Source organism: Gallinula chloropus (genome assembly GCF_964237585.1).
Source record: "Gallinula chloropus genome assembly, chromosome: 23".
Lineage (NCBI taxonomy): Eukaryota > Metazoa > Chordata > Aves > Gruiformes > Rallidae > Gallinula > Gallinula chloropus.
In genome coordinates this window covers 1,806,742-2,049,510 of record NC_140108.1, presented here as the reverse complement: position 1 = coordinate 2,049,510, position 242,769 = coordinate 1,806,742, and the positions used below count along the sequence as shown (strand labels likewise).

The following is a 242,769-nucleotide window of genomic DNA, read 5'->3' as shown; positions in this document are numbered from 1 at the left end:
GCCAGGCTCCCTTCTTACCGGCCTACCCGGATCCCCGAGCCCGCGCCGTGATTGGCCAACCGCCACCACTCCCGCCCTCAACGGGCCCGACCGGGGGAAGTGCCCGCGACCATGTGGCGGCGGCGGCGGCGGCCCCTCTGTCCCGTCCCGGAGCATCGCGACTCTCCGCTCCCTCCCACGCGGGGCCGCCCGGCCCCTTTCATCCTGCTGTCCCCGGGACTCGACCCGCCGCTTCCCCAGCGCTGCAGGGCGCGGGGCAGGGCGCTGGGGGGGGGGGGGGGCAGCCCCGGGGGCGCGGGTGCCCCCTTGGTAATTAACGTGATGACGGGGATGAGCCCGCGGGCGGTAACGGCGGGACGGGCCGGGCCCGTGACATGGCGGAGCCGCTGGGAACCCCTCATCCCGTGCGGTTACGCCGTCATCGGCGGGCAACGGGTCCCCCGCGCCGCAGCTGGTGCTCGGAGCGGGGGGAGGGGGGACCTGGGATACCCCTTTCCCCAGGGAGCCGGCAGCCCGGTGCGACCCTTCTCCCTCCAGCCCGGGCAGCCCGGGGCTCTGGGTTTCGCCTCAGACACCTGGGGCGCGCCCAGCTCTCCCTTCCGTTGGCGCCGCTCCCCAGGGAGCTGCTCCGCTCGCAGCCGCCGGGCAGGGACCTGATTAATGCCTCCTAATTGCGCCGTTTAAGAGCCCAGGCCGTGGCCCCGGGTCAGAGGTCCCTTAAAGGTCTTGTCTTTAATGAGCCTTCTCCGAGACACCGCGCCCTGCCAGCGGGCAGAGGGGTGGGGGAGCCCGTGGGGGCTGCTCCCCTCACCCCCCCCAGCCCTTCTCCCCACCCCCCCAGCCGGGAGGGTATCTCTGCTGGCTTCTTTATCTTGGTGTAGCCCTTTGACAACCACCATTCACCTCCATCCCCTGTGTCTTCACCTTAAGGCAGCTCAGAGATACCCAGTGTACCTGCTGCTTCCCCCAGAGGGATCGTCCAGGGGATCCCCCTCACTTCGGCACCTTTGCAACTGACTTGTGTTCCCTTGGGATAAGCCCTCCTAGCATCGAATACAAATTATTGCTGATTCCCCCATCCTAGTGTGAAAAACAGAGGCAAGGGACCCATTTTTCCACATTACACCATGGCTGGGTGAGGGGGCTCAAATGGGACCAAGGTCAACCCACCACAATGACCAGCGTGGGTTTAGGGACATCGGGTTTGTCGCTTGGTAACTTTTCTGCAAGATCTCTAACTCGAGTAATGAAAGAGCACTAAAACAGCACTATAATCCTGCAAGGGATCTGCATCAGAACTCTGATCCCAGAATCCCAGGGGTTGGAAGGGACCTGGAGAGCTCCTGGGGTCCAACCCCCTGCCAAAGCAGCTCCCCAGCTCATATTGCACAGGGCGGCGTCCAGACGGGGCTGGAATCTCTCCAGAGATGGAGACTCCACACCCCCTGGGCAGCCTGTCCCAGGGCTCCCTCACCCTCACTGGGGAAAAGTTCTTCCCCATGGTGCTGTGGAACTTCCTGTGCTCCAACTTGCAGCCATTGCCCCTTGTCCTGTCCCCACAGACACTGAAAAGGGGCTGCCCATTTCCCCTGCATCCCATCCTTCAGATATTGATAAACATTAATCAGGTCCCCCCTTAGTCTTCTTCTCTCCAGGCTGAACAGCCCCAGCTCACTCAGCCTTTCCTCACAGGGGAGATGCTCCAGGCCCTTCATCATCCCCGTAGCCCCTCTGGACTCTCTCCAGGAGATCCCTGTCTTGTTTATCCCAGGGAGCCCAGAACTGGACACAACACTCCAGGTGGGGCCTGACCAGGGCAGAGCAGAGGGGGAGGATCCCCTCCTGTGACCTGCTGCCCACACTCCTCCTGATGCCCCCAGGATCCCATTGTCTCTCTCAGCCCCCAGGGCACACTGCTGGCTCATGGCCACCCTGTCATCCAGGTGGATGACACCCAGGCTCTCTAGCCTGTCAAAGGTGCTCTTGATGAAGAAAGCTGAATGATACCAAAACTCGATGACACTCAGTCAGTTGGAAAATAGACTTTAAAATGGAATGGCAAATAGGGAATCCACCATGCTAGAGGGAAAATAATGGGGAGAAAACTTCACATCTCAATGACAATGCCTGTGAGGATGTAAAGGCCTCACAGGCACTTACAGGAGACAACATGGGCCACTAAACAGCTAACAGCTCTTTTTTTGGGGGGAGCAACACTGAAGGGCCCAGAGACCAATCTGATCCTCAGGCAAATAAAGATGTAACCAGAAACACTGTCTCCACTTGCAGTATCCACAGGTGGAGGAAGATACTGGAGCTTGGAAAGACAAGATCCATCACCTGCTCTGCAACAGGAGATCGCAGGACTTGTTATGTGCAACAAAGCTGAAGGAGGACATCATTGTTCAGGAATAAAACCCAAAAATGTGGTCTTTGAGAAAATTTTCAGCCAGCAGATGAGGAACAGCAAGGTACAGAGGCTGGAAAGCTGAAACTGCACCTTCAGCATCAGAGAAACACACATGAACCCATCAGGCTGAGAGAGCACTGCTGAGCCTGGGCCCAGAAATGAGCTGTTTGCCTGGTGAAGGTGGGTCCCCACAGCCAGAACCCCAAACCTCAGCCCTGGAGCTGCCCCACAGAGCTCCCTCAAGCTGCCTGGAGACAAACTCCTACCTCAACCCTGCGGGGAAGGGCTGCTGGGACACGTTTCCTGAGCAGGCCCAGCTGCTGAGCTCTCTCTTTTTGGTCACCTGTAGCTCACAGCTGTCATTTCAGTCCAGTTGTCTCCTCTCTGTTGGGAAGCTTCAACCCTCCCCTCACAGCTGAGAGCCCTCTGCATCTGGATGGGATGAAGCATCTGCATGTGACAGAACAGACTCTGGCCCAACTCCTTCAAGTTTAACCTTGGGGATGAGAAGAACTCCCACTGCAGCCCAGCGCCCATGATTACTATTTGCACCCCCAGTCTGGGAGACAAATGTCAGGGGGCTTTCATGAACCTGCAGCTTCAGCTGTGCTTTTCTGCAGGATAAGGAAAGAATCCCCATTTCTACTCCTACAGCATAATTTTTTCCTGCTTCCCAGCTACTCCTACATCCCCAGCTTCTCCCTCATCCACTGAGCAGGTCATCTTGGCATAGAAGGACATCAGGTTGGTCACACAGGACCTGCCATTCATGAACCCAGTGGCTCATTGTTTGCTCTTCCTGCACATAATGACATAATCATGGTGATTTGCTCCTTCATCTTCCAGGCACTGAGATCAGGCTGACAGGCCTACAAGCTCCCTGGGTCATCCTTCCAGAACCTTCTTGTGTGTGGGCATCACATTTGCTACTCTCCAATCAGCTGGGGCCTCCCCAGTCAGCCAGGACTGCTCATGAATGGTGGAAAGCATAGAATCATAGAATGGGCTGGGTTGGAAGGGACCCCAAGGATCACAGAGCTCCAGCTCCCTGCCACAGGCAGGGACATCAACCTCCAAGCCTGGAGCTACACAAGGTTGCCCAGAGCCCCATCCAACCTGGCCTTGAACACCCCCAGGGATGGGGCACCCACCCCTCTCTGGGCAGCCTGTTCCAGCCCCTCACCACTCTTTCTGTAAAAAACTTCCCCCTAATATCTAATCTAAACCTTCCCTCCTTCAGCTTCACTCCATCCCCCTTGTCCTGCCATTATCTGCTCTTTTAAAAAGCTGATTCCCCTCCTGCCTATAAGCTCCCTTCAGGGACTGGAGGCTGCAATGAGGTCCCCCCGCAGCCTTCTCTTCTCCAGGCTGAACCAGCCCAGCTCCCTCAGCCTCTCTTTGTAGGGCAGGTGCTCCAGCCCTCTGAGCATCCTTGTGGCTCCTCTGACCCCTCTCCACCAGTCCCACATCTTTCTTGTCCTGGGGCCCCAGCTCTGGACACAGGACTCCAGCTGGGGCCTCCCCAGGGCAGAGCAGAGAGGGACAATCCCCTCCCTGTCCCTGCTGCCACCCCTCTGCTGCTGGAGCCCAGGATACCATTGGCCTTGTGAGCTGCAAGAGCCATTGCTGGCTCATGTCAAGCTTCTCATCCACCAAAAGCAGCCAAAAGCAGCCTGGCTATTGCTCCTGCAAGCTCCTGTGCTGCCTTCAGGTGGATCTCATCTAGCCCCATAGACTTGTGTACATCTGGGTGCTGAAGCACCCTCACCCCTTCCCCTTGGATTAGGGGACTGTGTTATGCTCCCCACCCCTGTCTCCTGGCTCAGGGGGCTGGGTACTCAGGGAACAGCTGGTCTTGCTGGTAAAGACCGAGGCAAAGGCGGCATTCAGCCCCTCAGCCTTTCCCTCACCCTCTGTCACTGTGTTCCTGGTCCCATCTACCAGAGGACAGAGACTGTCCCAAGTCCTCTTTTTATTGCTAACGTATTGATAGAAGCTTTTGTTGTTGTCCCTACCAGCAGAGGCCAGGTGAAGTTCTAGTTGTACTTTTGCCCTCTGGATGTTTTTTCCCTGCACAGCCTCACTGCTTTCCTGTACCCCTCAGCAGCAGCCTGCCCTTTCTTCCAAAGGCCATAAACCCTCTTTTTCTCTCTAGATTGCAGCTCCAGCTCTGTTCAGCCAGGCTGGGTTTTTTTTTTCCCTGATGGCTTGTCTTCTGGCACATGGGGACAGCTTGATCCTGTGCCTTTAAAACTACCTTCCTGGAAAACATCTAGGCCTCCTGGACTCCTTTGCTGGCTCCCAAGGGAACTTTGTCAAGGAGAGCCCTGAAAAGACCAAAGTCTCCCCTCCTGAAGTCCAGGGTAGTGTGGTTCTGTTGACTGTCCTCTTTGCTTCTCTCAGGATTGAAAACTCTTACCATTTCATAGTCACTGTGCCCAAGGCGACCTCCAACCTTCACGTCCCCCACAAGACCTTCTTTGTTTACAAACCACAGTCCCAGCACAGCTCCTGCCCTAGTCAGCTCCCTCACCAGCTGCCTCAGGAGGTTATCCCCAACACCCTCCAGGAACCTCCTAGACTGTTGCCTCTCTGTTGTACTGTACTCCCAATAGGTAGCTGGCAGGTTAAGTCCCCTAAAAGGATATGGCACTTTGGATTTTGAGACTTCTCCTGGCTGTTCATAGTGTTTTGCCTGCCTCCTCATCCCCAGTGGGAGGCCTGTAACAGACTCTCACCATGCTATCTGCCATGTTGGCCCTTCCCTTGCTTTTCAGCCACAAACACTCAGCCCCATTGTCACCCTTGTTATATTCATGGCATTCATAACCCTCCCTGACATCAAGGCCACCCCACCACCTCTCCTTGCTTACCTATCCTTTCTGAAGAGTCTATAACCATCCATGGCAGCACTCCAGTTACATGAGTCATCCCACCACACTTCCATGATGGCAAATACATCAGTTTTCCTGCTGCTGGCTTCCAGCTCCTCCCATTTGAGCCCACGCTGCATGCATTAGTGTACAGGCACTTCAGTCAGCCTACTGGTCCCTCTGCTTTCCTAAGAGCAGCACCCTTGAGGTGTTTCACCAGTTTCCCCATTGACTCTGGAGAAACCTCTGGATCATCTCTGTAAGAGAAGCCCAACTCACACCAGAGCTCAACAAAGCCATGAAGTCTTAGTGCCACACTGATTTCTTGTGAGGCAGGAAGGCTGCAAGTCGAAAGGTTCTGGAGATTTCCAATCCAAGACCTTCCTCTGCCCAGCAGCCTTAGTTACCTGCCATGTAAAGGAGCTTTCACCCCTTTTTCCACCCCATTTTGTCATCACCACCAGCAATGTCCCAAATACCACACAGAATAAATGTTCCCTAAGTAATGTTCCCTAGGGTAATGCACGTTGCTCAAGATGCTACAGCCCTTCTTGCCCAAAGGACCTGTTCTGATGTACACTGCACACTTATTTAACAAAAGCTTTTTATTTACATTTCAGAATGTTAAAACAAAAAAGAAGAGAGGTGCCAGTTAGGGAATATTTTCAGGTGAATGTCAAGAGCCTGGATCTGGCCTGTAGAGAGACTGGAGCAGTGGGGAAACTGGCTGGAGTTGGAGCTGCAAAGAGCCAGCACAGGTCTAACCCCTGATGAAGGAACACTGAAACAAAGAAGAAACAGGTCTGAAATGCCAGCCAGCCATTCTCAACTCATCCTACAACAACAAGACTGTGTGGGGACACCGGGTGATGCTACAGCAATGTTCAAGTACGTGCTACTTGCTCCATGTCCTGGCTCACGTCAGCCCTGAGCCAGAGAACTCCAGAGTCCTCCCAGGTCTCCACACCAGGCATCTGCATCTACCTCTGAACATAAACCCAGCAGTGCCTGTTTCTCCTGGCTGATTTTGAAGGACTTTGACAAGTAACAGTCTGAAGTTGGGCAAGGTGGATGCTGTTCTTGTCTACAGACAAATGAGAGGCAGCAGGGACAGTTCCTAAGACCTGGCTGGGAAGTCAGGAGGGTAGCTGGAGATCATGGACTCCAAATGATCAATGATGCTGCTGAGGACAACCCTGAAGAGGACCTGACCCACCAGCATGGGTCAGGCTCTAAGAAAAGCTGATCAATAAGGTCACCCATATAGAGAGTCACAGGATCCCAGGGGTTGGAAGGGACCTGGAGAGCTCCTGGGGTCCAACCCCCTGCCAAAGCAGCTCCCCAGCTCATATTGCACAGGGCGGCGTCCAGACGGGGCTGGAATCTCTCCAGAGATGGAGACTCCACACCCCCTGGGCAGCCTGGCCCAGGGCTCCCTCACCCTCACTGGGGAAAAGTTCTTCCCCAGGTTGCTGTGGAACTTCCTGTGCTCCAACTTGCAGCCATTGCCCCTTGTCCTGTCCCCACAGACACTGAAAAGGGGCTGCCCATTTCCCCCTGCATCCCATCCTTCAGATATTGATAAACATTAATCAGGTCCCCCCTTAGTCTTCTCTTCTCAAGGCTGAGCAGCCCCAGCTCACTCAGCCTTTCCTCACAGGGGAGATGCTCCAGGCCCTTCATCATCCCCGTAGCCCCTCTGGACTCTCTCCAGGAGATCCCTGTCTTTTTTATCCCAGGGAGCCCAGAACTGGACACAACACTCCAGGTGGGGCCTGACCAGGGCAGAGCAGAGGGGGAGGATCCCCTCCTGTGACCTGCTGCCCACACTCCTCTTGATGCCCCCAGGATCCCATTGTCTCTCTCAGCCCCCAGGGCACACTGCTGGCTCATGGCCACCCTGTCATCTACCAGCACCCCCAGGTCCTTCTCCACAGAGCTCCTCTCCAGCAGGTCACCCCCAGCCTGTACTGACTCCAGCAGTTCTTCCTTCCCAGGTGCCAGACTCTCCACTTGCTTTTGTTGAACCTCATCTGGTTTCTCCCTGCCCAGCTCTCCAGCCTGTCCAGGTCTCTCTGGATGGCAGCATGAGTTTATGCCACCCTAAGGAGCAGTGCACTGAAAGAACCATTACACTCCCTGTTGTCACTTCATCAGTTGGGAGGAGCTCCCAAGAACCTGAAGCTCTGCAGAGCTCCAAGTCTTTTGTATGGGAGGTCAAAACCCATGGGCATTCTCTTCTGTCAGTGCCTGCCTGCTGAAACCCAAAATCCTGGCACCCAAAAGGCTAATACAGCAGGTTTTTGACAAGCTGCAGCCTGACACACTGAAATCCAGACAGATTTGTTTGAATGCTTCTGTTTCTTTACAGTGAAGTGGGTGGACAAACAGACACACAATCCTGTGCATCAGCCTATTGGTTTGCCCAAGCTGCAGCCTGAGTGACAGGATAATGCTGGAAACATCCCCCCTGGATGAGGACTGGGCTGTTTGCTCAAGGTACAGTAAGGATACCTAACATTACAATTCCTTGGCCCTGTGGATGCTCCACTCTCTGCAGCCATCGCAGAGTTCACCAACCTGGGGATGAAAGCAAAGCCTCCCATCCTCCCAGACCATCCAGGCAACACCAGCTGGATTCCTGCTGTCCTTCCCCTTTATCCACTGGTTTCTAAAGCCCCTCAGCCCCAAGGCAGCCTCACCCCATCCAAGGCACAGCTCCCACAGCCCCATCTTCCCCTTGATGGCAGCTGCAATATTTTATCCTTCTAGTGCTGCCTCTGGTGCTCATGTAGCTCTTCATCTCTGCTCTGCCCTGGGGAGGCCCCAGCTGGAGTCCTGTGTCCAGAGCTGGGGCTCCAGGACAAGAAAGATGTGGGACTGGTGGAGAGGGGTCAGAGGAGCCACAGAGATGATCAGAGGGCTGGAGCAGCTCCCCTATGGAGACAGGCTGAGGGAGCTGGGCTGGGTCAGCCTGGAGAAGAGAAGGCTGTGGGGGGACCTCATTGAAGCATCTTCTGGTGTTTCACTGAGCTCAGTCAGCTCTCTGCAGACTTGAATGAATGTGAAAATAAGTCAAGAGAAGAGTACTGAGCAGAGCAGCCCAGAGCTCGGTTGCTTTGGGTCCCTGTTGCAACTGAGACTTACCCCATTTCTGTTTCACTGCTTTACATCTCCCCACACTGAGAGATCACAACTGGCAGCTTGGGTTTGTTATTTGGCCCTGTAGGCACATTCTGGGGACAAACAAATAAACACACAATGGTAAATGTTATAAAAGCACAGTGAACCCAGGGAGTGACAGGTCCTGCTGATAAGGTGTCTGCAACACCAGGAACAGGGAAATCCAGACAGCTCTGAGCAACACAGAGGCACCACCATGTATTTTGGCAGCAGACCTGGCTGCAAGCTGGTGAATTCTCTCCATGCTTGGGAAACACTCTCAGTTGGGGATGCAGACAAAACCCTGATGCTTTGAAAAGGAGGGATGGAACAGAGTAAGAACTGCAGAGCTCCTGGCAAGGTACAGCAGGCATCACATCACTTGAGCCTCTTCAAAGTTCCTAATCACAGCCAGCACAAGCAAAGCAAATTTGTATTGGTACAGAAGGGGAATACAAGTGTGAGGGGCACAAAGCAGCCCCCATTCCAACCTCTCCTTCTGCTGGACTCAGCTGCTCTTTCCTGAGTCTCTTACTCCTTCCCTTGAACTGTGCAGCGATGCAGAGGGCAGGCCCAGCCCAGCCCTTCCAGCAGTGCTGCTGGCAGAGAGGGCTGACAGCACATGGATTATATCCTGTTCCTTGCACGTGACCTCCTCTCCTCACCAAACAGCTGTCAGCTCTGTGGCTGCCCCACTTTTTAGGTTCTCTGATGGCAAAGGCCCTTGTGGGCATTAACCCATGGATGTGCCATGAAGTCAGTGTGGGCTGGCTTGAAGAGCTGCCTGCTCTTTGTGGAATCTACTCATTGCCATGCCAATGTCACAACTACCCCCCAACTCCCCCTCTCCCCCCCCCTCCCCCAAGTGGATTTATCTTCAGCTCCTGGAATCCCATCAGAAGATTCACTTCATTTTTCTTATTAAACATGCTGATCCCAGCTGGGCAGAACTGATGATTCCACAGGCAGGGAATAATCCCAGGCAATGGCATGGAAGTGATCTGTGCTGGGCTCTTGTCTGAGCTGCTGATGGAACAGCTTTTCAATTCAGCTTCCTGAACAAATGCAGAACACTGCAAATAAAAGGCACCAGAGCACAATCCCAGCTCAAAGACCAACCAGCAACCACGAGTGTTTAGCATTTTCTAAAGCCAACCTACATGGCAGCTTTTGCCTCAACAGCTTTCCTGCTACTTTACAGTGGTGACAACCCATAATACCCAGTTATCACCACTGGGATTCCCTGGTATCTTGTAAACTGACAGCAGGGGGGGAACAGAACAACCCTTGCTAATCCTCCACAGGATTTTCCACTGTGGACACTCACAAAGGAATAGGTGAATTCAACTTACTTCAATTTTTCTCATGACCAACAGCCCATCAACGATTTTACCTGGAATGAGAACACACACCCACTTCAGTACAGCCAGTTTTCACCCCTCCCCAGCACATGTACAAGAATTTCTCTTCCTCCTGAGAAGCCCTGTGCAGTCTATAGCTATTGGGCACTTCAGTTTGTTACCCATCTCTAAACTGAGGGAGGAAACAATCCCTCTTAAAATACCATCCACATTCTGAACAGATTTAAGGGCATTTTCCCATCACAGGAGCAGAAGGGACATGGGTAGAAATCAAGGTTTTTGAGACCTACCTCCCCCAGCTGTGTGAACACAAACTGTGAGTTCATCCAACATGAACTAAGGTTGTGTTCATGTCCACACAACTTGTTTGTACAACACAGAATCCCAGACTGGTCTGGGTTGGAAGGGACCCCAAGGATCACAGAGCTCCAACCCCCTGCCACAGGCAGGGACACCAACCTCCAGGCCTGGAGCTACACAAGGTTGCCCAGGGCCCCATTCAACCTGGCCTTGAACACCTCCAGGGATGGGGAACCCACCCCCTCCATGGGCAGCCTGTTCCAGCCCCTCACCACTCTCTCTGCAAAGAACTTCCCCCTAATATCTAATTTAAACCTTCCCTCCTTCAGCTTCCCTCCATCCCCCTTGTCCTGCCAGTCTCTGCCCTTTAACAAGCTGATTCCCCTCCTGTTCCTCTGCTCCCTTCAGGGACTGGGAGGCTGCAGTGAGGTCCTCTACCTCACTATGAACACAACCTTAGGAATGATGCAAAACCAGCAATTATCAGTAACCATGTTACTTAAGCAGTAAGGAGAATATCAGTTTAAAGGCTGGTCTCCAAATCCCACAACTCCAAATCCCACAACTCAGGTGGCAGCATGTGGAGAGTCAGTAATTCTGTGAACCCATATTTGCTCCCCAAAAGCTGCTGAAAGCTCAGTTCTGCTCTCTGACAGTGGAGAAGAACAGTATCCCTTCACTCATCCCTCTGTCCCTTCAGCACTGGCCCAAGGACCTGTGTTGTACCACGATGCACTGATCCAGGAACTGATCCAGATTAACCTGGGGAAAAGCTGCTTCCTTTCTACTGTGACCCATCTCAGCACCTGGCTGCACAGACACCTCCCTGGCACAAGCAAAGCAGGGAGAGCAAGCAATGCAGAGCTGTTTCTTTGAGTGGCTGTGGCACAGGGAGCTGCCAGGCCAGACCTCTGCTGTGGGTACTCACCAAAAACAACGTGTTTTCCATCCAACCAGTCACATTTGGAGCACGTGATGAAGAACTGACAGCCGTTGGTACTGGGACCACTGTTGGCCTGGGGGGTTGAAAAGGGCAAAATAGGGAAAGGACAAATTAAGGCTGCTCAAAACTGCATCTCACACAGGCAGGAGCAGCTGCTCTAGGCCTAGCCTAGCTCATTTTTGCTACATAAACTAAAGGAAGCAAGACACAGAGCTGCAGGAGAATCCCTCATGCTGGGATGGGGCACAACCTGCACAAAAACCACACCATCAACTTCTTCTTTCATTCTACAAAGCACAGGGCTGTGCTGGAACCTGGGCTCAGGAGTGTGTCCCTGGAAACTTCAATGGGATGAGGTTTAACAAGGCCAAGTGCAGAGTGCTGCACATGGGACAGAACAACCCCGAGCAGCTACAGGCTGGGGGAGACTGGCTGGAGAGCTGTCAGGCAGAGAAGGACCTGGGGGTGTTGGGTGACTGCAGGCTGAATGTGAGCCAGCAGTGTGCCCAGGTGGCCAGGAAGGCCAATGGCATCCTGGCTTGTATCAGAAATAGTGTGGCCAGTAGCTCTGGGGAGGGGATTGTGCCCCTGTACTGGGCATTAGTGAGGCTGCACCTCGAGTGCTGGGTCCAGTTCTGGGCTCCTCACCATCAGAAGGACATTGAGGTCCTGGAGTGAGTCCAGAGAAGGGCAACCAGGCTGGGGAAGGGGCTGGAGGGCAAATCCTCTGAGGAGCAGCTGAGGGAGCTGGGGGTGTTGAGCCTGGAGAAGAGGAGGCTGAGGGGAGACCTTCTCCCCACCTCCCCTGCCCTGCCAGGAGGGTGCAGAGAGGTGGGCGATGGTCTCTTCAGCCAGGGGACAGGAGATGGGACAAGGGGCAATGGGCTCAAGCTGCCCCAGGGCAGGGTCAGCTCAGCTGGGAGGGAAAAGTTCTTCCCTGGCAGAGTTGTGGGGCTGTGGCACAGGCTGCCCAGGGAGGGGCTGAGTCACCTCCCCTGGGTGTGTTTAACAGAGGGGAGATGAGGTGCTCAGGGGTCTGGTTTAGCTTAGGATGGGAATGGTTGGACTTGATGATCTTAAAGGTCTTTTCCAACCTTGTGATCCTGTGAAAAAGGCTGAACTTTTTGGTGATGCCTACTCACTGCTGCAGTATTGTCCTGGGGAAAACTGAAAGCCAGGAAGCAGGGCAGTAGGGAAGAAAAAGCAGCTGATTTCTACTATCTGAAAGCTTTCCTGAGGGAACAACAAAGAGAATGTCTGCTCTGATGGCCACGATGGAAACAGTGGTGATCATACTGGCCCAGAATTCATAGATGTCATGCAGATGAGAAATTTAATTCACACACAAGTGCAACACCCAGAGCATTTGTGCTCTGCTAAGAAACCTTCTCTGCAATATTTAAGTCCATTTCATTTTTTTTTTCAAAGCTCTGCTGACAACCAGGAGACAGTACAGCAGGTTTCTGAGCTGAGAGGTGAACTGGGCAAGTTTAGCAGCTGTAGGACTACACAGGACATGGTCATATTGGATTTTTCCTTATTGTTAGCCAGCTTTGGAAGGATCCAGGTGGGACAGACCATGTTTTGACCCAGCAGAATGATTCCAGAGCTACACCACTAACAAAAAGCCAGCAATCCCAGCGCAGATCCCCTCTTCCACCCCACAGCACACTCAGCTGTGTCATGACACCTCTTTCCATACCACATTCTGGATGAGGAACTAATCCAAATGGTGATGCCCAAAGTGAGTGGCACTTAAGGGCAGGGCAGTGAAAGAACTAGGGCAGCAGCAGCTGGGCACAGGAACACCAAAGCACCAGCTCTACTTGCTTCCTGTGGCAGAAGTTGTTGTTTGTTCCTATCAGGACACGTGCAGCAGGAAGACTGGAAGAGTCAAGCTGCCCAAACAAAGCCTGGCCCAGCACCCCAAGAGTTGGAAAAGAAAGGATGCTGAAGGATCAGGACTTGTGTGTCACTCATTAACCCATGAGGAGCCTTCTGACTGGGAGGTCCAAAACAAAGGAGGTCTTGTATCCCACAGCAGATCTCTGTGGTCTGGCAAATAACTGAGGAAAAGGGCCCAGAAGAAGAACCAAAACCTCTTGAGTCTTATAATGGCATGATTATCATGTCATTCTTTCCTACTCACCATGGAGAGCAGCCCAGGGGCAGAGTGTTTCAGCTTGAAGTTTTCATCTGCAAAAGGACCTCGATATATACTGGCCACTCCAGTGCCGTCTCCCTGCGGGACAGCGACGCCCAGTCAGCCACAGCAAGTGCTACAGAAGCATCCCCTTCAAAAATTCAATCTAAAAAACCCCAAATCAGAGGCTGTACTGTCATTTCCACACTCACCAGCAGCAAAGTCAGACACTGGAGAGGCCCAGTGCTGGGTTCCTAACTGCACAGTGCATCTCCAACCCACAGAGATGCTGCCTTGCTGCAACCTGGCTCCTGTCACTGCCTTCCTATCAAACATGTGCAGCTCCACCCCTTTTCCTCTGCTTCTCTTCCTGCTCCTGCTCTTCATGCTTTACTTAAACCATCTGCTCTGAGACAGGCACATGTGCACTGCCTCAGTGCTCAGCCTGGCCCTTCTTGCTCCCCAAGTGGCTTTGTAAGAAATGTCATCTATAAATTGCAAATACTGCTGTAACCTGTAATGCCACAAGACTTAAAGCTGGATTAAAGGGAAGGAAGGTTTAAATTAGATATTAGGGGGAAGTTTTTTACAGAGAGAGTGGTGAGGGGCTGGAACATGCTGCCCAGAGAGGGAGTGGGTGCACCATCCTTGGGGGTGTTCAAGGCCAGGTTGGATGGGGCCCTGGGCAACCTTGTGTAGCTCCAGGCCTGGAGGTTGGTGTCCCTGCCTGTGGCAGGGGGTTGGAGCTCTGTGACCCTTGGGGTCCCTCCCAACCCAGGCCATTCTATGATTCTATGCCTGGGGAGCTTCTGTGGAAGGAATAAAACCCACTGAATAATAAATCTGACTCTGCATATAGGGCTACAGCTCAATACATCCTCACTGTGTAACTGGGCAGCATCCCAAGCAGCCAGTTCCTAATCAGCTGAGCCACCCACTGCATGGGTGGTTCTCTCAGGGACTTTCAAGTTTTGCAAAGTTTGTACCAAAATAAAGGAAAATCTCAAACTTTATCACCCTCACAGCATTTCAAAACACTTCCAAATGAACTCATTTGACTGGGTCCTCAGACAGGGAAGAGACCCCATGGTCCTCCAGCCTTCCTCAAGCATCCCTGGTTCACAGCCTGACCATCACCACGGCCACAAAGCCCCTTTGCCTTTGAGATGCTTCACTAACAATAAGTTAAATTTGATTTAAATTCACTCTTGCACCAGATAGTTGGCTCTGTCCTTAGGGTCTCTTTCCACAAAGAAATTTGCAGGGCTTCTTTGGGGTGGGGGGGGACAGGAGAAGGGGAAAGATGACAGGGTTCAAAAAAAGCCACTAGCTGTACTGCCACACTTCCTTTGGAGAGGAACTATGATGGGAAGGAGAAGGGATGTTCAGCCAAGGCTCCAGCTATGGTTTCAAGTACATTACAGTCTGTTGCAGTGAGATGGCAGCGATGCTATGAGGAAACCTCCAGTTACTATTGGGTACCTTGAAAGCACCAACAGATCCCAGTAATGAGCACAGGCCCTTGGAAACAGTTGCATTTTACACCAGGTAGGAAGAGTATGAAAGGAATAAAGGAGTACCTACGTTTACAAAGTCCCCTCCTTGGATCATGAAATCCTTTATTACCCTAAAGAAGTAAAACAACACTCAGTTCTCAGCTGAACGTCTCGAGAAGCGTAACAGGATAAAGAGGGGTCCTGCCTGGCAGCACCACAGAAGTTATCAGGGTCTGTGGTGTGCTGCAGTGGCAAAGACTTGTCACCATTAGGTCATCTGGGACCCATCACTGTCCAGGAAGGGATAGCAATGAGCTGACAGATGCCAAGACCTCTGACCTGGCACACCAGGGCCAGGGGATCCCTCCCAGCGAGCCCAGAGCACCCCCACATCCAAAGCTGGTATCAGCTGTGACCTACCAACCCCTCCCAGACCACGAATGCCTTTGGGGCAGGTCCCAAACCCACATTGTGCTCAGAGCTGCTATTTAAGCTCCTGAGGAGAAGCAGGTGGATTACCTGTGGAACGTGCTCCCTTTATAACCGATGGGGACGCCGTCCTTCCTGCATGGAAAAGAAACAGTCAACTCCCTGCTGATCCCAACACACACCCCTCCCAGCTCAGCCCTCCCCCAGTCACTGTCCTGATGCACAACTGAGCCCAGCAGCCCAGCTCTGGGCTGGGTGGCCAAGGGAAACCTGGAGTGGGGTCTATGACACAGCTCCCTCCAACACCCATCCTGCCATCCTCACGGGATCCGCTGCCATCGGCAGCACCAGCTGGTGGGATTTTCAGACAGGGCTTCTTAAAGCAACCTGAGCATGACCAGAGCCATGCACAAAGGGGAAACTCTGCCATCACCTCTGCAACCAGCCCAGCCCATCAGGCTTTCAGCAGAGCAAACGTGTGTCACTGGTGCAGTAAGAACAACTCCCAGCGGAGCCGCCTTCCTCCTCCTCCTCACCCACCCTGCTTCTCTGAGGAGGCCACTGAGAAGGACACTGTAACCCACTTACCTGAACTCACCCGTACAAAACTGCCTGGAAAACAAAGAAAGAGCAGAGTGTGGGCCATGCTTGCACTCTGAGGACACAGAGAGCAACAGGCAGCAAACACGCGCTGACTCTCAATGCAGGCTTCTCCTTACTGCACCCAGGGTATCCCCAGTGAAAGGGACACAGGCAGTAACTCCTCCCAACTCCCACTTCCAAACAGAGGGGAAGACCTTCTGCAGCTGAGGAGGTTGGGTGTTTAATATCAAGGTTGTGTGAGGCTGAACGTGGGGCAGACACTGTGTTCCAGAGAGACCAGCCCACACTTCTCTTGTGGAAATGCAAGTTCCTCCAGCCAGGGGCACAGAACTCCAACATTACATTAAGGTACCTCCTTATAAGTTCATCAAGCACATCAAAAGCTCCACAGAGGAGCAGAGAGGGACTGGAGCCCTTCCCCTTCCAGCCATATGGGGTCTCCTGAGGGACTGGGATGCTGCAAGGTCAAATCTTTGTGGGGATGGAGAGCAGCAAAGGAGGTGCAGCAGTTCAGTTTGGGAGGGGTGCAGGTGGTCACACTGCCACCAGAGCCATTGCCACAGAGCCTCTGCAGCCTGGGTCCAGGCAGTGCTGCAGGAACGTCTGCTGCACCTTACCTGAAGTTCTCTGCTGTTTTGGGTACCACATCAGCAAAGAGCTCAATCTTCATGCGGCCCACCTCCTGCAGACACGGTCCTCAGGTGAGACTTCTGAGCCCCAGTCACAACCACCAGCCTCCCCCAGCCCCTCTGGGGAACAACCACAGACACCAGTCCTGCTGCACACCCCCAGCCCTGCCACCCTGCACAGCCCCCTAAGCCCCTGGCTGCACCCCCCTCCTGCTGCACCCTCCCAGCATGTTGTCACCCTCCTGCAAACTCCCCCTGTCCCCCCCACACCCCCTCCCCGGGCACCCAGCACTTACAGCCCCAGTTAACCCCTGCGGGCCCAGCCATCGCAGCCCTGACGAGCCCGTCCTGCAGAGCCCTGCGGCCCCCCCGCTGTGCTCCCCTGCACCACCGACTTTGCCTTCCTTCCCTTCCCATCCTTCCCTTCCCTTCCCTTCCCTTCCTTCCTATTCCTTCCCTCTCCTCCCATCCCTTTCTATCCTTTCCCTTCCCTCCCATCCATCCCATCCCATCCCATCCCATGCCTTCCTTCCCATATCTTTCCTTCCCTTCCCATCCCTTCCCTTTCCATCCCTCCCCTCCCCTCCCATCCCTTTCTTTCCTTTCCCTTCCCTCCCATCCTTCCTATCCCATCCCCTCCTTCCCATACCTTTCCTTTCCTTCCCTTCCATCCCTTTCTATCCTTTACCTTCCCTCCGATTCTTCCCATCCCTTCCTTCCCATATCTTTCCTTCCCCTCCCATCCCATCCCACCCCCTCCTTCCCATACCTTCCCTTCCCTCCCATCCCTTTCTATCCTTTCCCTTCCCTCCCATCCCGTCCCTTCCTTCCCATACCTTTCCTTCCCTTTCTATCCCTTCCCTTCCCTTCCATCCCATCCCATCCCATCCCATCCCATCCCATCCCATCCCATCCCATCCCATCCCATCCCATCCCATCCCACCCTATTCCTTCGTCCTCTCCCCTCCCGGTGCACCCGGCAGTCCCGATGAAGGCCGGGCCAGGCCAGGCCAGGCCAGGCCAGGCCGGCCCGGCCCCGGGGCGCCGCCAGCCCATTCCCACCTGCCCGCCGATGGTGACATCGAAGAAGACCACGGGGTTGTTGGGGTTGGCAGCCAGAGCCGACATGGCAGCGCCCGCGCCCGCCAGCGGAAGAGACGACACAGGGCGGGCGGCGCCGGAAGCGGGGCGGGGCGGGGCGGCCGCCCGCGGCAGCTCCCGGCCTGTGGCGCCAGGAGGCGGCAGCGGGCAGGGGACGCCTCAGCCTGGCTGCGGGAGGCGGCGCCGGCCCCGGGTGCCCCGTACCCGGCGGCAGCTCCGGTGCCCCCGGGAGCGAAGCGCTTCTCCGCAGGCCGCTGCCCGGCGCTCAGGCCCTGCGGGGAGAGCCCGGCCCTGCGGCCCCGCACGGCTCCCGCCCCTCGGCGCCTTCCCGGGGAGCTCGCCGGGGCTGTTCAGCTCGGGGAGCAGCGGCCGCGGCGCCGGGGCTGCTCAGCACGGCACCGGGGGGCCGCTCAGAGGCCTGGCAGAAACCCAGGCCGGTGACCTCCATCCTCATCCCCTGCCCGCCGGGGTAGTCACTCCGTGTAGGGAGCCGCTGGGTGCTCAGGCAGGACCAGCCGTGCTGGCTGTCCTGAGCTGCCTCCAGTCCTGGGCTGGAAAAGACCTCTAAGATTATCCAGTCCAACCATTCCCATCCTGTGCTGACCCACATCCCTGAGCACCTCATCTCCCCTCTGTTAAACACACCCAGGGGGTGACTCAGCCCCTCCCTGGGCAGCCTGTGCCACAGCCCCACAGCTCTGACAGGGAAGAACTTTTCCCTCCCATCTGCTCTGACCCTGCCCTGGGGCAGCTTGAGCCCATTGCCCCTTGTCCCATCTCCTGTCCCCTGGCTGAAGAGACCATCCCCCACCTCTCTGCACCCTCCTGGCAGGGCAGGGGAGGTGGTGAGAAGGTCTCCCCTCAGCCTCCTCTTCTCCAGGCTCAACACCCCCAGCTCCCTCAGCTGCCCCTCAGAGGATTTGCCCTCCAGCCCCTTCCCCAGCCTGGTTGCCCTTCTCTGGACTCACTCCAGGACCTCAATGTCCTTCTGATGGTGAGGAGCCCAGAACTGGACCCAGCACTCGAGGTGCAGCCTCCCCAGTGCCCAGTCCAGGGGCACAATCCCTGCCCTGCTGGTCCCACCATTCCTGCAACAGGCCAGGATGCCATTGGCCTTCCTGGCCACCTGGCCACACTGCTGGCCCGTGTTCAGCCTGCAGTCACCCAGCACCCCCAGGTCCTTCTCTGCCTGACAGCTGGTTGGCCTCGAGTCACCTCCCTGTCCACGTGCCTGAGCAGAGCTGAAGCAGAGGTTCAACTTCTGTGCAGTTGGTGGCTGCTTATCTCCTCTTGGCCCAGGTCTGAGGTCTCCTCTGGTAAGTATTGTCTAAACAGTAACGTTTGCAAGGGCAAGACCTCCCTGGGGTCAGGTTTCTGGTTTCCTTTTACCAGTTATCAGGGAAGGACCAGCTCTGTTACAACACTGGGCCATGCCTCTACCCTGCCCTGCCTCAAGGGCACTTCAGAGAGATTGGGGAAGTCCCACACAACCCCCCTCCTCCTTTCTCTGTGCATGTCTGGGGAAAGGAGTCAGTGAGCAGGGATGGGAGATCAGTGAAAGCAGATGAAATGCTTTCTCCATCCCACAAGGAGCCATGTGAAAATCTGTTCTTTACCTCGGCTCAGAAGTATTGAATTCAGAGGGTGGGTGGTTGTGCTCTTATCTCAGGGACTCAGCAGACATTTCTGAGGTGGTGCTGTCAGTGAAATGTCTCAGCTCATTCACAGAAGCACACACTGCCTGCAGCAGAGCTCCTGGTGAGCACTCTGCCTGGAGAGAGCTGCTGTCCTCAGCTGCAGATGTAAAGGATGGAGACGCTGCTCTGACTTGTTGCCGTTACAGGATCACACACAGGGCTCTGTGGGCAGATCTGAGCTGGCTCAGGGACTGTTATAAAAGAGGTGGTGAGAGAAGGCTAAAAGCCAAATCCCATGGGTAACTGTAGTGTGATAATACACAGCCACTCGTGGCTGCCTGTGGCTAACCTGCCTTGAACACGTGGTTCAGAAGGTAGTGCCCAGGTTCTGGCTTCTCCCAAAGCACCAGACACTCAGTCTGTCTGTAAGTCAGATTTGTGGACACCTCCCTAAGGAGCACTTGGGAGAGAAGTGGGGAATCCACAAGATCCATATCAAGCAACTGCAGAGGGATAGCAGACAGTCTGCTCTACATTTCCTAATAAAACCATCCTCTTTCTCCTGCTTATCTCAGTGTGTCTCTGTAGGCACTGGCTGTCTTCCACAGGCATCTGAGCCTCTCCCAAGCCCAGTGGACTGTCATCAGCACCCCAGGCAGCAGTGTTGCTGTTCAGTACCAATGCTGGTGTAGCCTGGGACTTTTCCCTGCTGCTGAAGGAACCTTTGCCCAGGCTCTGTAGCACCTGGCAAAGGATGTGAGCCAAGGCAAACACAGGAATGCTTCCAATTTTCTTTTTTAATGCTTCTGGATCAAGATGAAACCCCCAGCAGATTCACACTCTGATTTTAGGTACCAAGAGGCTACATGTTCTGAACAGTCTGGATCTGAGACACTTGTGCATCCATGTGTTATCAACACTGTGTTTCACCAGTTTTCCTTATTCCCTTGCAGGGATGTACACCTCATCTTCACTGCAGCTGCTTGTCATAGCATCATAGAATCCTAGACTGGTTTGGGGTGGAAGGGACCCCAAGGATCACAGAGCTACACAAGGTTGCCCAGGGCCCCATCCAACCTGGCCTTGAACACCCCCAGGGATGGGGCACCCACCCCCTCTCTGGGCAGCCTGTTCCAGCCCCTCACCACTCTCTCTGCAAAGAACTTCCCCCTAATACCCAATTTAAAGCTTCCTTCCTTTAGCTTCAAGAGACACATGCACAAAGACATTTTATAGCCAGTTTTGGCCATGAGCAGGGGAAAGAAAACACCTCAATGCATTTATAAGCAAATCTATTTAGCTTTGAGAGATATATATATATGAAATATAGCCACAAGTTATTACAAAAGTGTCCAAACACAAGTTCTAACACAGTACAGTAAAAAGTGGTATCCTAGGAGGAATCTCTGAGATCTACAGTATGTTGGCTTCTAGAGGAAATATTTCCATTAGACGTTGTAGGCAGAAGAGGACACGTTTCCTCCATGGCCTGTCCAGTTGGTGTGGATAAATACACCTGACTTTGATAGCAACTCATATGTATGTGCACCAAAGTAATCCCGCTGAGCCTAGAATAAGAACACACACACACCAGTCACATGAGTGCTAGAGGTTGTACCTACTCATACTTGACAATGGAACTACTAGAAATAAGATCTGACTAATATTGTAACATTCAAACTGATGTTCTGAGTAGTAGCAAAATCCCTGCCATGAAACAGTCACTGATACCTGGTAATTAAGAGTTCTGTGGAAAGACAAGGATATTATTTCCCCCAGGCACTAATCTAAAACCTGAGCACTGACCTACACCCAAAGGGTCAGAGACACTTGCCATAAAGCACTGTGAGTCACAGGCATTGTCACCCTTGGCTCACAGGTGGAATACTAACACATGCTGGGCAGTCATAGCAAATCTCCCTGCTGTTCTTTACCCAGACACTTTATTGCTGGGAATTTCAGGTTTAACACAATGCTGCTAGGCAGCCTGTGCCTTGATCTTTACATATGAAAGTAGCCAGAAGATCTGGTAGCTGATTTCAGGCACCTACCTGAATGAGATTGGCTGGTAACACTTCGTGCCTGTATCCATCATAGAAAGAAAGTGCTGTGGTGAAGCAGGGCATGGGGATGCCGATCTCTACTCCAGTACTGATCACTCGTCGCCAGGAGTCCTGGGAGAGAGGGAAGGAGGGGCAGGGGAAAGAGAAGAGAAACTCCTGAGCGCTTGTTCAGAGGCCTGTGCAGCACATGGACAGTTCCAGGGCCACAGTACATGCTGGGTCATGAGTCTATGAGCAACTCTGAGCAGCACAGCAGCACATTCCTCATCTCACACCAACAAGGTCAATCCAAAATCAAGGCAAGCAAGGAGTTGTTAAACAGGACAGTAAGAGTGCAGACACACACTTCACAGAATCCCAGGATCCCAGGGGTTGGAAGGGACCTGGAGAGCTCCTGGGGTCCAACCCCCTGCCAAAGCAGCTCCCCAGCTCATATTGCACAGGGCGGCGTCCAGATGGGGCTGGAATCTCTCCAGAGATGGAGACTCCACACCCCCTGGGCAGCCTGTCCCAGGGCTCCCTCACCCTCCCTGGGGAAAAGTTCTTCCCCATGGTGCTGTGGAACTTCCTATGCTCCAACTTGCAGCCATTGCCCCTTGTCCTGTCCCCACAGACACTGAAAAGGGGCTGCCCATTTCCCCCTGCATCCCATCCTTCAGATATTGATAAACATTAATCAGGTCCCCCCTTAGTCTTCTTCTCTCCAGGCTGAACAGCCCCAGCTCACTCAGCCTTTCCTCACAGGGGAGATGCTCCAGGCCCTTCATCATCCCCGTAGCCCCTCTGGACTCTCTCCAGGAGATCCCTGTCTTTTTTATCCCAGGGAGCCCAGAACTGGACACAACACTCCAGGTGGGGCCTGACCAGAGCAGAGGGGGAGGATCCCCTCCTGTGACCTGCTGCCCACACTCCTCTTGCTGCCCCCAGGATCCCATTGTCTCTCTCAGCCCCCAGGGCACACTGCTGGCTTCACACACAATCCAGCCACAGCCTCGAGCAAGGACACTGTTCTTTCACATGAGCATTGTCAGTGCACCCCAAACACCAGAGCCCAGCACAGGATGCACTGAGGAAACACAGAGGCACTCACAGGACCTGTAATTGAGCACAGGACAAAGCCCACCCCAGGGCAGAAGAGGTTAGTGTGATCCTGCAGACAGGAGGATAATCCTCATCTCAGCTGTACGTCTCATTGAGCAACCTGCATGGGAGATTCAGCACCAGTTCCAAGCCTCATTAATGAGAATACAGGACATTGTTGGTCAGATAATCTGGGTTTAGTTCTGCCTGTCAGCTCCGTCCACGTCAGGCTGCTGTTGTTTGGATAGTCCTGTGGGTCTGGAACATTGTTACTGGTGCTACTGCCAACAGTGGGAACAGAACAGAGCATTACACTCTGCACAATCAAAATCTGAGGGCCCAGAAGGCACAGGACACAGGGCAGCCATGGGAATGTTCAGACAGACACCTTTTCCTCACACTTTGCTGCTTCTGAATTGGGAGGTGTCCGCCTAAGGCTCTTCTCTAATAGTAACATGGAAACCTTAAGCTTGTAATAGCAGCTTGGGTAGCACCAAGGAGAAGAACCGTGACACAAGGACTATACATGCCTGTTTGTTCCTGTGTTCTCTTCAGGTTGACAGTAAAAATACACCTTGCAACCCTACACAAGGCTTGGTCCCGCTGGCTGATGTATCTGGATGCTGATTTATAAAGCAGCACGTCAGAGATGCAGCCCCTTTTTGTTCCCCCTCATTTAGAACTCACTCTCTCCTGCTCTCCGATGAGATAAGGGCTGTTTGCAGGCATTATCTCAGGGACAGGCATGACCCCAGTGCCTGGCCAAATTCTGCTTTGGAGCTGGGTAGAGCCCCATCACAGTAACCTTCTCCTTCCAGGTCAAACAGCTGCAACTACACTGCAGATAAAATTTGGTTTAGCATAAGTTATCTGAGGAACCACAGGATGTGTGCAGAGATACAAGCTCCACGGAGCAGATTTTGGAATCACAGGGTCACAGGGGTTGGAAGGGACCTGGAGAGCTCATGGGGTCCAACCCCCTGCCAAAGCAGCTCCCCAGCTCATATTGCACAGGGCGGCGTCCAGACGGGGCTGGAATCTCTCCAGAGATGGAGACTCCACACCCCCTGGGCAGCCTGTCCCAGGGCTCCCTCACCCTCACTGGGGAAAAGTTCTTCCCCAGGTTGCTGTGGAACTCCCTGTGCTCCAACTTGCAGCCATTGCCCCTTGTCCTGTCCCCACAGACACTGAAAAGGGGCTGCCCATTTCCCCCTGTGTCCTACACTTAAGGGGATTTTTCCTGTCCTGATCCTGTAAGACCAGAATGTCCTGCTAAAGTAGGGTACCTTGAAGCCATAGATGATGAATTCCAACACCTACACACTATGTGTCTACAGTCCCAAAGAGCTTAAAGACTGTTCAGGGAACTTTGGAATTAAAGATACTGTATAAACAGGTTTCAAGGGTGCTCTCTAGCTTTTCATTTTTCAAACCACATACACCTGTGAAGGTAACTCCTGGGAAAGAGCCTCAAGAAGCTCAGACTGTAAATGATTGTTTCAAAAAAAGGGTAGATGAGGTACTGAGGGATATGGTTTTGCTTAGGATGGGAATGGTTCGACTTGGTGATCTTAAAGGTCTTTTCCAACCTTGTGATCCTGTGATTCTGTGTGTAATGCTCTTCCTTCCTTGGAAACTCACCTGGCAGTTTTCAACAGCTGTCTTAAAGAAGTCATCCAACAGCAAATTCTGGAGCTTGGGGTTGCGATCAAAAGCATCTTTGATTTTTCCCAGGAAGACACTAGGCAGAACACATGTAAACCAGGAATAAAATTCCCCAGCTTCTAACAAAGGCCCAGAGTCCCAGCACCAAAATTAGACTCAGCCCAACTCCAATACCAAACATCAAGAAAGATGCAAACAGAACGAAGCCTGAAGTCACCTCATCATCTTGATTACCTTCTGATGATGCAGCCTCCTCTCCACATCAGTGCAATGCCACCATAGTTCAGTGTCCAGCCAAATTCTTTGGCTGCTTGTCTCAGCAGCATGAAGCCTTGGGCATAGGAGATGATCTTGGAAGCGTACAGGGCCTGAAAAACCAAATCCACATTGCAGTGGAGTCCCACTGAGTTGAAGGCATCACACAGTCCCCATGCTCTGTTCAGCCCATGGGCACTGACTGCCAGAAGACATGAACCCCAGGGCTCCTCACAGGGGTTCAGTGCCCCACAGCTGCTTCGATGCGCCGCGGGGACAGCGCTCTGCAAGCACAGCAGCTCACCTTGCGTATGTCCTCCAGAAAGGCCTTCTTGTTCCCATCAAACTGTGTCCTTTTAGGCCCCACCAGCAGCTTACTGGCCTGTATTCGCTCATCCTTGAGGGAGGACAGGCATCTGGCAAACACAGCTTCACCTTTTGGGTAGGAAAGGGCAGGTAATTAAGGGCAGGTAATTAGCAAGTTCAGCATCTGTGTTACTCATCCTCAGGCAGGCAGTGAGAGCGCAGCTGAGCGATGCCCACATACACAGTGAGAGTCACACAGGAACAGAGGGATAGAGATGAGTCATTTCAACAGCATTCCTGAGGGACCCATGGGCTGAGACCAGTGGGATGAGGTTTAACAAGGCCAAGTGCAGAGTGCTGCACATGGGACAGAACAACCCCGAGCAGCTACAGGCTGGGGGGAGACTGGCCGGAGAGCTGCCAGGCAGAGAAGGACCTGGGGGTGCTGGGTGACTGCAGGCTGAATGTGAGCCAGCAGTGTGCTCAGGTGGCCAGGAAGGCCAATGGCATCCTGGCTTGTATCAGAAATAGTGTGGCCAGTAGGTCTGGGGAGGGGATTGTGTCCCTGTACTGGGCACTGGTGAGGCTGCACCTCGAGTGCTGGGTCCAGTTCTGGGCTCCTCACCATCAGAAGGACATTGAGTGAGTCCAGAGAAGGGCAGCCAGGCTGGGGAAGGGGCTGGAGGGCAAATCCTGTGAGGAGCAGCTGAGGGAGCTGGGGGTGTTGAGCCTGGAGAAGAGGAGGCTGAGGGGAGACCTTCTCCCCACCTCCCCTGCCCTGCCAGGAGGGTGCAGAGAGGTGGGCGATGGTCTCTTCAGCCAGGGGACAGGAGATGGGACAAGGGGCAATGGCATGAAGCTGGGCCAGGGCAGGTTTAGATTGGATAGTAGAAAAAATTGTTTTACTGAAAGAGTTGTCAGGGCTGGAACAGGCTGCCCAGGGAGAGGGTTGAGTCACCTTCCCTGGATGTGTTCAAAAAAAGGGTTGATGATGTACTTAGGGATCTGGTTTAGCACAGGATGGGAATGGTTGGACTCGATGACCTTCAAAGGTCTCTTCCAACCTTGTGATTCTGGGATTCTGTGCCCAGGCAGCTCACCCACCAGGGACATGCTGACCCACACAGCTGCCCAAGGAAAAGTTAGAGAAAAGGCACAAGTCGCCTGCATGAAAACTCAATCTGAGGAGCCTTCACCAGGGCTTTAAGAATGGGATTTAAAATCTCCTCCTATCCTTAAAAGACAGACAGTGTTTCCCTGCAGCCTAGGGACAGGCGTGGCTGAAAACTCTGCTAGTTACTGCATTGTGCTGTGAAGAGACAAAGCTTTTGTATAAAGGCCACCTGGCACTGATTAGCTGTGCTTCCACATGCACACATGCAAAACAAGAGCAATTAAAGTCACAGAGCAATCTGCAGGTTGGCTTGTAAGAGGAGATAAAGGTTACCAGTCTGGGAGGCTCACAACACCAGTAGTCAGAAGCCCACAAGAACGTTTTATAACCTCATTAAGCAGGTCACTAAATGTCATTTGCCAGGGCTAAGGAGATAGCCAAGCAGCATCTGCAGCTCCTACAGAAAGCCTGAATGCCCATCTCTTGATCTGGCTCAGTCCATTCCTAATCGTGCTGGTTTCCACTGTACTGACTTGCAACTGAAGGAGGTATTGTTAAATGGGGGACCAAGGTTTCCTCTCCAGGGTCTGATAAAAGGGAAGCAATTAAGTTTATTACAGCCTTCACACTGAACTTTTCTTTCACCTTTTAAGTGAGTCATGAATTACAACAACAACAAAAAACCCCAAACCAAACAACCCAAACCACACAAAACAACACCACCATCACCCCTCCCCTCCCAAAAAGTTTTCACAGGATTCTGGATCCTCCCTGAAGCAGGACTAAAAGATTGTATCAAACCCAGAACTGGCTCCTCTCCATTGCTGCAAAGACTTCCTCCTACGCTGGGGAGGAAAAGCACAGGGAGAACAAAACCCTTCAGGGAAAAGCCAGGGCAGGCTGACAGTTTGTACAAGCACAAGGCTGCAAGTCATGCTTATACAGTCAAACCACACACAGCAACTGCCCTCAGCACAGCCAGGTTTGCACAAGAGTTATTGCACATACTTCCCCATCAACTCATCGTTACCCAACCACGCTCCCCTGGCACCACAGGGGACTAATTAGGGAGCGTCTCCTCTGCCCTTGATCTTTGCAAGAACCCCAAACTGGAGAATATTAACAGCACAAGCAAGGAACATGGTTCCAAGCCTAGAAATAAGTGACTTAAAACCCATCTACAAACTTGTTTTGCCAAAATTAGGTTGTTGGAATGGAGTCACCTTTCTCAGAGTAGCTGCTATCAGTGCAGCTACTCTCAGGCTACCAAAGCTTTCCTCACCTTCTAGTACAACAGGACCTGACTAGCCAAGGCAAAGGAAAAAAGTGGTAGAGAAAGCATGAAAATTGAAGCTAATCTGAGAGGAGAGGACCTGCTGAGTCATGTTATTGACTAAAGGGGAAAGTCTGCATCGGACTTGTGGAAAGAGAGCACTGAGTGCAGTGCAGGCTGTTACAGCTCCTGTGTCACAACTGCCTTCAGAGACCCAGTTAGATAAGGAAGTAGGTAACACAGCTATTGGGTATGTGTGTGATCAGGTAAACCCTCCTCCTTCAGCAACGTTATTCAGAGCAGCTACAAATCATATTTCCAACACCATCTCAGCCTGGCTGTTGGGTCAGCAGCTGCCTCAGCCATGGAACACAACCAGCAGCAGCCCAGAGTGTGTTAAGAAACACCCCTGCCAACTGGAAGGGTGGCAGACCAGCAGCCACCAGAGGACAGCAGCCTGCTGCTATCCTCAAAGACACAGCTGTGCTCCTCAGCCCCTAACACAGCCCAGCTCTGTCCCACTAACGTTGGGTTCAGCTGAGTTATATTGAAACACAGAAACAGAAGAATTAAGTAGATACCTGGAAAAGAATTCTTACACCTTCAGAGACACTTAAGGACTTACAAGCAGTGGTCAGACAAGAAGCCAGTGAGGTTTGGAGGGTGTCTTGTCCCCCTCCTTTTTTGTTGGGTTTTAATTTTTAAGGGTCTGGTGGTGTTTGGAGCAGCAGGTGGGGCAGAGGAGTACTGAGGTGTTGCATCAATCTAGCATGACACTTCCAGCACAGCATTCACCTGTCACCAAGTCACCCCCAGAACTGTGAAGATCCTACAGGTACAGGCTCAGTAACAGCACCACCCACACTTGAGAAACAAAGGAAAAACCAGCTCTGAGTGCCAGAGAGGCTGCACAGGCTACACCTGAAAGAGGCTCTTGTGTGAGCCAAGCCCCAGGACAGGACAGGATGGGACAGAGGAGAGCAGATGGAAGAACCAGTTACCTATGAGTGTGACAGGGACTCCATATTCCAGGGCAGAAATAGCTGTCCACTTCCCTGTGCCTTTCTGTCCTGCACTGTCCTTGATCTTGGGGAGGAGGTATTTGCCATCACTGTCTTTGAATTTGAGAATATTGGCTGTGATTTCAATCAGGAAGGAGTCCAGCTCCGTCTTATTCCATTCCTCAAAGACCTGTGAAAGGAGAAGAGGTGTCAGGACACCCAGAGACACATCACTTCAGTGTGCAGTACATACCAGTAACTCAGTGACATACAGGTATGTGTATCCTCTATACATACAGAGGGGGTCAGGCGGTCTCAGTTACTGGTTAGAGGCACCTTGGCACAACTACCAGGGGTCTCCTCACTGCCCCTGGCACACCTGCCAGGGGGTCTCCTCAATGCCCTTGGAACACCTACCAGGGGGTCTCCTCAATGCCCCTGGCACACCTACCGGGGGTCTCCTCACTGCCATAAGGCCACCACAAGGAGCCCTGCATGGGAAGGGGCACAGCCCAGAGCACCCATCCCAAACCAGGAGGGCAGAGGCACGGCCTGTCCTGCTGCCTCTCATCACAGGCACTGAGGGCTGCAAACACAACCACTCTTTCAAGACACACTGTGCCTGTCAACCTGCTTCAGCAGTGTCCCTGCAAGGTTCTCCTTCCTGCTCAGTGTTCTACCAGCTTTCTCCAAGCAAGGTAATTTGCATCCCTACACCTGAAGGTGTTTCCTGGGGAGCAATCAACTGTAGAATGGGGCAGTGCTGGCAGCTCCTACCTGTTTGCTGCTCTCTGCCTCATTGGAGGCTGAGGAATATCGTGCACTGCCCCCAGCAGAAGACATGTCAGGAAAATTCCCTTCATTTCCATACTGTGCTTCACCCAAGCCCAGCTGCCAACAGCAGCCAGCCAGCGCGGCTCAAGGAGGGGAAGGCATGAGAAACCACAGGTCACCTTTGACATCTCGTCATGCTCCATGCCCACCACATCTTTCATCAGGTGGTAGGCCTCACAGATGAGCTGCATGTCTCCATACTCAATCCCATTGTGCACCATCTTCACAAAGTGTCCAGCGCCCTCATCTCCTACCTGTCAGGAAACATCAATCAACGCCGTCAGCAACCGCGCTGCCGCCACCTCCAGCGTAAGACCTGCCCATGGCTTTCTTCTGCCTAAAGGAAGGAAGGAAGCCCAGTGCTAACTGAAAACACTGTGGGTCACAGATCCATTCAGCCCTCTCCCCACCCCCAGCAGGACCCACCCATGAAACTCCTTCCATCCTATGGGGAAAGGTTCCAGAGAGGGTGGGTTTGAGTTGAACACAACCAACCCAAAACCCCACCCACTGGTTTTATTAAGGACAAACACACATGAGCTTCAGCAACCAGAGTGCCAAAGTGCTGATCTAACCACAAGTTGAGGACACCACCAGATAAATATTTACCCAGTCACAGCAAGGCTCCCCAGATCCCACTTTAGCAGCAATGCTTTGAAATATGGGCTTGATGTGGGGCCTGTGGGGAGAAATAACAACCCTCAGCAGAGGACACAAGCACCACAGGGAAAGTTAAGAACCCCAATCCATGGGTATGATGCATCGTTCTGTCACCTGCCAACAGGTGGTGAGGAAGGTGTGGGGTGAGGCTGTGCTGGTACCACACAGCAAGGCCAGAGAGAATGTCCATGCTCCCCAGAACCAGATGCTGCTTGCTAGGAAAGGGGACAGCCCATGTCACCCTTACAGCACTGCGCAGGCAACACCAGATACTATCTTCTCTGGTCTAGAAATGGGGAAGTAGAGACAGGCTGTGACACAAGCTCACAGCCAGAGAGGATGGGTGGCAGAGCTGAAGGGAAATCCTGTGCTGTGCTGTAGCCACAAGAAATGTTCAGGGTGATCTGGAGGAGGAGAGGGAAAGGAGGGAGGACACCCCACACCTGCATGTCAGGGCATCCTGATCTGCATTACTGCAGTGATTAGGAGTATTCTCATTGCCGGGCTGCCTAGTACATCCCTCAGACTGGGACAGCACTACAGAATGCCCAGTCTGGAGCAAACTGAAGCCGTGCTGGGCAAGGAGCACATGGGGAGCTGGGAGAGGGGTTGGGGGACAAAGCCCAGGTAAGGGTGGCAAACAGGAGCTGCGTTTCCTGAGCTGGTTACAGCACAGAGGTGATCAGCCAGCAAATGGCTGCTGAGCTCTGCCTGGCTTTGTGCTGTCAAACCTGAACATGCCAACACTGGTATGGAACGCACACAGACAGGGACTCTGGGGATGCCCAGGCTCCAGCCAAGCCCAGGCATGCCTCTTCCCTCCATAAAATGTGCAGCCAGGGGGAGGTCTGACTCCAGCACTGCTGTAGGGCCCTTTCCAGGGACAGCAGTGCCCAGCTGCAGAGCAGCCTTTTATAATGTGTGGCACTGGAGGGATGTCTGCCTGTTCCATGGATAACAGCATGCTAAGGGCATAGGGCCCCAAAAGAAAAACCATAATCAATAACAGTACTTTCAGAATCATAGAATGGCATGGGTTGGAAGGGACCCCAAGGATCACAGAGTTCCAACCCCCTGCCACAGGCAGGGACACCAACCTCCAGGCCTGGAGCTACACAAGGTTGCCCAGGGCCCCATCCAACCTGGCCTTGAACACCCCCAAGGATGGGGCACCCACTCCCTCTCTGGGCAGCCTGTTCCAGCCCCTCACCACTCTCTCTGCAAAGAACTTCCCCCTAATATCTCATCTAAACCTTCCTTCCTTCAGCTTCACTCCACCCCCTTATCCTGCCAGTCTCTGCCCTTTAACAAGCTGATTCCCCTCCTGTTTGTATGCTCAAATCTTTCAGTAAGATTTCAGTGAAATTCTTTCCTCCCCTGGCACACATCTCTCCCTCCTGACTTCTGCAGGCACTGCTTTCACCTGTGAGTTCCTGGAAGAAAGACCTGGCTTCGTGCTGCCCATCCCTGCTCAGCGCTGCCCCGTGACCTCAGCTCGGTTGGGAAATCGCCAGCCTTGAGGAAGTAAGACAGCAACATATCTTGTTCCCTCTCTCCACACCCACACCCTCCTCCTTCTCCCTCCCTCAGCTCTCAGTGCTAACAAAGACAATTGTTGCAGAAGTTCTGAAGGAGAACAGAGTAGCTGGTGCTTACCAGGCTTCTTTGGCTCCTCCTGGCATGAGCGACGGACCGTATCTGGCCCCCTCCTCCCCACCACTGACACCGCTTCCTACAAACAAGATGCCCTTTCCCTGCAGCTCCTTACAGCGCCTCTGGAACAAAGAGCAGAGCAGTGTTATTTCATTTCTTTCAAAGCCAGAGCTTTACAAACAAAGGTTAGAAATCAGTGAGGCATCGGTGAGGCTGCACCTCGAGTGCTGGGTCCAGTTCTGGGCTCCTCACCATCAGAAGGACATTGAGGTCCTGGAGCGAGTCCAGAGAAGGGCAACCAGGCTGGGGAAGGGGCTGGAGGGCAAATCCTCTGAGAAGCAGCTGAGGGAGCTGGGGGTGTTGAGCCTGGAGAAGAGGAGGCTGAGGGGAGACCTTCTCCCCACCTCCCCTGCCCTGCCAGGAGGGTGCAGAGAGGTGGGCGATGGTCTCTTCAGCCAGGGGACAGGAGATGGGACAAGGGGCAATGGGCTCAAGCTGCCCCAGGGCAGGGTCAGCTCAGCTGGGAAGGAAAAGTTCTTCCCTGGCAGAGTTGTGGGGCTGTGGCACAGGCTGCCCAGGGAGGGGCTGAGTCACCTTCCCTGGGTGTGTTTAAAAAAAGGGACAAGAGGTGCTCAGGGATGTGGTTTAGCTTAGGATGGGAATGGTTGGATTTGATCTTTAAAGGTCTTTTCCAACCTTGTGATTCTGTGAAATCCAGACCTAAAATTAGGTTTGTGATTCTGCTCTGGACATGCTAGAAGACAGCCTCAGAGAAAGCCTGTACGTACACCAAAGCCAATGTCAGGAACTTCCCTTTGCAAGAGAAACAAGCTGAGAAAAGACAGAAATGCAGCACCAGACAGAAGCAGCAGTGGTGAGGCTGCAAAAGGCTCAGAAGTAAGTTTCAGGTGATACACACTGTGTGCAAAGGTGTGTGGGAGGCAGATTAGGCCCAAGGCTGAGCTGCTGAGCTCACTGTGGAGAGAAGGTACAAGCATGGACAATGTAAGGGAACCAATTCCCTCAGGATCGAAGCTTGTGCTTCTCCTGCTCAGAGGGGGAGCTGCAATGGCCCAAAATATTGATCCTCATTGAGCACCTGGTTTTTACTCCAACTTCCACAGCCAACCTCCTCCATGGATGTGCTCAAGGCTGGGTTGGATGTGGCTTTGGGCACCCTGGGCTGGTGAAGGGTGTCCCAGCCCACAGCAGAGGGTGGAACTAGGATATGCTTTGAGGTCCCTTCCCATCCAAACCAGCCTGGGGTTCTATGACTCACTTATCCAATATAATGATGCCAAAGCACAAAGCACTAGCATCCCTTCTAAAAATGAGATGCACCAATATTTTCCTGTAAGCATCCCAGGCGTGCCAGAATAACTCCTACAGTGACAGCCTGCTCACACACAGGCTTTTTTATTCCTTTGGGTTTGAAAAACCTTAACTGTGGTGCTTCCACGACAGCCAAACCAGCAGTTCTGCCTTACTGGGTTTCCCAGGGCTACACAGGATTCAGATACAAGAAGCAATCTAGAAATAACCTTAGATATTCTGATCTCCCTGAAAGCTGTAAGACTGTAACATGAAGTTTTCTAAAGGCCTTTGCTCTTTAAAAGATGTGAATAGGGCCATCCTTAGATGATTTGGCCAACTGCTAATAAACTAAACTCATACAACAGTCCTTAACTACTGTACCAACTGCTACGTAATGGGCTGATGGAGCTTTGCAGAGATCGCTCAGGGAAGGCAGAACTGAGCAAAGGGGACGTGGTGCATTCCTGACTGACTATTCTGATGGTCAGAGGAGGAAGGCTAATGCATGTTTCTTCCATCCATTTCAGGTAGAGAACAGGCTCACCGTTGTGTCTCTGTACTCGGAATTCCCACCGTCGATGATGATGTCTCCAGTCTCCAGCAGCGGAACCTGTCAAAAGCAAACCAGCCTTTTGGTTTTCTCCACAGGGTCAAACCCTTGTTAATGGAAACCCGAGGTTTTCCAGAGGAAACTTCTCCAAAAGACACCAAGAAGTCACAGGTAGTAAGAACGTTTGCCTCACCAATTTGTTGATGAAGTCATCCACTGCACTGCCAGCCTTCACCAGCAAGATAATGCGCCGGGGCTTCTTCAGCTTAGAGACCATCTCCTCCAGGCTGTGAGCACCGATCACTTTGGTTCCCTTGGCCTCATTGGCCAGAAAGTCATCCACTTTAGAAACAGTCCTGTTAAAAGCACAAACCTGGAGGGGCAAGAAAACATGTTAATAAACTGCCAACAAGAGGTACTTTAGCTCAGGCTACGAATTACATAAGCAAAATTCAGCAGCACGTGCTCTCCCACTTCCACACTCCCTAAAGACAATCAGAAAGGATGAGACTCCAGAATGTCTTTGCAAGTGCCTTGGAGACCTGTGGTTAATGGTCAAGGCCAGAGCAAGCTTCAGGAAAGAGTCCCAGGTCCCAAGTGATGAGCTGAGCACACACAGGCGACAAGCTGAGCACAGGCAACAAGCTGAGCACAGGCACACACTCCTGCTTTTCCCTGGAAACAGGACAAAGGGCAGCCTAGGTCGTGACTAAAAGGAGGAAACAACCATCACAAATATGAGGAAAAAATCCCAACCACGACCCACAGGGAATGCTCAGCTCCATCCCCAGGTGCTAGAGTCAGCCCTGCTGAACAACGCCCTCCCCTCCACTTACCACAAAGCCATGGTCGTCCATGTTCAGAATAAGGTTCTGGCCCATCACGGCCAGTCCGATCAAAGCAATGTCAGCTCTGCAACAGGGAAGAGGAAGAACACCATCTGAGCCTCATCGGCAGGGCTGGAGCACCAGCACCCACCCGTCCCCTGGCTCCTGTCACCCGCTCAGCCAGCTCGCCCCTCGGATGCTGCTGCGCTCTGAGCTGGCTCCGTGCGCTGTTCCAGCGGGAAACCCCTGCGGCTCCGTCAGCCCAGCAGAGCAGAGAGCAGCACGCAGCACGGCTCAGGTCACCAAGGTCTCATCCCAAGGCACAGCTCGTCCCACCGAGCTCTGCAGAAGCCGAGCTGGGAGGCGGGGAGCGAGGCGAGCGGCTCTAAGGCCTCCCGGCCCCCTCGCAGCCCCGCGCCTCACAGCTGCTGCCGCGCCACAACGTCACGTCCGAACCCACAGCATCTTCTCTCTTTCCCCGCCGCGGCGAGGCGAACGGGCCCAGGTTTGGGGTGAGCGAAGGGAAGTGGGAAATGGATGTTCTGCTGGAGGCCGCACAGCCCAGCCCAGCCCAGCCCAGCCCGCGTCTGCTCCCGGGTCGGGACGAGCCTCCTGCTGCTCGCCACGGCTCCGGGCCCGGCTGCTCCCGCCTTCTGCTGAGCCGGGCGGCCGCTTCTCCCCGCCAGCCCCTCAGAACCAGCGAGAAGCCCCAGCGGCCCATCCCCGCCTCCCCGCCGGGCACAACGCGGGCCGGGCCGGCTCCCCCACCGGCAGAGGCTGGAAGGGCCCCGGCTCTCCCCAGCAGAGCTGTGGGGCGGTGAGGCCTCTCCCGCGAGAGGGGCAGCCCCGCTCTCGCACCGCCACGGGCCGGCTTCGGCGCTGCCCCCACCCCCGGGACAGCTGTCCCGCGGCCCGCCCGAGTCCCCGCTCGCACTCACTGGGCCATGGCGGCGGCGCGGAGCGGCGCTGAGGGCAGCGGAGCGGCAGCGAGAGGCGGTCAGGGCGGCGGAGGCAGCGGCGTCTCTGCGGATCAGCCTGTGGCCAACGCCGGGTCGGCCCCAGCCGCGCGGGCGGGGCGGGGCTCGGCCATTGGCCCTTGCGGCGAGCCCCGCCCCCTGCCCATGGGCCGATGGGCCTGGCGCCCGCCCCTCCCAGGGACCGAGCGCTCGGCGGGAGCGGCTGTGGGCGGGGCGGGGCGGGGCGGGGCTGGCCGCGCCGGTCTGTGGGGCGGGGGCGGTGTCCGGGCTGCCCCCGGCTGCTCGGTTCAGCGGGGCAGGGCCCCGCCGGGCATCGTTGGCGCCGCGGCTGCCCCATCCCGCGCTTCGCCTTTGTGGGTGCCGGGGTTTGGGCAGAGCTGGGGGGAGCCGCCAGCTCGGGGGCAGCCGGAGGGCGGGACGCGGTACAGGGGCCGTGGGAGGAGCGACCGGGAAGAGAACGGGTCGCTCGGGGAAACAAGGACCAGCGGCTCGGCCGCAGTGACGGGGTGTCAGGCGGCGGTCGCCGGCAGCCGCAGCCCGCGGGAAGCGGTTTGCCCGGCTGGGAGGCGCCTGGCAGCGAGAGGCGGCCCCGGGGGTGCGGGCCCTGCCCCCGGCCCTCACCGGGACTCCGCTTCCAGACCCGGACGAGAACAAGGCCGGGGAGTCCCGGACACTTCTGTCCACAGAGCCGGTGCCCTTTGCTCCCCCTGTTGGGTTTTGGAGGTTTGATTTCACGTTTTTAACGGTGACCCCGGCTAAGCCAGTTCCGCACTGGCAGCACTGCCCCTCCCCTGGATTATCCCCGAGGCAAATCTAGGAAGTACCCAAGAACCACCTGGGAACATGCCACAGGGGAAGGGATGGGGAAGGATAACACGGGTCTCTTGTCCTTCTCAGGGACTAGGCAAGACAAATGTCTGTGTACAAAAGCAGACCCTTGCTCAGGCCAGGCTTTGAAAGCAAGGTAATGAAATGATAACCCCAGGAGCACGCCTTGTCTCTGCTAATGCACTGGTTGTACCTTTATTGTTTCACCTCGTTCACTAACAACTCAGTGGTGCAAGGTTACCATACACGGTTAGATATCGGCATTGCACACCTAAGGCTATACAGCAAATGGATCAGAATTAGTACAAATACATGAACTATATTTACATTTTGTATACTCAAGCTCCAAATATCGGATATATTTACAAAATAAAATAAGAAAATGAAAACCTGAAATTAATGTACAGTGTTGCTGATAACGCTTCTTCGCTGGATGAAATCAGTTTGCAAAGAGATTTGTTCAAGAAGGCCACTTATACAGCATATACCTTGTATACCTTGTGTACAGAGATTAAACAGGGAAACAGGGACTGCAGTTTAAAAACAAAACAAAACAAAAGTATATATTTCAGTGCAACAGCAAGTCTAATGTCCAAATTCAAGAACCTTAATAACTGCACATGAAGTATGGACAAGCGGAGTGGAAAACTGAGACCTGGTCCTGGGAAGCGCTGAGGGTTCAGGACTCCCTCTGCTCCTGGTTTCAGGTGGGTGAGAGGGAGCTCAGTGCTGCTCAGGGTCAGGTCCTTGGCAACATGAGGAACTGAAGACTCCCGACCTCCACACCCTGGGTTTTCTGAATACACAGCAGTTAATTTAAAGCCTGTTCCAAATCCCATCGGACACAGCCATCTGGTTAGTGTTGGACTAGTTTTGATTTCAAATACTTGGAATAAATGGCCTTCTGAACAAAAAAAAAGTCAATCCTGTTCTTGAACAGCTGATGTTTTTAAACAAGGAAGCACAAAATTAATACATTCCTGCTACATACAGTACAGTTCAGACCACGGATCGGGGTTATTAACCACAATGGAGAGAAGCAACGCACGCGTGTCAGAGACCCATTGGAAAGTACATTCAGCAGACCGTTCCAGAGCAGCATTAGCATCCTTCCTCCAAGCAGCAGGGTAACAGCTGCACCTTCAACAAAACCACCTGCCACAGTATCAACCACCACAAGCTGAGGCTGTGCAAGAGTACTGGAAAGATGCATATGCATAGGCAGTAGTAGTTAACTGTATAGTACCAACGGGTGTTACTCCAAAGCTAATCCGTTTTCTTATCTAATGTGCAATTAATTACAGATGTATAAATATACAATACATTACATAAAATTAAATCCCTGTAAATTAAATAATAAGCAGCAAGAAGTCTTTGCTTTGAGATACCTTGTTAATCACTGATAAGGACTATTAGACACTGACCCCCGAAAAACCCCACTACCCTTTCTCAGTGGTTTGGAATTAATATTCCCTTCCCTTCTGCATCCCAGAATATAGGAATCTTCTTTAAAAAGGTACTTAAAGTGCATTTCTAAAATACAGTATAGGAGGGTTAGTTCAGTTTTTAAATCTCCAAGAAGCTCCAAACATCAATAACATGGTTTTCAATGAACAAAAAAAGGGGAATTTTCTCCTTCCTTTTAGTGAGGAACATAAACCTGAAGTACAGCACAGTTTCATACTCATTCTCTCCAAGAAATGCCTATCGAGTTTCCTACCACTGCTACTCAGTGGGCTGGCAGACCCACAGCATGACACCTGGTCTGCAGTGGCTGAGTCCCAAGAGCTGTCTGACTCTGGGACTTCACACACATGATACGTAACCAAGAGCGGGCTATTACATGTCAAGAGAATGCAGCTGAGTGTGTATTTCCCTTCTTGCTCTGTTTTTAAAAAGAAATTTCTAATAAATTCAGGTAGAATAAAAAAAAATGTCTTTAAAGTGAATGGAAATTCACTTTTTTTTTTGCCTTGTTATCCTTTTAAAGGAAACTTGATTTGATTCCAGTTACAGCTTTCAGTAGGGAAACTGGTGTCTCAAACCAGGCTTCAGTAACTGGTGAAACGCTGTAACTTTGTGTCAGGCCTGCAAACAGTAATGCTCATGTGAACTCCCCAGAATGGGGAATCTATGTTGTCACAGATTATGCAGCTTTAAGAGATACTGATGCTTAAAAATAGAATTTGGCTTTTCTAATGATCTGTTATCCACACAGACATAAGTCATCCGAAGCAGCTTGGAGTCTTTACATAGAGCAGTAACATTTATGCAACACAGCTGTAACATTTCCAGCTCTGTATTAAATAAGCATCTGTTTCTTCCTGCTTTTAAAGGAAGATCCCTAATGCCCATAACCCCTTAGTTCGTTTTCTGTCTTATCCAAAGCAAAGACTTAGCAAACTAGTTTTCTTCTAGTTAAAAAAAAAGAAAAAGAGAAACTAAAATGCTCTCAGTGTGTCACAAAACAACCTAACTAGCTACTCCTCCTCAAACTGGTTCCCCACTTTTCATTATAAAGAGCAGTGATGGCAGCAACAACATAATGCTTGAAATTAACCTAATTCTTGAGATCGGCTTAGCTCCAGCCTGGGGAGCCCTCCTGCAGCACTCTTCCTTAGCCACACACTGGAAGTGCATTCCCATCTGTTATGCAACAAAGGAATATCATCACTGTATTGAGAGTCACACACAATTAAACGAGACAAAACCAGAAGGAAAACAGACAAACAAACAAAACCCCCATCCCTATTCTGCTCCTGGGTCCCCAGGATGCTCCCTCACGCTGGCTTCCAGTTCTGAAATGAATCTGAGAACCACAGGAGATAGCATGAGCACATTATTTAGCTTGAGTGGTATCTCAAAATATATAAAGATACATCCTAGCATGTGTCAAGCCCCACATCCCTGCTCCTTTGCCAGCCATGCCTGCAGGAGGTCTCATTATGCATTGCACTTTACTGAAGAAGTAAAACCCCATAAAGCTGAAGCTTTGCCCAGCCGATGCCAGTCCCAGGGACGCTGTTGGCCACAGAACTCCCAACGTGTGGCGTGACCTGCTGATGAGCGAGCTGAATCAAAATGACCTTCTTGAGCTGGAGTGTGCCTAGATGTGCCTACTGCAGTAGTGGAACAAAAAACCCTTTTCACTTGTCCCTTGAAAGGTTGGAACCTCAGGATGAAATTCTTGTCCATTCCCCAGGATCCCAGCTAGCCCTATCCATGCCCAAGGTAAGCCCAGAGAGTATAGCACGGTCAGGAACGTAGTAGCAGAAAACAAACACCCCCCTGACCTCCCATAAAAACCTGACTGAGGAAGATGAGTTCACTTCTCTGAAAGGAAATTCATTCTGCTTTCATTTCTTCAGGAAAGGGCCAAAACTTTGGCCACAGGGAGAACTTACATTACAGTTTGAGAAGTAACGTCACCCGGCCGATCTCCAAGTCATCAACCATTACACCCTACTCACCAGGACCAGAGTCTACTCAATCTGTCCTCCAGGAAGGCTCAGTTCTGAAGTTAAAACTACCTAGGGGCGTTTTTGCTGATGAAAATTGAATTAGGGCAATTAGGAGACATTCAACAGTTATACCAAAAGGAACTGAAAGTGTCCTGCTGTTCCGTGAATAATATTGCAAGCACTAGGTCCAGAAAGCACTCTGCAGGCAGAGGATGCTTTCCCCTTAAACAGACAGGATGGCACCTGAGTGTTACACACAGGTAAAGGGTGCATTAAGCACCCACCATACCTGTGACAACCGTAAATCTCTTCCAAGGAGGTGAGAACTGTTGCTACAGGAGCTGGGAAGCCTGGGCTAGCAGCAGCGAGGAGGCACTGCCCTCCCGTGGTGATCTCCTGAAGGTGCTCCGGGGAACGCTGTCCCGTGTCCCTGAACACTCCTCCACCCAGGCTGAGCATCTACAGCTTTAGGGATTCTATCTAATATTCAGAGATGTGGTTTATTCTTCCTCGCATCAGCACAAGTTCCTTCTCCTCAGTTCAGAGGCAGAGCAGCGAGCCCCTTAATGTTTTGGGAAGCAGCTAAAGCCAAGCACTGTTCACCTGCAACCCCACAGCAGGAGTTCGAAGGCTGATCGTTGTAGCCAGCCCCTCTTGGTTTGCTTCCTGTCTTCCTCCAGCTCATGCCTTAGCTTGTTGGACCCCTGGAAACTCAAAACCCAGTCTGCCCAGATAGATTTGTCCAATATCAGCTTTCAACAGAGTTTAAATTGGAGGCTGGATCCAGAAAGCCTGAGGAGCTGTTGCAGTTCCTGGCTGGGTAATGCCTACACGTAGAAGAATTTAGCTTTCCCTGGCATAAGAACTTTGCCCTGAGGGAACCAATGACTACTGCCAAGTCACAAACTGAATGAAAACCTGCAGCAGTCTAGACAGACTACAATGGACAGCAGGACAGACACCAAAAGGTCAGTTGGAATGGGAAAACAATTGTTCTAAGAAAAAATAAAGAATTTTTTTTTTCTTTTTTAGTCGTGCATAATCACTGGATTTTTTTTCTTTTTTTTTTTTCTTTCTGTTTTGTTTGGCCACATGCTACTAGAACGATTCTCAGTACAAGTGAAAAGAAACAGGGGAGGGTTAGAATACCTAGAAAATGTGCTGAAGGAGTGGGGAAGGTCGGGGGGTGTTAAGCCACAGGATTACATACAAGAGAAACTGTCAAGAATCACGAAGAGAAAATGAGAGGTAACACTTCATCTATCAGAAGGTGAGTTAGGGAGAAGAGATGAGAACATTACATGGACTCAGTACTTCAGCTGGCCCGTGCGTCTTCGAGCCAGTTTTGACCTGGGCAAGAAAGTAAAAAAAAAATATATATATATTTGTTGAATTCCGTAAGTTTATTTTTCTTTCCTCCCCACAGTTAATCCACTTTTCCCCCCCATCCCCTCAAATTCTTTCATATCTCCCTAGTTTAAGACAGTAAAATATATCAAGGGCTGTAATGATGACTTCTCACTCTTCTGCTGCGCTCCTCTGAAGAGAGATGGGATCTTTTAAGGACTCACTGTTATGTGTCATTACTGACACTGTAGAGTAATAGCTTAGTTTTTAATACTATTTTTACTGAAAGGAAGAGCTACTGGTAACATCTCTCCAGCAAGCAGGGCATGTCTGTGCCCTGTGTTAAAGGGAAGGCTTCTAGAAGCTCAAAAGAGAGAGACAAATGGGAATTTCTGGTTGATCTCAGAACGGAGAGAATGGAAAGGCAGCTCAGACCCCTCTGCACAGGGGCAGCAAAGAGCTTTCTGAGTCTGTAAGGTAGTTACACAAGGAAACCTTTTTGTGGCCTCCAAATGTAGCACTGCATGAGCAACACACATGTTCAAACTGAATGGCACAAGCCACAGCAATGCCCAGGGCGTTTCCTGAAGCCAGCAGCTTGTTTTATTGCTGCCCACCCTCCTGCAGCTCACCCACCCTGTCAAATGCTTCAAGGCAAGAGTAAATTCTGTGACAAACTACCAGCCCTCTTGCTTCCAACCACCTCATTTGCTGGATGCTCTGGCCCACCCAGGCCCTGTCTCTTACCGTATGGTGCCAGCCAGAAGCGGGTTGAAGGCATATAACCAGTCATTCATGTCTTTGTCGTTGATGGCCTGGAGCAGGACCCCACGGTGCTTGGTGCACACGCCGAACGTGTTGGGTGTCTGCAATATTAAGGACAGTTTAAAATCCTGAGGTCTACAAGCAGCTGATGCACACTCCCTCTCTGAAGTAGAGTTTCCCATGTCACATTCCCAAACACCCTGAGGCTTTAAGGTGTTTTATTTGAGTTTTGCTGGTCATGTCCAGGATCTCATTACTCACTCAAACAGGGCTTCTTCTACAAAATACAGCTTTAACTCATGAGGGCAGATTTCAAGAGCTGCTGGGATGGACCAGTACAGTTATTGATTCCTTGCAGGATGCTTGTGTGTGGTGTTTTGTGGCTTTTTTTTTTTTTTAAGACACACAAGCTCAAAACACCACACAAATGAAACTGCAAAACCCAAACCCACAGGGTCAGGGGACCAACACATGCTTGTAAAAGCAAACGTGATGCATAATAGCAGTCAATTTGTCTCTTGGACAGCGTGTCCAAAACATAAGAAACCCAGAACTGGGAACTTTGTGGGCACATAAATGCATTTTTCTTGGACCAGAGCTGACACACAGAATGGTACAGATACACCACTGTCTGTACCATTCCTGATCTGTGGATAAATAAACAATAGCTTCCAACTGACCTTTACCATTGCCTGTTGATCCTCACTGTATTCCACCTGAGCTGTGGATAAGTTTATGATTCCTCTTTCTACAGGATCTTTGTCACTGTTGTAAATGAAAACATAGGGGCGGCGAACCACCACAAAGTGCTTGGCCCAGGAGCTGGAGAGCGGCTCCTTGAAGTGGAGGTATCCCTTCTTTGAGACCACAGAGCTGGAAAAAACCCAAAACCAAACCCACAGATAAACAGAAAGACATTTTCCCCTAAACAAAGCACCCACTGAGGATCTCTATTAACTGCCAAACACTTCACAGACTCACAGAATCATAGGGGTTGGAAGGGACCCCCAGAGCCCATCAAGTCCAACCCCCTGTCAAAGCAGCTCCCTAGGACAGGTTGCACAGGTCGGCGTCAGAATATCTCCAGACAAGGAGACTCCACACCCCCCTGGGCAAGGACACTTGGTCCTTAGTAAGTTTTGTCTGCAACAGTACTATGAAAAAGTTCTTCATGAAGATGCATTTGGCCTTCAAGATCTATGCAAAAGTCTGACAGAACACAGGACCCACAAAGATGTCTGCTTCAGTGAGTTCCAGCTATTGGTTTGATGACAGCAAGTATGATATGCAAGCCACTGGAAATCCTGGGCTTTGTGTAGATGCAGGCAAGGAATGCTGTAGAGATCAAACATCAACCAAACCTCACCTGTCCCACCTCCATCACACAGGACTCAGCGGTTCTGCTATCACCTGTTGAACCTGCCTTCTCCCAATGGGGCAAAGAAACTACAGATCTCAAAGTCCCAGTGACAGCTGGCAGGAAGCTACGATCACACAACAGCCAACTCACCCTGGTCTGATTTCCTCAATATCAGGAACAAGGTTTAAGAATTCATTCTTCCCAGCTCTGGCAAGATAGGAAGGTTCTACTGTTGGAATTAGCTGGAACTGTTCCACCTCATGACAGGGACTGGAGGCACGAGAATTTGCTTCTGGTGTCCTTTAAAACAAACAAACAAAAAAAAAAAAAGCAAGAGAAAGAAAAGTAAATCACAGCAAACCAAGAGAATGTGACCATGGAACTCAAAGTGCATCTCCAGCCCAGTCTGTCTTACAGGTGTCATCCTCCAGTTCAGATTTTTTGCATGGAATTGGGATCCTTTTGTACAATATTAAATAACAGTTCCCTTGAAATCCATGGAATAAAACTTAATATAGCTGCCAGTAATTTCTTTCTGCTCTACTTCTCCCTCATTTCTCTTGCCAGAGTCACAACACAGACACACGCTGTTCATGTGAAGTGTTCTATGTCAGCACTCCTCCTCTCAGGGATGTTAAACTGAGAAGGTACAAACTGTATCTTCCACTAAGTTGCTATTCACAATTTCATCAAAAATACTTTCTATAGATACAACTAGGATAAACAAAAATTACTGGCCAAACCAGTTTGCTCTGGGTTGTTTTCAGGTCTTTTTATCAGACCTCTGAAAAAAACAACTTGGGGCCTCTACAGACTGAAGATGCACTGATCATGGGAATGACAAGCATTTGGCTGTGCTTTCTGGGCAAAGGGAAAACCCCACACCACTTTGAAAGGAGCAACATGAGGAAAAAGAATTTTGCAGAGTGACTGGAGAAAGCTGGGCAAGAAGAAAAGGCTGTACAGAGCAATACCTGAAAGCAGGGGAAAGGGAGAAACAGGGAGGAAAAAAATCATCAGCAAACAGAGCAGCCAGATTTGAGAAGCACTGAGAAGTGATGTTTTTCTATTAATAGCCTATGCTTACTTCTGATCAATGGAATTGCATCTTGAATCCACCAGGGAAGGGCAGGTAGATGAAGGTGTGAGGGTAGCACTGCTAAAACTCGACACTGATGGGTCCCTCCCAATCGGAGAAATATCTGACAGCTGCAAGGACAAACACAGCCAAGTATTACAGAGGAGTTTTGTGTAGCTGATGTTCAGTCCTGGCTGGAACATGGCATTCAGTGTACAGAGGGCTCAGGTAACAGACAGGTTATCACCTGTTTCCCTATTCAGCTGTCAAAAGTTTTTAGACACAATCATCATAAACCCTCATCTGGGGTAAAAACACAATGGCACTTCCACAGACAGGGCTTGTTGTTTATGTCCTACACTTGTGATTATTCACACCCTCACTTCCTCAATCAGACTATCCAGTTTGCTACTTTGTGTCCCCCATGTCTACAGTCAGAATTTTTAAAAGAGCTGATTACTCCTTTTATATAGGGAAAGAGAGTAAAAGCACTTCCAGTCCACTAATAAGCCAGGAGCTGTATTGTAGTCCAAGTTTGACACCATTTCTAATTCCTGCAATAGCCTTTGGAGCCTGATGCTGAGCAGCCAAAATTAACATCAAGTGTTCTGTCTTCTTCATAGTACCAACAGATCCCACAAACCACAAATACACCATTACTGTACTACAAATAGAATCACAGAATCCCCGACTGGTCTGGGTTGGGAGGGACCCCAAGGATCACAGAGCTCCAACCCCCTGCCACAGGCAGGGACACCAACCTCCAGGCCTGGAGCTACACAAGGTTGCCCAGGGCCCCATCCAACCTGGCCCTGAACACCCCCAGGGATGGGGCACCCACCCTCTCTCTGGGCAGCCCCTTCCAGCCCCTCACCACTCTCTCTGCAAAGAACTTCCCCCTAACATCTCATGTAACCCTTCCCTCCTCCAGCTTCACTCCATCCCCCTTGTCCTGCCAGTCTCTGCCCTTTAACAAGCTGATTCCCCTCCTGTTCCTCTGCTCCCTTCAGGGACTGGAAGGCTGCAATGAGGTCCCCCCACAGCCTTCTCTTCTCCAGGCTGAACCAGCCCAGCTCCCTCAGCCTCTCTCCATAGGGGAGCTGCTCCAGCCCTCTGATCATCTCTGTGGCTCCTCTGACCCCTCTCCACCAGTCCCACATCTTCCTTGTACTGGGGCCCCAGCTCTGGACACAGGACTCCAGCTGGGGCCTCCCCAGGGCAGAGCAGAGAGGGACAATCCCCTCCCTGTCCCTGCTGCCACCCCTCTGCTGATGGAGCCCAGGATCCCATCACCCTTCCCAGCTGCCAGAGCCACTGCTGGCTCCTGCAAAGTTCCTCACCCACCATGACACTCAGGTCCTAAATACACAGTGTAGTGTATTGCATGAGATACTTACCTTGCAATCGCTGATGCTGTTGTAGACCTGGTTAAATTCCCGATTGAAAGTGTGAGTAAGAAGCTGCAGACACTGGTGGGGGGGGAAGGGGGGTGAGGTGGAGGGAAACAAACACACACAGAAAAGAGTTTTAGATTTAGACTTTCAGAAAGATTTGAATACAAGAGGCAATATGCCAAGACACACTTGGCAGCTCATGAAAGAATAAACAAATTCTAAACTGCTGTGAAAAATCCCAGAAAAGGGAAATAATCCCTTCCCTTGATAGAATGAGAAAGTTTCATTTACAGAGCTGCTACTAGAGGGGAATGAGATACAGCCACAGCACAGACCCAGCCACCAGCATCAGCTGGTGAAAAGGGATTGTTTTGCTATCCAAGAATCATAGAATCATAGAATGGTCTGGGTTGGAAGGGACCCCAAGGATCACAGAGCTCCAACCCCCTGCCACAGGCAGGGACACCAACCTCCAGGCCTGGAGCTACACAAGGTTGCCCAGGGCCCCAGCCAACCTGGCCTTGAAAACCCCCAGGGATGGGGCACCCACCCCCTCTCTGGGCAGCCTGTTCCAGCCCCTCACCACTCTCTCTGCAAAGAACTTCCCCCTGATACCTAATTTAACCCTTCCCTCCTTCAGCTTCACTCCATCCCCCTTGTCCTGCCAGTCTCTGCCCTTTTAACAAGCTGATTCCCCTCCTGTTTCTCTGCTCCCTTCAGGGACTGGAAGGCTGCAATGAGGTCCCCCCACAGCCTTCTCTTCTCCAGGCTGAAAGAGCCCAGCTCCCTCAGCCTCTCTTCGTAGGGGAGGTGCTCTAGCCCTCTAATTGTCTTTGTGGCTCCTCTGAACCCTCTGAATCCAAGAAGCTCATCATTCATCTTTAACCATCTCTGGCACCTCAAGTTAGACCCACAATGCTGTTGCCATCTCATACCTTGGTGGCCAGCTCTTTCTCCCGATCCACCAGGCTCTCTATGTCCGCCGAGTCATAGCCACTGCTCTCACTGGGCGTTACAGCACTCTCAAATGTTGTAGTGGAGATTTGTGAGGAGATGCTGGTGGAAGTACTGAGGGTTCCACTGCTCAGACTGGGAGACAGTGAGTCACTCAGGGACTTGGGAATGCTGTCACCAAGCTTTTCACGAAGCAGAAGGAAGTGCCTTGTTTTTTCCACCTGGCAAGAAAAGAAATCAGAATCAGCTGCTCCAGGATGTTGCCTATTTCACAGGCAGTGAATTCTTATGCATTATTTTAAGATTCATACCAGTAAACATTTTTTCCCATGGAAGGGAGTTTACAAGGGCCCTAGAAGTTGAATCTGCCTTTGCTGAACACAGTGAGATTCTGCAGTGCAGATGCTGCTCAGCAGCCAGCCACACACTCTGCTTGAGAATTTACATGTTGTTTTTGAGAACAAACTCCTATTTGGGAACCTGTTCAGCTCAGAGGGTCTCGCAGTGGGTAGACTAAAGGCAAATTCAAAGGTAGAGTTGTGTTTTTTCTTTCACTTCCCCTGTCTCTTTACCTCATGCAGCAGCTCCAGCTTCTCCAGTTCCCACTGATGCTCTAGAATGAGGCTGTCACCCCTGGGCCTCCAGCCTGCCAGGTTCTCTTCTCCCCGCACATACGCCACCGAAGTATCCAGGACTTTCCTCCTCCTCCTCTGCATTCCTGAGCAGTTAAAAAACAACATAAGATGTGTAAAAATCACAGCCAGAGGGATGCCACTAAGAAACATTTACCAATTACCAATATGTGAATCATAGAATCCCAGACCGGTCTGGGTTGGAAGGGACCCCAAGGATCACAGAGCTCCAACCCCCTGCCACAGGCAGGGACACCAACCTCCAGGCCTGGAGCTACACAAGGTTGCCCAGGGCCCCATCCAACCTGGCCTTGAACACCCCCAGGGACAGGGCATCCTAGACATATACAAGGCAATGAGTTCATTAACAGCAATCACAGCCCAAAGAGATTGGATTTAGTCCAGCTTTCTTGCTGCATTCAGATATTTTCTATTGACCATTTGACAATGCAAATTCCTGTTCACACAAGAACTTCAGTTGCTAGATCTTAGGGGAAAACCATGCTGCTATGTGAACAACAACCCTTCCACGTTACTGAGTTTGCATCAGATTATCAGCAAGACCTTAAAAAGACGAAGAGAAAACTACTGCTGCAAACCCAGGGCTCAGCTGGGTTACGTATGAGCTGTGTATTATCACAGGATCACAGTAATCAGGAATTGCCCAATTTCACAGAATCCCAGGGGTTGGAAGGGACCTGGAGAGCTCCTGGGGTCCAACCCCCTGCCAAAGCAGCTCCCCAGCTCATATTGCACAGGGCGGCGTCCAGACGGGGCTGGAATCTCTCCAGAGATGGAGACTCCACACCCCCTGGGCAGCCTGTCCCAGGGCTCCCTCACCCTCACTGGGGAAAAGTTCTTCCCCAGGTTGCTGTGGAACTCCCTGTGCTCCAACTTGCAGCCATTGCCCCTTGTCCTGTCCCCACAGACACTGAAAAGGGGCTGCCCATTTCCCCCTGTGTCCCACCCTTCAGATACTGATAAACATTAACAAGGTCCCCCCTTAGTCTTCTTCTCTCCAGGCTGAACAGCCCCAGCTCACTCAGCCTTTCCTCACAGGGGAGATGCTCCAGGCCCTTCAGCATCCCCGTAGCCCCTCTGGACTCTCTCCAGGAGATCCCTGTCTTTTTTATCCCAGGGAGCCCAGAACTGGACACAACACTCCAGGTGGGGCCTGACCAGGGCAGAGCAGAGGGAGAGGATCCCCTCCTGTGACCTGCTGCCCACACTCCTCTTGATGCCCCCAGGATCCCATTGTCTCTCTCAGCCCCAGGGCACACTGCTGGCTCATGGCCACCCTGTCATCATCTACCAGCACCCCCAGGTCCTTCTCCTCAGAGCTCCTCTCCAGGTCACCCCCAGCCTGTACTGATTCCAGCAGTTATTCCTTCCTATTGGTGTTTCCTGATATACCCATGTAAGAAAATGTAAAGCTGGCAGTGAGTCCTTGGTTCACCAGCAGTAAACACAGTCCCAAGGCAAAAGCAAACCCCTGCGAAAGTTATTTGGGTTTTTTTATGGAATAGCAAAGTTCTGTTGCTCCTGTGAAGCACAGGAACTGTTTCCCATCAGGACAGAAGCATTTACTCCATTCTGCCTATGAAGTTTTCAGCAGTATTTCAGTTTACAGAATTTTTTATGGTTTTACCCCCCAGTTACCACTTACCTGGACTTCCTGTGTCTGACATTTTGCATAAACTCAGTTCATAGATCCCAGTTACTCGATTGCTGTTCACAAGAAACCAGAGAGGAAAAAAAACAAAGAACAAACAAAATCCCATTACCTTCAGAATGAAGCACATTAGTTTTAATTAAGTTGTCCCCAAATGAGAAGCTTAAGTAGAGCTGTTAGAATTCTAATCTTGATATAAAACAGCCAGGACAGACTGCAAGATCCCCAAAAATGGCATTTTCCCCATTCCTCTCCTTGCCCTACCAGTAGACCCAGAGAGCAGCTGCTGCAGTAAATTCTAGGTCAGGATCAGAGCCATCTATGTGCAAGACTGCAAAATGGATCTCTCTTCCCAGCTGTTCAATCAGAAGGCTGGAGAAGTGGTCAATAAAGAGAGAAGCTGTCTGAGTTTCACTGGAATTAACTTGAGAATACATGGTCAAAACTACTGGAGAGCTGTGATTAAGACTGCCTTTCAAGGAAGAAATAAAGAAAACTAACCTACATTGTCCCTGTAGGAAAAAGCACACACTGGCATAAAACATCATAGAACCATAGAATGGTCTGGGTTGGAAGGGACCCCAAGGATCACAGAGCTCCAACCCCCTGCCACAGGCAGGGACACCAACCTCCAGGCCTGGAGCTACACAAGGTTGCCCAGGGCCCCATCCAACCTGGCCTTGAACAGCCCCAGGGATGGGGCACCCACCCCCTCTCTGGGCAGCCTGTCCCAGCCCCTCACCACTCTCTCTGCAAAGAACTTCCCCCTAATATCTAATTTAAACCTTCCCTCCTTCAGCTTTAATCCATCCCCCTTGTCCTGCCATTGTCTACCCTTTTAACAAGTTGAATCCCCTCGATACCAAAACTGGCAACTGGACTTACGAGTCTGGAGACTTGGAGTAGCCACTGCCAAAGAGATTCCGCAACGATCGCGGTGGGGAGATCTTGGCATCTCGTGAGTAAAAGACCATACAGACATCCTTTGTTATAACAGCAGGCTGGATGCAGTGGTCAAGCTAAGAGAAAACAGTGATGAATGAGTGGCTGCAGACAGCTACACCAAGTCAGGCTGCTTCCTTCTCTTAGTGGGACAGCTTTTTGAGCTTTGATCCTGTTTGGGTCTTTGGTGAAGGGCTTTTGAATGTTTCTGTAAAAGAACTGCCAAATTTCTTGACTCATCTTGTGGATGAAATAATTGTCCTACACAAAACAACGGTGTCTTGCACACAAAGCATGAGCTAGGCCAGTGTTTGTAATGTCAGCAGTACATACAGAGCAACTCTCACTGTTTGCAGGGGATTTTCAGATACAAAGATAGATAAAATGAGGTGCACAAAGAGGAGCTCACCAGTTGCACTTCACGTTTGTTGGGAGGCTGTAATACTTTGAAATCAAGATGTTAACTGTGAATGTGTTTGTCCACTTTATTCTCAGAAAATGAATGAAGATTTTTACTGGCTTTAGGATTCAAAACTCACATAGTCCAGTAAGCACTGGACACAGTGTGCTGTCTGAAATAGTTACACTGAAATCACAAGTGAATGGAAGGCCTCTAACCTCCAAGTAAGCAGAGAGGGTCATATATATCTTCTCTCCATATGGTGTCACTCGATTGAGGAGAAGGGAGTTATGCAAGGAGCTATCCCAAACTGCTTCAAACCGATAGAAAGTCCTGGAAAAAAGCACAGTCAAAGCTCAATGGAAGAATTCCCCCACATCCCTCTCATCAGTCAGGATAAAGCATCTCTTCCTTGACATCATCCACTATGACTTTCAGCAGCTTAGATAAATACTTGAAGCAAAGACCTTCTCTTCTTTCCCATGATAACTTACTTCTACCTCAAGCATCATGGCATCAGAGACCACTGCCTGCTGTGAAAAAGACTCATCTGAAAAAAGAGGTAACACAGGAGAGAACAAAAGCTGTCACAACGCTACAGGGAAGTCAGCACTAATGAACAGTGTCAACAGTCAATCCCTCTCTATTGCTTCAGGTGCAATTCAGCCCAGCAGGACCTCCAAAGTGCATGGGGAGATCCTTTTGCTATAAGCAAAACTTGTTTTACACCGTATTTCAGGACTAACACAGAGCAACTGATGAGTTAGTAACACTTAGAATTATAAAACCTGCAGCTTCTGATCACAAATCAGAACGATTGATAGGTAGGGCTAAGCCCTACATTCAAGTGATAGAGATTTCTTTCTACATCTCCAGTTCCTTCAAGTAACAACTTGAAGGAACTTCTTAAAAGAGTTTGTGTTGGATGTGCAATTTGATATGTGGGAAGAAAGGAGCTGGAGGCTCCCACAGTTCTACCCCAGCAATCAGGAACGTTCATCTGTTCCAGTGCAAAGTGAGAGGCAGCATCACACACGAGACATCAGATCCAGAGTCACCATTACACTCTTTTACATTACACTCTACATTTCTCTTAAGAAATGCTCAGGGAAATGAGATTTCTCTCTTCTCACAGGTAGACTCATTTCATGCAGGTTCCTTTGGACAGGAGGTGCATACCCTTATTCAGGAATAGAGCACAGTGTTCAACACTGCTACCAAAAAAAGGTGGTATTAATTCTTCATCACCTCCATATAATTTGCCTGCCAAATTCCCTTGCTGTTGAGGTTTTCCATCCCATTTTGAGTCCAAATTAGGTGGTAATAATAGCAAGAAAGTGCTTCAAGTTTTTGGGGTTTTTTTTGTTTGTTTGTTTTAAAAAAGTTCTATATCTAAAGAGCTTTTGTACTAATGCCCAAGGCCATCTCAGAAAAACAGAAAATGAAACCAAACACAAATGACAAAATGCAAGGTGGGGGGGAAGAGAGGAATAACACAAAACCAAACCAAACCAAATATGAAACAGCTGAAGAGCTGACATATCTCTCCAAGAGAGTTCCCAAGAATGTCCTTTTCCTGATCCCAATGACACAATTCCAAGCTAATACATTGAGACAGCATGAACTGTGCAGTCAGGTAATATAATTTGAGAATGTTGCTGAATACTGTTTGCATCTGAAGCAGCATAGTTAATGATGTACTTCTGAATGCCTTGCTTCTATGAAAAATGCTACAGAGAAACATACTCTAAAGGCCAAGTAATTGGTACCTTTAAAGGCACTCCAATGCAACAGTCCTTATTGAGTTAGATCAGGCACACAACACAGGTTGTCCTCTAACCCTTTCCAAGTCTGTGTTGAGTCCCCATGTTTTAAATCTATCATCATGTCTTAGTTATGAGGGCATTTTTTTACATTTTGAGCAAGCTCCAGATCTACTCCCTGGGTGGAAGGAGTAGTAGTAAAACCTGGCTTTCCACTAGTCCCTGAGTCAGCTCTGCACCATTTGCCAACAGGACTTCTGGTCACAGAGAAGGAACACAGGTATGAGTGTCCATCAGGGCAGGGAAGTGCCCCTCTTTGGCAAAATGATGCTTTTTGGTTAATCACCAGGATGAAGTCAAGCATAGCTTCCAGACAGGTTACTGGATTTTATCCAGCCAGGAATTAAATATACACAGCCTTGCCTGTCCAAACCAGAACTTGCTAGAATAGTTACAGAGGGAGACAAAAGACTGAAGTGAGCAAACTTCTGTCCACACAGCCAAGAGAGCAAGGAGGGAAATGGAGCACAGGACACACAAAGCATGGACACAGGAGGGACAGGCTGAAGGCACCAGTGCACAGTTAGAACCCATCTGAGGAGATTTTAATATGAGAGAAAGGTGGTGAATCCACAGGACTGCAGACTTCTCTTTTTCAGAGTCAGAACACAGAAAGCAGACTGCAGATTGTCCCAGGCTCTGCAGCCAGCATGCCTGGCCAGGATCCAGGCTGGAAGGGGAAAGGAATCCAGTCTGAGCAGCTACTACACATCTTCCTTCTCTGCCAAGATGTAGCAACCACATGGTTAAATTTCCCATGCAAATCCAGGCTCAGAAGGGGAGCTGAATGCCAGTCACATGGCAGCCAGGGCTTTTCCTTAGTGGCTTCTGAGCTGGAATTTCAAGTAAGCTCATCATTCAGTCCTTGACTCTATTTCAAATGTGGCAAGTATTAGAGTCAGAGATGGTAGGAAACTCCAAATTTAGTTCTTTGATACAGAACAAAGGAAGAAAAAATAGCAAGGACTGCAAAGGGAGACTGTATTCCCATGGCACATTTGGTGAATCAAAGAATGAATGAAGGAAGCTTGCTCATACACAGGAAGGGAAATTTACCTTCACAAGTCCCCCACTGAATTGTACCCTGACACAAAGGAGGAGGTACACTACTTCTGGAAGAGCTAAGAGGTTTGCTAACTGAATTCAGCAGAAGCTAAAAGGGAGTGGCAGTAATACAAATAAGACATAAAGCATTCTATTTTTAAGAATCTTTATGTACAAGGGAAGCAAACAGAAAATACCTAGGCATATCCTTATCAAGAAAGAGCCTGTAAAAACATAGAAAGACCTTCAGTTAGTGCAGCCAAAAGCAGAACAGAAAAGCAACAGTTGAGAGGAACAGAACAAGTGGACTTAAAAAAAGAACAAACAACCAGCACACAACAGAAAAACCACCAATCAGAGAATGAGTCTGCAGACAGTGAGCAAGCCTTGAGACACAGCCCTTGCTGAGGCTGTAATCCCACCCCACTGCCCTGCCCTGCACTCATCCCACAGCTTAAGCCTTGGCATTTTGGTAAGAGATGGTCAACAGCTTCACTACACTCACACTCCCTCCTTCACCCAAGCAGCTCACCTAAGAGAAAACTACAGAGCACCAAAGGCATTTCTTGAAGAACAGCAAGTACAGAGCCTTCCAACTGTAAATCCAGTAGCATCAGATTGGAAACTAGCATCAGTCAGTCCCCTTACATTCCAGTTACATGGATCCAGTAAGTTGAATATGATAAAATACCCACTGCTCAGTGAGAGGCAAAGAACAGCTGCAAAAAGCACCCTGTGACAGTCTGCACAGACAGACACTAGGTGGCAGGAAGACACTGGGTTGGTAGGAGAGGTGTCCTGAATCCACCTTTAATATCACAGCAGTATTTCAAAGTCCAAGCCTCTAATGGAGAAGGAAGAAGCCATTTCAGTGCCTAGAAGGAGATGGCCTCCAGCATTCAGCAGAGACAGGCTCCAAACCAACCCCCATCCCTTCTGGAAACATTTAGAGTTAAATTTCAGAGATATTCCTGCTTTGCACCAGCTGAACAGAGCCAGGCAGCGGTCAAGTGACTTGGCTGATGTCAGAGGAGGGGAAAGCTGTGCTGGCAATGCAGCATTCTGCTTCACTGCCCTTTGTTGCAGACACTGAAGCAACACAACGTGTAGTCTGAGTGATCTTTACAGCAACACATCCTAATGAGGAGACACATGCAGCCAGAAACACCTCAGACAGGGACCCTGTTGTACTGGCAGTAACAGACCTCCCACTCCCCATTACTAGAACGAGTCAATTTGTGAACCATCTGTACAAATCCACAGCTTAAGTTTAGTTTACAGAGCACCACGATCTTGCCTGAGCTGTCATATGCATGTTCTAGGAATAATATAGGCATGCACACATCCACAGTGTATCCTGAGATTGCCTCCTGTACTACAATGCTCTATTGTTGCAACAAGCTTTCACATCAGCTTGAAAGTTCTGGGTTAAATTCTGAGACTCCCTCAAGCTGTCCTTTTCCACCCTCCCTGATGGTGCTTACAACAGAAAGTAATTCCAATGCATTATCAAGAACTCTGTGTAGACCAACAGACTTCAGCTTTAGCACTAATTTATGGTAACACTCATTCTCCACCTATATGCCCTGTGCCCAGGGAATTCTACATTGAGTAATTATCAACATCCCACCAATATCTCAAAGGTCAAAGGAATTTTAGAGCCCTGCTACAGTGCTCACTTTCTTCACTTACCTATTGGAGCTGTGAGAGGACTTCAGGTATTTTGCAGAGATAATATTCAAAGACAGAATAGCATCCACAGCAGCTTCATCTACCTCTGCTTTATTTCTTATACGTCCTGAAAAGAGTAGGAGAGGGAATCAATGAAAGCTAAACCTGAAACACAGAGGGAATCTCTTTTTCCTAGTATCATTTCAGCCTATGGGATGAGCAAGCTGCTCTAAGTGGAAGTTGCAAAACTTGAGTTTCTTCTTTGGCTGTTTTTCAAAATCCTCCTCCCACAGCCAGTGCTCAAAGATGACAGGATTGGATACAAGGAAAAATTGCCAATAGTGTTTTTCTTCCTTGCATAGCAAGACACAAACCAATATACTCACCAACAACCAGCTCCCGCACGTCCTTCCAGTGCAACTCACTGCCCTTCTCATGGATAATGGTGACTGTGATTCTACGCTGGATTCCCTGGTAGAGTTCAAAACCAAAACACTGGTGAAATATTCATACTCACACACACTAACATCATCTACTTTGTACTTCTACTGCAAAAATGAAACATATAATTTAATCATTTAAATTAGTCTTACAGAGAACAAATGTTTACATTGATTTTAGGACCCTGAAACACACACGAAAACACAGAGCATAAACCTCTAAAGAATACTAACTAGGATTATCTTTAGAATCTAGCTAAATACAAGTTATTATTTAGGAATATTACATTAGCATTTGTGATAATTAACTACAGGCACTTAAAATGCACTGAGACATCGTGCTGATCTGTCTTGTAACCACATGCAGTAAGAACAAGCTAATGAAAGTTGAGTCCATGTGATCCTTCTGTGCCCTTGGTGGAGATGTTAGAGAGCACTGAAGGCACAGACCTGGTCCCAAAGGGTCCTCCTCTTTAAAAGGCTTTCATCTTTCATAAGTGGGATGCACACTGCTAAGTAGAGGAAACAGAAATACACTAGGGGCCAAATATATCCTCCTCACAGCCCAAAGCTACCAGACTGAGTAGAGACTGCAAGACGACTGACCCTACAGCTATCATTAGAGAGCTATGGGAAAGGAAAGACATGAGAGATGCAAAGTCCAGCCATTAGCATGAAGCTTGCTGTTCTACAGCTTTCCTTAGTACCTGGTGAAGCAGGAATGTCCCCTGGCAGGGCAGGCCTCCAGTGTGGTCTACAATAGCAGGAATATACCTGGGAGAGAGAGTGGAATCAGCAGGCAGGAAAGATGCACTCGCACAGCAACTCTGCTCTGCCTTCTCCTGCCAACAGTTACATCTTCATATAGCAGCTGAAGAAGAGTGTTTCTGCTGCCACTCCAGGCTGTACTGCATCACACCACAGTATCACAGAAACCCAGAAGTATCAGATACTGCACTCCAAGTACTTCTGGAAAATGGTGGAATTCACATCTCAACATAATCCCTAGAGATGTGTCAGGTAAAACACTCTCTGTAGCAGAGGTGAACAGAAAATAGGGCCTGCTAGGTGACTTCTGGAGCACAAAGTCTCTCTTGGCCCAAAGAATCTGAATTCATGGCCTACACAGGACTGTGCAGCTGGTCTGCATGGGCTTTCAAAGTGGAAAGATTACTTCCAAGTGTGAGAAAATGTCATTCTCTCTCCTCAGTCCTTTCCAATGGGGATAACACATGCCAGCGGAACGTACACCTGCTCATTACAAACCAGCCAGGCCAGTGCCCAGTAATGACTGCTAATTATCAACTAGGTCTGAACAGAACAAAGGGTAGAAGATCAAACTCCCATAAACCTTCTTAAACCAGAAAAGATTAGTCCTGGACTTACTCCCCTGTTGGTTCCAATTCGCTGATCTCAAACCACACAAGGAGGTCATATTTGCTCACACTCTGGCCCAGGCTGGGCTTGCTCATGGTATTTAGCTTTGTAGCTGGCACTTAAAGAAAGAAAAAGGAAAAAAAAAGAAAGAAGAAAAATAAGAAGCAATGGTTTACAAAGATGAACAAGTAAAGCTTCCCTTAGGGCTCACAGAAACATGGCATTTCAGTGAGCCTACGTATTCTATCTACATACACAGATCACATCTTTTTCCATTAAAATTATGTTGCTTACAGCCACCATTCTTTCCCAAAGTGTTGTTTTTAAAATCTAAGATACTGTATTTTTTTTAAAAGTTAAATAATGAAGCAAAAGTGTAGCAAAAAGAAGATTGTGCAAAAAAAAAAGACTGTCTCTCCAGACCTACAGAAAAAGTTTCTTCGTGTGTGCATCACTTACTTTATGGCTCAACAGTTTGTGATTTAGAATTGCTTAGGTATGTTCATCCCCAACATTACTCACCCACAAGAGCATTTCCTGTTCCCCACACAACACAAGAAAATAAAAATGAAAACTTAAATTCTTCATATTACAAACTGCTGGTTTCCTGTCCCAGGTCAGATAAGATAATGTGTATGTAGAGAGGCTGAACCAGACTTATTTCAGAGCCTAATCCTGCCAAAGCATGTTTCTGGGCATAAGAATCAACTGTTTACAGCACTGCAACTCCATCATGTTAGGTAGCAAGCTTCAGTGTCATTTAGGGTTCCCATTACTCAGGGCAGTGACTCTCTTTCACCCATGGTACCCTGTAGCTCCACACGAGCTCATTACAGGCTCAGTGACTCAGTGCTGCTGACAGCAGGAGGAATGTCAGACCCACAAGTCACTGGAGTTTATTGCTGAGCAGAGAAACTGAAAAGCACCAGAAGAGAACACCACAAAAGACACATTCCACTCAATGTGAAAGCAGGTTCTAGAACTTGTTCTGGCACACTGAACCAGCCTGTCACTTCTTTTTTTTTTCCCCTCTTAAATAAAAGAGAATACAAATGTAAGGAACAGCACTGTTAGGAGCAAAAAAGAGAAGAGGAGCAAAAATGAAACTTGCACAGAGCACAGCAGAATTTTTATAGCTGTTTTTTGCATATGCAGTATCTCATCCCAAGCTCACAAACAGAATACCAAAATCAGAGGTCCAGAAAGTTTCAGGGGATAGATCCAGTGATACAAAAAACCCTGAGATACCTAGCACACTGGAGTTTATAGAGTCTTTACAGTTCTCTCTTGGATAGCCCTAAACTTAAGCACATGATCATCCTTCCATGACTGCAACCATGGCAGTTCCTAGTCCCAAGAATACCACATCATAAAAAAACCAAGAAAAAAGGGATTTTGAAGCACGTTTGGGAACTACTTCTACATCTACCACAGATCAAGTACTAACCATCTCGTTTAGGAGCCCTCTCACTCTGACAACTGGGAACAGGCAGAAAGAGAAAAGGTGGTAGCTGGTCAGCTCCATCCTGGAAAGCAGCCACAGCAGAGGATGCAAGCACGTTGGCATGCTCGGATAGCGTGTTCAGCACATGCACGTTTACATAGCCAGACATAAGATACCTAATCAACTCAATTTTTCTTTCATGGTCTGCAAAGGGAATGGAACACACACACACACAAAAAAAAAGAGGATGGTAGAAATATGCAGGTGAGAGAAAGCTGGAGGAGAAGGAAATTTAAAAGTTGAAATGGAAAAAACAAACCCCCAAACACAAGAGAGTTCAGCATGCGTTGTTATAATTAAGCAAAGGAAATCAAGGATCACTTCAGCAAGACTGACTCACAAAATGAGAGTGTTAGAAGGGAAAATGATGAAGTGGTTAATGAATAAACAAATTTCCAGTCAAGTGCTCAGTAAGCACATAAAGAGCCACAGCCAGATCTCATGGAATATAGTCAGCACTTCAGGAATGGAATTCTACCTTTTAATGAGCCAAGAAGCACTTCCTGCAAGAGCAGGTTGAAAGGAACACATGAAAAGGAAGACAGGCTGCAAAGCTGGATCCAACACCCTTTGCAACATTCACTCCACTACATTTCTTGGTGTCCTGAGTAGCTCAGGAACACACCACGACCTTCATTTTCAGTAGTAGATCTGTGAGGTACAGAATTAGAGAGCTGTTCTCACCTGGCTTTGAGAGTGGCATAGGGGGAGGAAAGAATCTTCGGGAGGGCTGTGGAGGGCTGTAGAGAAATGAAAAGTTATCAACACACAGGCAGCTAAACAAAACAAATATATACAAACACACACACACACAGAGGTATGTATCCACACACAGCTAGTACAGCCTTTTCACATGTTTTTGTCTCTCAAAATATCCTCACAAACCCATGAAGACAAGTAAGTGTCAGCTGTGACAAAAGCAAGTGGACACAGCACACTTCTCAGACTAACCTTTCTTCCTTCTAACTTAAAAACATATATATATTTGTTACTGACAGCTGGGATTAATTATGACTTCTAACTGTTCTGTCCCCATTCCACACTGAAAATTTAAGTGGGTAACAGGCATTTCCCAAAACTGCTTAAGGAAAAGGAAGAAGCCTCAGCTGGCATTTCCTTTTAAAGGCAGCATGTGGTTCCTCTGCAGCTGCTGCCTTCAGGAGGAGGCTAACCACACCAAGCAATCCAAACAGCCTCCCTTCAGCTGTGAAGATCACTATGACTAGGGGTCCTTCCCTGATTCCAAAAATTCAGAAGCTCAGCAACTTCAGCACTAGCATGTCAAGAGGCTGAGAGCCTTTTGCTTTCCCTCTGATCTCATCTCTCTTCGTCACCCTCCCTTTCTTTATGCGCCAGGCTGCTTGCCCTGAGAGGACACTGCATCCTGGAGCAGCCCTCATCAAACTCATTACTGAAGTTCTGAGTACAACGTTTTACCACCACAGTGTTTGTAGGGTGACTGCAGCTTTCCATGTTTGAGATGCCAGAACAATTCCATCGCTCACTAACGAACACAGGGTGCTGCCAGGATTCTTACCTCACTCAGGAATCCTCCTCATGATGTGCAGCTATTGCCTGAGCCGCAGAGCTAACACGAGCACAGCCACCAACAGCCTTTATGCCAGAATAGTGAAAAATACCTGTTGAGATCCTGTCCTTGCAGATGGAGAGGATGCTGTTGGTAATGTCCAAAGACCTCAAAGACAATAGGCTTTGTTTTGATGTACTCCACAAAGGATTCCGTCACTTCCACTGCAATCTATCAGGCAATGTAAGGAAAGAGAGTGAGACATACAAAACCCCATCTTCTAAGCCTGAATTTCAGGAGTCTGTTTATTTCATACAGCTTCCTGCTGCTCACAGCAAAAAGGAACTGCATTCCTTTCTGCTTTAGGCATTAATTCTACTCCTCAATACAGGAGAAAATGAAAGCCTCCGTATCAGGCATTTTAGGCAGGAGAAGCAGCAGCTGCATTCAGCCCAAGGATTAGACAGCTCATAAAAACAGGTATGTTTAGTTCATCTGGTATCAGCAGCACCACTATTCACATGGTATTTTATTTATTGAATTCTAGACTGTGTTCATTAAACATCCTGGAAGGGAAACAGGGAATTCAAAGGCAGGAAGCAGAGGTGAATCAGAGGACTTAAATCTGCTGTACAGAATAAATCTGTATTTTGCTCTCCACTGGGGATACATCATTCACCTGACCGCCCATCCTACTCTCTACTCTTAATTCCTCCTGTCCCCTTTCCCATGCACTTCTCCTGAGTTTACCAAGAAGGGTACACACAACTCCTAGATTTAGCAACAGGCACTTACTATTAATGTAAAGTCTTACTTACATTCTGAACATGGTAAAACCCAAGGGGAGTCCCTCGACCGTTGTTTTTGAGAGGTTCTGTTGAGAAAGCTTCATCATGCCGATGTAAAAAGCTTTAAAAAAAACCAAAACCCCAAACACATCACATAGGGAAACACCACCATCACCCCAGAAGAATGAAGACTGCTGTGCTGTGAAGCCCACACTGAAAGGAACCCATACATTTATTCTGCTAGAACTGTACAGGGAGTTGACTGGTGGCCTAAAGCTATTTAGTCTTAGTCTTATCTGGCCCTGGTCTTTGGGACCACAATTCCTGTACTTGTTTTTTCTTCCTTACTGACATTTTTCTTTCTCAAGTAACTAATAAATATACACAATCTACAATATACAATTTTTCACATTAAAAGCCATTATCAAACAAAACCTCAAGACATCTCTAACTTGTAGCTTAAGAATCCACTCTGCTCCTTAATTCCTTTCTGTAAAACTTTAACACAAAGAGGGTATGGCTTGTACCAGGAATTCCAGTAACTGAACAAACAGTGGTTTGCTCTGGTCTACCACGCTGTCACTGATCTGAGAAACTCTCAATCAGACCCTCCATCGCCCTCTATTATTTGCACTCTCAATCAAATTCATTGCCTAGTGTAAATAAGGAGAAATTCTTACTTGAACTGGCAGAAAATATCTGCATATTCAGGAAGGATGCCACTGGCCTGGAGCACTGTCACACGGAAGGTGAACACACTACCCAGTTTCAAGTGATCACCAATTTCTTCAGTGAACCCTTCCATGGTCATCTTTCCATCCAACGTGGCTGACTTCAAGTCTTAGAGAGAAACAAATGCCCCACATGAAATCACTTTCTTCTTTCATCCTCCCCACTCCTCCCCCCCCCTTTCTTAAAATACTCCTTCAGGCAACATTTTTGTCCCATCACACTTTCTGTTTTTCTTCTGAGTGCAAAATATTTGCTGATGATCAGAAGTTCCAAATACCCAGCAAATCAGTAACTCCAGCAGCTATCCCATGAACCCATCGGTTACACCTCTCCCTGCTTATCATATTCTTGAAGGACACTCAGAACCCCCTTTCTATAACTGACTGGAAGTGTCTCAAATTTCCCTTCAATTCTCCAAGACTACCACACATTTCTTGTTTACCTAGCTCGTTCATTCTGCTGATCTCCTCTGGAGGAGTGGTAACCTCTGAATTCTGTCCTTGCCCTTCCACAATCCTTAATTCTTCCAACGACAATCCAGACCGAGTCATTGCAACTGAAGAAAAATCACTCTGCAAAATTAAGTTGCATGTAAGAGACACACATTCACCCACATTACTTACTCTTTATTTAGAGGTGCAAACTCTAAAGCACTCAAAGAAATTTAACTCCACTTTAAGACTTGTTACCTTATCAAAATATTCATTGTCAAATGAAATTTTAGCTGTGCCGGACTGTCGGATACCAGAGCCATAATCTGGGGCTTCTTCATCAGCTAAAAAACAGAAAGAGAAAAGAAATAATTAAAAAAAAATTATGGGGAGAAGAGGGAGAAACCCTCAGAGTTATCTACATGGAAATTCTGATTACAATAGAAAACAGCCCACGAAGTAGAAGGGGCCTGGTTCCAGTCATCTGGTAACAGATGGGAGGAAGCAGTGGGGAAAAATCGTAGCAGAAATCATCCACCACAAAGTCAAGTGTGGAAAAACAACAGGACAAGCTACGTAGTTTCATCAGGAATATACTCATCTTTACTAAAGTCGGTTTGTATTCAACCCTGTCTACTAATTTTTACTATTTATTTACTTGTGATTATTCTATCGGATGTGAATTAACACACTGGAATAGAAATGACCCACAAGGGAATGTATATTTACGTTGATTTAAACTGCCATAAACTAAGCAGTCACACTGGCAAAGCCTCACAAGAAATGCTGTAAGTTTGAAAGGAAGTTCTGGTTGTACAGTCTGTCCATTTGACTCCTCCTCTTTGTGGACAGTGACAACAGGGCCTGGTTAAACACCAGATATGGTTTCCACAGTGTTTGCAGGTGAAATTCCAACATTCAGAATGTGTTGTTGGCTTTGGGGCAGTTCAGCCTTGAGAAAAGCCTGAGAGGGGAACTGATCAATGGTTTTCAATATCTGAAGGGTGAGACACAGGGGGAAATGGGCAGCCTCTTCTCAGTGTCTGTGGGGACAGGACAAGGGGCAATGGCTGCAAGTTGGAGCACAGGAAGTTCCCCAGCAACCTGGGGAAGAACTTTTCCCCAGTGAGGGTGAGGGAGCCCTGGGACAGGCTGCCCAGGGGGTGTGGAGTCTCCATCTCTGGAGAGATTCCAGCCCCGTCTGGACGCCGCCCTGTGCAATATGAGCTGGGGAGCTGCTTTGGCAGGGGGTTGGACCCCAGGAGCTCTCCAGGTCCCTTCCAACCCCTACAGCTCTGTGATTCTGTGATCTGAAGCCTTGCTTCGGGACTAAATAACACCATGGCCCTTTTTCAAGAGATGCCCCCAGCTGAATTTCTGTTAGCCATGCTGCAGTCTACTTATTTGGATGGATACAAAGAGTATTTATTTGGAAATATGTGGTTAATGCTAAGGAGACCAAAGCAAGCTGGAAATGAGACCTCTGTACACATTAAAATTGATTTTATTTCACTTGCTGTTCTAGTCCCTGCCAGGGCGATTCTTAAACATCTTCAGAGACTCAGATTTCATTACAGGTTCCCATGGAGAGTGAAACTTCCAGGGTTACCCTACCTAAACAATAAAGAAATGTTGGCAGTTGGCCACCTCTAGAAAGGACAAATAACAGGAAGTGTCTGTGCTCTCACCAGCACGGATAGGACATGGCTAACTACCAACCACAAAACTCCTCTAGCTCACCCCATCCTGGAGAGTATAAAATCTTAGCAGTGACTAGCAGACTGCAGTTAAGATCTGGCACACATACAATAGCAGTTCAGACCTGGGTGAAGCAGTTATCATCCCCTTATATACCCTTCTCTTCTGAAGAGTTCACAATTCTTGGTGATAAAACAGTGCATTAAAGCAGCTTCTACATCTCAACACACTATTAGTGAAACAGAAAACTGCTGATTTGTTTATACTATGCTGAAAACTGTCGGTTCAAGAACTTCATGTGCCTTTCAGAGCCTGAAGGAACACATCTTTGTGTATTGAAAAAGGACATTTTGAGATGAGCAAACACATGGTAGAACTTTTCTGCAAGCCATCACAACCATCAAACGTGATATTCCCTTGTCCAGTGTTTATACAGGGTGCCAGAAAGAAAACCTTTAATTTTTTTGGAGTTATTATCACTAGTTAACCCCTTCACTGTCTCAAAAAAGCAGTGTTGCATCAGTTGTCAGATATAAACTTTAGTGGTTAACACCATTTTAAATGCTTCTGACCAGTAGCATTATCTCAAGATTTATTCACACTTGGTCTGTACGATTCACCCCAGTGAAAACATCTCAAAAGCAAGTTCAGAATAAAGAGCAAGTGTTCTTTGCAATTCTAAAATCATTCAGGTTTTATTTGTTTGCCTGATATAAAAAAAAAAAAAACCAACTGCAGCTATTCCTAGTGCCCCAGAGAGTTGCAATGGAAAGCTCCCAGAGTGTCTCACCTGCTATAGCTTGCACTGCTACTCGCAGGAATCCTCGGACTTCTCCTTTCTCACTAACAACAGCTACTCTGTGAATAAGAGGCACCGGGTACAGCAGATTGCTCAGATACACAAATGCTCTGGTAACAGGAAGGAAAGAAAAAACAAACAGCATTAGGCAACCAGCTGCCAAACCAGACCGCAGTAGTTGGTTGGCTCTTCAGTTAGTTTAGTTTACTCCAACCAATAGACCTGCACTGTGGTCACGCATCCGGATTGTCCACAGAGGGCTCTTCAGCAGTGTCAAAGCCACAAAGTGCTCTAAACCAGAGTACAGTGGAGACACAGGGCTCAGATTAGTGAGTTACAAAACATATGAAGGAGACAACATAAGATAATGGCTTTCTACAAGGTGATTTTAGATCCGCTACAGTTGTAAATGGAGCTGTTAGCCAGACTGTAGAAGTGCACTAAGGAACTACTGATTATAAAGAATTGTTTGAGTTTTCCACCCCTGAATGTAGTTTGAAGTGATAAATTAAAAGGGAATCGATCTACTGTGTTCACACAGCCTCAAACATTTTACTGCACAGATGAAAACACTCTTCAAAACAGATGGACTGGTTTCTCCCTGTTCTACATGCATGTGATAGCACTGAGTTATCAGAAAGCCCCAATAGACCTTAAGTCATCTCTTAGATTTCTGGGAAGATTCCCAAGTGTACAGGTAGTGAAAGCCTGCAAGCCATCTTTGTTTCTTTAAATAAAACAAAACCCAAGCAACAAAACACCAGGCAGTACTCTAGAGCAATGGCTTGGGAATTATAGCTGGCAATAGGAACAGTGGTGTTTAGGCCCAGTACTGCATGAACCTGCCCTGCCCTAACTTTTAGAGTAATATACAAGCAGGGTCTATTTTAGAACAACATTGGACTGCATAGATCTTTAATTAAAAGTTATTTTACATTTCTGCAACAGATTACAAAAGTTCTTAGACCACCACACTTCAGAGTGAGGGGCCTGAGGAACACTTGAAGCACCGAGGAGCCTAAAGAGTCAGGTAAAGAGCAGCTCTCTGCGAGGAAGGCTGAATGAATTATGGGAGCTGGTTTAGAGTTCAGCAGAGTCCTGAGATGCATAAAAGTTTCACCAGTCATTAAATTTAAAGTGACTAACCAGTTACATGTGTAATTATTATTCTATGTGTATTACATTATGCTAAACACCAGTGATTTGTTTAACTGGATTTCCTTCTCACAGTTCTTTTTATTAGTCTTTATTGTTAAATATAATTAATTCCTCAAATTTATAACTGTTATTATTCAAGATTCATAGGGAAAGAGCTACATGGCAAAAAGGGACAGAGTAATAAAGATGTTCACTGCCTCTCTGGAGACATCAGCTGTAGAATTTGTTCTGTGAACACAGCAAGACTAATCCGGACTCAATTCCTGTGACACATCGCTAAGGAGCTTCCCGTGCCCATCCCAGAATGAAGGCATTATCTTGGAATGACAGGTAGTCAAACAGGTGTCAGTTGTGAACCAAAGAGACAAAAATAACACTACTAAAACCCAAAGTGGTGACAGAATGCAATGGAGAAGAGAATGATTAATAAGGCTGTAAAAGTAGCAAAACAAAAAATGAAGGAAATCAAACAACAAGAAAAAAAACCACCACAACTGCAACGTAACACTTGACTGAGATTAGGATGTAATTCCTTTTCAGTCTGCTCTAAAGTGAGGGATGCACTGGTAAAGCAGGGAAAGGGAGAAACAACTAAATTTAAAGTAACAAAGTAGGAAGTTTCCTTTTATATTTTTCCTCCAAGAAAACATCTTAATTTTTAGCTTTGAAATTTCAGGTGACGCTCATCTGAGAAAGTAGCATCCCACCATACAAGAACACAGCCCCTCACACTAAGAAACTGGAATCATTTGCTTGGACTGGACCAGGGATGGAGTTCAGGAAGTTATGTAGCTTTAGGGTCAACAAGAAAAATGGAATGCAGTTTGAAAACTGTATTTCAAGCTAGGGAAATGGACATTCTTCCCCACAGAAAGGAATCTAAATAGCTTTGCATCCATATGTACACAGGAAGAGGCAGTTTCACTCACTACCACAGGCAGTCATTACAGAAGACTTCCTACTTGAAAGCCAAACTAGTGGAAAGGGAAAGCATTAACTGTGTGAAAAATAAACATATTTCTTTGCATGGGGGTAAAGTTCTGAAGCTGCTGCCCACCACATCAGAGCCAGAGCACTCAGCTTCAGAAGCAACTACCGTTTTGACACCTCAGGAAAATGAGATTCCCAAAGTAAAATACATTTCTCCTCTTCCTTTACTCCCTTACACCCAGTCACCCAGCTCAGCTGGATACTTTAAAGCTCAGAGAAAGTAAAGCACATGAGACAAAACGTTTTAAGCTTCCTGTTTGGGGATGGGAATGCTGGATCTCTTCTGCAGGACAGAGAGCAGTAGCACCTTTGCTGTACAGAGAGAAGTGTTGTTTTATGCAGGAATGCTGCCTTCCAGTGCCATTCCATCCCCTTTAGCACAAGACGGTACCAAGTCAGGAGTGCATGAAATTTAAGGTTCTCCTCCTGCTCTTCCCACATCTGGGAGGACTCCTACTCCCCACACATCCTATAAAACAAGTGTCCCCCTGCACCTTAGCCCAGCAGACTGAAAGAGGGGGAGCTGTATTAGCAGAAAGATTGGTGAGGTAAAATGGCATACTCACAACAAAACTAGAAATGAAATTTAACAAAAAAAAATTTGATAAAAAGAAATCAAACCAAACCCAACAGAAATCAGAATGATGATGGATATTTGTCATGGATTAGCCCAACTAGGATAGATTAACTCTATCCTAACTGAACCCAGGACATTATTTTTTAAATAAACACATAAAGATTTAAATAAAATACCCCACAGTCCTCTCCCACCTCCCTTACAGACATAGCAAATGCTTGGTATGTCACACCATTAAATAGAATCAGTCTTAAAGACAGTCCAGCATGCCAGAAGAGATGGCTAAAGGGACCAGCTCTTTTTTTTTCCTTTTCTTTAAAAGTTATAGCACAAATAAAAGACAGGTGCAGCACAGAGAAAGAGAAGAAAAGCCCATTGTGATGCCAAAAGAGTTGGATAGCTACATGATCAATTCCTCCTCTCCTTCGTAACCTGGAGGCATTATTGCTGATGAACACCCCATACACATCCCCCCCAAAATATTAAAAGGGATTTTCTTTTTGTCCTCCATATTCCAAATCATATAAACCAGGACAGAGTTAAACACATTAAGGAATTTGGGGATTGTTATAGACTGAACACGACCTTATGCTCAAGACAGTATCTATGCAGATGGATCTACCCTCTGATACTCTAAGTCCCGCTGGTCAAAAGTAGAATTCTCATGCTCAAAGACACTGAAGAATCAAAATAGTTTCTACTCAGTGGCACAGAACAGTCTAACAGCCTTTTGTGGACAGAGCTCGCTCTCTCATGCTGAGAATAGGAATAGGAACGGAATAGAATAGAAACCAACAACTAGGAAGAAGTCATTCAACTGTCTGCTTGGAGAGAATACAAAGTTTCATTCCTCAATACAATTCCCAACCCAGGAAGAGTTCCTTGGTGTGTGCAGCTTCCACAGTTCAGGCTAGCACCCTTCCCTGCTGCAGCTCCCTACGTGTGTCTGCACAGACAGAGCTCAGCATTCCCTTTAACCCACAGAACCAGGAAGCAAGATGCACCATGCCAGGCAACGACTGTTTTCACTGCACACTGTATTTGCTCAGCTTGTGTTGTGCTTCCTGAAGAGTTTCTGAAATGAAGGTGAACAGCTCAACTTTATTCCCAAGCACTGATGGGCTTGCCCTGAGTGAACAGACGGAGCAGAGGAATACACTGAGTACACCAGAAGGGTACAAGCACACCGTCCTAGCCCTCACCAACAGCACACAATGGCTTTCACTAGCTGACCAACACCTCCAGACAAGTTCAGATGGCTTTCCCACACTGACCCTTGTGTATAAAATTAACCTGGAAGAATTAAATTGTATAAAACACAATATCAGACATTGCACATAAGGGCACAAATCCACAGAGATCAGAGGACTGATGCAGTTTCTTGCATCTTTAGGAACTTTACTTTTTCCTTCAGAGACTAAATCGAGGAATTTCCCAGTTTGAATCCTCCCTTGTAGATAGGTCCACTAAAGACAAAGAATGAGGTTAGACAATAAAGCTAAACTGACCTAAAAGCTTGATAAAAGACTGCCAAACTCAGCCCCTCGTTTTCACAAACAATGCAATCAAGTTTCCTGCATTTGAAGAAACCACAAAAGGATCCTGCCTTCCCAACCATGAAATCTTCCCTGCTTACGGGCAGAGAACAGGATAAAGTCAAGCTCGGGTCTCTTCTCCTTTGTTCCTCCCTTCTGTCAGGCACAGAATCTTTCCATCTCTCGTACAACGCTCGTGGTAACCACCTCCATTACTGTTTTACCAAGTAGACTGGCTTATGGAGTGATTAAATACACTAAAAAGCCTAAGTGGAGGAGAGAGAGCAGAAGGAATGGGAGCAAAGTCACTAAAAACCTTTGTTTCTTGTCATGAGTAACGTGTTTGAGTGAGACTCTGAGAAAGAAGTAAAGAAACAGCACAAAGGACTACAAGTTTTAATGCAGCTTGCTGTCCTTAGGGCCAACACCACAAAGGTCTGATAATACCTAATTATCAGAGGTCTGATAATACCTAATCAAATCTAGATCGGCATCTGAAATACATCATGCAAACCTCTTTCAGAATTTCAAGCACAGTCCATGGGGAAAGTGCTGATAAAACACCACCAGCCAGTGAATTTTGATGGGAATGACCTTTCACTACACACCTGCTACAGAGTCAAGCCAGATCATCTCAAAAAATCCTCTTTTCCTCATCCAGAGGGACCATTCTTCTTTCTCCTCATACTTCTTATTTTCAGACACAGAGGATGCAAGATGAGGTTTCAAAAATGTATTTATTGGCTTGGACTCAAAGACTTTCCACCACAATCTGAGATTCTCTTCTACAATACATACTACAGTACTATTTTAGTGATCCCAGTCTACAAATAATGCTTAAACACTGTACACGAGCAAAACCACATTCATTCTATGCTACAAATCTTATCTAGAAACAGATTTTCTTGCACTGTCAATCTAAGGGTTATTTTCTCACTTATTATTTAGGTCTTCGTGGCCTCTGACATGGGAATTTCAAAGTTAAACTACACTCATTCTCTGGCAATTCCAATTTACCTACACAGGTATTTTGGCTGGCTTGACACATATTCTGTGCAGCACAAGGCAAAGCCACTGCAGCCTACAGCAAGAGCTGGTCCCTTTTAGCCATTCTCACAATAACCTCACCAACCTTCCCACTAAAATGAACCAAGGGGATCGGTCGTAAAACGGGTCGCGCCCATCATTGAAGAGGTCTGATCCCTCCTCAGTTCCAACGTCGGAGCCAGTGTCATCCACAAAGGCCTCATCATCAAAGTCCTCCATCTCATCCTGCTGCTCATCAGCCAGTTCAGTGATGTCGGAGTCAGCCGTGGAGAAAGTGGGGGAGGGCGTGCGATCAGCAAGACGCTCATTGACGCAGCCATGGAATATGGGGGAGCTGGATATCAGTTAACGGAATACCAATTAAGAGAGTGAGGGGAAAGAAGAAGGCTTCATTTAACAGCTGTCTGTTGCCATCAGCACAGAGACCACCTGAACAACAAGCCATGGCTTCAAACCACCTGGACTGCAATGAAATGTAAGGGAAGGGGTTGCTCACAAAGTCAGGAAAAGAGCATCCTTGAACTGGAGCAGGAAGCAAACGAGAAATGAACATAGAAGCTCCTGAGAGCATGTATCCATTTAACCCAGCTACAACTCTCACTCCCAACACGTCGCATTTCTGTAAATAAAGACATTGTAACAGTGCAGCCAACATCAGCAAAGACAAGAGAATCCCACCAGGTATGAGGTATTCCCTAAGGATATGACCAAACTGTTTGAACCACATATGCAGTAAGGCCCCGGTCCAGTGATCTGAGATAGAACTTAGCTAGCAACCTTTTTACAAAATAAACTTATAACTTACTACAGGTTCAGTTCAATCAGATTCTACACCAGAACTGACAACATTCTAAAGAGCTTCTTCTGCTCTTCACTGCATTTTATGTCTATGAGAAACCCCTGAAAGACTACACACACCACTAACACCAGTGGCCATACAGTTTATAACCACATTCATAGTCACAGCTCATCCAAACCTGAGAAGAGCTACCAGTGTACCAGCAGTTGAGATCATTGTCACATACCTTCCAACCAGCTTGAACCAGTGAAATCGATCGTAAAAGGGATCGCTGCCTGTCATTGTGCTTTCACTCTCATCCTGGGTATTAGAGGCCATTTCCCCAGCTCTGTCGTACATCTCACGCATCAGGTCCAACCTCTGCCTGCACAGAAAGCAGATTGAAGAAGTATTAGAGCATGGATAAAAACCCAGAGAACATGAAGAGGGGCACACTGACCTCACCTATACAACAATTATTACAAATTATGCCCTGTACTTCTGGGTTATGCAGAAGCAGGTGGCAAGGAAAACTTGGCAGTGAAAAGGAGATTAAAAAATATAATGCAGTGAGATGAGCTGTGATGAACCTTCTTAGATTTAAAAAATAAAATCTAACCTCAAGTTACAAAAATTCCATGTGGAAGCAAGGTAAAGAGCTGGAGAACAAAGGGTTATGTATTTTAAGACTCTGGAATGCTGGTATTTAAAACACGCCACACTGTCTGGAAAGCTGGCACGTTGGAGAACACAGAAAAGAACAAGTACAGCAGAGAATGAAGAGCAATGGGTGGAATTTTTCAGTGAAATTCCTTGGATATAAGGAAGTTTGTTCTCCAGTAATATTTACATACTTGAGTTTTTCTAAGGACCAGTAATGGGTTGCTCCATTCTTCAGATCCTGGACTTCCACAGCCACCACTGTACGGGGGAAAGGCCTGTTGTCACGGGTCTTCTCCAACTCAGTGGGCAAAAGCTCCGGTGGCAGTGGTGAGTACAGGGTGTCTGTCAGCAGCACAAACTGAAACTGCACCTGCATGGAAAAAGAAAAGTTACTTTAGTTCCAAGAGTTCAGGTATCAGAATCATGAAGGGGACACAGTCCTGATCTAAAGTACTGAATGAAGCCAGTTTGACTTTTGTCTCCATGAACAGACTCCAGGCTTTGTAACATCTATTTTTGATCTCAAAATGGCATAAAATGGATTTTCCAGCTGAGTACACCTATCTTGCCTTTATTCTCACAGCTGGCAGATGCCTGGAAAACTACAGAGCTAGCACATCCTGCAGCCCCCACTTCTCTTGGGAAGATGAATGACCATGTGAAGTTAAAAGCCAAGGGGCAAAGACAGGGCCCTGGTGAGCTGTACATGTGCTTATGGTATTTACAGGAACAGTGAAAGGGAAATTGAGAAGATTGGAATATATCAAGGAGATATGCATGGATATTCTTTCAGCCAGGAGTCTGAATCAGACTCATGCTTTTCTGAACCCTCTTAAAGCCCAGACTAATAAGCAAGAGACACAAAACTTTAAAGACTACAAGTAACTCTGAGCATCTGAAACAGGATTATACAGTTACAATTGATGAGTCAGAAAATTCAAAAGGATATTCTGCACATCCCTACCTTTTTCTTTAGCTCTACACTGATTGCATTGGCTTCTTTCAGATACACTGCATTTCCCCAGAGCTGGTCCCTCAGTGAAGTAAACTGGTGAAATTTCCACTTCCTGAAAGCCCACTGTGCGAGTTCGTACTCATGTCGTGTCCAGGGCACTAGGGAAGAGCAAAGAAGCAGAGGAATAAAACACTATGCCGCCTTCTCTAGACCATCCCATGCAGCATTCAGCACTACTGCTATGTCACCAAGTACTCAACCCCTTTTCTAGAAGGGAACAGAACACAAAGCCTTGTGTTTTTATTATTCAAGGAGGAAAAACTGGATTCAAACTTCCTCATTGTTAGCTGTGGAGATACAAGTAAGATCAAGTGAGGAGATTTGGAAGACAGGAAACAAAATAAATTCTACTCTTATTATTTTAAATTAGCTACTTATTAAGGCCAAATGCTGAAACAGTGGGATGAAAGGAAGTATTATGAGAACAATAAACTCCATCTACCATCTGTAAATGGAGCTATACAGACATGTCACAACATGAATTCTAGGAATTCCTACAAAGGAGGAAAAAGGGATTTCAAAATTAAAAGAAGGAAACCTAGGCAACAGTATTGTTTTAGTTTAAGACATCTGAACTCTGTTAGTGCCAAGCAGAGACAGATTCCTTCAAAAGCAAGGCCACCAAATGAATGCTTGTAATCAATCCAATTTGTGCTTCAATTGAATTTGTGGCTGTCCAACCACTGCTCACGCAGAACTTACTCTTTGTGCAGGTATTTAACTGGGAAGATTACAGGTCAAGAAGGTGTGATGTGTTTTGCAGCTTTCCAAAGCAAGCTTCCTATCTGTTGCAAGAGATGATACAGCCACTGCTCCTTCAGGCTTGGCTACATCCCACTGATTTTTCAGCTTCAAACTCACCTTCTTCCTCCTCTTCCTCCTCCTCTGTTGTTTCAGCTGCCAAGGAGCGTGTCTCTACCTGCTTCTGCAAGGCCTGCAGCTTACTTTCATAGTCCTGTGGGGAGAGAGGAGATACCGTGTAGGAGGACAGACAAAAGCAAAGAGAACAGTTAAGAGAGACTAACACCTCAGATGGAATGACAGACACAGAGAAAAATACGTGAAGACATTTCCATTAATGCTCAGAGGTCACATACCAACATCTATTGTTTTAGTATAATCTGTCCTTGAAAAAGAGAAGAGATGGAGGGCGATGCAATTAAGACAGTAGGGTTGTTTGTAAAAGCAATCAGATATACATGCTCATACTATTTCTAAGAGGGAAAGGTTTAAGGTATCTTTTGCTAAAGACTGGGAAAAGGGGTTTTGGGGGGAACCTGCTTGTTGCTTTCAGGGAGGTAAGAAAGAGGAAGAAATAGAGAAAAGCACAGAAATAAATTTAAAGGGGATGGTTATTCACCTTCATTTTCTCAAACAGAGGATTAACAGCACCACTGATTTGCCTTTTGATACAAAAAAAAATTCATTTCAGATTTTAGGGGTGGGGGGAAGACATTTTGGTTTCAGTTAGATTTCCCTCTCAGGGTGTGTCACTCTCATGTGTGTATTTAGTATATCAGAAGATGAAAAAAAGATACCACCACCCTGGCAAGTGGGCAGAGCAGTCTGTGCAGAAGGTTTCCCCACAAGGAGCACTTCAACAATACCTTCTGGTGTAAGAGCATTTTCTTCCTGTTGAGCATAATCATACCTTGAAATGAATGTTACTAAGACCTAGTGACCCTTTTTTTTATTTGCTGGTAAAACAAATCCAAGTTCAGGCTATTCAGACCACACACTGTGCTCCCAGTCTCAAAGCCTACCTCACAACTGTGCTTTATTGTTTACCAGAGAATCCTTTGGCATGTACTGCACAAATTAAACTGGCTTCTCAAGATATTTGTACAAGACTTACACCAGTTTGCTAAGAGTGTTACAGAAGTCTTAAGAAGCATTCTTCAAGCCACACATATCGTATTCCAACCTTCTTTCTTCCACAGCCCCAAATCCTAAACTTCTCTCCAATGTGCTGTTTGCAGTGATGCATTCTTAAGTGGAACAGCTATGGAAAGAAAGCTTTACACCTTCCTCCCATCCTAATTAAGCTTCCCACAGGAACAGTAACATTCATTTGTTTTCATACAGCAAGCAGAGTACTTAATGGTGCCATAAGGTGATTGCATCGAATTTAACACCAGTTCAAACAGAAAGACCTTATCTGGAAAGGAGATAAGCCTGAACAACATTCCTTTAAGTTTACAAGGAGGATTTCATAGAGGGAGCATTAAACAGTAGCTGTGCACTCTACAAACAACCACCTGGAAGTGCAGAATTTTCAATACCCATGACCTTTAGGGAGGGAAAACTGAACTATTAGAGCTATATGGCCTTTGTGTGAGGGCTGCATTTCAATTTCCTAGTTTCCTCTTGAAATTTCACTTGGCTAAAATGCTTCTTCTCTAGTTGTCTCTGCTCCTTGCACTCTAAGGTGGTCACTTACTCATAGTGTAAGGAAACTTCAGCACAACAGCAAAAGAACCACAGACAAAACAATCATACATCCTTTTTCTTGCTGTTCCTTCTGAAATACTCAATGATTCATGAATAAACTTTTCCAGCTCAATGCAGAGGTTTCAGGCTTATCTATTACTCTGAAATATTCAAGGAATTCTCAGAAATTCATCAACAGCAAGGGCACTCCCTATGGTATTTTGTCCTCCCATCCATGTAGATAACTATTACATTTGAAACCCAGATAAAACAGGTCAGATGTGAAGTGACAGAAAAAGGCTTCTCTTACTTGCCAGGAAGGGCAAAATAACATTTTCCTGTAGTCAGAAGTAGATAATCTGAGTGTGCCATTCTGAGCACCTAGACTGGAGAAATGAAAAGCTCTTGAAGTAGTGTTTAAGTAGAATCTTTGATCAGATTCTTTCAGAGAAACTGAAAAGCTGCACGGGGAAGGGTCAGAATTCAGGAGCACTCCATTTTCCAAAATTCTACTTCCAGCACGAAAAATCCAGGCACACTAAATTCATTCAAAGACCTGCTTCTTGTCTTCTCTATTTTCAGCCTTGTGAGCCCATTAACTGTATCTTCTGTACATTTAAATACCTAGATGAACTAGGTATTTAAAGATAAGCAGACACTGTTTATCGACCCCACGCTAACAGACATTGCTTTTAAAGCTAAGTGAAAGAATCCAAGTTCATTTTCCCATAATGAAAAAAGAAAACAGGTCAGAAAAACAGGCTGAGGATTGCCTCCTGATACTCCAGGAGCAATAGATGAATTCCAGGGGCACAGAAGGTGCCCTGACTGCTCTGTAAAACGGGCTGGTTTGCTCTAGTGAGAGACTGGTCAGCTCTCCAGATAAACATTCCACAGGCCATTGCTGCAATACACACCTAACTGTTAGTACTGATGGAAAAGTGCCTCAGCTGCTAGAAAAGAAAAACAAGTCCATGTAGAAGCTGCCCTGAAGGCCCATGCCCCAGACTCCCTGGAACCCAGCACAGCCACCCCTTCAAACCCTTGGTATCTTTAGCTCCATGAATGTGGAGAAAGGGAATGCAAAGTTTATTTTGCCCAGGGGCCTGGAAATACCTACAGCCACAACAAGCACCAACCATCTGAAAACCAGGGTGGTGGGTATGGTGTGAGGACAAAGAAATAAAATCATACAGTTAGACTAGGCCAAGCTTTTCAAGACCAGCCTGGGCCAGCTTCTTAAGCAGCACACTGCACCGTAACAACGGACATTCTTTGGATCTACCCGATCTCTGCCAAGGAACCGTAGTGTGTGCCATTCCCTCCTGTATTTGAGGTACACAGAACAGTTTCTTTTGTCCTCAGTGAGCAAATAGAGAACAGCCAGCTCTATTTTTTTCCAGAATTTAGATAAATACCACACAAGATGGTACAATGGGATAACACTGAGGAGTATGAAATGTATCCTCTTTGTGCTATGAAAAGCCTTTTCCTTTTTTTTTTCCTTTTTTTCTTTAATAAGCTCTGGGTGAGCAGACACAAATCTGTGCTGGATGCTTTTCATGTAAGAGCAGAAAAATCAGGGTGGACAGGCTTACAGGAATCAGACTGAAGAACAATTAAACAAATCTTTTGAACTCTGCTAGAACAATACCAACCCCAAGACAAAAGGTAAAACCAGGACAAGCCTGCAATCAAGTTTCATTTCCATTTCACTGAGACAAGTCTGACACTTAAAAGAGTATTTCATAGTTTATTGAAAGAGCACTTGTTACAATACAAACCAGTTCTGCTTTTCACAAGGCAGATGCCTGCTCTTAAGACAATCCAAAACTTGTTTTTTCTTAAACAATGGACAGATCTGAAAATTCCATTTCATTCAAAGGCAGCTCACTGCTTTCTTTACAGTACAAATGGGTACACAGCATAGATTTCTCATGTGGCAGCTCCTGAAGTGGTTCAATGGGAAGTATCCGAGTCAAATTTCAACACATAAAGAACAAATTTCAACATATAAAAGGATAAAGAACAAACAGTGAGGGAGATACTGAAACTATGCTGAATGTACTGACAAAAGTAACACCCTCTAATTGAACAGATCCCTACATTCAGTTTGAGAAAGGAAGTTGAAGTCAATCAGAGGAGCGTTAGTGGCACACATACCCCACCCCCAAATGCACGTGTCCCTAGTGAGTCCTAGAGGGTATGTAAGAAATCATCACTAAGGCACAGGTGGATACAAGGCAGCTTTCAAAGCACACAGCGCATCAGCACTCTGCAGTGGCAATTAAGCTTCCTAAACCAGCACTCCTGGCATGGATGCCACATTGCCATAAACCTGAAAAGCCTTTTCACACAGTCACTCCATGGAAGCAGCTGCATCACTCTTCTTTAGCCCCATTAATACAGAATTTGGAGTGAAAGGTGTGTGTATTTCTGAATAGTGCAAGGAGATGCACTGCTTCCCTTATCATTTGAGGCACTGCACTGAAATTAATAATCAGTTCTTAAGAGTTGGCAAACTTTATAGCATTCCCCCCCCCCCCCTCAAGTTTCATTTCTGTAATTCCCTCCTGAAGGCCATGGCAAAAGCAACAACACTATAAGCAGGGGTGTTTTTCTAGTGCTGCACTCAGACAGCAGGGTAAGACAGGCTGATCACAGCTATTGTTGACCAGCAGCAGCACCACCACCACCTGAGCATTTACAGATATTTCTCTTCAGATTTTTAAGCTGAAGTAAGCTGGCAAAAACTTTTGAGAGTCAAGCATCAAAATATCAAGTAGGAGGTTTTAATCTCAGGTGAGGACATGTAGTTGCATAGACTTGAAAACGACTCCATGCTCAACCGTATGAAGATTTCACACAGGCAGTCACAATAGGACACAAGATACAACTGCTTTGGTCATCTCTCATGACCTATCCCATGCAGACTAACTCTGGCTCACATATTCCTACAGAATGGAGAGGATTTCCTGAAGCAGAGTTTCCTTAAGAGAGTCCAAGGCTTTTTGAGGATATGAAAGAACTCGTTATTCTTGCTATGCACAAAACCAAAGTGCAATGCACTACTAAACCAGGAGTCTGAAACAAAAGCAAGAGCAGAATATGATTTGCAGCCCAAAACTCGTTTTGCAATTCCAACTCAAGCTCAAAGGATTGCTCATCTACTTTAAAAGAAGAGAAGCCTCGTAAGACAGTTTCGGACACGCTGTTTTATTTCCTTCATTCAAGTAGACCGAAGCAAGAGACAAATGCAAGCTACAAAGCCCTACTTGGACACAAAATTAAATCTGCCCATAAAACAACCAACCAACCAACCAAAAAAAAAGAGTCCCATGTGATGGGACCAGCTGAGTCTTTCAGAGAGTTAGAGTACTGACTTTGTAATCTCCTACCAAGGGCCAGTATCCTATCAGTAACACATGTGCAGAGTTCAGAGCTGACACATCATTAATCAATACATAAAGAGTGCGTGGCTGCCACTTACCATGTGTTGCAACCAGCACCTACAACCAGAAGTAACAATTCCCAGTAGGGCTTATATTTTATCAAAAAAATAAGTAACCTCAAGTAATTAAGAATATTTGTACAAAACAGCACAAATCATTTAACTATACAGATACACTGCAAGGTGGACCTATGTTACCAAATGGTGTACAGGAGCCAATTTTGTTTTTAAAATGGCATTCAAGTTAAATTTCAAAGCAAAGTAAGTCCTCAGAAGTTTAGATTGGCTTATACGTAAGTCCACAGGTTTTTAAAACTAGGTATCATTTTGTACTGCACTTCAAGAAACTCAAAAAAATAAAAGTGTAGAATTAAGATTGGGAGTCTCCAATTGAGATAAAATCCCAAGCTCATAAAGCCTGTTCCTTAATCAATAGTTTTTCTGTAATTTGTTTGGAACAATCTGAAGCAGGGATTGCAAGTATTTATCTTATGGCAAGTCACCTGCAAGCACAGACCTCTTCAGATCAAAATAAAAATTTAATGTGCTTTTTTGAGCACAGGGAGAAGGAAAATTCATTTTATTTTCTCTTCAAAGTAACCTTCTCCTGTATTAAACAAGTCTTGAAACAGGGGGTTAATCCAAGACCAGAGGCACTAACATGAGGTATCACATTAAGGTGAAACAGCTCAATTCTCCTATCTTTGAGGAGAATTCAGCCAACTCAAAGTAGTGATCTATAAATCTTCATAAGAGTAATAACTTCAAGAACATCCCCCAGACTGATGCTCAAGAAAGCTGAGAACATAAAATAAAAAGGATTAGCATTCTGAGGCTTCTTCCTGCACCAGAGTGTTGAAAAATCCTAGTTGCTTTCTACAAACTCTGTATAATAATTAAAAACTATTCTATTTAAAGATACAATAGGAATTAGAAAAAGCTTATTTCCGAAGTATTGCTTCAGCAGTATTTATATATTCTCCATTTAGGAGGTTTAACTCCATTTAGGCAGATTTAACTGTCACAGCAACAGTCATACAAATCATTATGAACTTAAGCAGGAAGTGAAAAGACATCTCCTACCCAGGGCATAGGACTGTTGTGACCCAAGAGCTCTTCATTATTTCTCTATAAAAAAGCCACATTTCTTGTCAGCTGACAACTTTTGGTTTATCATGATTATTATTATTATTATGAAATTGAGTTAAGAGTGGGAAATACTGTTGGAAGAGCCAGATCAATTAAAAAACAGAAGGTCAGTTTCCTTATTGCTAAGAAAAAGGTCACAAGAAACATTCAATGCTATAAACTAGGTTCCTCTTTTGATTGTCTACATAAAACACTGGAGGAAAGTAGCACTTTGTAAGTTCCAGACAATATTTTCAGCACTAGAAAAATACTCCAAGACACACAAAAAAACCCTGGTAAATGAGCTAGCAGGGACATTCTCCCCTCCACATCCCTCCCTCCAAGTCTTCTAGTCTATGAAAAAAGTTCTTACAAGTTTTCCAGAACGTTCTTCCAATCAACGTGGTTAAAACTGCAACAAAAGTCACATGCAAACCGAAGGGGCTGAGGGGCCAGTACCTTGTGTTTCTGTGTTGAGTTACTCAAAGTTCTACCTGGCCAAACCCCAAGGCACGAGGAGCAAAGCCAACCCTGGCAGGTTTGTAATGCTAAGCCAGAATTGTCTCAGCTCCCCTCCTCCCCCAGACTACTCTTGGCCAACTAATCATACTGTGGTTTCTCTGCCCGCTTTGAGGTTGGGTGCTGAGAACTGACGCCTCATCCGCGGGGGCGTCACAAACTGGGTGCAGTGGTTAAGGCGGTCAGTCTGTTTGGGGTGGGAGTTGGCTGTGCTGCCTTCTGCAGTGCCTGCGTTGCTGGGGTTGCAGTAAGGCTGGCGGTGCTGGTGGATGTGCCGTTTTTGCTGGAAAGTCTGCAGGTCTGGGTGCTGCTGCCCGCTGTAGGAGTGCAAGGATTCCGAGGAGCCCGATGTCTGGCGCCGCAAGCTTTTCTGAGAGCCATTATTGAGAGAATTGCTTCTCCAGCGCAACTGAGGCGATGGCTGCTGCTGGTTGCTAGGCTGTGGCTGTGGGTTTAACTGCTGCCTGTTAATTTGGATATTATCTTGATTCCTCTGGGGGCCATAAAGATTCCACAGCTGCTGAGGGTCTTTAGAAGCAGCTCTACTTTCTTTTTCTTTGCTTTCATCTTTGTTCTTATCATCTTCTTTTGGAATTCTAACCTCTATCACTTCATCCTCTGTGATAATAATATGGGTGCCTGGGCTCCAGGAGTTCCTGTGCTTGGGGTTGCTTTTGAAAGGGAAGCGGGGCTTGCGATTCTCCGGTGGGATGAACCGGTGGGGCATGTTTTGTCGACGAAGCTGTTTCGCTATTTCCTGCTGCTGCAGGTTTTTGAATCGAATCTGTTCTTGCCTCATCCAGCGGAGCCGCCCGCGTCTGAAAGCTGGATCACCTGCCATTAACTGAGAAACACGCTCCTCTTTAGCAAGATCATCATTCTCAATTCTTTTTAAGTCATCCACGGGCTTCTTATCCACATCCCCCACACTGGTAGAGTTTGGAGACTTAGCATTAGCTACAGTTGACTGAGCTTTCTCTGGAGACCCTATCAGAGGTAAAACCTTCTCCATTTTTAGCATCTTATTCCTAAGAACTTTTATTTCTTCATCCTTCATGTTGTTCTGCTTCTTCACTTCTTGCAAAATATCTTCTAATTTGTCTATGTGCACCTTAAGGTCATCCACATCAGTTACTCCTTTACCATTGGCCATAACATCTTCAATTTTCTCATCTCCAACTCCTACTGTATCCCAGACATCACGAGCAACAGCTCGCCACGATTCACGTTCGTTTGGATCTTTTTTCCCATACATGGCACAAAGCTCCTTCATTTTAACAATGGCCAGAGCTTCAATCTCCTGCCTAGTGTGCCTGAAGTCATTGAGTGCTACCTCATAGCATATCTCTTTCACGGCCTGAATCTTTAAGTCTGAGATGGTGACCCATTTGGAGTCTTTGCTAAGACGTCGACGTTGGGGTATCTGGTACATTTTAATAGGCTCTCGTTTCTTCCCACTGCTGGGGAGGCCACACTTTTTTACAATGGTTTGGAGCTTGCTGGGGGGCAGCTTCTCTCTCAGGGAAGTGATCAGTCTCCAACTCTCCTCACACGATCTCTTGTCCGAATCATCCCCACTATCAGAGTCTGCATCCTTTGGAAAAACAAAAATCAAGAAGTGGCCCCAAAATAACCAAAATTAAAATTGTAAGAAAATGGAAAAGCTAAACAAGAAGTAGCAGGCAAAGAAAACTAAATCCAAAATCAAAATAGAACAAGTGATAAGGAAGTCCCTGAAGACTGAGTGCTGGGACATTAAAATGTGTCTTCGAGAGTCATGGATTGTCAAAACTGGAGCTCTTCACTACATTAAGATTAACATTATGTCTTGTCATCTCAAAATAGCAGATAATCTAAACTCTTCCCTCCCGATCCCTTACATCAATCTTTAAATAGAACAACTAAAATCAAGTTCCTGATTTAAAAAAAAATTAAAAATGAAGTGTAAACTGCACTTCACACATGCTACAACACATGCAAATCCCCACCACACACATTTGCCTTGGTGCCTGCTCTTGCTTCTTTCAGCAAATCCTCCCCAGGTAGGTGGGCACAACAGCCATCAGAGAAGATGTCATGAGCAGCCAGAGTAAGTCAGGTTAACACTTGTTAGTAACGTTGCACGTGGTTGCAGGGGTGCTCAGTTTAGAATCCACTTCACTACAACAGCAGCCAGAGAAGTGTTAGACGATAAGAAAAACGTGAAACAGAAGCAGCTGGAAGGTTCAGTGTTAAAAGGACTGTAAGTGCCACTATGACAGGTGAAGACAGTGGTTCATACTCCGAGACTTGCTACAAGCTAAAAGGATTTCCAGAGTCAGAGTTTCAGAGGTGGGTTGTGGTTTGGTTGGGTTTTTTCCCCCGTTTGCCACCTTGTTGCTTAGTTTAAAGAAAAAACAACCATTAACAGTCTTGTCTGTCCGAAGAATGAGTTTCAGAAGAATGTAGCAGGAAAGACTTTTTTTTTTTTAATATAAATTTTTTTAATATTCATTCTCTATTTGGTATCCTTGATTTGTCCTCTTCTCAAACCCTACAGCCTGGAGCTTCCACACACTTGCTAAATTATGCATGTTTTGCTTCTTCATTACAAATTTTCCACCTTTTGCTAAATGATTTTTAATGAGCAGTGCTTGAGGTTTCCACTTGCTAGGAATGTTTGTTGAGATATACTGCCACCCAAAGTTAAAGATATCCATTATTGCTTACTGCAACCAGGAATTCAGGTCAGATTACTTTTCTTTAAAAGGATTATTAATTTAAGACATCTCTTTAACAAACAAAAAAGTCCTATATATTACTGTGATCCAGACATCTTCAATAAAATACAGCAGTCTGTCTCTAATGAACCACTACCTAACATCCCTATTTTTCAGATAGAGAATTAGAATACATGAGAAATCAGGAACTGTAACGCCCAGTTATTCTAAAACCAAAGGAAACCCAGGTCACTGATTGAGCCACAGATTCCTACGCTTAAGACTTTGGATAGAAGACCACAAAGAATGGGGAACACAATATAGTTTGGTTTGGGATTGATGAAAGAGTAGAAGAAATACAGCTCTGCCCCATGGTCCACAAGCTCCATAGCCTCAGATTCACATTATTTGAGCTTTTGTGACTTTATGATTTTTTAATATTTAAGAGTGGAACTACAGAATCAACTTCTCATAGCATAGGCCAAAATATAAGCAAAACACTGGTTTAGAAACAGTAACAAACTCTCTGTGAGTTTACAGCCAGCAGAATTTCTGGCCTAAGCAAACAGAACCTAACAAACTACAGGTTGCAGTGGAAACAAGAGGCCCTGGAGAAAGACACTGTACACTCTACACATCGGAGATTACACCAAGAAAGGCAAAACACAAACTACTCAACCATTAAGTCACAAGTTCCACAGGATTATTGTTATAGGTTACAAAATTACCACCTTACTACTTAGAGGTAAAGAATGTCTTGTTTATAAAAAGGCTGATTAAGAGACAGTGTGGTCACTGCCCTACGTGCACTTGGAGGTTAACCTAAGCAATTCGTATTATATACCCACATTCCAATAGCCAGTGGGCACTGCGAAGGCGTTATGACCAAGAAGACCAGGAAGATAATTTTAGCTCTGCTGAACACATTTTTCACAATCAATTTGTAAAATGGAGAATGATTACTTCTATTCCCCAGTAATACCAGCATGCAAATGTAAGTTAGCTGTCATTCTGGGGGGACAAGAGCTATTATTTATCTTTTCTTTTGTAGAGCACAGCTAAGAAATACTCAAATTGATTGGAACTGGAATCTCAGCACAAACCCAAACCAGTCTGGTAAACAGCATTAGCCAGCTTCCATATCCAAGATTCTACTCCAATTTAGAACAAGAGTATTTCTATTTTAATATCAATCTTACACAGCAGTAAGCCAGAGAACCTGATGATGTGGCTAGGTATCACAGCAACGCATAGATTCTAAAGGTACACAAGCTGAAATGCATTCCCAGATTTCCCAATCATCATTCAGCTACTGTTGTATTAATCCTGCCCACTCCAGACCCTGCATACAGTGACACAGAAATATGATGGTATGTGTCAAGAAGTTTTTCTGTCATCAGAAATGTTCTTATTAAGCATTGCAGTAAGCAGGATAATGCCTAACAGACCTATGATCTCATTCGCTACGATCCCTTACAACTAGGAAAGGTGTCCTTCAGGAATTACATTGGGAAAACACACACAGGATAGTCTTCCCACTTTGTCCTCTCATTGGAATCAGCAAAACCAAAGCAAGCTAAAGAAATCAGCAACTTTATTACAGTATTAAACAATCCACTACCTAAAGAACTTCCCTTAATCTTGAGTATCCAGGGAAACAAATTCCCTTCACAACACTTCTATAAATGCAGCATTATTTGAAGCAGCTCCCCAGAAAGCCAATTCTTAGATCTTTAACTCATACAGTAGCTTAGTTTGGTCCTGTCAACTAAAATTTGAGGGAATTCCAATACTTGCATCAACTTTACTTGATACTCAAACTATTTTTACTTCCTCACTGAACAGTTTTTCCTGTACCTACTTTCAGCTACACAATCTTCAACTACTAAATCAGAGATGAAGTATCAGTCACATCCTAATTTCCTTTCTGAACTAGGTCTTGCTTTGGCTCAAAGTATGCAACAACTCCTCTCCATCCAAGAAATTAGTCCCTGGCAATGAAATAATTAGAGATGCATAAGAGTATAATATAAATAATAATTTTATGTAGCTTCTACATAGGAAAGCCACAGTACTTTGCTCCAGTCTGCTTTTGGGAGGAAGGGAAGAGCTTTACAGTTAAACACCCAGCACGCATTTAACCCAGAGTTTTCAGTGGCCTCAAACTAATGCTACAAACAAGTCAATTGTGAATTTTAAATTGTTCTTAGAATTCAGGCACAGCTACAATTGCACTCTGGATAAAGGACAACCCAATGTAGTTAAAGCAGAATCAGGAGACAGGTCTCTTATGGAAATCTAGATTTCATTTCTGGGTTGAGTCTTGTTTTTAGACTTCACAGGGTGCTTGAAGATTGTGTGCATTTCTATGGGTAATGCACTTCAGGAGGTATTTGTTGTAGGAAGACTGAAGTCTTCCTATCAGACTTCATTTATCAGACTTCCTACTTCAGAAACAGGTGGAAAGGTGGAATTCCCATCGCTCTGAACAAGCCAACATTCCCTCTGCACACCGCTCCCTAGCCATAACCCCACCATCGGCATGTGTACCATTGAGACCCTTACAAGGAACTCCATGCAGGGGGAGGGAGAAGGGTTAAAACATGCACAATGCAGCAACATTTTTAGACATCATTCAAAAAAATAAACCTAATATATCAATGTTCTAGGAATCTCTTTGGTAGCACAGAATTAGTATGTTCTGGTGATCCAAGACAAAAATAAAGGCAAACATCCCCTAAAGTAGCTGTTTAGACTACTGAAAAGGAACTTCAAAAAAAAAATCACAGGGCATAAAAATGCCCTTCTTTAAGGTTAAGTTGCAAGAAGTCCAGCCTGTCCCAAGGAGAACTGATTAAAGCCACTTCATGGTCAATTACAATCTCTGAATTAACATGAAGGAGCTCACTCACATTGATAATAAATCACTATAGGCACAAAGTATTTGAAAGCAAAGGGAGAACTGCATTGTGCAGACAACCCAAGCAGGTTTCCTAAACTTTCAGATAAGCAAGGACAGGAATTACTGTTTGCCAAAGATATAGTTAATCTGAAGTAAGGACACATACCAGCCTTTGCTGCTCCAACAAGAGATCGGCTTCCTCTTTCTCCTTCTTATATAAAATCTCCATTTCTTGTAACCTGAAGATGAAGAAAAGAACAGAAGTAGCCAAAAAAGGTCATTTTTTTATCATATCAGTGTGACTCTACATGCACAGCCCATTGAATTACAGTGACAAAAGTCATTCAACTTAAAAGGAGCTGTTATTTGTGTATTAAAGTACTATAAGAACTGAAGCTTCCTCTAAGTTGCAGTTCAGCCATTCACCAAAAGGAACAGGTTTAGGGTCTGCACAGACACTGGCCAAATAACCTACAGCAGACTCCTTGTTTCAGGTAGAAATTTTGAGTTCTTCTGTTACCTTTTCTCCATCTCCTGCTTCATGTCAATGCCCTGCTTCTCCAGAAGCTCCCTCTGAGCAAATGTCCAGTCAACTGGCTCAGAGGGAGTCTCAGCTGATGGTGTTTTCTCTCTTTCTGCTCGTGCTTGCTCTGGATGGTTGAATCTGAAGACATGGTTTTTACCCATGATGATACGATTTCCTAAAAACATGAACAGAAGTTAATCCCTTCAGGTAAGGATTGAAAAAACATCATGGAATGATTCACCCCATTCATCCTGGTGGTGGCCTGATTTGTGCAGATGTGTCACTGCTGGTAGGAAGCAGTGCTCAGAGTACCACAGCACCCTCAGGGGCCCAACAAGACATCCCAGAGCTTACAGAAAATTAAATGACAAATTCAGAGACTGACCAATGGTTGCAGGAAATAAAACACATCACTAAATCCCATTCCTCTCCTGCAGGGACAGCACCAAAACACCAGCAACAGCCACTTCAGCAGAATTTTCAGCTGGGAAAAGCCTAACTTCAAACACATGGTGTTTACTTCTCTTTACAATGTAGTTCATGGAGGCCTAATCAGTGGGATTTATGGGAGGATTTTACAGCTTCTTTTGCACTAATGTCAAAAGAGCTGAAGGAATATCTAATATTGTTGTATCTTTTAGGTAAATCCTAGAGCTATCAGATATCCACAAAGCTTGAGCCATGTGCTTGATGGAAGACAGTGAAACATTTCTGTTCTTCCAGAGAACATATCAATGTAGTTAAAATTTGAAAGAGGCATCCTAGTAAATAATCTCCAAAGTAACCAAAATTGTATTTATCAATATATTACTAATGTACAGGCTCTTAAAAGGCATCACAGACAAGATCTACATTGTTCTAGCAACTCAGTTACCTAGATGTTTCCTTTTTTTTTTTTTTCCCTTAAAGAACATAATCACTAAGTGATAAAGCCATGGTATTGAATATGAGCCACATGCAGGCATAGAACAGAAAAAAACTGCTCTTCATTCTTATGATGAAGTCAGTATATTTGGTTCCATGAAAATACTCACTTACAATTTGGTGCAAATAAATCTAAGGTGGGATTTTTCCTTTTTGGGTTTTGTTTTTTATACCAGTGGAAAAAATGGAGGAGGGACACAGAAAGCATCATCACAGCTTGCAAGAGAGAGCTTAAAACCCATAATTTAAGGAAGTCACTCCCTCATCTCTAGCTCTTCCCCCACATGCCTTTCTAAAGGACTGAGTGGGAAATCTGAGAATGAGAGTATAGAGAAGCTGTTGTACTCCTGCAGAGGGTCATATTTTAGCTTTGCCAAGAAACTGGGAATTTTCCATCAGCAACTGGCAGTCTGTCTGCTCTATCTCACTGAGACTGCCAAAGGCAATAGGCCTGGGCAAGAATGTATTTGAATAGTATCAGGGTAAGCAGAAGGACAAGCAGGATGCTGCGTGGCAGTGAATATTTAAGTATGCTTACAGCTAGTGCAGCAAAGAATGAAAGAAAATGAACTGCTGCCAAGAGAGGAACAGTACCAACTTCTGATTAAAAGCTACACTCCAGAGGACACTGCAGTCCTTTAACAGCACCCAGCAATCTCTACATATGATGCAAATGTGACATATGGACCATTCTTAGGTAGAGTCTACAAATAAATCCATTCTAACAGTTCTTACCTGATCGCAGCTGCACAGGCTGTACAACCCTCTTGCCATTAACATAGGTTTCTGATCGTTCACAAGGCTCCAAAGTAACAATAACTATGAAGAAAACAACATTGATGAATTAGACTTTATAGCACTGTACAGAAACAGAAGTGTGCAAACCTTCCTTTTCTGCCTATCTTCCTACCTAACAAAAAATAAACCAAAGAAGACACAAGTGACTCACTCCTTGAGACCATGCTGGTTAAAAAAGAAATGAATCCCCATGAGAAAAATCAATGCTACTGACATCTCCATGCTGCAGTTGGAAATTTTGTTGTGTATTGTTTGAATTTTCATGTTTATAGTTAGCCAAGATCCCAACTTAACTCTACAGCATGCAATTTGAAGCTATTATCACTTATATTTTATTTTCATCCCTTAAAATTCAAGAAAACATCAAGTCAAAGTTGATTGTTCTCTTGAGGTAAGAGAAGCTTTTAAATACTAGTATTCCCTGGTCAACTATCAAGTGAGGACTGAAAGTTGCAGCATCACTTTGAAAGAAGTAGTGGTTTTTTACCTTCCCCATTGTTGTTCCTCTCACTGCGAAAGATACAGTGCTCTTCTTTGATATGAGCCCCGCTCAGTACAATGTCTTGCCTTCGCTCAGCATCAGCTTGGCCAACCCTGGGTCCAACAGAAGACAAAATCAGGCACTTTCTACAACTCTCTGTAGGACAATAGCTGGTACATGTGACACCCATCTACAAGAAGGTGCTGGAAGGAGGACACGGGGAACTATAGGCCTGTCAGCCTGATCTCAGTGCTAGGGAAGGTGATGGAACAAATCATTTGGAGTATCATCATGCAACACATGAAGGACACTCAGGAGATCAGGCCCAGTCAGCATGGGTTTATGAAAGGCAGATCATACTTGAGCAACTTGATCTCTATGACGAGGTGACCTGGTTAGTGGATGAGGGAAAGGCTGTGGATGTTGTCTACCTGGACTTCAGTAAAGCCTTTGACACTGTTCCCCACAGCATCCTCCTAGAGAAACCAGCCACTCATGGATTTGGTGGGTATACTCTTCGCTGGGTTAGAAACTGGCTGGATGGCCATGCCCAAAGAGTCGTGATGAATGGAGTTAACTCCAGCTGGCAGCAGGTCATAAGTGGTGTTCCCCAGGGCTTGGAGCTGGGGCCCGTCCTCTTTAACATCTTTATCAATGATCTGGACATGGGGATTGAGCACAGCCTTAGTGAGTTAGCAGATGACACCAAGTTGTGTGGGATCTGCTGGAAAGGTCTGCAGAGGGACCTGGACAGGCTGAAGCCATGGGCAGAGGCCAACTGCATGGGGTTCAGTAAGGCTAAGCACCAGGTCCTGCACCTGGGGCACAATAACCCTGGGCAGCACCACAGGCCTGGGGCAGAGGCTGGAGAGCTGCCTGGAGGAGAAGGACCTGGGGGTGTTGATGGCCATGAGCCAGCTGGACACGAGCCAGCAGTGTGCCCGGGTGCCAAGAAGGCCGAGGGCATCCTGGCCTGTGTCAGGAATGGTGTGACCAGCAGGAGCAGGGCAGGGATTGTTCCATTACACTCAGCTCTGGTGAGGCTGCACCACAAGTGCTGTGTCCAGTTCTGGGCCCCTCACTGCAGGAAGGACATTGAGATGCTGGAGCGTGTCCAGAGGAGGGTGACAAAGCTGGGGAAGGGTCTGGAGCACAAGTCCTGTGAGGAGCAGCTGAAGGAGCTGGGGCTTTATAGTCTTAAGAAAAGGAGGCTGAGGGGAGAACTTATTGCTCTGTACAGCTACCTGCTAGGAGGGTGTGGAGAGGTGGTGTCAGTCTCTTCTCTCAGGTAACAAGCGATAGGATGAGAGGCAATGGTTTCAAATTGCACCAGAGGAGATTTAGGTCAGATACCAGGAAGAATTTCTGTACTGAAAGGGTTGTCAGGCACTGGAACAGGCTGCCCAAGGAGGTGGTGAAGTCACCATCCCTGGAGGGATTTAAAAGGTGTGTAGATTTTGTGCTTGAGGACATGGTCTAGAGGTGGACTTGGGTGAATTTAAAGGTCTCTTCTGACCTAAGTGATTCTATGATTCCATGATAATATATCCCAGATATATTCAGGAAAAAAAGTCTAAACTATTAAGACTAGCCTTCAAGTCCAAAGGCTGGAATTAGTGCATTTCAGAGAACTTACCAAATTTACCATGGAGTATAACAGCTTGACAAAACAAAAGAGGTTTTTCTCTCCCTTAAAACATCTAATTTAAAAGACCTGAACTGTTAAACACCTCTGGATTTAACGTGTATCCTTCCCTCTCGTTTACTCCCTTCTCCCCTTGGCAAAGGAACACAGAAAGAAGTGACAGGACCTTCCAGTGGTGTGTTTCAGCTGGCATACACACAGTGATCACCCCTCCCCATCATCCCCAGCTGCACCTTAACAAAGCAGCAAAAACAGCTCAGGAGGCTCTTGCTGAGCAATGTGATGCCACAAGCAGTTTCCTCCAGCTTCCACAGCAGGAGACCAGCTGTACCCCTACAGGATGACTATCCATTCAAAACTCAAATCTTTAGGCAATTCTAGATACAGAAACCTTCATTTCCAATCCCAGTGTTCAGGAGCTTTTTGCTTAGGACTCCACACGTTTCTGATGCCAGCTAGCCAGGCTCAGAACTTGTACTGACTTCTTAAGCTCTAAGCTGTTCTCATCATCCTGTGCCAAACTCGTACCAATCTGATACTCTTTTCAGTGAGCTGAATGCACACTAAGGAGTGCTGTATGACAGCACCTGGTTGGGTGCTTCTCTCCTTCTGCTCTCCAGAAATACATCAACTAAGCAACCAAACACAGCTTAGTTCTCTGAAGATAATGAAACCCACCTCTCTTCTTCCAGGTGTCTTAACAAGAAGTTTTGGAATAAAATCCTTTTAAAATTCCAAATCTGGCAATTAAATTTAATCTCCCATAAGTGAATGCAGAATATATTGATTGTGCTGAGTTGTGAATAACAGTTTATTTAAATAATAAAGTGATCACTTATACCTTTTCCAGTTGCTTTTATCAAGCATTATGGTCTTCAATCCTCCCATGAAAATCTCAAAGGCATTTCCAGTAAGTTTTATTACTTTTGTTGTCCTGTATCTTAAAAGGGATTTCATGCTTTCTTTTACTGCCCAGATGTAGTAACAAACCTCCTACAAAGCTGAGTGACTTTTAATGCACAAAATCAGCTTTAAATAAAATGCATTTCTGTACTTTTTCCATCCACAGCAATCTCATGTTCCATTTGTACCTGCACGTTGAATAGCTCAAGGCACAACTAGTATTTACTGTGTCTCCAGCGTGGGGATTTAAGCAAGCAAAGAAGCAGACTTCAGAGCACATCAGCACCAATCCTCACCTAGTAATACCATCTTTGATGTAGTAAAGTAGACATTCAGACATGAGTGGATCTTCATTAAGGTTTACAAGATGAGGAGTCTACAAGAAAAAAGAAAAGTTAATTAAGAACTGAAGACCTACTTTCCAGCTTCTTCCCACAGCTGTGGAGGATGTGTATTAACCCAGTAGGTTTGCTGTGCATACTGAGGTTATTCCATAATGCATTTTTTCCAATATAACCTCCTGCAGTACTGAAAAGCCTCACAAATAACAGCAGAAGTAGCTAAGCAGTCTGAGCTGTATCTGTGACCTCTATCAATAGAAGGAATAAAGGCTTTAACTGGAAAAAAAGAAAGATTCCTTGTAAAACTTCAGTAAACTTTGATAAGGGAAATCCAACAGCAGAAAAGGTTGCTTCAGTTAAGATTTTGAAACTGATGTGGAATCAGCTTTGGCTTTTCTTGGGCAATACAGATCAGGTGAGTTTGACAAAGTCTGTAAATGTCAAAAGAAAATCTAAAACTACCAACATTTTCTGAACCAAACAGCTAAAAAACTCTTCATCTAAAGTTCTTCTAAATTTAAATCCACTACAGTTACTAAACCAACCTTCTTTGGTGAAAAAACCCCATTGGAATCAGCAAACAAGTCACAAGGCCTTGGTGTGAAAATCTAGCCAGTGAGATAGCAGTAAGCACAAGCACAAAAGAAAATGCAAAATTGGTTAAACAAAATTAAAGAAGATGAATAAAACTGTTAATAAGTCACTTGTCCCTTTGTTACCCTCAAATAGAACAGATATAGCAAAAAGAAATGAATTTGGCTAAGATTCCTTGGGAACATTGCTTCCATCAACTTATTCTAGCAGCAAAAAGGGTTATTTAAGAGAAATGTTAGCAGCATTCACTTTACATCAGCTCAAAAATTACTGGATGTTCCCAAGGAAATTTGTCTTTGAATGAAGAGGGTCATTGTTGATTGCCCAACGGAAGAATTAGCCAGAAAGAGAGAAAAGGGGAAAAACACATCACTTTTCACCCCTGATATTACAGGGCACACCTAAAACTGCAGTTGAAGATCCCCCATGCTGTCATCACTATTAACTGCATTCAAATCTACATTTGGATGTATACAGCTCTTAAATCAGGAGACAACTGGAGAGAAACCAAATCCCAGCCACAGTCAACTCTTGCAACACCCCTATGACCACTTGGTATAACACTATACCCTATGTGTGTTACATGTTTTACAATCCCAGTTCGTTTACTACATTAAATCAAAGTCTGGATGGGTCTTTCACAGGCAACAGAGAGCTTTGTAAGAAATAAAGCTCAACAACTTGAAAGAAGATGCTAGCAAAACCGACTAGACACTAATTCTGAGATCTATTATTCATCCACAGATAGTTATGCCTTCAATTTTCTCCTATAGAGCATTGCTCAAGTACGAGCTGAAGGATTTTCCCTGCTCCAAACTTTGATGGCAGAACAAGCAGTTAAATTTCCACAACTTGTTTTATGAGGTTTCCTGCCATCAAAGGCACAACTGGTATGATACCTTTTAATTCATGAAGTGGGCAATATTTACCTTACAAATTTCAGTTTACAATGCTGTCCTAGTAGCATATATGATTAGATTTGTACTAGTACTCAGAAGTGTAAAGACTTTATTATTAAAAACCAAACAAAAACCAAACAGACTTCAAATTTGCTGTCTATATCTCCTAAATTTTCACAAGAGCAGCCACAGTTACTAGAAGGAGAACTCATGAAACTGAGGTGCAAGGATAGCAAGGAACAAAAGCAGAGAGGACTAGCTCAGGAGTTTTACTCCTCCTGCTAATCTATCCTATATGGGTAAAAATAAATGCTATCTATTACCAAAGCAACTACTTAATCCAGATTGCATTTATAGACAAACCTGATCAGCTGAAAATGCACCAAAAGAGTCATCAAAAAGAGCTGAGGGCCTCTGAGGAAAAATCTAAAAGGAGATGATGATCCATAACATAAGAGAAAGAAATGTAAAGAACTCTTAATGAATTAGTGTCTTGACAAACCTTAGGCACTTCTGGAGTAGATACCGAAGGCAAAGCAGAGCTCTGCCTACTCCAGGTGTAACAGTGAAGGATTAATCCTTAACCAATCCTGCTGCCCTGTATTGCTGCACAATTCCTCTACATAGGTTGCCAACTAACCTTAGCTCAAGTTTATCACACACTTATACATGCAACTTTCCAGCTGAAATCATACCCTTTGGTTCCTGTTCAAAGATCTTTGAGATATAAGAAGTAATTCTGCTTTAACTGCTTCTTTATGAACTTGATTGTGTTGTATTTCTAGAACTGAGTTATGCCCTTTTTCTGCACGTTTCTGCCTCTTTCAAATATCAGAAAACAGAATTATTGACACATACTGAAAGAAATACCCCCTGCATCCCCTACATTCAGTCCTCCATTAAATTACAACCTCTTTTTTCCAAGGGAAAAAAGCATTAATAAAGAAATTCAAGGAAGAGCACCTAAAGAAGACTTCAGACTTCTCTATGTATCTCAAAGAATAAGTAGAGTACATGAAGGTCACACACAACTACTGCAGAAAATGGCAACAGCAATCTAAGAGGCAGCATTTCTGACTTGCTACTGAATCAGCAGATACTCAAGGAGCTGCAGATACTTCTTGCAGCAGATTTTTCTGAAGAAAGGTACGAAAAAGTTCAAACATTTTTTGATACCAGAAGTTTCCCTGTTAATTTTCCATGCTGCTCCTATTTCACCAATGCATTAGACTAGCACATGCCTCCCTACTTGAACAACCAATGGAAGGTACCACAGACAATGCTCTCCTCACCTCCTTTTTAGCATTTAAGTACTGAGCTGCAGCAATTCTATAAGGAATGTCCAAATTCACTATTATGGGCAAAAGAAATCATTAGATGTAGAGTGCTCTGATAAATTCTAACACTAAAGCTATTTCCAAACAGAGACTGCAAAAGGAACTTAGTAGTAAGGGTCCAGACCTCACTCACGTTCTGTATCTTACATGACTAGAAGCCCTTGTGTGAATAGCAGCATCCCTCATCACCCTCTGATCAGCCTTTTGGAGACATCATGCAGTAGTTACCAATTTTCTCTACCTTTTTAGGTGAGAAGACTCCCAGTGTTCCTCCATCTTCCCGAATGGCAACTCCCATCTCTGCCAACAATGCCTCCCTGAGAGAGAAAAGCAAGATATTTACCATAGCTGAGGCTCATCAGAAAAATAAAGTGTAACTAAAGTCATATAATGAAATACATTGGACTGTCAGACTGCCTACCCACTGACTGTACACAGCCAGGACTGTCACCACCTCCTAACACAACAGAAAAAGTTTCTCAACTTCAGTCCTAGAGTTTACAGGCCTGCAGAACAGCAAAACATTTAGAGAGATATGACAGCAATTTAGTGCTGTACTGTATCATAAGTACATTTTAGGACATTACACTCTGGTTCTCTTAGAAAGGTTAAAGTTTGTTCTAAACTTAAATACTTTATTTAGGTGAAAGTAGCTACCACTATTCATTAATTTACAAAGACTTAACTGGCTCTTCCTGACCTTGCTCCCCTGTAAGATGTCAAAAAGACTGTGTCAGACCAAACTGTTCATGTTACAGCTCTTGGCTTTGACAAAGCACAACAGTGACCTCAGCACAAAGGAATAAGCACATGGCTCATGCTGTGCAATTTTCCCTGAGGTATTCTCACAGTCTCACAAACTCTTCCAAAGGATTTTCATCCAGAATTGATGGTGGCATTTCTTATAAACAGTTATCCAAAGCAGGTTTGTTGCTGGTTTTTGAGGTTTTGGGGTTTTAAAAATAATGTTTAATTAATTAGTTACAATGCTAAACACTTTAACTGTAGGAAAAGCAGAAAAGAATACTGCTCTCCCTCAGCATTGCCCCTACTGTTACATGTAACACAAAGGAATTATCACTGGGTACTATTCTACAGTTCCACTGCTTTTGAAGAGAGTAATAATCTGGGTTTTTTTAGCCCCAACACTTGTCCATTTTCTAAACACCAGCCACATTTACAGCACTTCTGATTCCTGACCTTTCCATCCTAATGGCCTCAGTTTTCCTCAGCTTCTCTTCCCAGGTTTCATTCAGCTCTGCAATGATCTTCTCAGATTCCTGCATGAAAACCCCAGAATCAGCTTTACAATTCTCCTTTACATAATACAGAAAGAAATTAAAGTTTGTGTTCTGTTCTAGACCTCAGACTAGTTTTGGTTATAACAAGTGCTCCCAGTACTTCAAAATCTGAAAAATCAATTTTTAAAATGGTAAAAATGCAAAGCTGAGAAGAAAAAAGCAACTTCATACCTAACCACAACCAGACTTCAATTTGAACTACCTAGCTTTCCTTTTGTTTTTTTTTTTTAAAAAGATCTGATTTACAGACATCATTCAGTAACTGGATGCCAAGGAACTGCTGAGACCACACGGTTATTTCCATGGCAACAGTGGGTCTCTACTAGGAAAGGGATATGCAGTGTGTGTTCCAGCCCTTTCCAATCCCTGTGGCAGCCTCTCATGAACATGACATGAGACTGAAGCGTTGATTCAACACAGCCAGCTCTCCCCACTCATCCACCCATGGAGATGGGAAGGGCTTCCATAAAAATGAAGAAATACCTCACTGCAGTGCACTTCTGGTGCAGTTCTGTTCTGTGCAGAACTGGGACAAGGGGCCATTGTCTGGCTGAAGCATGCTATTCTGTGTGCTTCACATTTTAATCTGCGGGGGCTGGGCAAATGCAACAGTGGCAGGATTATTCTTCCTCCTTTTTTTTCAATTTTGGGGTAATTCTGTGTAATTTGGTTTGCTGAAAGCATTTGGCAGTCAGACTTTGTCCACAGTAGTGCTGACCAGGCCTTCTGCAGACTATACTTATGATCAAATTTTCCATAATTAGCACTGTATCAGAGAACCTGTAAACAAGCATCAAGATTTTCATTTATAATTTAGCTGTAGCCCCAGGCTACAATTAAACCTACATAATCCCAACAGGAAAGGCTGTGCATGAACCCAGTTTCCAGCCCACTGCAGTTAACTGCCCTTCTTAATGTGCAAGTGGGTTTGAGACAGCTTCCTACAGAAACAGGAGCATACTGGATATATTGGTGAAGGAAAGTTCTCCTGAGTTCACTGCCATTTAGCCTTGGAAAAGACCAAAATAATAACCTCTTATTCCACAGCAATACCTACCTTCAAACGCTCTATTGCCTCTTCTCCTCCAGGTGTTGACATGATTCTTTCCTGTATACTGGACACAGATGTTAAGCCCACCTGACTACTGAGAGAGCAGGAGGATGGAGATGCAGTGAGGGACCCCATGGAGGCTGTGGAAAAATTGCCAGGACGTTGATTCTCGGAGGCTAGCAAGTATCTATGTTTATTGTTCTGAAAATCTTTCAAATCTGGGAGAGAGACACACAGACAGAGGGAAGGCAGGAAGATGGGAAAAAGGAAAACAGGAAGAGGGGAGGAACAGGAAAAAGGAAAGGAAGGAAATACCAGTGTAAGAGGAAAGCATTTAAGCAGCAACAAGACAAGTTTTGTAATTTTTAGATGGCAGTTCTGAAACAAATCTTTTGATATTAGTATCCATGACAAAGATGACTCAGTTTAGACCCTGAGGATTATTAGTAAGGACTGCATCATAAACTCTTTTCATCAAAAAACCTTGACAAAATTACACGCTTGCCAAGAAACAAACCATCCTGTTCCTAACTGAACACTACACCAAGCACCATGGAGTGCAGAGCAGGAGCAGATTCAGTTCCTGAGGAGATGAGTGACATTTTGGGCAGAAGCCTGAACAGACACCAACCCCTCAAACTCAGCAAACATTCTCTTCCAGACATCTTCAATCTAAAATGATGATTAAGTAAATCTTTATCACAGCAGTGGTTCTGCTGCTGAACAAGGACAAAGAACTACCCCTCCCTAAGGTCTCACAGGAGAGTATGTTAATCACCTGTCAGTCAGTGACAGGGAGAAGAGAACACGAGTTCACAATAACATCATTATCTTTCCTCTTGACCCCTCTTATCTGAAAAATGGAAGTCTAAGCTACCTGATCAGTGAAATAACTGATAAGGCTTTCATACTTCAGAAAGTGCTTTAAAGCTTTTTGGTCTTGTGTAGATGAGGAAGGCCTTAAAAACCCTCAAATTTAATGAGGCAACTTGTGTAGGCTGAAAATCTGGAGGCCTGAAAACACCCCCTTGAAAGGCAGTAAACAATACAAAAGTGCATGAATGAATTCAGAATGGGTATTCTTTTAATCTAATTTTAATCTAATTTAGCTTTTCAGATAAGTCTGAGAAACATATCCTCAGAATAATCACACACAAAAATCTAACATGGAAGTATCAATTAAGTAGCTCAGTTTTAATAATATTGACAGTTTTGCATCTGTTTCAAAACCAAATGCTTTCATATCAGTATGTTTAGGAAAGAAACAGGTCAAACCAGACCTTGCAAGTTATAAACAAGGACGTCACACTGCCAAAACTCAGATGCACATACAGGCATGGCATAAATTTCTATGTCCTCCTACATCTCCCCTAGTCCTGTTGGGAACAATTCTGCTATTGTCAGCCTTACACCCTGCTGCACATTCAACCTGCTGTTCCTGCCTCACGAAACTGATCGAGTCAGTTTGAAAACCACCATCTGCAAATACAGGAGAAGGAGCAGGGGTGGAAGTTTAACAGAAGAAAAGCAGGTTAAGGAAAGGGAATGCATGAGGAAAGCAGGCATGACAGGGCAGGGAGGATGACATCTGGAAAGGCCAGTAGATGCATGCACTCCTGAAGACAAGGGAAGTGGCACTTGCAGTAGCTTTCACAGTCGCTGTGACCACGGAGAACCAAACCCCTCAACATCATGCACACTGTTCCTGGAGGCTGCAGCTTTCACACGGATGACATATGCACACGCTGGAAGCAGCATCAGAATGTAAGTCAAGGCCAGGATGAGTCTTTACACCACCAGTAGCTTTAATTTTAGGAAATTTCAGACAGATCTCTTCCAGTTAATATTGTTTGAGTGATGGTGAAGATGACTGACTGAAAGAGTTCAAAAAGTCTACGAACCCAGAACTATGTAGAATACAGTAGACTATGTATAGTGGACTGTGTATATCTCCCTTTCATTGAATCAAACAGTAGAACACAAAATAAAATGCTATTTGCTGACTAGTTTTAACCCTATTAAGTTAACCAAGTATTTGAGCTCAAATAAGACTTTGATCAGTATAGGATGTCCAACTTTTTTTGTTTTAAGAGACTATGCCAAATAAATCTCAGTCTCCAAGAGGAACAGGTCACATTTCATCTTGATTCTATCAACACATTTAAAACAAATGGATCTAGGTGGAAGAGATGTTAAAAGTCCAGGCAGCTAGGTGAGCTAGAGCTGTTTCTACTGAGTAACCTGAGCAAGAGCAACTTGAGAAAGATTTAAAGAAAAGTATTTTCTAGTTTGAATCTAAACTGCTGGCTGTCATAACAGACTAAAGAATTACTACTCTTTCCCTTCTATATTCTGTCATAAAGGAAGCAAAGAACATATGTTGCATTTTAAGCTTTGCACTTTTATTTGACTGTCAACTCGATCTAAGAGATGCTGGTTAAGCTAGTTTCCATGGAATTGCATTGCATTCCACAGCGAGTGTTCTGTCTGGGATTTCCCTGTGAGAAATGCTGGCATGCAAAGCTCAGTTAAAAGCTGACCCAGAGAAAGCAGGTTAAAAAGAGAACCACACAATACACACATTTGCCTCCACTTCCAGAGTATTCATCGCCCATTGGATCAACTGAAAGGAAGCAGGAGGGAAAATACAAGAAGGATCAAAATTGAAGGTACACCAGCGACACAGGAAGGGGAGATAATACTACTTCATGTTTAAAGAAACCACAATTTTCAGTAACACATTTTTGTCAGTTTTGATTCAGAACCAAAACCCACAGACTTTACCAAGCAGGAAAACACCTGCATTTCATTGTCTTCTGGCCCCATTGTCTTGAAAACAAGCAAATTAGAAGGTAAATCCATGTTACACATCTCTAAGGAGTCTCTAAGTCAGGACTTCATAGGCAAATAATGGTCTGACCACTCAGAAACTGGTGAAACAGTCACATTTTTTTTAATGTCAAAGAATCTTTTCTGTGTTTTAATGGGCATCTCACTAGTAATTAAATCACTGTTCACAATATAAAATAATATAGCAGCTATGATTTTAGTTTGTCTTGTTTAGAATGAAGACAATGAAATAATTCAGGCACAAGTTTGTTCTGGTGCTTTAAGAGGTTGCTGGCAAAGCAAGTCAGTACAATACTGCTCTGCCAACCCAACTCAAAATCTCCCCCCAAAAGAATTCATTATTTATTCACAAGCAGCTGTTTCAAAGCTGGTTATTTTGAGATAACAAATAGTTTGCCACTCAGACCATTGTTTAACAGGAATTAGCCACCATTTTCTTTTCTGAGCAAGGATGGCATTGAAGCCAGGTTATCAACTAATAACCTTAACCCTTTACAGAACAAGAAAAGATGCTTTATTTCACAGCATGAAATTAAGTTTCTATATCTTAACTAACCTCCTTTTATTGGCAGCCAGACAAAAAGCCCTCCATAATTCATTAGGGCAACTCCTGAATGTGTAAATTCTATCACAAAAAGTAATTTCTACAGTAACAAGAAACTCAATATCCATGTTTTTCCTTCAGAGTTTTAAGGTGGCCTGTCAAGTCCATAGACAATCCTAGGGTGGGCTGTTTAAAGACAAAAGAAGCCACCGTTTCTAAAACTGCATTTAAATTTTAATATTGGCACCTGCATTTAACTTTCGTGTTTTAAACCCCTTCCTCTCACAGGGCCAGCTCTCCCTCCTCTGCAAGGGAGACCAACCTTAAGATGGTAAGGTCTGTTTAATCCACTTACTGTCAATAATATCTCCCAGTCCTTGGGCACGCAGGAGATCCTTAAGCCTTGTCACCTCCTCCTTCAGCTCCCGCACCAGCTTGGCATTGGGATCTTCATTGATAACAGCATTGCATTTAATCTGTTTTGCACGATCAGCATATCTGGAACCAGATGAAAGAAAGAAAAGCTTATAGTGAAGATGTAAGTGCTTATCTGCAGCACAGGAATGCAGCAATACAGGAGACATTTAGTTTGCAGCTGTACGTCCCAAGAAAATCCTGCGCTGTGTTCCATCATGCTTTTGAATTTTTGCTTAACACAGGATGTTGTAATAAGAAAGACAAGTCCTATTTAAGACAGATAAACAAGGTGCATCATATGTACAACACAGAGGTTTTTTCCTTTCACTTTATTCAGTGCTTTGAAGCCTCAGCTTGACTAATATGCTCAACTTTTGGGACCGTGCTGGAAAAGAACATACAAACACAAGATGAAGAGTTTGATTTTTTTTCAAGCTAAGAGTTGCCAATAAATCACTAGCTCCCTCTTCATATACAATAGATTGGTTTTCACCTTTCAGGGCAATTGAGTTTTTGCTGTTATAGAGTTTTCTTCCCCACAGATTTTTCTCAAAGTATAATAACCCAAAGGTTTGAAGGAGTGAATGTGGTCACTAGAGCTAACAGCTACCCACACCCATCCCAGGTAAAAAGAACATACCTTAAAGTGCTCAAAGTTTCATCATAGTTTATGTCTGCTGGACTCAAAGCAGCAACCATTGCAGTTCTGGAATTACCACCTATAATGAACAAGCAACATTTCAGACAAAATTATAGTGCACAATCTCAGCACTAAATACCTACTAAACACCAGTATTTTCAGCTAGAAATTACAGAATTCATAGATTCTACACTACTACTAATAACAAAAGTAAAAGTAGAGCTGTAAACTTTAACAAAGGGCAGAACTATATGACTCAGATTTGACTAGTAAAAATATTTAACTGTATATTTGACACAAACTTAAGTATAGTGAGCTAAAAAGCAGTCAGAAAATTCAGTGAGAATTTCTTTCCATATTGGCAAAGGCAAATCAGCCATACCCAGATTTTCTCGAAGAAGCCAGGTTAGTACAGAATCCCTGTATGGTATAAAGTCTGTCTTCTTCTTCTTTTTACTCTACAAAGAAAGAACACACTATTGAAAAACATACACTGAATAGAAAATTCATGTTTAAGACATAAAAATCATAGTATAGGTATTAAAAGAACCATGCCAGCATACACATATGCTATCTAAAGACATACTTCAATGCCTTAGAGCATCTGTACATTTCAGTACTGATAATTCTCAGGCTTCGTGACTGTAATTTATAGTTTCAGGAATTTCTCAAAGACCTGACATAAAAGATCCCTGCTCGTTGATTGCAAAGCCAAGAGACAACATCCACTACTATTCAGATCATCATACCTTGCTGGTGCAGTTATCCTAAGTTGAAAGCATTAAAGAACAAGGAAGAAGATACAAAATTAGCTTTTTTAACAGAGCTTTATATAACATTTCCATGTTACCTTGGAAAGCATTTTCTTGAGAAGCCCAATGAAAGAAAATAGTTTTCCTTTTAAAAAATAATCTAAAAAGCACCTTTCCAAGCTGTTGAGAACTCATTTTTAAATGGAACAGCAACAACTTTTTAAAAAAATAATAGTTGAATACAAAAGACAATGTACTTTTCTAAACCTACATTATGTTTTGATCAACATCTGCTCACTCAACTCTACACATTAAGTCATGTCATTGCCAAAAAAGCCAGTGATAATCAAATTATTACACTGGTATTTCTAACGTTTTTAGCAAAGCTGTAGTTAGATTTCTATATTCTTTCAAATAAAAATAAAATCACTGCTCTGCAGAACTGAAAGCTTGCTGCATGTCTTCTACACCAATGCAGGTTTATTTTGCTGCTTCTTCACAGATAAATAAAGCAATGCTTCAATCTATGGACAAAGAAAAGTTTCTCCCAGCTTGCATGACATTCACAAAATCCTAATGACATCATTCCTCTACCAAAACACACATGGCCAATTTGGCTGCAAACACCAGGCCAAGAGCAGTGAATGACTCTGCTGTACACCATGGCTTCCACTGCCTTGGTTTTACCAGCTATGTCATTACAGATAAGTAAATGCTGTACTTACCACTTCAGCCAATGCTGAAATAACTTTGCCCAGAGTCGTGAGAGACTTGTTTATATTTGCTCCTTCCTGAAAACATAAAATCCAGTATTATATAGTAATTAAAACTGTTCAACCATGAATCTCTGTAGGCTAAATGAGCCAAATGTCATATTCATGATTACAGAAGAACAAGTTCTCTTCAGTTTTGCATCTATTTTTTCCATGCTTATAGCAGCAACCCTTTCTTGTCTTTATTATTTGTCAAGCAAAGACTCCACATGACACTTCTGCAGCTAGTTCCCCTCCTTTCCCCACATATCAATGGCCCAATACCTTTAATCGGGTTCCTTTGGCACCAGTGGAATCAGCTCGCTCACTCCCAGCTAGATCCACAAGGCTAATCTTGCTGACCTGAAGAGAGAAAGAACATTAACAGGAAGATTTAGTTCTTGGTGAAGTAGAGTAAGAACAGATAAAAGAATTCTATGTCATTTCATTCCACAAAGAATTCTATGTCATGAGAACTCTATTGTACAAAAAATTTTAAAAGATTTTAAAAAAATATCACAGGAGTATGCTTAAAACTACAGTCAAAGTTTTTTTCTTGATGATAAGAAGTGTCTAGGATTGTGCTCTGTTTCAACTATCACTGTACTGTAAATTACCTAAAAGAGAATGAAGTCTCACATGAACAGAGCTCATGGGAAGAAACTGTACAAACACCACAAGATTCTCAAAGAAAGGGAACCTGAATGTTTCACCTTGACTGTAACGAGACCAACAATAAAGTTTTGGGCTAACTAAAGCTACAGACTGCATGTCAAGTAATGATAATTTTATAGAGTTTTATCACAGGGGTGGGATATTCAATGCTTAACTTTTTCAGATCCACAGTAGTAGGTTCAGAAATGAGACTGTTACCTGTATTTCACGTATTTTTGCAGGCAGAGCCTCTATTCCAGAGTAATAGAAGCCAGAAAAGTGTTCCATGCTAAACAGTGTACTTCCTTTTAACATGCAAATTCCTCAAAGTGCCTAAGTCTCACTCATCCCAATTCCTGTGCCCAAAGAAACAAACTAACAGGGCAAATATTTTGCATTGACAAACAAAACCACAGAACATTCTGAGTACAAGACTGGGGAAGATTAACTTCTTGCATTTTACATATCATTCCCTGTAGAACCAAGTCCTTAAGGCTGTATTTTTCCCTCAACTATATATTCTCCTCCTGTACATATTTTTTTTACTACTACCATCAAACAAAATCCCATGAGAAACAGAGTATTTGTCAAGGTACCTTCACCCTTAAACAAATCACCTGAAAAAACCCCAGGTTTTATTTTCTCATCACACCACCAGTAAGAATAATTCACTGCAGGGAAGATCAGTAAAAAGCAGTCAGCCACTTATCTGTGACATACCTTCTCTGTGGATAGATCAGTTTCTGTGTCATGTTTCTTCTGAGTGAAGACAATTGTAAACACGGCATGAGAGCGACTGCTGGTTTCATTCATGTTGGTAGCTGCCACAGTCCTAAAGTGTGAACAGAGACATGTTTAGAAAACAGAAGCCTCTCTCTGTGCTGGGAGTACAACTACCTGAAGGCTGAATGCAGATGTAAAGGTATGAGACCAAGAGTCTCTATGGTTGATACTGTCCTGTAACCAAGAGCAAGCCACACAGAACACCATTAACAAAACCTTTGATTTTTCATCCCTGATTCACTCTCATCTGCATCACAGTTTAAACAGAACTTCCTCAATCTGTGTACTCAATAATCTACCTTACACTCAAACACCCAAGGAAATGCAAGTGGCATGAATGTCAGTCTTTCCCACACATTGTTAAATGCAGCCTACAGCTGACATGAAAACAACCACTAATGAATGAGAACCTGAAGCTAGAATGCCAGCTTGAGTCCTGACCACTTCAATAAATGGAAGAGGAGACCATGTTCATATGTTTATTTATACCAGTATAGTGATAGAGTCCACAGTGAAGAACTAATAGCCAGTGTAATTATTCACATACTTCATCTCAAGCCATTACGAGCTTTAAACATCTCTACAGCAATTTGGAGCACTATTTCACCACACATATCAATTTCAGCCTTTTAACAGCACTGAGAGTGCGTATCTCAGCAAAACTCCTGTGACATGAGGGGGTTTTAAAGTGCTAGTGCACCACAGAAGGTATTTTAAATTTGCTGCTACATGCCATGCATCCCCACAACAGATATAAACACACGTAACATGCCACCATAATCAAGGGCAAATCATATGAGGAACAGCTGAGGGAGCTGGGGATGTTTAGTCTGGAGAAGAGGAGGCTGAGGGGAGACCTTCTCCCCACCTCCACTGCCCTGCCAGGAGGGTGCAAAGAGGTGGGCGATGGTCTCTTCAGCCAGGGGACAGGAGATGGGACAAGGGGCAATGGGCTCAAGCTGCCCCAGGGCAGGGTCAGATTAGATATTAGAAAAAAATTTTTACTGCAAGAGTTGTTGAGACCTGGAACAGGCTGCCCAGGGAGGGGCTGAGTCACCTTCCCTGGGTGTGTTTAAAAAAAAAGAGTAGATGAGGTGCCCAGGGATATGGTTTAGTTTAGGACAGGAATGGTTGGACTTGGTGATCTTTAAAGGTCTTTTCCAACCTTGTGATCCTGTGATTCTGTGGTCACTAACCTGGCTTTGTTCCCAGCATCCATGAGGTCTGCAATGTCTGTGTAGGACGTGACTGCTAACTTGGACAGATCTTCCACGTACGGCCCAAGCAGAGGATGTTCTCGCACCCGCAGATTCCCTTTGTTCTTCGGGTTCAACAAGTCTCTGACTCTCTCACAGTAAATCTCCATGTAACTCACCTGAAAAGAGGAATTTGCATGGGCATTTTAGTGTTTCTTAAGGCTTCCCTGCAATCAGCTCTGCAGCATTGTGGAGTGCTACTGGTAGAAACTCCCTCAGTTCATGTAACAGCTTGAGACAATGGCAGAAGTGAAGAGTTACTAGTCCCATTTCCAAATAAGCTGCAGGCCAGACATCCAGGTACAGATACCTCAGCCATTTCAAAAAAAAACCCTGGTGCATAATTAAAAATGATACACTTGAGTTCAAAGTCTTTTTAGCAGCTTTACTATGATACAGCAGCAAAGCTACCTTGCTGAAGAGGCAAACAAGACAGCTGGTAAAAGGAATCTGCTCATAAGGACTCTCAGGAGCCTACAAAGAAAACTTATGAAGGGAGTTGCAGAAGCAGCATTTGGTTTTAAGCCATACTCATGTCCTGCTGTATTCCTGAGTCATGAGCACAATTATTCAAACTACAGTCATTTTAAATCTGCACCCTTTGAAATAAATTATAAAGCTTAGATTATTTAAAAAATAATAATCAAAGAATGCATGTAATGTTTTCTCATGGCACTATGCTTATTCCAGTCCAACAGGTACTTAACAGCTGCAGTCAAGATATTAAATATTACAGGAAAGAGTAAGTTATTCACTTTCTTTCTGTGAAAATATTAGAGATGTAAACAGCAGTTTCAGAAATCCAGAGACAGATGACGTCTTTCTGAGTAAGTTCAGTTCAAAAAAATTAATCCCATACCCAAAACAGACCACTAATACACCATTAATACATTTCCATCATTACTTCTGTCTAGCTGTTTCCCTTCTCTGCTTATTAGTCAGACATTCATCCCCTCATTGGAGAGATTATTTCTCTCTCACACAATAAACCAGTACCAAATAGAAAAAAAAACATCATGAAAACGTGGGAATTTTCTCATTCACAAATCCTAAACGTGATACTCCCACAGCACTGAAATATTAACACATCAAATGTTAATAAAATGCAATTAAGTGGAACGTTCAAATGGTCAGACTCAAATCCACAGAGCTAGCTCTGTAATTTAGAGGCAGTCATGACTGGAGTTCACATTTATTAGTAATAATCACATTTGACTTCTACTGGCTTTTTGGTCTTCCTTTCTTTTGAAGCCTGCAACATATTTGCATGTCAAGCCATTAAAACTGACTGAGGGAAACAGGAAAAGACAGAAAATGCTGCTTCTGCCAAGCAGGTGCTTTTATTTTTACTCTGGAGCAGGGCAGGGAGACAATACAGAAAAAGAAATGGTGGTAGGATGGCATATGAAAACCATTTTCTAGAGACAAATCAATTTAAGTAATGATAATAATTCAGAAAAATTAAGTACTGATTAATTTCTTAGGTATTCATGGCTGTAATAACTTTGTCTGTAAACTAACCCTACTAAGAGATGTCAGGTAAGACCCTGGGACTGAGCTATTATAGTCACTGGCAGGAAGCTTGTAGACTTCCATCCAGCAGTCAAAAAACAAAAGTAATCTCTAAACTCATCCTTAAGTGTTTCATCCCATCATTTGTTTTGGAATTGTTACACAGGTAAAGGCATACTAATTTTCTTGGTGGAGAAGAAAAGATGCCTTAGAAAGGTTTTATTTGTGTTTGCTTCAAACAGAGAAAGGACAAAAACTTTTAAAAAACCCCAACAAAACCCCAGCATCTTACTGCAACATCAATGACATGGCCCCTAAGCTCAATGTGATGTCCAGGACACAGCTATTCTTTGACTCCTCACCATACTCACCTCTACAGAGTATGACATTTCCTCATTGCTGTTGTCATTGATTTTCTCAAACAGTTCTTCACATAGCTGGAAAGAGATCAAGCCAGAGTCAGAAATTAGTCTTTACTACTTGTTAGTAGTAACAAGTAACTGCTATACATGTAGTACAGTATATGATGTAGTTAAGTATCCCTGCTCACTGCAGGAGGGTTGGACTAGACAACCTTTCAACGACCCTTCCAACCTAATGTATCCTATGATACTATGTCATTAAATTGGCTTTAGAGTGAGGGCAGGGGGAGAAAAAAGAACCTAGTAAATAAACCACATACAGCCTTAAATGATAAGGCATCACTTAAATCTCAATTCTACATCACTATCATTCAACCTCATTTTATATAGTGTATCAATAACTGTTCAAGGTTTAACCAATATTATTATTCTGTATTACCAAATTAACTGAAATTGCAAGTAGAAAGTTTGGGAAAGAGTATAAGCAATCTACTGCTTCAAGAGTGCTTGTCTACAAGTAACTGAAATGAGACACCTAAAATTAAGATAATTAAGGAAGAAGAAATGAATAATGGGCAAGCCATGAATATGTATTTGGAGACTAAAAGGCATGGGTACTGAGAGGACTAACTGTAGAAATAGGTTTCTGGAACACGTATCTACAAGGCACTTCATGAAAAATAAACAGATTACCAAGAATACAGGCAATTTTGAATGTATGTACTCTGAAGTATTCAGTCAACCTGCAGTTAAAGTATCACAGAGTTTCACACTAGGGTCTGGCAGACAGGGAATTTAATGTCAGCAACCCACAGGGCTTGGAAAATGATTGTGCTGTACCTTCCATGTACGTGACAAGAAAGATAACGCACTCAGTGAGGTCTTTCTGAAGAGCCAGTTCATTCTGTACCTTTATGAGAAGGTCTTCCAGTGAAATAGGAGGGAAATTAGTTTGTTTTCAAACTCTAGTACAGGAGCATTATTAAGTCTATAGGAGCATTATAAAGTTGGAGCATTTTTTAGGATAATGTTTCATTTGTGTGTATTTCAGGTTTCAGGAAAAGAGGAATATCAAGATGACAACAAAAATGTTGTTGTTGCAAATTACCACAAACAAAATGTGTAGATATGCCAATTCAGTCCTTCAGCACATTAGCTCTTTCAACATTATTTTAAGCTAATCACCAGAACACCCTATTTCAGTACATATGCCTGAGCTATTAATAGAGAACAACACTCTATGTCATCTACTTCACACCTGTGGCACGGAGCCAATGTCTACTGCAAACCTGCAGAAGAATGAGGACTCAAGCTGTTCAGCATATTTGTTTATTAAAACTGAAACCCAACCTCCTATTTCTATTTTGGGACTGGAGGAACATGCTATCTTCCAACAAACACGATCCACTGTCAGCACCTATACGCTGAGGAAGGCCTGCACCTAGAACAAGTGCCACACAACTGACAGCTACAGAATGCTGAATTCACAATGACACCATGAATTGTTGCCTGCTGAGATTCCCTGGGGCAATGTCAAGTTATTTCATGGCAAATGTCAAAACCCAATTTGGGGTTGGGCAGGGGGATAACGCTGGGCTGTGCTCAGTTGCTCTAACTAATTTTTCCTAATGTTTTGATATACTTCATTTTTTTTTCCCCTGAGATACACTATTATTCAGGTTTTCGCTTTGGGAAACTTGCTTCCACAAGAACTTTCTGGCATGTTATAGAATCACAGAATGGCCTGGGTTGGAATGGACCCCAAGGATCATAGAGCTCCAACCCGTTTGAACTTTTGCTGAATACAAAGTGTTTAAGTGTTGCTCTAGCTAAAGTCAGAGGAGAAGACAAGAAGCTCAGTTAATAAGGCATCTTCTTTTACAGGTTTGTTGGGGAAGTGGAGAAATTTGGATGTAGGAACAATAAACACTGTATAGTAATCTTTTTTTAAAAAAAGTAACAGAGGGAAGATTATTTATAATGCTCATTTTCCCCAGCAGATATCTTTCACTTCAGAAGTCAGCTGTTAACTGTTACTGCAATAGCAAAAGAGCATATCAGCAAGCATATGTCTGTACAAATCCCCTTTCTGGGTTCTGTTATACCTGTGGGATTATGCCTGCTTGGCTCTCCTCCTGCTTGCCCATCATTGTGTAGGATTTCCCAGCTCCAGTCTGTCCATAAGCAAAAATGCAAACATTGTAGCCCTCAAAGGCATGCAGCAACATCTCCTTCCCAATATCATTGTACACACGGCTCTGAGATGCAAAGCAGGGATCTTCAGGCTGAAAAGACATGAAACCAGCATAAATACCCTACCATTCCAGCAACGTTTCAGAAAGCAAGTATCTTATGAGAGAGACAAATGTAGCACATTTTTACACACAGCCATTTCCCAAGGCAGTACCAGCTGGAGGAGAATGTCAATATCAACCCTTGCAGGACCTCTGCATCACTGTCAAGGAAGCAGCCTGCACAAAGAAACCAACCAATACTGGTTTGTGAACATTGCTGCATTACTGGAAGAGTTTTGTGCAAGACCCTAAACAAACAGGATTTGGGGTGGGGAGTGATTTCCTCTCTTCCAGAAATGTTGGATTTTAATGTGCTAACATTCTGAAGTTCAGATCAAGGTATTATCAGACCACTTCTTTGCCTCGATGCTTCCTGTCTGCTAGTTTTCAGGAATTAAGTTCACAATGTGCCTCTGGTGGATCCTGTAATCTACTTGGCATAGCTACTCTGAAAGATTCAGTAAAAGGGCTGTAAAAATCTAAGTTTTTCATAACAAAACCAATCTTGTAGGTTACAGATCTGCTCAGAATACTAACTTTAACTTGCATCATCCAAGTTATTAAAAATAACCTTAGAGAAATCCATTGCCCCTTCTCTCTGTATCTGTTGAGAAAATAAAGCAGGGGAGGAGTAGATGGCAGAACAACAGAGTTCTGTAGAACAATTACTGGAAATCAGCAAGACCTTAGGACCAATTCACAGGAGGGTGGGGCAGAGGAGCTAGATGAGAGTTTATTGCTTTTGCAGCTATCAGGAACACGGATCACTACTCTGTCTTTCCTGATAGGCCAAGTGAACCCAGACTCTCCTTGAACTGTAAGAACTCGAACAACTTTCACTTGTCTAATAGCAAAACTGAACTAACTGTAGTTCACACACATCCTTAAAGTGTTTGCAACAAAACACTGTTGGAGAATATTTTAAGTAAACCTTAAATAATAAGGATTGGTAAAATTGGTACCAAACTCCAGGAGTTCGGTTTTCTGCTCTCCCCCAAACAGGAAAAGACCTACAATGACAACCTTTTAACCTGAATGAGGGCAAAAGAGACAGTGCAGAAACATCTGACAGGGATGGCATGATCAGAAGAGTGCAGTTAAATCAAGCCAGTCATGAACAAGAACAGCAACAAAATCCCCACCAAACCAAAACCCATCAAGCAACAAAGGTTTTCTTGTAAAAGAACTTACCGATGTGTGGGACCAGTAAGAGTAGTCAAAGCTGAAGGACTTTGGTGCTTCCTTAGGATTCTTTGGGTTGATAATACCTACAGGAAATAAAATTGAAACCCTTAGATAACTTGACATTTAGGAACATAACCAATGAGCTTGCTGACACACACCTGTGAATCTGAGCATCCACACAGGTGTAATATGATGGAGTAACAGACTCCCAGCTTCCTAACACTGTATTTCTGTGGGTCTCATTTGAAGTAAGGCAAGGAAAGAAATTCCTAGAAAGAATGCTGGTGCTAATTAAAAGTCTTCTGTTGGACAAAAAAAGGCAGAAGTAGGTCATCCTGGTTCCTTAGCTTTTAGAATGGGACAAGCTATTAGAAGCTGAGGGATATTAGCAAGAAGGAAGATCCAAAACACAAACAGTTGAAGAATCTCTGGTGATTTCTCAGCAGCACAACTCAAGCCTATTTTGAAATACAGAGAACAAGAGCTCACAGCAGATGAATTTCCTCAGTATTGTCAGAGCATTGAAAAAGATATGGAAACAGTTGGATACACAGACTTTTCAGGGATTATTTGCATAGTTTATTTCAATGTTCTTTTACATGCATAGACAGATTTTTAGTAGGACTGACATTAATTGAACCAAGCAAGTTACTGGCAAATGTTCTTATTATATGTAGCCACTGAATCCCACAGTGACCCCAACTAGCTCACATACTTTTTCTCTTTGGAACTTCTATACAATATACAATGGCTCTACAATAAGGTTACACCTCCCAAAAAAACACAGAATGAAAAACACACTTGTGTATAGTTCCTATGTTACAGCCTTTATAAGACCCATTCCAAAAACTGACCTCCTTTTTAACTCAAGCAAAACTTAACATTATCTGCTTTCCAAGGTATTCATGTATGAGAACCTAAGAATCTTCAAGTAAGTTAAATACCAGAATAAACACTGGACAAAACCAAAACAAACACTACCTGTTTTCATATCAGTACATCTGTAAATTTTATGTTCTTTTCCTTTTCTCAGATCTTCCAATTCTTTCAGTCTTTGGCCCACACATGTGCATTCCCCACAATTAATAAAAGCTCTTCCAGATACCTTTTAGAGTGATTGTTTTCTTGTGGGTTTTGGGGGTTTCTTTTTTGTTTTCCCAGTGCAAACCAGCTTCCTATAAACTTTTTTTCTTTTGTGGGGGGTGGGGAAGGGAGGAATGATAATACACACTGGATTCAGCTATCATTTTAATGGCATGCCAAATGCCTGCAGTTTCTGTATTCCAGGGAGGGTAATTTATAAGCACAGCTCTTGCTGCAGAAGGGAATCTCTACTGCTTTCTTCTTTTCAGTACTACAGTGCTGGAAATACTTAAATCTATTCTTTTCAGCAGCTGTTTTCAACACCATCTGTGTAAGGATTCTGAAAAGGCATACTCTTGGGGATATCAAAATTAGATAAGCCATCTTAGATTTACACATACCCATCTGCACCTAAAGCAGCAACCTTCCTTTGGGAGTGATCCACTTATTATGATACGTACAAACAAAACCTACACAGAAAGAAGCTATACAAAAGAGGTGACAGTCATCCTGGGGATGATTTACACCCTGATATCAGCCATCCTACACAAAGGATCCTATACACATACTCATGCCGCTTAAACTACACTTGAGAGCTTCTCCCTATTCTTCTGTGATAATTAAAATTGCAATGCCCTCATCTCTTACCATCTCAAACATGAATTTTATAGCATGTTGCACCACAATATGGTTAGAGAATCCCCATTAAAATTAAATAACTTTTCTACTAGTTGCTGTGTCCTTGAGCAGGGCTGTTGCACAAAATTACAATGTGGAGAAAAGATCACCCTCTGAATTGCAAATAGCAACAGTTGCTGCTCTACTTCTCCTTGCCAAGTCCATTTCACTTGGATATACCTTGTGCTGACATTCCTGCCATCTAAAAGCTGACAGACATGCAATGCCAATGAATAATATGCCTTGCACCAGCACAGTATCAAGTGGCAAAAACGTGTGTGGCTTTGGCTAGCAACATGGACATCAACATAACAAACAAGCTGGTAACCTAAGCAATCATATATGGCTTTAGTTTTCCTTTACTAGTTTTCACCAAACAGCAGTATATCTGCAGCACACATTATTAAACCAGTTCTGAAGTTAAAGTGAACAAATAAATCCCAGAAGACAACTTCCAGTCCCAAACTTAAATCAGTTCTCTCCTCTCAGTGTGATTTAGTTCAGCAGCTCTGTTCCTTAATCTCAACAGCAAATCATTTTAACCCAAAGTCTTGATATTATCTTGAGAGGGCCCATGGCTAGGGAAAAAGAGGAGGAGCTGCTTTTATTGGTACATTGCATTGCAACATTGTCATGGAAACTCCTGCCTGGCAAACTGTGAAGGGAATCAAGACAAGAAGAAACCTAGCTACATCTTTGCTGACCAAGTAACTTGTTAATAACCACAGTCTAAAAACATGCATTGGTTACTTGATTGTCTCGTCAGTAGTTTTACTTCAAGGTGCAAATACAATCACAAAAGAGAGCTTTGATCTCATTTATTTACCTCATGCCATGACTGATTTGTCTCCTTTTAGAATCAACAGTGAAAAAGCAAGTACTCATCAGTTTATTCTCTTCCATTATTATACTTTAAATAACCAAAAAGGACACTTGTTACTGCGTCAGAAACAGAAAACAGTATAAGCAGCACAAATCTCAGCAGTATTCTAAATGAAGTTTGATGTGAAAATACACTCTTCCCATTAATTAATTAACTATAAAGAAACTGAAAGTCTCTAGGAAAAGTCCACCACTTCCAAAAGAGAAAGAAAAGCAGCCAAACATTTAGTCAGAAGAATAGCTCATTTTTCCACTCAGCTCACTGTGCATAAAGGCACACTGACCACCTCTGAAAGACATGACCTCCAGCTATGCAGCAGGCTTAGTGTCTGCAAAGGCACTACAAGCTTGCCATTGCATTACAGCTTCATCCTACTTGCTCTAAGCTTAAATTTGATCGATCACATTTGTGAAGAGTGAAGTTCAAGCTCCATGATTTATGCCAGTTGTTCTATCCCACCCTGCCATCTTTTTAAAGCCACTTTTTATTATTATTTCCCTAGATTTAGACAAGCTTTCCTCAGCTTCTTCACACTGAATGCCAGCTCAGTGTTCTGAAAACATCCTAGGATGCATGTTTTTACAAACAGTATCTTCAGCAGCGTATCAGGAAAGGAAGATTGATGGGCAAGAAGGCAACTCTGTCAGGGGTTGGGAATGCAGCTAAAACCTTTCACTGCAACAGAAACGGGTCGGAGAAAACCTCCTGGCTGCCAGGAACTCTGCATGCTGTCCCTGACTACTGTTATCCCCATTTGTGTTTAGTCTACATCCTCCATTTTCAGAATGAGTGGTTTAACAGAATTCTCAGCCTGCCTACAGACGAGTCCAGCAGAGCTGACTGAGAAAGATGTAAGACTGAGAAAGATGTAAGACTACAACCTGAACGGATCTCAATTTGGACTAAATCCCTCTTTGTTAGGAAGACTGAATAGCAAGTGGGTAGCTACTCACATCTGCCACATCTGATGTGGCCCGAGTTTGACCTGAGTGATCAGGGATGCAGTAACAGGAGATAAGGAACCCCTGAAACAAGAGGCAGCCAAGAAACCAGGAATTCAGACTGAAGGAACTGACCTAACCTGAAGGTTTGTCTGTTGTACCTTTGGAGGGACAAGCAAATCCATGAAATCTGGCTACTTTTAAAAGCAAGCTAATGGATATTTCTGAAGACACAAAAAGATTTCTTACAGTATGGGTAAGCTTTATCCTAAAAGTTCACATGCCAAATTGCATAAAAAACCCAATCATGATCATGCAGAAATTAGACTGAGTGGGCAACACTGATTTTATGTACCATGTTATTCAGCAGGCTGTGTTGTTTTCACCTAAACAAGGAAAAACAAATAGAATTTTTAAAAGTAAGAGGACTGTTTCCAATGTCTCCAATACCCACAAGAACACTAAGACCTTTTCAGTTATTTTGTTTGGTTTTTAAACCATGAAAGGCCAAGAGGAATTGTATTAGTGAATCATGAAATAGGCCACCATCTATCTCCTCTCACCACAGCAGTCTCTGGGCATGGTAAGCAAGCTAATGGTTTAATTACAGAGCCTCAGGAAATGAGAAAGGCAGTAAGGCAGACGATCACAGCAGGAACACATTAATGGTCTTTTTATCTTAGAGAATAAATTTGTTTATCTGTTATTTCAAAGGTCCAATGTGGCAATTAACTTTTCTGTTTGCAAACTGACACTAAGGCTTTGTGCTGCAGCTATTATTAGTTACCATCAGCATGGAGCTGTAGAAACTTTGAATGTTGGAGGTAGCCTAAGCAGCCAGTTTCTGAGAAGCTCCATCCCGTTTTCAGGCCCCGTGCCACACCAAGAGCCAACGCAAGTCACATGGAATCTGTCAGCCTTCAGCCTTCCAAAAGTTTAGATTTCTGCCCCCAAACAGAAACTGGAAGGGGTATTTTACCACATCACCATTTCCTGTGCTGTGCTACTGAAAAGGGTTGTGCACAAAAGTTCAGAAATGTGGAAAGGGTGAAACAAATTGAAGATCCTATTTTCCTACTGCAGCGTCTAAAACCTCTTCTGGAATCAAACCAACAAGTTCAGATTAATGTCCATCATGTCCATTTGGGATGGAAGGCTGAGAAGAGGGCATGGAAGTTTTAAAAATACACTCTGCAAATTGTTGTTTTGGTTGAGGGAGATAAAAAAATAATGATCTATTTGAATGATGAATTTCCAGAAATTTTTAATAATGCACTTCACCTTAACACACAATATTTACAACTGTTTTCTACCTTGGTAACAAAAACAAGTAAGTAGAAGCAATTAAGGGTCATAAATTGATATAAAATTCAAATAAAAGTACATTGTATGAATAGCTATGCACCCTTCCAATTTAATTGGAAGGACATCATTTAATACCCACTGCCATTTCAACCTGGAGATACAGCTTGCATTTTGAAAGCTGCTTTGTCCTTACAGTTACACAGGACAGAGCTGCTTCACACCACCTGAGATGCCTCTAAGCAAGAGTAATCCACATATTCACTGAAGCTCCAATCATTTAAACAATTGTTTTTAGCTGCTTAGCTGTTTGATCTTGGTGGGGGTTTTTTTTGATACCTGTAACTACAAGCATGAATTTTATGTATCACTGACCACAGGGTAAGGAAAATAACAGTTTTAAAACAAATTTCTTCATGCCAGGTATTCTGAAGTTTTGTATCATTACATAAGACTCATATTTGAATTAATTAGTCCTTGTATAGGAGAAGGGTACAGTAGGAGCAGCACAGCCTAATAAAAGGTAAAGGAGAAAGTGGGAACACAATCACTGAAGGTATAGATCTGCTGTATCAACAGTAACAAACCAACCTTCCACAAAAATTTGGGATTTTAACATGCCCTTAAACGGGCAACTTCTTTCCTTAGCATAAGGTACTTTTAACACAGTCCATCCTACTTGTTCCTTAATTAACATTTTTTCAAGCCATCCACCATCTGCTTTATCAGCTAGCACAAAAATAACATACAATTTCAACCTTTCAAATCTCAGATCAAACTCATGGCTAGTTTTTAATTCTAGCAAAAACTCTTCACAAACTTTGAGAGACCACTTCACTAATGAAACAGTACCCATGTGTTTTCTAACACATATTATTTTGCAATCCTATTGTCATTTTGGACATTAATTTTTTATTCTTTTTTTTTAAACCTTACAATCCAATCCTGATTTGTTGCACATGAAATTCAAAAAGGACACCTCAGACATACACTGCATTTTACAATTGTAACTAGACTGTGAAGCACAACAGAAACCTGATGCAAAGTTAAGTCTTCTGGGATACTTTCAACAAAAAGCAGCATTCTCTGTCTTCTCACCCCTTCCTAGGCATATGTATTCCCACTTCAAGCCTTTATTTCTGGACCTTCATTCTCCATTAAAACTAACCAAGTAAACAGACAGTGGGAAACCTACAAAGAAGAAAGAAAGAAAAAAGGAAAAAGGGAGAAAGAAAAAGCAAGCAAGTTTAGCCAAGCTCAGCCCCCTCATTCCATTCCTATCTACTCAGCCACATAAGTATTTCTGCAGGCACAAAGAACGACAAAACTATTCTTAACCACTTAAACCTCATATCAGATTATAGTGACACTGAATTTGCTGTCCAAAACTAATCTGTTTTCATCCCAGTCAGCACTGCTCCTCAGCACATCACAAGTTCTGCAGGTTAGAAATTATTTGCTGTTCAGTATCTGGGGATACAAGCTATTATTTTCTAATAAGCTTTCAGAATAGAGCACACAAAGTACACAAAACAGAAGTATTGAAATTATTCTCTTATCCCTCATCACATTTGAAGTTAAATCACTAGATTCAACAGCTCAAGGACTGTTAGCAGAGTCACATTACAGGGCACTCTGCCATCACACATGCTACATATTAGCCACTGTAGGGTGCTCCAGCAAGCACTGGCTAACTGCAGTTTGCCCTTCAGATAAACACCAGGAGACAGAATTAACCTGGGCTAAATCCTGGGATTAGCTGATACAGAGTCTGTGCTGGGAGAGGTTGGGGGTAGGAGTGGGTGAGAGAGATTGATAGATTAATATGAAAAACAAAACCAAACACAAAACAAACAATGAATTGTCAGTGAGAAATAAAACCCAGTAATGATGGAAGTCAGGTATGGAACTGGAGACTGAACTTCCATCATTTGTAGATTGCAGCCTGCTTTCTGTCATTTACATCCTCCATTCCTATATGGCTACCACATCTGTCAATGCTGGAGACACAAAGCCTCTGTAATTTCTATATATGAAATATAATTAGGTTTCATCTCATGGAAGAGGCTTCACAACAGCCTCAGTAATTCTCCCAGTGGCAGCAGTACCCTACACAGGGTGCACATTCCTCCCAAATACCAACACATACTATGAGATAACTGCTAGCAAAAAAGGCACTGCCCTGCCTTCACTTCTGTTCTCACTACTAAAGGAGTAGGCAGAATTTTTCCAAACATGACTGTCTAGACAGAACTTTGGAAGGTTTAATGTTCAGGGAAACAAATATCAAATAATTTCTGTGCCTTCTTCAAACTCTTCTTTTTTTGAATCAATATAAGCAGTAGTTTCATTTTATGATGTCTGAACAGTCAATTTAACCAATAATAAAGGTCTGATGCTTTCAGAACTGACTCCACAAGACCAAATAATTAAATACACAGTCTCTTAAAACGCATGGGTCTGGAAAATCTATCTGCGCCATCTGCAGACTGGAATGACAACAATGAGAACATGTTCGGTGCTGAGAGCAGGGTGGAGCAAGCATTCTTTGTTTGTTGGAACGTGAATAACACCCCAAAGACACATTTAATACAGGCTTCTTTCCTAGGCATACGTTGCAATCAGATATATAGCTATACTGCTTTTATAAGACAAGACTTTCAGGGTTGTTATTACAAGAGATAAATGAAGGGAAATGGACACTTCCAGCTTATAAAGCAGTGCTTGCTTTTCAAAGCATTGTTTGCATTTTTCAAATCATTAAAAGGGAAGGAAACCATGTAGAAGCTAAGAACAGCTCATTTGGAATTCAACCGGATTCTCTCCCCACTGTGGAATTTCAGCCCTGTACTGGGAGAAAGGTTGGATGGGGGAGGGATTCAGGCTCAACAGCACCAGAGCAAGACAAGCGCTTGCTCACAGAAGCTGCTAGAAAGCCGCTCTCATCCTCAGCTGCTCAGATCCAAGTGCTATAAATACCATGCCTACAGCTGGTGTTCTGGGAGAACAGCATGCCAGCGGGCTTTGCACCAAGCGGGAGCAAGGCAAACCACACTGCTCTACCCAGCTGGAAAGCTGAACCAAAACCATCCCAAAACTGCCACTGTCAGCTGATAACCTGAAAATGTCCTGTGCATACCAGGCCTATGTATGCAGTTGGCTGAGCACATGGAGTGAAGCTGAATTCTTTCCTCGCATGTTTTCTGCTTCAAGGCAGGTAAAACATCTCCCTTCACCCCCTGCTTATACTTGCCTACCTCTCCAAGAGCCAACAGCCCCTGACATGTGCCAGCACTGCATTAAGAGGACATCATATAGCACTGAAATCCTGGGGGGGTCAGTTCTGTCAGCCTCAGTATCTTAAAGGATTCATGTAGTGAAAACACACAATTCTTCAGTAGTTCCCACTGACCATTTGCATTCATTTTGTTTTAACCACAGTTATGAGGATCTACAGATCAGAAAATCAGGGTTGGGGTTAAGTGATTTTCTTCCACTGCTGTTTGTTTTCCCAAGACATCATGCAAGCATAAAAAAATTGGAAATAACTTCAAAAAAACCCCAACCAAAACCACACCAATAAAAAAAAACCAAACTGTATATGGAAAAAAACACTACACACAAGATGTGTTTTAAGAACCAATGCTTGCTGGCAGGCAAACATCATCAGAAATAGGGTATGCTTATTTTTTTGAGCTATCTAAAATTACCTATTTTCAGCAGACAGATTGAGTCAAGATGGAAATCTATCTGTGAAAATTAATCCTCCCACTTACTCTATACTTTTGTTGAAAAAGTCTCAAGAGAAGAAAAAAGTTATTAGGTAAGACAATGAACTCCTTTGTTTGCCTCTTCTACCTATGCAGTATATGCTACATAAACTCCCATTACTTTGCTATCTACACATACTCAGGCTAGTCTAAATAAAAGCCAGTTTCTTAGAGGGATTTTTCTCATTGGTAATTTAGATCAGAGATAATTTCCATAATGTAAGTTCCGTAGTGAAACTACCCAAACTGTTTATAGAACACTACTGCAGAGAGAAGAGAAAAGATACCACAAAACCACCACCAACCCACAAACAAAACAAACAAAAAGGCCCCACTCATTCTCCCAGAGACATACACACACAATAGGGTTTCTTTTCAATTTAAAGTGTCTTTTAATTCAGAAAACAGTTAAAAATTAGATCAGAACAAAAAAGAGAGGCAAACCATATAATTTTATTCACCTTTAGGATTAAGCTTCTTTGAAAGAGGTTACTACTTTTTAGTGCTACATAACAATGAAAATAGGTAAAAATTAACAATATCCCCTTCCACTGTACACCAATAATGTGCTAGCTGAATTACTGATGTGGTTGCTGCCTTTAATAGTTTTGACTTTTATATTATTAATCAAATATCAGCATTATACTTCATATATCAGTAATTTAGACAAACTAGACATATATCAAAAGCTTTTGGTAAGTCAAGTCCTGCTTTTCCACACATTTTAAAATTTTGCTTCAGAACAACTTCAGGACACATCTTAATATATTAAAGAGAAAACCCAAACAGAAGAAGAACTTAAAATAGATTTTTTTTTCCATTTAAATGTTTAGGTTTATACCAGAGCTTTACAAACCTTAGAGAAAGAAAAAAAAAAACAAACCAAAAAATAACCAAACACAAAACAAACCACCATTAGAAGAAAAATATTCTTTTTTTCTACCTCCACAAATCAAGTCCAGAATGCCTCACAAGGTTTTGCTGATGCCACGGATGCCTCCTTGAGCACCTAGCTGCCATATGTCTACAGCAGCAGCTGTGACTATTGTTAGTGGCAGATGGGACTGCTCCACTGTGCCCGTTTTCATTAAACATCCAACACCTTAGGCAGTCTACAGAAGAACTGTGCTGGTTTTGGTTGGGACTGAGCTAGCTTTGTTGACAGTAGCTAGTATGGGGCTGTGATTCAGACTTGTGCTGAAAACAGAGTTGTTAACACAGGGGCATTTTTGTTATTGTTGAGCAGTGCTTACACAGTCAAGGCCTTTTCTGCTTCTCACCCCACCAGTGATCAGGCTGGGGACACACAAGGAATTGGAGGGGACACAGCCAGAACAGCTCACCCCAATGACCAAAGGGTCCATACCATATGACATCATGCTCAGCATAAAAAGTTTGGGGGAGAAGAAGGAGGGGGGGAACACATTTGGAGTTATATCATTTATCTTCCTGAGTCACTGTTAGGTATGATAGAGTCTTGCTTGGTTGGAGGTTGCTGAACACCCTCCTGTGATGGGAAGTAGGCATTAATTTCTTGTTTTGCTTTGTTTGTGTGTGTGCACAGGTTTTGTTTACTTACAAAACTCCATTTTCATCCCGCTGGGGAGGAGTGAGCAAGTGGCTGCACGGTGCCTTGTTGCTGGCTGGGGTTAAACCACAAGAACCTGCCAACATTACCAAGCCACAGAGTCTGTTCCTGAGTTAAAACCCAAACAGGTATTTTTCAGCCCTACCCTGAGGATCCAGTGGCATTAATATCTTTCAAGATAACCGAGATTGTTGTATATTCTGATTTGCCATAAACCATATTCATGTAGAAATGTGCCTGCACAATCCAAGCTGAACTACTACTTCCCTTTGCTCTATGACTGGCACCCACAAGATGCTAAAACCGGTTTTTATTTATCTGGGGCACAATTAACATAACATCAATTGCAGAAGACATATTCCACAGAGATTACTTCCTTATTTCCCTGCTTCATTAGTTTAGTTTTCCAGATACTTGTTTAGCTTTTTAAAAGAACAAGCTGGCTGGACTCTTTGCAAGTGATGAGCATCTACATTCTGCCTTGTAACTACTATCTTGAACCTCTGCTTCATTTTAATTTGCATTGTTTATTTAGACAGGAATATCAAATCCCATCTACAAAACCCCCAAACAAACCAACAAAAAGCCAACCAGAAAAACCAAAGCAGGAAACCCACAACACTAGGGAAGTCTTCAGGCACAGAACAGCTTAGTTCTTCATTTCAATAACCCAAGACAGCAGCTACCCATGCTGTTTATTGCACTTCAAAGCCTGATACAAGAATGAACACAAGAGCTACTGACACACAAAATACTCAAATCTAGATCTCACCTTTCCATGTATTATATAACAGAATCTTTTTCTCATTTAGCACAAAAACAGTAACTTATGGAGGACAGGTAATAGTAAGTAATGGTGTAAACTGTTCTGAACAAAAAAAAGTGAAAAAGCAGACATTAATGACAAAACATACTGAAATAAGATATTCTGACAACAATCTAATCTTGAATATTAATTTCAGAAAGCTGCTTGTGAGTTTGGCCTGGAGCACAAACTACCTAGTCAGTAATTTAAATAAAATATTAAAGCAGATAAATATTGATATTAAAAGTTATCTCCAAGGAAAAGCCAAAAGCATCTTTGGGTTCATTCTGAGGTTTCCCTCTGTTTCAGTATTAGGTGGGATTTTATCAATAAACAACCACCAGAGAAAGAAACTTAAAAGTCCACTGATGTCAACTTTCACATGAAAATGTTCTGTAATAAGCAGCATATGACACAAACAATAACAGTGTCAGGCTAACCAACAGTAAGGCCAGCTAACAGAGGGATCACACTGGGAAATTAATTACCAATATGAAAAGTTAGAGCCCACTAAGTTTTCCCTTCTCTCTCCAGGAATCCTGGCATGGCTGACTACACTGTGGGCAATGCTACAAACACAGCTATATGGTCCCTAGTTCTGCGTGGGCACACGTGAGAGTTCCTGGATTATGTTCACAGCTACTAGTGACTTTGATACAACAGACAATATACATATACTCCTCTGGAAAACAAAGCATTAGGTCAGTTGAATTCACTTGGTTTAAAAAAAACCAACCACACAATGAAACACACCTTATTTTTCTTAAGATTGTGTCTAAGTGATAATAATAATTTAAAAAAAACAACAGCCTTTTCTTGAATTAATCCCACTGTTTTGGTGTAATTTTTAAATTAGTAATTTAATGATCACAGTGCCCCTTCTTTGGAAGGTATTGTGCACTCCCAAATTACCTAATGTAGTGGGTTTTTGCAACTTCTAACATCTCCTACCCCCACTTCTCTCATTTCCACTGAAAAACTTTTGGCAGTATCATTCAAATAGATACCATCTGCAATTTGATATGACCTGAGCAGCTCAGGCCTTCTGCCAAAATACCAGCCCCCTCCTGCAGCCAGGACATGGGACTTCAGCTGGACTGCAGAATATCATTTGAGCAACATAAAGAATTGTCAGTCTTTATGCTTAAAATTTAAGTGCAAGATACTGTATCAGTGCAGATCACAATCAGGGGGGTGGTGGGGGTGTGGGGTGTGGTATAATCTTAGCATCCTAAATCAAAACAATAAACAAGTGATATGTTTCATGTGCTCATTTCAAAATTCCTGTATTTTGCATTTGTGCTCTTAATATTGTTGAGTTAAAGACCTTTGTAAGAACTCTCTTCTGAGGTTAAGAGATATATAGAACTGTATTCAGCTACACTATCATTTTTAAACACTAAGAAATTAAGAAGATTGAGATCTCCTATGGATATTGACAAAGGGCTTCATCTTGTCTGAGGAAATGACATAAAAAACAAATGACAAGATATTTTTGTAGGAGACTTCAAGTCTACAACAAAATTACACTTTTGTTGCTTCTAATGTAAGTTAAACTGTGTAACAGAATTCAAGATAAACCTAACCCAGGAGGATGTTTTGTTTTGTTTTGTTGGCAAGACAATCCTGAATGACAGACACTTCCAAAAGCAGTAAACAGCCAAATCCACACAAAATCTGACAAACAAAAGAAGTATGTCAGGCAAGGACCCTAGTGGCATTCCAATTTCAAGAATATACTTTGTTACAGATGACAGAAAACACTCCTTTTTTCACACATTCATTAAGAAGTAAATACACTTTGTATCTCTATACCGCTTTCCTAAAATAATCCTAAGCACTTGCCTTCAGTTTCACATTTAGACTCTGCCCATACATTTACAAAACTCATCTGGACCAAGTTCAAACTCAGGACCCACAAAGGATTTGTAGCATAAAAAAATTAAAGTTCAGGCATCAGTCAAAATCCCTTCTTAACTATCAGACTTCTCAAAGTCTCCTCAATCCTGCTCATCACAACAGTCTACTAGGCTTTAATTCCAACACAAGGGCATTTTAACTGTCTTGAAGGCTTAAAATAGCCACTACCCAACATATCACCAGCCTCTCAGACTTGCCTTCTGTCACCTTTATGGGTGCACTGATGAAAATATAACCTTCTCAGAGGTGAAATATCTAGGCCTCAATCATTTCACAGACCCATTTGAAGATATGAAGCAGGCAGTCCATGCTAGAAATACTACTGAATTCCCTTTACATTGAAATTGCTGCATCAGATAGAGCCATAGAACAGTTAGGGTTGGAAGGGACCTCAGAGCCCATCAAGTTCCACCCCCTTATCACTGGCAGGGAGAGCCTCCACTAGCCTAGGTTGCCCAAAGCCCCATCCAACCTGGCCTTGAACCCTGCCAGGGAAGCAACTCTAGGCAGCCTTGTACCAGTGTCTCACCACTCTTGCAGTGAAGGAGTTTTTCCTAGTATCTAATCTAATTACCTCCTCCTTCAGCTTAAGGCCATTCCCCCTTGTCCTATCACTCCATGCCCTTGTAAATAGTCCCCCTCCAGCTTTCCTGTAGCCCCTTGAGGTTCTGAGAGGTGCTATAAGGTCTCCCCAGAGCCTTCTCCAGGCTGAACAACCCCAACTCTCTCAGACCACTCTTCTCTTCATAGCAAAATTGCTCAGCCCTCTGACGATCCTAAGAGGATACAAGCATCTGATATATTAATGACACTTTCTGTAGGCAGCTTTTAGCAAAGACCTTATTAACAAGGAGTTTGATAATGTAACTATGAGGCTGCAAAGAATGAGGGATCATGAAAAAGAAAGAAACCTTGGCAGTAACAGCAACAGTACTTACGGCCCCAAACCTAACACGTGGCCTAAAGAATTTCAGCTTGAAGTTATCTGTGTCAGACAATTTAAGGTTCTTTGAAGAAAATACTTCTGCTTCTGGGTTTTTTTTCCTCACCAAGCAATGTACTTTTCATTTCTTCTATTACATGAACCTCTTCTGTTCAACGAATAAAATTACTCCTCTGTCTACTGTTTCCTTCCAGATTTCTCCTCTAGGGAAAAGATAGCCCACAGACTGTAAGTATGTGTAACTATTGCAACTGATGATTCCTTTCACACACCTAAACCTGACCATCTGCCCTGTCACCCATCTTATAGCAGAGCCATTGGACTCAAATAAAAGGTGAACAGATTAGAGCATTTCCAGAGCACAAAATACAGCAAAAGCAGTAAAGCAATTTCCAACTATATCAATCAAGAAGCATTTTTCTCCTTTTGAAAGCTGATGTAGTTTCTTTAAAATCTAAGTGTCTCTGTAGTGTAGCTCTAGCACTCAGAAACAGAACCAGACTTTTGTATACACCGCATTTCAAACCTCCAGATTGCCAGAGATTCACTGGTCACCCTTGCCATAGTATCACAAACAAGCTGTTTCCACAGTCTCCTAGACTTCAATAATCTCAAGCATTTAAAATGATTACTGTCATGTCATAACAGCAGCAAAAGAACCTATTAGGGTGGCACCCAGTGGTGCTGCTGTAGTTCAGAGCTTGGTGGTATTTCCATAACAAATGTCATCTAATGGAGTCTACAGTTCTTCCATTCTGTACTGGCTTGGTCTGGAAGCTGGTAGGCAACACTGGGATACAAAGACCTGTTTCTACATGGGATAACTTCTGCACATCCCCCCCCCACAACACACACTTTAAAATGGCAATTTCTAAATACAACAACAACAAAAAGTTTCTGAAGGCAGTATTCCATCAAAGGACTCAAGATAAGAATTTAGTGCCCTCACAAGCAAGCTCTCTTCTGTATGATGGTGCTCCTTCAATGAGACAATAAACATTGTCTATAATCTAAGTGACCAAACCAGACCTAAATTCCATTGCACAAGCAAGCTGAAGTACAACCTTGGCTAAAAACAAGGGAGGACCCTGTATGCAACCTCTTTTGTCTTAATAAGCATGAGCAAATACTCAAGTAATTGTACAGCAAAACAACTCGATGCTCTTGGAGAGTTACTTCCTACAGCTACAGACAATACAACTCTACTTGATTACTTAACTACAACAGCAGTTCATAGGTACAGACATTAAACTACACATGGCTGATGACACTCAGGCAAACGGCATCGATTCTGCCCTGACCTTAAGAAGCATCTAAATAAAAATTTAAAAATGAAAAGGTTGATGTGCCCATATTCAGTTTCCCATAGGCAAGTCATCTTCTCCAAATCAGAAACACAATAATTAAGAAATCTACACCTCTAATTGGTTAGAAAAATAAGATGGTTTTGTGTCGTCCACATGATATTACCCACACAGAGCAGAATTCTCACCTCACCACCAGCAAACACCATGAACAACTGCATCAAAGTCTAGATACTTGTGAGTTAGCCTTTCTAGTCACATTCAGAGACAATCAGTTTGTCATGACAGACTCAGACTCAGTCTCTCAGATACCCTAAAAGGGTCATTTTAGATGATAAAACTAATACACAGTACTCAACTTAGTCTGACAAAAAGAAAAGGATTAAGCAGGAAGGGAGGGGAAATGGAAATACTCCCTTATGAGATTAAAATAAACTTACTGGTTGAATTGCCTTGCATCTGGATGATACATTTGGATTCCTTGCTGGTTTCTCGGGAATTGAAGGGCCGAACCCGAACAGCCACCTTCACTGAAGCCCCCGACATTCTTGTTGCTTGTATTGAAGACAAGGAGTTGAAAGTGAAGGGGTCAAAAGTCTTTCAAGTTATCCTTCTTGTTGGTGTTTTCTAAAGAGAAAAACATAATTTAGTTATTTATAGCTATTATGTTCAAGATGTTGATAAAATTAGGGAGGTTCAAAGCTGTTTGGTAACTTCAATTTCTACTCTGCAATCGCCACTACCCCAAAAAGCTGGCACTTGAAAGACAGAACTGGAAATACATTTAGTAGCACCACTACACTGTCCTCCCAGTAAAGTTTCTGCCATCTGAAGGAATTCTTTTGAAGTGTACAAACATTTATTTTCATTACTTGGTTTTCTTCCCAGAAAGTAGGGATGCCAATACCAGCGTGAAGATTTGGTTGCTACATGTATTGGGCTTAAACCAACAAAGACAATTTTAGCAAAAAAAAGACAGAAATACTTAGATTTCAGCAAAGCTAGCTACCATATACTGCACAGTCAAGTTCTCCAGCTGTCAACCCTTGCTACCACAATACATTAGCAATAATCTAAAACTAACCAAGCACAATGAGCCATAACACACTGACTTTCTAGACACAGCATTCCAGAGAAAAGGGTGTACCCAACAATCTTAAAGAAACCCTTTGCAATTCTGGGAAAGAGTTCACTTCTCAATGAAATAAAAACCTCATTAACTTCTTGTCTAACTAGTGATGAAAGGACACACTACTTTCTAGGGAAGAAAAGGAATAAAGAATTATTGCTTTCAGCATAAATATTACTGCTTATCTTCAGCAAATGTTCACCAGTAAATTCATCTTCACTACCAAAACACTTGTTAGAATTCTACCATATCCAAATGGCAGAGCACTTCAGTTAGCAGGAAAGTACCCATGGATACCTGCAATCCATATTTCAAGGCAGATTTGAAACAGCATTGAAGGGTTAATAGGGACTGGTTCAATTCTATTGTCCTCCATCAACCTTTTTCATTAAAAGAAAGTTTTCCAGTCAGTCTCCAATTTAGCAGTTTAACTTGTATTGCCACAGGGTACATCAGTACTGACAGTTAAAGAGACTCAAAAAGCAGTAAGATAGATTTAAAGAAAAAGCCATCAAGGCCTGGTAAAAAGCTAGCTCCCTTAGCTAAGGAAGCCTCCATGCCACAGACTCTCAACCTGAAAGAAACCTACTGAGAAAACATGATTACATGTTGATTTATCCTTATGACCACTGGTGAGGCCAGGATGCAGGGCTAGGTGAACCTTCAGTCTGACTGAATGCAGTCATTTCTATACTGAATCTGAGCTAACACAGGCAGAACTCTACCCTGCCTGTCACCATGATAGGCCCAGAAATCCTGACATCTTTTATGGTTATCTCTACACCACATATCCAATTACATGCCCGTTTCAGGGTTGCAATCACAGTACCACAGAAGTACAGAACTGAGTCGCAGACCTAAAGCAGATGCATTTCAGGCCTAAAGTAGGTTCTACAGCTGGTAAAAACCACGTATGTTTAATTCAAGTTATGGCACATCTTCACACAGTACAAGAAGTTTTTAATAAAACTGCATTACTTCATTAATGCAATCACATGCTGAAGGCAGAAAGTAAATTACTCCAGCAATAAGAAGTAATTGAAAGCATTCCTTATTTTAACAGGTAGCTGAGCTATCTCCTCAGACTACAACAGGAATGTCTTTAGGAACAAGCCAACTGAATTTCAATGTCAGTAGCACAGAAAACTGGTACAACAACGTTTCAGGAGACAACCGCACAATCAGCTCTAGGTTAAGTACAGAATTTTAAGAAGTTTCCCTAAAATCTCGAACATAAAATACAGCAAAGTAGTAATGGGAATGAATTTTCAGAGTCTTCAACGTTTAACAGAGGTTCTGTGTTGGTTTAGAGGACTGTTTTAACACTCTGCCTCAGAGGTGCTCACTTTTTTGTATAACAAAGGGTATCAAATATGCAGCTTCATCATAACCTTCTTCACCAGTATCTAAAATGTGGAAATTTTGCTCTCCTTTCTTAATACCACCCTTGCATAAATACCAGTGCCCTCACACACAGGCTCAGTGACAAAACTAATCCCAGTAGGATTATTCAACTGGCCCTGACCATTGCTGCTAGAAAACAGGGCTGTTGCTGCATATGGCCACTAAGGATTCTGTTTCTGAAGCACGAGTTAAGAAACCCACTAAGTGCAAAATCCTCTGTTATTATCAAGTTCACAGTGACACAGTTGCCTTTGTCACACTGCAGAAAAAGATGAGTAGGCAGAATTTTCCTAGGGTGGAACATGTCACAGACACTCTACCAGACGTTGGCATAGTGGTTCTTCTCATCTTTCCTTTCCCCATCTATACATATTAATGTAGAAGCCATAGTTTCATCAGATAAAGGGACAAAGAATAAAGGTAAGGCCATTAATGAAGAAAACTGGTGGGATTTTTTAAAGAAAATAAAAATACAACCAATGTGTTCTTATGATATGATTTATGAAACACAGGGAGCTTATTTTCCCTTCTTACTGAAAATTCCCACATACAGAGGTGGTTTTTCCCCATGTTTTCATCACAATACCTCTCAGAGTACTGCATTAATTTCTACTGACAACTAGTATACCTAGGAAATTAGCAACCAGGAGAGGAGTGAAACAATCACCCACTTTAAAAGCAAACAAAAAACCCCAAACATAAAGTACCTTTGAACACCACATTCCGAATAAGAAAGCATGGAAAGCACAGAGCCAGAGACTGCATATGGACTAGCTAAATGACAGCCTTGTTTGAAACACAGCTATGAAGAAATTCTTACAAAACAAGTCACAAAGTCACCTACAACAGCATAAAAGTGTAACTGCTAGACTTTTGCAATTACCAGCTTCTCCCAAGCCCAACTTTTGTGCTCATCAAAAATTGAGCGTGGTGTAATTTTGTCTCATTCTCAACTCTCCTACTTTTAACAGCTGAACAAACACAATGCCTACTCCTAGCTGCACATGGATTTCAGATGTTTTGAACACCATCTCACTATGAAAGATTTCATTTTCCTTACTAAGAAAATTCACCAGAACAGATATATTTTTCCAGGCTTCCCATAAATCTAAATTGTTGGTGTTTTGAGGTTGGTTTGTCGGGGTTTTTTTTTCCTCCCACCACTTACCAGCAAGTTTAACTGATTGTAACACTGTATAAAGGCAGTATTGTCCTCTTCATATAGAATGATAAAATAAGGCAAATTGATACCAAGTTGCATGAGGGATAGTAAGTTGCAACTATCTTTGCAAGGTTTACATTTCCCAGTAGTATCCCTCACTGCTACAAATTGCAGTCTACAGAGTGGTAGTAGGAGACCTAACTTGCAACAGAACAAACCAAACTGTGCGTTACAGCCTGTGGTACAGATTGAGAGGAACAAATTTAAGAGGAAAAAAAAAAAGGAAAAAAAAGGAAAAAAAGGAAAAAAGGGAAAAAAAAGGAAAAAAAGAAAAAAAAGAGCTGTCTTTTTTATGTTTTAGAAGCTCAGTAGGATGGAATCCATGCTACCATTAATCATTTTCCTAATATCTTAGAAAAGACTACTAGCTGTATATCTTTTAACATTCAGTTTGGATTAATCCTATTGGGAATCAAATAAGGAAGGGAACTGCATACCTGAGTCTTTGACTTTGGCTCTAAAACTGGTGGCAGATAATATTTTAGTTACTTAGTGAGGTCCATCAGCACAAAAGCAAATTCTACTTATTAATTTTAGACTTATTTTAAGCTATTATTAGAAGTTATCTACCATCCCCCTTGTAAGTCACAGAGTGAGATTTTAATATTAAAAGTGTCATCAAACAAATCATCTGAATATCTTGTCTGTTTTCCTTTATTCAAGCTGCCAAACCCGATGATGTTGGTCAATCATGCTTCATGGTCTCAAAACACTTGTAACTAGATTTGGACTTTCACACAGCTATTTAAAGAAATAAGCTGTTCATTAAGGCTTGGATCTTTGGATGCAATTGCAAGTTCTGGCAAAACAATTTTAATGCAATGTCAAAATACAGAATATATTGCTATTTTTAAAAATAACAGGGATTTAGAGTCAAATTATTATTATTTGTATATTCAGATAAATTTGGGTTCGTAACCATGCTGAAGTTGTTGCAATGTTCAGAATCTGTACCTCTACGTTCAAATAAAATGAGAAAAAAAGCCAGAACCCCACACATCAAAAAAGAAGGATTGTCACTTTTGTTTAACACAGCCAGCCATTGTATCATATTTGCATGGTTAAGCCTACCAGGGAACGTGCTAACTTTTAAACGAAAAGAAATTGTTTGCAACTTAATCATAAAACAGCTCTAAAGAAAGAAAAGGAGATTAGTACATGGAAAGTTAGGGAAACAGCTGTTCAGCACAGCAGGGGTTTATGACAAGAGGAACCACAGTGAATCCAATTTTAGGTCCTCCACCACGGATCAGGTAGTGATGACAGCCTGATATATCAGCTGAACTCACACACCACGAATGGCTATCTTTGTGCTGGGTGAAGACGCCAGATAGGACAATGGTGCAGAACTTGGCAATGCTCTGAAAATCTGATCATATAAACATATGACTATTTATCAACACACCAACGTAGGGGATTGTGCAATTACTGAGCTAAGCAGTGATTGGAAGGGAAGGGGAATATACTTTAGAAATCTGGTATGAAGCCACTTTACATTTCGGAGAACACACGCAAATTCACCACCTGCTCCTGGTGAATTCGAGTTCTCCATCCTCAGCCCAACCCCCCAAATTCTGCCAGTGACCCCCACATCCACCAGGCCCTGCCATGCTGTCTCCTGCCTGAGCTCAGAGGATTGTCAGATCATCATCCCAATATGGCTGCCTCAGGAACTGTGCCGTACCCAATCCAGGGTTCAGAGCCGCTACCTACCGGCCCAGAAAAAAACACCACCCCCAAAAAAACCCCCAACCCAAACTGGAAACCCACATCCTTTTATATTCTGGCATTTTTCCCGGCTGGTTGAGGATTACGCCTCCCTCCCCAACAGGCAAATTACCCCCTCCCAGCTCGGCTGAGCCCCAAAGGAGGGGGAAAAAAAAGGGCGGCGAAACGCGGCGGTTGTGCGCGTCCCACACAGCGGGCAGCGTTCCGGCGAGGAAAAGGAAGGGAAGGCGGCCGCACCGCCATGGCTGGGAGCGCCTGGGGGAAAGAAAGGGGAAGGAAGCGTCCCGGGGGACAACTAAATGCATCGGGCAGATGCACAGGCGAGAGGAAAGGCCGAGCCGGGCTCCACGCCCTTGTTGGTGCTGCCCTGACAGCTCCGGGGCGCCCTGCCCCTGCCGACACTCCCCGTCCGCCCCCGCTCCGCTTTCCCAGGCCCCATCCCACTCATGGCGCGCCCCCCCCCCCACGATGTTCCCCCTGACGAACAGCCGCGTAAACCCACCCCCCCCCCCCTCACACCGCCTCCCCCACCGCATTACGGCATCTATACACCCTCCCCCGCCTCCGTGCCCCGGCACCGAGCCGACCGCCGCCGGGCCGCGCTCCCTCAGCGCCCAGCTCACCTGGGGACGGGAGGGTGTTACCCGCAGAGCGTGGGCAGCCGGTGCCGTCAGCGACTGGGGCCGGCGAAGCAGCGCAGCGCGGGGCGGAGGAAAGAGAAAAGCGCGAGCGTCGCCATCACGCTTCAGCCGCCTCCACCGAGGCTGGGAGCCACCCCTTCCCCCCCCCCCGCCCCTCGCCGGCAGGAAGGGAGGAGGAAGGAAGCGGGAAGGGAAGAAGGGAAGGGAAAAAGGGGGAGGGAGGAAAGAGAAAGGCCGCGCCGGGCAGAAGGAGCGCAGCGCGACGCTCCCCACAGCGCCGCTCCCACACTGACAGGGCGGCGGGGCTCTACGCCCGAGCCCGCCTCCGCGAGGGAGGAGCCAATAGCGTTGCGCCGATTCTCCCTCCTCCCTGCAGCTGACCAGTGGCCAGGCGAGGGACCGGCGCGTGCCCGCCTCCCGCCGTGCCAATCATAGGCTGACGCGGCCGCGCACCAATCACAGCTCGGGAATGTCCGCCCGCAATGACGCTCTTCACTGCACCTCCTGAGTCAATCCCTCCGCCGAGCCCCGGGGACACGGGGCGTCGAGTCTTCGCCAGCTCCGACCAATCAGAACTCGTGACGGAAGGCGCGTCTTCCCCTCTTTTAACCTATAACGAGCGGCGCGAGGGCAGCTCCGAGTCGCTTCACCGCTCCACCGCCGCGTCTGCCTGCGCGTCGCTGAGGCGGCGGCAGTAGCAGCGGCAGTGCCCGGCGCAGCCGGAGACGAGCGCGGCAGTTCGGCTCCCGTGACTGGAAACAGCCCGGTGACAGACCTGCCGCAGCCAGCCCCGGCGGGGGCGAGGCTTGGCGAGCGGCGAGGCCGGTCTCCCCTTCGCCACAGAGCGCGTTTCGGGCAGCCCGGCACAGCCCTTTGCTCTCGGGCACCAGCGCGGCTCTGGCGCCTGTCAGCTCCCAGGCGGCTCCTTCCCGCCCGCGCGGCTCTGGCGCCTGTCAGCTCCCAGGCGGCTCCTTCCCGCCCGCGCTTTGCCCGCCGAGGCTTGCGTGCGGTTCGGTAACTCGCTGTCAGTTCGAAGGGCGGCTGGGGTGGCCCTTTGAGCGGGAAGGGCGGAGCGGGTAGACACCTGGAGCCTCTGCTGTGAGCGGCAGCTGTTGAAACAACTGACGGGTACCTGAGGCGGGAGCGCTCACAGGGTCAGTGTGGGTCAGGCCGACAGCCAGCTTTGGGCTTCTGCCTCACGTGAAAGGAGTACCACTCACTTAATTCATATAAACCTTACCTGTGCGAGGAGCACCTTTGTTTTGTGGGGGTTTTTTTTAGCTGTTTCTTTCTGATAAGTGGGGCATCTTTCATGGCAGTCACAGAGCAGCACCCTGCCCGCACTTCCCCTCACACGTCAGTCGGAGGGGAGCTGTTGTGGGCGGCTGGGACACGAGATGGTTTCAGACCAAGGCTTGGTCGCTGCGTCTCCACAGCCCCAGCAGCTCCGGGTTTTGGGGAGCAAGGCTTGGTATTTCGATGAAAAGGTGCTTTTCCCTCCCCTTCCCCAGTCTCATCGTAGGCATGTGTCATCTGCAGCTACACCTCTGAGTGCAGAAGCCTACCAACAGGTAGCTGAACGGGGGTTGTAGGAGAAGGCTGCGGCAGAATCAAGGGAGCAAAACCAGGCAGCGTTCACCTGCCCCAGAAAACGCCATTATTTGAACTTTGGAAGACGTCCTATTGATGGGACGTGATGGAGTGGTAGGTTTAGAGTGGTATAACTGTGCTAACTTCTACCTCAGGCCATGCAGAATTATGTCAGTTCTGATTTCTCTTGGAAGACAAAGAAAAAGCCCCAGTTAAACACTTAAAGACGGGGGGGGGGGGTTGGAACTAGATGATCGTTGAGGTCCCTTCCTACCCAAAGCATTCTGTGATTCTACCGTGTTTTGAAATCCTCTGCAAACTGCCAGGGTTTGGCTGTGTGCTGTGGTCCTCCATGGTAATAGACAACATGATGAATCTTACCTCAGAGTTTGTATAGTGTTTCTTAGGAACAGCAGTTCCTGCATCTCTGCCTCATGCCTAAGTTTGGAGCACACTCACTTAGAATAGTTCCAGGATGTTAGTTCAGCTGCTTGCTTCGAGTCCTGACTCATCTTTTAGAGGCTATCTAACTATGAGCTGAGACAGAAAACGGTACTGTGTGCATGACACGTGCTGTATCCCATCTGGGAGGTCAGCCTCTGCAAAGGGAGGAGACAAGGGGAAAATTCCTCTTCAAATAACCAAGCACGGAGTTGCAAAGTGGTCAAGGGTTAAGTCAGCTCTCATCTAGTTGTGATGCCTTTTGAGTTGTAGAATTTCAGCATTTTAGCTTGATTTAATTAACTAGCTTTCTCAAAATTATTTTTGAAAGCCAGGTCTCCTTGGGCAATATGGAATTAACTTATTAAAAAAGCCCCATACTTGAGAGGAGTTCTGCAAAGTTCTACCTGTGGCTCCTGCTTAAAAATATTAGCATCACTTCCTTACAGGACCATTCTCACTCCTGATCCATTCTGACCAACACTGTACAACCCTGCAAAATGGCAGCAGCAGATCCAATTCCCTCCAAGTGTGTCCAAAACTAGAATTTAGCCATTTATTTCAATGAACTATTCATGTAATGAAGGTCCCCAGCAGGAGAAGAACATTCTTGAGCGTTGTACCAGAAAAATGAAGGCAAGTAGTCCTGTGAAAAGGTTCTTGCATTCATTAGTGCAGAGCTGGTTACTCAAATCCCTGAGATCACTGCCTAAAATTGGGAAACCTGTTTAAATACAGAAAAGCGTATGTTTAAGCTGAGAGGTAACAAAAGGGAAGACAACTGCATTGTAGTGGAGTGCTCCTGGGGATTGTTAAAGTCAATCTGTTGCTGGCTAAAGCAGCCTCGGCATCCTGCTATTAACAGCATTATGCTGCCCTTGCTGCCAGCAGGGAATAGTTGACAGAGATGTAAATTGGGCTCTTACATAAGTGTAAATTGTGATATAATAGGATCAATTGTACCGAATTGTACTGCCAGCAACAGCAGGACTTGCCCAGTTACTTCCTCTAGTCACATAACTAGAGGGCAAGTACAGACCAGGGATGCAGCCTCCTAACTTCACATTTTCCAAGACAGCCAAATTTTGCTCATGTGAATCAGCTGTTTCTGGGATGAGCCATTCCCAGCTCAAAGCTGGGGAGGTTCTGTGAATAGATCACAGAACCATAGGGGTTGGAAGGGAGCTGGAGAGCTCCTGGGGTCCAACCCCCTGCCAAAGCAGCTCCCCAGCTCATATTGCACAGGGCGGCGTCCAGACGGGGCTGGAATCTCTCCAGAGATGGAGACTCCACACCCCCTGGGCAGCCTGTCCCAGGGCTCCCTCACCCTCACTGGGGAAAAGTTCTTCCCCAGGTTGCTGTGGAACTTGCTGTGCTCCAATTTGCAGCCATTGCCCCTTGTCCTGTCCCCACAGACACTGAGAAGAGGCTGGACATTCCCTACAGTGTCCCACATTTCAGCTATTGATAACTATTGATCAGATCCCCTCTCAGGCTTCTTTTCTCCAGGCAGAACAGGTGACTCAGCCTTTCTTCTCATCTACCCTGACCTCAGCAAGGCCTTTGATACTGTCTCCCATGACATCCTGTTAGCAAAGCTGAGAGAGCACGGGATAGATGAGCGGACAGTGAGGTGGGCTGAGAACTGGCTGTCAGACCGAGCTCAGAGGGTGGTGACCAGTGGAGCAAAGTCTGACTGGAGACCTGTGACCAGTGGTGTTCCCCAGGGCTCGGTGTTGGGTCCAGTCCTGTTTACTATCTTCATCAGTCTCAATGTCAAAGGGAATTTGATCAATTGATAGTTTGGGTGGTCTCTAATATAAAGTCACTGTAGTGTAAGTTTACAGGTAGATTGAAAAAGGTAAATTACATGTAAGGGGAAGAGGAGGAATCACAGAAAACTGCAGGTGCTATCAAATTTATTAAGAATTATCACACTCAAATGTCCACTGTCCAGTGAAAGATGGGGGTTTATTCACTTTTGTACCCAGAAGACTCTGATACAATGGTATTTTCAGATGCTATTAAAATACCTTCCATTATTCTGCTCCCAACTGCTGAATCTGTCTAAAAGCACAGCTTTGAAATACCTGCTAGTTCTCCAGATACTTAACATTCACCTCTGGGCCATCTGTAGTACTGGCACTGGTATGTTTATCACTTGAGAACACATGCCATAATTAGACAACACTGCTCAGTACACACTTTGCTATCTATATTTCCTGAGGTCAAAGTCTGATCTGGAGGCAGAACAGATATAAATTCACCCATCACAAGAAGGGTGGCAGCAGGGACAGGGAGGGGATTGTCCCTCTCTGCTCTGCCCTCTTGAGGCCCCAGCTGGAGTCCTGGAGTCCCCAGTACAAAGAAGACGTGGGACTGTTGGAGAGGGGTCAGAGGAGCCACAGAGATGATCAGAGGGCTGGAGCAGCTCCCCTATGGAGAGAGGCTGAAGGAGCTGGGCTGGGTCAGCCTGGAGAAGAGAAGGCTGTGGGGGGACCTCATTGCAGCCTTCCAGTCCCTGAAGGGAGCAGAGGAACAGGAGGGGAATCAGCTTGTTAAAAGGGCAGAGACTGGCAGGACAAGGGGGATGGAGTGAAGCTGGAGGAGGGAAGGGTTAGATTGGATATTAGGGGGAAGTTCTTTCCAGAGAGAGTGGTGAGAGGCTGGAACAGGCTGCCCAGAGAGGGGGTGGGTGCCCCATCCCCACCCTGGTGTGTGTCCAATTTGGAATAGCTGGAGAGAATTCAAAGAAAGGATTTCTTCCAGCTTACCAGCACATTAAGTCTGTCGATAAAACTAAAAGCTGTATGTTAATTTACAGGAAAAAAAGCCATAATGAAACCTTAGCAATTTAATCATCCTCCAGTAAAGACAAGTATGTGCTGCTGGACAGCCGTCCTCCATCAAATCAAGTATCAATTTGGGGATGTTTCTAGAGATTTCATGCTATAATCCTTAATAGCAAGGCAAGAGTGGGACATTTGAGAGTTTTTCTTGATGTAGAAAATAATTACCTCCACTAAAAGCACCTGGGAAGTTGTAGCTCACCACATACCTCACCCTGTCTGCAGAAAATGGGAGGGATGTGGCTGCTCAATGCCAGCTCACAGGTAAGAGCACAGCTGGCTCATTCAGTGGGTTTAGTTCCTTCTCTCCTTCCACATATTCAATTCCTTCTCCCTGCTTCCAAAGTCACAGGAAAAAGGAGCTGCTCTGTTCCAGCAGTCCCTGCAGGGATAGGGTTTTGGATCTTCCTTCCATCCTTGAGGAAAACAGACACACAGGGGGTATGGGAGGGAACCACCTGCCCCTTGCCCCACCCCCCAAAACAAACCCCACCCCACAACAAGCTCCCTGCTTAACCTGTACATCTTAATGCAGAGACACTCACACATCTCAAAGGTCAGGGTTGGATTCTAGGAGTGTCCTGGAGAGAGTCCAGAGGGGCTACGGGGATGATGAAGGGCCTGGAGCATCTCCCCTGTGAGGAAAGGCTGAGTGAGCTGGGGCTGTTCAGCCTGGAAAGAAGAAGACTAAGGGGGGACCTGATTAATGTTTATCAATACCTGAAGGATGGGATGCAGGGGGAAATGGGCAGCCCCTTTTCAGTGTCTGTGGGGACAGGACAAGGGGCAATGGCTGCAAGTTGGAGCACAGGGAGTTCCACAGCAACCTGGGGAAGAACTTTTCCCCAGTGAGGGTGAGGGAGCCCTGGGCCAGGCTGCCCAGGGGGTGTGGAGTCTCCATCTCTGGAGAGATTCCAGCCCCGTCTGGACGCCGCCCTGTGCAATATGAGCTGGGGAGCTGCTTTGGCAGGGGGTTGGACCCCATGAGCTCTCCAGGTCCCTTCCAACCCCTGGGATTATATATAACTGAACAAAATTCCCCTGGAGCCTGTCACCAACTGCTGCACAGCTATGAATAGGATCAAGAGTCACCCTGTGGGGACTCACAGTGCTTTGCAGTGTCACTGCTATCTCTCTGCACAGGAGCTTTTCACACAACTCCCAAAGTTATCTCCAGATCCCAAATCCCAAACCTGAAGAAAGCCATCTGGATGTTTTACACTTTCAGTGGCAGACCTGAAGGAAAGAAAGAGCCAGGACCCAGTGTGTGCGAGTGTGTATCATTTATTGTAGTTCAAGAGAGTCAGGAATCGAACAGAAGACACGGCGAAAAAACATGAAAGAAAAACAACCTCTTTTTTTTTTCAGACTTAATTTTAAAACACTGTGGTTTCAAATCCTTTTTAAAAAGGAAATTCAAGTATCATATGCAGGGGGCAGTAATACAAAAATGTTTGTGAATATTTTTTTTTTTTAAACTATTTGTTTTTTTAAAAATGTAATTCTACATTTCCTGCACCCTTTCTGCTTTGGTAAGGCCAAGCCATGGATACAAATCAGTATGCAACATAAAAAGAAAAGAATGACCCCCTGCCCCAAACTGCACCCTCCGAGAATATAAGGATCTGCTCTCTTGAGGACAAGCTCTAATGGCTCAGAACTGTCTTTCAGCACATCTATCTGCAGCATTAAAAGAATGGATTTGAGTTATTTTTTTAAGAAGTCACTGAAATCCTGGTGCTCCCAAGCAACTGATACACAGCAGCTGTTTGAACATACTTCTACCTGGAGGCTTTTTGAAAATGCCAGAGCATCTGGATGGACGTGAAGGAAAGGGACGTTCCACAGCAAGGAAATTAAAATCCACGTGTGAAGTCTTTGAGGCTTTTCAAGTCATCCTGTTGTCTTACACCAATTAAAACCCAAATATGCAAATGTGTGTCATATAAAAATACCATCCCAAGGTTAACACTTTGTGGCAGGCACAGTTATCGCACGGAATCTGTTCTTTTTGAGGGCAGGGGAAGGATTTTCATTTTCACAGGGATTTATTATTTTCTGCATTACAAAATAAAACAAAACAAAAAAAAAAGCAGTGCAGGTTTGCTGGGTGGAAGAGGAAGGAAGGAGGGAGAGAGGAAAACGTTACTTTAGCAGCAAAATGTCCAATGTTCTGAAACACAATCAAATTAACGGATATCTGGCTGTAAAAAAAAATCAGGTTGAAGGGATGCTGCCCTGATCCATTCATCTCTGCTAAAATAATTCAGCTGTAAAAACTCCAAAACGTGACATATTGAAGGACAGTTTTGTAACATAAGCAACTTCCTAGCTTGTCCTCCACGTTATTGACCATCGTTACCACTTAAATATATGTACAAGAATTAAGCTGCTTTTCTCCTTGTCCACATGCTTCTGGTCACTGCTGCGAGGCAGCGCCAGCGGGCGCGCTCATCCCACCCCCAGCTCCCAGTTGTGCCTGCTCAGCTACCACCAGGACGCTCACGCCCTCCTCTTCCATCCGCGTTGGCGTGCGCTGCAAGGGAGTTCTTAATGGTCAGCATTCTGCTTGTCTCTCATCCAGGCTTGGATTTGCTCTTTAAGTTCTGGCACTAGCAGGGTAAGGAAGGAAAACAATAAAGAATTAAGAGTTGAAATGACTTTGTAACAGGAAGGTGAGACATCTCCTCCTGCCAATAACAGATTCTTTTCTAGAAACACGCTCAGAACATACACACTGCTACCTTCTCCATCAGTGTATTTTCCACACAATTTGGATGCAATTCATTAGTCACTTACCTGTCATTACCAATATCCTTTAGCCTGGCAGTTAAGGCAGCAATGCTTGGGTTTATTTCCCCAGAAAATGGGAAAAAAAAACCCAGAACCTTTCCTGTGCCAGTTGAAAGAACTGTTAAACTGAGGCCTCCCCACTCTCTGCTGAAAAGACACACAACGAGCTGCACACAAACTGCTTCCCCACTGAACAGCTCCAGCGCTGCCTGTCACACAGATACCTGGTTCCAGCATGTTTTCTGTCAGCGTCTGACGATTGAAGGGATCAGTGGAAGAGTTCAACAGGTGCCTCAGGATGATGGACCTGTCCATGATGGTTCCAGATGGCAGCCTCACGGGGTCAGTCATCAGGGTGTCCATAAGTGGATCTGAGGACACAAGTGTCTCCTTGGTAAATCAAGGACAACAGCCACAGATTTTATCTGTGCAGAGCTGAGCTATTCATCATGGTCCCCAGTCAGGTCTCATTTTGAAGTTATGGTAAACCATTAAGTGAGCCTGGACACTGCTCCTCCCTTTCTGAACGGGGCCTTTGGCTATTCTCACCCTATTTTCTGATTTTTTTTAAAAGCAAGACCTCTATAGTACTGGACAGTACAATCCCAGGGAAAACCAGATAAACTCTTAGCTCTGTACTTCACTATTTAAGTGAAATAAAGCAGGATGCAGCACTTCACAAACAGTAAATATACTGTTAATCACAGAATCCCAGGGGTTGGAAGGGACCTGGAGAGCTCATGGGGTCCAACCCCCTGCCAAAGCAGCTCCCCAGCTCAGATTGCACAGGGCGGCGTCCAGATGGGGCTGGAATCTCTCCAGAGATGGAGACTCCACACCCCCTGGGCAGCCTGTCCCAGGGCTCCCTCACCCTCACTGGGGAAAAGTTCTTCCCCATGTTGCTGTGGAACTTCCTGTGCTCCAACTTGCAGCCATTGCCCCTTGTCCTGTCCCCACAGACACTGAAAAGGGGCTGCCCATTTCCCCCTGCATCCCATCCTTCAGATATTGATAAACATTAATCAGGTCCCCCCTTAGTCTTCTCTTCTCCAGGCTGAACAGCCCCAGCTCACTCAGCCTTTCCTCACAGGGGAGATGCTCCAGGCCCTTCATCATCATGATAGCTTCCTCTGGACTCTTTCCAAATATATATGTTAATATATGTTAATAAGTAAATGTTAATATGTACCCATATTTAAAGCAAAGTAAAGAAGCAAATCCCCCTTCTCCTAACAAGTCAGTATTTAGGAAACTCAACTTGCCTCTGAACTCATCCGGAGCATCGCTGTAATCGATCTCTGCACGGGCATTCTTGGCAACGATTTCCTCCACTTTCTCTGCCAGCAGTTTGAATTTCTCTATTGCTATGGTTGACTTGATTCCAGCCTTTCTCATCTTCGAGATCACCTCCTCAAAGAGCTCTTTGCTGTAGGACCTCTACAAGCAAAGCATAAAGAGACAACTTTGCTGAGCTGCGGGATCCTAACATCCGAAAAACTCTACAAAATCTTTTAAATGCATTTTTTAAATTTCAGAAGGAGAGATCAATGAAACCTCCACATTATGCCAGACAGAAATAATATGCAGGTAGCATTTCAACCAGCACCAAAATGTCAACTTTGGGGTAGGCTTAAGCTTTTTTTAACTGGTCATCACTATGTAGAACTGTTCAGGATCCAAAAAAAGGGCAATATCACCTAATCAAAGTGAATGAACCACCCAGCAAGGCTGAGTATAATGATTAGGATTGTTCCTTAAACAAAACATCTGTCTACTCCCATCTGCTGCTGTTCTCAAAAGTCTTGGCTGAAAATGCAGCATCAAGTGAAAAGGCATTTATTATTCCTTAACTTCCCCAGTAACATGCAGGCGGTACTGCGAGAGAAGTGATTCTTTCTCCTAACCCAAACAAAACCAAACAAAAAACCCACTCCATGATGTTGCAAAAATAGCAAAGGAGCTGGGAGGGAGTTACTGCTGGCTGGAAGGCAGCCAGGCAGCACGGGGAGGGCTGAGCAGCCACACAGCACCCAGCCCCAGCGCATCTCCCGCAGCTCCAGCTGCAGCACACATTGCTTCACAGGGAAAGCAGTCAGGCAAGGACCTCTGAAAGCCACTCGTGCTCTAAAGATGCTGCTTTAGTTCACAGTGCTGTGTTTTGATATCAGCTTTTTCATAAACCTTGTTACACTGCAGTGCCAGGCTGAATTCAACAGCAAAACAAAACACACCGGGTCTCACAGATTTCTGTTTTCCTTGGGGACTCTGAAAGGCTCAGCACAGCCCTGCTGCTTTCATCTCCACTTCATCACACAGAGAAATACCATTCACGACTGAGGACACACAGTGCCCACCCCAAACTCCTTTCTAACTCCACAGAGGAGAGCAGAACCATGGCAATATGCCCAGGGCTTTAGAAACGTTTTCAGGGTCCTTCTAATACGTGCTAGGATTTGCAAACGGGAGACGTCCCGAAACGCTTTAGAGACCCTGCCATGATCAAGCAACTTTGCTTTGTTTTTTCCTCCTCAAACCAGCAGCCAGTAACCAACTCTGCATTTCCTTCCTGTTTCTTTCCCCTCATTGCCAGTTTCCAAGATACTATTCACTTCCCCCCCTGCCCTTTTTATGAAGGGCTACTTTGTTAATGAAGTTTTATTCCAGTTCCCACACCAGCAAGCTGCTTTCTTTGTAATGCCCATGTTACTGCTGTGCATTTTGCCATGGCTGTCATGGAGGAACAGACAATGGGAACCACTCCTGCTTCCACACACACCCAAACAGCCTGACCCACACACTGCGTGCTCCGCATACGCCTGCAGACACTTCAGGTCTGTTTCAGAAGCAGTACCAGTACTATCTGCAATTAACAGAACTTCAATAATTACAGGAAAAAGACACACTGCATGGATCCCTAAACATTCCCCACTGGAATTTCAATAGCCACTGAAAACATTTTTCCCCCCTCTAGATTTTAAAGACTTTGCAGTGTAAGACAGAGGGTGATGTGATTCCACAGCCTGACCCCTGTACCAGACCAGAGGTGAGCGGTGCCTTATCCACCTCAAGAATTACCATCCTGCTCTGAAAGCCACCATGGCGAGTTCAGAGGGGTCTTACCTGTCTCACATCAGTTGTGTTTTAACAGTTTATGACACAGCTTTTGGATGAGCTATGAAAGGGAACACCACCTGGAGACAGCCTGGGGGATGAACAGCACCGCCAAAAGACACTCTCAGACCAGCCCTGCCCAGCTCTTGATGAGGAAGGGGGGGGAAGAGTCTCAAAACTCTATGTGCACCTCAGTCTTCCCAGCTGCAGTGTCAGGCCAGAGTCCTTAGTGAATCCACACTGACCCATAGCTAATCCCAGGGGTTGGAAGGGACCTGGAGAGCTCATGGGGTCCAACCCCCTGCCAAAGCAGCTCCCCAGCTCATATTGCACAGGGCAGCGTCCAGACGGGGCTGAAATCTCTCCAGAGATGGAGGCTCCACACCCCCTGGGCAGCCTGTCCCAGGGCTCCCTCACCCTCACTGGGCAAAAGTTCTTCCCCATGGTGCTGTGGAACTTCCTGTGCTCCAACTTGCAGCCATTGCCCCTTGTCCTGTCCCCACAGACACTGAAAAGGGGCTGCCCATTTCCCCCTGCATCCCATCCTTCAGGTATTGATAAACATTAATCAGGTCCCCCCTTAGTCATCTTCTTCTCTCCAGGCTGAACAGCCCCAGCTCACTCAGCCTTTCCTCACAGGGGAGATGCTCCAGGCCCTTCAGCATCCCCGTAGCCCCTCTGGACTCTCTCCAGGAGATCCCTGTCTTTTTTATCCCAGGGAGCCCAGAACTGGACACAACACTCCAGGTGGGGCCTGACCAGGGCAGAGCAGAGCGGGAGGATCCCCTCCTTTGACTTGCTGGCTAATGAGCTCCTAGTGCCCAGGGCCCTTCCCAGGGGCGTGAAGCACTGTGGAGCTTAACATGTGTCTGTAGTTGTGTGAAACACCCTGAACTCACACCCATCTGGAAGAACACCTGGCAGGAACCGGGTGGCAGCACGCCAGTAAGATGGAACTTGTAGACTATCCTGCAAAGTCCACTTTGCCCACAGTGCTTCTGCCCTTTGCCTTATCTTCCCAGAGCTCACCTGATCATCAGCAATTGCTTTAGCAAAGCGAGCACAGTCGAGCTGCAGATAAATGTCAGTCAGTTGGTCCAACAGCTTCTTTGGTTCAAACCCGTATTTCTCAGGGTTTTCAACTTTCAGGTCACGGCACTTGGGGCCACACAGTTGCTGTAGGTTAAAGTTCAGCATAGCAGCCAAGCGCGGTCCAAGTTCCTGGAAGTACAACATTGCTCACAGCATGAGGGCAGCAATAAAGATTATCACTAGATTTACAGAGAGGAAAAAACCTAATAAAACTGTCATTTTGGAAGCTTTCAGGAAATGTCTTGTCTTTTTGCATGCTTTCCATTAAAAATACAATGCAAACAGCTTCTGTCTGAAGGATCTCTCTCTCTCAGTGACTCAGGCAATGCTCTTAGCATCCAACAATGTCAACAGCAGCTAGTTTAGGCTGAAACCAAAGTTAAATCTGAGCAGGACTTACAGGTCTGAGAAAAGGCTTTTGAACCTGCTTGGTGAGGATATGGAACATATCAACAGTTTCTGTTGCCAGGGCGAGATATGAACGAGAGACACGCTCATCCTGAGCGAGCTGCGACTGCCGAGCCTGCTGCTGGTCCTGGGAAACAAAGAGCCCGTGGTCAGGAGCCCACCCAACACAGAGATCAGAGAACACAACTGCCATTCAAATCCACATGGGACACATTTAAGGTGCAGCTCACTTCCACTACCTAATACTAACCCAAAGTCTCCAGCAGTTCTCCAGAACTCTGCAGCACTGAGGTGGATGCAAATGGCATCACAAGACTGCAGACATGTGCTGGGTCTGTTTACATCCCACAACTGCTCCTCCCAGCTGCAGAACCGGGTTACGCCTCCTTTCCAGCCAAATGCCAATGCTTTTAAAGCCAGCCTGAGAGTCAAGTGAGGTTCTCTCTGATTTACACACCACCATAAACAAAACCCTCCACACTGGAACAATCTGTAGATGATGTACCAGCTCGTTTTGTCACTACAGAAGTGGCTTTACCTTGCTAGCAGGCACAAAGGGAAAGAAAGGCTTCAGAAGAGCAGGCTGGAATAACTTGAACAGAGATTTTTACAGCTTCTCTTTTCAAGCTCTTTTTTTTTTTAAAAAAACCCACACCTGACATTGGTGGGTCAACACACACAATTACTGTTTATCAGGCTACAGTCTGAGGTACAGAACTCTTAATTGTCCACATCAAATCTACCCAGCATCAATGCATTCACGAAATAAGAGTTTCTATTCCTTGAAGTCAATTCAAGAGGTGAGCATCTTCCAAAGCCTCCTTTGAGAAGCTTCAAGTCTCAATTTCTCCACTTAGAATTAAGTGCACAGGGATTTAAAACTTTCTACTATTCCCACTTCACACCCACACTGTTTCAGCCACAACACAACTATGCAGGATGATGTGTTTGCAGAATGTCATCCAGAGTGACCACAGCCACACCAGCGGCAAGAAAAGCATCGAGAACTGCTCCTCGTGAGCAGCTCTGGTGCTGCCTCATGTGAAAGGGTTTCTAATGGTCTGGCATTAAGAAAAATAAGTAAAGGGCACTTGGAAAAACAGTTCTGTTCACCCTGGGCAGCAGGTCCCATTGCTCTTTATTCTTCATCTCCTCTTGCACTTCATGGATACGTTTTAGGGACTCCAGACTCTCATCCAGCAAGAAAGTTGTGTCATTTATCAGCATGTTGATGTAGCGAACAAATTGCTTCCCAGAGCTGAAAACATTGAAACACAGTTACCATGGCAGAGCAGAGGGGTGTGCAGACCAGACTGCCACCCCAGCAGCACTCCTCCTGCACTGCATATTGCCAACAACGATCCCATTCCCCACACCAAGTTGATTGGGGTGTCCAGAGCTCAGATTAGAAACACTCCAGTTCTACTGAAGGGGATGCCGTTTATCATACAACAGAAAGCAACATCTCCCATTCCCAAGGATACTGGCCTCCTCAGGTCACTGCCCAAGCACCTTGCATGACCATAAGCACCATCATACACAATTTCTTACTCACTTGAACTCTTCCATAAAGGTACCATGGTGAGCAATGTTCTGCCAGAGGCTTTTGAAAATGGTGCTGATGTGGTAGCGGATCGTAAACTTGTCATAGAATTCACTAGTGGCTCCAGTATGTTCAACATCTGGAAAGGAAAACAGACCCCAGAACTGAAATCCAAACTCCTTCCCACCAGGATTCACCTGCAGCACAGCACATCTTTCCCCTACTGTCTCTGTTGTGATGAACTTCAAGCACCAAGCATTGAGAGATGAATTTCCCATCCAGAAGCCTCCATCTAAATCCCCATTAAAAGCAGCAGCACCCTTTGTTTTCTGGTCTAGAACCAATCTAATTCCTGCAGGAAAACCCTCAGGAAACTAAACATATTCTATTCAACTCCACTCTGCTCTTCATCCCACAGCCTGAAATTGTGACAAGAAGAAAACTCTGGGTACACTGCAGAACTAGTTGTTTCTATGGGTGCAAAGCCCCTCTAAAGCACCCAAACCTACAGGCCCAGCAAAACCAGAGGCAGAAGTTTGAAAACCCCAACACTCCCTTACAAAACAAACAAAAGACTTCCAGGTTTGGAATCTAAACACCAGAAAAACAATTGTCCCAGCAATGTACAGTGCTGCAGTTGTCACTGCACAGCACCTTGTGAAGGGCTGAAATCCTCCAGGTTCCATCTAATGTTCTTTCCCCTGATTCCTGAGCAACAAAACCTCATCTTTACAAGACCCAGTGGTTTGCTGGTTGGGTTTTTAAAGGTTAGAACCACCAACACAGCCTTTCACCTTGTAACACTCAGTGCTTTCTGTATATTCAGTGACCTACAGACACAGCACTTACCTGTGTAAAACTTCATCAAGGAGGGAACTAACAATTTAGCAGAGAGAGGATGATTCTCAATCATTTCAAAGAACTTCTGTGTCCGGGGCTGCACAGCTGGATTTGTCATGAACATCACTTCCACCAGCTTGGCTACTAAGTAAGGATTTCGGATGTAGTTCTGGTTGCACAGCATCACAACAAGGAACATCACGATGTCCTGAGTACAGGGCTCATAAAGCACCTGAGGAGCATATCTAAAGAGAGGGAGATAAGGAAAACAAAATGTAAAACCCCACCCCTGTACTGTGTACCTCAGATTTGTCACAAGTTCAGATTGCTCGTTAGCAACCAGGAAAATGCAGTACTTCTATCATAATTTCCCACCTTTCTCTAAGAAACTAGATTCTTACTCTCCCAAAAGCCTTGCCACCTGTCCACTGGAAGCTGAAGTTTAGGCTGAAACACTGCCACACTCTGTTGTGGCACGTAATACCAGGTTTCCTAAGCACCACCACCCTAGCAGCACCTCAGGCAGGGAAAAGCAAACATCTCATGGTACAACACAGTGAAGTCTGGACCTGAAGGCATGAAGTGACCAGAACTCCAGGATTACACCTGAACAGTACTGACCCCCATCTAAACTGTTAAAACTATTCAAATGCATTTCATCCCAGCAAATACATAAATGAGGGAATTTTCTACTTAGTAAGCTATGCCTCTAAAAAAAAATCTTACTCTAGTGATGACTTAATATGCTGTGAGATCCAAAGGGCTCACCCCAAAACCATTGAGAAAATTCTTGGGGGGAGGGAACCAAGTAACCTTTCACCTTGCCCAGGTCAGAAGGGGCTGTGGAGCCCATCTGGGCGTTCTCCCTGCAGCAGCACCTGCCAAAGCCCTTCCTACAGCTGCTGTTCAATACCAGAACAGATATGGAATAGCTGGGAAACAACTTGATGCACATACCACTTGTCACAGGGGTAAATGGTAGAAGTTTCCTTCTACTTTACTTACTGTACAATAAAAAACAAGAATTCAGCAACATCTTCCACGTAGAACTCTGGCAACGCTGCGAACACCTTGGGAACTTCGGGAGTTAAAGGCAATTTTATGCTGTGGAATAAGAGAGAGAACAAAGGGGAGGGTAAAGCAGCAGGGTAGGAAGTAGAAAGTGTCATGAGCTCTCCTACAGAACACTTCACTTGTAAGGTTCTGACATGGACTTTTTAAAAATCAGTGTGAGTACTTAATGTTCACTAAACCCCCTACCCCAGCCTGCTGGAGAGGAGCTCTGTGGAGAAGGACCTGGGGGTGCTGGTAGATGACAGGGTGGCCATGAGCCAGCAGTGTGCCCTGGGGGCTGAGAGAGACAATGGGATCCTGGGGGGCATCAGGAGGAGTGTGGGCAGCAGGTCACAGGAGGGGATCCTCCCCCTCTGCTCTGCCCTAGTCAGGCCCCACCTGGAGGGTTGTGTCCAGTTCTGGGCTCCCTGGGATAAAACAGACAGGGATCTCCTGGAGAGAGTCCAGAGGGGCCATGGGGATGATGAAGGGCCTGGAGCATCTCCCCTGTGAGGAAAGGCTGAGTGAGCTGGGGCTGTTCAGCCTGGAGAAAAGAAGACTAAGGGGGGACCTGATTAATGTTTATCAATATCTGAAGGATGGGATGCAGGGGGAAATGGGCAGCCCCTTTTCAGTGTCTGTGGGGACAGGACAAGGGGCAATGGCTGCAAGTTGGAGCATAGGAAATTCCACACCAACATGGGGAAGAACTTTTCCCCAGTGAGGGTGAGGGAGCCCGGGGACAGGCTGCCCAGGGGGTGTGGAGTCTCCATCTCTGGAGAGATTCCAGCCCCGTCTGGACACCACCCTGTGCAATATGAGCTGGGGAGCTGCTTTGGCAGGGGGTTGGACCCAATTCTGTGAACCCTGAATTCTAAATAAGACACATATTCCATGGGAGAAAGTTTCTTACTGATAAAGTAACAGTCACACAAGAATGCAGCCACTGTAAAAAACCCCAACAATTCCAATTCTAGACTTGCTAAATTCAGCAGACAATCTAACAGGACTCCCAATCTCTTGGATACACCTCCCACCACTGTGTAATGACAGTTACACTCACTTGGGATAGGCAGGGTCAAGAATGCGAAGCATCAGCTGAATCACCATGCCATAGAAGTTCAGACATCTCCTGAGAAAGTTTTCATCCAGCAAACCAGCATCTGCACAAGCCTTGCACCTCACCAGTTTCTGCAGAATAAGCACACAAACACTAATGCAGGGCAGGACAACGTGAAAGGAAGGTCAATCCTATCCAAGCTGATCAATATATCTCTGAATTAAGACAATGAAACAATGTCAGCTTCTTAAAATATGCTGTTATTTGAAGGAAACAGGGCACTTAGGCCCCAAGGTATCAAGAAAAACACACATAATCCAGAGCTGCAGGGACAGAGGAGCCTTTCACTAGTTTTATGGGAGCAATTAAAGAAATAAGAGGTACCAATGTGGAAAAATGTGCAATTAAAGTGATTTTGGTGATGCAGGTCAAATATCTGTTTCAATTTATACTAGGAAGACCTAAGCAGGACAGACTTTCAAAAGAGAGGACCCAGCACACTCATGTTTGCAAGACTGGACAACTCCCAATCCCTCTGCTGTTCTCTGGTAAGTACAGCATCCTCACCTGAGGACTGCTGGCTAAGGAAATCTTGGTGTTACTTTGGATTTGCAATTCACCACTAACATGATCCTGTATCACAACCACCATCTCGTGCAGTCAAACCCATCCCCTAATGAGCTCAAACCCACCAGGTTTGAGCATCAGCGGGAAGTTACACTCAAACATGAGGACAGAAAGCCACTGCACAGGCTGCCCAGTTGAGAGCTGAATCCTTTACAAACCTTGAGCTGTGTCTTGCAGCGTTTCAGCATCTCCCTGTGCCTGGTGGCCAGGGGGGAATCCTTCCACTGGCTTTCATTGTTCTTCAAATCTTCAACAGTCCTGAAAGCCACAGGCAGTTAATTCATTATCGTGACAGAGGGGATAGGGACTGCCACCTACAAGGCATTTAACCTACCCAACTGGGAAATACAGAGGAAAAAAGAGGGGAAAGCTAATAATCTCCATAGAAGTTACCTATCCTAACTGGAAAAGGAAACTGCTTTTCTACACACAGAATGAAGATGGACAGTGTGCATTCAAAGGCACTACATACACCAGCTCCAACACACAGACCTGTCAGACAAACCCCAGCAGTGGAAGAAAAAAAAAAAGGATGAAACAGAAGGGCTCTACCCTGCCTGACAAGCTGATTTTATCTACTGTATTAAAACCAAACCAATTTGCCTTTTTTCTTTCCCCCCCTCCCCCTGAAGTCTGCAGTCACACTGAAGGAAGGCTACAAGGACATCGTTAAACTTAACCCTAACACAAGACAGGGATGGTCCAGTTAACAATGAGGCATTCAGAGATCTCATTCATCATCTAATATCAGGACAGGAACTGGAAAAGAGGTTCAGCTAAGCAAGAAAAAAGGGGCTGCCAGCAGGACTCAGTAGGAACACCTTCCCTTTCCTGAACCTGTACAATTCTGCATCCTGTGGCTTCCCACTTGGCACTGCTGTGAGTTTTCCTGTACCCTGTGGATGCTCCACTCCCTATGAAATCTGAAACTCAGGCTGGCTGAGGAGTCCAACATGTGAATAGACGACAGGCTCCCTGTCAGCAAAAGGGTCAGTAAATCAAGGTGGCTGGTATTACCTCCCCTCCCTTACCCAGTTTCTCACTCTGCCCCACAGAAGAGAGAACTCAAACATCCCTTACACACACCACTTACATTTTTAGAGTCCTGTGTATTCCCATATCTGAATCCTTTTTAGGAATGGCAGCTGATTAGAACAAAACTCAGTACAGAGCCATATGAACACGGTCCCTTTTCATCCCTCCTCTAAACACAAATTCTTTCCCCCAGCAATCTCTGCCTACAGCAGAAAAATTTCCAGTCTAATTTCTTTAGTACCAACATCTAATTACAGTGTCCAGTGCTACAAGCAACTGAGCAATGCAGGGAACATGCTGAACACTGAGCTCCTACTGATGTCAGCAAAAGCCCAGAGCTCCTCTCTGCGCTGGGAGCTGGAGGCTGCTGTGTAAGCAGCTCCTCCACAGCAATTCTAAATAAGGAAAAAGCAGTGATTCCTTTTCAAGCCAAACCTATGGTTTATTTACAAGCAATCCACAGGCTGCTTTATATGAAAATCCATGTTTTCTTTAAGCTCTACTGCCTCCTCATGTTTCACACTCTGCAGCTCCCCAGCCCTACATGTGTTTCAAAAACTCAACCTGAAATTGTTCCCACCACAGCCCAGAATTCCTGCAATGAGCTCATGGTGTAACAGCCAAGGAGCATTCACCAAAATGCAATGAGTGCAGTTATAAACAATGGAAAATACTGATGATATAAAAACCTGTTCTAATTTTAACAGAGTATTCTTCGAGGTTTAGCAGCTATAAAAGTCTATTTGAATTGATGCCAAAAGAACTGGAAGACAGCAGTATCTTCATGTCAACATCATGCCTTTTATTTATAGCTTTACTTAAACCACCCAGTCAATTAACACGTACTGTGAAGGTTTCCCTACCCCCTGCCCCAAGAGGACAAGATATCCCACCTCACAAGCCAAGGGGAAAAAGGTAAGTATCTTATGAACCAACACAGAACAGCTCAGGCACAACTAACCACATCTTGTTTCTGAAATCACAGGTCATTTACAGTGACTCCATAATCAGCCAAGAACTTTATATGCACTCCTATAGCTATGTCAGAGAGCCCAAGGCACCAGCATCCACGTACAGGACACCCAGTTAAAGTTATAATAAAGAGTGTTAAGCAATGTCATGAGTGTTAAAATACTCTGAAGATAATTCCATTCTCTTAAACATTATGGTCTTCTCACCAATTTAAGCTGCCTTGTGTAATCAGGATCCTCTACCCAGCTACTATTTGATTCCTGATTCATGCCACAGTTCCTCAATGCAAGCAAAAATCCCTAAGGATCAAAAGCAGCAGATCACCAAGTACCTGTGACAGTCCCTACTCAGCAACACTTCCACCCAAATTATCATTCTAATTCTCATTAAGGTTACAGGACTTGCCATCATGGTGAGAAGACAACCCTGGTAGGACCTGTGTTCTTTGAGGAAAGGCTGAGTGACTTGTGACTGCTTAGCCTGGAGAAAAGACGACTAAGGGGGGACCTGATTAATGTTTATCAATATCTGAAGGATGGGATGCAGGGGGGAATGGGCAGCCCCTTCTCAGTGTCTGTGGGGACAGGACAAGGGGCAATGGCTGCAAGTTGGAGCACAGGGAGTTCCACAGCAACACGGGGAAGAACTTTTCCCCAGAGAGGGTGAGGGAGCCCTGGGACAGGCTGCCCAGGGGGTGTGGAGTCTCCATCTCTGGAGAGATTCCAGCCCCGTCTGGACGCCGCCCTGTGCAATATGAGCTGGGGAGCTGCTTTGGCAGGGGGTTGGACCCCATGAGCTCTCCAGGTCCCTTCCAACCCCCCTATGGTTCTGTGACCCAGGACTCCCAGATGCATTAGATAATCAGCAGCTCCTAACCTGTTGAGCTCCCTGATGGCCCGCAGTCTACGTATGTACCGACGGCAGCTTGGCAGGATGGAGAGGTGATGGGCATGCAGGGTCAGGAAGAAACACTCCGTTGGGAATTTCGGCTCAGAAAATGGAGACGGGTCCCTGTCTAGAAAACAAAGAAGAAAGCCAAACAGCTGAATACATTTTAACAAATTAACCCCTTCTCCCAGAGACCTTGAACTCAACTTTAAACCAAGAGCATAACGTACCAAGAAAATTCTCCTATTCCTAAATGCTTTATTTTCAGGATTCAAGTACTTCCACGTACCCCCAGTATCAAAAACTGAAGGCAGAGTAAATGCTTAATATGTCTCACTAAGAATACCCACAAAGTTCAGCAATCCAGGCTGTAACATCCTCCATTGTTGCTTTCACCCTTGTCTCATCTGTTGGGAGGTCAATACGACACCTGGGATGAAATATGTACATGGGATCAACCGTTTCCAGCTTTATCTTCGTACTCAGTTGCTGTAGTACCCATAAGAAGTTGAGCATAAAGCCATCTGTAGACACCAAGCGATCATCGGTCTGTGGGGTAAGAGAAAGAACATAAGATGAGAAACAGAAGGGTGTTTTCTGCTGCTTTAACAGTACTGAACATCAGTGAAGGATACAAGTCCAAGACAAGGGAGAAATGATGAAGAACATGGGATGTCTAAGGAGACCATGATACTGGGATGGTCTCTAACTGACCTATTATCCTTCTCTATAGTTCAAGTAGTTATTCTCAAGAACATTTAAACATATAAAAAGTAGTAAAAGACCTAAAAAAAAGGTTTTCAAAGGGTCTCTTTCAGGAATGGTTTGCCACACATACAGACAGCAACAGAAAAGCTTCAAATATCTGCTTAGCTTTAATTCATGTTTTATCTTAAGTGTCTTACATTAGTTCTTCACTGGAACTTCACAGAATATTCCCAGCAGTGGTTCCAAATATTTGCTTTTGAGAAAGGGACTTGAAGACAGCAAAGACACAGATTTCAGTTGTTCAGGATTCCCACACAGATTTTATCCCAGGAAGCCAGTGCAATACATTAATTAGTGACAATGGCAAAATAACATCCCTGGTGGTGCACTGGAACTGTGCCCGTTCGTAGCTGCGTTACTCCTCTTAGAAAAACCACACAAACAAAGCCTAGCAACTTACAACTGGGAAGTGTTTTAAACACAGCCAGTTGGAATGTATGAAGCACTTACAGACTGAGGGGTGGGGAATGCACAGGTGTGGGTGCCTGGGGAGGGACCAAGGAGGGGAGGGAAGAGTATAAAGCTTTAAACATCTAATATACAATCCCTGTTAATGAAGTGACATGCCAGTCAGAGAGGAAATAACAAAGGGATCAAGTAGGCAAAACAGAGTAACTTGAGAAATAGGAAGTGTAGTGGAAGAGATGGAGACTGATGACAGGGCTTCTTCCCTGTTGCAGCAGGCATTTCAAATTCTTTTGCCCCCCATCCAGGAGTCACCACTGCATGAGCCATCCAGTGCTACTCATGCAAGAAATCCCTGGATTGCAGGGAGAGCGTTGCCTGTGCTCACCTGCATTTGTGCCTTCTTCATGTTGGCATTCACAACAGCTGCCATGTAACTGAGCGCCGCCTCTCGCGTCTCACCGTTCAGCAAGATGCTGTGCAGGATCTTGAACAGCTCTTGCTGGAATGACAAGGAAACCCCCTGTCAGGCTGCACACACTTCTCCACATCACTGCTCCCTGTTCTCATGTTCTATCAATTCCACAAACCTGACTACAGCTCCTGAGACAGCCTCACTGGCAACACAACACAGAATCATTGTGCATAAGTTGCAGTTATTAGTTATGAAATGAGTTACAGGGAAGATCTATGAGAAGACACACAACACACACTAATACAGTATTGACTTCAGCATAAACTATAAACAGTAATTAACTGTCCTTCTATTTTCTGAGTTGGCTTAGTGCCTTAGAAAAGTATTTGCAGCACTGATTTTTTGACCCTAATTCCCTTCAGCCACATCCTAACAGAAGCTAGATAATTTTAGAGTATACTCTTCCTCTATGTCAAGACCAATAATCCCACATTATTTTAAACATGAGAACACTTACCCTTGCTAATTCCAGGTAATGTTGCAAAGACTGGCTAACAACCCTGGTGTTTTCAAGAGTAATGGCAGGCCCTGAGAAGTACTTTTCAACTACTTTGTTCTGAAAATAGAATGAATATTGCCAAAGGTATCACACATATTGGGCAAAAAAAGGAAAAAACCCAACCCAAGCCCAAGCCCAACCCCCTCACCACACTTACATCATCTTCAGCAAAGACAGAGAGACTGAAGAAGGCTCCAAGATAGGAAAGTCTCTGCAGCTCTCTCCCTGCACCTGTGCTTAAGGATTTCGGCAACCACAAGGGCAAAGAAACAACCTAGAGAATGGGAGAAGTGGCAAGTTAACCCAAGCTGCCCTGTCAGCCACACCACTGCACCCACACTGCCACCTGGCAGCATCTGCCACCTGCCCTCAACTCAACAGTCACGCTGATAGCTCAGACTGAGGAGCTGTTTCAAAGCAAGTCTTGTCTGTGCTAGCTTTTCTAACTTCTCAGGGACAAAGACTCCTATTCCCAGTTTAAACCAGCATTTATTATAAGAAGCTAGAGCAGCCTCTGCTGCTGATGTTCTTCAGAACTCTAAAGGCAGCTCATGCCACAGTAACACAGTAAATTACATGGTCCTTTTAACTTGAAAAACTATCAGCCTGGGTACACTTACCAAACTGCACATAGGGTGTGTTTTGCCAAACTTGATTTCACAAAGTTCACATAGTGCCTGGAATAAAATCCCCAGAAAGGAATTACACACAAAAGTCATTTAAGTGACCCATCTAGAAATAACAAGCTTATCATGGCAAACTGCTAAGAGAGCCAAACCTTTCCCCTTTTATACTGGAAAAGCTTCCACCTTCTACAATGGTGAAGAGGTCCAAAAAGAGCCAGAGCACACTTTGCTCCAATTTTAAGCTTCTCCATTTGTTTCACAAAAGCTAACATGTCTCTGGGGATAATTAGTTATTGCACTTCTTTCAAAATTCAGCTGTGCAAATTGTTTGTCTAGAACATAACAATGCTTTTGCTGGACTCCTGAACTGCCACATCAAAGTCAGTAACAATAGTAAATGGAGCAATTGTGCTATACATACACCAAGGCCTTTGTCTTTTGAATCAGAGTGGAAAAATGTCAGATGAGCACAGAAGCCAGAAACAAAGAATCCTATCCAAGATCTCTAACTCACTTTCAACTGCAGCACAGAGAAAAGAAAGCAGTTACAACAGGAGATTCTGGAAACACAGAAATACTGTAGGCTTTCACATATCCTGCTCCTCCTGTGTTGGGTGTTCTCATTCTTCAGTTTTACTCTCACTAGTAACTGCTGTTCCACCCTTTTGGTGCACGTTGTGCTAACTAGAGACAATCAACATGCAGCATCATTTTCAAGCAGCCCTTACAGCCAATAGCCAAATTCACAACAGTTTGTGGTTTAAATTGGGAGGAGTAACAGAAGAACAGGACAACACAGAAGCAGCAGGCATTGTTATTTTGGGAAGTGTATCACTGCTGCTCAGACACTGTGATTTACAGCACCCCAGTCCAGCCAATTTCCTGAGGTACAAATTAAACCTGAGATGTAACAGCCTTTTTTGGCATCCTACACAGGAGGATCCTAAAGCCCCAAAGTGTGAGCTGACAATGCTCAGTGCACCCAAGAATGCAGCTTGCTCCTTTGTGGCCCCAGATGCCTTTCAAGAGGACTTGTTTGTTCTGTCAATAAAAGCAGATTTAGGGGAAAATCAAACTCCCAACTTCCCTCAAAGTGTATTATGAAACTTCCCTACAGCAAACGGTCCCCAGTTCACACAATTTTGGGTTTAATGTGACAGATTTGAGTTTTGCACACACAAAACTGAGTCCAACCACCACTGGTACAGACATTGGGCCTTATTTCCCAGGCTGAAGCTGGGAGGAGCTTAGCTGGATTTTACAGCCACCCATAGTATTCTAATGAGCAGGCATGATGAAATCCATACATTTGATTAATTTTATAAAAAACAATACCTACAACCACTATCCAAATGCTGTACATTAAGCTCAAGATGTTATTTGCCTTCAACTCCACTTGATTTTTTAACGTCTTCTACACACACTACATGAAGCTTCCAACATAGAATTTAACAGGAACCCACTACCCAAAGAAATCCCTAAAAATGTTGAAGTACATGGTCTAGTACAGAACCTGTGTAAGTTATCAGCAATCATAAAGCAAATGCTTCTAGAAGTGAACAGTCCTTACCATGAGGGGGTATTTAAAGTTGTCACTATCAAGGGAGCACTCTTTGGAAGCTACAGCCAGGCCTTGTAAGATAGGAATAAAGATCTGGAAAAAGAGAAGTAAATTAATTTATTCAAGACTAAGAAGCAATCAAATGAAGGCTGCTGTACAGAGCACAAAACACTTGCTCCTTATGCAACAGAAAAAACAATCTCTGAATCTGTATCAGTCCAGGCTGAATGCTTAAGAGAGTTTCCAAAGCCAAAATTCAGGTTGCTCAATACAGCGTGAGCAGAGCATTGACTGGATGCCTGGCCATACCAACCCACCCCTAAGAGCTTCTTTCCACCCACTTGTCTGTAGTTTTCCTGATCACATCCTGACTTCACAGAATCCCAGACTGGTCTGGGTTGGAAGGGACCCCAAGGATCACAGAGCTCCAACCCCCTGCCACAGGCAGGGACACCAACCTCCAGGCCTGGAGCTACACAAGGTTGCCCAGGGCCCCAGCCAACCTGGCCTTGAACACCCCCAGGGATGGGGCACCCACCTCCTCTCTGGGCAGCCTGTTCCAGCCCCTCACCACTCTCTCTGCAAAGAACTTCCCCCTAATATCTAATTTAAACCTTCCCTCCTTCAGCTTCACTCCATCCCCCTTGTCCTGCCAGTCTCTGCCCTTTAACAAGCTGATTCCCCTCCTGTTCCTCTGCTCCCTTCAGGGACTGGAAGGCTGCAATGAGGTCCCCCCACAGCCTTCTCTTCTCCAGGCTGACCCAGCCCAGCTCCCTCAGCCTTTCTCCATAGGGGAGCTGCTCCAGCCCTCTGATCACCTCTGTGGCTCCCCTGACCCCTCTCCACCAGTCCCACATCTTTCTTGTCCTGGGCCCCCAGCTCTGGACACAGGACTCCAGCTGGGGCCTCCCCAGGGCAGAGCAGAGAGGGACAATCCCCTCCCTGTCCCTGCTGCCACCCCTCTGCTGATGGAGCCCAGGATCCCATCGCCCTTCCCAGCAGCCAGAGCCACTGCTGGCTCATGTTAAGCTTCTCAGCCCCCATGACACCCAGGTCCTTCTGAGCAGGGCTGCTCTCCAGGAGTTCTTCTCCCAGTACACATGTGCCCAGGACTAACCCAACACTAGCAGATACAGGCTGAACCTGACAGATGTCAGCACACTGACAGCAACCCAGTGTTGGTCCATCAAGCTCTCCACGTGTGGAAGCCACACAGGGAAGCAGACACAAGTTCCACAGGGAATCACTGCAGGTAACACATGGATGTGTGCAAGTGTGTCTGTTACACACAGAAATGAGAGCATCAGTTCTGCAGGACTCCAACAACTTGACTATCCAAATGGGTAACGATTCATTTGCCTACACACTCAGGGTGATAATGTAGCTTTATTTTTGCATGTCACATGAACAAGTCAGTTTTGTGCTGTTAAGTTTAACTGTGGGAACAGCAAAGATAATCTGCAGCAGTTAAAGATTGTTACAAGTGAGGAAGTGACATGACAGGAACTTACTAATCAAAAGTAATTATACCTAATTAGTATGTCCCAATCACACAGCTCTGACAACTATACCCTCAACAAAAGGAACTCTTGCAGTCATTTTGCAACAATAGCAACAAGAGGTTTCACTGAAGTTTACTGTGTCTCCTCATAGAAGCAGCACAAATACTATGAAATCCTATTACAGACAAGGCCTGTGGAGAGGCTGTGGCCTGCCTCAGCTGGGGAATGCTCCTCCAGCACCTTCCACAAGCACTTCTGGACAATCTTCAGTGTACTTTCAGTGTCAGAAACCTCTACTAAAAGGTGTCCAGAGATACAGATGATTAAAAGGTACTTGCACTACACATACAAATTGGCTACTACCTTTTTTTTCAGAACTGGAAGGACCAAATGCACTCTGAAGGCCCCTTTCCAGCCAAGGCACCAATACCACAGAGATGCCAATTAAAGACAATTAGAGCCTTACTCATCTTAAACATTATATGGCTAGAAGTAGTCTGGTAGTTTTGTGTCTTAATTACTAGGCCCACCAGTTCCAATTTTTATCATCTCAGTGAGCTGCTCTGACACACAGAACAAGCCATCTAATGTTTCACAGTCATCTTCTCAGTAGAATACCAAGACTTACCAGGCTAGGGGTTGTGAAATGCACTTAGCACCTCAGATGCAAATCACTGAGGTTGCAAAGAGGAGGAGAGATTGCAAGACAGGAAACAACCCAACCAAAAAATCTGAGTACAATTAGGGAAGATCACTGTCTTACTATATTTTTAGGATATTTTGTACAAAAGCACAGAAGGATCAAAACCCAAGGTCAATCCCATAACAGATGCCTGCTCACTCTGAGGAGTTCCCTTGAACATTATATAAACATGCACAACCTACTAACACCTGCACTACTAATAATTAAAGTCAGCAAATTACTGAAGCCAGTCTTTTTCACAAAGTGCTAAAGGAGTTAAAAACGAACAAAACCCAAACTCCAATTGCTTTCCAGGTTGTGAGCCCCTGAAATAACAGGTGTGGAAGTGTGAGATGCAGAACAAACCTCTGGAAGTTTCCTCTTGGATACTGCAAACAGTACAATCACAACACAATTAGTTTTTACCTATGCCATACCTGTTTGAACACTTCTTCATCCTGATAAGTTGTTCTCACCAGTTCTTGGATGAAGCCAAATGGGAGATTCCTACACAGCATGTATGGTACCAGCAAAGACTGCTGCTGCAATGGCCTTTATTGGGGAAAAAAAAACCCAAAACACCAAATTACACATTATTTTGTAGTAATATCTCCAAAAACCTCAGAGCAATCACACCTCAGGATGTGCCAGAATGCACATTATCACCATGTGGGCACACCTACTCCTGTCAGAAGTAACTAACCTAGTCTTCTCAAGTTACTTGGGGAAAAGTTTACTCTGAAACAGATGCTGCTGCCAACATCACACTTTAGTTTAATGAGGCTGGGACAAAACAACTGCTTCTGTGTTCTTCTTTCTAACTCCCCTCTAATGAAAAGACCCTTTGTCAAGCTCAACCAGTAAAGGAACAACTTTATGTACAGTTTTCCAGATCAAGAACAGAACATTAGTCTTTTCTGAATTAATACAGTCATTACTTTCATCTACTTCCTAGAATTTATTTTCATTTTAAAATTATCTTTTCTCCTTATTACATCCATAAAACTTCCTCTAACATCAACATTGGCTCACTAATTGCAAAGGGCAGTGGATAATTGGTGCAGCTTTAAAAATTATGGAAGTATTACTTGGAAACACAAATGCAGATTTCAGTAGAAGTCACATATCTGGCCTCAGAACCTTTTCACTGCTCCAACTAAACAGGCTGCTCAAACAACTGACATCTCAGAGTCTGGATTTAGTGTAGAACATCCACAGGCACACTGACATTACCAAACCTGCTGTGGGGAACTCTCTGAAGGAAAGGGGTGCTATGGCACTTGAGTGGTTTCTGCTATACATTTTAAGCCTCCCAGGTGCAGCTCTACTGGTTACTGCCTGTCATGGGAGCCGTGCCCCAACCATCTGCAAGTGAAACAGTTTATGCACGAGGTGAGGCAGGAGACAGTTTGCTTAACTCAGAGCCCCTGTTTGAACCACTCAAATCCAGCTGGGTGATTTCACCCAAAAACTCAGTTAGAAAACCTTTAAACTGCTATCCACCATCATTACCAGTGGGGGCACAGCACCTGATGGTAAGGCAAGAAACTATTCCTCTGCTCCAGAAACACATCCTGCTCCAACAACTCATCTTAGACCTCAGAAGACAAGAGAATCATCCCAGAACAGCTTTTCATGACTAACAAGGGCTGTGCTTACCTTGGTTGTGTCAAGGATCCCTGTAGCACCAAAGCAGCGTGTGAAATGCACTGTGATCGGATGTTGCTCAGTAACTGGCTGACTGTTGGCTGGCTACACATCTGAGAAACACAACTTTGGATTAATACAAACTACAGGTCCTTGGGGATAGAGCAGACAGAAAGTGTTCTTTATGTGTGCAGTATGAATGTAACATGCAAACTAAGGTTAGCACTATTCCAGTTCAAATTCCTTCAGATTTATATATAAACCCAAATGGTTGTGGCTTTTTCCCCAGAAGTGAAAGTTTAAAGCAGAATATAGAACACTGACAGGGAGCTGGTCTCACAAGTGGGTGTTTTACATAGAATCAACTTGGATAAAGTGCAGCAGATCAAAAGGCAAAGGACAGTTCCTAACACAATGCTTGCTTTAGAGACATCAAACATATGTGTGATTCAGAGATGATGAATCAGTAAGAGCCAAAGGGACACTGTAAATTCTATAAATCTATTTCTATAACAAATCCATCAAGAGAGAACTAAGCAATTCCATCAGCTTTCCCCACTGACCAGCAAGGGGAGTGTTTGCAACATCTCTGATACAGCTTCACTCCCTGAAATTTACCTTTGGTGCTTTTCTCTCCTCTATTCCAACTCTGTCAAAACACTCAATGAGGTAGTTCAGCATCTCTGTCTCCTTACAGCTTTCAATGGTGAAGTGGTCACTGCAGGAATCGGAAACACTCGAGCTGCCAGAGCCTCCCACACTTGAACACACACAGAAAGAAGAGACAAAGCATTAGGTACAGTTCTCCACTTGTACAAAGCATTAGGTACAGTTCTCCACCATCAAATAATTCACAAGCTCTTGGCTTCCTCTGTCAGCTTTCTGAAGACTCGATTCCATCACATGTGGATCAATATTTAAAGTAACTTGTAAACTACACAGAGCTCTCTCCCTTTAGCAACATGTCCAATTCTGAAAGCTCAGCTGCACTGTAAGGTGACTGAAGAATCAATTATCTCATTAAATGAGTAAGTATCTGAAAGCCAGAAATAAGGTGCAGGACTAACGGGAACCCACAAATCTTGTTCTCCTGTGGCCACCCCAAGAAGGAACAGCCTTTAAGTTGTCCCTGACATCAAAGTGTTTCAGGACATGGCACCACTCCCATGCCATGATGCAAGCACTGGTTTCTGCCCAGGCTCTGAACACAGCCTTCAGAAGGGTGGAAATGTCACCAGCTCTGCTAACACCAGCCAACGTGCGGAGAGGAGACCCTAGCCAGTGCACTGGGCTATAGAAAGTCACTTTATATACTCTAAGGAAGCAGAATCATAGAATCCCAGACTGGTCTGGGTTGGAAGGGACCCCAAGGATCATAGAGCTCCAACCCCCCTGCCACAGGCAGGGACACCAACCTCCAGGCCTGGAGCTACACAAGGTTGCCCAGGGCCCCATCCAACCTGGCCTTGAACACCCCCAGGGATGGGGCACCCACCCCCTCTCTGGGCAGCCTGTTCCAGCCCCTCACCACTCTCTCTGCAAAGAACTTCCCCCTAATATCTAATTTAAACCTTCCTTCCTCCAGCTTCACTCCATCCCCCTTGTCCTGCCATCGTCTCCCCTTTTAACAAGCTGATTCCCCTATGAATGAACAAACCAGGAGGTGAAGCACCAAAGCTGCTGTTTCTTTTCAAGTTTCCACATGAAATATAATTTCAAGTCCCTCACAGCAAAATCATGGAATGCTCTCAGTTGGAAAGGACCTCAAAGATTATCTAGTTCCAACCCCCCTGCCCACTTCATTACATAGCACAGCCTCAGGGGCAAAAAAAAGAACATACTGATATCATCACCACAAAACCTAAATACACAAAACCAAACCCATGCTTGAGGGGAGAAAGAAATTCAATACAAAAGGGAGAACAGACCCTACAACTCTCAATCTCAGACTTGTTATCTTGACAGAGTTCTTCTTTACAGCTGGGCAAAGCTAATTAAAAGCAAAATCCTCATCCTACAGAAGGGAATTAAGACAAGATAGATTCACTTTGTGTCAATGGAATTTAAAAAACAGCAATTATGTGGATGGTCTACTACTATTCCTCAAAGAAATGTCTGTGTACAGTCAGTGTGGATTTAAATAAAGCCACATTTATAAGCTCCAGATCTTAAACTGGAAAATTAATAGTATTTGTTTCCTTAAAACACAACATTTTAAAAACACATGTAAAACCACAAACTGTGTCAAAACTGGAATCTCCTTTAAATTACAATTTACATTTTCATAATCAAACTGTACAAATCTACTGCACAAGCTTCACAGCCCAACCAATAAATCAGGGCAAGGTTCTTACTGCTAAGCATCTGGTAGCTCAGTGTGTTCAGAGATCTCACATCAAGTGGCAGCAATCTCTTTTTGCAGAAAAAAAAGAGTTTTGGTTATTCAATTAAAACTGATGCATGTGAAACCCAGCTCTGTTAACACAGTACTCAGTAACTATGACATCACACACACATTTTCTGTTCTATAGTCTCTCTTTTAAACTTTTTGACTTCTCACATTTGGCTTAAAAGTTCCCCTGCTAAGAAGAGTGGTTTTTATAAAACCCTACCACTTCTACAGTTAGCCACTGTTCATGACTCCACGACAGCAGTGACTGAAGTGACTCTAATGTGATGCTCATACATCCTCCATCCACACACTGAATGCTTTGGTATTTTCAGAACCCAATTTGTTGCATAATTGTACAGTCACTGTGTTTATAGTTTAAGGCAACATCTTCCTGCTGACTACAGAATGCCAGGCCATGACATACAAAGGAAGACTCCAGAAGTATAGCAGCCTCAGGAATCTTTACCAAAGGTGGTGTAACTCCAACCAATGTTTGGATTAAATTACCAACAGGATAAAATTTCAACAAAACAGTAAGGAAAATAATCCTCAATTCCACATCCACAAAACAAATCCTAAACTTGTGTTAGCAAGTTCATTCTCCTGAAGTCAAGGCTGGAATGGAAAAGATAGGATGCTACTGCAGGTCTTCTAGTTAACTAACAGTGATGTGCCAAGGTAATGCAGGAACAGTTGTGGACAGAAAAGCTGTGGGGGGAAGGGAAGATCATCCCATACCAAGTCTTTTGGAGCATTCCCTGCCATTGTAAGATACCTCTTGACCTAGCTTAGTTTTACAAGGCTCAAGCCATTAGATCTTCCCTCACTTCTGCCATTAACTAAAATGCTCCAAAGAGGACCAAAAGTCTTATAGGAATTCTTTTCCTCCCAGTTGCCCAACAGGCACACAGTCCTGTCTCTCTTGTACACTTGTAAACTGTGACAAGCTCTATCAGACCACGTTGCCAGCCAGAGTTACCATCAATCATCATCAGGGGTCTGACTGCTCACAGAAAACATTCAGGACACCAGCAAGACTCCAGCAGCACTCTTTCCAGAAAGGTCTTCCTGAAACACACGGGGTTTGTGTAAAACATTCGCTCCTTTCTCCAATTTGGGGTGATACAAAAGGATGGGACGTTTCTTTGGGAAAAGACACCAAGACACTGCAGCATTGCTCTGTGATGCAATGTAAAACTAGAGAAGATCCTACCCTACATTTCCTAAAGGTTTTTCCCCCTCCCCTTGGTACATCCAGTGTTCTGCAGGGGTTTTCGTAGAGCCTCCAAATAGAACTCACCAGTACCAATTCTTACTGTTCTGTCAAAGTTTAATGTCACACAAGTGAAAGAGCTTTGCTATAGAATTCCTAAGTAAAACATTCTGCTCTTCCCCCTCCACTCCTGGCTGCTCCAACTCCAGCAGCCTCTATTACTCAGCACATCAAAGGACTGGGGTAACCTTTCAGGTGTATTTTCTTTGCAGGCTAGAGGAGCGCTCCTGAGCCGTCACGCAGGAACGACTGGCCAGCAAAGCCCAACCACTGGCATCAGCTGGCCATCTGCCACATTTTTTGACACATTTACCTTTGTCCTCATTTCCCAGTTTTTGACAGGAAAACATGCACAGGATACACCACTGGTTTTCAAATTACAACCATGGATGAATAATATTCCTTCTACTCATACAGGCAATGTGGAGCTCCACTCAAACGTCATTTCCAAAGCTATGCTCATTAAACCTAAAATACAGTATGATTAGCATTTACTTTGTCTTAGTCAGCTCTTCAAAGAAGACTAGAAGAGCTGACTAACTAGCATCCATTATACATGTTTACACATCATCTTAAAACCCCAAGTCATCGCCTTGGCTTTAGTCAATCCCCAAGTCACTTTGAAGAACACTTGACAGCACACAGACTCTTAGATCCTAAAGCAACCAAACATGCAGGTTACATTCTCTTTCTCCAATACCTGGACCCAAACTGGACACAAGCAAAATCATCATCTTCATTTTCTTCATCACTACTGTCCTCAGACACATCAGAAACGGCAAGAAGGATGAGGGAGAAAGGGTTGTCGTAAATACTACCACAACAAAAATGAGAAAGGCCATCAGATTTTATAAGCCAAAAGAAAAAGTAAACGGTAGCTTTTCTTTTCTAAGCCTGCCAAAAGTCATCCTCTCTCAACATGCAGATAGCTCCATGTTAGCAAAACCAAGGCTAGACTAACGCGCTGTTATGCTACTGAAAGTTATTCACATATCAAAACACCACACGTTCACAAACTGGTAATTAGCAAAAAACTGAAGCCTAATAATGTCTGAAAAGAAAGTGTTTAGACACAGCCAAATAATATGTATTACACCTCTAAACTACTGAACTGCAAGAGTAGTGGTCTCAAAACTTTGAGTTTTCATTTCTCCCTCCTGAAGGGACTGGGAATTTCAGAAGCAAATGCAACAGTGCTTGGCCTGGCATATACTGAAAGAAGTGAAACTGATTTAACATCTAACACAGTCCAGCAAGTAACAGGTTTCAAAAAATCAACTAAAGCCCTACTGAGAAACCGTGATTTCAAACAGAACAGGTTTACTGTCCAGCTGCAGCAACTGAACAGAAGCCTAATAGTTTAACTGCAATGGATGTCAGAAGAAGAAATGAAAGCAATATTGCTACCTTTAAAAGCGATTATGTCACACTTCAAATGCTCACAGAAGTAGATGTAGCATTTTAGCAGAGGTGGCTTGTTAGCAAGTCAACATATTAGCACAAACCAAACTGCAGGAATCAACTCTGGGTAAGTAGGGTGAGCTCAGCACAAATGCCAAGTGGTTCCAAACTGCAGGGTTAGGCCACACCCTGCATGGCACACATCAAACACACGCTTTGTTCTTGGGAAATACCTAGGAGGAATCCTGCTCAGGACAGAAGAACGCCTGCGCAAGGTACTGGGTGAAGCAGTAAACAAAGGTGGACCCATTGTTGTGGGTCTGTGTCTGGCTGTGCTGAGTGGTGTGGCTGGAGGGCTAGCAGCCATGGCTGGAGGACTTCGTGAACTAGATGGGATGGAAATACTCAAGGAACGCGGGATGGAAGCGGCTGAAAGGCCTCCAGGGTGGGTGACAGTGTAGGGCCGGTACCTCGGAGAGGAAGGCTGCATCCCAGAAGGGCTTGTTGCTGTGAGGTGAGAGCTGACAGTAATGCAAGGCACAGATGTAGTGGCAACTGAACTGGCTGGTGGGGTAAGAGATGAACCAGTCATTGGTACATAGCTTGTGAAATTGGTAGTAGCAGCTGGACTAGTCCCATAGAGACTAAACCAGTCACAGGGAAGAAGAAAAAAAAAAAGCAACAATTTAGGATACACAGAAAAAGGGTGAAAAAGATAAAATGAGCAAGAGAAGCCCTTGCCCTTCTGATGACTCTGCAGCAATAATTCTGCAGCTCAGACATTATTCCTTTACACTAATGTAGACTAAAGCTACGTCACAGTCTACACTTAAGATTCACAACCTTCACTGATGCAAGTTAGGGATCCTTCTCAGAAGGAACCAGCTCCATGGCTGTAACCTATTGAATACACTTCCAGCAGCTTCTAACAGGTCATCAAAAACAGTGAAATGGGGGGACATTCACACAAAAGAGTGAAGAATTTAAAAAAACCTATTGTGTTCAATGTACTTGGGACATTTCTATGCCCTCCCCCCACTTCTAGTCTACAAATCAATATTCTAATGAAATAAGTATTCAGTCATAATCAGAAGTCACCTGGATAATGAACTGGAACCAAAGGAGCCCACATTACAGAACATAGGGCTGCTTCCTGGATTAGAGCCCATGTTAAACATCAGGCTTCTATCAGGGGACCGGGCAGCTGCAGCAATAGGTTGCGATGTAGCCGTCAGGCTGGCAAATGGGTTTTCATCCCTTGACTGGGTGGACATCATCAGCACTTCCATCAAAATCTGCCCAATCAAGTCCTTAAAATCTGAAAACACTGTTAAGAACAAGAGAAGAGAGTTAATATCCTCCCCTGCTGTCTTCACCTGGCACATCAGTCAGAGGTGAAAACATTACCAAAGACTGAACAAAAGTGATGGCCATTGACTGTGCATTAAGTATTGCTTTTGGCAAAGCCAACACACTGACACCTTTATGGCTACTAACAACTAGATTCTGGAGTTAGTCCCCCAAAACCATAAATTGTGTAAAGTACAAAAGATCACAGATGACCTGATGTTACTGTTGATTATTAAATTTCTCTTTTCCATCCCTCTCCTATTTTCCTACCTTGGGAAAGGTGGGAACTGTGGTGAAACCTGTCAAGCTGGGCAAATTGTGTCATTAAAAAAACCAAAAAGCATGTGCTCACACTTGATTGTCCAAACATAAAATAACAGTTTTGAATTTGGTCATATTGCTGACAAAATATAACCTGTTCTATAAATAATCACAAATTCTTAGCTTATCAAATTATTTGCTAAGTGTCTATCATGATGCAAGGCAACTCATTAAGTCCCTTTCTGGAAAAAAACCCCCTCAATTCAGCAAGACTGCAACATCAGCACACAGGCTGACAACTGAAACCATCAGCAGCAAAGTGCAGCCACTGAGTAAAACAAGAGCTGTGACCAGTGAGTCCCACGTTCCTTACTGGGGATCCCACCCCTCACTCCACCTGCTTGTAACAGATCCTGGAAGCAAGCAAAGACCAGAAGAAGGTGGCTCAAGCACTGTAGTAGAAAAAAGCTAAAAATGAAAACAGAGAACGTGCCACTCAACTGCAACTGTCACTGACATTGATAACAGTTCAGATTCCTACCTTCCTTTGGGTTCTGCTTAAACTGAGCAGAGAGTGAATTCAGGAAGATAACATCCCTGTCTCGGTCCTTCCAAGAGACTCTGAAGATCTTACAGACCAGCTGTAACGCTTGCTCCTCAGATACTTCAGACCCAGACAGAGGTTCCTTGGTTGAGGAGGTAAAAAACAAAACCAGAAACCACAAACTTATTTGCAATTGTTTTAGACAAGCCACAATTTTATCAGATACAGGTCTTCTTTAAACAGCTTCAGACTGACTCTTCATGGCAAATTTTGTACACTTGTGAAAGTACAGATAGATTTGTTAAAATTTTATTAGGAATAAACCTGTAAAAAACATAAGAGACACAGAAAAGATGCAGCAGAAACACACAAATCCAGTAGGAAAGAAATCCCAAACACATTCAAAAAACAGTACACTAAGAAAATTAACCAAGATACCCATGATTTCTCATGTAAGGAATTAATTGGGGATTCCAATTTTCATTATGCACAGGTATTTTGGGAGTTTCTTGCAAAAATGAACACGCAGCTTCCTCAAGTCTTCCCTGCTTTCAGATCTTTGCCCAGGATAAAAACATTTTCCACTGGAAACAAGTCAGGGCAGGACAAAAGACTCAAGGGTTTATTTTGTTCCTTCTTTAAAAAGAAGGTACATATACAACTGTGTTCAAATTGAAGGAGTGGTTTCTCTAACAAGGAATGCTGCCACATACAGTGGCTAGCAAAGAGTAAATGGGAAGGTTCTTGCTATCCTAAGGCAGCTTTGGGGGTGCACCTGAAAAGAAAAAGGTGAAATACAAAGAAATAATAGTCAAGTAATTACCCCTGCAACATGAGGGAGGGAGTGTTTTAAAGCATTTCCAACACACACATCACAAGTCAGCAATGTAACTCTGTCCCTGCTACACTCTTCTACCAACAATGAAGAAGCAACGTAACACACAGACCAGACAATACAGCTGCACAGAATTTCAAAGATGGAAAAGTTTGAGCTTTGAGGCTGTTTTCCTCCAACAGTTCCCTGTGAGAGTTGCAGGGATTTCTCAGGTTAAAAAAAAAACCAAACCAGAATTCTGATATTTGACTAACACAAGAGCATGCTGGACTGCTGTGGATCATGAGATTACAGTAACAGCCTTTTATTTAAGAAAGAAATAAATCAATGAGAAAGAACAAAATGAAACTTAAAAAAACCCACAAAACCATATGGGTGCCACCAAAAAGCTCCTTATTTTCTTTTGAGATTCCAGAATGGCCACCAGGTAAGCCTAGGTCTACCAGAGATTTCCAACAACTACTAGTGGGGTACCCTTTTCAAAACCTTCTCCCTTCAAATCACTGAATGACCAATAAATTTTGGCACATTAACACATTTGTATTGATTTCACCACTCTACTAGTACTCTACTGTTTTCAGGTACTTCCAGTTCTCCTGCCCATTTCTGCACTGACAGCACTGCCAATGCAGAGAGCCAAGCAAGAAAAGTTTTTGCTCTTAATGAGCACTACACTGTCTCCTCCTCACCTAAATTTTGATGCCTTCAAATGAGTTAGAGGAGTTCAACAAAGCCTGCAAAGGTTAATTTTTATTTTACACTGCTTCTCCCTCTCTCCAAGGCTGTCCTTGGTTCCATGCTATTTGTTTCACAGCAGCACAGTGCACGCTGTCCAACTGCCTGATTTGCAGCTAGGCAAATGGAAAGGATTCTGCAGCACGGTTGTTGTGCTTTAAGCCAGGCTTCTACCAACTGACCTTATTACTGACAGTGCAGGGGTAAACAAAGGCATCTAATGAGGACTTGAAGAATTGCTGTGGAAACTCCACTACACTGATGTCCCATTTCTTTATGACTTTATTTCACATGGGCCTTAAAATCAAATGACAAAAGAGGACAATTTTAGGACTGAATTAGAGCTTTGTACTTTCTTTCTCTAGTTTAAAGGGTTCTACCACCTGTCCAAACCTTCACAGCTACATGTTCTTAATGATACTGTCAGAAAATAAGAGAAAATTGTCATGACAGAGTACTGCTTTAGCACACATAACCTTTGAAGCAGTGCTTTGCTAGCAGACCTCTACATGCTGGACAAACAGGCAGCAACAACCTTCAGAAGTGTCTTAAAAGTATAAGGGCTATGGAGATGAAGGGCCTGGAGCATCTCCCCTGTGAGGAAAGGCTGAGTGAGCTGGGGCTGTTCAGCCTGCAGAGAAGACGACCAAGGGGGGATCTGATTAATGTTTATCACTATCTGAAGGATGGGATGCAGGGGGAAATGGGCAGCCCCTTTTCAGTGTCTGTGGGGACAGGACAAGGGGCAATGGCTGCAAGTTGGAGCACAGGGAGTTCCACAGCAACCTGGGGAAGAACTTTTCCCCAGTGAGGGTGAGGGAGCCCTGGGACAGGCTGCCCAGGGGGTGTGGAGTCTCCATCTCTGGAGAGATTCCAGCCCCATCTGGACCCCTGTCTGAGCAATATGAGCTGGGGAGCTGCTTTGGCAGGGGGTTGGACCCCATGAGCTCTGCAGGTCCCTTCCAACCCCTGTGAGTCTGTGATTCTGGGATTTCTTCTGGCCTACTGCTTATTAAAAAAGATCTGGGCACTAATAGGCCACGTTGTTATGACAGATCTAAGAAAAGCCTTTGTTTCAGAGTTTTCAAATATCAAACAAATTTGCGACAATCAAAATGCAGCTTTTGTATCAGATGTATTTACTTTCTTGCCTTCCCAAAATGTTTTGAGGAACTGCAGTGAAGACACTAAACTATTCCCAGGTGACACATGAGGACTAGTTCCATCTTCTTGAAATCATGTATTCAAAATACAGAGATAACAGAACTCACTCCAAGCTAAAACTCTGCATCACTCCATCCTAAACCCTGTCTTCCTGTTTTTATTCCATTATTTGGAACACTTACCCCACACAGTTCTAGTAAAGGAATTTCTCCAAAAACCAATGTTGTCTCTTTTGAGAAAGAAGAGGATGCAAGGCAAGCCCTGGGAATATTACAGCCTGCAAAGCTGAAGCTACGTAAGGCTGTCAGTGAGGGAAAACACCACATAAGCAAAGGCAGGATTTACCAAGTCTGAGCTGAAGCCTTCATCAAATGAAGTTCTTTTTTTGGATAACAGAAGCATGCATTGCACTGAAAACCAAACCCACAGGACTGCTGGTTCCCAACTGGGTAACAACAGGCTCTCCCATGAACTCCTGCAGCTCAATGTTTTAACACCACACACACATAATCTGGTAGAGAACAGCCAACTTAAGAGACCAACCTTATCTGTCAAACTTCTTTTCTCTCTGCGATCATTCTCGTCAACCTCCATGTTTTCAATTCCTGAATCCACATCTACCTGGGACATACTGGAAATGGGAAGAAGAGAAGCAGCCCATTAACTTGTAGAAAGGCACAGACAGTCTGTAAGATGCTGACTGAAGGAGTGTCACCTTAAGTAAAAGCAGCAGAGAAAAACCAATGCAACAGGAACAGCCATATGCAAAACCAGCAATTAAAATCCCTAGTTGATAAACACTTCTCATATCACAATATTTTCATTTCAAGAAAAAATACTAAATTTCTATCATGCCCCATAACCTTTTCTTTCTTAAGCTGAGCAGCTGAATTATCCCCACCAGACATGCTCATCACTCAGTATCTAAGGTATTGCTTTGTCTTTTATCATTTGAGGCCAGGAATTCCCCTTTAAACCCAGACTAGAGAAGCATTACAGCAGTGTGAGCAGTGGGTAATTTCCAAGCGTTTAACCCTGTGGTGTTACCATGGCTGAAGTGAGCCACAGCAGAGTGTGTTCTGGTGTAAGTGGTTTTGATGATTAGCATTACACAGTATTTGCTGGCTTAGACAAGCTGCATTTGTTACCTTTTCTCACAGGAGACACTATCAATATCCATGCTCTGAGACCGAGAGAGAGACTGAGATTGGGTTTCAAGGCTGTTAGATGGAGAACTGCTGAGTGAACTCACTCCTTCGCTGCTCTGGCTTCGGTGGGCTACTCCTAGGGAAAAGGCACCACCAAGATTACTACTACAGAGATGAGAAGGCACTACACAATTATTTGGGTGGAAAAGGAGAGGAAATAATTTTTCAATCCAGCTCTAAAGCATTCTTAGTAAGGCATTAGGAAATAAACATTAATATTCAAATTTGACTACAGATAATCACATTTTCTACCTCCCCTTGCAGCAGCAACATAGGAATGCTTACCTGTGTTACCACACAGAGAACAAAAGAATTTGCAGCTGTTATGTGCTCAGAGATTCCCTCCCATTAAAAAAAAAAACACTAACAAACACACCTCTTGTAAGATTGCTCTGCATACTACCTTAACACTGTGTCAAAAGTCCCTCTAGAGTCAGTCCTAACAGAACAAAACTTCACACTGTCATTACAATGGAGTAAACTCCAGTGAGGATCCAGTACACAGCTAATTAGAGTTCTGACAGTCTGCCCACAAAACCTCCTACAATTTTCTGGGAAATTAGCAGGATTTCTTCTGCAAATAAAGCATCTATGAAGTCCTGACAACATGCACTAGGTGCCACACCAGCAAGTGGAGAGCAATTAAATGCCTTCAGAGCACGACTGGTGAGCATCAGGATACAAACAGATGGATTCAGCTTGCACAGAAGGGCAGTGTCAGATAACTAGCATCCTCAGAAGAAAGTCACACACAAGTACAAATGAAAACACTGTGCTTTCAGTAACAGTTGAAGTCATAGAATCATAGACTGGTCTGGGTTGGAAGGGACCCCAAGGATCACAGAGCTCTAACCCCCTGCCACAGGCTGGGACACCAACCTCCAGGCCTGGAGTCAAGTAACTTCTACAAACATCTAAATGGAGAGGGCTCCTGAGTGCAGCCTAACCCAAAATATGTGCCCAGTAACCCTGTTTGAAGGCACTAGTAAAGGAGCATTAACTGCAAGCTGTGACTGTAGCTTTCTCAGTATCAGGTGTTTGCATGTCAGTCAAGAGAGGCCTTGGAGGGGCAGAAAAAAGGCACCATTCATCTGCCTGTTCGAAAGGAAAGCAGCAGTGAATTCCACTCCTTTGGGTTCTTCTGGCTGCAGTTTACAAGACATGTTCCCAAGACAACACCAGGTTTCAGGCAATTAGTGTAAAACCAGATTGATAACTTATTTTTACATTCCAGCACTGGCTGTATTTTGGTGTTGCTACTGGGAAGTGTGAGCTTGTCCCACATTTACGCAGTGGAAGACGTCCTGAAGTGGGGGCATCAAAACAGAAGAGATGGGATTTATGCTCTTTGACACAAGCTGTTTGCTTTTGAGCAGCCTTCCCAAAAGCTTTTCTAGGTCTTGAAACAATTTGTTTTACAGGAACTAAACTGCAGAAGGCAGAAAAATCCCATTTAGAAGATAGTTTGCTGAAGAACAGCTAGACATTCAGCATGAGAGGTAGGAAGAGCTGCTTCATTCAGCTGCTTTGAAACTCCTGGTTAACTTCCCTGAGTATGGAAACAGTTTATGTTTAACTCTTTGGATTACACTGGAAATGAGCCAGTATCCAGAAAACACTCAAATTTTCAAATAAAACGTGGAAAAGGTGTGCAAGTTCAGATTAATTTGCATTAGTATTCAGAAAAGAATTCACTAGACATGTGAAGACACTCTCAGGTAGAACAGAATACCACAGGACACATCAGGAACTTGCACAAAAATACTGGCCAAATACAAATTTTACTCAGTCTTGTTACCAGCTTCTATGCTTTGGTTAGAGATTTCAGGGCTGTAGCTGGGCATTACAGTTCATTCAGAAGCAACATTCAAACAACATGCTTGAGCCCATGAGGTTTTCAGTATGAAAAGAAGAATAGAGACAGGAACAGAGATCCTCCAAGAGAAGTTCTATCCTGCTTGACCACCTGCCTGCTGATCTGAATGTCTGCAAAAGATTTCCCCATGGAAGCAGGAAAATGTCAAAAAACTCCCTCATTTCAGTTCTCAACACCTAACTATTTCCTTTGCCAGGATTTTAGTGATGCCTATTCCAGCTCTGACACTGAAAGTCCTTGCAGAAGGCACAGCTCCAAAGCCCAGTCCAGTTTCTCCACAAAACCAAGGATACAGAAATATCAAGTACAGTGTCTGAACTGAGCTCAGGTCAATCAGGTTAGATAAAACTAACTTTCAAAACTAGACCTTCAATGACAGAGTTTCCCTAGAGGTAACACCCAGCAGCAGTAGGCATGGCAGGGGAAGGCTGACTTCAGCAAGGCATTCTAGCATGTCACTGATTTAAGGTATCCCAGTTACAACCTTGTTGTTCTTCAGTATGTCATCAATTATAAAGGGGCAGTTTTAAGTCCTTCCTCCCTCCTGATCTGTCTTCCCAAAGAAAAAGCTACTGAAGTCAGCAGATAAAAGAGACTAGAGCAAACATGGCTTACCAGGGTCACAAACCGCACTGCTCTGCATCTCCTTGGTGTCTTACTCCCACTGCCAGGAAAGTGTACTTTGATAGTTAGACCACAGCACTCACTGACAGGCATCTTCAAACAAGCTGGCCTATGTATCACCTTTTCATAACAAATCTTCCAGAATTTACTTCCATCTGTACTTTCCTGGATCAGGTATACACCAAAATACCTGACACACAACAGCATACAGCACCAGAACATGACTATGTGATACCCAAACACATAGGTACACCCAAACATGGCATTACACCAGCTGCTAGAAAGAAAATTAACTCTTTCCTAGCCAAAACCAGGACAGACTCTCATTGATACACTGGTTTTAGGTTCTCCAAAATATTTTCAACATACATGCTAAATAATAATCATGCTTTTCATTAAATTAATCTGTAAGTCTGATCTCGTGACATGCAGCTTCCTACACAAATGGATGCTCACAAGGACACTGTTCTGTTGGGGCTGCTCTCTGTATGTCCAAATGAATTAAAATCCTCTGCAGTCTGATGCTCAAAGGAACTCCTGCAAACCACACAGCGTTAGCTGAGTCTTCCCTTACACTAAATAAATCCAACAGATAATCAGTTGTGACCTTTTTTCCCCCCTGATCTGTTCCCCAATTTAACTGCATCTATCACGGATTGTAGGGGTTGGAAGGGACCTCTAGAGATCGACTCCAACCCCCTGCCAAAGCAGGGTCCCTAGGACAGGTTGCACAGATTGACATCCAGATGCGGCTGGAATCTCTCCAGAGATGGAGACTCCACACCCCCTGGGCAGCCTGTCCCAGGGCTCCCTCACCATGAAGTTCTTCCACATACACTATCAGGCTGCTGCAGCGACCGGCACCGTAGGAAGCAAACACTATAGTGACCAGGTAACTTCTGTTTCTGCCATCACTCCACCTAGTCTGCAGAGTTAGGCACTGCCTAGTGCAGCCAGATGACTTCTTAAACCAACACTGGCTGTTTGACCACTTGAAACCCCAGGAACTCTGTGTGCTGATACACAAACATCTCCACACACAGGTTCCCACTTCCGCTCCTCCTCTCTGCTGGCATTATCCTCACACAGCTGTGCAGTACAACAGAACAGGACCCCAGCTACTTGACAACTAAAGATTTACTTCTCCTGGGCTAGTTTTCACCTGGATCAAGTCCATAATCCACTTCACCACACAGCTGCTACGGACAGCGGAGGGACAGGCAGTCAGAAATACACATTCCAGGAGTCAGAGCACAGCAAAAGGGATTCAAATAATCATGTAACCACAGGCTGAGTGAACACAGGAAGTGAACTCTGGTTGTTCTTAAAAGTCACCTTTGCTTCTGGGTTGCTGACTATAACCATGAAGACAGCCCACAGTGTTAAATTCCATCTGCAAGTAGCTTTTCTCTGCCTTGCTTTGGATACAAGGCAACAAAATAAGCAGGAAGGAGTCACTTCCAGGTATTTCAGAGCAGCACTGTAATTAAATTACAAGGCTGAAGCTTGTAAATCCCCAAAGGGAAAAACATAAAATAGCAAACAGGGAAATAGATAAAGAATTCTGCATGCTTCAAGGGGCGTTGGAAAAAATAGTATTCCTAGCCAATTATTAAAAGACATATTGAAAACCTATTTAAGATGATCTTGACATTTGTTTTGAGATTGTTTTTGTGAACTTCTTACCTTAGTAAGAGAATATGCAAAGCAATTTAAGTTTGCAAACAATGATCACGATACTGGAAAACAGGTCAGCTGGTTTTGATTTCTATGATACCCAATTTGAGGTCAAAATTGTATTTTTTAGCTCAAAAGGGGTATCACATATAAGAATATCGTCTTCACCCCTCTACAGAACAACCCTCCCAATTTTCCATGCTTTCTGCACGTGCCTCATCTTAATAAACTGGGCATTATTTGTATCTTCTGAAATAAATATCATTACCATTTGTAAATACAAAGGAGAAAGAAAATACTTTATTCTTATGTAAACAAAGCACAGTCTACTATTGTTAATTGTGCCAAACACAGGTAATTAAAGATCAAAAATGAACTTGGGACTCATTGCTAAAATGTACCCAGAAAGCAGTCGATAAAAAAAAACTGTGTTGCAAGACTGAAAAGCATTTTGTCCCCTCTCCCTGACACAGTGGCTTTCTTTTCTGTAATATTCATCATAGTAAACTCTATTATCAACTTCTTCAAGCTTTGGTAACCTGTATTTTAAATGCCATTTACTGGGACCTGGAAAATAATTGCACCTAACTGCTGATCACATGGAAAACGAAATTGAAAGGTACCTTTATTCACCATTTGAGACTGTTTCTTTCTGAAAAATTATTCTTAGCAATAGCAGAAATACCATCAGTGGTGGTGCTCAGGCAGTTCTGTCACTAACACGCCAACCTACCTGATGCACCAATTGGAGAGGTAGCTGGGGTCATGCTGTGGACATTTAAGCCTAGACTATGGGATGGCCCCGGGGCTGGTGCTACTACAGGTGGTCCAGGTGGAGTCTCTCTCTGCGGTGATGTCAGCGGCGTCGTAGGCTGGGAGGATGGTCCACCTGCCAGGCGAGCAAGGCGCCTTCGACGAATCTGCCCAAAGGAAATGAAAACAAGCAAGTTCATTTGCACATACACATGTACCCACAGCCACAGATGGCCCCTGGCAGGGGCATCACCTCCTGTAAAACTGAGGATATAGAGGCTCTATTGCATGGCCTGCTAAATGGAGCCAAGTCTCACTCTCATTCCGAGTGACAATACTAAGATGTCTTTCAGATTGAGATTTTAACGATGTTTTTGCCTTCCTGGAACACCATCTGCACTGGAGAATACTCTGTGTGTCCCTCAAACAGTTGTGCAAGCCACTCAGCAATTTCAAAACCTGGAACACTCATTTATTTTGGCATTTGATGAGACAAACTGCACTAACCTGATAAAAGGGACAATATGAAGGTGACCTTTGCCTTACTTTCACCCCATGTGATGCTAAGAAAAACACTCCTGCTAAAGAAGATCCAGTTAAAAGTCATTAATGAAGACCACTGTCCAAGTTAAGCTAAACCAGACCTGCAACACTAAAAATAGACAACTCATCTTCTGGACAGAAGCATCTTCGAAAGTAAAGACAGACAGTAAGTAACAGCCTCTCATCACCTAGAGACATTCCACTGCAGAGAATTTAAAAAACATGTTTTGCACCATACTTGTATGGCAGAAGCATCTGTCTTCAAAGTCTGACCTTAGAAAACTGTTATGATCTTATTTATTAAAATCAGCACGTGACCAAATGAAACTTGTGGGACTCCCAAGTGAAAAACAGAACTGAAATTATTTACTACCAAAGGCTGCCTCAGAAGACCCGCTCCCAAAGGTTACACCTTCAGCTCAAAATAAAGGTATCCTATCTGAGGGTGTTCACTCCCTGCAAAGAGAACATGAATTGCTTATTCCCACTTGGGATGTACCAGCTTTCATCTCTGCTCACAATCCCAAACAACTGCCAAGCCAGGGAAAGAGCAAACCAAGGATTCGCGTCAAGTCGATGTCTCCGCTACATCGCCGCAGTCATCTAATGGTCTGTGAAACCTACCCCAACAGGAAAGGGAACAGATCAAATTAAATCAGACTTCAAAAACTGTGGGAAAACTGTTTGGAACTACATCTCCCTCCATCACAGGTGCCACCCCATGAACATCAAAGGCAGCTAGAAGATAGGGTTGGGGTTTGTTTCCTTCTTAAGGCAAAACCAGAGGTTATGATTGGACTGCCTTAATCCCTCTTCTTTGACAAGCAAAACAGGGGAGGTTAGTCACAAGGCAATTGTTTAGCTCTGTCATAAGCAGAAGCTGTACATAGAAGGATCTCTCAAGAGCTATTGAAAAAAATACCTAAATTTTTCTCCACTCATATCTTCTATCCTGTTTCTTCAGCTTGTTTTCTGGAAAAAGCCACAGACCTCCCCATCATCTCAGAGCCAGGCCTGAGAAAGGGTCAGCTGCTCAGCCCAATATCTGTTTTCCCTATTGCTGAACCCAAATGAAGTTCACTCCTCACAAAGCCATACCAAAATTACTATTGCTCAAACAACCTGGCTGAATTGAAATCTATTTGAATTAGGGAGTTGAATTTGAGGGTGACAGAGCCCTGGGACAGGCTGCCCAGGGGGTGTGGAGTCTCCATCTCTGGAGAGATTCCAGCCCCGTCTTGACCCCTGTCTGAGCAATATGAGCTGGGGAGCTGCTTTTGCAGGGGGTTGGACCCCATGAGCTCTCCAGGTCCCTTCCAACCCCTGGGATTCTGTGAATTCAAGCTTTAAAAGCCATGTCCTTACCGTTCCATTTACCTATAACCATGTTTTATAACATGGAAAGGAATATAAAGGAATGTCAGGAAGCAACAAAGGAAAAAAACCCACAAATACACACACAAATAGCCCATATATGCAGAAAGGAAGAACAAGTAAGATTTATTTTTCTTGCTTTTCACATAATCAGTGTGATGTGAAACTTCTCCAACTGGCCACATTTGTTTTGTTAACTAGATCCAACTCTGATGTTTGGAAGGAAATATGGTAGGACAAAACGACACAGGTATTGACCAACAGATTTATCAATTTATTCTCCAATACAGTCAAACACTGATTACTCAAACAAGGCCACATCCCTCATAAGGTATGACTTGCACAAAATCTCTCTTCTCCCAGTTTCAGAATCATCTCCCACTTCCACATGGGTAACTGAGGTCACTCGTGCCACTCATGCCTTCACCTGCAGAGCTGGGCTACAGCAAAGCCACAGTCACACCACAACCAGCCCCAATCGTTGCCACTGAAACAGGAGGATGTGAAGGTGAACTTTTCACCTTGTCTTTGTCACTCTGAGTCCATCAACCAGCCATCTTTCTTATGGGCCAGTCCCCAAAACTGTAACCTGCCCTGAAAAAAATCCTGAAAAGGGCACAATCCAAATAAACCTGCAGAAGCTGAGCTGCTTTTAGATAAGTTACTACAATTAAACCCAACACAAGGGTTTTCCTTGGGCCTTTTGGGACAATGGGCAAATTATACTCATCTTCCTTACTGCTGAACAAGTTCACACTGAAATATAAACAAACTCTGAATATATTTTCAACTGGAAGAGTCAGCTTTCAAAACTGGGAGTACATTTAGTAACTGGTGAAGGCCCAGATTTAGTTCTTACATACTCTCAGTTGTCAGATTCCTCCAGGCTTACCTACAGTCATCACAGAGATCTGAAATCTGACGTGAAGAATAGAAAGTTTTAAGTAGGAACGAAAACAAGGGAGAGAAAAATACTGTGTGAGAAAGGCTGAAGTGCCAGCTGGAAGAGAAGTCTGAGAAGAAAACTGGTGCACACATGTCATCCAGCCAGTTCCCTCATGGTGAGGGCAGTGAGATGGGTTTGTGCTCAGGGCACAAGACAGGGACTCCGAAGACGCCACTTGTTTGCACAACACTAGGAACAAATGAGGCCCCAACCTGCTGCCTTCATGGAATACAAATAACCTGTGCCAGAGCTGCGGCTGCTCAAGGCAACCTGCTCTAGTGTCAGACTGAACAACTCTCCAAACTACCAGGAAGGAATTCATCATTGGGCTTTGAAAAATATTTCACAGAATCCCAGGATCCCAGAGGTTGGAAGGGACCTGGAGAGCTCATGGGGTCCAACCCCCTGCCAGAGCAGCTCCCCAGCTCATATTGCACAGGGCGGCGTCCAGACGGGGCTGGAATCTCTCCAGAGATGGAGACTCCACACCCCCTGGGCAGCCTGGCCCAGGGCTCCCTCACCCTCACTGGGGAAAAGTTCTTCCCCAGGTTGCTGTGGAACTTCCTGTGCTCCAATTTGCAGCCATTGCCCCTTGTCCTGTCCCCACAGACACTGAAAAGGGGCTGCCCATTTCCCCCTGCATCCCATCCTTCAGATATTGATAAACATTAATCAGGTCCCCCCTTAGTCTTCTTCTCTCCAGGCTGAACAGCCCCAGCTCACTCAGCCTTTCCTCACAGGGGAGATGCTCCAGGCCCTTCATCATCCCTGTAGCCCCTCTGGACTCTCTCCAGGAGATCCCTGTCTTTTAATCCCAGGGAGCCCTTTCCTTTGGAAAGTTTCAGGCACCCCAATAATACCCAACAAGAAGCGCTTGCAACAATGGCACAGTGCAGAGCTGTTATCACTGTTACCTAACAATGACAAGTTATTTCCTATTAATTATTACACAGGCTATGTAGCAAACAATGCCCATCTCCCCTACAAAGCACAGCTCCTTCATCAACAATTTTACAAGTTAATTTAAAAAATAATCTAATTGGTTGAAGGGCAAAAGCAGATTGTTTTCAATCAGTACAGCTTTTGCTTGACACGTGTAGACTCTGCCTTTGAATACTAGCTTTCAGAAGTGACCTTATTGGACTGCTTAAAAGTTGTTAGGTGGACACACTACAAAAACAATGTAAAATTAGCACCCTGCTAACTGGTAATTTCACTATACAGCAGAAGTAAAGATGCAAATAGGAAGAGCAGACCCTCAAAGCTCACATGCTGGCAGTAAAAATAAAAAATGGAAAAAATTTCCATCAACATCTGCTCAGTGAGAATCTAAGGGAATTTTTTATTCTACCATATTCACAGAAGATTCCAAGTCTGTACCACAAAGGGTGACCTGAATGGATAGCTTTATTTTTCTTGTAGTCACTGGAGCATGTTAAATTGGTTCCAGAAATGCCTCGTTTTCTGGTGACGTTAGTCATGTTCTATGCTCAGAAACTGCTACTCTACACCACTCAAACCCCATGTAAATATTAAAAAATGCTAAATTCACATCATTATTCCTCACTTAAAATTACAATCTGTTAAGATTACACTTAATTATTGCTTGATACAAGAAGACAATCTAATCTACAAAAGGCTCACAATTAATTTCAAGTTTACTTCAGTCTTTTCTCCCCCCCTTCAGCCACTGCCAAACAAGAAGTCTGGATCCAAGTCACATAACACCTATTTTAGAAGGCTATTTTTCCATGTAGCCCACCCCTAACCAAGGGTTGACTGCACCAGGTGATAGTAAAGCAGAGATATGGAGGAAGATTAAAACAAAGTTGGCTCTGACTCTTCAACAAGGGGTCCAGTAACAATACAAAGCAACAGCGTGACTCTCTTAGAATGATGTAAAATTAAGTTTGTCTCAAGCAATCACCCAGAGACTGCTGAGCTCTGGTCTCAGCTGAACCACAGGAGGTCAGGAAAACACTTAAGTCGCTTGTGACCAATGTTTGCTGGATAAGGCAGATGAATCCCTACTGGAGAACTCTCTGTCTGCAGCCTCAGTCCCCCACTGCAGTGCTTTTGATGATGTAATTTGCTGAAGCAGTGACACAAACAAGGTTACATAGGTTAAATAATTCTGAAATTAATCATAAAACACCTCACAAGCAGATGGTTAAACTGCAGGTAAACAAAGTACTCATGAAATACACCTATAAACTCAGGGATCCTGTTTCACAGTAGGAATTACACTAATGTCCTATCCCAGTCTCCCCAACATGGCAATTGTCCTCCTCTGCTTCCCTAGAGTATGAGGGCCTTCAGCAGGTAAATAGCATGAAGTATTTCCTCCTAGTCCAATGCTGAAACACTGGAGGATTCTTAAATCATGATGTAAAACATCATGACAAACTTTGAAGAACACAAGTCTCAGTGAGAACAGCAGCCACCTTGCTTTACAATCATGCTCTAGGATATGGTACAGAAGAAAAAGAACTTATTTAGCTACTTCCAGGAGTATTACAGCAATGGGGTGATGCAGCATACATCCCATCTTCACATGAAAAGATCTCATTTTTAACCAGATGAGGGAAGATTTGAAGTTGTTAATGAGTTGGAAATTACACCAAGACAATGGGAAACTCCCCATATACTGATCAGAATCATTGCAGAACTCATTTGAGAGGCCTCTGATGTACAAGCAAAACACAAGACTGTAGTTTATATTAAAAAACAAAAATGCCACCACTCTGTAGGAGGAAGAAACAGTTCACATTATTCCATGTCAGATGTTTGTCAGTGCCACCTATAACTCTCCGGTGAAAGAAGAGGTTGACTAAAAGAGGATAAATCAAATGAAGCATCAAAAGGCTGTTTCAAACTGTTGAAGAAGCAGCAATATTAAATTGAAGTCCACGCGCTTCTCAGCAAAGCACCTGAGGAAAGAAGCCTTTAAGTGTTTTACTACATTAAAGAGGAGTCGTTGCGGCTTTTTATCCTAAAAAACCCACACAGAGAAGATATAAAACGCCCAGTGCCGCACACAGAAAAGAGACACCCTCCAGACAAAGGCTCCCTGGCAGATGGAAGCAAAGAATAAACAATTAACCAGGGGAGCAGCAACTCAACCCCATCGACCTGCCAGCGGGCCGCGGGTCAGGGACAGCGGGGAGGGAGGAGGAGGAGGACGAAAAACACCGAGCAGAGGCGCGAGGGGAAGGCAGGGCGCCTCGGCAACGCTCCTTCCCACGCACGGGCCTCACCGCGGGCTCAGGAAAAGGGCGCGGGGACGGCCCGGCGGCCTCTTCCCGCGGGGCCCGGCCGCCCCCGGCGGCGCCTCCCGCCCGCCCGCCCCTTCAGGCCCCGCGGCCCGCCGAGACTCACCTCATCCGCGCTCAGCTCCTCCATCGCCTTCCTCTTAATGGTGAACGGAGGGAGGGCGCTTTCCTCTGCCCCGCCGAGGGGCAGCTCCGAGGAAGCGCTCCCCTGCCGCCTCTGCCCCCCGGGCCGCCTCACAAGGGCATCTCCGGGGCGGCCGCGCCGCGCCTCGCCCGCCGGCAGCCGGCCCCGCCGCCGCCCCCGACCCGCTCCCCGCCGCCCGCCCGCGCCTCAACTGCCTCAGCCGCGCCCCGCCGCGGCCGAGCCGTACCCCCGGCTGCCCCAGCCCGCCCGCACCCCTCAACCTCGGCCCCCGCCCGCGCCGCGGCCCCTGCCCCGCGCAGAGATTATTCATCAAAACAAGAGGGCGGCAGCGGCCATCTTGGGGCCGGATCACGTGAGGCCGCCCGGCGCCGCGGAGGGAGCCGGGCATGCCGGGCCCCGCGCGGCCTAGACCAATGGGCAGCGCCGAGGGGCGGGGCGCGGGCGCGGGGAGGGGCGGGGCCCAGCGGCTCGTCGTGGCGGCGCGGGGAGGGGTGGCTCGCGCGTGCCATGGCAACAGGCGGTGCTGAGGGGAGGCGGCCCGAGGGCGGACGGGCGGGGCGAGGCCGCCCGGCTGCCGAGAGGGGCCCGGCGCGGGAAGGCGGGAGCAGCTCGGGAGGCGGGCGTCTCGCCGCCTGACCGGAGGCGGCCCCGCAGGGCCGAACGTCGGGATCAGAACTGGGCTGAGGCACCCCAAGTCTCTTTGCGGGTTGGCGGGGCCGTGCCCGCACCGCTCCGTGAAGGCGTTAGTCGTTGTGCTGGTGCGGTCCTGGCTGGAGGCCAGACACCCACCAAAGTCGCTCTGTCACTGCCCTTTTCAGCTGGACAGGGGAGAAAAGAGACACTGAGAGGCTCAGGAGTGGAGATAAGGCCAGGGAGAGATCATCTCCGCAATCAGAGTCAGGGGCAGAACAGACTCAACACAGAACAAAGGAAAGAAAGCTCTAATTGGTGGCCCTGTCCTGCACCACCAGTGACACCAGAGTCGGGTGATGAGAAGTGCGACCGGATGTTAAAGCTCCTCCCCCCACCCTTCCCTTCTCAGCAGGCTGCACTTCAGTCAGGATTTCGCTCTCTTCTCCCCCCTCATTGTGGCTCAGGGAGGGGCAGGGACTGGGGGTCTTGGTTAGTTCCTCACAAGATGTTCTCCTTCTTAGCCAGGGGGGGATTCCTCACCCCCTTCCCCTGCTGCACCGTGGGGTCCCACCCAGGGCAGACAGTCTTCCACTGACTTCTCCAGTCAGTCCTTTCCCATGGGGCTTCAGCTCTTCCCCAGCTGCCCCAGTGTGGGTCACTGCTCTGGGTGCAGCCATAAAGCACAGAATGTCTCTCTCAGGCCCAGACTGCTCCAGCCTGGCCCTCCACAGGGCCACAAGCCCCCCCAGCAAACCTGCTCCGGTGTGGGCCTCTCGCTCATCTCTGGGTCTCTGTCTCTCTCCATGGGCAGGTCTCAGCATCTTCCATGTCTCCCCCCACTCCAGTGTGGGGGCTCTCCACGGGCTGCAGGTGTGGTCTGGGCCTTTCCCATGGGCTGCGGGGGGAACACCCGCTCCACCATGGGTTTGTCCAGGGGCTTCAGGGGCATCTTTCTCTCTGGCAACGGGGGTACTTCCTCCCCCTTCCTCCTCAGCCTTGGTGCCTGCACAGCTCCTCACATCTTCTCACTCCCTTCTCTGGGGGCAAAAAGCTGCTGCTTGCTTCTTTTCTCTCCTGACTGTGATTCCCAGAGGTGCTGTGACCATCACTGATGGGCTCAGCCTTGGTCAGCAGCGACTCCGGCCTTGAGCCGGCTGGTGTTTGCTCTGTGGGGCCTGCAGAGAGCTTCTGGCTGCTTCTTGCAGCAGCCACTCCTGCAACCCCCCCCCTTCACCAGAGCCCAGCCACACGAAAACTACAACACATGCAGAATTCACCCAAGGATGCTTTGAAAATCTTCAGGATGAGAAAGGCTACTACAGTGACAAAACTATCCTCATTTCATTTATGTGCTAACCAATTCACATGCTTTCACAAAATACAAATTAAACACCTTGAAATGCAAGGTGAAAAAAGGAAGCTGTCAGATGTTCTGGAAGTAGGGGTGGGAAGAAAAGAAATTAAAATGGTCTTTGCCCATAATATATGCACTTGAGCTATAGAACTGAAGGACAGGAAGAAACCCCAAAGAAGCACTTGCATGGTTTTACTCAAAGGTCTTATAAACCACTTCAGTTGTCTTACACCACTGCTTTGATGGTGAAAATTTTTCACCAACCAACCTCTGATGTTTTTTACTGCAACTGCTGACCGTGTGTATTACAATGATTTTAAGGTATGCCAGCTGCATGTGAAAGCACTTTATAGACAGCTGGACAGAAATGGATTGTCTTCTGGATTCTACAATCAAAAGAAACAGCGGAAAACAAACAAAAAAGAGCAGCCAAGATTCAGAGTCTTTAAAATACCTTCTTTAATGATGATATGAAGAAGAAAATTACACAAGTGATATATAAAATTGTGTAGAGTCATACGACTGAACGTAGTTTGCTGTTGTTGTTTCTAAAAGCTGGCCTTGTGACATACTTATACAGACTATTTTTAAACAGAGCATGTAACTCTTTTCCCTGACACCACCAGAAGTACATTTCAGGTTACTAATTCTGACTTAAAAGCTTTTAAGACATGAATTTATGTGTGTAGTCCCCTAATTTTCTTGCCTACTGCTCTGTGCAATGACTGTGTGATGTAGCATAACAACAAACTAGCAAATGAATTTGGATTAAAGCCCAAACTCCAGTGGAAAAAAAAATACAGCAAAACAAAATGAAACATAACCCAAGAAGATAAAGAAAAATGAATGAAGCCTCATATAAATATCAAAGGTAACAATACCTACGTTCTACCAAAAGACTGGCAATATATTTTATCATGCAATTATTTATAAAAGAATTTGTTTCCCATTCTGGGCACCTTGGTTAAGTCATCAACACTACTGATTTTGTTCAAACACCTACAAACCAATACAGTGTGTTAAGGAAGATGTATACTGAAACACAAGACCAGATGCCCTATCTCCCTCACATGCATTAAAAAAAGCCTGATCATTTTTATCTGGCTATAATTGTTTGCACTGCTTATGGGAATATGTGTTAATTCTACCCCTTATTCATACAGACCAGTTTGCATCCATCTTAAGAACATCCTGTCGTCCTCTTTTTATGGGATTCTTTCTCTTGCCAAGTCAAACCACGCTGCACTGCACAAAGCTGCCTATTAAGATCTGATTAGCAGTGACTGTTCATCCCAGAGCAAAAATCTGCTGATGCGACTCACTTAATTTTGTCCTCTTCTAGAAGAACAACTTTACAAAATCCTTTTCTTTTTTTTACCTACATGTAGTATAACCAATCATAGAATCACAGAATCCCAGGGGTTGGAAGGGACCTTGAGAGCTCATCAGTTCCAACCCCCTGCCAAAGCAGCTCCCCAGCTCATATTGCAGATAGGTGTCCAGACCTTCTTTGCTTCTGTTTTCAACCAGTTGATGGACTCTGGGACTACAGATGCCCTGAGTTGGAGGACTGTGACTGCAGTAATGACAAATTCCTAGTGAACCTTGAACTTGTGGGTGATTTGCTGCTCCACCTGGATCCATATAAGTCCACGGGCCCTAATGGGATTCATCCCTGGGTACTCAGGGAGCTGGCTGAGACCTCTCTCAATTATTTTTGAACAGTCTTGGGAATCTGGAGTGGTCCCAGTTGACTGGAAGCTGGCAAACAGTTCAGGCTTGGCCTGCTCTACGTGTGCTGGGGCGGCCTTGCCTCAGGTCCTGGGTGCCGAGACGCCGCAGGCTTTGGGCCTAGTGACCACTTCTGTGGGCATACACGGTAAAGAGAAAACACAGCCCCCCCTGTGGGTGCTGGGCCAGAGCCCTTCCTAAGCATACTTCTATCCCAAAGTATTATTTTTTCCCCTTTCTTGTGTAAAACCACATTTTTGCTGCACCTGGTTCTTTCATTATACTGGAAATTACATTTTTTTGTGAAAGATTTCCATCTTTTCCTCCTCTCTTCCCTCACCCTCCAAATTAAACTCCTGCAGGAGAACAGAACAGCCAAGGGGCTGTGTTGACTTGAAGCGAGTTGGACTTGAAGCAAGTTCCAGCTCGGCCTGGTTCATTTTGGGGATGACCTGCTGGAGAAGAGCTCTGTGGAGAAGGACCTGGGGGTGCTGGTAGATGCCATGCTGGCCATGAGCCAGCAGTGTGCCCTGGGGGCTGAGAGAGACAATGGGATCCTGGGGGGCATCAAGAGGAGTGTGGCCAGCAGGTCACAGGAGGGGATCCTCCCCCTCTGTAGCTCCCTGTCCTTCTTGACCCGGGAAGCCCCACACAATGTCCCCACTGAGGCCTCCCCGGGGCAGAGCAGAGCGTGGTGCTTCTCATGCACATCTCACGGGACCGCACAGCTTACAGGCTGCGGGGTTTGACAGTGTCTGCAGCGCTCAACACTGAAAGTGCTGCTGCTGGGAACCTCTGCAAGTTAAAGAATTTAAATGAGATGCAGCATGCTCCAGAGATGCCATCTAGTGGCATGGGGAAGCCACAGAATCACAGACTCAGAGCTGTAGGATTTGGAAGGGTCCCCCAGAGCCCTTCGAGTCCAACCCCCTGCCAAAGCAGGGTCCCGAGGACAGGTTGCACAGGGCGGCGTCCAGACGGGGCTGGAATCTCTCCAGAGATGGAGACTCCTCACCCCCTGGGCAGCCTGTCCCAGGGCTCCCTCACCCTCACTGGGGAAAAGTTCTTCCCCATGGTGCTGTGGAACTCCCTGTGCTCCAACTTGCAGCCATTGCCCCTTGTCCTGTTCCCACAGACACTGAGAAGAGGCTGGACATTCCCTACTGTGTCCCACCCTTCAGCTATTGATAACCATTGATCAGATCCCCTCTCAGGCTTCTTTTCTCCAGCCTGAACAGCCTCAGCTCACTCAGGCTTTGAAATCTGGTACCCATTGCTGGCAGATGTGACTGGGTAGGTTTGTTGCATGGATTTATTTTGCAATTTTGTTTTCAAACAAAGGAAGGAAGGTCTTCTTGAAGAAAGACACTGTCAGGAATAATCAGCAGGCATTGGACTGGTGTTCCAAATTTCCCTCTACAAGGAACACCAATTCTTTCCTTTGTATCTGAGCAACTAGCTTAAGTTTACATAGTCCCCTGGTAATTATACAGGGAGGGGGGTAGCTGATAAAGAGCCCTCCAGGCTCCAACAGTTTTCGTCTGCCTCTGGTGGTAGTTTTAAGAATTCTGAAAAGGGGTGGTATTTATGTTCCTGGGGGGTGGGGGTCTATAGAATGCAATTAAATTCCTAAGATTAAGCTAGGATTAATCAAACTCTTTTCCCTTCCAGCCAGTGCCAAGGTCCCTGCAGTGTTAAGTGTTGCTGCAGCAACTCATTTCACATGCACCTACCACACTTACCTGTGTGTACAGGAGGCAGAATAAAACCTGCTTCTCCATGTAACATTACCCAGGGTCAAAGAGAAAACCAGATGTGTGCAAATAAACCTTAACTGCAGAGGCACTGCTTCCACTCTGGCTACGTGCTTACTGAGTTCAGTTATCCCACAGACTGGAACTCAGACCCTTCTCCATTGTTCTGGCATTGGGTCACAGGCTGGTCTCCACTGGTAAGCTGAACTTCATTGTTTGGAGAACAGAGCAGCTGTGGCACAATACAGGACCTTACATTGCACACTGAAGATCAAGCAAGTGGAGTTAGATGCTAGTTTGCATCTCAAAGAGAAGCATTTTGGATAAATAAATCTGTTACCTTTGTTCTCTTTGCTTCTCTACCATTGTACCCCCCGGTTCACATTGCCCTGTCCCTTTAGGATAAGGAGATTCATTTGTTTTGATTGAGATTGGTAGTTAACTAGAGAGCCAAGCCATACAACTTGTATTTTAGGTTGTGAGGTTTTGGGTTTTAGGGTTGTTTTTTTTTCTTCCAAAAGCACACTGTGGAGTCAGGTACTTAAGATGGTTTTGGTTTTGAGTATTTATTAGCAAAAATCAGATCTTTACTACTGGCAACAGCAGATATTTCCTGAGCCAGAAACATCAGACCATTCTTGTTAACAGGGACAAGTCTGTTCAGCCATCACTGGATGCAGCGATGCTTAGTCTCCTGGATGCAGCTGTCTCTCCACGCAGGAACCAGCTCACACATTCAAGCTCTCTTGAAGACCTGTTTACACACTTGATTCTCACAACGAAGCTCCTACAAAAAAGCAAACAAGAGTATACACATGTACACAGGGATCCTGGGAGGCATCAAGAGGAGTGTGGCCAGCAGGTCACAGGAGGGGATCCCCCTCCTCTACTCTACCCTGGTCAGGCTCCACCTGGAGTGTTGTGTCCAGTTCTGGGCTCCCTGGGATAAAAAAGACAGGGATCTCCTGGAGAGAGTCCAGAGGGGCTACGGGGATGATGAAGGGCCTGGAGCATCTCCCCTGTGAGGAAAGGCTGAGTGAGCTGGGGCTGTTCAGCCTGGAGAGAAGAAGACTAAGGGGGGACCTGATTAATGTTTATCAATATCTGAAGGATGGGATGCAGGGGGAAATGGGCAGCCCCTTTTCAGTGTCTGTGGGGATAGGACAAGGGGCAATGGCTGCAAGTTGGAGCACAGGAAGTTCCACAGCACCATGGGGAAGAACTTTTCCCCAGTGAGGGTGAGGGAGCCCTGGGACAGGCTGCCCAGGGGGTGTGGAGTCTCCATCTCTGGAGAGATTCCAGCCCCATCTGGACGCCGCCCTGTGCAATATGAGCTGGGGAGCTGCTTTGGCAGGGGGTTGGACCCCATGAGCTCTCCAGGTCCCTTCCAACCCCTGGGATTCTGGGATTCTGTGACTGCTGACCACACTCTGCTGCCATGCTAATAGACTGTGGTTAACAATCTGAATTTGGCTACAGAAGACAGCGAAACATTGATGTTGTTCCAGATAATCTAAAAATCCAAGCTGCATGTGCTCATTATGTACCATCCATTACAAATACTACAGAGCTGGAAAAAGACTTGTTCACACCATGACCACATCATAGAGGTTATTTTTTTTTCATGTAGAGACAGAATCAGTAGAAATCTTAAGTAAATACCAGGTGGAGATCATCTCCTTCAAGCCAGTGAGTCCAGCCCCTGTTCTTCTTCTCACCAGTCTGGACACAGACAAGTTTGTCATTTTCCCAGGTCACCAGGCTCTGTGGGAAGAAGGAACAAAAGACTGTTTCTGCCTGTCTTTGTCCATGGGTATATTGCAGAACTGAGACAATGGCCTTTTTTTCTGAGGGAAAGGGAACCTAAATACTACTCCTGAGAGACAGTGAAACTCCCAGTTGATAACTCAGCCTCCTACCTCTGCACTGCATTACAGACAGTGTTCTGTTCAGCTCAAGTAACTGGCTCGATCACAGCCTCTTAACTTTGTCACAGCCTCTTGATGTTCTATGCTCAGTCTTACCTTGCATTTTCTGTTATCCAGACCTTTATTATCTTCTTCAAACTCTTCACCAATCTTGAACTGAAGCAGATAATCTCTGAATGTGCTAGTGGTGTGGATATAAAATGAATCGCCGTCTTGTTTGATGACTTTCTGAGGCTTCAGCATTTTTGCTATCTTGCGTGTTGCAAAGTCAATACCTTAGACAGGAGGCAAAAAGGTCAGAGTTGTATTTAGCACCAGCCACTCTGACAGCCAGGACTTACCTTTAGTAGTACTAGAAGCATTTCTTAGACAGTTGTACTTGCTCCTGTGCAAGGTTTTGTGGTTGGCTTTATTTATTTCATTCTTTAAAGCTGTATGTTACACAGGTCAAGCCATGTTCTTGTATAAATACACTAAGAAATAAATTTCTTGTAAAAAGTTCCAAAGAAACCAGTTTACTCAATTGCTGGAGTACCCCCCCTACAAAGTGAGGCTGAGGGAGCTGGGCTGGGTCAGCCTGGAGAAGAGAAGGCTGTGGGGGGACCTCATTGCAGCCTTCCAGTCCCTGAAGGGAGCAGAGGAACAGGAGGGGAATCAGCTTGTTAAAGGGCAGAGACTGGCAAGACAAGGGGGATGGAGTGAAGCTGGAGGAGGGAAGGGTTAGGTGAGGTTTTAGGGGGAAGTTTTTTGCAGAGAGAGTGGTGAGGGGCTGGAACAGGCTGCCCAGAGAGGGGGTGGGTGCCTCATCCCTGGGGGTGTTCAAGGCCAGGTTGGATGGGGCCCTGGGCAACCTTGTGTAGCTCCAGGCCTGGAGGTTGGTGTCCCTGCCTGTGGCAGGGGGTTGGAGCTCTGTGACCCTTGGGGTCCCTTCCAACCCAGACCATTCTATGAGTCTATGATTTAGGAGTTGTAGAGAGTTGATTTCCCCCACAGTCACCCCAAACTGGGTCTCACTTACCCCTGCTTAGCTAGAAGGACACTTCCCACCAGTTCTCATCCTGTGGCAGAGGCGTTATGTGAATTCACAAGAAATCTTTGCACCCTGTCCCTTCAACAGGGTAGAGTGAAGGGCAGTCCCAAAATGACTTACTCAGACTTGTGTTCAGGACACAGCACATGGTATTAGCACTGTAACTGCAACTAGAAGACATCGCACTTGTCAAAAGACTTCCCAGTAATCAGCCTGATGTTCTTGGGAATAGTGAGCTTCGAGCAGTGCTTCTAGGGGTTTTCTAGTTCTCTCATGATTTTTGTTTCTTCAGAGGAACAGGCCATCTATTTGGCAGGCACCTGAATCCCATTGTACCCTGATAGCATGCTCGGAGTTGGATATTTAGGAAGGGAGATGAATAAAAAGGGGGGGCAGTGTATTAATGAATTCTGTTGTTTTCATCACCTAGATAAAAGGGTCATTTCATAGGACCACTAGAAGTTTCTCCCTTTATGCTGGCTGGGGTTGTGATCTCCACAAGGCGTGTCCAGGTCCCGTTGTGTTGAGCCATGTGGCTGGCTGTGCAGTCTGTGTTTGAAGGGGGACTTCATTCCTGCATCCGTTACAGAAGAGCTGGAATCTATTAGTCGTGTTTTACATGCTTTCCAGTTTATTTTAGCATAGAGGGGTTTGAATTCAGTACTGGCAACAGCCATACCCATTAAGCCTTAATATAGTCATAATGTATAAATACAAGGTACCTTGAAAGTAGCTTGTATTGATATATTCTTATATATCAGAGGTATAGAGGTGTCCTCCTATTCTTTAGAGATAAACATGGAAACTGAAGGGAAGTCTAGGCTGGGAACAGCTATGTCCTTATCCTTAACCCTCTAGTTACTCGAGGGATCAGATACTGGCCTCCTCACTCTGCCTACCCCAGCAGAAGAGTTTTTCATTCTAACTCTAACATATTGATTTCAGCCCTTGCTCAGTTCAGTATAATGGCAACCAAGCAGAAATAATCAAAGATAGGTTATAAATCACTGATGGAATGCTCTGCCTTTACCTTTAAGTAAGTTCCCCCAGTTAATGTGAAGAAAAGAAGTCACATTTTTCCCAAGATTGCCAGCTGTATTTCATTTTTAAAAAGCTAATTACTTACCTGGATTATGTTTATTATCAAGGAATCACAGAATCACAAGTTTGGAAAAGACATTTAAAGATCATCAAGTCCAACCATTCCCATCCTAAGCTAAACCACATCCCTGAGCACCTCATCTCCCCTTTTTTAAACACATCCAGGGAAGGTGACTCAGCCCCTCCCTGGGCAGCCTGTTCCAGGCCCCACAACTCTTTCAGGGAAGATTTTTTTTCTAATATCTAATCTGACCCTGCGCTGGCACAGTTTGAGGCCATTTCACCTTGTCCTGTCAGCTGTTACTTGGCTGAAGAGACCATCATCCACCTCTCTAAAACCTCCCTTCAGGTAGTTGTAGGTGGTGATAAGGTCTCCCCTCAGCCTTCTCTTCTCCAGGCTCAACACCCCCAGCTCCCTCAGCTGCTCCTCAGAGGATTTGCCCTCCAGCCCCTTCCCCAGCCTGGTTGCCCTTCTCTGCACTCGCTCCAGGACCTCAATGTCCTTCTGATGGTGAAGAGCCCAGAACTGGACCCAGCACTCGAGGTGCAGCCTCACCAGTGCCCAGTACAGGGGCACCATCACTTCCCTAGATCTACTGGCCAGGGTCAGCCAGGGAACAGACAGAATCTATTCAATTTGAAGACATTTAGCAAATTAAGAGCATATTACAGAGCATTCAAACTGAGGAATGAATTCTCACTATGGGAGCACCCTGTTTCCTAACTGGTAACACATCAGGATTGGAAACAGAGAAGAGTTCTTTCATCATGGTAAAGATACCAACTAGACAGTTGAAGTCAGGCACTTGGTGTAGGTACAGCCAGCAAACAGACTAGATTCTAGGTGTGTACACAAGAACCAGCAAGAGACAGTGCTGGTCACCAGTTTATGCAAGTCTGAGAGGCAGAAACAGGTGGGAGAGGCTGAGGAAGACAGGGAAGCCTGAGGCTGCCTGATGTCACAGTGTGTAGAAATCAGCTAACAAAGTAGAGAGAAGTTTCTTAGCTCCCTATTAAGCACCATTAATCTCTGTAAAAGACCTGAGCAAGGTAAGAGGTTAGCTTCAAGCGCTCCAAAAATGACACAGCTAGAGAGTCTCATCAGCAAATCAGCCTAAGGAGAGAGGCATTTTGTAAGCAGTTTCTAGATAAATGACTCTTCGTTAGCAGCTGCCTGGACATGGCAAATGCCCAAGTGGGTTGTGGGGTTTTTTCTTACTTAACATTTCATTAACTTACAGAACACAGGTTCTGTAAGTGTGTGCTCAAAAGAGAAATTTTCCCTGTTTCCCATGAAAACTGTAGAATATATATATATATATATATTAGTAAGCATGAAGCTGAGAAATTCCTGAAAGCTGCAGGGACAGTTTGGTTGAGAGGCTGAAGTACAGTTCCTGCTGTCTCTTTAGCAGTAAAGAGCCTTCCATTGTTTTTCAGAGGGAAAAAAAGCAGCATCAATTTTGAGGCTTTAAAAGCACTCAGGCTTTTAAAATCTGGCAGGACCCTTACAGGGGAAGGGAGGAAAGATAGAATCAGGTATTACCACCTACCTAAGGCCACCATATATCCTTCAAAGTTGTCATTGCTGATAAGGTTCCAGGTTCCACTAAAATCCACAGGCATTGCCAGGCTGTGGGCAGAAGATACAGCCAACCTCTGACCAAAGAAACAGAAATGAAGAAGGAGTTTGCCAACCAGGCTTTATATAAAGAAAAGTGTGGGTGGGATTATGTCCCAGAGCCTGTCTGATGGAGGGGAAGGGTACGACTGCTGAGCCAATAGGTGAGAGGGTATTTGTAGAGCCGCTTCAGCTGCCTTGGAGGGAAAAGTTCACGAGTTCTGAAATCCCTGTGTGGAGCAAATGTTAATAGCCCAAGAGTTGCAGTGCAAACCAAGAAGTGGTTTGACACCATTTGTGTCCGTTTTGTGTCCTTTAAATGGAAACATGGACACACTTTGTCACTCCTGGAATTGCCCAGGTGTGTGTTAGAGCTGTGGCTTTAGGTTCTGCTGTCTACATACCTGTGGGACAGGTGATGGGCCTGCTGTAAATACCTGCTAGATACAGACAGGGATTGACTGCCAAGCTGTGGATGGTGTCGTATCAGCAGAGCTTAGAGCAGTACCTCTGACACAGCAATGGAGATAAGCATGACATCTTAGTGAGTGAATCACAGGCAGGATTTTCACACAATGGTAAAAGACAAATCTTGTTTGAGGTGACTCTCCACATGCCTCAGTTTACCCATTTGTGTTCTGGTTTCTTTAATGTTCGTTTCCCAGGGAAATGAACACACAGACAGGAAATATCTTTGCTTTCTCAGATGCCTTACCAGCCAGCAGGTTTGGGAACTGTTAGGCTTAAGGCAGTAGATCCAGAGGCCTGAGCTCTGTTCCCAGTGCTGCAGCTCTGTATTTACCTGTTTTCCTAGATGGAAAAGAGGACAAATACCTGTTCTTGCAAGCTGCTTTCAGCTCCTAAAGACAGCCAGCAACAAAATCCCCAAGTACTCGTGTGTATCTAGAAGATGAGGCTCCCCCTTTGATTTTTATTCTGTACACATACAGTAAAGGGGACATGACACAGAAGTTATTCCCACTGATGCGTTGTTATCAGATGCTCTACGTTGAGGCAGAGGTACAGAAAGTAGAGCCCAGGACACAGTAGGGAAGCTTCAGCACTGGACTTTATCTCCATTGCAGCCTTCCAGTCCCTGAAGGGAGCAGAGGAACAGGAGGGGAATCAACTTGTTAAAGGGCAGAGACTGGCAGGACAAGGGGGATGGAGTGAAGCTGAAGGAGGAAAGGGTTAAATTGGATATTACTGGGAAGTTCTTTGCAGAGAGAGTGGTGAGGGGCTGGAACAGGCTGCCCAGAGAGGGGGTGGGTGCCCCATCCCTGGGGGTGTTCAAGGCCAGGTTGGATGGGGCCCTGGGCAACCTTGTGTAGCTCCAGGCCTGGAGGTTGGTGTCCCTGCCTGTGGCAGGGTGTTGGAGCTCTGTGATCCTTGGGGTCCCTTCCAACCCAGACCAGTCTGGGATTCTACGATTCAGCAAAGTGCTGGAAGAAATCTCTTTGGTGATAACCCAGCAATGCCTTTGAGAAGTGAATAATGCTTGACTTTGAAATGAAAAGATATATAAGGAATGTGGAATTGAGATTCATTTCCTTTGGAACATACCGAATTCACCCATCTCTTGCAGTTCCCCCCCCTGTGTTTGCTGTCCATGCCTCGCTGTTAAAATTACCAAGAGAGAACTGCCAGTTCAATAACCCTGAACAACGGGGTGCACTCACACTGCTGAGTCCGGGAGAGATGGACAACCCTGTGCCTCAGTTTCCTCATTGGTAGAAGGGGGCAGCCATCATTCCAGAAGTCACCTGTGTTTTTAGTGTCATCCCACGTTTTAAGCAGTGAGACTGGGCAGTAGGGAGCACTGCCATGGAGGCTGAGTGAGAAGGCAAACCCAACACTGATAGGCAAGGGTCATCAGTGTTTCTACCAGAGTAAAAAGGGAATTTGGTGGCCTGAACCTCGAGGGAAGAACCTCACCTATTGCTACTACATTTGTCTATTTGCTGACCTGGGTTAGGGGGAATAAAAAGATTGTATATTGCAGAGAAAATCAGTTTGCCCTGAACTTTAGCTACATTTTTGGAGCTGACAGTTTGACCTATATGACTCAGAGAATCATGTGAGTAGGAAATCAGGACGTCAAAGCTTGTTTCCTGTTTGCACATGGATATTGTTCTCTATACTAAACTAAGAATGGCACAGAGAAATGCACATTAATGCTTCCTCTGGACTCAAATAGTAACATTTCACCCATAATTTGTTATTACAAGGCTGTGGTAGTAAAGCACTGTTGCAATACTACTGACTCTTCCAAGTAAAGACAAGTCAGTACTTGGATAAATCCTGAATAGAACATTTTAATTGAAGATTAAGATTATGCAGATTATCTGGAATATGGTGCTTCTTTCTGCAGATCAGTACTTCAGCTCAAAATCCCAAAGATTTTTAAAGGTACCAGGGTCAGGATTTCAGGGTTCAGCCAAAGAGCTGCCTATGGAACTACTGTAAGAACTGATAAGTACCCTGGCCACAGCCTATGATCATTCATTTTATTTGTCCCTTACAAATTCCCTATCTCCTTTATGTGGAAATATATTTTTTCCCCATTTTCCTCTTAATTGCTGTGCAGCACTGAGCATCTATTAAGGATGTGACCTCAGTCCAACCTAGTGATTCTGTGACTCTGTGAATTCCACCCATGGTGTAAGGGCCCCGTGTTCTCTGAGCAGAGCAGGATCAAATGTGGTGATATAAAATAGAGAGACTTCTTTTTGTTTGCAGACCATCTGTCACTGCATTATAACTCTTTTGCAGAAATGTTTGGGGAGCTACAGTGCTCACAAACATGTTTTCAAGGATGCAGATTCTCCTTTAGCTTGGGCATTGTACCCGTCTAACACAGGCCTGGGATGCTGGGAGCTGATTGGAACAGCAGATTGTCAGTGTGTGCTGACTTCTAGTGGTTTAAAAGGCAGATTTCTGGATCCCAGGAGTAAAACCAAAGATCCACACTCAGCAGTCAGGGCAATTTTCAACCAACGTTCTGTTTTGTACAGACAAAGCTGTACTGGCATCCTTCTACCTACTTAAAAATCACGTAGGCACCAGACATCAGATTTGGTTAATAACAGGATGACTGAAACGAGCACATTACATGCAATTCGTGTTATTGAAAGACCCATCACACATTACTACATTAAACCCAGTGAAACAGAACTACTTGAAGACCAAAGCTTTCTAAAGCATCCTCCTGAATGTGCAGTTTCTCTCAGGTGACACACAGTGCACCAGAACACACCAGTATTTATTTCAAAGGATAAACCTAGACTTGAAGTATCAGTTTGACTCTGAAAGCAGCCACACAAGTAGGGGCCTCTCCCATGAGACCGATCTGTTCCCTTTTCTCAGAATCACACCACTTGAGTGCTGAACAGAAATCCTTCTTGTCTTCTATTCTTGTCAGCCACAGCCAGCAAAAGAGAAAAGCAGACCTTGTCTTTTCCTACACACGGTTGGTAACACAGCTCTCTGCAACCAGCCACAGCAGTTTGATTGCTGAGCTGCCAGGGGGTCTCTGGTGCTTCCAGGCAGCCTGGCCATCAAGAGCCTGCTCTGCAGAGCCCAGCCCTCTCCCATAGGAGCCCTGCAGAGGCACTGGGAGAGCAGAGGATGGTGCGTCTGCAGATGTGCAGGGTGGCTGCAAGAAGAGGCCTTGGGGCCTCCCTGCCTCCCTGGACACAGTGCACTAGGAAACCAGGTGCCATTGTCCCTGCCCAGCCATGCATCATATGATGTCACCAGCCTCTCTGGGGCTGTGGCACTGGGCCTGCACACACACAGTACCTGCTGGTGCTGCTGGTGGTACCAGTGGAGTTGGTGGTGGTGGTGCTGTGGCAGTGGTGCTGATGCTGTACCAGTGGTGCTGGTAGAGTCAGTATTTTTGGAATTATTTTTCATGGATGCCATAAAAAAAAAATCAAGTTTTCCCTTTTATCCTGCATCTTCATGGTCACAACCTTATGAACATCCCTTCTCCTCTTGCTGCTCCCTGGGGAGAAGCACTGGGGGACCCTTTTGATGGGAGGAGGCACAGCAGGGAACCCAAGTTCCCAGCAATGGCTTCTGGCTGAAAGAGGGTAGGGTTAGGTTAGATATTCTTATAAGAAATTCTTTACTCTGAGAGGGGTGAGGCACTGGCACAGGGTGCCCAGAGAGGCTGTGGGAGCCCCATCCCTGGAGGTCTTCAAGGGCAGGTTGGATGGAGCTTTGGGCAACCTGGCCTAGTGAAGGTGTCCCTGCCCATGATCTTTAGGCCACTTCCAACCCAAAGCTTTCTGTGATTCTATGATTCTAAGCTTAACCCCTCTTTTAGTTGGGTTTTTTAACCACCTTTTTCTGCAGATGATGACTTGCCTGGTGCTCAGCATGGGAGGAGCGTTGCTGGGTTCCTTGCAGTTGGGCTACAACACCGGTGTCATCAGCGTCCCACAGAAGGTGAGTGTGCACCAGGCAGCCTCACCATCGTGAAACTTCACCTTCCCCACGCCTGAAAAACCTGTAGCCACTGCCCACCCAGCTAAAATAGTGCATCTCCTTAGGCAGCTCCCTGCCTGCAATGGGATTTGTGAGAGTTATTCATCTCCTGCCTTCCCAACAGAATTAGTTTCCTCCTCACTTAGTGTTTTTACCAGCAGTGCTGGCAGGATGCTCTCTGGGTGGGACTGATGTAACTTTTAACCTCAGCTCTTTATGAAAATCTGGGAGCTAATTAGAGTTTGAGTCACCTTGAAGCAGGGGAAATCACTGCTCCTACGGGAGATGTGCATCCTAGAGTGTCAGGGGCAGGACATCCCCAGGAGGAGAGAGGGGCACCTGGGGTGGGGTGCACGCAAAAGGCCATGAAGAGCTGGAGGTGTTTGCTCCTTCCTCAGCACAGTTGCAGGGGCCAGGATGCTCCAGCAACTGGTAGGTAACGTGGGAGCACTGAAAACACTTGTTTCTCCTAAAATTACGTTGCTTTTTGAGGTGTTAAAAGACTTGGCAATGTTAGCTCAGAAATGCTGTGTGGTGTTTGCAGTGTGCCCTGGGCAAATCCACCCATGACAGAGCAGGGTCCCCAGGAGGAGAGATGTGGCGTATTGAAAGTCACAGACTCACCCTGGGGTGCAGCAAAGACAACTTTAATAACAACTGAGCAAACTCTTCTCCCCTCGATGACTGACACAGCAGCCTCGAGTCTTTCTGTCTGCACCTTCCTTAACAGGACCTAGCCCACCCTGCCACCTCCCTGCTGAACCCCCCACAAGTTTACATGCTTACAAAGCCCTCTGCCTCATGCTTTAACTGCTTTTCCTCTCGCTCCCAGGGCTTCTCCCCAACAAGCAAAGCTGTGTCTCTGTTCCAGGGCTGCTTCATCTCCCTGAGAGGGGCAGCTGGGGTGGGCTGCACCCAAAAGGCCATGAAGAACCAGAGGTGTTTGCTCCTTCCTCAACACAGTTGCAGGGGCCAGGATGCTCCAGCAACTGGTAGGTAACGTGGGAGCATTGAAAACACTTGGTTCTGTCAAAAATATGTTGCTGTTTGAGGTGTTAAAAGACTTGGCAATGTTAGCTCAGAAATCCTGTGTGATGTTTGCCCTGGCCAAATCCACCTGGGACAGAGCAGGGTCCATCTCCTGCTGCACCAGAGCAGAGCATCATTGAAGCCTCTGGGGCACCATCCCCAAATGATTAAAACCACTGAGACAGGATTCACCCCACCAGAGTTTTAATTCTATTATCTGAAAAAATCTTGCCTCAAGTGCTGAAAAAACTCTTGAGAGAGAGAAGACCCCATGCAAACACTTCCTAGACCCCATCAGCATGGAAAGAGCAAAACAAGACATGAATTGCTTTTATGTGATGTATTGAGCAGAGAGATGCTGCTCTGGGTGATGTTGTCAGGGACTGCTGAACCAGGGTCTTCCCTTGGGGCTGAGCTCCAGTTCCTACAGACGCCACACAGAGCAAGGTGTCCCCACTGATGGGTGCTGCCTTGGTTTCTCTCATGCTGAGCTCTGGGGCTCAGGCCAGGGGTAGGCTGTGCATTTTAGGGATGAGTCAGCCAGCAAGTGATGCAGAACTGACAGGGGAAACAATGCAGGGTGCCTTCTACAGGGGACAGGGTGGGTGATGGCCTGGCTAGTGGGTGCTTTGGGCATGGGGATTCATCTGTGTGTGGGGTGGGAGATGCACTGAGGTGCAGCATTGGGATGGGAGTGCTGCATGGGGGTTGGGGTGCATTGGGATTAGGATGCATGGGGTTGTGGGACCGGGATGCATCATTTCACTGGCTGCAGTGATGCAGCAGCTAACCCATGGCCTCACTGCAGGCTCGTGTCCCCTGTGGGGTCCTCAGTATCATTCTCCACACTGCCAGTTCATCCTTGTGAGCCTGGGCGCGTTCAGCGTGCTGAACTATGCACAAATCAGGAGATGCACCAGATGTCCAGGAGATGTCCAGTCGTGTCCCATGAACTGCCATGGCCACACTTGACGAGTTTTTATGAGAACTGTCATGGCCAGGTTAATGAAAGTGCAGTTAATTAAAGCAGCAGAGGCACAGGCTCCTTTGGATCACCGGGATAAGTGCACTGCCTGCAGAGCATGTGCAAATGCCAGGGGTGTGAGTAGCACAGCCTGGCTACAAACAGCAGTAGGAGATGTACAGTGACTCTGTATTTTGAGCTTCACAGGGAGGCACCTGGCACAACCGAGAGTTCAAACCTTCCCCAAAGCTCAGGGGGGAAGAGATGCTCAGCCCATCGGCTCATCCCAGAAGTCAGACCAGTGTGTGATGGGATCTTCCCTAACATCTGCTCTCCCTTAAGCTGTTTTGCATCAGTTTTTACCTTTGAGATGGAGCCTGAGTGACTCTCATCATACGTGCCTTGGTTATGACCGGTGTGAAAGTCTCACTTGGCGTTGAAAGGCGCAGGCTCCCAGCAGTGCAGAGCGCGGGCTGTGATGGGTGGTCTCAGCTTGGAGGCAGGTGGCTTTCAGGATGGAGGTATTGTAATGATGTCATAATGGGCTAAGTCCAACAGAAGGATCAGCCTTCTGTCAAACACAGGACAGGCTTTGCTACCTTGGCTCAGGGTAGCAAATATGCAGCTTGTCATTCCGTTTAACCTTCAAGTTCCTATATTATCACAGAGCTTGGCCGCGGTCGCCACTCCGCTCCACATTCCATGCAGCTATCTCAGGGTTAGACCATCAAGCTCCCCTGACGTTACCAACCTCCAATATTGCCTTGGAACTTGGTGCAAAAAGGATGTTTGGCATATCAGCTGTTCCTCACCCTGGAATCTTTCTTGAATGCTGAACCTTTAAAACGGAAACATTAGTTTAATTTCTAAGTTGCTTCCAGCAGCTGTTCCACTCGAGTTGCAGCTGAGCCACCAGCTGGGCAGCTCCCAGCTCCATGATGCACCTCATGAGCCGTGCTTGCCAGCCAGGGGTCTGTAGGTGCCCAGGCTATTCGTAACACTGGTGGCACAGGTGAAATGGGGATGGTTTTAACCCACAACTTGGTTTCTCCACCCTCTTTTGCAGGTGATTATGGACTTCTACAACTGCACCTGGCTGCACCGATACAATGCAACCATCAGCCCCACCACCCTCACCACGCTCTGGTCCTTCTCTGTTGCCATCTTCTCTGTTGGGGGCATGTTTGGATCCTTTTTTGTGGGGATCTTTGTTAATCACTTTGGACGGTGAGCACTGAGCATGGTTGGCCCTGTGGTGGACATCAACAGGGAGTTTGCGCAGCCTGACCCACCCCAGAACCCCAGGGACATGCTGCTCCTGCCAAGAGCTGATGTTTGGTTCTCCAAACACCTGTAGTCCTCACCAACCTTCTTCCTTCCTTCCTTCCCCAGGCTCAACTCCCTGCTTATGTCCAACGTGCTCACCTTTGTGTCCACCCTCCTCATGGGCTTCTCAAAGATGGCTTTCTCCTTCGAGATGCTCATCCTTGGCCGCTTCATCATCGGCCTCTACGCAGGCTTCATCACAGGTTTTGTGCCCATGTACATGGGTGAGATATTGCCCACTGCACTGCAGAGCACATCAGGGACTTTCCACCAGCTTGGCACTGTCTTGGGCATCCTCACTGCACAAGTAAGTGCTGGAGAACCAGCTCTGTGTATGGGTTACCCATCTTAGATGCAGATGTTCATCAGGGAATGGGGTTTAGTGCAGAGTATGGTCTGGGTTGTGGGTCTGCAGAGCCCTTCAGGTGGAGCTGGGGCTTGAGGTATGGACCACAGCAAATGCAGGGATGCTGAGATCTCAGGGTTTGGGGTGGGCAGCGTAGTGACAAGATGTCTGTTGGCCATCTGGAAGCAGCACAGCTGTCCTTGTGCCTCTGGTGGGTGTCTAAGCCTGCAGTGCACCCACAAGGAGTGGAGTTGGGTCCAACTGTAGCTGGGAAAAGGGTCTCAATCTCGCTTGTCCTCAGGTGTTTGGCTTGGACTTTATCATGGGAAGCGACTTGTATTGGCCACTGCTCCTGGACCTCATCTTTGTCCCTGCCCTGCTGCAGTGCATCATCCTACCCTTTGCTGCTGAGAGCCCCTACTTCCTCCTCGTCAACTGCAACGAGGAGGAAAAAGCCAAGAGCAGTGAGTGACCCCATCCTTGAGCTCATCCTGTCACACAAGAGGGTCCTCAGTTGCTCCTGACCCCACCTCTTCCCCTTAGTCCTCAAGAAGCTGCGGGGCAGAGCAGACGTCAGCAGCGACCTCCGGGAGATGAAGAAGGAGAGACAGCAAATGATGAGGGAGAAGGCGGTCACCGTGGTAGAGCTCTTATGTTCCCCCATGTACCGCCAGCCCATCCTCATCACTGTTGTCCTGCAGCTGTCCCAGCAGCTCTCAGGGATCAATATGGTGAGTTCTGGGGGGACCTGGTTGATGTGGGTCAGCTTGTTGCATGCAAAGCTTGGGTCGTGCTGGATCCTAGACCTGATTCATTTCCTCATGATCTGTCCTTGCCCTTGTAGGTCTTCTACTACTTCACCAACATCTTTGAGAAGGTGGGTGTGAAGCAGCCTGCCTATGCCACCATTGCCTCTAGTGTGGTGAATACAGCTTTCGCAGTCATTTCGGTGAGTTTTGGGCTTGCCAAGCTCTCAGCAGGGAAGCTGGAGTGAAGGGGTTGGGGATGCACTGATGGATGTTTGTCTCCAACAGTTCCTCGTAGGGGAGCGAGCTGGACACAGGACCCTCCACCTCATCGGCCTGGCGGGGATGGCGGGGTGTGCGGTGCTCATCACCATCACCCTGAAGCTGCTGGTGAGCAATGGGCATTGAGGGGGGACAGGTGGGCTGGGAGGAGGTCCTGTGCACCACCCCTCACTGAGGTGGCCAGGAGGAGGATGAAGTTTAGTTGGAGAAGAGAAAGGACTTATCCTCCTAGAGGTGGTGGTTGAGCAGTCCTGCTGCCCAGATATCTCCTGAGGTCCCAGAAATCCAGTCTCCAGTCTGGAGAAACCTCATGGTTTCTCTGCCAGCACAAAGCTTGAGTCTGGGCTGGCCAGATGCTTTGTCCCCCATGACCATACCAACCTTCTCTCTCTCTTTCCCTTGAACTAGGACCAAATACCCTGGATGTCCTACCTCAGCATCGTGGCCATCTTTGGGTTCACAGCCTTCTTTGAGATTGGACCAGGCCCTGTTCCTTGGCTTATCGTGACAGAATTGTTCAGCCAAGGCGCTCGTCCTGCTGCCTTCGCTGTTGCTGGGCTGTCCAACTGGACCTCCAACTTCATTGTGGGCATTGGCTTCCAGCACATTGCGGTAACTGTCTCCTGATGCTTTTTGGGGGAAGAGGAATGGGGAACTCCAGCCTTGCCTTGTGGTGTTTGCATCACTTGATGTTTCTTGAGCCCTAAAACCTGGGCTGGGAGGGTTTGGTTGGGTGGTGCCCTGAATGAGCAGGGAGTTGGAGAGTTGGACGTGGGAAGCCTTGGGGACCCATCCAGCTATGCAGGCAAAGGAGGAACCAGGTCTTGGCTGCAGGTGTGGGTGGTCACTGGAGGATCCTTCATTCAGCCCGTCCTCCTCCCTTCTCTTTCCCAGGAACTCTGTGGCTCCTATGTCTTCATCATCTTCACAGCACTGCTAGTCCTCTTCTTCATCTTCACCTACCTCAAGGTGCCAAGGACGAAGGGTCAAACCTTCAACGAAATCACCTCCAGTTTCCATCAGGGAGGTGCACACTGGATCAATAACGTCCCAGATGAATTCCAAAGCTTGGGCACTGGCTCCCAGCCATGACCTCACCGCAGCTCCACCAGCTCGTCCCAGAAACTCACCTTCCCTCCTGAGTCTGGGATTTTATTCTTTTGTACAGAAGCCAGGAAGGAGGGAGTGGGGTGCCTGGGGCTCCTGCCTGCACCCCTCTTCTTGACCCCCACTGGTTTATCCAGGACAGACTGACCTATTGGACGATTGTGATTTAATTGTGTAAGCTGGTTTAGTGCCCAGGGAGGGCAGCTCCCATTTTTAGCACTGCGATGGGTTATTTTAATGAGGAATCATGTAGCAGAAGTTGAAGAAGAAAGATAAATCATGTAAATTGACTAAATCTAAAATGGAGTTAGTTTTTAAAGCAGCCTCATTGATTTCAAGGCCCCAGTGGGTTCTCAGGTGAGGATTTCCCCACCCTGGGGGAGGACCAAGGATGGAGCAGTGGGACCCCTGCACTTGAGAAGGTCAATATTCTGCCGCAGGTGACAGATCTTCATCTCCTCCGGTGGCTTCTCCTCTCCTTTGCCTGAATTTCAGCCAGGAGAGGGAATATCACTTGTTTTGTTTGTTTAAGCTCAGAAATATTTAGTCCCAGACACACCAAATTCACAGATCTACATCCAGCTCCTGCTCTGTGTACAGACTGGAAGATACTCATCCGTATTTCCATTCAGTGGTGGTTGGCAGATGTTGAAGTTCCAGCGTTTATGATTTGACAAGCAAAGGGCTGTAAATATCTGTGGGGTACATGACACTGCAGCATGTATCCAGAAAGGTACGGGGATGTGGGACATGAAGGGCCACCCTGGAACAGAGACATGGCTGTGCTTGTTGGGGGGAAGCCCTGGGAGCCAGAGAAACAGCAGTAGAGCACGAGAGGGAATGCACGGGGTCTGGTAGAGATGTACATTCATGTGGGGTTCAGCAGGGAGGCAGCAAGGGTGGGCTCTGTCCTCTTAAGGAAAGCATAGACAGCAAGATGCCTGCCAGGCTGGAGTCCAACAAGGTGGGACAACCTCTTGTGTGAGAAAGGTGTGGTTCTGGTGTTAATGAAAAAGTACTGAAACCTGCCTGTGGTGTCAGGCATTGAGAGGGAAGAAGAGTTTGCTCAGCTGTTATTAAAGTTGTCTTTGCTGCACGCCAGGGCAAGGCTGTGCCTTTCCATACAGCCTGGCTTGTTTCTGTTCCTGAGACATCTCTTGGCCCTGGGGTGCACGTGCTGGAAGTGGCTCCTGTAGAATCTGCCCAGGCTCCCAAAGAATTCTTTGTCTGCCCAGGGCGCTTCCCCGCGCCACCATTTCCATCCCAAGCCTTTGCCCATCGCTGCTCCTGTGGATGCTCAGCCATATGCAATGATAATATTCACACCATCTTTTACCTCGTTAGACAACTCAGAGCGGTGACACCGAACCATCAGCCTGGTCCTGCAGCTCAGCCTGGCTGCTGAGTGCCCCGGGGGATTACTGTTGTGATTGAGCCCGCAGCTCCAAATCCCCCACTGCAGTGACCCAAATCCTCTGCACCCTGAGGTGCTGTGCCAGCAGGTCGTGTCCCTGTCCCATGGAGATGGTCGTTCCAGCTGGGGAGTGACCTGCTGAGGGTGGATGTGTCCATCAGAATCTCCTGTAGCAGCTCCTGGAGATCTCCTACCCATCTGCCATGGGGCCCTGGTGCACCCAGACAAAGCCAAGAATTTCCCTTTACCAGCAGCATTGATCCTTTCCAATTGCTCAGGTCCCAGCTTGATGAAGCATTTAAAAAAAGTTACTTGACTCCATCCTAATTCAGGGAGGCAATTAAATGCGCTGATAAACCCTCCTCAGGTAGATGAGACTTAAACATAGGCTTAAAGCTCAGCTGAACTCAGCTCTTTGCATCAGGGCAAGTTTCCCTTCACCTCTTCCCCAGTTCTGCCAGGATGTTGCATGTTGCTCACTGCACAGACCATGTCCTGCCTTGCTCCCCTGGGGTCCCTGCCAGCCCTTCTTCAACCTCCCTTGACCTGTGCTCTGCCCATGAGAGCTGCGGTTTGGGAGGGTGTTTGGTGGAGGTCTGCAGGCAGAAGCACGTGACATGAGGAGCTTCTTCCACTTGGCATTGGCGTCAGAGTCAATGGGATGTCAATGTGCTGGCAAGCTCTTGGCCACAAGGAAATGACATCTCCATTGGGATGGAAGCTCTGACTAGAGCTAGCTGGCTTTTTTATCCTTTCTCTGAAGACTTTTTAAAGTCCCACACGCTTTTTTCTTGGGCCCTCCTGCACCCAAGTTCTTCCATGAGCAGAACAAGTGAGTCCCACGGTGCCTGGAGCTATGAGACTCCCCTAATGCACTGCAAAAAGCAGGAGGGTAGATTTGGAGCCACAGGGGCACTGCACAGAGCTGCAACCATGTCCTGAGGAGCAGGTGTCAATTACCCAAGGTAGGTGTGCAAACTGAAAGGCAAACTGAGGAAACCAGCAGTGAACACACTTCAGCTGCTCTCAGCTTCTGGACAGACTGTGACGACATAAGAGGCTGTTTGCTTAATGATTAGATAATGATTTAGGCAACACGTGGTGGTTGTGCTTTTGTTTCCCACCGTCCCACCGTTGTTCCATAACAGGCTGTGGATGTTGAGCAGCACAGGAGAATGAACCGATATCAAAGTGTTTCATTTTCCAAGGCTTTGAGACAGGGAGGGACAAATCTGAAAAGATGGTGGCAGCAGAAAGGACCTGTAACGCTTTTTGTTTGCAGCAGCCTTAGCTAAACACAAAACCTCGTGTTGGAAAGCCTGGTGTTAATTAACTTTAACAAATGACCAATGGTTTCTAGGGACTCTTGATGGGGCAGCTCTTGCACCAAGTCAAAGGCTCTCACCCCCACCTCTCCAGCCTGGGATGAAAGAGAAAAGACAAAGCAGCTGTCAGGAATTTGACTTTTCTCAAGGGATAGTTAAACTCTCAGAATCAGAGAATCCCAAACTGACTGAGGTTGGCGGGGCCCTTTGGAGCTCATCCAGTCCCACCCCCTGCCAGAGCAGGATCCCCTCGAGCAGGCTGCATCCAGGATCACAAGGTTTGAATGTTGCCAGAGAAGAAAACTCTCCAACATCTCTGGGCAGCCTGGCCCAGGGCTCTGCCACCCTCCCAGGAAAGAAGTTCCTCCTCAGGGTCAGGTGGAACTTCCTGCATTCCAGTTTGTGTCCACAGCCCCTTGTCCTGTCCCTGGGCACCACTGAACACAGACTGACTCTTCCTCCCAACCCCACCCTTCAAGTATGTATCAGCACTGAGAAGATCCCCCTCACTCTTCCCTTCTCCAGGCTAAACAGATCCAGGCTCCATCCGCTCAGCAGGTGACCTGTACAAGCTGCTTACAGGAGGAGGAAAGCTGCCAGCAGGTATCATATTTAGGATCCAGTGGCACAGACAGAAGGGATTACTAACCCCACTTCTGCATGCTGAAGATTGTTACTTCCCATCTAACAGAGCAGCTCATCTAAACATTCACACAGGTATGTGTGAGGAGAAAATCTGGTTGTATTGACTAAATCCCTCATTTCCCTTAGTAGCTCTTCCAGGCATTACACATTCTCACAATTCTAAAGCTTTGCTTTTTTTTCTCATATGAATTTGTTTCTTTGTGTCTTCCAAACACAGACACACTCCAGCTTTCTCTGATATAATGAAAAGCCCATTAGTAATCACAGAATGACAGAATCCTTTGGGTTGGAAGGGACCTCAAAGATCACCTAGTTCCAACCCCCTGCCATGGCCAGGGACACCCTCATTAGACCAGGTAGCCCAAAGCCCCATCCAACCTGACCTTAATTTCTATTTCCAACTCCCAAAACACAGAAGAAATTTCAGCATTTGAGTGCTTAGCCCAAACAGAGACAACTGATTTCAGGGTGGTTACTGCTCAGCATATCCTCAAAGTCGATAGTTTCAGGGGCAGAGAACTTGGCACACTGAAATTAAAAGTCACGTCTGAAATTCTGGGTCATAAAATTACAGGGCTAAAAATTCAAAACTGAGTTGCAGGGTCCAACAGAGCAAAGCTACATGGACACCGTGGTACCTCCAGGGAGCTGGGCCCAAGGACAGACATGCACACAGCCTGTGTATTCTTCCACTGTCACGACTGTCCTGATGTGTAAACTCCTGGATCTTTTGCACAGTCTTTCCCCCTGAGAGCTGTGTTTTCTCTGGAGGGTGGGATGGATCACAAAGAAACCTGAACACAGGTCAAGGGTGTCAAGACTCATGTATTCCTGTGTGGTGGTGTGGCCATGGCAGCAGGCCAGGCGCACACCAAAGCTGCTCTATCACTCCACTTTTCAACCCAGTATCAGAAGAGAAAGAGGAGAATAACAGAAGAAAATATAGGAGAGGCTCAGCAGGAGAGATAAGGACAGGGAGAGATAGTGCTGCAATACCTCCAGGGCTTTTGGCACAGCTGTGGAGGCACAGAGGGGCTGGAGCTGTGGTTGCCATTGCCCCAGGATGGCACCAAGACCCTGGCACAGACCCGATCACAGCCTGGCAGCCGGCAGGTCTGACACACTGCCCCAGGCTGCACGTCCTGCAGGCAGGTCCCTGGAGTCCAGTTGCGGGACCTCGTGTGGCCAGAGCTGCCAGGGCTGGGGCTCTGGCCACGGGCAGCTCAGCCCGGCTCTGCTGTGGCTCAGAGACTGGCCAGGCCCAGCTGGGTGGCAGGGGGGAAATGTGCAGGCTCAGGGAGCCCCTGTGGCTCCCAAGGAGTCTCAAAGGAAAACCAGAGAGGCAGGTGTTCGATGCAGGATTGTTTCATTGCCAGGGCACGAAAGGCTCAACCAGAGAGAAGACACCTATGGCAGAGGCAGGCAGGTTGTCCCCCCCGGGCTTCAAGAGAGCTGCTCCTTCAGGCTTCTCTCAGGAGGTGGCTGCTGCAGGGAGAAGCAAGTGCCCCGTGGCACAATGGTGGAGTCGTGCAACTGGGCGCAGGCAGGAGCAAAAAGGAGGAGAAGTGGCGTAAAGAGAGGGGAAGGAGGGAGGAAAGGAGAGGAGGTGTGAGGTTCACAACCCTTGGGATCCCTGGGAGCTTTGGGTGTGGTCTAGCAGGGCCCACAGGTGTCCCAGAGCTTCTTGCTGTAGCGGGGCAAGACGCACGGGCTGCAGGCGGGAGCAGCGTAGGGTCTGCCAAAGGTGCAGAGGCCCCCTGAGCCCAGGGTGGCCCCAGCGCCGTAGAGGCCCCCCAGCCCCAGGGAGCCCCCAAAGGCGGGTGCTCCGGAGGAGCCCACCACGGCTTGCTGGGGGAAGGAGCTGAGGATGGGGCCGGGGAAGGTGACGACCACGGGGGGCGGCTGGATCAGGGCTGACGAGTCGGGGCACTGCCGCGCGCACAGCTCGTTGCAGCTCTCAGCGATGGGCTGGGGGACGGCGACGCCGGTTTTCGGTGGGCACAGGTCGTAGCAAGACATCTTGGAGTGAGAGGGCCGAGCCTGAAACACAGGGCCCCAGGACTGGAGTCATGGGGCTGGAGGAGATCCCCTGGCCCAGCAGTGCCCTGTTCCTTTTCCCAGGCCTGTCCTACAGCTGGAGCGGCCAGAGCCATCACCTTGCACCACGCTGCCTACCTCTTGCCCTCTAACCAGCCAGTCCTCGCAGCCCGGAGCTCTTCACACCCCTCTCCTTGCCCTCTCTGGGCACACAAGCCCTCCCCAACAGCCTATGTGGGGTCTGGATCTGTGTGTCCAGGACCCAGGCTACCTGGGCCCTCCCAGCCTGCTGCCAGCACGCCCGCTGCCCACAGAGCTGTCCTGGCCACGGGAGCTCTCATGCTGGGCCCTGCCAGAGGAAACCAGGACCCACAGGCACCCACCCGCCCTTTACCTGAGCACAGCAGAGCAGAGCAGAGCGAGGCAGGAGCCGCGGATGCCAGCACTCACCCAGGGCACGGCTTTTATGCTGGGCTGGCCAGCGCGGGGAGGAGCTGGGCACGCTGGGGGCACGTGGCCATAGGCGGCCAAAGCCCGACTCTTCCCACCGTGTCATGGGGCTGTTTTGCTGACGCCGATTCCTCTCCAGCCCCAGCCCGCTCTATCAGCCCCTGCAATTACCCGGCTCGGACACCTGCCAGCTGACAGCAAATGGGCCAAATGAGCCCCGCTGACTTTTCATTATCTGGCTGCGTAAGAGGGCGAGCAGCGTGACACAGGCTGACTGCAAGCGCCCTGCGTGCCACAGCTCTTCCCCGAGGGCTGGGTCTCGGGGCGGCCCCATGCCTTCCTTGCGGCCCAACAGGCAAAACCAGGGTCCTGGCACTGGCCAAGAAAGCTGCCTGGCAAAAGCTTCCTGCATGCCAGCGCCAGCATGACTTATGCCGTGTGCCTATTATCTGCAGAGGCGCGAGGTGAGGCAATGGCAAATCAAAGGCACTCCTCACAGGCCCTGCCCGCTCAGCACCAGGCATCACTCGCCAGCCCAGCAGGCTGGAATTGGCCATTGACGCTGGCGAGTCTGGGGCAGAAAGACCCCTCGTGCTCTTCCCCAGGTACAGGACAAAAGAGGCACCGAGCCCACCTGGTCTCCTTCCAGCCAGTGTGCAGCCTCAGCAGGCAGAGCCTGCTGCCATTGAGCCCACCAAGCAGAAAGGGGCCGAAAGCCTGGCAAGCGGCACGTGCTGGTGTGTCCCGGGGATGCTGACTCAGGGAGGGGCAGGAGCGGGACAGCCTTGTCATCAGAGTGGGCAGGTGGGAGTGCCGCCTCTGCACATTGGCCCAGGAGGTGCTGAGCAATGGCAGGGCCACTATAAAAGCTCTGCCCACTCCAGGCTCTCCCTACCGCTGCTCTGGCCGCCTTCTCCTCAGAGAACAGGGTAAGTCTGCCAGCGCTTCTCCTGCTGGAGCTCTGCTGCGGCTCTGGTCCCTGGTCCTCGGGCTACTGTCCTACAATCTCTGCCCTCTTGCAGAGCACCCACCCATCTCACTCCAAGATGTCTTGCTACGACCTGTGCCCACCGAAAACCGGCGTCGCCGTCCCCCAGCCCATCGCTGAGAGCTGCAACGAGCTGTGCGCGCGGCAGTGCCCCGACTCGTCGGCCCTGATCCAGCCGCCCCCCGTGGTCGTCACCTTCCCCGGCCCCATCCTCAGCTCCTTCCCCCAGCAAGCCGTGGTGGGCTCCTCCGGAGCACCCGCCTTTGGGGGCTCCCTGGGGCTGGGGGGCCTCTACGGCGCTGGGGCCACCCTGGGCTCAGGGGGCCTCTGCACCTTTGGCAGACCCTACGCTGCTCCCGCCTGCAGCCCGTGCGTCTTGCCCCGCTACAGCAAGAAGCTCTGGGACACCTGTGGGCCCTGCTAGACCACACCCAAGGGCCCCAGAATCCCCCAAGGCCTGTCAGTGTCACACCTCCTCTCCTTTCCTCCCTCCTTCCCCTCTCTTCACGCCACCTCTCCTCCTTTTTGCTCCTGCCTGTGCCCAGTTGCATGACTCCACCATTGTGCCACGGGGCACTTGCTTCTCCCTGCAGCAGCCACCTCCTGAGAGAAGCCTGAAGGAGCAGCTCTCTTGAAGCCCGGGGGGGACAACCTGCCTGCCTCTGCCATAGGTGTCTTCTCTCTGGTTGGGCCTTTCGGGCCCTGGCAATAAAACAATCCTGCACCCAACACCTGCCTCTCTGGTTTTCCTTTGAGACTCCTTGGGAGCCACAGGGGCTCCCTGAGCCTGCACATTTCCCCCCTGCCACCCAGCTGGGCCTGGGCAGTCTCTGAGCCACAGCAGAGCCGGGCTGAGCTGCCCGTGGCCAGAGCCCCAGCCCTGGCAGCTCTGGCCACACGAGGTCCCGCAACTGGACTCCAGGGACCTGCCTGCAGGACGTGCAGCCTGGGGCAGTGTGTCAGACCTGCCGGCTGCCAGGCTGTGAGCGGGGCTGTGCCAGGGTCTTGATGCCAGCCTGGGGCAATGGCAACCACAGCTCCAGCCCCTCTGTGCCTCCACAGCTGTGCCAAAGGCCCAGGGAGAGAAAGCAAAGTGGAGGTTTCCCTTTAGTCTTCCCTATCCCCTTTTCCTTCCCTTTACTCTTCTTATCTCCTCTTTTTTCTTGTCCTCTTTTCCTCAGTCCACTTCCCCTGTCTCTTCTTCTTGTCCATCCCTTTCCTTTACCCCTTCTCTCTTCTCCTTCATTTTCCATTTCCCCTGCCCTCTCAGCCTTCCCCTTCCCCATCTCACCCCCAGCACAGAGCAACAGGCTCCGTGCTCCTTGGATCTGTGCCACAGACTTTAAATCACAGACGTCACAGGGGGTTCCTGTGGGAGGAACCTTTGCAAGGCATCTTCTCATGCTGCTGCTGCTGCCTCAAGCAGCATCCCCCAGAGCCAGCTGCCCAGCACCACGTCCAGAGGGCTTTGCACAGCTCCAAGACGGAGGCTTCCAATGTCCCTTGGCCACCTGGGCCAGTGCTCGGTCAGCCTCAGAGAGAAAAACTGCTCGGGAAAGCTGACGGGGAGCCTCGGGGGTTTCCCTTTGTGTCCGTGGATTCTTGTGCTGTTACTGGGCATCTCTGAGAAGAGCCTGGCTCAGCCTTTCAGAAATGTGTGTGGCAATTGAAGCGACGGCCTGAGCCTCCTCGGGGCCAGGAGGAACAGCCCCAGCACTCAGAGGATCTTCTCAGAGAAGACAAGCTACCTGTTCCTCAGTGGTCTGCGTGGCCCTTTGTTGGACTGTCTGCAGTAGCTGCACATCCCTGGGGAGCCCAGCACTGGACACAGCACCGCAGGGGTGGCAGCGCCAGGGCTGACCAGAGGCCCAGGTTCCCCTCCCTGCACCTCTGGCCACACTCCTGCACATGCAGATCAGGACAAGGCTGGCCCCCTTTGTCCCAGAGCCTCTTGCCTCTCATGCTCACGGTGCTGCCCCCAGGACCCGCACAGCCCTTCCTGACCAGCTGCTTGAGACCTGTCCTTGTCCTCCCTCCTCTGTGCAGATGCCCCAAATGCTGCTGTGTTTCTGTGCAGCTGTGGGACCTTGTCCCGCTCCCGGTGTGAGAAGGCCAAGCAAAGGAGCACTGCCAGGGCCTGTCCTGCTCTCGGCCCTTGCCCCAGCTCCTGTAAGCCCCACCAAAAGGCTCCCTCTCCCCCTGCCTGCTGCCTGCATCCTCCCTCTCCCAAAGAACCCCGGTCACCTTGCCTGGGCATCTCAGGACCACATTTCCACTCCCACACCTGAGGGACACCGGCCTCGGGGATCTACCCAAGTTGGGACTAAGAGAGAGGGAGACACGACTTGGCTGCAGGAAAGCTTTATTGTGCCCAGAGGGGCAGGAGAGATTGTCAGAGGGATGGTGGGCATGACCCAGCGAGGCTGGCTGCCAGCTGTTGGGGCAGAAGAGGGATCTTCTCCAGAGCAGGGTTCCAGATGCCTCTTTGGGGCGGCATTCCAGATTCCCAGGTATTGTCCCTTCCAGCCCGTAGAGCCTTCTGTGCCCACCTGTCTGTCTGGCAGCATGCAGCAGGCTGGAAAACAGGAAGGCAGAGAGGACAAGAAGGGAGGGGAGACTGAGGCTGAGTGGCAGTGCCAGCTGCCCAGGCACTGGATGAGGCTGGACTGCTCAGCGCTCCTCAGTGCCCCCTGCCCACCAGCTCAGGGCTACATGGGCGGTGGCAGCATCAGTGCTTGGGCGAGGGACAGCGGCCGGGGCTTTGGGTCTGGTCTAGCAGGGCCCACAGGTGTCCCAGAGCTTCTTGCTGTAGCGGGGCAAGACGCACGGGCTGCAGGCGGGAGCAGCGTAGGGTCTGCCAAAGGTGCAGAGGCCCCCTGAGCCCAGGGTGGCCCCAGTGCCGTAGAGGCCCCCCAGCCCCAGGGAGCCCCCAAAGGCGGGTGCTCCGGAGGAGCCCACCACGGCTTGCTGGGGGAAGGAGCTGAGGATGGGGCCGGGGAAGGTGACGACCACGGGGGGCGGCTGGATCAGGGCCGACGAGTCGGGGCACTGCCGCGCGCACAGCTCGTTGCAGCTCTCAGCGATGGGCTGGGGGACGGCGACGCCGGTTTTCGGTGGGCACAGGTCGTAGCAAGACATCTTGGTGTGAGATGGGTGGATGCTCTGCAAGAGGGCAGAGATTGTAGGACAGTAGCCCGAGGACCAGGGACCAGAGCCGCAGCAGAGCTCCAGCAGGAGAAGCGCTGGCAGACTTACCCTGTTCTCTGAGGAGAAGGCGGCCAGAGCAGCGGTAGGGAGAGCCTGGAGTGGGCAGAGCTTTTATAGTGGCCCTGCCATTGCTCAGCACCTCCGGGGCCAATGTGCAGAGGCGGCACTCCCACCTGCCCACTCTGATGACAAGGCTGTCCCGCTCCTGCCCCTCCCTGAGTCAGCATCCCCGGGACACACCAGCACGTGCCGCTTGCCAGGCTTTCGGCCCCTTTCTGCTTGGTGGGCTCAATGGCAGCAGGCTCTGCCTGCTGGGGCTGCGAACTGGCTGGAAGGAGACCAGGTGGGCTCGGTGCCTCTTTTGTCCTGTACCTGGGGAAGAGCACGAGGGGTCTTTCTCCCCCAGACTCGCCAGCGTCAATGGCCAATTCCAGCCTGTTGGGCTGGCGAGTGATGCCTGGTGCTGAGCGGGCAGGGCCTGTGAGGAGTGCCTTTGATTTGCCATTGCCTCACCTCGCGCCTCTGCAGATAATAGGCACACGGCGTAAGTCATGCTGGCGCTGGCACGCAGGAAGCTTTTGCCAGGCAGCTTTCTTGGCCAGCGCCAGGACCCTGGTTTTGCCTGTTGGGCCGCAAGGAAGGCATGGGGCCGCCCCGAGACCCAGCCCTCGGGGAAGAGCTGCGGCACGCAGGGCGCTTGCAGTCAGCCTGTGTCACGCTGCTCGCCCTCTTACGCAGCCAGATAATGAAAAGTCAGCGGGGCTCATTTGGCCCATTTGCTGTCAGCTGGCAGGTGTCCGAGCCGGGTAATTGCAGGGGCTGATAGAGCGGGCTGGGGCTGGAGAGGAATCGGCGTCAGCAAAACAGCCCCATGACACGGTGGGAAGAGTCGGGCTTTGGCCGCCTATGGCCACGTGCCCCCAGCGTGCCCAGCTCCTCCCCGCGCTGGCCAGCCCAGCATAAAAGCCGTGCCCTGGGTGAGTGCTGGCATCCGCGGCTCCTGCCTCGCTCTGCTCTGCTCTGCTCTGCTGTGCTCAGGTAAAGGGCGGGTGGGTGCCTGTGGGTCCTGGCCTCCTCTGGCAGGGCCCAGCATGAGAGCTCCCGTGGCCAGGACAACTCTGTGGGCAGCGGGCGTGCTGGCAGCAGGCTGGGAGTCCCAGGGGTCCTAAGCCATGGACAAGCAGAGCCATACACCACATAGGCTATCGGGGAGGGCTTGTGTGCTCAGAGAGGGCAAGGAGAGGGGTGTGAAGAGCTCGGGGCAGAGAGGGCTTGCTGGGCAGAGGGCAAGAGGTAGGCAGCGTGGTGCAAGGTGATGGCTCTGGCCCCTCCAGCTGTAGGACAGGCCTGGGAAAAGGAACAGGGCACTGCTGGGCCAGGGGATCTCCTCCAGCCCCATGACTCCAGTCCTGGGGCCCTGTGTTTCAGGCTCGGCCCTCTCACTCCAAGATGTCTTGCTACGACCTGTGCCCACCGAAAACCGGCGTCGCCGTCCCCCAGCCCATCGCTGAGAGCTGCAACGAGCTGTGCGCGCGGCAGTGCCCCGACTCGTCGGCCCTGATCCAGCCGCCCCCCGTGGTCGTCACCTTCCCCGGCCCCATCCTCAGCTCCTTCCCCCAGCAAGCCGTGGTGGGCTCCTCCGGAGCACCCGCCTTTGGGGGCTCCCTGGGGCTGGGGGGCCTCTACGGCGCTGGGGCCACCCTGGGCTCAGGGGGCCTCTGCACCTTTGGCAGACCCTACGCTGCTCCCGCCTGCAGCCCGTGCGTCTTGCCCCGCTACAGCAAGAAGCTCTGGGACACCTGTGGGCCCTGCTAGACCAGACCCAAAGCCCCGGCCGCTGTCCCTCGCCCAAGCACTGATGCTACCACCACCCATGTAGCCCTGAGCTGGTGGGCAGGAGGCACTGAGGAGCGCTGAGCAGTCCAGACTCATCCAGTGCCTGGGCAGCTGGCACTGCCTTTCAGCATCTGTCTCCCCTCCCCTCTTGTCCTCTCTGCCTTCCTCCTCTCCCGCCTTCTGCATCCTGTCAGACAGGCAGGTGGGCACAGAAGGCACTATGGGCTGGAAGGGACAAGACCTGGGAATCTGGAATGGCGCCCCAAAGAGACATCTGGAACCCTGCTCTGGAGAAGATCCCTCTTTGGCCCCAACAGCTGGCAACCAGCCTCGCTGGGTCATGCCCACCATCCCTCTGACAATCTCTCCTGCCCCTCTGGGCACAATAAAGCTTTCCTGCAGCCAAGTCGTGTCTCCCTCTCTCTTAGTCCCAACTTGGGCAGACCCCCGAGGCCGGTGTCCCTCAGGTGTGGGAGTGGAAATGTCGTCCTGAGATGCCCAGGCAAGGTGACCTGGGCTCCTTGGGAGAGGGAGGATGCAGGCAGTAGATACGGGGAGAGGGAGCCTTTTGGTGGGGCTTGCAGGAGCTGGGGCAAGGGCCGAGAGCAGGACAGGCCCTGGCAGTGCTCCTTTGCTTGGCCTTCTCGCACCGGGAGCGGGACAAGGTCCCACAGCTGCACAGAAACACCTCTTGACGCCTTCATTTCAGAAATATGTGTGGCAATTGAAGCGACGGCCTGAGCCTCCTCACAGCATCACAGAATCACAAGGTTGAAAAAGACCTTTAAGGTCATCAAGCCCAACCATTCCAGTTCTAAGCTAAAGCAGATCCCTGAGCACCTCGTCCATCCTTTTTTTAAACACATCCAGGGGCACAGACTCATCCCCTCCCCAGGCAGCCTGTGCCACAGCCCCACAGCTCTTTCAGGGAAGAACTTTTCCCTCCCATCTGAGCTGACGCTGCCCTGGCACAGCTTGAGCCCATTGCCCCTTGTCCCATCTCCTGTCCCCTGGCTGAAGAGACCATTGCACACCGCTCTACAACTTCTCTTTACGTAGTTGTAGGTGGTGATAAAGCCTCCCCTCAGCCTCCTCTTTTCCAAGCTGAACACCCCCAGCTCCCTCAGCCACTCTTCATAGGATTTGCCCCCCAGCCTCTTACCCAGCCTGGTTGCCCTTCTCTGGACTTGCTCAATGTCCTTTTCACTGTGAGGACCCAGAACTGGACCCAGCACTCAAGGTGCAGCCTCACCAATGCCCAGTACAGGGGCACAATCTCCTCCCCAGACCTACTGGCCACACTATTTCTGATACAAGCCAGGATGCCATTGGCCTTCCTGGCCACCTGGGCACACTGCTGGCTCACATTCAGCCTGCAGTCACCCAACACCCCCAGGTCCTTCTCTGCCTGACAGCTCTCCAGTCTCCCCCCAGCCTGTAGTTTCTCGAGGTTGTTCTGTCCCATGTGCAGCACTCTGCACTTGGCCTTGTTAAACCTCATCCCACTGGTCTCAGCCCATCAGCCCAGTCTGTTCAGGCTTTACCAAAGTCCAGGTAGACACATCCAGCCTTCCCCTCGTCCATTAAGCCGGTCACCTTGTCCTAGAAGGTGATCAGGTTAGGTTGACAGCATCTGCCTTTTGGAAGCTCATGTTGGCTAGGCCTGATCCCCTGGCCATCACACACGTGCTGCATGGTAACTCCCAAGATGACCCTCTCCATGACCTTCCCCAGGACTCAGGTCAGACTGACAGGCCTGAACTTCCCAGGATCCTCCTTCCGACCCTTCTTATATATGGGTGAAACATCTGCCAGGCTGCAGTGGAGAGGAACTTCCCCAGTCTGCCAAGATTGCTGGGAGATCATGGAAAGGGGTTTGGCAGGCACATCTGCCAGTTCTCTCAGTACCCTGGGGTGGATTCCATCTGGTCCCATTGATCTGTAGGTGTCTAACTGCCTGAGTAGGTCACTAATCGTTTCCTCCTGAACCATGGGAAGTTTGTTGTGCTTCCCCTCCCTGTCAGCCAGTTCCTGAGGATGAGCACTCAGGGAACGACCAATTTTTACTATTAAAGATTGAGGTAAAGAAGGAATTAAGACTCCTCTTTGCTTTCTCATCCTGGGCCTTTGGCACAGCTGTGGAGGCACAGAGGGGCTGGAGCTGTGGCAGCCATTGCCCCAGGCTGGCACCAAGACCCTGGCACAGCCCCGCTCACAGCCTGGCAGCCGGCAGGCCTGACACACTGCCCCAGGCTGCACGTCCTGCAGGCAGGTCCCTGGAGTCCAGTTGCGGGACCTCGTGTGGCCAGAGCTGCCAGGGCTGGGGCTCTGGCCATGGGCAGCTCAGCCCGGCTCTGCTGTGGCTCAGAGACTGCCCAGTCCCAGCTGGGTGGCAGGGGGGAAATGTGCAGGCTCAGGGAGCCCCTGTGGCTCCCAAGGAGTCTCAAAGGAAAACCAGAGAGGCAGGTGTTGGGTGCAGGATTCTTTTATTGCCAGGGCCCGAAAGGCCCAACCAGAGAGAAGACACCTATGGCAGAGGCAGGCAGGTTGTACCCCCAGGGCGTCAAGAGAGCTGCTCCTTCAGGCTTCTCTCAGGAGGTGGCTGCTGCAGGGAGAAGCAAGTGCCCCATGGCACAATGGTGGAGTCGTGCAACTGGGCGCAGGCAGCAGCAAAAAGGAGGAGAGGTGGCATGAAGAGAGGGGAAGGAGGGAGGAAAGGAGAGGAGGTGTGACACTGACAGGCCTTGGGGGATTCTGGGGCCCTTGGGTGTGGTCTAGCAGGGCCCACAGGTGTCCCAGAGCTTCTTGCTGTAGCGGGGCAAGACGCACGGGCTGCAGGCGGGAGCAGCGTAGGGTCTGCCAAAGGTGCAGAGGCCCCCTGAGCCCAGGGTGGCCCCAGCGCCGTAGAGGCCCCCCAGCCCCAGGGAGCCCCCAAAGGCGGGTGCTCCGGAGGAGCCCACCACGGCTTGCTGGGGGAAGGAGCTGAGGATGGGGCCGGGGAAGGTGACGACCACGGGGGGCGGCTGGATCAGGGCCGACGAGTCGGGGCACTGCCGCGCGCACAGCTCGTTGCAGCTCTCAGCGATGGGCTGGGGGACGGCGACGCCGGTTTTCGGTGGGCACAGGTCGTAGCAAGACATCTTGGAGTGAGATGGGTGGGTGCTCTGCAAGAGGGCAGAGATTGTAGGACAGTAGCCGGAGGAGCAGGGACCAGAGCCGCAGCAGAGCTCCAGCAGGAGAAGCGCTGGCAGACTTACCCTGTTCTCTGAGGAGAAGGCGGCCAGAGCAGCGGTAGGGAGAGCCTGGAGTGGGCAGAGCTTTTATAGTGGCCCTGCCATTGCTCAGCACCTCCGGGGCCAATGTGCAGAGGCGGCACTCCCACCTGCCCACTCTGATGACAAGGCTGTCCCGCTCCTGCCCCTCCCTGAGTCAGCATCCCTGGGACACACCAGCACGTGCCGCTTGCCAGGCTTTCGGCCCCTTTCTGCTTGGTGGGCTCAATGGCAGCAGGCTCTGCCTGCTGGGGCTGCGGACTGGCTGGAAGGAGACCAGGTGGGCTCGGTGCCTCTTTCGTCCTGTACCTGGGGAAGAGCACGAGGGGTCTTTCTGCCCCAGACTCGCCAGCGTCAATGGCCAATTCCAGCCTGTTGGGCTGGCGAGTGATGCCTGGTGCTGAGCGGGCAGGGCCTGTGAGGAGTGCCTTTGATTTGCCATTGCCTCACCTCGCGCCTCTGCAGATAATAGGCACACGGCGTAAGTCATGCTGGCGCTGGCACGCAGGAAGCTTTTGCCAGGCAGCTTTCTTGGCCAGCGCCAGGACCCTGGTTTTGCCTGTTGGGCCGCAAGGAAGGCATGGGGCCGCCCCGAGACCCAGCCCTCGGGGAAGAGCTGCGGCACGCAGGGCGCCGGCAGTCAGCCTGTGTCACGCTGCTCGCCCTCTTACGCAGCCAGATAATGAAAAGTCAGCGGGGCTCATTTGGCCCATTTGCTGTCAGCTGGCAGGTGTCCGAGCCGGGTAATTGCAGGGGCTGATAGAGCGGGCTGGGGCTGGAGAGGAATCGGCGTCAGCAAAACAGCCCCATGACACGGTGGGAAGAGTCGGGCTTTGGCCGCCTATGGCCACGTGCCCCCAGCGTGCCCAGCTCCTCCCTGTGCTGGCCAGCCCAGCATAAAAGCCGTGCCCTGGGTGAGTGCTGGCATCCGCGGCTCCTGCCTCGCTCTGCTCTGCTCTGCTGTGCTCAGGTAAAGGGCGGGTGGGTGCCTGTGGGTCCTGGCCTCCTCTGGCAGGGCCTGGCCTGAGAGGTCCCGTGGCCAGGACAGCTCTGTGGGCAGTGGGCATGCTGGCAGCAGTGTGGGAGGGCCCAGGGGTCCTAAGCCATGGACATGCAAAGCCAGATCCCGCACAGGCTCTTGGGGAAGGCTTGTGTGCCCAGAAAGGGCAAGGAGAGGGGTGTGGAGAGCCGGGGGCTGCAGGGGCTGGATGGGCAGAGGGCAAGAGGTAGGCAGTGTGGTGCAAGGTGATGGCTCTGGCCCCTCCAGCTGCAGGACAGGCCTGGGAACAGGAACAGGGCACTGCTGGGCCGGGGGATCTCCTCCAGCCTCATGACTCCGGTTCTGGGGCCCTGTGTTTCAGGCTCGGCCCTCTCACTCCAAGATGTCTTGCTACGACCTGTGCCCACCGAAAACCGGCGTCGCTGTCCCCCAGCCCATCGCTGAGAGCTGCAACGAGCTGTGCGCGCGGCAGTGCCCCGACTCGTCGGCCCTGATCCAGCCGCCCCCCGTGGTCGTCACCTTCCCCGGCCCCATCCTCAGCTCCTTCCCCCAGCAAGCCGTGGTGGGCTCCTCCGGAGCACCCGCCTTTGGGGGCTCCCTGGGGCTGGGGGGCCTCTACGGCGCTGGGGCCACCCTGGGCTCAGGGGGCCTCTGCACCTTTGGCAGACCCTACGCTGCTCCCGCCTGCAGCCCGTGCATCTTGCCCCGCTACAGCAAGAAGCTCTGGGACACCTGTGGGCCCTGCTAGACCACACCCAAAGCTCCCAGGGCCCCCAAGGCCTGTCAGCATCACACCTCCTTTCCTCCCTCCTTCCCCTCTCTTCATGCCACCTCTCCTCCTTTTTGCTGCTGCCTGTGCCCAGTTGCACGACTCCACCATTGTGCCACGGGGCACTTGCTTCTCCCTGCAGCAGCCACCTCCTGAGAGAAGCCTGAAGGAGCAGCTCTCTTGAAGCCCGGGGGGGACAACCTGCCTGCCTCTGCCATAGGTGTCTTCTCTCTGGTTGGGCCTTTCGTGCCCTGGCAATAAAACAATCCTGCACCCAACACCTGCCTCTCTGGTTTTCCTTTGAGACTCCTTGGGAGCCACAGGGGCTCCCTGAGCCTGCACATTTCCCCCCTGCCACCCAGCTGGGCCTGGGCAGTCTCTGAGCCACAGCAGAGCCGGGCTGAGCTGCCCGTGGCCAGAGCCCCAGCCCTGGCAGCTCTGGCCACACAAGGTCCCGCAACTGGACTCCAGGGACCTGCCTGCAGGACGTGCAGCCTGGGGCAGTGTGTCAGACCTGCCGGCTGACAGGCTGTGAGCGGGGCTGTGCCAGGGTCTTGGTGCCAGCCTGGGGCAATGGCAGCCACAGCTCCAGCCCCTCTGTGCCTCCACAGCTGTGCCAAAGGCCAAGGATGAGAAAGCAAAGAGGAGAATTAATTCCTTCTTTACCTCAATCTTTAATAGTAAAACTGGTCATTCCCTGAGTGCTCATCCTCAGGAAATGGCTGACAGGGATGGGAAGCACAACAAAGTTCCCATGGTTCAGGAGGAAACGATTAGTGACCTACTCAGCCAGTTAGACACCTACAGATCAATGGGACCAGATGGAATCCACCCCAGGGTACTGAGAGAACTGGCAGATGTGCCTCCCAAACCCCTTTCCATGATCTCCCAGCAATCCTGTCAGACTGGGGAAGTTCCACTCGACTGCAGCCTGGCAGATGTTTCACCCATATATAAGAAGGGTCGGAGGGAGGATCCTGGGAACTTCAGGCCTGTCAGTCTGACCTCAGTCCTGGGGAAGGTCATGGAGAGAGTCATTTTGAGAGTTACCATGCAGCACATGTGTGATGGCCAGGGGATCAGGGGTAGCCAACATGGGCTTCTAAAAGGCAGATGCCGTCAAACTAACCTGATCACCTTCTAGGACAAGGTGACGGGCTTAATGGACGAGGGGAAGGCTGGATGTGTCTACCTGGACTTCGGTAAAGCCTGAACAGACTGGACTGATGGGCTGAGACCAGTGGGATGAGGTTTAACAAGGCCAAGTGCAGAGTGCTGCACATGGGACAGAACCACTCCGAGCAGCTACAGGCTGGGGGGAGACTGGTTGGAGAGCTGTCAAGCAGAGAAGGACCTGGGGGTGTTGGGTGACTGCAGACTGAATATGAGCCAGGAATGTGCCCAGGTGGCCAGGAAGGCCAATGGCATCCTGGCTTGTATCAGAAATAGTGTGGCCAGTAGGTCTGGGGAGGGGATTGTGTGCCTGTACTGGGCACTGGTGAGGCTGCACCTTGAGTGCTGGGTCTAGTTCTGGGCTCCTCACCATCAGAAGGACATTGAACGAGTCCAGAGAAGGGCAACCAGGCTGGGGAAGGGGCTGGGGGGCAAATCCTATGAAGAGTGGCTGAGGGAGCTGGGGGTGTTCAGCCTGGAGAAGAGAGGGCTGAGGGGAGACTGTATCACCACCTACAACTACGTAAAGGGAAGTTGTAGAGAGGTGGGCGATGGTCTCTTCAGCCAGGGGACAGGAGATGGGCCAAGGGGCAATGGGCTCAAGCTGTGACAGGGCAGGGTCAGCTCAGATGGGAGGGAAAAGTTCTTCCCTGAAAGAGTTGTGGGGCTGTGGAACAGGCTGCCCATGGAGGGGCTGAGTCTGCGCACCTGGATCTCTTTAAAAAAAAGGTAGACGAGGTGCTCAGGGATCTGGTTTAGCTTAGAACAGGAATAGTTGAGCTTGATGATCTTAAAGGTCTTTTTCAACCTTGTGATTCAGTGAATCTGTGATGCTGTGAGGAGGCTCAGGCCGTTGCTTCAATTGCCACACATATTTCTGAAATGAAGGCGTCAAGAGGTGTTTCTGTGCAGCTGTGGGACCTTGTCCCGCTCCCAGTGCGAGAAGGCCAAGCAAAGGAGCACTGCCAGGGCCTGTCCTGCTCTCGGCCCTTGCCCCAGCTCCTGCAAGCCCCACCAAAAGGCTCCCTCTCCTGCCACCAGCTGCCTGCATCCTCCCTCTCCCAAGGAGCCCCGGTCACCTTGCCTGGGCATCCCAGGACCACATTTCCACTCCCACACCTGAGGGACACCGGCCTCGGGGGTCTGCCCAAGTTGGGACTAAGAGAGAGGGAGACACGACTTGGCTGCAGGAAAGCTTTATTGTGCCCAGAGGGGCAGGAGAGATTGTCAGAGAGATGGTGGGCATGACGCAGTGAGGCTGGTTGCCAGCTGTTGGGGCCGAAGAGGGATCTTCTCCAGAGCAGGTTTCCAGATGTCTCTTTGGGGTGGCATTCCAGATTCTCAGGCCTTGTCCCTTCAGCCCCGGAGAGCCTTCTGTGCCCAGCTGTGTGTCTGAGAGGTGGCAGGAGGCAGGAGAAGAGGAAGGTAGAGAGCAGGAGAAGAGTAAACGGGAGTATGAGGCTGTGTGGTACAGCCAGCTGCCCAGGCACTGGATGAGTCTGGACTGCTCAGCGCTCTTCAGTGCCCCCTGCCCACCAGCTCAGGGGTACATGGGCGGTGGCAGCATCGGTGCTTGGGCGGGGGACAGCGGCCGGGGCTTTGGGTGTGGTCTAGCAGGGCCCACAGGTGTCCCAGAGCTTCTTGCTGTAGCGGGGCAAGACGCACGGGCTGCAGGCGGGAGCAGCGTAGGGTCTGCCAAAGGTGCAGAGGCCCCCTGAGCCCAGGGTGGCCCCAGCGCCGTAGAGGCCCCCCAGCCCCAGGGAGCCCCCAAAGGCGGGTGCTCCGGAGGAGCCCACCACGGCTTGCTGGGGGAAGGAGCTGAGGATGGGGCCGGGGAAGGTGACGACCACGGGGGGCGGCTGGATCAGGGCCGACGAGTCGGGGCACTGCCGCGCGCACAGCTCGTTGCAGCTCTCAGCGATGGGCTGGGGGACGGCGACGCCGGTTTTCGGTGGGCACAGGTCGTAGCAAGACATCTTGGAGTGAGATGGGTGGGTGCTCTGCAAGAGGGCAGAGATTGTAGGACAGTAGCCCGAGGACCAGGGACCAGAGCCGAGGTCCAGCAGGAGAAGCGCTGGCAGACTTACCCTGTTCTCTGAGGAGAAGGCGGCCAGAGCAGCGGTAGGGAGAGCCTGGCTTGGGCAGAGCTTTTATAGTGGCCCTGCCATGGCTCAGCACCTCCTGGGCCAATGTGCAGAGGCGGCACTCCCACCTGCCCACTCTGATGACAAGGCTGTCCCGCTCCTGCCCCTCCCTGAGTCAGCATCCCCGGGACACACCAGCACGTGCCGCTTGCCAGGCTTTCGGCCCCTTTCTGCTTGGTGGGCTCAATGGCAGCAGGCTCTGCCTGCTGGGGCTGTGAACTGGCTGGAAGGAGACCAGGTGGGCTCGGTGCCTCTTTTGTCCTGTACCTGGGGAAGAGCACGAGGGGTCTTTCTGCCCCAGACTCGCCAACGTCAATGGCCAATTCCAGCCTGTTGGGCTGGCGAGTGATGCCTGGTGCTGAGCGGGCAGGGCCTGTGAGGAGTGCCTTTGATTTGCCATTGCCTCACCTCGCGCCTCTGCAGATAATAGGCACACGGCGTAAGTCATGCTGGCGCTGGCACGCAGGAAGCTTTTGCCAGGCAGCTTTCTTGGCCAGCGCCAGGACCCTGGTTTTGCCTGTTGGGCCGCAAGGAAGGCATGGGGCCGCCCCAAGACCCAGCCCTCGGGGAAGAGCTGCGGCACGCAGGGCGCTTGCAGTCAGCCTGTGTCACGCTGCTCGCCCTCTTACGCAGCCAGATAATGAAAAGTCAGCGGGGCTCATTTGGCCCATTTGCTGTCAGCTGGCAGGTGTCCGAGCCGGGTAATTGCAGGGGCTGATAGAGCGGGCTGGGGCTGGAGAGGAATCGGCGTCAGCAAAACAGCCCCATGACACGGTGGGAAGAGTCGGGCTTTGGCCGCCTATGGCCACGTGCCCCCAGCGTGCCCAGCTCCTCCCCGCGCTGGCCAGCCCAGCATAAAAGCCGTGCCCTGGGTGAGTGCTGGCATCCGCGGCTCCTGCCTCGCTCTGCTCTGCTCTGCTGTGCTCAGGTAAAGGGCGGGTGGGTGCCTGTGGGTCCTGGCCTCCTCTGGCAGGGCCTGGCGAGAGAGGTCCCGTGGTCAGGACAGCTCTGTGGGCAGCGGGCGTGCTGGCAGCAGGCTGGGACGGCCCAGAGGGCCTGAGCCATGGACATGCAAAGCCAGATCCCGCACAGGCTGTTGGGGAGGTCTTGTGTACCCAGAGACGGCAAGGAGAGGGGTGTGAAGAGCTCGGGGCTGTGAGGGCTGGCTGGTTAGAGGGCAAGAGGTAGGCAGCGTGGTGCAAGGTGATGGCTCTGGTCCCTCCGGCTGCAGGACAGGCCTGGGAACCGGAACAGGGCACTGCTGGGCCGGGGGATCTCCTCCAGCCCGATGACTCCAGTCCTGGGGCCCTGTGTTTCAGGCTCGGCCCTCTCACTCCAAGATGTCTTGCTACGACCTGTGCCCACCGAAAACCGGCGTCGCCGTCCCCCAGCCCATCGCTGAGAGCTGCAACGAGCTGTGCGCGCGGCAGTGCCCCGACTCGTCGGCCCTGATCCAGCCGCCCCCCGTGGTCGTCACCTTCCCCGGCCCCATCCTCAGCTCCTTCCCCCAGCAAGCCGTGGTGGGCTCCTCCGGAGCACCCGCCTTTGGGGGCTCCCTGGGGCTGGGGGGCCTCTACGGCGCTGGGGCCACCCTGGGCTCAGGGGGCCTCTGCACCTTTGGCAGACCCTACGCTGCTCCTGCCTGCAGCCCGTGCGTCTTGCCCCGCTACAGCAAGAAGCTCTGGGACACCTGTGGGCCCTGCTAGACCACACCCAAAGTCCCGGCCGCTGTCCCTCGCCGAAGCACCAATGCTACCACCTCCCATGCAGCCCTGAGCTGGTGGGCAGGGGGCACTGAGGAGCGCTGAGCAGTCCAACCTCATCCAGTGCCTGGGCAGCTGGCAGTGCCGCACAGCCTCATACTCCCATTTACTCTGCTCATGCTCTCTACCTTCCTCCTGTCCTGCCTCCTGCCACCTCTCAGACAGGCAGGTGGGCACAGAAGGCTCTCCGGGGCTGATGGGACAAGGCCTGGGAATCGGGAATGCCGCCCCAAAGAGACATCTGGAACCCTGCTCTGGAGAACATCCCTCTTCGGCCCCAACAGCTGGCAACCAGACTCACTAGGTCATGCCCACCATCTCTCTGACAATCTCTCCTGCCCCTCTGGGCACAATAAAGCTTTCCTGCAGCCAAGTCGTGTCTCCCTCTCTCTTAGTCCCAACTTGGGCAGACCCCCGAGGCCGGTGTCCCTCAGGTGTGGGAGTGGAAATGTGATCCTGGGATGCCCAGGCAAGGTGACCGGGGCTCCTTGGGAGAGGGAGGATGCAGGCAGCAGGCAGGGGGAGAGGGTGCCTTTTGGTGTGGCTTGCAGGAGCTGGGGCAAGGGCCGAGAGCAGGACAGGCCCTGGCAGTGCTCCTTTGCTTGGCCTTCTCGCACTGGGAGCGGGACAAGGTCCCACAGCTGCACAGAAACACCTCTTGACGCCTTCCTGTCAGAAATATGTGTGGCAATTGAAGCGACGGCCTGAGCATCCTCACAGCATCACAGATTCACTGAATCACAAGGTTGAAAAAGACCTTTAAGCTCATCAAGTCCAACCATTCCTGTTCTAGGCTAAACCAGATCCCTGAGCACCTCGTCTGTCCTTTTGTTAAAGACATCCATGTGCGCAATCTCATCCCCTACATGGGCAGCCTGTTCCACAGCCCCACAACTCTTTCAGGGAAGAATCTTTCGTTCCCATCTGAGCTGAACTTGCCCTGTCACAGCTTGAGCCCATTGCCCCTTGGCCCATCTCCTGTCCCCTGGCTGAGGAGACCATCGCCCACATCTCTACAACTTCCCTTTATGTAGATGTAGGTGGTGATACAGTCTCCCCTCAGCCTCCTCTTCTCCAGGCTCAACACCCCCAGCTCCCTCAGCTGCTCTTCATAGGATTTGCCCCCCAGCCTCTTACCCAGCCTGGTTGCCCTTCTCTGGACTTGCTCAATGTCCTTCTGATGGTGAGGAGCCCAGAACTGGACCCAGCACTCACGGTGCAGCCTCACCAGTGCCCAGTCCAGGGACACAATCCCCTCCCCAGACCTACTGGCCACACTATTTCTGATACAAGCCAGGATGCCATTGGCCTTCCTGGCCACCTGGGCACACTGCTGGCTCATATTCAGCCTGCAGTCACCCAACACCCCCAGGTCCTTCTCTGCCTGGCAGCTCTCCAGCCAGTCTCCCTCAGACTGTAGCTGCTCCAGGTTGTTCTGTCCCATGTGCAGAACTCTGCACTTGGCCTTGTTAAACCTCATCCCACTGGTCTCAGCCCATCAGTCTGGTCTGTTCAGGCTTTACCGAACTCCAGGTAGACACATCCAGCCTTCCCCTCGTCCATTAAGCCGGTCACCTTGTCCTAGAAGGTGATCAGGTTAGGTTGACAGCATCTGCCTTTTGGAAGCCCATGTTGCCTGGGCCTGATCCCCTGGCCATCACAAATGTGCTGCATGGTAACTCTCAAGATGACCCTCTCCATGACCTTCCCCAGGACTGAGGTCAGACTGACAGGCCTGAAGTTCCCAGGATCCTCCCTCCGACCCTTCTTATATATGGGTGAAACATCTGCCAGGCTGCAGTTGAGTGGAACTTCCCCAGTCTGACAGGATTGCTGGGAGATCATGGAAATGGGTTTGGCAGGCATATCTCCCTGTTCTCTCAGTACCCTGGGGTGGATTCCATCTGGCCCCATTGATTTGCAGATGTCTACCTGGCCGAGTAGGTCACTAATCGTTTCCTCTTGAACCATGGGAACTTTGTTGTGCTTCCCATCCCTGTCAGCCATTTCCTGAGGACGAGCACTCAGGGAATGACCAGTTTTACTATTAAAGATTGAGGGAAAGAAGGAATTAATTCTCCTCTGCTTTCTCATCCTTGGCCTTTGGCACAGCTGTGGAGGCACAGAGGGGCTGGAGCTGTGGCTGCCATTGCCCCAGGCTGGCACCAAGACCCTGGCACAGCCCCGCTCACAGCCTGTCAGCCGGCAGGTCTGACACACTGCCCCAGGCTGCACGTCCTGCAGGCAGGTCCCTGGAGTCCAGTTGCGGGACCTTGTGTGGCCAGAGCTGCCAGGGCTGGGATTCTGGCCACGGGCAGCTCAGCCCGGCTCTGCTGTGGCTCAGAGACTGCCCAGGCCCAGCTGGGTGGCAGGGGGGAGAATGTGCAGGCTCAGGGAGCCCCTGTGGCTCCCAAGGAGTCTCAAAGGAAAACCAGAGAGGCAGGTGTTGGGTGCAGGATTGTTTTATTGCCAGGACACGAAAGGCTCAACCAGAGAGAAGACACCTATGGCAGAGGCAGGCAGGTTGTCCCCCCCGGGCTTCAAGAGAGCTGCTCCTTCAGGCTTCTCTCAGGAGGTGGCTGCTGCAGGGAGAAGCAAGTGCCCCGTGGCACAATGGTGGAGTCGTGCAACTGGGCGCAGGCAGGAGCAAAAAGGAGGAGAGGTGGCGTGAAGAGAGGGGAAGGAGGGAGGAAAGCAGAGGAGGTGTGAGGTTCACAGGCCCTTTGGGATTCTGGGGCCCTTGGGTGTGGTCTAGCAGGGCCCACAGGTGTCCCAGAGCTTCTTGCTGTAGCGGGGCAAGATGCACGGGCTGCAGGCGGGAGCAGCGTAGGGTCTGCCAAAGGTGCAGAGGCCCCCTGAGCCCAGGGTGGCCCCAGCACCGTAGAGGCCCCCCAGCCCCAGGGAGCCCCCAAAGGCGGGTGCTCCGGAGGAGCCCACCACGGCTTGCTGGGGGAAGGAGCTGAGGATGGGGCCGGGGAAGGTGACGACCACGGGGGGCGGCTGGATCAGGGCCGACGAGTCGGGGCACTGCCGCGCGCACAGCTCGTTGCAGCTCTCAGCGATGGGCTGGGGGACGGCGACGCCGGTTTTCGGTGGGCACAGGTCGTAGCAAGACATCTTGGAGTGAGATGGGTGGGTGCTCTGCAAGAGGGCAGAGATTGTAGGACAGTAGCCCGAGGACCAGGGACCAGAGCCGCAGCAGAGGTCCAGCAGGAGAAGCGCTGGCAGACTTACCCTGTTCTCTGAGGAGAAGGCGGCCAGAGCAGCGGTAGGGAGAGCCTGGAGTGGGCAGAGCTTTTATAGTGGCCCTGCCATTGCTCAGCACCTCCGGGGCCAATGTGCAGAGGCGGCACTCCCACCTGCCCACTCTGATGACAAGGCTGTCCCGCTCCTGCCCCTCCCTGAGTCAGCATCCCCGGGACACACCAGCCGCTTGCCAGGCTTTCGGCCCCTTTCTGCTTGGTGGGCTCAATGGCAGCAGGCTCTGCCTGCTGGGGCTGCGGACTGGCTGGAAGGAGACCAGGTGGGCTCGGTGCCTCTTTTGTCCTGTACCTGGGGAAGAGCACGAGGGGTCTTTCTGCCCCAGACTCGCCAACGTCAATGGCCAATTCCAGCCTGTTGGGTTAGCGAGTGATGCCTGGTGCTGAGCGGGCAGGGCCTGTGAGGAGTGCCTTTGATTTGCCATTGCCTCACCTCGCGCCTCTGCAGATAATAGGCACACGGCGTAAGTCATGCTGGCACTGGCACGCAGGAAGCTTTTGCCAGGCAGCTTTCTTGGCCAGCGCCAGGACCCTGGTTTTGCCTGTTGGGCCGCAAGGAAGGCATGGGGCCGCCCCAAGACCCAGCCCTCGGGGAAGAGCTGCGGCACGCAGGGCGCTTGCAGTCAGCCTGTGTCACGCTGCTCGCCCTCTTACGCAGCCAGATAATGAAAAGTCAGCGGGGCTCATTTGGCCCATTTGCTGTCAGCTGGCAGGTGTCCGAGCCGGGTAATTGCAGGGGCTGATAGAGCGGGCTGGGGCTGGAGAGGAATTGGCGTCAGCAAAACAGCCCCATGACACGGTGGGAAGAGTCGGGCTTTGGCCGCCTATGGCCACGTGCCCCCAGCGTGCCCAGCTCCTCCCCGCGCTGGCCAGCCCAGCATAAAAGCCGTGCCCTGGGTGAGTGCTGGCATCCGCGGCTCCTGCCTCGCTCTGCTCTGCTCTGCTGTGCTCAGGTAAAGGGTGGGTGCCTGTGGGTCCTGGCCTCCTCTGGCAGGGCCCGGCGAGAGAGCTCCTGTGGCCAGGACAGCTCTGTGGGCAGTGGGCATGCTGGCAGCAGGGTGGGAGGGCCTATTAGGCCGGAGCCACAGACACACAGTGCCAGATCCTGCACAGGTTCTTGGGGAGGGCTTGTGTGCCCAAAGAGGTCTAGGAGAGGGGTGTGAAGAGCTCGGGGCTGTGAGGGCTGGCTGCTCAGAAGGCAAGAGGTAGGCAGCGTGGTGCAAGGTGATGGCTCTGGCCCCTCCGGCTGCAGGACAGGCCTGGGAACCGGAACAGGGCACTGCTGGGCCGGGGGATCTCCTCCAGCCCCATGACTCCAGTCCTGGGGCCCTGTGTTTCAGGCTCGGCCCTCTCACTCCAAGATGTCTTGCTACGACCTGTGCCCACCGAAAACCGGCGTCGCCGTCCCCCAGCCCATCGCTGAGAGCTGCAACGAGCTGTGCGCGCGGCAGTGCCCCGACTCGTCGGCCCTGATCCAGCCGCCCCCCGTGGTCGTCACCTTCCCCGGCCCCATCCTCAGCTCCTTCCCCCAGCAAGCCGTGGTGGGCTCCTCCGGAGCACCCGCCTTTGGGGGCTCCCTGGGGCTGGGGGGCCTCTACGGCGCTGGGGCCACCCTGGGCTCAGGGGGCCTCTGCACCTTTGGCAGACCCTACGCTGCTCCCGCCTGCAGCCCGTGCGTCTTGCCCCGCTACAGCAAGAAGCTCTGGGACACCTGTGGGCCCTGCTAGACCACACCCAAAGCCCCTGCTGCTGTCCCCCGCCCAAGCACCAATGCTACCACCGCCCATGCAGCCCTGAGCTGGTGGGCAGGGGGCACTGAGGACCGCTGAGCAGTCCAGACTCATCCAGTGCCTGGGCAGCTGGCTGTACCGCACAGCCTCAGTCTCCCATTTGCTCTGCTCATGCTCTCTACCTTCGTCCTCTCCAGCCTTCTGCATCCTGTCAGACAGACAGGTGGGCACAGAAGGCTCTCCGGGGCTGAAGGGACAAGGCCTGGGAATCTGGAATGCCGCCCCAAAGAGGCATCTAGAACCCTGCTCTGGAGAAGATCCCTCTTCGGCCCCAACAGCTGGCAACCAGACTCACTAGGTCATGCCCACCATCTCTGTGACAATCTCTCCTGCCCCTCTGGGCACAATAAAGCTTTCCTGCAGCCAAGTCGTGTCTCCCTCTCTCTTAGTCCCAACTTGGGCAGACCCCCGAGGCCGGTGTCCCTCAGGTGTGGGAGTGGAAATGTGGTCCTGAGATGCCCAGGCAAGGTGACCGGGGTTCTTTGGGAGAGGGAGGATGCAGGCAGCAGGCAGGGGGAGAGGGAGCCTTTTGGTGGGGCTTGCAGGAGCTGGGGCAAGGGCCGAGAGCAGGACAGGCCCTGGCAGTGCTCCTTTGCTTGGCCTTCTCGCACTGGGAGCGGGACAAGGTCCCACAGCTGCACAGAAACACAGCAGCATTTGGGGCATCTGCACAGAGGAGGGAGGACAAGGACAGGTCTCAAGCAGCTGGTCAGCAAGGGCTGTGCGGGTCCTGGGGGCAGCACCATGAGCATGAGAGGCAAGAGGCTCTGGGACAAAGGGGGCCAGCCTTGTCCTGATCTGCGTGTGCAGCAGTGTGGCCAGAGGTGCAGGGACGGGAAACTGGGCCTCTGGTCATCCCAGGCGCTGCCACCCCTGCGGTGCTGTGTCCAGTGCTGGGCTCCCCAGGGACGTGCAGCTACTGCAGACAGTCCAACAAAGGGCCACGCAGACCATGGAGGAACAGGTAGCTTGTCTTCTCTGAGAAGATCCTCTGAGTGCTGGGGCTGTTCCTCCTGGCCCCGAGGAGGCTCAGGCCGTCGCTTCAATTGCCACACACATTTCTGAAAGGCTGGAGCCAGGCTCTTCTCAGAGATGCCCAGTAACAGCACAAGAAGCCACAGATACAGAGTGAAACCCCCGAGGCTCCACATCAGCTTTCCCGAGCAGTTTTTCTCTCTGAGGCTGACCGAGCTCTGGCCCAGGTGGCCACGGGACATTGGGAGCCTCCGTCCTTGGAGCTGTGCAAAGCCCTCTGGACGTGGTGCTGGGCAGCTGGCTCTGGGGGATGCTGCTTGAGGCAGCAGCAGCAGCAGCATGAGAAGATGCCCTGCAAAAGTTCCTCCCAAAGGAATCCCCTGTGACGTGTGTGCTTTAAAGTCTGCGGCACAGATCCAAGAAGGAACTAAGCCTGTTGCTGTGTGCTGGGGGTGAGATGGGGAAGGGGAAGGCTGAGAGGGCAGGGGAAATGGAAAATGAAGAAGAGAGAAGGGGTAAAGGAAAGGGAAGGATAAGAAGGAGAGACAAGGGAAGGGGACAGAGGAAAAGAGGGCAAGAAGAAGGTGGAGGTAAGAAGAGTAAAGGGAAGGAAAAGGGGATAGGGAATAGGAAGGGGAAGCCTCCTCTTTGCTTTCTCTCCCTGGGACTTTTGCACAGCTGTGGAGGCACAGAGGGGCTGGAGCTGTGCCAGACATTGCCCCAGGCTGGCACCAAGACCCTGGCACAGCCCTGCTCATAGCGTGGCAGACGGCAGGTCTGACACACTGCCCCAGGCTGCAGGTCCTGCAGGCAGGTCCCTGGAGTCCAGTTGCGGGACCTTGTGTGGCCAGAGCTGCCAGGGCTGGAGCTCTGGCCACGGGCAGCTCAGCCCGGCTCTGCTGTGGCTCAGAGACTGGCCAGGCCCAGCTGGGTGGCAGGGGGGAAATGTGCAGGCTCAGGGAGCCCCTGTGGCTCCCAAGGAGTCTCAAAGGAAAACCAGAGAGGCAGGTGTTGGGTGCAGGATTCTTTTATTGTCAGGGCCTGAAAGGCCCAACCGGAGAGAAGACACCTATGGCAGAGGCAGGCAGGTTATCCCCCCCATGGGCTTCAAGAGAGCTGCTCCTTCAGGCTTCTCTCAGGAGAAGGCTGCTGCAGGGAGAAGCAAGTGCCCCGTGGCACAATGGTGGAGTCGTGCAACTGGGCACAGGCAGAAGCAAAAAGGAGGAGAGGTGGCATGAAGAGAGGGGAAGGAGGGAGGAAAGGAGAGGAGGTGTGAGGTTCACAGGCCTTGGGGGCCCTGGGAGCTATGGGTGTGGTCTAGCAGGGCCCACAGGTGTTCCAGAGCTTCTTGCTGTAGCGGGGCAAGACGCACGGGCTGCAGGCGGGAGCAGCGTAGGGTCTGCCAAAGGTGCAGAGGCCCCCTGAGCCCAGGGTGGCCCCAGCGCCGTAGAGGCCCCCCAGCCCCAGGGAGCCCCCAAAGGCGGGTGCTCCGGAGGAGCCCACCACGGCTTGCTGGGGGAAGGAGCTGAGGATGGGGCCGGGGAAGGTGACGACCACGGGGGGCGGCTGGATCAGGGCCGACGAGTCGGGGCACTGCCGCGCGCACAGCTCGTTGCAGCTCTCAGCGATGGGCTGGGGGACGGCGACGCCGGTTTTCGGTGGGCACAGGTCGTAGCAAGACATCTTGGTGTGAGATGGGTGGGTGCTCTGCAAGAGGGCAGAGATTGTAGGACAGTAGCCCGAGGAGCAGGGACCAGAGCCGCAGCAGAGCTCCAGCAGGAGAAGCGCTGGCAGACTTACCCTGTTCTCTGAGGAGAAGGCGGCCAGAGCAGCGGTAGGGAGAGCCTGGAGTGGGCAGAGCTTTTATAGTGGCCCTGCCATTGCTCAGCACCTCCTGGGCCAATGTGCAGAGGCGGCACTCCCACCTGCCCACTCTGATGACAAGGCTGTCCCGCTCCTGCCCCTCCCTGAGTCAGCATCCCCGGGACACACCAGCACGTGCCGCTTGCCAGGCTTTCGGCCCCTTTCTGCTTGGTGGGCTCAATGGCAGCAGGCTCTGCCTGCTGGGGCTGCGGACTGGCTGGAAGGAGACCAGGTGGGCTCGGTGCCTCTTTCGTCCTGTACCTGGGGAAGAGCACGAGGGGTCTTTCTGCCCCAGACTCGCCAACGTCAATGGCCAATTCCAGCCTGTTGGGCTGGCGAGTGATGCCTGGTGCTGAGCGGGCAGGGCCTGTGAGGAGTGCCTTTGATTTGCCATTGCCTCACCTCGCGCCTCTGCAGATAATAGGCACACGGCGTAAGTCATGCTGGCGCTGGCACGCAGGAAGCTTTTGCCAGGCAGCTTTCTTGGCCAGCGCCAGGACCCTGGTTTTGCCTGTTGGGCCGCAAGGAAGGCATGGGGCCGTCCCGAGACCCAGCCCTCGGGGAAGAGCTGCGGCACGCAGGGCGCTTGCAGTCAGCCTGTGTCACGCTGCTCGCCCTCTTACGCAGCCAGATAATGAAAAGTCAGCGGGGCTCATTTGGCCCATTTGCTGTCAGCTGGCAGGTGTCCGAGCCGGGTAATTGCAGGGGCTGATAGAGCGGGCTGGGGCTGGAGAGGAATTGGCGTCAGCAAAACAGCCCCATGACACGGTGGGAAGAGTCGGGCTTTGGCCGCCTATGGCCACGTGCCCCCAGCGTGCCCAGCTCCTCCCCGCGCTGGCCAGCCCAGCATAAAAGCCGTGCCCTGGGTGAGTGCTGGCATCCGCGGCTCCTGCCTCGCTCTGCTCTGCTCTGCTGTGCTCAGGTAAAGGGCGGGTGGGTGCCTGTGGGTCCTGGCCTCCTCTGGCAGGGCCCGGCGAGAGAGCTCCTGTGGCCAGGACAGCTCTGTGGGCAGTGGGCGTGCTGGCAGCAGGCTGGGAGGGCCCAGGGGTCCTAAGCCATGGACAAGCAGAGCCAGATCCTGCACAGGCTCTTGGGGAGGGCTTGTGTGCTCAGAGAGGGCAAGGAGAGGGGTGCAGAGAGCCGGGAGCTGAGAGGGCTGGCTGGTCAGAGGGCAAGAGGTAGGCAGCGTGGTGCAAGGTGATGGCTCTGGCCCCTCCAGCTGCAGGACAGGCCTGGGAAAAGGAACAGGGCACTGCTGGGCCGGGGGATCTCCTCCAGCCCGATGACTCCAGTCCTGGGGCCCTGTGTTTCAGGCTCGGCCCTCTCACTCCAAGATGTCTTGCTACGACCTGTGCCCACCGAAAACCGGCGTCGCCGTCCCCCAGCCCATCGCTGAGAGCTGCAACGAGCTGTGCGCGCGGCAGTGCCCCGACTCGTCGGCCCTGATCCAGCCGCCCCCCGTGGTCGTCACCTTCCCCGGCCCCATCCTCAGCTCCTTCCCCCAGCAAGCCGTGGTGGGCTCCTCCGGAGCACCCGCCTTTGGGGGCTCCCTGGGGCTTGGGGGCCTCTACGGCGCTGGAGCCACCCTGGGCTCAGGGGGCCTCTGCACCTTTGGCAGACCCTACGCTGCTCCCGCCTGCAGCCCGTGCGTCTTGCCCCGCTACAGCAAGAAGCTCTGGGACACCTGTGGGCCCTGCTAGACTAGACCCAAAGCTCCCAGGGATCCCAAGGCTTGTGAACCTCACACCTCCTCTGCTTTCCTCCCTCCTGCCCCTCTTTTCACGCCGCATCTCCTCCTTTTTGCTCCCTCCTGCGCCCAGTTGCACGACTCCACCATTGTGCCACGGGGCACTTGCTTCTCCCTGCAGCAGCCACCTCCTGAGAGAAGCCTGAAGGAGCAGCTCTCTTGAAGCCCATGGGGGGGACAACCTGCCTGCCTCTGCCATAGGTGTCTTCTCTCTGGTTGGGCCTTTCGTGCCCTGGCAATAAAAGAATCCTGCACCCAACACCTGCCTCTCTGGTTTTCCTTTGAGACTCCTTGGGAGCCACAGGGGCTCCCTGAGCCTGCACATTTCCTCCCTGCCACCCAGCTGGGCCTGGGCAGTCTCTGAGCCACAGCAGAGCCGGGCTGAGCTGCCCGTGGCCAGAGCCCCAGCCCTGGCAGCTCTGGCCACACAAGGTCCCGCAACTGGACTCCAGGGACCTGCCTGCAGGACGTGCAGCCTGGGGCAGTGTGTCAGACCTGCCGGCTGACAGGCTGTGAGCGGGGCTGTGCCAGGGTCTTGGTGCCAGCCTGGGGCAATGGCTGCCACAGCTCCAGCCCCTCTGTGCCTCCACAGCTGTGCCAAAGGCCAAGGATGAGAAAGCAAAGAGGAGAATTAATTCCTGCTTTACCTCAATCTTTAATAGTAAAACTGGTCATTCCCTGAGTGCTCATCCTCAGGAAATGGCTGACAGGGATGGGAAGCACAACAAAGTTCCCATGGTTCAGGAGGAAACGATTAGTGACCTACTCAGCCAGTTAGACACCTACAGATCAATGGGACCAGATGGAATCCACCCCAGGGTACTGAGAGAACTGGCAGATGTGCCTCCCAAACCCCTTTCCATGATCTCCCAGCAATCCTGTCAGACTGGGGAAGTTCCACTCGACTGCAGCCTGGCAGATGTTTCACCCATATATAAGAAGGGTCGGAGGGAGGATCCTGGGAACTTCAGGCCTGTCAGTCTGACCTCAGTCCTGGGGAAGGTCATGAAGAGGGTCATCTTGGGAGTTACCATGCAGCACATGTGTGATGGCCAGGGGATCAGGGGTAGCCAACATGGGCTTCCAAAAGGCAGATGCTGTCAACCTAACCTGATCACCTTCTAGGACAGGGTGACTCCCTTAATGGACGAGGGGAAGGCTGGATGTGTCTACCTGGAGTTCGGTAAAGCCTGAACAGACTGGACTGATGGGCTGAGACCAGTGGGATGAGGTTTAACAAGGCCAAGTGCAGAGTGCTGCACATGGGACAGAACAACCCCAAGCATCACGACAGGCTGGGGGTAGACTGACTGGAGAGCTGTCAGGCAGAGAAGGACCTGGGGGTGTTGGGTGACTGCAGGCTGAATATGAGCCAGCAGTGTGCCCAGGTGGCCAGGAAGGCCAATGGCATCCTGGCTTGTATCAGAAATAGTGTGACCAGTAGGTCTGGGGAGGGGATTGTGTGCCTGTACTGGGCACTGGTGAGGCTGCACCTTGAGTGCTGGGTCTAGTTCTGGGCTCCTCACCATCAGAAGGACATTGAGCGAGTCCAGAGAAGGGCAACCAGGCTGGGGAAGGGGCTGGGGGGCAAATCCTATGAAGAGTGGCTGAGGGAGCTGGGGGTGTTGAGCCTGGAGAAGAGGAGGCTGAGGGGAGACTGTATCACCACCTACAACTACGTAGAGGGAAGTTGTAGAGAGGTGGGCGATGGTCTCTTCAGCCAGGGGACAGGAGATGGGCCAAGGGGCAATGGGCTCAAGCTGTGACAGGGCAGGGTCAGCTCAGCTGGGAGGGAAAGGGTCTTCCCTGAAAGAGTTGTGGGGCTGTGGCACAGGCTGCCTGGGGAGGGGATGAGTCTGCACCCCTGGATGTGTTTAAAAAAAGGATGGACGAGGTGCTCAGGGATCTGGTTTAGCCTAGAACAGGAATGGTTGGACTTGATGAGCTTAAAGGTCTTTTTCAACCTTGTGATTCAGTGAATCTGTGATGCTGTGAGGAGGCTCAGGCCGTCGCTTCAATTGCCACACATATTTCTGAAATGAAGGCGTCAAGAGGTGTTTCTGTGCAGCTGTGGGACCTTGTCCCGCTCCCAGTGCGAGAAGGCCAAGCAAAGGAGCACTGCCAGGGCCTGTCCTGCTCTCGGCCCTTGCCCCAGCTCCTGCAAGCCCCACCAAAAGGCTCCCTCTCCTGCCACCAGCTGCCTGCATCCTCCCTCTCCCAAGGAGCCCCGGTCACCTTGCCTGGGCATCCCAGGACCACATTTCCACTCCCACACCTGAGGGACACCGGCCTCGGGGGTCTGCCCAAGTTGGGACTAAGAGAGAGGGAGACACGACTTGGCTGCAGGAAAGCTTTATTGTGCCCAGAGGGGCAGGAGAGATTGTCACAGAGATGGTGGGCATGACGTAGTGAGGCTGGTTGCCAGCTGTTGGGGCCAAAGAGCGATCTTCTCCAGAGCAGGGTTTCAAATGCCTCTTTGGGGTGTGATTCCAGATTCCCAAGCCTTGTCCCTTCAGCCCCATAGAGCCTTCTGTGCCCACCTGTCCGTCTGACAGGATACAGAAGGCTGGAAAGGAGGAAGGCAGAGAACAAGAGAAGAGCGAATGAGAGAATGAGGCTGTGCGGCACTGCCAGCTGCCCAGGCACTGGATGAGGTTGGACTGCTCAGCGCTCCTCAGTGCCCCCTGCCCACCAGCTCAGGGCTACATGGGCGGTGGTAGCATTGGTGCTTGGGCGGGGGACAGCGGCCGGGGCTTTGGGTGTGGTCTAGCAGGGCCCACAGGTGTCCCAGAGCTTCTTGCTGTAGCGGGGCAAGACGCACGGGCTGCAGGCGGGAGCAGCGTAGGGTCTGCCAAAGGTGCAGAGGCCCCCTGAGCCCAGGGTGGCCCCAGCGCCGTAGAGGCCCCCCAGCCCCAGGGAGCCCCCAAAGGCGGGTGCTCCGGAGGAGCCCACCACGGCTTGCTGGGGGAAGGAGCTGAGGATGGGGCCGGGGAAGGTGACGACCACGGGGGGCGGCTGGATCAGGGCCGACGAGTCGGGGCACTGCCGCGCGCACAGCTCGTTGCAGCTCTCAGCGATGGGCTTGGGGACGGCGACGCCGGTTTTCGGTGGGCACAGGTCGTAGCAAGACATCTTGGTGTGAGATGGGTGGGTGCTCTGCAAGAGGGCAGAGATTATAGGACAGTAGCCCGAGGAGCAGGGACCAGAGCCGCAGCAGAGCTCCAGCAGGAGAAGCGCTGGCAGACTTACCCTGTTCTCTGAGGAGAAGGCGGCCAGAGCAGCGGTAGGGAGAGCCTGGAGTGGGCAGAGCTTTTATAGTGGCCCTGCCATTGCTCAGCACCTCCTGGGCCAATGTGCAGAGGCGGCACTCCCACCTGCCCACTCTGATGACAAGGCTGTCCCGCTCCTGCCCCTCCCTGAGTCAGCATCCCCGGGACACACCAGCACGTGCCGCTTGCCAGGCTTTCGGCCCCTTTCTGCTTGGTGGGGCTCTGCCTGCTGAGGCTGCACACTGGCTGGAAGGAGACCAGGTGGGCTCGGTGCTCCTTTCGTCCTGTACCTGGGGAAGAGCACGAGGGGTCTTTCTCCCCCAGACTCGCCAACGTCAATGGCCAATTCCAGCCTGTTGGGCCGGCGAGTAATGCCTGGTGCTGAGCGGGCAGGGCCTGTGAGGAGTGCCTTTGATTTGCCATTGCCTCACCTCGCGCCTCTGCAGATAATAGGCACACGGCGTAAGTCATGCTGGCGCTGGCACGCAGGAAGCTTTTGCCAGGCAGCTTTCTTGGCCAGCGCCAGGACCCTGGTTTTGCCTGTTGGGCCGCAAGGAAGGCATGGGGCCGCCCCGAGACCCAGCCCTCGGGGAAGAGCTGCGGCACGCAGGGCGCTTGCAGTCAGCCTGTGTCACGCTGCTCGCCCTCTTACGCAGCCAGATAATGAAAAGTCAGCGGGGCTCATTTGGCCCATTTGCTGTCAGCTGGCAGGTGTCCGAGCCGGGTAATTGCAGGGGCTGATAGAGCGGGCTGGGGCTGGAGAGGAATCGGCGTCAGCAAAACAGCCCCATGACACGGTGGGAAGAGTCGGGCTTTGGCCGCCTATGGCCACGTGCCCCCAGCGTGCCCAGCTCCTCCCCGCGCTGGCCAGCCCAGCATAAAAGCCGTGCCCTGGGTGAGTGCTGGCATCCGCGGCTCCTGCCTCGCTCTGCTCTGCTCTGCTGTGCTCAGGTAAAGGGCGGGTGGGTGCCTGTGGGTCCTGGCCTCCTCTGGCAGGGCCCGGCGAGAGAGCTCCTGTGGCCAGGACAGCTCTGTGGGCAGTGGGCGTGCTGGCAGCAGGCTGGGAGGGCCCAGGGGTCCTAAGCCATGGACAAGCAGAGCCAGATCCTGCACAGGCTCTTGGGGAGGGCTTGTGTGCTCAGAGAGGGCAAGGAGAGGGGTGCAGAGAGCCGGGAGCTGAGAGGGCTGGCTGGTCAGAGGGCAAGAGGTAGGCAGCGTGGTGCAAGGTGATGGCTCTGGCCCCTCCAGCTGCAGGACAGGCCTGGGAAAAGGAACAGGGCACTGCTGGGCCGGGGGATCTCCTCCAGCCCGATGACTCCAGTCCTGGGGCCCTGTGTTTCAGGCTCGGCCCTCTCACTCCAAGATGTCTTGCTACGACCTGTGCCCACCGAAAACCGGCGTCGCCGTCCCCCAGCCCATCGCTGAGAGCTGCAACGAGCTGTGCGCGCGGCAGTGCCCCGACTCGTCGGCCCTGATCCAGCCGCCCCCCGTGGTCGTCACCTTCCCCGGCCCCATCCTCAGCTCCTTCCCCCAGCAAGCCGTGGTGGGCTCCTCCGGAGCACCCGCCTTTGGGGGCTCCCTGGGGCTTGGGGGCCTCTACGGCGCTGGAGCCACCCTGGGCTCAGGGGGCCTCTGCACCTTTGGCAGACCCTACGCTGCTCCCGCCTGCAGCCCGTGCGTCTTGCCCCGCTACAGCAAGAAGCTCTGGGACACCTGTGGGCCCTGCTAGACTAGACCCAAAGCTCCCAGGGATCCCAAGGCTTGTGAACCTCACACCTCCTCTGCTTTCCTCCCTCCTGCCCCTCTTTTCACGCCGCATCTCCTCCTTTTTGCTCCCTCCTGCGCCCAGTTGCACGACTCCACCATTGTGCCACGGGGCACTTGCTTCTCCCTGCAGCAGCCACCTCCTGAGAGAAGCCTGAAGGAGCAGCTCTCTTGAAGCCCATGGGGGGGACAACCTGCCTGCCTCTGCCATAGGTGTCTTCTCTCTGGTTGGGCCTTTCGTGCCCTGGCAATAAAAGAATCCTGCACCCAACACCTGCCTCTCTGGTTTTCCTTTGAGACTCCTTGGGAGCCACAGGGGCTCCCTGAGCCTGCACATTTCCTCCCTGCCACCCAGCTGGGCCTGGGCAGTCTCTGAGCCACAGCAGAGCCGGGCTGAGCTGCCCGTGGCCAGAGCCCCAGCCCTGGCAGCTCTGGCCACACAAGGTCCCGCAACTGGACTCCAGGGACCTGCCTGCAGGACGTGCAGCCTGGGGCAGTGTGTCAGACCTGCCGGCTGACAGGCTGTGAGCGGGGCTGTGCCAGGGTCTTGGTGCCAGCCTGGGGCAATGGCTGCCACAGCTCCAGCCCCTCTGTGCCTCCACAGCTGTGCCAAAGGCCAAGGATGAGAAAGCAAAGAGGAGAATTAATTCCTGCTTTACCTCAATCTTTAATAGTAAAACTGGTCATTCCCTGAGTGCTCATCCTCAGGAAATGGCTGACAGGGATGGGAAGCACAACAAAGTTCCCATGGTTCAGGAGGAAACGATTAGTGACCTACTCAGCCAGTTAGACACCTACAGATCAATGGGACCAGATGGAATCCACCCCAGGGTACTGAGAGAACTGGCAGATGTGCCTCCCAAACCCCTTTCCATGATCTCCCAGCAATCCTGTCAGACTGGGGAAGTTCCACTCGACTGCAGCCTGGCAGATGTTTCACCCATATATAAGAAGGGTCGGAGGGAGGATCCTGGGAACTTCAGGCCTGTCAGTCTGACCTCAGTCCTGGGGAAGGTCATGAAGAGGGTCATCTTGGGAGTTACCATGCAGCACATGTGTGATGGCCAGGGGATCAGGGGTAGCCAACATGGGCTTCCAAAAGGCAGATGCTGTCAACCTAACCTGATCACCTTCTAGGACAGGGTGACTCCCTTAATGGACGAGGGGAAGGCTGGATGTGTCTACCTGGAGTTCGGTAAAGCCTGAACAGACTGGACTGATGGGCTGAGACCAGTGGGATGAGGTTTAACAAGGCCAAGTGCAGAGTGCTGCACATGGGACAGAACAACCCCAAGCATCACGACAGGCTGGGGGTAGACTGACTGGAGAGCTGTCAGGCAGAGAAGGACCTGGGGGTGTTGGGTGACTGCAGGCTGAATATGAGCCAGCAGTGTGCCCAGGTGGCCAGGAAGGCCAATGGCATCCTGGCTTGTATCAGAAATAGTGTGACCAGTAGGTCTGGGGAGGGGATTGTGTGCCTGTACTGGGCACTGGTGAGGCTGCACCTTGAGTGCTGGGTCTAGTTCTGGGCTCCTCACCATCAGAAGGACATTGAGCGAGTCCAGAGAAGGGCAACCAGGCTGGGGAAGGGGCTGGGGGGCAAATCCTATGAAGAGTGGCTGAGGGAGCTGGGGGTGTTGAGCCTGGAGAAGAGGAGGCTGAGGGGAGACTGTATCACCACCTACAACTACGTAGAGGGAAGTTGTAGAGAGGTGGGCGATGGTCTCTTCAGCCAGGGGACAGGAGATGGGCCAAGGGGCAATGGGCTCAAGCTGTGACAGGGCAGGGTCAGCTCAGCTGGGAGGGAAAGGGTCTTCCCTGAAAGAGTTGTGGGGCTGTGGCACAGGCTGCCTGGGGAGGGGATGAGTCTGCACCCCTGGATGTGTTTAAAAAAAGGATGGACGAGGTGCTCAGGGATCTGGTTTAGCCTAGAACAGGAATGGTTGGACTTGATGAGCTTAAAGGTCTTTTTCAACCTTGTGATTCAGTGAATCTGTGATGCTGTGAGGAGGCTCAGGCCGTCGCTTCAATTGCCACACATATTTCTGAAATGAAGGCGTCAAGAGGTGTTTCTGTGCAGCTGTGGGACCTTGTCCCGCTCCCAGTGCGAGAAGGCCAAGCAAAGGAGCACTGCCAGGGCCTGTCCTGCTCTCGGCCCTTGCCCCAGCTCCTGCAAGCCCCACCAAAAGGCTCCCTCTCCTGCCACCAGCTGCCTGCATCCTCCCTCTCCCAAGGAGCCCCGGTCACCTTGCCTGGGCATCCCAGGACCACATTTCCACTCCCACACCTGAGGGACACCGGCCTCGGGGGTCTGCCCAAGTTGGGACTAAGAGAGAGGGAGACACGACTTGGCTGCAGGAAAGCTTTATTGTGCCCAGAGGGGCAGGAGAGATTGTCACAGAGATGGTGGGCATGACGTAGTGAGGCTGGTTGCCAGCTGTTGGGGCCAAAGAGCGATCTTCTCCAGAGCAGGGTTTCAAATGCCTCTTTGGGGTGTGATTCCAGATTCCCAAGCCTTGTCCCTTCAGCCCCATAGAGCCTTCTGTGCCCACCTGTCCGTCTGACAGGATACAGAAGGCTGGAAAGGAGGAAGGCAGAGAACAAGAGAAGAGCGAATGAGAGAATGAGGCTGTGCGGCACTGCCAGCTGCCCAGGCACTGGATGAGGTTGGACTGCTCAGCGCTCCTCAGTGCCCCCTGCCCACCAGCTCAGGGCTACATGGGCGGTGGTAGCATTGGTGCTTGGGCGGGGGACAGCGGCCGGGGCTTTGGGTGTGGTCTAGCAGGGCCCACAGGTGTCCCAGAGCTTCTTGCTGTAGCGGGGCAAGACGCACGGGCTGCAGGCGGGAGCAGCGTAGGGTCTGCCAAAGGTGCAGAGGCCCCCTGAGCCCAGGGTGGCCCCAGCGCCGTAGAGGCCCCCCAGCCCCAGGGAGCCCCCAAAGGCGGGTGCTCCGGAGGAGCCCACCACGGCTTGCTGGGGGAAGGAGCTGAGGATGGGGCCGGGGAAGGTGACGACCACGGGGGGCGGCTGGATCAGGGCCGACGAGTCGGGGCACTGCCGCGCGCACAGCTCGTTGCAGCTCTCAGCGATGGGCTGGGGGACGGCGACGCCGGTTTTCGGTGGGCACAGGTCGTAGCAAGACATCTTGGAGTGAGATGGGTGGGTGCTCTGCAAGAGGGCAGAGATTGTAGGACAGTAGCCCGAGGAGCAGGGACCAGAGCCGCAGCAGAGGTCCAGCAGGAGAAGCGCTGGCAGACTTACCCTGTTCTCTGAGGAGAAGGCGGCCAGAGCAGCGGTAGGGAGAGCCTGGCTTGGGCAGAGCTTTTATAGTGGCCCTGCCATGGCTCAGCACCTCCTGGGCCAATGTGCAGAGGCGGCACTCCCACCTGCCCACTCTGATGACAAGGCTGTCCCGCTCCTGCCCCTCCCTGAGT

The 242,769-nt window shown here is 48.1% G+C and overlaps 21 protein-coding genes across 24 annotated transcripts; 8 read left to right on the top strand and 13 right to left on the bottom strand.

The window, feature by feature from the left end:
- Positions 1-5,876: 5,876 nt before the first annotated feature.
- PPIH (peptidylprolyl isomerase H) lies at positions 5,877-17,514 on the bottom strand. The gene is made up of 10 exons (XM_084274621.1): positions 17,412-17,514; positions 16,338-16,402; positions 15,706-15,729; positions 15,208-15,252; positions 14,777-14,819; positions 13,199-13,291; positions 11,035-11,122; positions 9,798-9,838; positions 8,431-8,519; positions 5,877-6,064 (listed from the first exon to the last, which is right to left on the bottom strand). Exons 1-9 carry the CDS (start codon positions 17,475-17,477, stop codon positions 8,451-8,453), a joined length of 534 nt encoding a protein of 177 aa, XP_084130747.1. The 5' UTR covers positions 17,478-17,514; the 3' UTR covers positions 5,877-6,064; positions 8,431-8,450.
- A 2,354-nt stretch (positions 17,515-19,868) lies between these two features.
- Positions 19,869-34,696, bottom strand: PGD (phosphogluconate dehydrogenase). The gene is made up of 13 exons (XM_084274765.1): positions 34,621-34,696; positions 33,692-33,767; positions 33,049-33,228; positions 32,850-32,915; positions 30,995-31,113; positions 29,288-29,357; positions 28,798-28,932; positions 27,845-28,034; positions 24,455-24,585; positions 24,130-24,263; positions 23,872-23,971; positions 21,139-21,261; positions 19,869-20,655 (listed from the first exon to the last, which is right to left on the bottom strand). Exons 1-13 carry the CDS (start codon positions 34,626-34,628, stop codon positions 20,536-20,538), a joined length of 1,452 nt encoding a protein of 483 aa, XP_084130891.1. The 5' UTR covers positions 34,629-34,696; the 3' UTR covers positions 19,869-20,535.
- Positions 34,697-38,912: 4,216 nt separating this feature from the next.
- KIF1B (kinesin family member 1B) lies at positions 38,913-124,783 on the bottom strand (the record flags this gene model as incomplete). 3 transcript variants are annotated; one of them, XM_084274794.1, is made up of 48 exons in its annotated part: positions 38,913-40,298; positions 41,043-41,161; positions 41,741-41,933; positions 42,571-42,720; positions 43,508-43,629; positions 44,896-44,967; positions 45,828-46,067; positions 46,419-46,564; positions 48,145-48,206; positions 49,036-49,169; positions 49,711-49,825; positions 54,052-54,157; positions 54,417-54,501; positions 55,178-55,244; positions 55,857-55,965; positions 58,036-58,091; positions 58,992-59,110; positions 59,698-59,788; positions 60,348-60,507; positions 60,842-60,971; positions 61,089-61,174; positions 63,319-63,437; positions 68,720-68,968; positions 69,660-69,797; positions 70,267-70,445; positions 71,040-71,188; positions 71,952-72,045; positions 84,386-84,458; positions 84,740-84,920; positions 86,405-86,488; positions 86,955-87,061; positions 89,793-89,872; positions 92,909-92,984; positions 93,868-93,947; positions 95,026-95,237; positions 97,601-97,642; positions 98,769-98,911; positions 99,471-99,549; positions 99,853-99,928; positions 100,220-100,237; positions 100,948-101,013; positions 101,260-101,337; positions 102,349-102,460; positions 103,608-103,786; positions 105,551-105,616; positions 107,647-107,826; positions 109,027-109,103; positions 124,678-124,783. In XM_084274794.1, 48 exons carry the CDS (start codon positions 124,781-124,783, stop codon positions 40,256-40,258), a joined length of 5,448 nt encoding a protein of 1,815 aa, XP_084130920.1. In that variant the 3' UTR covers positions 38,913-40,255. The 3 variants fall into 3 exon arrangements, with proteins under 3 accessions (XP_084130920.1, XP_084130921.1, XP_084130922.1); XM_084274795.1 differs by lacking the exons at positions 97,601-97,642; positions 100,220-100,237 and having other exon boundaries at positions 95,026-95,159; XM_084274796.1 differs by lacking the exons at positions 38,913-40,298; positions 41,043-41,161; positions 41,741-41,933; ... (23 more) ...; positions 71,952-72,045; positions 100,220-100,237 and adding an exon at positions 75,260-80,212.
- Positions 124,784-136,509: 11,726 nt separating this feature from the next.
- Positions 136,510-181,186, bottom strand: UBE4B (ubiquitination factor E4B; the record flags this gene model as incomplete). Of its 2 annotated transcripts, XM_084274736.1 has the most annotated exons (29): positions 136,510-137,853; positions 138,259-138,405; positions 139,297-139,471; positions 142,175-142,366; positions 142,638-142,772; positions 143,759-143,903; positions 144,201-144,327; positions 145,038-145,273; positions 146,034-146,132; positions 147,145-147,272; positions 147,927-148,026; positions 150,652-150,790; positions 151,014-151,212; positions 152,225-152,338; positions 152,769-152,867; positions 152,968-153,084; positions 153,431-153,487; positions 155,007-155,090; positions 157,619-157,733; positions 158,841-158,941; positions 159,447-159,588; positions 163,194-163,307; positions 164,128-164,538; positions 164,993-165,221; positions 166,047-166,191; positions 169,327-169,414; positions 169,932-170,067; positions 174,902-175,088; positions 181,163-181,186. In XM_084274736.1, 29 exons carry the CDS (start codon positions 181,184-181,186, stop codon positions 137,792-137,794), a joined length of 4,047 nt encoding a protein of 1,348 aa, XP_084130862.1. In that variant the 3' UTR covers positions 136,510-137,791. The 2 variants fall into 2 exon arrangements, with proteins under 2 accessions (XP_084130862.1, XP_084130863.1); XM_084274737.1 differs by lacking the exon at positions 163,194-163,307.
- A 6,141-nt stretch (positions 181,187-187,327) lies between these two features.
- Positions 187,328-192,358, bottom strand: RBP7 (retinol binding protein 7; the record flags this gene model as incomplete). The annotated part of the gene is made up of 4 exons (XM_084274526.1): positions 187,328-187,460; positions 188,336-188,437; positions 188,698-188,876; positions 192,286-192,358. The coding sequence occupies 4 exons, from the start codon at positions 192,356-192,358 to the stop codon at positions 187,410-187,412; spliced, it is 405 nt and encodes a 134-aa protein (XP_084130652.1). The 3' UTR covers positions 187,328-187,409.
- A 4,378-nt stretch (positions 192,359-196,736) lies between these two features.
- Positions 196,737-202,629, top strand: LOC311200272 (solute carrier family 2, facilitated glucose transporter member 1-like; the record flags this gene model as incomplete). The annotated part of the gene is made up of 9 exons (XM_084274473.1): positions 196,737-196,805; positions 199,904-200,064; positions 200,230-200,470; positions 200,811-200,973; positions 201,053-201,240; positions 201,354-201,458; positions 201,544-201,645; positions 201,946-202,149; positions 202,432-202,629. 9 exons carry the CDS (start codon positions 196,737-196,739, stop codon positions 202,627-202,629), a joined length of 1,431 nt encoding a protein of 476 aa, XP_084130599.1.
- Positions 202,630-207,681: 5,052 nt separating this feature from the next.
- Positions 207,682-208,047, bottom strand: LOC311200330 (feather keratin 3-like; the record flags this gene model as incomplete). Its single annotated transcript, XM_084274536.1, has 1 exon — positions 207,682-208,047. The coding sequence occupies one exon, from the start codon at positions 208,045-208,047 to the stop codon at positions 207,682-207,684; it is 366 nt and encodes a 121-aa protein (XP_084130662.1).
- A 1,514-nt stretch (positions 208,048-209,561) lies between these two features.
- Positions 209,562-209,927, top strand: LOC311200423 (feather keratin 3-like; the record flags this gene model as incomplete). Its single annotated transcript, XM_084274650.1, has 1 exon — positions 209,562-209,927. One exon carries the CDS (start codon positions 209,562-209,564, stop codon positions 209,925-209,927), a length of 366 nt encoding a protein of 121 aa, XP_084130776.1.
- Positions 209,928-212,275: 2,348 nt separating this feature from the next.
- Positions 212,276-212,641, bottom strand: LOC311200487 (feather keratin 3-like; the record flags this gene model as incomplete). Its single annotated transcript, XM_084274729.1, has 1 exon — positions 212,276-212,641. The coding sequence occupies one exon, from the start codon at positions 212,639-212,641 to the stop codon at positions 212,276-212,278; it is 366 nt and encodes a 121-aa protein (XP_084130855.1).
- Positions 212,642-214,055: 1,414 nt separating this feature from the next.
- Positions 214,056-214,525, top strand: LOC311200459 (feather keratin 3-like; the record flags this gene model as incomplete). Its single annotated transcript, XM_084274697.1, has 1 exon — positions 214,056-214,525. Exon 1 carries the CDS (start codon positions 214,160-214,162, stop codon positions 214,523-214,525), a length of 366 nt encoding a protein of 121 aa, XP_084130823.1. The 5' UTR covers positions 214,056-214,159.
- Positions 214,526-217,320: 2,795 nt separating this feature from the next.
- Positions 217,321-217,686, bottom strand: LOC311200526 (feather keratin 3-like; the record flags this gene model as incomplete). The annotated part of the gene is made up of 1 exon (XM_084274784.1): positions 217,321-217,686. One exon carries the CDS (start codon positions 217,684-217,686, stop codon positions 217,321-217,323), a length of 366 nt encoding a protein of 121 aa, XP_084130910.1.
- Positions 217,687-219,200: 1,514 nt separating this feature from the next.
- Positions 219,201-219,566, top strand: LOC311200253 (feather keratin 3-like; the record flags this gene model as incomplete). Its single annotated transcript, XM_084274456.1, has 1 exon — positions 219,201-219,566. The coding sequence occupies one exon, from the start codon at positions 219,201-219,203 to the stop codon at positions 219,564-219,566; it is 366 nt and encodes a 121-aa protein (XP_084130582.1).
- A 2,804-nt stretch (positions 219,567-222,370) lies between these two features.
- LOC311200527 (feather keratin 3-like) lies at positions 222,371-222,736 on the bottom strand (the record flags this gene model as incomplete). Its single annotated transcript, XM_084274785.1, has 1 exon — positions 222,371-222,736. The coding sequence occupies one exon, from the start codon at positions 222,734-222,736 to the stop codon at positions 222,371-222,373; it is 366 nt and encodes a 121-aa protein (XP_084130911.1).
- Positions 222,737-224,244: 1,508 nt separating this feature from the next.
- Positions 224,245-224,610, top strand: LOC311200351 (feather keratin 3-like; the record flags this gene model as incomplete). The annotated part of the gene is made up of 1 exon (XM_084274561.1): positions 224,245-224,610. The coding sequence occupies one exon, from the start codon at positions 224,245-224,247 to the stop codon at positions 224,608-224,610; it is 366 nt and encodes a 121-aa protein (XP_084130687.1).
- A 2,808-nt stretch (positions 224,611-227,418) lies between these two features.
- On the bottom strand, positions 227,419-227,784 carry LOC311200311 (feather keratin 3-like; the record flags this gene model as incomplete). Its single annotated transcript, XM_084274513.1, has 1 exon — positions 227,419-227,784. One exon carries the CDS (start codon positions 227,782-227,784, stop codon positions 227,419-227,421), a length of 366 nt encoding a protein of 121 aa, XP_084130639.1.
- A 1,504-nt stretch (positions 227,785-229,288) lies between these two features.
- LOC311200395 (feather keratin 3-like) lies at positions 229,289-229,654 on the top strand (the record flags this gene model as incomplete). Its single annotated transcript, XM_084274617.1, has 1 exon — positions 229,289-229,654. The coding sequence occupies one exon, from the start codon at positions 229,289-229,291 to the stop codon at positions 229,652-229,654; it is 366 nt and encodes a 121-aa protein (XP_084130743.1).
- Positions 229,655-232,009: 2,355 nt separating this feature from the next.
- LOC311200460 (feather keratin 3-like) lies at positions 232,010-232,375 on the bottom strand (the record flags this gene model as incomplete). The annotated part of the gene is made up of 1 exon (XM_084274698.1): positions 232,010-232,375. One exon carries the CDS (start codon positions 232,373-232,375, stop codon positions 232,010-232,012), a length of 366 nt encoding a protein of 121 aa, XP_084130824.1.
- Positions 232,376-233,889: 1,514 nt separating this feature from the next.
- Positions 233,890-234,255, top strand: LOC311200373 (feather keratin 3-like; the record flags this gene model as incomplete). Its single annotated transcript, XM_084274585.1, has 1 exon — positions 233,890-234,255. One exon carries the CDS (start codon positions 233,890-233,892, stop codon positions 234,253-234,255), a length of 366 nt encoding a protein of 121 aa, XP_084130711.1.
- A 2,813-nt stretch (positions 234,256-237,068) lies between these two features.
- Positions 237,069-237,434, bottom strand: LOC311200374 (feather keratin 3-like; the record flags this gene model as incomplete). The annotated part of the gene is made up of 1 exon (XM_084274586.1): positions 237,069-237,434. The coding sequence occupies one exon, from the start codon at positions 237,432-237,434 to the stop codon at positions 237,069-237,071; it is 366 nt and encodes a 121-aa protein (XP_084130712.1).
- Positions 237,435-238,934: 1,500 nt separating this feature from the next.
- LOC311200407 (feather keratin 3-like) lies at positions 238,935-239,300 on the top strand (the record flags this gene model as incomplete). The annotated part of the gene is made up of 1 exon (XM_084274633.1): positions 238,935-239,300. One exon carries the CDS (start codon positions 238,935-238,937, stop codon positions 239,298-239,300), a length of 366 nt encoding a protein of 121 aa, XP_084130759.1.
- Positions 239,301-242,113: 2,813 nt separating this feature from the next.
- Positions 242,114-242,479, bottom strand: LOC311200434 (feather keratin 3-like; the record flags this gene model as incomplete). The annotated part of the gene is made up of 1 exon (XM_084274662.1): positions 242,114-242,479. One exon carries the CDS (start codon positions 242,477-242,479, stop codon positions 242,114-242,116), a length of 366 nt encoding a protein of 121 aa, XP_084130788.1.
- Positions 242,480-242,769: the final 290 nt, after the last annotated feature.

Bases quoted from the DNA above. Each gene is read 5' to 3' on its own strand.
- PPIH (XM_084274621.1), bottom strand. From the start codon at position 17,477: ATGTCGGCTCTGGCTGCCAACCCCAACAACCCCGTGGTCTTCTTCGAT. The intron at 15,730-16,337 runs GTAAGGTGCAGC...TTTGTTTTCCAG, and splicing joins AAAACAGCAGAGAACTTCAG to GCAGTTTTGTACGGGTGAGT. The intron at 9,839-11,034 runs GTGAGTACCCAC...TTCTCATTCCAG, and splicing joins TGGAAAACACGTTGTTTTTG to GTAAAATCGTTGATGGGCTG.
- PGD (XM_084274765.1), bottom strand. The intron at 33,229-33,691 runs GTAAGTGGAGGG...TTGCCCCTCCAG, and splicing joins TGGACGACCATGGCTTTGTG to GTTTGTGCTTTTAACAGGAC. The intron at 21,262-23,871 runs GTGAGTTTCCAA...CCTCTCTCCCAG, and splicing joins CAGCTGTTGAAAACTGCCAG to GACTCCTGGCGACGAGTGAT.